Source organism: Pygocentrus nattereri, chromosome 19 (assembly GCF_015220715.1).
Source record: "Pygocentrus nattereri isolate fPygNat1 chromosome 19, fPygNat1.pri, whole genome shotgun sequence".
NCBI classification, from domain to species: domain Eukaryota; kingdom Metazoa; phylum Chordata; class Actinopteri; order Characiformes; family Serrasalmidae; genus Pygocentrus; species Pygocentrus nattereri.
Window position 1 is genome coordinate 11,167,996 of NC_051229.1, and position 204,493 is coordinate 11,372,488.

Consider the following 204,493-nt stretch of genomic DNA (forward strand, 5'->3'; position numbering starts at 1 on the left):
GCATGGAGACCCTCTGGACTGTACACACTCATTTTTCATCCATAGAGCAACACCCTGCAGTAGCCCTGCCTGAATTTGAATTTTTAGATTACATCCACTGCTTATGCAACTGAACAAACCACAGATGTGCAAAATATCTAGCTATATGCATCTGCAGTTTATTGTACTTATGCAGTTAATTTGGTGGCGTTTCGATGCTGTCGGTGATGTGTTGGGGCAAATTATCCTTCCTATAACAAATGTCACATGGTCATGCATCCCTGACCACTTCCGAAGGTGGTCCGAGTGATACATTAGACCCCATTCATACCTGTTTTTTTTTTTAAAGCGGTCTGCACTTATGATCAGATCACAGAATGCACGTTAATGCCAAGTACAAATGGGGCCTTAGATCTTTATCTTGCTCCAAGACATTAATTTCAACTCAGACAGGGCTTCTAAATTAGTTTAGTTGGATCAAATAATAAAATGTTTTGAACAGAGAAAACTGCCATCATGTGACCTCTGAAACATGACTGAACCAAATTTGTCCATTTAGCTTTTAAAAATATAGGTGCCTAAATTCTTTGAGTAAATGCCATAGAAGAAACGCTTTCGGTTCCAAAACCAGTCTTTAGGACACCCCCACCATGGTCCATAATTTTGCACTATCCCAGGTCCTGATGTATGGGTTCGGGAACCACTGCCCAGAACAACCTTTCAAAGGACTAGTTAAGCTTTTTTCCATTATCAGTTTAAGAAGATGACAAAGGTTCTTTAGGGAAGCAAAAACGATTCTTCTACAGCTGCAAGGAAGCCAACTGGCATCTTTATTTTCAGAAATACAGATAAAATATTTAGCCACAGCTCCAGGCCTTTATCTCCTGTATCGATATCGCTTGAAGTGGAACCACAGCTGGAAGATTCCGTTAGCAAACTGGCAGCGGAAACCGTGACGATGTGAATACTCCCACTCACGATTCACAATTTTAAAGGCAATGTCCTCGTAGGGCGGCCCGGCGTGGAAGCGCAGAATGCCAAAGTCCTTGTTGTCAGGGCTGGGCTCCAGGAAGTACTGCGGTGTGGAGCGCTTGTCGATTAGGTCCGGGTAGAAGATGTTAAACTTGTAGCCCTGCACAATCTTGGGCGGCGGGTTGTCAAAGTCATAATGTGTCTGGTTATATTTGTTCCACTCGAAGCCTGTGTGCACACGGTTGAAGAAGCGAGGCTTGCGTGGCCGATATTTATCAGCCCACAAGTACATCTTCCCAGTTAGAGGGAGCTCTACGCTGAACTGGGCCTCATCACCTCCCATGCCCTCTTTGGCGCGGCGCACGAAGGCGTCCTCTGCACTTTCACTAGCATCACCTGAAAAGAGTGACAGAGAAATCATACACTCAAGTTACTTTAACACCTCTAGAACTACACACAATCAGAACAAGCTCAGAAGGGTAATCTTCAGCCCGTCTATATAGAACATTAATCAAAAGTAATCGTAATTCATTATGTAACTGATTATGTATTAATCATACTTATATTAATGTAATTGTCATGTTCAATATATAACAAAACAACTATGAATTTGAGAGCTCTAAAGGTTTAAGTCACAGCATTAACCCCCAGCGTAAACACTGCACTTGTGACAGTGACTAGTGTGGTAATGCAATGGTTGTAACACACTTTTGACCAAATGCTCTTACGAGTCTGAATTCAGCACCCAAATGTAAGCTGGATCTGACCCCATTTCTTTGTAATTTTGGACCATATTTATTGACTGTGGTTGCCAAGTAACATAACCTGCAGCTAGGGGGTGCAAATTTCGACAAATTCTTTTGACCAAGGATAGACCAGCATTAGCTAAGCATTTAGCAAGCCTAAAATCACAGATACAACCCATAAAAATATATTTTAGATAGCTATTAAAAATGCTCCTTGTATAAAGTGTGGAATGTAGTTCTATTAGCAGGGGTCAGGCATATATGTATATGTGAAGTAAATGGCCTGGAACTGTATTAAACTACATAAGATTTTTTTTTTTTAAAGTGAGAGAAAAAAAAAAATGATTGTATGTTTACCACTCATTACTAGACCAAGTACATATACACTACAAGGACAAAAGTATTGGGACACCCCTCCTAATTACTGAAATCAGGTATTTCAGCCACACGCAGTGCTAACAAGTGGATAAAATTCCACCACTTAGCCTTGCAGTCTCCATTGACGAGCAATGGCAGCAATGGTCATACTGTATTTTATCTGTGTGTATACTTTAATATAACACGGTAAAGGCTGACTGGATATGCTATAGCTTTTTCACACACCTGTGACCTGCAGCTGTCTGCGGGCAAGGTGGAGGCGCTGCAGGTCCTCCTCAACATCGATGGTGTGAGTGTCCAGCGGGAGATCTGAGGGCTGCAGCAGGACGGGGCTGTAGCGACCAGAGTCGTACTCAGCCTGACTCTGCTGGATCAGATCCTCCTCTGTCAGCACCGCCTCCACTGCTCCACTCTTCTCTCCCTCCTCCTCCTCTTCCTCATCCTCCCCTTCTCCTCGCTTTTTCTTAGACACTCCATGAGGAGAAGAGGCACTTGGCTCTGCATCTTCATCTCCTCCTTCCTTCTCCTCCTCCTCTTCTTCACTTTGCACCTTCTGTTTTTGAGTGGCTGCTCCCGAGGGAGAGCTGGTAGATGGCCCCGCCTCCTGTCCTGCAGGCTCCACCTCTTGTGTACTATAAGACACCCCCCCCATTATATGCACCCTTTAAATCAATGATTGAAAGTATTAAAAGTTAGCATGTTAAACTGTTTACCACGCTTTAGTGCGCATGCATAAATGGACAATACAGCAAACTACAGTGAAAAACAATACAAATTAATACAACAGTCTCCAAGGCTATAAAAGTATATAAATATGCACACTATGTTGACTACATGTACAGGGTATTTACATCAACATAGCCTGTAACTGCAGCATACTGATTAGTATTCTATTTCACTTTCAATGAGTAAACAAGCAGGGCAGTTATCCCAACTGATAAATACCACTAGTCCAGCCCTTGCAGTACTCATATGATAAAAGGCTACAATATGGAGAAACTGCTAAATGCTTTATGTGCTGTGAACTTTCTGACCCATCACAGATGTTTCACAGTTTCTGTGAGTGTTTGGATAAAATTCAGATTTTCTTAAGTTCAACAAATGCAAATTGTTCTGGTGATAAATAAACTTCAACAATGTCCTGTCAAGGATTATGTGTTTTCAAACATACTGTGTGTTATATTTCAACTGCCACATTGATTTTCTTCCTTATCATATAGCTCAAAAACACTTACTATTAATATTCCTTTAGTAGTAACAGAGAAGGAAAAGGGACCGTAACTCACAGTGGCTGCTCGCTCTCGGGCTCCTCTTTAATAATTGGGAAGAGAGGTTCACTCTCCACTCCCTGCTCCTGCTTCAGCTTATACAGCTTCTGCCTCAGCACATCCTGATGCCTCTCCCTCAGCCTGCACAACACCACAGTGTACTTCAATAAGGCTTCAGAAAGCATGCATTCAGTGTCGCATGCCTCAACTTAAGCCACAGAAGTCTACTTTTTTGTTTTTACATAATCATTTGACAACAAATTACATATTTACATGCAATTACATATTTGTACCATATCAATTACATAGTTATGTAATTACAGATTTATGTCTGACAGCATATCATAAAATAACAAAAACAGATGTTTAGAAGGCAAACTCTACCATTCAATTCTGAGTTTCTCCAGAATGGCACGGTACATTAAACCACTCCAAATAACACTGTTTTACATGTTAAATGTACAGAAAGATCCTGTTTAATATTAAATTACAACTGTTTCTATGAGTTAATAAAAACGCAGGAAAGAAATCTGCAACAAATGTGGTACATTATCATTCCTTGAGTAGAAATAAGTGGCTGGAGCCAGTGTAGGCTCTGGACATACCTGGCCCGGGCCATGTAGACCCGCACCTGCTGCAGCAGACTCTCCCAGTAGCCGATATCCAGGTTTGAACCGCCAGCCTGGATCTTACTCTCAATGTTCATGTGCAGCGCCTGCAGCTGGCTGTACGTCTTCCCTTTGAAAACTGACTGCACGTCCGTACTCACCGACGTGTTGATGCCCTCACGACGATCACCTGTGAGCAGAGAGACAGTTATACCACACTGTACCCAGTTTCTGAGAAGTTCTAGACTACATCTTCTATATACATACATTATACACTCATTGTTCAAACCTAAAACAGCAAAAAGCACACATTTAATTTTTTTGCTTAGTTTCATGTCAATAAAGCAATACCTAGGCCTATCATGGAGTGCCTGGAGTCCAACACAATAACAACAACAATAATAATAATGAACCCACTAGTAGCCATTCCTTTTCTGCCAAAGAATGCACACAATCCAAAGCTCATGCTTATATAAATAAATATGTGTGTGTGTGTCTGTGTGTGTATATGCACAGTCATCACTCCATGATTGAAAGTGAAGAACATGCGCCTATTACACACACACACACACACACACACACACACACACACACACACACACACACACACACACACTCAAACTAGCAAACTAACCTATCCTTCAAGAAATACAAAAATTCCTATTTATATCATTTATTCACGCAAAGGGCTGTAGGTGATTATATTAGAGTGTTTAAGCACATTCTGCATGTGCGTCGTGTCATAGTGAAAGTTTAACATGTTCAACATTGCGAAAGCAGAAACTGATCTGCAGAGAAGACGAAGTTTATGCTCTGATCTTTAAAAGATTTTGTGGGATGGGGGTCCAATTTATGTGTCTCAGAACACATCTCCCTCTCAGCCTTCTTTAATGAGCGCATGTGAAGTACATTTTCCTGAGTCTGACATAATTTTAAAGTAATTAAAAACAAAAGCACAACAGCTGAAAAATCAGAAAACACACTGCTGCTCCTCTCACTGGCTGGTCTCACGTGATGCTGGTTGTCATGGTAACGTCTACACAAAGTGGTACTCCAAGCAGGCCCTTAATTTCGGATCAGATTACTTGTATTGTGCATGCTGAACGTAGTGAGCATATAAACACTTCAGTCTTAATTTATAATTGGAAAGTATGTAATCAGATTGGCAAAAATCTTTAGCCAGTGTCACTAATGTAAAGCACTGCTCTAATGAAGTATCAAAAGCTATTTGGCTGCAAATGACGCCCCCTTGTGGAAAATTTCAACATAACCACATATAAAAACTATCAATGTGAGGTGGATCATTACGGTGATCATTATTTGCTCTCAACTATTTACACTTACTTTACTGATATTAGCTAGACAAAGTGAAATGGGTAGCCTGATAAAGGTGTGTTACTGTACCTGGCCCTTTCCCTGATGCCTCCAACTTCCGAAGTTTGTTTATCTCGTCCTCCGTGATGGTGGTCATGTCCCTCCAGAAATCTACATTCTTCCCCTGTTCCAACTCCATATACACCTACAGCCGAGCACAGAACAGACCACAGTCATTTACACCATCTCATCCCCCTCTTAATCTAGTCGTTTCTACACCCACAGCATACAACACATCATTCAGCCCTTTAAATTCATAATTGTCCACAGAGCTGGTATTCTTAATTAAGCTTGTGGTTTCTGACATTGTAAAAAAAGTAAATTAACAGTAGCAAATCTAAAATAACAGCAGCAGTCATACCGAAGCCTGAATTGCAACTTTTAATAATATTATGTATCGAAGGAGACAAAATCTTTGCAAAAGCTCGGTAAGAAGGTTCAAACAATTGGACATTGACAAAGAGGAGAGCCTCAACCAATCCTTGGTCATAAAGGACTTGGCCTTTCTTAGATGCTCCTTTGATACCCAAACAAGATTGCATCACCTTATTTTAAACCTTCTTTTCTTTGAGTATTAAACATTTCTAATCTTAAATTGCCCGTCTCAACTTTTTTCCAAAGTGTTACAGGCATTAATTTGACCAAAACAACAATTAAATTTACCAAAAACAAGGTTGTTAAGATAAAACATTAAATATTTTGTCTTTGTACTGCTTTCTTTTAAACACTGGTCAAAGCAGATTTACAAAACATTACTTGGTGTTTTAATTTACACTTCACATACTGCCAAACCTTTTTTCTATTGAGCTTGTAGAACAGCTAGTGAAAACACTTCTATCTACAACTGCACAACAAGTCAAGGTTATTTACATTACACAGAAGAGATCAGCAACAGGGGAAAGAAAGCCAAAAAATGATGCTTTGGAAACAGCAGGAATTCTAATAATAACACCTAACCACGCCCCCACAAACAGACCCGCTCACCTTGATGTCCTCCAGCAGATCGTCCATGTCTGTGACGGTGAGTCCGTTGAGGAAGGTATACGGCTCATGCATTTCCACAGCCAAGTCATCGTCTTCAGCACTGATGTACTTGGCCAGCAGGTCAATGGGCTTGGCCCGGCCGTCTCTGATTCGGATTTTAGACCTGCAGATGGACAGTAAAATGTTTGCATTGACTGTGGGCAGTAACTTGTAACCAGTGTTACAACAAGTTACAATGAGGTTGATAGGATAAAACATTAAATATCTAAGTTATTGAGGATGGGAGTGATATGGGAACTCCAACCGCAGACCAGTGAAAGGACATTACAATAGTTAAGAGAAGAGATTACGCATAAACTAGAGTTTCTGCATCTATTTTTCTGGGCAGTGGAGCAGTGGAACTGTGTTCTCTGGAGTGATGGAGCTCCATCCAATACCTCAGGGATGAACTGAAGTTACATTTGTGATCTGAAATTAATCATCTTGTGACTGAATGCAACCAAATCGTCATGGCAATAATCCAACATCTACTGGAAAGCCTTCCAAAAAGAACAGAGCCTGTTTCTGCATCAAAGGGGGATAGATTCCCTATTAATACTCTTTCAGAACAATTGCTGGATGAACAAGTGTTTTGGACACGGTGTGTATACAGGCTATGAGAAAGTGTGCAGAGTGCCTGAAGAGCAGGCATGTTGTGCACTTACCTGAGCTTGGCCTGATGTAGGTGAAAGTTGTCCTCTTGCTCCGCCCAGGTTTTAAAATGCTCTGCTTCCTTCTCTCTTTGCAGCATCTCCAATTCCTGCTCACGCATGGCCTTCTCCCTCTCTCGCTCCAGACGTAACTGCTTCACCTGTACAAATAGAGTGAACATTTCCCATTTCTCAGAAACATTCAATACAAAACTGTCACACAGCAGAACAACCAGTCTAAGCAATACAGCTTTTTACTACTTTGACTTGACCCGACGTGACAAATTTACCTTCTGCAATTCCCTGCGATTCTCCTCTTGGATGCACTTATTTCTCTCCTTTAACTCCTTCTCTCCCAAATGCGCTATTCCCTTCCTCTCAAGAGCCTACAGAACACACATACACAAGCACACATTTTTTCATAAAGAAAATATATATCACAGCATAACATGTTTTCACAGCATAAAGTGTTTTTAATAAAATGTATTATGCTTTCTTTTAGTGTTGCACTACACACATTTTATCCACTTCTTTTTATCCGTCATCAGCACTAAATTAATTAACTTATTACAAGAAATACATAGTAATTAGGATAAAAACGACTCTGAGTCCAACTCCATATTTTCTATTTTCAAACTTTAAATGTCCTTTAAGCCCCAAATGTAAATTATTAACTAAAGGATTTTTTGGACATACATTCATACATACTCATCATTCTCATCACTCATCAAAAATTATATTTGTATTAGAATCACTTTTGAAACTTTCAGGCATAAGCCTTTAGACTATAATGTCCAAGATTATGAAAACATACAATCGGAGCGGGGATCACTACAAGCCCCATGACACAATATTATCATGATACATGAGTTATGATGGTATTCTATCGCAACGTTCATATATTTGTAATGTCCCTGGTATTGCGATACAAGGTGTTGCAATATTTGGCGACTTACTCGTTTTACTAAAGCAAAAGAGAAATGATAAGCAGACAAATCAAAACTTTGCCCTTACATTTACATATTTAGCCGATGATTGGATTTGTAAAGTGGACAACATTAAAACAGAAATCATCCAGATGTCATCCTTTATCCAGAACAGTTTAATTAAGCACATATTTGCAATCTAGTCTGAGTCTGACAACAGGCTTAATACATAAAAATATTGATTATTAAACATCAAGTTATCAATATGTGGGCCTCTGTGTACCAACAGTATTTTAAAACCTTGATTATCACATTATTATATGTATTAATTTTTCCCATTCTGTGCATCTACATTTTTGACTAGTACTACACATAGATCTTCACTATCATAACAAAACCAAAATAAGCATATTATATATATATATATATATATATATATATATATATATATATATATATATATACACACACACATATATATATACACACACACACATAATATGGCCTTAACTTATGCAAGTCATCGAACATTTCTCACCTTCTGCCATTTGAAGGTGCCCAGCAGGTTATTATCTCCAAATGGGTTGTCGGCATTAGTGTAGCCCATATATTCCTCACTCCACCCCATCTTCTCTCTCTTCTTCCTCTCCTTCGCCTCTTTCTTGGCCAGCCGGCGAGCTCTCTTCTCCTCCGGCGTCTCCAGGGCCTTCATCAGCTCTTTCTGATTCTTTTTCTCTTCTTTAAGGGACATGGAGGCCTGTCCTCCTTTTCCGTCCTCCTGCTCAGAGGCTGAGGAGCCAGACGAAACTGAGGAACCCGACTGTGACCTCTTCCTCCTCTCCCTGCTCCTGTCCCTATCATCCCTCCCTCTGCTTCTATGTCTCTTTCTGTCCCTCTCCTCACTCCTCCTCCCTCTCCCCCTGCTTCTGCTTCTCCTCCTCTCTCTGTCCTGCTCCCTCCGTCTGTCCCTGCTGGGGCTCCTACTCTCACGCTCTGTGCTTCTCCATCTTTTTCTCCTCTCCCTATCGCTGCTGTGGCCATCCCTCACTCTCCGCCTCTCCATGCTGGACCGTGTGCTGGAACGTGAGGAGCTTCTGCTTTGTTTTCTTTCTTGCTTTTCATTCTTGCGACTCTTCTTCTTGAGTTTGTTTGTACTATGGTCATCAGACAAAGAGCTAAAGGGACAGACAGGCAAAATGGAAAAGGTTACTTGAGTCACAGTAAGTGAACTAATGGAAGCGGCCAAGTTCGTACCAAAATATCGCTGCTGTCGGGAGAAAACCTTGTATCTCCATTTTTTGTCATTGTTCATTTTTTTAAAAGTAATTTGGAAGTACCAGTTGTCCTTTACATTGTCTGTACATTTCATGATAAATGGATCAAAAGAAACGGCCCAAAACGATGTGGAAAAAAATCTGGTTCCATTGACTTACATGGAAAGTAAAGCAGGTTTTTTCCTTCTCCTGTAAAGTTACCCTTTTGGAGATACAAGTTTCCGACAACAGCAATATGCTTCCTGCTAAAATGTTGGCCTATCAGAAGATCGAGTCAGTCATATATCTAAACGAGAGGTACATATTAAACATACTATCACTGATCAGCATCCTTAAAGATAAATTCAGCACAAATTCAAAGATAAAATCAACCGATTGTTCACAAATTCTACACAGTTAAATGGTTAAGATGTAAACAAAGTCATTCAGAGTGGTTTGATGTGAAATACTCCATTCTAGAGAAGCATAATGAGTCAGATTTGTTTACAGAGGTAGTGATACGAACCAGACATGGGAAGAGCTTAATGCCTCTAAAAGCTCCCTCACAGAAATTTACTTCATAAAATGGTTATGAATACCCTGCATGATGTCTGATATATTGCTTTACGGTTGTGTTGAAATTCTATAATTGAAGCTTGTTGTCTAAAATAAGTGTGGAGACACAGATCCAGGGCGCTCTACGGTAAAATCGGTACCCAAAGTTCCCCAATTTCTTTTTTCTTCTTCAGATTTATCACTATTTTACCACAAACAGCATTACACTTGGCGTTGTTGACACTGAGACCCCTTGTTCCCGTCAACACCACTGTAAATAAATCTACATTTACATTTACAGCATTTAGCAGACGCTCTTATCCAGAGCAACTTACAAGAAGTGCTTTGTCAATCTAGAGAAAGTATCTTTGCTAGTTACCAATAGCTTAGAGAAAAAGACAGTCCTGAGCTCAGATACTGCTAGAAACAAATATGTCACTGCAGACACCAAGAGAAAAAGAAACAGAGTTGAACACAGAACTCTGTGCCATTCAGTGCAATACAATAACAAACAATACAATACAATAAACTACAATACAGAGTGCAGTACAATAAAATAAGTGCAGCTTATTTATATAAATCTAAACTGGTAAGTTTCTCTACAATGAACATTTCACATCAGACCACTCTGAAAGACTTTTACATTTCAATCTAAGATTTATGCAAAAAAATAAATAAAAATAAAACAATTATCAGACAGCAGCAGACTAGTGACCAACACCCCAAGGAACTTAGAGAAGCTAACCTAGCTAGCTAGCCTGCCTAGCTAACCTAGCTATCTAGATTAGCACAAACTCTTGTTGTTTTCTTTTTAGTCTCTCGCGAGACTGAAGTCAGCTTCACATCAGCCAGCTGCTTGTTCGAATTTTTCCAGTTCCACCTTAAATGGATATGCAGTGATTACATTTAAGATGGAACGGGAAAATTCGAAGGAGCAGCCAGCGAATAAGAAGCCGACTTCAGCTTCGTCTGTCTGTCTCTCTCTCTCTCTATATAGCTTCTCTCCTGTCCATCGACTCTTTCTGTCTGTGGATCATGCACTTCGCACTTCGCACTTCGCCCTCACCTGTCTCTGTCTCTGGCGGCGTGTCTGTGAGTCCTCCCCCGGTTCTCTCTCTCCGAGCCGCTGCTGTGCGCCCCGCTGTCCGAGCTCTCTGGGCGGACTCTCCTTCCAGAACTTTTCACAGGAGATCGGGTTCGGTCGTGTCTGTCCTCCGGAGAACGTGAAGGGACTGCTCTGCTCCTGTGCCTCCCCCTGTCCCTGTCCCTGTCCCGGTCTCTGGACCGGGACCGAGACCGTGTTCTGCTGCTCCGCTCCTTCTTCTTCGAGCTCATGTTTGAACGGACTTACGTTGGGGTCTTGACTGTGTAGAGACGCGTAAATAGGGAGTCGGCAACTTCGTGAAAGGGATCACGTTCTACTACAAGTTTGGGCTTTTACAAACACATTAACATAATCATCTCGTCCTCGTCCGAACTACTTTTTGGTGCCTAAGCATTACCGTTTTTTAATTTTCAGCTGAATAGTAATATTTGTGAGCTGGCGGACGTCTGAGACACCTCATTCTGGGGTCTTTCTTGCGCAGTGAGCAGGCCTTGCTTACGTTCACAAAGACGGAGACTCAGACAGACAGACAGACAGACAGATATACAGACAGACAGACAGATACACAGATACATACACAGATAGACAGACAGATACACAGACAGACAGACAGACATACACAGATAGATAGACAGACAGACAGATACACAGATACATACACAGATAGACAGACAGACAGACAGACATACACAGATAGATAGACAGACAGATACATACACAGACAGATATACAGACAGACAGACATACACAGATTCATACACAGACAGATAGACAGACAGACAGACAGACAGATAGATAGATGGAAATTTACAATAGAATATTTTTTTGAGGTTTTATGTTCAGAAATGCAAATGAAAGGCGTTATTGTAAAATACCCCAAATTTAAAATAAAACTGTCAACAAAAATATAGATAAATCCTATAAATATAGAACCCGTAGTAATTGTTGCTAATGACGGAACCCTTTTTGCTGACAGTATCAGCCAGTGAAAAATTAGGGGCATTTTACAATAATGCCTTTCATTTGAAATATATATTTTTAATTCTATTGTAAAAAAAAAAAAAAAAAAAAATATATATATATATATATATATATATATATATATATATAAGCTGTATACTGACTACTTTAAGTTATATCCAGGTGTTGTCCCATGAAAATATATAAATAATATTTGCAGAAATGTGGGGTGATGTATATTTCAAGCATGTAACAACGTATAAACAAACAAATATAACAATAGGATTCATAACAGCCTTTACAACCCAGACTAAACAAAATAAAAAAAATTAAAAGGAAGGAAAAACAAACAAACAAAAAAAGGAATACTATTTGGAAAAAAAAGAAAAATCTTAAAATAGCAATGGATTTATGAAATTCCTTTTTCCTGCTGGTGCCAGTTTACTAATGTTGAAATGTAATTACACAGATCTGTGCGTACAAACGTGATGTATGAAGGTATTTTTCTAGCAAATTTCACCTTATGCTGGTTATACATGTTTACCCAAATGAGCTACAAAGAACACTGAGGAGAAGAACTGAATAAACGAGGAAAAACTCCAGGTATTATTGCAATCTGAATACACGTACAGCTGCATTTTGAAACCACTGCTGCAGGCAAGAAATGCAAGACTGTAAGATGGTCGATAATCCAGGCCCAAAAAGTAAAAACCCTCCCCAGGATTTTGTTCCAACTGGTTGACATCTCTAATTTGCTCAAACTAGCAGCAAAGGTGTTCAGGCAGTTAAAACAAAATCCTGGGGAGGATTTTTACTTTTTGGACCTGGATTATCCACCGCTAAGATAACAACGTGTTTCCTCGCCTTCACAGACAGTCCATTAAGTGGTTGCGTCTCAGTATAATAACGATGTTCATCAAGTCTCAACATTCATAAACTGTAAATGTTTATTTTATAAAGTAAAAAACTAACGGTTTCTCGTGAGGGCGCGCGCATTCGCAACGGTTTTGCTCAGATCTCCATAGTAACGAACCTGGCAACACATTACAAGTACAAAAAGCCAGCAGGGTCTGTTTATTTATTTATTTATTTATTTATTCTACGCGTTGAAGTGTCACATATTAATTTTCTAAACTATACATACAATATCTGATTTAACGTTATCTAACTTTGAAATATTTCTCAAAGCCTGCGTGGAAACACGTTTGGGGAACTGTTAGCTTAGCCTTCCACTTTACACAGGCAGAAATAAAACGGAGGGAAAAGGGAAGATGGCTGACGGACATGACAGGCGGCTGCAGGCCAGTTGTAATAAGGATATCGTTCTCCCTGTTAGTCGTTTTCATTCGGGATTCCGAATAATGTGTATTTCTTTCAAACGTGCAGGAGTTTGCCCTTCAAAATGAAGACAGGTTTCAGGTCAGAGAACTGAAGTGGACAGCCGGTGATTTGGAAGAAGAAAAGCAGGCGAGACCAGACAGCAAGACCAAAGTTTACGAAATTGTTAGTTCAGCTCTCTCAGAATGAAGTGAACACTTGTAGAGAGTGCTTGCACTGAGAGTTCTTTCTTATTTTTTTAAAGCACATAACCTCAGATGAACCAGACTCCACAAAGAGAGAGCAGAAGCCAGCAGGGTTCCTATCAGTGCTGCAGTTTCTCAAGGTAAACAGTCAGATGTTACTCTACATACTCAGCTATTTGTGTGCAGTCCTGAGTACCATTAACAATTTTCAGTACTGACCCTAATAATAATACAGTGACTTTGATGCTGAATCCTGAGCAGTACTTTTTCTACTCATTCTTTAATTGCCAGTATCTGTGATTAAAAACAATCCGTTTTACAAAAAGAAAATAAATTTTTTGCATACTTGTGTACTGTTTTTGTTCTTTAAGGAATGGTTCACTTTAAAGTTTTCCTCCTGCCCCAAACACCAAACATAGTGAGTTGATCAAGACAGGTCTAACGTTCGCTCCTTTAGTTGTGCAGTGCTTGTGCATCACGTTGGGGTTGGTGAGAGAAGTGTGTAAGTCTGATTCTTCAGCGAACTATTCCTTAAAAGTCCATGTGAATCAGAAGCCATAACATGGATTTTCCTCCTGAGTGAAAGACTGTATCAGGAAGGGTCTCTGAACTAGCTTACCAGTTTCCCTCAATGATAGATGATAAGGGAGGTGAAACATGACATTATTGCTCAAAATTGTTTTTTGACACCCACTGATACGCACCAAATCAGAAAATCAGATAGTGTTTCAGAGGCAGGCAGAAAATCATTACATTTTGATGAAAACTTATATTAAGTAAATAAGTAAGAAGTAATGAATTAATGAATGAATGATAGGAACATGAACTAACAAGGTCAAAAACGATTTGATTGCAGATTGGCTTTAATGAATTATTTAAAATATTAAATTAATTGAAATATTTATGTTAATTTGTTAGTAAAAACTATTCCAAAAGCCTGAAAAGAGTTACACCCATATGGGAAAAATATACGTAAAATTTACTTGAGTGTTTAGAATAGATTTTAGAATAAAACAGTGGTCATCAAAGTGTATCTCGCTCAGAAAAAAACTATGTGCCTGTATATGTCTCCATATGGGCAGCTTGATGAAGAATTTGTCTTGTGTTTATTAATAACATTTTTATGAGCCAATCACCAGTTTAGATTATAGAACAGATGTGCCTGATGACTCACTGATGCAGCTCTGACCGACTAGTTATGCATTGCAATTTGATATTTTATGTAGAGCTTTTCAATATTGGGTGGTAGTAAAGTAATTCTGTCAAATAAAAGTGTTGAATTGTGATACTGGACATAACTGTCTAAAATGTTTCATAGTTATGCTTATTTATTTTTCATTTAGATCAGCATTGTTCTCTTTACCTGAAGTGATATGAGGCTTCATAAAGCTGTGAATAGGTCATTTATTTTTCTGACAGAGAATATTTGTGTTCTGGGTCCAGAATGGTAGGAAGGATAAGATGGTATTTGCCAAGATGGAGAGCAGTGACGATGAGGATGGTAGTGATATTCAGCCCATAAATGTCCCCCAAAGAAAAGAAGGCCAGGTTTCACATCATGGGTTTAAACAACTGGAGAAGAGCTTCTACAAGAAATTAACGGCTGTGGAGGAGCAGGTGAAGGACTTGAATGTGAGTATTGTCTGCAGCGGTGTTTGTAATGTTTATTCATTTATTTTATGTGACAGGCAATAGTAATGCATGACACATAATAAATTGATTTATTACATTTAAAATTCATGCATTCAAACATTACAGGTAAATACTCTTAGTCATATTCAGTATGTATCACCTGAACCGTGTTGTTTATAAGCTGAAGCAGTTTGACAGGTGGGTTTCTAAAAGGAGCCGTTCTGCTCGCAAACTGTCCTGCCCCCTCGAATGTGACAACACAGCGTTCTTCAGTCCAAGTGACATTACAGAAGAAGTCCAGGAATCCAGATCTTGCGTCATCCTGCCTGGCCAAGCCTGTGATATCGCTGAGTACAAACTGTTAGCGTCATCCTCATCCCCTACCAAGGAAGTTGGAGATGTGCAAAAGATCCATCATGTTCACCGAAGGACCCCCACCCCCCAGGCCATGAGTGAAATATTGGTTAGTCATCATTAGCTCAGATGTTCTCCAACTAACATGCTTTTCCAACATTGAACACCAAATAACTCTTCCTTTTTGTCTTTAACTGTTCAGTCACACAAGAGCGACACAAGAGACCAGACAGAGGAATCAGCAGTGAGAAAGCACATTTATCCCTTTTAAGAGGAATGAGGGCAATTCTGAGACCTGTGGGATGATTAAAACCTATTTCCTCCAGCTTTATTGTCAAGCAAAAACTGGTATTGATTTTTTTGTCAGTAAACAGCATCATTAATCTATGAATTTCATTGTAGTTATTGTGGTTCTATTAGTAGTCCAGCAAATCAGTGTATAACCCAAGGGTGCCCAATTTTTTGTCTTAGGGGGCCAAAGTGCAATGTTTGTGTTGGGCTGAAAGCCACGTAGGTTTCAAATCACATTCTTACAACTATATTTTGTAAACTTACACAGTATTTTGTAACTAAAATGCTTTAAAATACAGTTGTAAAAGTAACATAAGAATGTAATAAGTTAAAACGTTCTCTCATTTGGCTAGGGGGTGGGATTAGGATAACTGTCTGGCAGGCCAAATTAAACGTCCCAATGAGTAGATGATGTTAGGAAAACTGTGTTGCCCCTACATGATCAGTACCACAGACAATTTACTGTGTTATCATCATTTTATTCTTAGCTCCTAATATTTTGGTATTTTATTCTGAAATGAACCCCACAATTGTGATGCCACAGCTATACTGATTACTTTCACTCTCTGTGAAAGTCATCTAATCCACTTATCCTCCTGGGATATCCTACCGCTCACTGGGCAGAAGGCAGGAAACACTTTAGACAGGTCGCCAGTCCATCACAGGGTGTTTATGCTTATAGATTCAAACATGTTGTTTTATATTTTTTTTTCTCATACATTTTCAGATGATCGTTTGTTTATTGAGTGGCTGGTATTAAAGAAGCATTTCACTGAAACATTCTGCATATTTCAATCATTGAAATGTGAAAGTGGTTTGATGTGAAATGGTGCATTGCAGAGAAACGTAGACTTCTCTTTTTACAGCGGTTGTGATAAAAAACGGGGCACAAATATATCCAGATGTGTTGTGAGTTTTAAATATAATGTTGATATTGATAAAGGTAAAATAGTAGAAAAACTGATAAAATATTTTCTTTGGGTGTTACTTTGCTTTTCAACACAGTGTACCTATTTGCAAAGTCCCGTCATCAGGCAACACAAAAAAATGCCAGAGTTTTCTGTGTTTTACAGTCCTGAGTAAATAATAATAATAATAATAATAACAAAAATAAAACACAGGATTATAGTTATATTATATTATATATAATGTATATATATAAAATTTTTACTGATGGTTTTGGCTGGTCTAAGCCCAGTTTTAAACCTTATTGAAAATAGTTGCTCTCATATTAAACAGAAACTTGCTTGGCGAGCATTTCACATCAAAACACTGTGAATTACTTTGTATGCATCTTGTGCACAAATGACTACAATTGAGTTATAGAGAAAGTTTTGAAAAATGGGTGGAATTCCCCTTTAAGAACCAGAACGCGTTTGGTATTTTGGGTGTCGCATCTGGCGCGCCGTACGTGTTAACTGTCAAATATGTTGGTGAAGTTGGATTAGAAGGTGCAGCGCCGAAACAGAAATCCCATTTTTTGTGTTACTGGTGAGACTGAGTTACATTTAAATTGTGTACAGAATGTATTCGTTAATATCCGAATGGCTCATGACATTTAAATGAATTATAATCGGCCTATCGACTGACACAAGATAAGGTTTAGGCAGTAGGTTAGCCAACCCTGGTTAGCTAACGCTAGTCCACAGGCTAAAGTAAGCTAACGTAACGGAATGGTTAAGCAAGCAAGGCAGCTTTCATTTTTACACCGTGAAATATCTGCTCATTTGTTTGGCAAAGACAGACCAGTTCGCTACAAGTAACCCTTCGTTATAAGTTTGCCGTTAGCTCGCTTAGTCCATCTAGTATGAAGGTGTCGCAGTGTCGAAATAGTTGTTAGGAGCCGAATTTCTAGACTAGTTATTCCTCCCCGCTTATAGTTGGCATGCATTTAGCTAAGACTGCATGTCTGTTCGCTCGGATTTGGACGTACAGCTTATTATATTGCGAGTTCCTTGTTTAACACCGCTGACTGACGGGCTGCTCTCAAGAACCACGCATTTAGGTCATATAGGTTGCTGTGTATTTTTATGCTGTCCTCTGCTGCAATATTGATATTTCGCTGTGGGTGAGCGACACGGTCAGTGAGTTGTGTGTAGAACCATTTCATGTTCAAATGGAGAAATGGTTCTTCAGATTGATAGAGAATGTGTTGTATTTGGTTTTGAAAATGGTTCTATATAGCTCGAAAAACAGCCCCTCAGTTGGTATGATGTGAAGTCCATAGCAATAGAAGAACCCTTTTTGGTGCCACGTAGAACCATTCTGAAAAAGGTTCTGTATGGAACCATATATAATACATTCTCCATGCATCTGAAGAACCATGTCATGATGCAAAGAACTGTCTAAGCATGCAGTGGTTCTAGATAGAAGACATGGTTTTAAATAGAACCATTCCCTTTACTAAAGGGACCCTGCATATATTTTAAGATTGTAGGGATGCAGCCCATCCAGTAGTTCCCAGAATTTGTGCGTCCAGTAAAGACATTAATTCAGTTGAGACCCAAACTATCCAGGAATCTAAGCATTTTGGTATGTTAGTATTTATTCTTGATTATTTAATGTAAGGGAATAAAGGATCTATCCATAACAACATAGACATGCAAACTGTTGGATGTTCTGCCTCTCTGCATAAATGTAGGAGTTAATCCCATGTCGTATAGTGAAAGGATTCCAAATATGACACTGTGATGGGACCAAGCTTAGTGAAATGATCAGATTGCTAAAACAGATTAATTTACTAAACAGTAAGTACTTTCGAAACTTAAGATATTCAGTCTGTTATTTAGTAGTAGTGGTATTTCACATATAGTTTCAAAGGCACTAAATCTGTTTTTCAGTGTCCATCTGAGCAGGATGCGAAGGGGTAATACATTGCTATAAGTGGATAATAGATCACGTGACATTAGAGTACTTGGGCCTCTCTCCACATGGCCGATAGACAACCAGAGCAACGTACTGATTTTTTGTGTCCTGCATCTGAATTTTTATTGCTCTTCGCATCAGAAGGCAGCTTTCTGTGTTTGGATTGGTGAACCATGGGCAACACCAGTGACAGAGTCTCCGGTGACCGCCATGGGGCCAAGAGCCATCGCTCAGACAGCGGTGGAAGCCACAAAGACCATGAACCGAGCAAGATGGTAGACAGTACAGATGACCCTAATATCTTTAACACACATGGACCTGATACAAAGGTATGGAAACCTGTGGCACTGACTTTAATATATGCTGTAGGAGGTCAACAGGTAACTGGATTCATTCTTGATTGTAGGCCTAGAACAACTGTTTCAAGATTGGAGCAGCAAGCTGTTTACCCAGACATAAAGATTTGTCCAGGTGTAAAACATTTAGAATACTTAGAAAACTGAAAATGTCTGGAAAACTGCCTCCTAGCTATGGGAGGCAAATCCTGCCAAAAAGGAAATGAAAATGAAAATAATAAAGTGTAAATGCAAACCTCTTTTTGCCATTTCTTTTTCCAAACATCCATGCAAATGTCCTAACAAAATTGAAAATGGAATGAAATGCCTTCATTTGTAATTTCATTTTTCACCTGAGCGTGAGTCGTTTGTGACAAAAATAAAAATAAATTGAAAACAGCTATTTGTCATTTCATGATATTTGTGCAGATGTTTGGAAAAAGAAATGGCAAAAAGAGGTTTGCATTTACACTTTATTATTTTCATTTTCATTTCCTTTTTGGGTGGATTTGCCTCCCATATCTAGCATCTAGCTAAAGTTCATAGGTAACCAGTGTTGAAATGAGGCTTTGAGAGTTAATTCCACACCACCTCCATACAGGGCTGAAATTAGTAAAGTGGGGCTGTAACTAAGGATTATTTCTGTATTTATTTATCTGTCATCTATTATTTGTTTAATCCACAAATCGAACCATTCTGCCTTCATCAGTTTAGTCTTACTTCCCCATCATTCAGGTTCTGTCTGTGTGACAACCAATTTATTCTTTTACAGAGCAGCAATACACTAGAAACCATTTTGCTTCCTATGCAGTTTATTGGAATGAGCGTGTATGTCATATGAACTATGTGTGTCACTATAGAGAGCTTTTTTTGTTTTTAATTAAATGTTTTCGGTATTGTTGACGACCTTGTCAGCTAGCCGTTGCAGCCATAGAATAAAGCCTGTGTGTTTCTCCAGGCTCAAGGAGAGAAGGACTTTCCTCCGGATTTAGATGACTTGGTAAAAACAGGCCCACAGGCACGTCCTACAGTTATTCGTTGGGGAGGAGGGGGAAAAGAGGTCTACATTGCAGGCTCCTTCAACAACTGGAGCACCAAGATCCCACTCAATAAAAGGTAATGGTTCTAAACATCCCCAGAGACCTAAAGTCAGTTATTGAATTGTATTGAGTAGTCAATTACAATTAATTACGATTTCAAAACTGTGCAGGCAGATAGAGCAGGATGGTATCCTTTTAAAACAGTGACAGAACTTCATATGATCAGGTTAGTAAAACGGTAACACTCATGTCTTGTCTTGTTTCTTTTTGTTCTGTTTTTCCTCACAAAAAAGTCATAATGACTTTGTTGCCATCCTGGACTTGCCTGAGGGAGAGCACCAGTATAAGTTCTTTGTTGATGGGCAGTGGGTTCATGACTCATCTGAGGTAAATGATGCTCTGATTGGATTGTAGTCATATTATTGGATAAGCTCATTGTTAATACCTTTACATATATCTGTGTAATATTGTAATGCTTATTTAGAGCTCTATCAGGAAATTAAAAATATGTGTCCTTATTTAAAAATGTAGAATTTCCTAAGCATTGGAATTATGTACAATTTGTTCAGTTCATTTGTGGTGTAAAAACATCATGGTACAAATGGAAACCAGGTTAATTAAGTCAAGTTCTGCTCACCAGCCGGTGGTAACAAGTCAGATGGGCACCATCAATAACCTGATCCAGGTGAAGAAATCTGACTTTGAGGTCTTTGATGCGCTGCAGGTGGACTCACTTGAGTGCTCTGATACTTCTGGTAAGAGTGGTTAATCCTACTAAGCATTCCTTCTACCCAGCAGTAAGAAGTTGTTATACAACAAATGCACATGAGTAAGTTTAAACTACCAGAAGCTTTGATTTCTTCACAAATATGTTTGCCTGTACATGTTGCAAGATCATTTTCTCTGAGCAAATCATGTAAAAATGAAAGCATAGAAGCAGAGTTTGCTGCTTTATTAGCAACCATATGGAATATGTTCTTCCACAAGCAAGCTAAGATCTAACATGATGTAATTTCCTGTTTAGATCTGTCCAGCTCCCCACCTGGTCCTTATGGACAGGAGGTATACATGTTCCGACCAGAGGAACGTTTCAAATCCCCGCCCATCCTCCCCCCTCACCTCCTCCAAGTCATCCTCAACAAAGACACCAACATATCAGTGAGTTATTGTAATGGTTGTCACTTTAGGAAGCTCATTCCAGGACATGGTTTACAGTGCTATAAATATAAATATTTTTTAGTAAATTAACTAAATTAATACGGGGTAGGTTTATGTTATTGACAGTATCGATTAAATGAAAATGATTAACCATAAAATAAACAATCATTCCACCACTGCTATCTTTAAAAAAGTGGTGAATTAAATAGATTTTCAGAAATTTCTGCATATTAAGATAGTCATTCAGAGTGGCCAGAATTGGGATGTTATCTGGTTGTTGTTTTTTTTAAATCAGTTATTACTTCTATTAAAAACTGTAAATAACATAAACTGTTCACAGTAGGAACTGGATGTCCACCTGAAAGCTCCTTCACAGAAAGTTATTACATGAATATGTTGTTTTGCAGTAGTTTTGGGAAGATTTTGACCTAAAACGTTTTTTTTAATCCATCCATGGTGGAGAGGTACACAAAAGGTGTTACAAATTAAAACATATTTTTAAAATAATTTCAAATTAAATAATTGAAAAATTAACAATAAGGAATTTTTTTTGTTTACCACTATTTTACCATTATTAACATTACATATAAGAACTCAGAAGACATAAGTATGTTCACTTGTGGTTAAGGAAGGTAAATAAAGTGGCTGTGTTTGTTTTGTAGACGTGGTTTCCTATCACCACCGTAAAGAAATCTGTGTTTCTTTACAATAACCCATTTCACACCAAACCGCTCTGAATGACTTAACAGAATTATGAGTGAATTATGCAGAAAATCTGAAAAGTCGACGGAATTGACCTTTTTAATTTTATTTAATTTACAGTAGCTAACAATTCCTATTTGAACTGTGCACATGAGGGTGCTATGCTCAGTTGAAAACAGTGACCAAATGGACCATACTGTAAGCCAGCATCCGCAAGCAAAAGAACAGGCAACTTATTTTGGCAATGTTCTCAGAGACAAAGTGTGATGCAAGGTGATGTGAGGAAATCACACATGGTTGTGCAAAGTTTTACAGAAGGATGTGACGGACTGTGACTACTGAGGTACATTGAGCTATAGCTAGCCATGATCACGTTCATTTTAACTTGGGCTGGTAGGCAGTGATAATTATAACTTTAAAAGTTTCAGTAGCTCATCATTATATATTTGTCATTTCATCAACTTTTTACTTTTTGGGCATATAATCATTAACATATAGTTGTCAGGCCATTGATTTAGATCAAGACAGGTTGTTATGTAGAGTGTGTTTAATACAGTTTGGATTGTTTACTTTAAAAAAAAAAAAAAAAAACTCCTTTTGCCTGGCCGACCTATCAGTATTACATTAAACGGTTCATACAAGGAACATTTTTAATAGTGCGCATTCAGTTGATGTGTATGCTCATAAATATGCCTATATCAAGTATTTTACAGTGCTTTCAAATATTTAATTGCCAGCCAGTGCCAGCTGGTCAAAACAATTTGAATTCATAGTATCAAATCAAATCACATTTATTGTCACATCACATTTACATAGATGGAAAGTGAGGGAAAATCTTGGGCGCATAGCCCCCTTATAAAATTTAAATACAAAAAATATCTAAATATCTAAGAGGAAAAAGATATAGTTTTCTTACTTATATAAATCAAAGATATAATTATTTGCTTCTTATGCTTTTTTTTGCCTAATTTTATAAGTCCATTTACTCTTTGCTTTCTATTCAAATTTCATGATGAACAGACTAATATAAAGTTTTCCATAATTACATTAACTGGTCCAAAATGACATTTAATTTATTTATTTAGCAAGCAAGCAAAAAGCAAGCTAAATGTATTTATATAGTGCTTTTTACAACAGATGTTGTCACAAAGCAGCTTTACAGAACAATCAGAATTACAGAAAGAAAAGAAAAGAAGAGAAAATCCGGGTCCAAGCCCCCATGAGCAAGCCAGTGGCGATGGTGTCAAGGAAAAACTCCCTAAAGAGGAAGAAACCTTGAGAGGAGCCAAGACTCAGAAGGACCCATCCTCCTACGGTCGACACCAGATAGCAAACATTATTAGTATAAAGTATTATAGTACAAAGTGGGAAAAAGAAAAGCAGTGGTTAGCATGATTAATTCATGATTATGCAGCAGCAGCATCTTTAAAAGTTAAAAATGCTTTTTCCTTCTTCTGTAAAGTTAGAAGATTTTGTTCTGACAGCAATGATATGCTGTTCTATTTAGTAGTGCATTAAAATGAGAAATGCTAAAGCAGTGCTGCTGCAGTTAGTAATTCATAAACAATTCATAAGGTTCTATCAGGCTATAAAGCCATTACGTACATACATTCATTATGTGTACGAAGCAGGAATGTACTATTAGTAACATTTGCCCTTTTTATGTTTTCCAACATTCATTCCATGCTGATGTTGAAACAAACCACTGTCTTTAATCTGCCTACAGTGTGATCCAGCTCTGCTGCCTGAACCCAACCATGTGATGCTCAACCATCTATATGCACTGTCAATAAAGGTATAGGACATCTCAAACAATCTGTATGAAATCTGTACAAAAGCAAATTAGGTAACAGCTGCATAAGAAATAACATCACACTGTCTCCCTCACTGAATTTTTCTCTTTCTCTTGTTTTTTCCTAGGATGGCGTGATGGTCCTCAGTGCGACTCACAGATATAAGAAGAAGTATGTCACGTCTCTGCTGTACAAGCCTATATAAACCTGGTTGCCTGGCTGGGGGCCGGGCAGCATGCCTGTACTGTAGTCTCTCTATACTGCTCCATCGAGCTGAGATGGCACTGCACACCCACTTTACAGTGATTCTGACGACTGCTGATGCTCATTCACACACTCGAGGAGTGAGTCAGTGTCTGTGTGTGGATTCGTGTGTGTGTGTGTGTGTGTGTGTGTGTGTGTGTGTGTGTGTGTGCTGTCTCTGTAGGCACCTGCGTAAGGACTATTGAACTGTATGTAACCACTCAAGTGCACCATTAAGTGATTACAATCATAAACATTTGAGTTTATTTGAGATAATCTTCTGTAAAGCTTTGGGCAATATAATGTATTTTTAAAGAAGACTAAAGCAAACAGACATACTGGCAGGTTTTAATTCATATGTCCAGCAACCATGTTAACCATGTTTATGACTGAGACTGAGACGTTTATGTGCATTGAATGCCATTTTATTAGCTTGTTTGCGTTTGTGTCTTATTTATTTAAACAAGAGATTATTGCATGATGGAGTGTTTGCAGGTTAACAATAAAGGGTTTTCTGTATATATTTATTAAGTAGTAGGTCAAGACAAAATAGGAAGAAGGTCTCTGTGTTACAGGCTGAGCTGTGACGTTTGGAGTGGGCCTGAGGGATGGTGGCAAAGAGCAACATACTGCAACTTGGCAGTCACCAAAACAATATTAAAGGAACAATTTGCCAAAAAAGTCAAACTTCCACAATTTTCTCATTATCCCAAATGTGTGAGATTCCCAGTAATAGCCTGTTTAGTAATATTTGGTGTAGGGCTGCACGAAATGGAAAATGGCTAGTACTGCTTTATCCATTTTAACCTACAGACTATGCATTTTAACACAGCTCTGGCAGTAGGTATAAGTATAAGCTATGAGCTAAGAGTAATGACTTTGGTTTATTGGTTTGTAATTGACTGTTTAGCTGAATGGTTAAGTGGCTTGCTTTCCACTTAAGAGCAGGATTTAAGCCCAGACCACTTGGGGACTGTGCAAGTGAGGGGATTTGATCCTTTCATCATCACAAACCAAAATGGTGTGTTTATTGTGGAAAAACATGATTTATCGTGCAGCCCTAGTTCAAAATCCAAGGCTTGCATCTGTAGTTTTTGCACTGGACCTGTGATGCTAATGTAGCTAACAAGAAATGGAAGCATATACTCACCTTTGCCTGTGCAAATTGCTGTTATCTCAAATACACTTATGTGGTTTCTGACACTGGGCATACAGTTACCTCTTAAAGTTGACGTAAGTACATTGCATGGGGAATAAAAAACCAGTAACAGCAGCCATGTTCAAGCCTGAATTTAGGGTAAGGGGAAAATTGTGTACATTTGATCTTTCTGTGAACTGTTCCTTTACATATTAGATCAAGACTGAACATGTAGAGATGTGAATTCTGTTTGGTATGATGTGTTGAAAGCAAGAAATTGGAAATGATATTGAGATGGCTGGCTGCGTCAGTAGTCTTGTCTGTGGTGAGCGTCTGCATGCCATTGCCTTTCACTGCGATTGCGTAAGCACTTTAACCATGTTTTCACTGTGAGGTTCAGACAGAGAGCTTTCAGTTTGTTGAATTGAGTGGAATTGAATATTCTTTATTGTCCCTGATGGGAATTTTTTTCAACTATGCAGTGGACAAATCTAGTACTGTAGTCTCCAATTGGACAACTTCACTTTCTTTAATGTGATAGCCTGGTTGTGACTCTGAAGTGTTTTCATGTATTTATTTGTGCTGTTTTTGCAAAACAGGAATGTATTATTAGTAATATTTGCTGTTTTTATGTTTTCCAACATGCTGGTTTACTCTACTGTGGTGATGATCAAGATGCTGTTTTTTTAATGGAGGCTACAAGACCTTCAGTATGAAAAGGTGTGTTTGGTCTTGGTTAAAGAGCAACAGGTGATCATAGGTCAAATTTCTTGGTACTCGAAACTTGTGTGGAGGTTTCTATCACATTTAACTTGTTGAGATTGATGGGGTTTTATATTGATATTTGATGGCACTGTTTTAAGCTTGTGATTGTATACGCCTCGCTAGTTTGAATTGTTGTGTGCAATGTTTCCCTCCAAAGATGTAGCAGAATTGTCGATTTTGGACAGTCCCAGATTGAAAGGTTGCTATAGCAACACAAGTAACGTTTGAGGTGTGGTCCCTTCCGAAAAAAATCCAAACACTTGAATTTAGCTTGAAAGCTTTGTTGTATCTCTTATTTACAGCAATGCAGCATCTTTTGTTAAGCCATGCATTTAATGATACTGTACTTTTGTTTGCAAATAAAAGGGATACAGTCTGATGCTGAGATTTTGTGTCTTGTGCTCTGTGTGCATGATGATTTTACGCATTTGGTACCTACCTTAGGACACGGGTCAGCAACCCAAATGTTAAGAAGAGCCATTTTGTCCTTAAAAAAAAAAAATCAAACCACCTTGGGAGCCACAACCAAATGTCTGTTTTTCTATCTTGGCTGTAAATATGTCTCAGTATGTGCTAATGTCCTAGTATAGGCTAATGGGGGGGGGGGGTTGGGTGCTGGAGCCTATCCCAGCAGTCTTCGGGCAGAAGGCAGGATACACCCTGGACAGGTCATACACTATTATATTAATAATAATTATATATATATTTTTATATATATATATATATATATATATATATAATGTGTGTGTGTGTGTGTGTGTGTGTGTGTGTGTGTGTGTGTATATAAAATGTTATTATATATTTGTTATATAATTATATTTAAATATTAACAAAATGCAGACTTTTTAAAGCTGTAGCTCAGTTATAGCTGCTTTTCTTGCATTTCTGGCACGAACCTTTGTAGAATAGTTTCTCAACGTTTGATTTTTTCACCTTAAATGGTGCCTGAGGCACGAGAATGTAACTGGTGAAACGGGAGAACTCAAAACAAGATGCTGGTGACGTTTTAGTATTTGACAGTTTATCATTTCAGACTAAACGTATCAGGAAACCAGCTGGAGTAATTATAAATGCAAATAAGTCCATTCGTCTCCAAATTATCAATGTTGGTCTGAAATCTTTCTCTTTGCCTTTTTTGTTAGGTAATAGTTGTCATTCATTAAACAATCGTTTATTGTTAAACATTATTATTAACAGAGCTTTATTTTACTGCAAAGGACTATTATTTTATACCTAAAAACAGGGCAGTTAACCACCACATTGTTTTCTTGACCCCCTGCCCAATAATTCTGGGTTCAGTCCAGAGAATTACTGTTTTCTAAGGCTTAGTCATTGGAAATGCTTAAAATACAAATCTGCTGCTGGGTTACTGCATTATTCCCATTATTTTAAGAAATATACAATCTGTAGTTTCCAAACTTAAAGTTTGACATCTAATAATACATCTGTGCTTATTCAGATCGAAAGACATCTTCACATTGAACTCAAGACAAGGGCTCCCAAAGCATCTGTGACTTTTTATTGCATCACACAAACACCAGTATCCATTGCAACAAATCAGCCTTCAGTCATTATATACACATCGTACAGTTTTTGGAACCATCAATTCTTTACATTTCTTTGTGGCTGGTTACAGCATTTGTCCAACTGATCGCTTCAAACATGGGCATTGCTTACACTCACTAAACTGTCTTGTCTTTTCCTCTTTTGCAAATGGCTTGACTTTGGTATTCTTCAAAATCTTTCCTTTAACAAGTCCTTGGGTGATTCACAAAATTTCAATTAGTGAAATAAGCCAGAAATGGGGAAAACCCCACCTATTCTACTTGAAGTGCTTTACCCATTTATTTTTGTTCTCAGTAAAATTACTCATGGACCAAATAGTGCAGAGTGCAAACAAGGCCAGACCAGCGGCTGGTATTTACTATGACAAGCAACAAGCAGCAGGCTAGCATAAAGATTTGCTGCAAAGAACTACTTACACTGGTTATCTGGCTTGAAGGCAAGCAAAGGCTAGAACTTTGTAAGGGGCTTTGAAAGACACTACATTACAAACCTTGGGGCAAGGCATCTCTATCCTGGTTTTGTGTAAACCAGCATTACTAGCATTGTAATTAGCCAAGTGTCATACACTTTAGCATTTACTGGCTAACAGACAGTCTCAGATAGCCGAACACTGCAGCAGAAAATTGTTCCAAATGAAGGATTAATTTTTTTTTTGCTATTGCACAGCTACCCAGATACTGAACCTTTGCATATATAGCAAGTGTTTAACATAGTGAACCACACAATAATGATACTGTGATAAAAAGCGAGTTATATACAGCGCTAAAAATCAAGCAAACAGCAGAAACATACAAGCAGCTAAGGAACACAATGAACTGTGCCTGGCTACTTGATTGTGGCATCAGCAGGCTAATATTGGTCCCACCAGGTCCTTGCCAAAGTTTGTTACCACTATTCCAGCATAAATGGAGAATGACGTGTAGTTCATGAGGAGAATGCTATATGATCAACCACTCAATGCCCATTTCCAACTTTTTTACTCAACATCTGGAGCCATCTGACCTAACAAATGCATCAAAAACCACAATATAGTTTGGTCCTGTCACCTAATTCATATACAATCAATTTAAATGCTTACACATTTAAAAAGAAATCTGATCCAGTATTTTCACTTGACATCTTTAGCTCATCTCTGAGACTTTCCTAAAATGTCATGACAACGTCATGATTGCTTAAGAGTTCAACCAAGATGTTTAAATGGCACTATTTGAGGATTCATGCTGACCATTTTAGACAAAAATCAGATCCCCTCAATCAATGGCACAGATAAGGTAAAACCAAAGGGACACTAGGAGTTCAAACTTTGGCAAGTATTGGTGAACCTCACCTTACAACACAACACAAAAGGTGCTATTTTTCCTTTTCTTTACCTCCACCATGCAAAATACTGTCCCAGAATATCATCAGTAGTATTAAAGAATGATAATAGTGATTAATACTCGTAATATTGCACTGACGGTCTTTTAGCTTTATACAATACATACTCAAATCCAGTGTGGGTGAAAGCTGGCGCAACTGCATTCAGTGACCAATGTCTTTATTGCACATGCTCATGGGAATCTCTCCAAAAGACGGTCAACAACTGCCCCCGCTGGCAATTTTCAGACAATACTAAGTCAGTGCTAAATTCACTAAACTGTAACGCCTTTTTCGTCCACCATGCTCTTTGTTAGTAAACTCGGAGCTAGCCGTGGCATGCTTTTGTCTATTGGCATATCCATGCTCCGCCTACAAATGCATTGTTTTGCAGCAACCTTTGCTAGACTGGACAGGAAAACTCCAGCATAATGAAACAGCTCAAAAATATAAACATTTTGAGAGCGTCAATGATGTTAATCAACATCAGTGTAATTTTTTGTTGTATACTTTGGCTAATTATAGCATGGTGGCAAATTGATTGTTTCCAACCTGCCTGGATGTTTAGCTATGACAGCACAGTCCACCTTGGTAGCAGGACAGACACAACTGTATGTAGCAAATCAAACTAAACTCTTTCAGCTGAATGGCATTTCTACTAATGTTCTGCAAAGCTTTTAAAGAACACATTTGTGGGCGGAGCATAGACATGTCAGTTGCTGATTGAGCCTTTAACATAGGCTTTGATTTGTTCAGTGCTTAAGGAGCCAAAAGGCTCTCAAATAAGGTGTGGCTTTGTAGTGTTTCTTTGCCTAAAATCCCTGAGTTTCTCAAGGGGATTCGCCGGCAGTATGTTCAGCTGCATAAATGAAATCTCCACCAGTAACGGCCACCTTCCAATTTCTTTCCTTTGGCAGCAGTTGTTTTTTTTGTTTGTTTTTTTTTTAAAGAAGACATTGGTTCTGTATGTGTCATGTGTATTAGTAACGTGTCTCACAAATGCTGAACTAACATGCAACTACACTTCTGAACCGCCCGCAGGTTGCCATGGCGAGGAACACATTCTATGGCAACCAGGACGCACACTGCAACATCCGTTCAGAGGCTTCTTCTGTTCCACAAGGCAAAAGTACAGTTTGATAAGAGTCTTTTTTTTAATCAAAGGAAAGGAAAGCAGGAGGTAGGAGAAGAAAAGAGAAGATGAGAGGATAGGACAGGGGAAGAGAAGAAAGGAAAGGAAGAGAACAGTAGAGAGCAGAAAAGAACAGAGGTTATTAGGATAAGGCAGGGTGTTGGAGAGGTGTTGTTTGTCTTGGCTGGTTCAGACCGCTTGCAGAAGGCACTCCCTGCCCCGCTTTTTAGGGAGCCGCGGACTGGCTGTTTCCATGGCGATTTCGGGGGTCACGCCACCCCAATCAGAAGACCCTGGGTAGGCACCTTTGAGGACTTTACCTGGACAGGAAGCAACAAGAGAGAAAAAAGAAATGCTCAAACGACGGTGCTGAAAAAGGCTAAAGTTTTAAGGTTAGCCCGGTAAAGTCTGTCACCCTGTTAAAAGAAACTGCATCATCTTTTGTTATGTTTTAAGTTTGTTAATACACACTAGATTTGAGCTTCACACAGTCATAACATGTTGTGTGTTTGAGCTGATGTGCTATTATTTAGCTTTCATTTCTGTGAAGAAATTGTAGTGTAGAATCACCCGTCTGTTAGTCTGTTAACAGAAATGAGCAGCTTTGTGTTTATGACTGCACCTGGCATTAGAAATGAATGCAGTAGAAAGCAGCAATGAATGGGAGATGGACAATTTAAAATGGTTTTAGAAAACTGCATTTAGAACCCATGTCAGATTTTTAGGGGTGAACATTGTGTTGTTTGCAATAAGCAAGTGATATCTACAGTAATATGCAAAATTACATATTTTGTTGATTTGAAAATATGTACAAATCCTCTGCAGAGATCACACCTCTGCACATTTTAATGCATGAATACTGTTTATTTGCTCAACATAACTAAAACTGGAAAATTAAACAGAAAATGTGGCCTGTGCAAAGGTTAAGGCATATTTTATGTTTAGTTATTTTTCTCACTGTGGGAAAAAATAGTTTGCTGAAAAATGCCACATTTAAAGCAGCACTATGTAAGACTGCGTAAGATTTTTTTGTTTAAATTAAAAGACATAGAATTGCTGAGTCATTTAAAGCCTGAAATAACTATTTAAGAGACCAAGGCATCAGGAAAGATTTTAAAGACGTTTTTGGACCACGTCATACGTCTTTACATATTAAATCACATGGACAAAAAAAGAAGGTCCAGCTTGATGTTTTGGTTTCATGTGCAAAATTAACATCATACTAGAACATCATAATGAAGATACTACGACAACAGCAGATAATTCAGATAATTCAAGTGTTGCCCAAGTTCTCTTTTAATATTTTTTCAACACGCTCATAAACATCAGCCTCAGCCACTTGAGGAAAAGGATCATAAGCACAACCAACGTTACAAAATATTCTTATGCATGTTGCATGCAATTACAGATTTCCACCAGAGTGGAGGAAATCTCCAAATGGTACATAGTGCAGCTTATGGTTTGTTCTCTGTAGAAGATGTTCACTTACTTTCTCTAAGAAAATCAACAAAACGTAACTTGACCAACTTCTTGTATATGACTGCAAGTGCTACATTTTCCAGCATTCTAGTTCACATTTCAGTGACCCCTGTATAGCTTTACTTTACTGGAGGCTAAATTATGTGCATCTTTAGAATCCTGCTCCATCAGCGTTATAACACACATATGAATATTCATTTTTGGGATGCGAGACAGCACAAGCAGTGAATCCAGCTTTTATGCTATAATTATATTTGTGATATCATATAGTGGCAGAACCTGAAGTGATTTCCAAGCAAATACATGAATAAATAAATGTTTAAAAGCAAAATAAATTAAAAGTTCTCTTCTGTAAATGTATCATGATGCCAAACCCAAAATATGCAATATATCATGAAAATTGGGCATCATTACACTTCTGCTATTCTGGCTCTGTCCCAGGTTCATTTACATCATGAGCTGTTCTTTTCTCCTGTTCTTCCCTCAGTCATATAGTAAATATTCATGTCATAACCTGATTGGGTTCTTTTTGACCAAGGATCAGGCTAAACAGCCAGCTGACTCCAGTTACTTAATAATATGAGACAGAGCTGACAGGAAGAGGAAGTGATGTCATGGGGGAGCAGTGAAGTCAAACAGAGCACAAGCACAGGCAGAAGGATGCACACGGCACAGCACGGCGCAGACCAGACCGTTACCATGGCAAAGGGAGGAAGAGGAGCAGCTTAAAGAGGAAATCCTGAGCTCGTTCTTCTGGTTTCATTCAGTGGAGAGAGAGGGAGAGAAAGAGAGAGAGTGCAACAAAGAAAGGAGGAGCAAGAGACACACAAAGTGAGGACAGGGACAAAGGACAGCAGGGCCTCTTTCATGCATACAGGGATCTAAACACGTAACACTGATACAGAACAGAAGTGAATCTATGGGCTGAATTAAAGGGGTTAAATCCTCACCTCAAGATTGGCTCTGGCTTTTTTCAGCACGTCTCGAGTCCTGGACACTGATGTGGAAAAAAGGCACCATTAGTCACTACATTGTGCACAATAAGCAATATGTGTGCCAAAATAGTTTCAGTGGCGATTTTGCTCAGCAGGGGTGTAAACGTCTATTCAACTACGGAGGCACAATAATATCAGCCCTTAGAGCTTTTCTCAGAGGCACACTCCAAACACAGTGTTATGAGAAAAAAAGAAAAACTGGCAAGATGGCTGCGCAAGTGACCAAAGAAACCCACAAATGTGAAAATTTTCTTCATTTAAAAAAACGATAACCATTGTATTATCTTAGGTAAATATTTAACAGACACTAAGCTTAACATGAAAACTGGTTTAACCCTAACCCATTTAAATTCAGTAATGAGTTAACCTGAGCTTACTAAACACATATCTAAAAAACTATAAGTGTAGTAGTAATGAATTCAAATGAATTGTGGTGGAATCTAAAATTTCATTATACATTTAATCTCCTAAAGAACTGTAAATGACTCAAATCACTTGAAAGAGATTTACACCCCTGCTGCTGCGTGCGGTGCAGTGATGACTGACGCTGGCTGACGATGAAAGTCTCCATGCTCTCTTTAGTGCGGCTGGTGCTCCTCAGCCTTTGAATGGTGTTCTGCAGAACCTCCTCCTGTTCCGCTATCTTCAAACGCAGAGACTGGATCTCCTCTTTCATAGATTGCTCCTGCTTACACAAACGTGCACTGTCAGTCATAGGGGGTTCACTGAGTTATCTGCTTGTGCCTTTTATGTCTTAAACCAGGGGTCAGCAACCCAAAAAATAAACCTGGGAGTCACATTTTATGTCCATTTTACCATCTTGGCTGTAAATATGTCTCAGTATGTCCTGATGTAGTAGTATAGGCTAAAAATATAAATGAAAACGCAGACTTACTTTGCCCTGCTTTAAGCTTTAGCTCAGCTATAGCTGCTTTTCTTGCATCTCCAGCAGGAAACTTTTCCGAAAAAGTGGAGTAGTTTATTGTAAAACGCCTTTTAATGTTTGATTTTTTACGAGGCTGAAGTCAGCTTCATTCACCAGTTTTGTGTTCAAATTTTCCTATACAACCTTAAATGGTGCCTGAGGCACCAGGATGTAACTGCTGCACTATTTAAGGTAGAATGGGAAAATTCAAACATGAAGATGGTGAATGAAAAGCTGACTTTTTATTAGCTGAATTTATTCAGTGTTTGACAGTTTCTCATTGCAGATTAAACCAGTTGGAGTGCTCATAAACACAAATAAGTCTGTTCACTTCCAAATGGTCGATGCTCTTTGCCTTTTGGTTAGCTACTAGCTAGGCGAGACTACTGTCTGTGACCAGCAGTCTGCACGCCGATCTTCAGAACTCCAGTGTTTAAGACCATTTATTGTTAAAACTCTATTAGAACAATCAGCAGCGCTTTATTTTAATGCCAAGGCAGGTTATTTTATTTTTACCTATAAATCAAATTTTGCTGTGGAGCTGCAACAGGACAGTAGAAGAAATGCATGCAGCTCCAGAGCTGCAGCTGTATGTTGATGACCCCTGTCTTAAGGAATACAACCATATAACCAATTCAGTTCTCATATTCAGTAGAACAGGTTCTTCATCCACGTGCTGGAAAGCACTGACCTTCTGGAGGAGGTGGGCAGGGCCATCAGTGCTGGGCAATGCTGCCCTCCAGAACATCTTCAGCAGAGAGGCTGCCTCCTCTAAAATCTGCCTCAGAGTCTTTGTGTTAGCTAACAGAGTCCTAACGCTGGCATAATCCAGGGCCTAGGAGCAGAGAGAGAGATGAAGGAGGAGAGAAGAAGTGAATAGTGCAGCCAAAATACTGCATAGTGCATAGTGGTCTAGTGGTCTAACAATGTTCGTTTTCTTGATGTATCAATTAGAAAAGAACTCTCTTTGGCCCACACACTTCTCGTTTTTACTGTGAGTCTGTGTCCAGGCAATTTAGTCTAAATAGAGCACACTGATCAATAACCAAATGATCATTGTTACAATAAACATTCCTAAAGTAATTTGACTGATTTTGACAGTTTTTGTCTGAGAAATACTAGAAAATCATTCAGGCACTTTTAATGCTTAATATTTCTTAAAGCAGTTTGAGGTGCAGAACCAAATCAGATTCAATTTTGAGTCAATTAAAAAATAAATGAATCATGAATCAAACTGATTCGCTGTCAGCTCACAGATTCACACTTCAGCAACAAGGCTAGTGTCATTAACAAAAAGTGGAAGCTTAAACCACACCAGTTAGCAAATTACACACTTAAATCATCACACATTTACCTCAAAAGATATTTGACAAAGTGAAACAGTTTGTAAATAAACTGTATAAAAGTATACATAACAGTCTGTGGCCATGTAAAACAAATAAATGTACAAATCAAACTACAACTACCATACAATTGCTTCCTTAACCTGTAGCAAACCCTAAAAGTCACACCTCCTACCTCAGTCTGTTAACATGGAGTGATACTAAACCTGCTAAGTTGAAAAAAAACTTGACTGACTGACTATGGCTCATTAAGGCATAAGAGGGAAACTGTGTATATCTGAATTCCTGCCTTCTTAAGCAGAATATATTAAGAAGCTTCCACAGCATCTGATTTGAACTCTTGTTGAGTTTTAGTAAATGATAACAATGACTAGTGGTCCCCGAGGACTGGGTAGGAAATCCCTATTATGTTGACCTTTCCAGCGTTGACCTCCAGTAGTGCACTGTTGAGGCAGGTTTGCAGTGTGGCCTCCATCCTCTGCACCAGACCCCTGCCCTCCAGAACCTGCTGCTGCAGAGCACTGAAGTCATCCACATGACCGATCGCATGACGACCGTTCCGGTTAGCAAACGAGCCGTCGGGAGCCTCTCCCTCCAGCTCTGCATGAGGCTCCAGAGAGTCTGAAAGAGAGAGACAGAAAGAGAGAGAGATCATTATTTACAATGAAAAAACTAATTACATAATTTACATATGACTAGAATCTATTACACCAACACATTTTACAAACTTGTGGCAATAACTGCAATGTCATAGTTTATTATTGTATTACTGTAAGTAAAAAGTGAATTCAAGGAATTTTTTGTGATACTTTTTTAACGTAGAGAGATGCAGCCTATTATATCATGTGCAAATACTGAGGACCTAGTATACAGTAGGGGTGGGAATCTCTTGGCACCTCACGACTCGATTCAATTATGATTCAGATGACTGCGATGTTATTATAAAATGATTATTGATGCATCTTGATCCTTCTTTTTTTTCTATACAGGATTTATTTTCACTGCGTGACGACTTGGTACTTTTAAAGCAAAGTATATATAATAATCCACAATGAATTTACTTCCAATATCTTTTATTAATAAACCAAATGGAAGTGATGTGGTAAGTAAACTGGAAGGCTCTCATTCACTGTGCTTGTTTGGAGCATATGAGACTGCTGCCACTCATCTGCGATAAAATGCGCTGTTACGGTGAAATAAGATCCAGTGATAATGGATGTCCACACAGCACGTTACAGCCGTCCTGCCCGTTTTCTTTAGTGATTTTAGAAGTTTGTATTTAGTAGTGTTGTAGAGAGTCAGGGGTCACTGTGTCAGTAAAATATCTTTGAGATGGGACGTGCGAACACTTGAAGACGAATGGACTTATTCGTATTTATAAGCACCTTAGTTGGTTTCCTGGAACGTTAAATCTGCAATGAGAGGCTGTCAAATACTAAAAAGTTGTGAAGCAGAATTCACTTCTCTTTCAAATTTTCCCATTCCACCTTAAATGGTGCCGCATTTACTTTCAGCATCTCAGTCAGAATTTAAGGTTGAACGTAAGCATTCAAACAAGAAGTGACTTCAGCCTCGGAAAACAGCCGAATGATGAGAGACATTTTACAATAAGCTGCTCTACTTTTGAGGAAAAGTTTCCAGATGGAAAGAGGAAGAAAGTGGCTATAGCCTTGTTTATATTTTCAGCACATACTGAGACATACTGGGCATTAAATGTTGTGGCTCCCAAGGTTGTCTGATTTTTGTTGAAAGGACAAAATGGCTCTTCTATACATTTGGGTTGTGACTCCTGAACTAACCTGGCTTTAATGCAGAGCCAGTCAGATTTCTCGCTCATCCAGTTGTCTTTTTGTTATGCGCTGCCACAGACTGTCTGGGCTCTGCACTTACCCAGTTCCAATTCCACCCTTTGTGTTCCGTCCACATTACATTATAAATTAAAATTTAGAAGATCGAATTTGACATTTGTGAATCGATTGATTTAATACATCCTCCCAGAGAACAATCGTCTGCACACTGAAATACATAATTACTGATTATGTGCAAATTTGAATAAAGTGCATAAAGCATGGCAGGTCTGAAATGTGGCCTTTGCAAACATTGGAATATTTTACATGTTTATTTTCTTCCAAGGTACAAATATTTTTCCAAAATGCAAATAATATTCTCCAATTTAGCAAATGCATACAGAAAGAGTCATTGTGCACCATATTTAAGCTTGTTTTCTGCAGAGGATGTGTTAGCTTATTTTCACATGTAACTAGGGTGTTCAAACTTTTGCAGATAATCTTATTTTGTATGAAATTTAAGTATGTTTTATAAATGTCCCCAGTAATAAAAAAGTTCTTACTGAACATCTTTGTGCTTAGCTCATGCATTCAGAGTCATTGCTGATCACTAAGAGAAGCTGAATGCTGTTAGCAGTTAACATGCACACACACCGTTGGCTGTGAGAGAGCTTTCCTCAAGCTCAGAGTAAGGAGAATACGGGGGGCCGGCAGGGAACGGACCAACATCCCTCACTGGAGGAGAGGGAGAAGGGTCTGCAGAGCACACACACACACCGCACGCAGGTTAACACACCATGCAAACTGACACACACTGATTGCAGCCTTGCTTTTACACACACATGTGCAGAGTATACACACTCACAGTGTCACGCTGTATGAGATGCTGTAAGAGAGAGATGCTGGCGTGTAGCATACAGTCACACAGCACAATATTCATATTGACCCCTTAAAATCTCAGGCTTATTACATACTAAGGCTTATTATACTACAGGGACTTCAATGCAAACTAAGTGCTTTTGTTAAGTTACAGAAATGCTGTAATACAACATTTTGGTACGGGGTTAAACTGCACTCATTCAAACATCCACTACACACAATACAAATCACACATGCTGTTACTGTACAGTTCATTTCCAACCATCACAATCTATGAAGATTAATTGTGAACTGTATACACTGTACACTGTATTTGCCAGTGATAGCAAAAGCATGGTGTAACTGCATAATAGTTTTTTATGAGAGAAACTCTCTTGAAAGTGCAAATTCTAGACTTTCAATTGATACATTTGTGTTTGAAAGTAGAAGACGGGAGGTTTTATCATGATCGGAATATGATGAAAAGGTTTTGTTTTGTAGATATAAAAAAACATATTTCAGCCACGTTACACTCATTTCTTGGCATGGAATTAAATGGAAAAAGCCAGAAGTACTGACCTAAAGCCGGAGATACAAAATGTAATTTGAATACAAATGTAAGTTTTCATGTAAATAGCTTTATAATAGGTCTGGGCTCTTTTCGATAAGGATACTGATCATATATCAATACTGATACTGACTTAAAATATGTATAAAATAGGAAACACATCATCTACACAGAAGCACAATTAATGTACACTTACTGTTCATTTGTCTATTTTACATTCTGGGGAAAAGTAAAACAACATGTGTCTGTGCAAAAGTTATGGCTCGCATTCACATTTTGTGTTTTTTCCCCAATATGTTAAGCTCAGCAAATAAACAGAACTTGTACACTTAAGTCTGCAGAAAATTGAATATTTAAGTGTGTTCTCTGTAGAGGATGTGGTAACTTATTTTCAATTAGAAAAGAGAGAGAGAAAATTATACGACACATACAGTAACTTGAGGGAAAAGGCTTCTCAGGTTAAAGAGATTAAAATATTTTTAACAAATTTTTTATACACCAATAAATTATTACTAATGGTCAAACGAGCAGGTTAGTTAATTTGTTACTAAGCAACGTGTGACTTTTTGATATTCCATGTTTATGACAGTAATGCCCGACTCTTGGTATTACTGTCATGGATTAAATACACCATCCTGAACATTTCAGAGTGACGTCTCACCATGCAGTAGCTGCCGTCTGTAGAAAGCATCCCGCAGTGGGCTGGCCGGGATGAGGGATGAAGGTCTGGTCTCCAGAGTGGCTGAGGACAGCTGCTGCTCCAGCTGTTTCTGCAGCTGTACTCTCAATGCACCGTTCTCCTGCACACTGCGCTCCATCTGCCCCCTTAGAGCCCGCACCTCGACCAACAACTCCCCCAGCTCCCCCCCAGCAGGAGCGGAAGGGTACAATATCTCAGAGAGGTAACCTGTTGAGAGAAATAGGAAAAGAGAGGCAGAGAAAAAAAAAGAGAGAGAAAAAAAAAAGAATAAAAAAAAACATCATTCCATAACTACATGGAAAAGTTATTCTTAAGTTACAGTAGTTTTAATAGACTCTTAAAACCCCTTGAAGGTACTGACTATTTATTTTGCCGTTGTAATCTGGTTTGAGTTTGACAAAAGTATCAAGTTATTTATAACTGATTAAATAAAACAGCTGTCAGTGGACGACTCATACATTCAAACGATTGTGAATCAATCAAAAGTAGGGAGACACCAAAATTCTGGCCACAGAAATATTTCATGTACGTTAAATATTTTCAAAAACGGTCAAAAGCTTTTGTTTTTCAGTCGAATAAAGTGAAAATTGTGAAAAATTTTGCTGAACACAAAGATTCAACAGGACAACAATGAAGCTTCAAAATACATACAGAATACAAGACACAGTGATTCAAAACACTGTTTTTTTTCCTTCTCTCTCTCCTGTTCACATAGGCACAGATGCATTCAAACAGTTTGAGAGGCAGCAGATCAACAGTGGGGGAAAAAAGGAAGTATTTAGCAGTTTCTATGCAGAACATAAAACAAGGGATTTGTAATCGATGTTCATCAACTACAGGCCTGATCTGCAGTAAACAGCAAAAAAGAAGCAAAAAGGAAAGTTGCTGATGCACAATGACACTATATGTATCCTTAGGGTATAAGTGCAAAATATGACTAAAAATTAATGGAACAATAGAATACATTGCTTTGGATGACCAGCTGTTCTATGTTGTTGAGGATGTTGGATTTCATGGCACATTCTGCAGCCCACACACTGTAATCATTTTAGTAAGTCAATTTTACGTAAACTGTTTCATTTATCATCAGATCGGTATTCTTATCCTGAAAAGTTTATATTTAGAATGTTAAATGAAGAACATAAATAAACTAGCAAGTTCAGAGAATCAGTTTCAGTTTATGACGAGGAATTTCTGCATCTTTATTTGTTCACATTTGTAAAATGTGTCTCACCTGCTGGGCTGCTCTTGTTTCCAGCACACACTCGATCATACAGCTGGAGCTCACACTGCAGTGAATGCAATAGCTGCCTGCTCTCTGACAGCTGCTGCTGGAGAAGACTCACCTCATGCTGCAACCTGCGCATAAACACACACACACACACACACACCAATTACACATATAAACACACATTCATGCATGCACAAAAATCAAAACTGACCCTTTTTAGCTCACAAACGTGATCCTATTAAGTAAAATTCATCACAACATACCATTAAAAAGGCAAAGTTCTTGTTTCATTGAATTGTAATACCAGTACTCTGAGTCTTGATTATGTCACTATGCTCCAGTGGGAGGAGAAAAAAAAGCTAGCTTGGTTCATTAATGTATAAGCTAATAATAGCAGTGTTACCTGTTGCTGTGCTCCTGGTTACTCTGTCTCTCCTGCCGAAGTTGTTGAATCTGCTGACTCTGCTCACAGCTGTGTGCTTGCAGCCTCCTTAGCTCCTCCTTCCACTGCTCCGCCTCTAACTCCGCCTGCTTCAGCCGAGCACGCCCAGACAGCACCGCCTCCCGCAATTGCTCCATCTCCTTGCTGCTGTCTGCAGGTCAAACAGAGTACATTAGAGATAAATAAAAAGAATTATTTCTCACTTTAACCGTACTGAAATGAGTGGACAGACTCTGTTGAAAGGGAATCTAAAGTTTCAGTTGATACCATATTTATGTTTGTAAGTAGAAGACAATTAATTACGATTATAAGATTATATTAATTAAGTTATAATTTTTGAACTTACAATTTCTTGCCATCAATTCTATCTAAAACTATCAAGGGGCTGGTAGACAGAAGCAGCTATAGCATCATAAGTGGCCTAATTTGTGACCAGTAAATGGATTAATAAAGCCCCATGTATGGGGAGAGACTTGGTGAGTGGACTCACCTCTGCTGGCCTGCAGTCTGGACTGTAGACTCATATTTTCCTCCTTTAACACTCGAATTTCATTGGACAGCTGTGTGACTGTGTCCAGGCCTTGGATGTAGATGTTAGTGGGTGCTACTGAGGGACAAACAATCATATACATGTGGTATCTTTAGTAATCCCACATTTTAGCCGAGTTGCAGCATTTGTGCAGCTGTTCCAGAGCATCCCATTCAACCAACAATGCTTTTCTTTGAAGATAATAAAAGGCTGAATTCACACAATTGACTTTAATTAACTAATTACAAAGGGTGTCTAGATACATTTGGAAATACAATGTGGGCTGAGACTATCTGTCTTTCTGACACACAGTAAAAGTATAAAAAAAATCCTGTCTTGCCATGAAGTTGACATTTCTTGCAGGAAGGCCCAGGTGTTTCATAGTGTCCTATGCTTCTGCAGCCACTGCGTTGCCTCAGTGGTCTGATATCTCACCTGTATCTCTGGCAGTTGTGGCCAGACGGCCCTCCAGCTGCTGTCTCAGCCTTTCATTGGTCCTGATTGAGTCCTCTAGTCGCTGGCGCAGAGTGCGAATCTCGCACAGGTGCTCCTCTATCAGGTCCACACCTGACAACACAAAACAGCTTTAATTCATGCAGACAAATCTAAAAATTATACATACAGGTTTTACTGGATTAATATCTCAAACTGTAGACTTGTTATTCGGTTACTAAAAGCAAGTACTTATTATTCAAACCATTCTGACTTATTCAGTAACTAATAAGAAACTAAATTACATAGTTATGAGTGTGACGAAATGAAGTGTGGATCGACATACAGGTCCCTGAAAGTTTAATAATACTTTTCAGGTTTCATCAGTTAAACTTGTGTGTGGTCATGTACTGATCAAGTTAGTATGCACATTATGCTAAAATAATTTCTATTCAAAATTTTAAATATTCTTAAAGGCAGTTCTAAAAGAAAGTTATGTACCTGATTGACTGTTTCCTGAAGAGTAGCCGGGGACTCCAGGGAAGCCTCTGATTGGCTGAACCATGTTTTCTGTGCCCCACAGTGCACTACTTCCCACCAGGCTGCTTTCGGTTTTCTGAGGCTGGTGAAGGGAATGATGAGATAGCTGGGTGTAACTGGAGGAATCAAGTGCTGTGGGGCCCATCAGCGGGTAGCTGCTCAGTGAATGAGGTAAACTAAAACCTGTTTAAACCACAGAGAGAGAAAGAAACAGGTTCAGGATATAGAAATATTGACATTTACTGATTTGCCTTGCAGTATTAGGTCTTTTAGGTCTGTTAGCTCCTTAGCTTATCTGAAGAGGCAGCCTACATTAATCATCCAATGCGATAACTTTGGTTGGATATTTTTTTTTTTTTTCTGCATGCTGCTATTTTTTTGTGCAAAATCAGTGCTGTTACCATTTTTTGCGGTGTTGTGTTTCCTTAACTGTAGTTAACTATACATCTGTTAATAAACTCTGATGCTTAAATATCATAATTTGTTGGAATGCACATACCCAACCAGTACTATCATTAGAAAATGCTGGATTTGATATCGGTGGGAAAATAAAGAATGAATCTGATGTATTCTTGTAACAAATCTATCCTGAAATAGCACTCACTCACACTGTGTGATGTGATGTTATCAGCTGTGCAGTTAGTAGAGTGTTCAAGTAGTTTCAGAATGACTCTTATATTAAGCACAGTACAAAACACACACACACACATGCACAAGCTGTGTGCTCACTTCGAACTGGGGGCCTATGCAGGCCCTGCTGAGGCCGTGCCTGGGACATCAGCCTGGGGTCAGAGCCAGGAAAGGGCAGTGGGTCAAAAGTTAAACTATTTGAGGAGTTGGACCAGTGGTGGGTCTGACTCAGGGGCAATGAGCTGGACAAAGGTCCAGAATAAACACCTAGAGATGAGTGGAGGAGAACGAGATGTGTAGTTTATAAACAGGATGCTACTGCTGAATGCACACAGGCATGACACTGAATGCTAAGTGACCCTACCTGTCTTACTCTCCTCGTGCCTGTACAGGGCAAAAGGGGACTGAATACAACGAGGGGCAGGGATGACTGAAGGGTAGGCTGCAAGAAAATGCAAGGAATTTACACATTGACCTAATAAGGGCTGAAGTGTGATGGAGCTAGTGTGCATGTACACAATCATACACAAGCACTTCTTTGTTATTTTATAGTCATCCTTTCATCATTCTGGATTCATTTAAAATGTTTTATTTTGTTTTTAAAGCTTCCTACTAATTATTTGATGCCTGTGAAGTTGTATGGAACTATTTTTATGATGTACAGTATTGTGCAAATGTCAGAGACAACCCTTTATTCATTTTTTAATTCAAAGAGGCCTATAAGTACAAGTTATTCATTTAAAGTAGGAAACACATATTAAACAGAAATTGGCACAGAAGCAACCAAATCTACATTATTTTCAGCATTCAATGTGTCCACCCTGTGCCTTTATCATAGCTTTCCTTCTTTTCAGATTTACTAGTTTTTCAAAGAAATCTGCAGAGACATTTTCCACACCTCTATTATTAAATAACCCCAAACTGTGATGTTGAGGTCTGGCAAGTCCACTGCTTTAAGATCATCAGTTTTGGTGGTCTACAAGGTCTTGAATGGTTGTCAGGATTCACATTTTCTCTGTAACTATCTGTCTTGTATCTAGTCTCCTCAGAAATATCTGCTGAAAAACGAATAACTTGTACTTGGCCATTGATTTCATTCTACTGAAAACACTGGTTCCAAACTTTGTATAGTGCTGTACACGTTTATGTGTGAAGGTTCATGTGCATTGTATGTTATTGCATTTTACATGCCTGCATTGTTAGATGTGGGAGCTGTTTCCTGGGCATATTCGCTGACAGCATCCACATCGGAACACAACTCCAGATCCTCATTTGTTGAGCCCCTCTCATCTGACACAAAGGATGTGCGGTCCGATTGGTCTGTTGTCTCTGAGGGGGCGTGGCTGCTGGAGGGTGTTTCAGGGCGCTGCTGCAGCTTTGTGTGGAGAGACTCAATGATCTTGTCCTTCTGCTGGAGCTCCTTACTTAACCTATTCACACGCAACCACACACAAAAATGACGCAACTATTTGCCATGTTCACTGATGTTTTCAAATTAAATTCGGGGGGTGGTGGTGGTGGGGAGGGGTTTAAATGGGACTTGTGCAAAAGTTACCACACATTCTATATTTTTTCAGTTTTATTATGTTCTCCATATGTTAAACTCAGCAAATAAACAGATATTTTGCACTTGGAGAAATCTGCAGAAATATGGCATGTTTAACCCTGTTCCATGTAGAGCATGTGCTAATTTATTTTCAATACGTTAGTCAACAAAACGTAAATTGAGGGGTGTTAAAAACTTCTTAACAAAATAAAGCATTCTAATAATCTGGCCTTGTGTCAATTAAATTAGCCACAAAGGAAATCTGAGTTCTCATGCAAATAATAGAAGAAATAACTATAATTCAACAATTAGCTTAACATAAGTATTTGATCACTTGTTGTCAACATGACAATACATTAAACACATTCATCTAGAGAAGAAAATCACCTTAAAGCTAACAGCTCATGGCCCATTTTGTCATCCTGCAGCTCTGACCGATCTCCTGCAAAATAAAGGTAGAGACACTGGTCAAATAATGCAATATCAACATGTTAATACGCAAATCTGGCTTACAGGAATAACAGTAGAAACATTAGAAATGAAAGAATAAGAAATGATAAGGCCAATCGTATACACAGAGTAAACCTTTAAGGCAACTGTTCCTATTAAGTAATGCAATCTCTAAAAACTGTCTTTGCAATTGCAAATGAAAAGAAAACGGTCTAATAAAGTCAATAAGTATCATTTTGATCAATGGATAATCCGAAAGTATGCTAACGGCACTTCTAATTAGTGAATGCAGGAGCCCTCAGAATTAGAATGATGCTCTGGATTAGTCATCCAACATTATTACTTGACCTCACTGATGCTCTTGCGGCTGCAATCACATTACAGCACAATCCTCACATTAGTGTTCCAACATCTAATGTAAAGAATTCTCAGAAGAGCAGAGGCTGTTACTGATGCTATCAAAATAAGAATTCCACTGATTTTTTTTTTTATTCTGCAGAATCATTTCAATAAGATGTAAACCAAGACATTCAGAGTGATGTGTGATATGCTCTGTTATAGTTAGAATTGCTCGTAACTGTGTTTGAAGTGTTTAATGCCTCTACTAGCGACATCACAGGAACCTATTACAGGAAATGTTCACATATCAACTAATAACTGAAATGCCTTAGTTTTGTTTTGAGACACTGCCATCCCTGATTCTTATCAGCAATACTCCAACAACATTACAAAGTTAACTTCTCTACAACTTGCCATGAATTACACAGAATTAAAAAACAAATCAATGGAATTCCTTTAATACACTTGATTTCAGAAGAAATGTTTATAAGCAGGTGTTTTGAACATATAGTGTACCATTCAATGTTTTCAGTAACATAAAACAAATCTGATTGTAGATGAATTATTCTAAAATGTTAGTCATATGTAACAGAATTCAGGTAATTTGAAGCTAGGAATCTGTAAAAAAAAAAAAAAACCAGGAATATATACTCACACTGCTACACTGCGTTTAATAACAATGTCAGAGCCCGATGCAGCTGAGTTCCAAGTGTAAAAGTCTGTTTCTCTTCATGTTGATGCTTTACTTTAACCAATGTAAGGGTTATAATCATTGGCCGTGGTGGTTTAATAATATATAGAGTTTTTGTCAAATTGTAGACACCAGCGTCTACATCACTACAGAGCATCCATAAATGGGGTACAGTAATACTGTATCTGTATTGAACCAAAATTGACAGTGAAGATTCTTTATTTTAAAAAAATGGTAGTTTTGGACTAAGCTCAAGCTTAAACTTTGTATCCATTCTATAATGTACTTTTATAGTAAAGATGTGCATATTTGTGTAAGTGTGTGTATGTGTGTGAGTTTGTGTACTCACGGCCGCTGATCTTTATGCTGATCCTCTGTGCAAGAGAGGAGCTCTGAGAGAGCTGTTCTCTGAAACTCTGGCCCATGTAATAATCAATGTCATTGGCACGAAGAAGCTCCTCAAAGGCTTTGGTGGTGTCACCCAGGTGTTGTGTGAGGATGTGGCAGATGCCCCGCCCCTCACGCATCCTCTGCCGAAGATGAGACAGCTCCCGAGCCTGAGCCTGGATCAGTGTGTTGTACTTCCTGGGTAGACAAGAAAGAGGAGTCGCTTGTAGAGCTTAAATAATTCACATGAGCGCTCAAAGAAAACATACAATACAAAAACAATGCAGTGACTGGGCAGACAGATATGAACTGACAGATATTCCATTTTGTTTCAAGTCCAGGTGTTTTTCATATTACTTTTCAACCAGATTTATGTGTATAACTGTTAGAACAATAATTTATTGGAGAGCACAGAGCCTGTAAATCTTCTTAACCACCACTTTACTCTCCAAACACCACCAATCCTGCTCTAAACATTTCTGCTCCTCTGTCCTCAATTAAGCTGGCCGCTGATCCTGCTGCCATAATTACACTTAAAAGAACTCTGTGTATGTCTATCTAACACTCAACACCACTAAAGTCTTGTTCAGAGTCCATTCACAGTCAGGGGGAGGTCTCAGAACTAAGCACACCGTGCTTAGGGCCATTCACAGTTAAGGGGAGGTCTCAGAGCAAATAATGCCCTGATTAAGACCAATTGCAGTCATGGGAGATCCAAGAACACAGTGCAGTGAATAGGACCAATCACAATCAGGGGGAGGTCTCAGAAAAAACTGATAATGTGATCAGTATTCCTGTTTAGTAACTGGCGTTCATCGTAAAGTGCTTTATTAAAAACAGATTCATTTGAAGAGAAAAATTTGGATTGCTATCAGACTGTTTTAATACTGGTATTGGTAATTTTAAAAAATCTTGTTATTCATCTAAAGATCATTTTGACATTAAATATACAGTTAAATTAAGCCTAGCCTGTGTCTAAACCAATACTGTTCTATTTATAAGTGCAAAGTTCAAATGTGAGTGGAAAAGTTTGGACCCCATGCATTTAGACCAGTAAATGATCAGAAAGACTCAGACATAAAAATCTAAACATCCAATTTGACTGCACCACTCTTAAACCATTTTCTTTCATCACCCAGGCCACGTTGCGTTCTTTCCATCTTCTGCTCCTCCTTTCCCCTCCAGACTGCTGCTGCGGATTTGGTTCTCCAGTGAGGCCACACGTGACACCAGCTCCTGTAGCTCCTTTCTTGATCGCAAAGGGCCCATCACCGGCCCATCCGACTGCCAGCCTTCATCCTCCTCCACCGCACTGTGAGCTGGGGATGCCTGGAACGCCCAGTTCACCTAAAATGGAAATCACTTGTAATTGCCTTTATAGGATTACCAATGATGTTACGATATGATTATGTTCGGATCCATGTTTGGATTACTGGTATTTCTAAGGGAAATGTTAGCCACAGCACTAAGTCGGTACCTTGCGTGGCGTGCGTTCGAGGCTGGAAGCGTAGTCAGAAGTTGCAGAGAGCGAGCGGACGCGCAGCTGCAGTCCCCGGATCACTTTGTGGCAGCGAGAGAGCTGCGCACGCAAGTCCTGCACCAGACAGTGCAGAGAGGATGGGTCATCCAACTGGGAACCACCGCTGTCACCATGCCAACCCCATGACTTCCCGCCACCGACATAGGGCTGCCGGGAGAGGGAGGTGCACATCTCCAGATCATCAAACTCTGAAATGGAGACAGACAAGACACAAATGGCTTGGGATAACACCTACAACAGGTAACAGTGACAAACCTGAGTCATATGATTTGGTAACTGAGATATTTTCTTTAAGAGACAAAGTTTATAATTTTATTGTACATAATTCTAAATAAAATGATAAAGCCTTGAGGTGCATAACTTGGCAAGCAAATTATGTAGATAAGCATTTCAGATACATTATCTAGAAGCATGGCTGCAAAGATGTCGTTTGGTAATTTGGAAAGTGTAGTTTGGTACTGGAAAAATCTGGGCCCCATTTGAACGGTCCATCCATCTCATCCAGCCATCCATCCATCCAGTTTGGACCTCATGCATTTAGACGTACCAGGGCTGCTAGTTTCCTCTCTCTCAGCTTCATTTTCACTGCGTCCGCTAGTCTCGTAGCCCAGATCCTGCAGATCCACCTGCACTTGCTTACTATCCTGCTGCACAGCACTCTCAGCTGAGGCCAAGGCATAAGAAAAAACTATTAACTCACTGGGTAATTTAAATGTTACAAAAGTAGCCTACACACAATACAAGATGACATAAGCACAGAATATAAAAAATATAAAATAAACCAAAATGTAGCATTGAGGCACCTTTCTAAAGAGCTGAGTTTGAGGAACACTTCACAGAAGTGAAATATTCCTTGATAAATTCACAACACAAATCAATCATTTCTCACTTACCACACAAAATGAATTCTTTGAAATTGTAAAGCAGAGGTGTAAAAAGTCTGCTTTGTTCCAATATGATTATATGATCGTATATATGTACTGAGTTTGCTACTCATAGCTTTTTTTTATAGAGGTTTATACCATAACCTTTTATGTGTTATATAACTGTTCCAACTCTGTAACTGCTTTGTCAGTAATATGAGAAAATCAAAACTGCAATTGAAACGATTGTGTGTCCAAAACAGGTTCATGCATATTTCAACACTCATACACGTTGTGACTCTTCAGTCGGTTCTTTGCTGATGTGCACTCACTCAGTAGTTCTCTGTAGTCTTTTAGTTGTTCAGCCTGTGCGTGTACAGTAGCCTCAGACACCATCAGTCTCTCCCGTAGCTCTCTGCTTTCCTGTCGGCTGAGCGCCAGGTCGCTACGGAGACGCTCTGCCTGCTCACGAAGTCCTGCCTCCACGTGTTGCCAGAACCCTGCAGAACCTCCACCGCCTGTGGAACTGGAACCTCCACTCTCCCCCTCTACCTCCCTCTCCATAGCTGGGTCCTGGGAAATATGGGGCATGCACAAATAAGTGATTATTGTACAGCTCTAATATTCTTACAGTAAAACACAGGAACCAATTAAAATCTAAAAACTCCTATAAAATCTACAATATAATGTTGCAATGGAGCAAAAACGTATTGTGAACTTATTGTGTGTGGCAAAAAATTCTATTCATATTGGACAAATTACACATGTACTGTATATCATCTACCCGCGACCCTGACGGAGAAGCGGCTTAGAAAATGGATGGATGGATGTATATCATCTATGGTCTCCGATACTGTAAGACATACAGTTATTTATTAAAATGGACAAAAACTGAAAAATTTCAGGCTTCAATATGGCTGCAATACTGTTTTTAGCAACAGACCTCTGAAGACATGCATGATTCTATAGTATCAAAGTGTCAGTGTCACGTCCATTCGAGGAACTCTGAGTCTGAGCGGTTTACCGGAAAAAAGTGGCGTTCTTGAAATTCTGCGCTATTGCACCCTCTAATAAATAAAAATGTTCAAAACCCGACACATTTTGTACTGTGTACAGCTTTTCCCTGAGTGTCATTGTTCCTCTGAACTGTGAGGTCATTAAGTAGTTGAAATATGAACCCACGCTAGCAGCAAGCTACGTCTCCTGCGCACTGAAGTGACATTGCATAAAACAAAGTATCCTATTAAAATTCAACTGTGTTTAACAACATCCACTACTCAAACAGCACTTTACTATTGGCAAAGCAACTTAACTATCACATTTTCTACAGCTTGCTGGTTTGCATGGGGAATTCTGGTGAAATTACCAGTCTTGGGAGGTGTTGAATTCAACAAGCTTGCAATTTTTCTCATAGAGAAAACCAGTTTAGACCAGGAGTTCTTTATAGGGGCATGATGGCAACTACAGAATTAGGACACTTGAGAGGTCCATACTCTTATCCAGTTTTAAGATAACAGTGTCATATAGATGTTATACAATGTCACAAACCACAGGAGCAAGGCTATTTGAGATGACTTAACAACTCATCACAGTTTGAGATGTGTGCTGATTTAGGTATGCAGTTAGTATAAAGTTAACAGATGGCTGAAAACCTCTATTACTTGTTACATTGGTCTTGTAGCTCCAATGCAAATCTAAAGAAGCAAATTTTGGTCACCAAACATGCCTTGACTCAGTGACCAGGTTTACACTGAGGAAAAAAAGTGTTTAAATGTGTTTTTTTGTCAAACTAGTGCTTTAACATTGGGGATTTAATCCCAAATTCAGTCTATTCAGATGTCTCATGTTGGTCCTACTTTGTTTGATAGATACAGGATATTCAGTTCAGAGATGTTCCCTGACTTGTATAATGGCCTGCAGAGAAGCAGTCACCTGTGGTCTATTGTGGGCCAGCAGTGCTCCGAGGTCCAGAGAGTGCGGTCTCATACACTTCCTCTTTCTCATTCCTTCTCTCAGTGTCACAGCTGGTGGTCCACGCTTTCTCTGAGGGGCCCGCACATCCTCTTCATCTCCCTCTTCATCCTCATCCTCGTACTCATCCTCCTCTTCCTCTCCAAGTGTGTGGGCCTGGCTATGAAGGTTCAGTCTGTCTGCATCACTTTGCTCCCACCTTCTGCACCTCCTGCATTCCTCTCTCTCTGTTCTCGGACCGGATCCAGATTCCAGTCCAGATCCTGATCCAATCCCACTCTGCTGTAGCTCACCATTTGTCTCCTGCAGGCTAGATAGAGGACTAGTGTATTTCAAACATGCATTTCAAAATTAAATTGTAAACACAAGCAGTAAAACAACAACAACAGCCAGTTTTCTGCATATTCAATAGTTCTTGGACTAAACTGCAGTGCCAGTGGTGATTTATCATTAAAAACTCATTTTAGTCCAGACTTATTCCTAATCAGGGTCAAGGAAACCAGCTCTAAATGTTTAGTTTTGATAATAATTATTGATCATTATTATATTACTGATAACTATTAGTTAACTCATCTTTCAAGTGTATATATGGTAAAAAAACAGTGTTAGTAAGAGTAGCTTGTGATGTTAATTAAGTGATGAAATGAAGTACAGTGCTTTTGTATTTTTATATTTTGCTACTTTCTATCTCTGCTTTTGCTTGTTTTTATACTGCCCATCAAAAGTAGGGGTTCACTTAGTGTCCTTCTAAAATTCTGAAGAGAATATTTGATTTCCACTTATATTTTAATTTATATAAGAAACCTTTGGGTTTATTAAAGTGCTTTCCTCCATGTGAAGAGATGGTTTAGTCTAAATAATGATTTGACTGCTTTCTTTTCCTATTTATTGTTAAACACTGAACTGACAATCCTTTTGGGCCCAAAGGTGATTTATTCCCAAGGTTGCACTTCTGCCAACTTCTGCACTTCAACTGCTTTCTATTTAAAGCTTTACTTTGTAAGGTTTTTTCTGTTAAAATTGACAGAAATATCATTACTCCAGAGTCCAGAGGGAAAAACAGGCTAAAATATGGTGCACTGCTATGAGTCACCCTGTAAAGCCTAAAATAATCACTTTAAAGTCAGAGGTGCTGAGTCAGCTATACTGGACTATGTCATATGTCACACACACAGGTCCAATTATATTCAAGTGTTTAGGTCTCGAATGCAAAAAATCAACACTATATTGATGAAGATACGGTGACAGTAGTAGATAATGACGACAACAGTAGATAATTCACTTGCATTCTTGAATACTCTATGAACATTTTTTATTACATTTTTCCACCAGAGAGGTCACCAAACCCCCAAAATATACGTAGTGTAGCTTTAACTGTTGGTTACTTAGCCATGTATGCTTTTTTCAGTCACGTAACAACACTCTCATGTTAAGGCACTCATGTTTCAGAGGTTTATTTTAATCTACATATACTTCCTTGCAAATATGAGCAAACTCTACACATTTAAAACATAAAACTACAGTTTCAGGGAATTGCTGGCCTGTATAGATTGTGCCTTCCCATGAAACATAATAAAATCCAAACAGTGATTTTAATATTCAAATACTGGCAACTTGAAGGATAAACAAGTACCTGAGTACTCATGCACAACCCTAGCTTCTATATGTGTATGTATGTGTTACCTGTTCTGACAGAGTGTGGTGGAGCCTGCCTGGCTGAGCTGGCTTTTCCCCTCTCCCATCTCTCTGTCTCCTTTCTTTTTTGGTTCCATCTCATTCTCCTGTCCTCCGACCATGGCCCCCTGGGACAGACCCCTGCTCACTGGACCTCCAGACATCGCAGCATTCTGTCGGGACGAGGTGGAAACAAATGTCTGTTTATACATAGTCATGCCCATTTAAGACACATAACTACCAAAACCTGAGAGTCAGTATTAACAAGTAAACACAAAATGAAATCATATTAGACCTGAAGTCTTTAATCACACTTCACTATTATTATATTATTTGTCCAAAGATACCCCTTATAATTAGTGAAGTCAGCTACTTTAAAGTATTCAATTGTGCATACACAGCTTGTATGAAGCACTGCCAATAGAATGGGGCACACTGGAGCAGGTGCACATGAGCCTAAAATCACCATGTCCAATGCCAAGTGTCAGCTAGAGGGTTATTAAGCCGCCAGCATTACAGTATTGAGCAGTGGAATTGTGATGGAGCTCCATCAGATACTTTTGGGATGAGATGGGCTGGAGTTTGTGATCCAGAACTAGTCATCCAACATCAGTATCTGACCTCGCTAATCCTCTTTTGGCTGAATGCACTCAAATCCTCCTAATAACGTTCCAACATCTAGTGTAAAGCCATCCCAGAAGAGTTGAGGTTGTTACACAGCAAAGGGGAACAAAGGTCCTATTAATACCCCTGATTTCAGAAGAAACAGTGGATGAGCAGGTGTCCACAAACTTTTGGACATATATTTTAGCTTTCAAATGTTAGGAATCAATATGTACGATTATATAAAATCAATCTAGTTGAACGTACATGTAAAGATCTTTCTAAAATGCTAGTCCTGTGCTACTTAACAGGTTCTTAAAGTAGGTAATTTGAAAAAAAAAAAATTGGTAAACAGCGTGTATTTATCATTTAACTTCAATATTTTTCTGACTTTTAATGTTAAATAAAACATTTAAAAATAACTTTTGCTGTCTATAATATTTGAATCTAAACTGTATTACTATTGTACACATTGTAAAAACCTTGACATGACAAGTAAGCACAATGATCCTCTCAATGATCATTTATGCGTAATCCACTACAAAGAGCATACATGCTCTGAATCTTTTGTGAAGTTCCTGGAGCAGCAGGGGTCAGTTACCTGTGTTTTAGCCAGACTTTCAGCGGTCAGTTTCACATCGTCATCCTCTATGCTGTCTGTGAATTCCTCACTGCTACTGCCAGCGTCTTCATCATCGTCGTCCTCAGTCTCGTCCGTGCTGTAGTCTAGAATGAAAAACACAGCGTGGAGTTGAAGAAACTCATTTCATCTTCTTTCCACATCTCCTTGTTTTTCTCTTTTTTACTGGCCCTCAACGTTCCTGCTTTTATGTAATTCCTTCACCATCTTGTTGATTTTAATGTGTTTTCCACTGTTTCTTGACTTCTCCTGACAGCAGGCACATATCCAGGCTCAGTCATGGGATTAAAGTGGAAAAGTTTGTCAGAAGCCTCTGAGCCAGCTCTACTGAAGTGAAGCCCTGCCCATGCTTTCCTCTCTCTCTCGCCTCCTCCCTCCCTTTTCCTCTCTCTCTCACACAAAAATACATACATACAAGGCAAACAAAAGCTCGGAGACTCTTTAGCTCTTATTTAGTACAACTCTACTTAATTTATTTCTAATGATTGTAATAAGAACGTTATGTTTTCATAAAAACAATTTGGGAAAAAATATGTTATTACTTCCCTATATATAGAAACAAAGCTATATCTTTATGTACAGAAGTTTTCCAAATATAAGTCATTGAAGTCACTGTTGAATGGCTCATTCCACAAGCACATACGGCGAGTACCAAACTCCTGGACAGTGAAATGCTCTAAAAACATTACATAAGCTGAGTTACCATAATAGGCCTGAAGCTTTGGCAGAGAGAGAGAAAGAGAGACAGAGAGGAAGGGAGGGAGGAAGAGAGGGAGGGGTTGAGAAGGAAAGAGACAGCAAGGAGAAAGAGACAGAGAAAGAAAATAAGAAAAGGACAGAGAGAGAGAGAGAGAGAGAGAAAAGATTTAGAAAGAGAAGCAACAGAGAGAGTTGGAAGACAGAGAGGGAGAAAAAGAAAAGAGTAAAAATGAGAGTGAGAGAAAGTGACATATATACAAAGAGAAAGACAGATGGATATATATATATATATATATATATATATATATATATATATATATATATATATAGAGAGAGAGAGAGAGAGAGAGAGAGAAAGAAAATAGGAAAAAATACAGAATGAGAGAAAATAATAGAGAGTAAGCAGAGAATAAGATTGAGAAAAAGAATGAGAAAGAAACAAAAAAAAGAAAATGAAATAGAAAAAGAAAATGAGAGCAAGAGAAAGGCAAAGCATGAAGGTGAGAAAGACAGAGAAAGAGAGAGAAAAAAGGTGAGAGAGAGAGAGAGAGAGAGAGAGAGAGAGAGAGAGAGAGAGAGGCCTAATGCGGCTCAGCCTCACAGATCAGTACTGTGCTTATATGAGTCCTTCACTTCAAAACAAGCCCCAAACCAGCCCTGTGTCCTCCCTCTAGGCTCTGATGGGATTGAGGCTGTGGGCTCATGTACTAGATAACAGACGGGTGATATCTAATGGTCTAATGGATTTGGTGGAAGTGGCTTATTCTCACACGTCTCAGTGTTTCTACATGTTTATAGCAATAGTACTCTGAAAAAATGATGCACTGAATCTACATTATTCAAAAAGCATCTGCCCCCTTTTTCACATGAATAAAATCTATTACATCAAAGTGGTTGTTTTCTTGTTTTCAGTTTACTTACTTTTGTTTTGACGTAATCTATTTTATTTTTATGTATAAATGATGTTTGCATTTGAACCAAGTGTTATATTATATATATATATATATATATATATATATATATATATATATATATATATATATAAATATACACACACACACACACACACACACACATATTTAGTCCACAGCAGTTTACTATTGATTCTCCCATTCTTAAGTTATAAGGAGTGTTTTAGCTCTGAGTGCTTTTAGAATGAGGCTCAATACCAGACATTTAGAAGAGAGGTCTTTCATCTAATATGCGTCTTAAAACAAGAACATAAACCTGTTTAATTCTAAGTAGTAAAAAGTGGGAAACAGTCATGTACAAACCAACTATGACTGGATTTGGTAGGGAATTAAATGGGTCCCTTAAAACCCGCTGAGATCATTGAGATGTGTTGGGAAATGTGTGGGAAAAAACACTGCAACAGATCTGTGGACAGCAGGGAAGGATTTGTGGAAAGCAGTTCCTTTAATTTGAAAAGTATGATAAAGCAGCATGACGTTGTCATCAAGACTAGATGAATGCTACAAATGCTGATAAACTGTTAGCATCTATTTCTATTTTGCTTCTATTTTTTGGTGTCATTACAATTATTATTACAGAAAACACTTAAACCCTGCTACATAACACTGACATAACCATGCCCATAAACATGTGATGGCAGATCATATGCTGTCATGAGTTGTTATGGCAGATTTCGTTCACATAACTGTCATGACAGATGTCATAATTCAATGATTTTTCTGAGTGTACTCTAGCTAGCTGTCACGACAACAAACATAATGACATTTATTATGACATACCAATAATGGTAACATGACACTATATAATTACTGGACGTAATCTGTTAAAACAGAACATGACATCATCTATGACATGTTTATGGCATGATTATGTCACTAATATGTAGCAGAGTTCAAGTAAAGTGTTACCAAACAACCTTCAAGCTCCTCTATTTCTTCATCACATCTTTTTTTCATAATGAAGGAACTGCTTCCTTCCCAGTCTTCAAGATTTTTCTTTTCCACACATTTCCCAACATTGTCCCACACGATCTCAATAGGTTTTCACTGTGTGGCACCTCATAGTGTCTTGTTGGAATGCTCGATATTTGTTGTGTTTCTGTGAATAAGCAGGGTTTGCTAAACATCATTGTGTGGAATATGGGTTGTGAGCAATTCATTTTCACTGACGGTACATACTGCTACAGCTCAATAATATAATGATGCTTGCACTATATGTGTGTGAGACCTAAAGTGGTAACTGAAAGATTTGCCATGATACAATGTTGACCATGACAGTAGAAAATGTTTAAACACGCCCAGTAAAATTACACGCTTTGTAGATGTCCTAAGACAAATTAAGTTAAAACACTCTCTAGACAGAACAAATGAAATATGGCAATTCTATGCAAAATTTTGTGCACAATTTCTATTATTTTTCTACAATTTCTATAACATATTAAAAGAGAAATTAAACACAAAATATAAAATGCCACATTTTTTTTCCCCCACCACGTTAAATTCAGCAAATAAATAGTAATTGTGCATTAAAATGTGCAGAATTGTGTTCTAAACAGAGGATGTGTTAACTTAGTTTCACTTTAAAAAATGAACAAAACATGTTCTTTGGGCAAACTTTTGCATATGACTGTTATATATACTGAGCATAAAAGCATAAAAGGCATGCAATGCCCTCTAGGAAATGCATGCAATGTGCTAAATGTGTTTTGCCCATTTACTTGTCAGCAGTATAGCTGATTATGTTTGTGTCACTTAGTTCACTGCAGGAAAAACTGTGAAGGTCTATATCACCCCATGATGTAGAAGGCATGCAAACACAGAGTGCATGCACAGCTAGCATGCATGTGCCCACTGAACACTACAGGATTTACAGCTCAGCTCAGCATGTATTAAATTACACTACCAAATCAAACTCATGTTAATGGAACTTTTCCATGACTGAGAGCAAATGAATTACCTTAAATAATAAATACTGATAATGAAACACATATGGGGAAATGTGTATTTCATGTAGTACGATGCGTTTTTTATTTACTTACCTTGTGCGCATTTGATATTAAATCAGTGTTTTATGCTCCAAAAGAGAAATGTCTGTTCCTGATCATGTCTGGTTTGTTAGGGTGACCATACATCCTTTATTTTTCCAGGACATGTCCTATTTTAGGGACTTAAAAAATGCGTCAAGGCATATTTCTATATTGCCTAAAATGTCCAGGATTTAGCTTGTGCTTTCATATGGACATTTTGCATTCTACAGTCCCCAGTGTCCTCTTTTCTGAAAACCAAAATATGGCCACCCTATGGTAATAAAAGACCATATATCATAGACAAATGTAATCATGTACCTGTCAAAATTACAATTTTGACTTGTATACTACATAAAAAAATAATAAAATAAAATGCAAAAAAACAGTTCTGACCATGAAAGCTGGTGTAAATTTATTTCGGTTCGTTCTGAAATACATAAAAATGACCTGCGTTTTTCTTGTGAAATATTGGTGGAGAAACCTGAATGATGCAAAAACTGCTTTACAAAAGTCCAAAAGCTCATTTGGCACTGTGTTTCTGACCATCCAGTACAGAGATTTGAGAGGAGTAGGGATAACAAAGGCTTCTTAACTTTGCAGATAAAGGAAAATATAGCTATTGTACCATGCACAGCATGCAGAATGTCATAACTAACAGCTAATCTAAGCCACTAACTAAACACCAGCTACTGCATCTGACATTTGCATATATTACTTGGAAATACTGCAGGGAGAAAGTTGGAAAAAGCACACTATTACTAAAGCTTTAAACTAGCTCTGACCCGTCTTCGGATAATAAGCAAGAGTGATTTAGCCGATAAAGCCTAAGGCGATGCGTCCATATAAGTGAAATATAATGTTAGGCATATTTGGGCTTTTATGTGTGTAAACGACAATGGTTCAACTAAAAGAAAATGAATGAGTCAGACCATACAAATACCAGCACTTTACAGAGAAATGCTGTAACGAGCAACACAAGAAACACAATACACTGAAATGGCAAAACAGACAAGAACACTTGCACCTCCCAAAAAAGCATAAACACACAGAATAAATACACAAAATAAATTAAAACGTCATATTTGTTTGCTTTGCCACTTCATGAGTCTACAATAAAATCACTCACACCTTCAAGTTGTCAGTACACTTTTTTTCTGTTAGTTGAAGTGCTTTGCTGAAGGACTTGCTTGTATCACACACTCATTTATGCAGCATTAGGAACAGCACCCCCTGCTTGCATGGCGGCCTTTTTTTATAATGTGCAGCCCAAACTCTGCTGTGGCCCACCTCCATATTCGGCTTGGGCCTTAGCTGCCCTGTCCAGTGCCAGAGCTGTGTCTCGGGTCCTGCTCAGGACCTCTTCCAGCTGACCCCGCAGAGCTTGAACCGTGTCCAGTTCTGTGTGTAAGGCCCGTGTCTTGTCCGCGCTGCTGGAGCAACAACACAATACCACTCACATGGTAAGATCACCATTTAAAAACTGCACTACTATTCAAAAGTTTGGAATCACGTCATATGAATGACTTTTGCTTTTCTATATAAAACAGTAACTTACACAATGTAGATATAAAATAAAATAAATATACTTGATACCAAAAGTTATTATTAGATGTTCTACTTACTAGTTTGAGAACAGAAAAATAAAATTTGCAATATATATTTGGACATAATTGAATATGATCACCATTTCTGAAATATGAGATTTTCTATTAATATAATCAAAATTGAAAACATCAATTCCAGACATCTGGATGTTCATGTACATCAGCTTAGAGTTTCTCAAAGTGTACACCAGTGCTCTAGGGACTGTGGTTGCATCTAAGTCGCAGTGAGTCTAGTCTATTTGTAGAGGTCTGAGTTTAGAAATTAGGGCAGTGAAAGCCCAAGATAGCTGCTGGTGCTTGTTGCTCAAGATGTGGTTATTTTTTACCATTGTTTACACATTTTCATGCTATCTGGCTGAACTGAGATGAATTACTTCTTAAGAAGATTCAGAAAAGCACTAGAAGCAAAGTATACATGATCAAATAAGTCTACTGTAGTAGCGTTTGCTAGATGAGTATTCATCTTCTCAGAATAAGAATGCTTATCACTTTTGTCATTATCTTCTGAATGTAATGTTATGAACAGGTATAATCTGTTCCAAAATATGTTATAACTCTAGGTCCTGCTTGCTTTCTGACCTGTCTCCTCGAGTCTGGATGTAGCTCAGGTTCTGATACACTTTCTTCTCAGCTCTCAGAGCCTGGTTCAGCTGCTGGTACTCCAAAACCAGCTGCACCAGAGCATTCTGCAGGGACAGAGCCACATTACTGACACAGAGCCGACTTACACTTGGTTTGGAATGAAGATCATTGCTTTACAACTTTTAGAGGATACCTCTTGGTCCGAGCTAGTGCGGTCTTCATGATGTTTGGCCAGAGCAGACCTCAACTCTGAAAGCTCCCGCTGTCATTAAAAAGATGAAGTGATAGAACAGAATGAAATATAAAGAAAAAATAAGAAACTGGTTTTGTTTGAGAGGAACTGTTTGTATGAGAATGTGCGTGTGTTTGTACCTCTGCCTCTCTCTGCTTCCTCAGAGCAATCTGAAGCTCCTCTTTAAGAGCTTGTATCTCCAACTCTGAGCTGCTATCTTCCAGGCCTGCTCACAATACATACACACATATGCAGAAATTATACACTGATCTTTAAGCAGCAACACATGTACTGACCTACTAATATAGTGAGTTCCAAAAAGGAAAGGCATAATGGAAATTATGAAAAGAAAACTGACTAGTATTTTATTAGCTATAGTCAAATTATATAACTTACCATCAGTTAAAATCAGAACAACTAGGACACTGCAGGCTCTCTGCATGTGAAATACTATGACGCTGTGTTAAACTGCTATTGAGCAATGAGAGGTGAAAGGTGGAGGTGTGAGAACCCCCTGCTTTGAGGTTTCTTGAAGATCAGTACCGGAGATGTCTGGGCAATGCATTCATGTGTATTCTGAGGGTTGAACTTACCCTGCATGCCCCCTGCTGGTCTAGAGGTCGCCATAGCCTCTTCCTGACCCTGCATCAGATCCTAGAATACAAGTGCATCATATTAATCTTGACACTCATATGAACTCTGGAACATTTCTTATTGCTATATATGTGTGAGTGTTTGTGTACCTGTATAAGACTCTCTTTCTCTCTCAGTAAACTCTGCAGTCTCTCCATCTCTGTGGCCAGTGGTGCTCCCCTCTCTCTCTCCCTCTCCCTTTCTCGTGATAGCTCACTCAATTCTCGTTCCTGGGAGGACAGCTGCCTGTGCAATTCCTGCAGCTGACAGGTTCGCTCAGCTATCACCTGCCTCAACCTCTCACCATTCTCCTAGGAGAGAGCAGAAGAGAGAGACAGAGAGACACAGAGAGAAAGAGATAAAACTGAATTCACTTTAATCATACATCATTTATTATTCATTATTAATTTCACACAGAGAAAAACCTGCAAAATAACTATTTGTGCCTTGAAGTCGATCAGTGAAGACTCGTGTGTTGTCTGAAGTTTTTTTTTTGTGTACTGGAGCCACGAGGCTAATGCAGCTAAAAAGAAATGGAAACTCATACAATTACAAAGATGGATTTATAGACAAAGCTATTTAAAAAATGGACAAATCGATGAAGATAGACCAAACTACAGATAGAATGCAGGCTCGAAGATGACTGCTTCTATTATTTTTAGCTGTGCAACATACTTTTGTCCATCACATGTATCTCAGTTATCAACTACATTTTGAGGAAGGTGGCAAAATGCATAATATGGACCTTTTACTGTCATTTTAAATCAAATACAGTCACAACACAGAAGAAAACACAGGGCTAGAGAGAGAAAAACAGAATGAGAGAGCTAGGGAAAAAGGTGAGATAAATTCAAAGGAGACAATTACAATGTTTGAGACATGCAGGAGAAGACTTGAAGACATGGAAAGTGAAAGTGGTTAGACTCAGTAGTGGGTTGAGTGATAGAAAAAAACAGGATGTACAGAAAAACAATGAGATAGAAACAGGAAAGACAAGTAAAACTGCAACTGTAACGTTGTATTCAGTGCAACGCCTCCTTGTGGCCACAGTGTTGAAGAACAAGTGCGGGTCAGTGTTTAATTTTACCTTGATGTACTGGTCTCTGGAGCTGATGGTGTTCAGCAGGCCCTGCACCTGTATGTGGTGCTCCTGTGTCTGCCTGCTACGGTCAGACAGCAGCTCCTGGAACAGCCGTTCCTTCAAAGCCAGACGTGACCTCAGCTCCTCCACCACTTCATTAGGGCCCGGGATGACTTTAGCCATCAACGCTGCGGTCAGGTCCTTTAATTAAACAACAAGCCGACATTCTACATGGGATATGTCATAAGTAATGTACATTTTATATCCTTTCCCTGAAACCTATATACACAGGTCTGAAATCAAGGGTGTTAACAAGGAGTTTGCTTCTTTTGTTGCAGTAACAGCCTCTACTTTTCTGGTAAGGCTTTATACTAGATGTTGCTGTGGTGATTTGATTGCGTACAGCCACAAGAGCATTAGAGAGATCAGATACTGATGTTGGATGACATCTCAAAGGTATTGGATGGCGCTCCATCACTCCAGAGCGCTATCTATGGAGCTGTACTGTATGTTCACTCATGAGAACATGTGTCTGGACATTTTTGGACATGTATCTTAATCCTTGCTTGAGCTGGATTAGTTTCACCTGGGGAGATCCAGTAATGCAACTAATGTCAATGTCAGGGTTATGTTTCAATCTGGGTTATCTTGGGTAATTTGGGAAGATTACACATTCTGTACGAACATTACTTCAATTTGTACGAACTGGAATGTGAAACCCCTTACAAATTACATTATTGGACCTCCTCTTTAAAACTAATCCAGCTCAAATAAGATACTGGTTAGGCTAGTAGGGTAAAAAGACAGCAGCAACTCTGGTTTGTCAGGTCTAACTGGAAAATACCCCACTTTCAGAATGACATGATGAAAAAGCAAGGTGGGTGTGTGCGTGTTTACCTCTGTCTCTTTGCTGCGCGTGTGAAGCGTGCTGTGTAGTTGTGTGATGATGTTGTCTCTCTCACGGAGAGCGGCTGTGTGTTTTTCATCACACTGCTGTTTGAGCCACTGCAGCTTCCGACATGCCTCCTGAGTCTGCTCCAGCTCCAGCTCCTTACCACGCACCAGGGCATCCAGACTCTACTCACAACACAACACAAATACATTTAAGCTACATGTGTAATGTAAATTACAAAAACACCAACATCTCAAACAAAAAAAGTACATATTGTTCTGTTGATTGTGATTTAATTCTAATAACTTAATAACTTTATACCGACACACAGACACACAAATCCATACCGTTAGAGTCTCTTCGTTGTTAGACAGAATGCAGCGCAGTCTCTCCAGGTCCCTCTCTTTCTCCCGAAGTGCTAACTGCAGTCTGCGGACTTCACTCTCTTTTTCTTCCAGACAGTGGAACTTCTCATCAATAGCACGCTAATAACATGCAAAATACACATTTACACACAACACTTACAACTTAAGACATTACTACCACAGTGTACTTACGAGTGGGAAGAGGGTTTTTATATTTCTGTTGCATCCTACATAGTCTGTGCGGCAAAGACAGGTTTCTAATGTTGTGTGATTTTAGTCAATTTTACAGTTTTCTATTTTGCCATTAAGCGTGTGTGGATCAGAATTTTCTAGTATGTGAATAGCCATTAAACACTAGACTACCACAGCCATGCTACAATAAAGGCTCTCTAACTCAATGAGCGTGCCATGGGTATTCACTTTTTCTCAGTAAATTAGGATTTTGGATATGCACACTAGCTTCTCTCTAATGTTACAGGGTTAAGAAACATGATATGTCTGAACTCTACACTCTACTACAGGGAAGAGAAGAGCCTGAAACCTTTGTTTATGACAAAGTGTCTTAATGAAGTGTAGACAGACTACTGCAGCTGGCCATTGTATGAAGTTCATTTTACACTTTACACTTTATAGACTAAATGGAATAAAACTTTAATGAATTTATCAAGTTTTTGTATGAGTATGGTATGAAATATGTTGCAACTAGACTGGTAACTTTAGCTGAGGTGGAAACAGATGTTTAACATGTGTCTGTTTATCTTAAAAGACTTCAGAATGATGCCCATTTTTGGGAGCAGAAGTGGGGGTGGTCTACTATTCAAATATTTGCCTAATAAATTCAAATATCAAATTTGACTTAAATGCAGAGTACTGTAGTGGGCAGTACCTCCAAAGCTTTGTCCCGGTCACGTATGCGGCGCTTTAGTTTGTCCAGTAGGACATCCTGGGGTCGGCTAGGATCAGCTGGCTGATCCAGCAGCTCAGAATACTCCTGACACACATACATGTACATAAGTGATGAATCAGGCAGAACTGTCAAGATTAAACATTAAACCTTCAAATTTCTAGGACATCATTTAATACAGGCTTGGTCTACACTAGAATGCCAACTGTCTTTCAGCATTAAAACTTTAATTAATCTAGGCTTAGGATTGATCTGGGTCTGTAAAACCAGCAACAAGAGTTGATTAGTTGATTACCTGAACTGAATGTGTATGTGAGTCTGCATGTGTTTGTGTCTTACCTGCAGCAGTTTCTCCTTCTCTCTCAGTGAAAGCTGGAGTTGTGAGATGGTTTTGTCACGAGCTGCAACCTCAGAGTGCTTGTCGCATTCACCTTCCTTCAGTTGAGCCTCCTTCACCTGCTGCTCTGAACGCAACTGCTGCACTGTGCTGCGCAGATCCTGTATCCAAGAACAAAGTAGTGCTTCTTTCACAAACTTTGGATAAGTGTCATCAGCCAGGGGTCTACATTTTTAGAGACAAATGCGACGCAAGTGGCGTAGAAGATGATATGCTGTTTAAATGCTGGTTGATGTATAGCTCAACTGGAACTCAAACCCAGTCCTAGTGTTAACGCTTACCTCTCTCTCAGACACTGTCTTTTCCTTTTCTCAAATCTAGTCGATCAGCTAAGACACTTGTTAGCACTGTACAAACTGCATGCCTACATCATCACACTTCCCTAAACTGTGTCAAAGTGTTCAGCAATCTCAACTTGCTTAAGTGCCTTCTGACATTGTATGAGAGTTCTGTGATCCACAAAAATGGACAGAAGTACATGCAATTTGTCTTCTGTACCTGGTTGTGTTTTTCAGTGGTCTCTCTGTGTTGCAGCGCTGCCTCCAGGTCACTGCACAGGCGGAGGCGTGCGTGCTCCAGGTCCTCTGCTACTCTCTGGCTCTGCCTATGAGCACGCTGGCTGGCCTCTAGCTGCAGCTGAGAGCAGAACAGAGAACTCTGCAGCCCCACTATATCCCCTTGCAGCTGGGCTACAGAACCTGCTTCAGCCCCATCTATGGTCTACAAAAAAAGAGAAAGAAAAGCAAATACAGACACAAGTGTACTAAACTTTAAAAATGCAGCAAAATTTCAGACACAAAATATCTTTCCCAAAAAGGTCAAAAACAGCATATCCAGATTTCATCAGTAAGTGCAGATGTGTTCAAATATTTTGAGAAGCAGCAGAACAACAGTGAAAATGTCAGCCATGTGGTTTCCAAGAGGGATATTTATAATCTCTGTTCATGTCAAAAATATCAAGTGGAGGTGCGACACCCAAAAACATCTCCACTATAGGACAAAACATGACAGGCAGAATACAGCAAAGCAGCAGAAACAGCAAAATTCACAAACCACATGACAAAAAAATAAAAGAATTCAATGTCTTAGAGGCCCAACTGCTCTCTGCTCTTGAGGACACTGGATTTTGTGCCATATAGACCTTACTATACATACTTACTTTAGTTATTTATGTATGTATGTTCGTATGTATGTATGTATGTGTGTGTATGTAAGTTTGTATTTATTTATGTTTTTTCCATGTTCTCTTTGTGGCCCAGACTTGATTTAAGACCAAAGATTCTTGATTTGGCACGTCACTACTACTTCAGTAATTGTAGTTGAGAGAGACAGAGAGAGAGAGAGAGAGAGAGAGAGAGAGAGAGACACTCACCTGTGTGTGCTGGAGCTGATTGTGATGGGCCATCTCTCTGAGCTTACACATAGTGGTGTTCTGTCCTTCTATAACTTGATATAGCTCTTGTGCCTGCACACACACATAGCATATATGTTTGACAAGACCATATTTTGTCCGGACATGCCTCCTGACGCAAACCCTGAAGGCACTGATCACATCTGCTCTAACAAGCTTGGTTTGACCTTGATTAATGTTACTCTCAAATAGTTTTGCAGTATATCAAAGAAAATGAAATAAAACTCAAAACATACTTGAGCCTGTGTCTTTATGTACATGTATGTATTTGTATGTACATGCATATAGGTATCTGCCTGAGTGTATCTGTGTACCTCTGTCTCTTTAGTAGTGAGGCTTTCAGTGAGGCTCTGGATGGTCCTCTCCTGACTCTGAGCTGCTTGTCTGATGGAACGTAGCTCAGTCTCCATTTCACTCAGCCTCCCCTGCAGCTTCTGAAACACCCACACAAAGACACAGAAATCAATAACAGCTCTGCATTTGTATTTGTTTGAATAAACAAAGAAAGCCTGTTTGGAAAATGACAAAATTCATCACAGGGCCCACTGTGTTTAGAGTCATTTGTTTAAGGTATTTTTTCCACAAAGGAATATTGGCAATTTCTTTATTATTGCATATTCAGAGCAAGCTGTAATGTGAATATGGCATATTGCTTTGTCCTAAGTGACTGAGCTGCTTCTGAGCACTTGGCAGCGTCACCACCTCTGGTTTGAAGCACACTAGGAATCACACCAGAGATAGTTTTAATTACTCTCCATTTAAATGTGCAATTTCCACTGAGGAATATTAAAATTTTACACTGAAGTATAACAATGTAATCAGTAGTTATGGTACCTTGTTGCTGACTTCGCTCTCCTGGATCTTATTCTGGAGAGATTGCACCTGCAGCTGAGCCTTTTGTAGTTCACTCACACACTGTCCGGCAGCAGATTCATACTGATTCAGCTGGGACTGCTGCTCTTCTATCAGACTCTGCAATACAGAGAGAGAGAGACATATACACATCAGGAATACAAGCACGCATATACGAATCCCCTGCAGCACACGCATACTGGTTTAGCTAAGACTGCTGCTTCCCTCTAAGAGCGATGTAAACACATTACACTCACACAGAGCCCCACCCTTCTATACAATAGTCTCATTTAATCCCACTAATAACAGGTAAAGCTACACTTCTCCATACAAAAGCTCTCAGATAGGATCTTATAATACTGGGTAGAGGTGTGAGAGTTACTGTACTAAACCACTCACTATACTCTGTACTGTCACTTAAGGGGACATAATATGGCAATAATTACACTATGATACCTGAAAGCATTTTCACAATACATGCTTTTCTGAGGCACTAGCAAAACAGTGGCACCACAACTAAAAAGGCCATAAAAACATCATGAGAACCACAAGTTTTAGGGCTGGTCTGAACAGGATTTACAGGATTTGAATATTCATTCATGTTTCCCAACAAGTACTAGAACATGCATTCTCAAGAATCTCCTTAAAAACAGCAATATTTATGTCATAATTTACCATAATTTTAATTATGTTCCTTTTCTTGTCAAAATATTCAAGTTTCCGGTTATATTCGTACATCCCTTGTGATGGACGCCGAGAGACAGATGTGTCAGATAATGAGTCCGAGGGGACTTTTGCTTATTTAGATAACAGCGATGCTATAGTCCTAAGATCAAGATTAAAAAAACTTAAATACTTGTGTTTTCATAGTCAGTTTAGCTGGTTACTGAATGGTTATTCCATCGACAAGTTTGTGGTCCAAATTCAATTCCACCTCAGGTAAAATAACTTCAATAAAACCTAAATCTAGAATTAGGCACTCGGCAAGTTATTGCAATGTTCTATGCTAAATTTGTGATGTACAAAAGGGTGACACTATGATATTGCTGGAGAGGAGTGTGGCTGTGTTCAGAGTAACTGAATAGGACTTCATTTGTTACAGACTAATATCATGTCTATCAACTGCCACTTTCTCCTGGTTTTATGATAAAATGTTCTGTTTAAATTAGTGGTAAATATGCTTCTAATTCTACATTGTCAGGAATCCAGGAAAGTGCTCTGGAATTCTGTTGAGGTCTAAAGTATTAACAAAAGAGGTAATCTCCAAAAACTAGTTGTTGTTTACAGGCTCTTCATAACTGGTCTAAATCTGCTTATTATATGATACACGCAGATGGTCAAAGTTACTTGTACTCCACATAATGCCCACAAAAAGCGCACTGTGATGAGATTTATCATCTTGATAATATTTCATTATATTGCCTGGCCCTACCCTTACTCCCTTAATAATGCCCTTAAGTACAGCCCAGGTTCTGTCTGTTACTGTAACAAGCATGTGCGTTGGTTATGCGTGTGTGTCTGTGTGTCGTGTGTGTTTCGCCTTCAGCAGTCTACGAGACAACTAGGCCAGCAGTGGTGCCACTTTCTCCACATTAACCTACTTAAACCAGAGAGCCTGTATCCTTGGCTTTGGGTTGACATGGCAGGACAGGGACAAACTCAAGAGAGTAAGAATGGGGAATGAGCAAGAGAGAGTTATAGACAGAACAGAGAGATAGAAAATAAGAGCAATTACCGGGGAAAGAGTGACAAAGATCCCAAGACCCACAGACAGCAAAGAAAGACAATTATATATTATGTAAGTGCTTATAGTTTGATACTGACTAGGCTAAAATGATCTGGGGGGAAAATATCTATTTCCAATATTTCTGACCGTTATTGCGACAAATGTTATTTTCCATTAATTAAGCTCCAAGCCTGTATTCTTTTGCCAAAAAAATAACAGTACATCCACTTTTTCTGGCTTGAGGCTTGAATGCTGAATGTACTGTGCAAAACTGCCCGTTCACAAGCTCAGTATTATTAGGTTAAATTTCCCCAAAAATAAGATTACACTAAATAATATGCAATATTATTAGCTCAAATTAAATTTCAACTTGTGATTTTAATGTAAAAGTCACTAATCATTCATCTCGATTGCTGTCTACAGTAGGAATGCCTAATTTCATCAGGGTTAAATGACATATTTTGATTTTCTAATTGAGAATAACACATCCTCTACAGAGATCAAACCTCTGCACAGTTTAATGCACATTTACTGTGCTAAATTTAACATACTGGAAAAAATAAAATGTAAAATTAGGTCTATGCTAAAGTTCTGGCACATTTTAGAAAAATAAACAGAGATTGTGCACTAAAAATAGCAGAAATGGCATATTTAAGTTTGTTTCCTGTAGGGGATATGTTAACTTATTTTCACTCTTATAAAAACATTACTCTTCTTAGGAAAGGCAACTGTATAAACTGTCCAATTAATAGGTCTAAATAGCTACTCTTCTACTTATGAACAAAAGTGTTGTACCAATTAAAATAATATGCATTTTGACAGAATTTCTTTTGGTTTAAATTAACTTAGAACAAGAAACAGTTAAAGTAGAATTTAATTTTTTCATCACTTACAATATCTATTTCTAAGGATTAAACACTGTGATATTAGACTGTACACAGAGTAAATCTATTAAACTACAGATACTGGAAGGCAAATATGTCCCTAAAACTGCAGTTATTAGCCACTATCTTAAAATGACAGCCCATAAAAAGGCCCTTCTTTCTCTCTGCAGTCCCTCCTTCCTCTGAACAATGGGCAGCAGCTCTAATGGGCGGGTAGCTCCACACTCGTAGCAGACTGATTGATGGAAGTATTGACGCACGGATCCCTCAGGGGAGCAAAAGGCTGCTCTTAATGACAGGCAAATGGATCTAAACACTGATCACACAACACACACACACTCTTTAACTTCTCTGTACTGGACACATCCTACTGTCCTTAGGCCCAACAAACAGGCAGCCAGTGTTAAAAGGGAATTAATGACAGCTTGATAGCTGTCTCTCGGCTTGAGAATAGAGATGTTCTTTAGATCCTTTACGCAAGCAAAGGATATTGTAAAATGGGTCTAAGTAGATATTGTGAGAAAATGCTCTTCACTAAAGGTCTTCACATTTCAGCTAAATAAGGATTCAACTATATGATGCAATGCTAAGAAGCAAGTACATACTGTAATGTCTACTTACTTTTTTACATGAATCAAATATATTACATCAACACAATTTTGTCTTTCAGCTTACTCATTTTTGGCAACAATTGTGTTGATGTAATATACAGCAAAAGGTTGAACATCCCTAGTCAAATGACGTTCTATTGATTTTCTAAGGGAAAATCAGTTAATACATCATCTACAGTGAACCAACATAAATATGGCATTTTAATGCACAGTTTCTAACACACTGTAAAAAAAAGTAAAATATAAAATATGCCATAACTTTCGCACAGGCGACATTTTAAGTTTTATTTTTTGTGACATTCAGCAAATAAACAGTAACTGTGCAATAAAATGTGCAGAAGCATGTTCTCCGCAGAGAATGTGTAACATCCTTTCACTTCAACAAATGTAATTTGACCAGGGGCGCCAAAACTTTTGCATACAAATGTATATTATATATATGAAAATAATGCGCACAGTTTAATCAAGCATATTCAGTGAATTATCTTTTTCGGGACATAGTCAGGACCAAATTATTCTTTACACAATATGAATGTGGCTGCCAAATCAACACCAACGCAATAAACCTTTAGAAGATGAAAACCAGTAGATCTGTATATAGCAAATCGAAGCCATATGTGGCCTAAAACATCATCTACCCTAAAGTATTACATGATCTCCCTCTAAATTACACTCATTATTTCAAACCATCTGGTCAAGTTCTGTGTGGCTGGCTCCAGCTCAAGTTATTATAGCTGAACACCCAGAGGACCATCTCATGTTTTGAGTTGTCACTTCACCTCCTTCGGAACCTTCTGGAGGCGGAAGGGCATGTACTCCACGTACGCGTCGTCCCACATCTCCTCCAGCTCAGCCAGCTCCAGCCCCGGGTCCAGCTGTATCCTCGGAAGCTCTGGTGCTTCTAGCTCACAGTATGCTCCATCAAAGGTGTTCCTCAGGGCCTGCTCAGGGCTGGCCAGCTTAGCTCCTGCATCCAGAGACCCAGTCTTGACCAGAACAGGAAGTTTACTCCCACGAGGAATTCGTACTGGTTTGTAAGTGAAGTTCTGAACCAAGCAGAGTGCTAGAGCCAGTTTACCAGCAGGGCCTGTGGTGTCAGGGTGAGGGCCAGAGTGTTCCTCTGAAAGAGTGTCCGAATTCTGCTCTTCTTTGCCATCTTTTTCCATTTCTCCAGCTGCATCCAGGGTCATGGTTAGAGACTCCACTGAATTGCTGGAGCTTGCCTTCCCTCCTACTGTCCTGTCACTGTCTGAAGAAGCCCTGGGCTGACCATCCGGCACTAGGGTGGCTGATGTGGTGGTTGTTGTGGCAACAGTAGTGGTTGTAGTTGGCTCCTCTCCACACACGCTGCCACCTACACTAGCTGAATAGCGAGTGGATGGGCCACAGGAAATGCTCCTTGCCAACTTCCTAGGCACCTTGCAGACAGCCTCGTAGTCCGAATCGGCCACTCGTAGTGCGCTGCAGCCCCTGCACCTTCTCCTGGCCTCTAAACCCTGGCACTGGGGGCTGTGGCCGCACTCTAGTGTCTGCTCTTCATCCTCTGCCCATGACTCGTACATCGAATACATCAGGTCTTCCTGGAGTAGGGCGCAGTATTTGGCATAATGAAGGCCTGACATGTCCACTGTACAGTCTTTCTCCAGTACCGCAGAAGCGGCCTCGTCGTTGTGTTTCCGGTACATTCCGCCGATGCACTGCCGCAACCGCTCTTTCTCCAGCAGCAGCCTCTGCAGGCGCTCCACGGACAAGGCCTCCACACGGGCGATGACTGTGTCAAAGCGGTACATGCGCTCCAGCATGAAGACGCACTTGCCACAGGCGAACTCACCACGTCCGTCCCGCCGCAGCTCCCACCCCAGTGCATGGGACAGCAGCACCTGCAGCCTGGTGGCTGGGTGGAAGAGCCAGCGGCGCTGGTTGCCGCACAGCTCGCGGCCGCAGATCCGACACAGGTCCTTCATCTTGGGATTAAAAATATTCCTAAACTGAATGATGACTTTTAAACTCGGTCCAGGCCTATGGGAATAGTGAGTCTCTGTTCAAAGCTCCTTAAGGAAAAACAAAACTTTGCTTATGTGCTCATCACACCAAAGCACACTTGTCGGTCGTAAAATGTAACAAACTGTGAACTATTACCAAAGCAGAATGATGAACAGCAAATTCAAACCACGCCTGTGACCACATCCAGTATTGCTCACTCTGTTAAAGCCTTCTCCTAAGTAAAAAAATACTTTGCTTCCTTGTTAATTTTCTCCATCGAAGATTCATTGCTGCTCATCAAATAACTGTGATAAAAAATTAGTATCCTTGGATTTGGGGGCTTTAAAAGCTCCAAAGCTGAATGAAGAATGGTGTATTCAGGCCAGGCCTAAGCAGCGGTCTGTGGCTCTTCATCCATTGGTTCTCAGTTTCTGTTAAAAGCTAATAAAAATACTTATCTTCTCGGATCATCTTCACCATCAGCACTAAATTGTCTCTCATCAGATGGAATAAGTTTAGAACTGAACATTTATGATAGAAAAATAATTTAGTATACATAAATAGAGAATATATGCTAAATATAGCTGTATATTGCTTTCTCTTCATGGACGGTGACATCTCCACAGAGAACGACTTTGGGGGGCGAGCTGAGGGTAGCAGCAGGCGGGGGGAGTTTTCTATGAGAAATAAACCCCCGTTGTGTTAGCCAGACAGACACAGGCACTACAAAGAGTCTTCAGCCTTCACCATGCAGAAAATGAAGAAAAGAAAGGCTGCCTCAGTCAGACGGCACGGTTCCGTAAGGCAGCGAGCGAGAGGCTTCGTGACGGAAAAGCGTGAAGAGGCTGTTTCGGTTTCCTAATGAAAATCCTGATGCGAGCTGAATGAAAATGAAGTCGTTTTGGTCGCTCCTGCCCCCGTTTTCTCGCTAAAAACCCCCGTCTTTTCTTCCTCCTCACCTCCATGTAAGGTTGCTTCATCCTCCGACATGCGACAGACGGACTGCCCTGTCAGGTTCATGGCAGGTACTAACGTTAGTCCTCCGGCTGAACGGAGGAGAAAAGGACACGGTGTACACTCCCAGAGCTCGCTTTTCTCTTTCTTTGGCTCCCCCACACCGTACAAAGCGATTTAAAAGCAGCCGCCAGGATTTCGCGTCATTTTTAAGCACTAACGCCAAATAAAGATCCGCAAAGCTCTATGATAGCAATGATGTTACCCGTGGTCGTCGAGGCTGCCAACGAGGGGGATGTACTACTTCAGAAAAATGGGGGGCGCCTGTCTAGCAAAAGCGCTCTTGTTGTATCGTTTGCATTCGTGACTTTAGTCCACTGAAATCTTACAACTACTCTACTTGTACTGTTTCTTAGAAAAGCCTCTTAGATATGTTAGATCATGCTTGGAAAGCGGAGACAAACGTGTACGCCGACAGACCGAGCGGCTCCCCCCTGTGGTTTCGTTTGGAGTCTTCCACACAGCCTGTTCTAAGCCTCGCTGTGTTCAGTTCAGCGAGCAGGTGAAATGTGGCTGCTTTAGGAACAGCAGCATCGCACCGCTCTGCCGGTGGAGTAAGACTGCACTGTAAACGACCATTAACTATCAGCTCACAGCACACATGAGGATCTGAGGATGAAACGTGCTCATACCATCTCAACTGAGAGACCGCATAAGTGGCTTAATGCATTAATAAGCTTATATATCATTGGCAGGCTTCAGGTATTGTGGGGCATTAATGATAAAGATCACTTTAAGAAACTCTTGTTTATTCATTAAAGGGCTCATATCCTAACATTTTCGTGCATTTAGTCATAATTCATTTGTATGTTACCATTTTCCCCCAGAAAACTGTTAATGAGCCTTTAAGACTGTATGTAAATGTATGTAACATATGTAAATAAGCTCTGTTCTGATTGGCCGCACTGCACTTTGCCTTATTCAAAAAGCAGCCCAGGTTGAAATACCACTTACAATTTCAGCACGAATGGGCGGTGCTACACTGCTAGGCACATATATAAATGTGCTGGTTTTTGTGACATCACATTTACAATGAATTCAAAACAGAACAAACATTTTTTGTAGGATAGTTTCCACGTATGGACTGCTTGGACTGAGGAGTGAATCGTATGTTCCAAAACTTTAACGTTTATACACTAAACTATTTTAAAAAGTGAGGAATATGTAGTTTTCCATGGTATGGACTCTTTAAGCTGATTTCGACATTAGATAAAGGAAATGTTGTGAATAGGCTCATTAATTAATTTCATTGGAAAATTAATGTCCCATAATGTCTGAATTCATGTTTCTGCGAGCTTTACACAGCTATAAACAATTTTTGGAAGACAGGCGACTAATACCATCCAATTAAATCCAATCAAAAATCCAATATAAATTATTACATATAATCACTGTTTTTTATGGCATGCAAAACATCAATGAAAACTCTACAAACAAATACACAACAAGAATGCTGATTTCCTTTTAGTAGTGTCTTAGATTAAGAAAATAAGGCAATAACAAAATGGGCTGATGTCCAATCAACTTCTTGTTGCCAGGCAGCAGTTACTATTCTAGTAGTTGTTGTTTAGGCTCCTTATAAGTGACTATCCAAAGTAATGACTGATGCTTCTCAATCACAACCTACCCCCTAAGCACTACTTCGTCCACTACGCAAAAGAAGATCTCAGACAAGACTCTGCAGAACGAACCTGCAGTGAGAACGAAGACGGCAGTAAATCAGATTTTTTAGGCTAAGAAATGGAACACGTAACCCGGGAATGTATGATTCAAACACACCCTATCCTGATCATCTGAATGGTGGCGCTGTTTTTTATTTTTATTACTGAAGATCAAAATATTTTGGATTAAGCTACGTATGTGGAAGATCACACTCACAGCTCAATGTCGCCACAACAAGCACCTCAAAGGTAAGCTAAACTTCATCTAGGTTACTGTATTTGCATTGCAGACCATGACTACGTGACACGCCCCCTGCTGGTACATGAGCATGTCTACCTTTTTGTTAACTAGTTTATTGGTAGCGAGCTGTTTCAACAACTCCTTAATCTAGTCTTGGTTATAGTTATTTTCACATATACTTTGTTTTATCACTCTGTAGACTTTAGTTGACGTTACATGACGGATAAGAAACTTGATAATAATTCTTTAATAATAATGCTTTATTCAGCTTGGACTCCTATACTGTTGTGTGTTTGGTGTTCTCAAACAATTATGGACACATCTTCAAACATCATCAAGTGTTAAAGATTTCCGTTTCTTGCAAACAGGGCCTATTAGTCTAAAGGCCGTTAGACATGCTGTGTTGCACAGCTTTTCATGAAGGTATGCACACCGGTGCCAACATACAGCATAGACACATTCAATTTCTCAGCAAGTCATGGTGGGACACTTAAAAGCTATATAGAGACCACAGAAAACCACAGCAGATGATATATGGCTTGAAATGTACACAAAGGAAGGCAGTCAGACTTTTAGATAAACAGTGAGATAATGATGTGAAGTTACCTCTGGTAATCTTACTAGCCTCATCTTTTTTCACCTTGTATCTCTCAATTCAAAAACAGAGAGTTTGTGAAGAGGTAGTAAACTGATGCCAAGCATGATAAATGATGCTCAAAGTTTTATTGCATTAAATTTGTGAGCAGAGTATAAAAATGAACTTTGACACTTATTGGTGCTCTCACTGTGATGCATTCTATGTAGCACAGTAGCACTTCGTACGGTATCTGCTATGTGATGCTATGAGTCGCATCGGTTTTCAGTGGCGGCTTTAATCTGTCGATTTACTGCAGTTATTCAGAGTTCTAGATGGACTTATCATACTCATGACTTGCTCAGAAAAGCACACTGTGATGCAATTTACCACAATGATGACATCATTGCACAACACCCTTACCTCAGACTAAATATCACAGGCTAGATAAACCCTTTTCACAGGACAAAGCAGTGAAGTGCATTCTTGAGCAGTGCACAGTCAGATGGTTTCCAGTGGGTTCTGAAGGCCTGAGGGCTTGAACTAATTTCCGCTTGACAGGGCTGGATATGTGACCTCGCTCTTGCATTCTCTGCTGTTGCTGTTTATGCAAACCACGTCCGTGCTCAAAAATAGATTGTTTTGTTCTGTAGCCAAGTGCATCATATGACAAATGCACAGGCATGCACATACACACCTACTTCTAGAGTGCTTCTTTCCTCTGCTCAACTATGGATCCATAGACAGCATGTAGACACACACAAGCATGAGAGTTGATGTCCCAAGAAATCTGAATGAGGTTATGTAAAGGTGATGATGGCATCCAGCAGTAAAAGCTCTCTCCACTGAGTTGTGTAAGTAACACTGTATCAGCAGGTCTGATTCTTATCTCCCTCATGCTGGTGAACACAGGAGAGTCATCTATCTCCTAAAAGGTCATGTGTATTGCTGAGGGAAATGACCAGTGTATGTAGATCACAAACAATCAAGCTCCTGTGTAAGACTCTGAACAAGCCACAGGCCAAACTTACATTCAGAACAGAAAATACTGAAAAAAGACAGTAAATACTGGTGATAGGAACCAGAGGTCACAATGACTACCATGCAAATGTAGCCACTGTATTTATTCAAAACAAATAAACCGACGCAAGCTCTTGGGAGCTTTTATTTGTAATGCTGATAATGGTAACTATTTGCCTTGTAACATCCACCTCTGTCATAAACAGATTTTTACAAATATATTTTCAAAACTATCATAAAACAGAATTTTAGAAATCATTCAGTGCATTCATAACCCTTTCATGTAATAACTTTCTGTGATGTAGCTTTAAACTCTTCAGATGTCTGATTCCTGATGAGCTTCATGTTTATCACGCATTAGCTGCAATCTGTATTATTAGCTATGCGATGCTATGCAGCACATCTGGAACATGTTGGCCTTTAGAATATATTTCTCTTAGACAGAAAGAACACTGATGTTCATGTGACTAAGCTTTTACCCACAGAACTGAACATGAGAATGTGTTGATGTCAGAGTGACTGTGTGCTTGTACACTTTGCCCCTTTGGCACTTCAGCTTAGAAGACTAAAAAAAGAACATAGAAGTAGACGCTGCCAATGTGATCAAGATTTCTAGCTCATTCTACAAGACTGTGCACATCTGATGAAGACACAGGCATAATTTAGACTGGGGGCTTAAAGCTCTTTTAAAACAGAAGACACCTACACATCTGTCTAAATCAGAGATGGGTTGCTCAATCCACACTGTTAAAATGAATTTTAATTGTGAACCTGATTCTCACTGATTATTCAAGTTTTCTACTTTTTGCCCAACCTTCTCACAGCAGTTTTCAAAACAAAGACATGCCCACTGATGAAGACCTTGCATACAAGTATTGTTGGTGTTAATAATCAATAATAATATTAAGTGCTGTCAAGTCGTTTCTGACTCCTAGTGACCATATGGATTCTTCAGAATATCCTGTCTTCAGTTTAGATCTTCAGGCTTCTCAATGGCTGGTTCATAATTCATTTGATTGTATCCATCCATCTTGTAGCTGGTTGTCCTCTTTTAGCCCTTACAGTCATAATGGTCTTTTCCAAAGAAATGGTTCTTCTTAGAATACTTCCAAAGTAAAATAGCTTCAGATTGGTTATCTGGGCTTCGAGTGAGAGGTGAACCTTCATTTGGTCTACAATCCAATCACTTGGGGTTTTTTTGCCATCCAAGTACATCTTAAAAGTCTTCACCAAGACCAAAGTTCATGCTTGTTTACTATCCAGCTTTTATATCCATAAATAACCACAGAGAAAATCATAGCCTGCACAATTCTGATATTTATTTGTAGACAAATAATTGCATTTAAAGATCTTTTCAAACTTTCATAATTTTTCTGCCGAGTGCCAATTTGTGTAAAATTTCTTGAGCCCTCTGTCATTAATAATTGATCCAAGTAGGCCAAAGTTGCCCACCATTTCCACATCTTCTCCATCGGTGGTAAAATTAGCGGTCTACTCTATCATCATAACCCCAGTATTCTTTATATTGTGTTGAAGCAACATCTTTTCATTTGTTCTTTAACCTTCCTTACAAGGGCCAGATTTTCTGCTATGAATGAGGCATCATCCACATCTCGAAGGTTATTGATGTTTCTGAATCTCTGGTTGTCTCCCTCCAGTCCTGCTTCACTCATTACATATTCTGCATACAGGTTGAACACGTATGGTGATAGTATGCAGCCTTGTCCAACTGAACCTTTTCTGTCCTGACTGTGGCTTACTGATCAGTGTAAAGATTCTTCACCGGAATAATGAGATGCTCTGGTGTTCCCATTTTCCTGAGGACATTCCATAATGTAAGGTGGTCAACACAGCCAAAGGCCTAGCGGTAGTCAATGAAAAACCTGTTGACTTCCTTCTCAAATTCCTTGGCTTTTCCAAAGATGATACATCCCCAGTAATATTTCTTGTTCCTCATGCAAGCTGAAGAATCACATTTTAAACTTGACTAAAGTCTTGCACCTTTTCCTCATATATTATTCAATGGCCTGATCTTCAAATATGACAATCAGGGTGAGTGAGAGTAAACCTTTAAGTCAGTTTGTGTATTTGAATGAGTTACTGAGTGTATATGAATGGTTGAGCGTAAATGAGTGTAAATGAATGTGAGTGGGTGAGCCAGTGAGTGAGTGAGTGTATGTAAGTGAATGTGAGTGAGTGGAGCAGCTGCTAGCAATCGAAGCTGGCTAATTCCTGCCAGCTGTAGCGTTTGCATATTCCCTCATGCTGATTTACAAGTTAAAATGTGCTGGAGGCTGGGTGTGCTCATGCCTTCTCAGAAACACATTTGAGCTCTCTCCCATATACACTGTACAGTATTCACCTGCACAGCTCCAGCAGCCCAAAGGCAAATATAACTGCAGCTATACAGTCCTGAGCCAACTTCCCATACGGACATCTTAAAGGGACAGTGTGAAAATGGCCTAAAACTCTCTGTAATAGCTAGATTATTTCAAATGTAGCAATGCTCAGAGAAGCATTAAGTGATTGTTCTCAATACCATCAAGTTGCTTAAATCTCAAAAGTTCTTACCCAAAAGTCTCACTATGACTTACATCTCGCAATGTGAAACCTCAGACCAGGGTTGACCAGTCTCATCCACAAGAGCTGGTGTGGCTGCACGTTTTCAACTCAATCGAGCAGAAGCACAGCAGATTCCACTTATTTACTCAATTGGACTTGAAACAATTGATTAGTTATATGAGGATGCACTACAGTTTGGTTGGAAGAAAAACCTGCAGCCATACCAGCTTATATACCTATTAGTATTTGTTATCTGTATATGTAATTTTTAGCCCCTTCAAATCAGCTTCTTCACTTCAGTCTTACAACTTGGTTGTATTATCTGCTTCTCACAACCCAAGTAATCTCAAAAACATTCAGTGATGTTGAGCTCTGGACTCTGGGGGGGGGTCAGACCATTCTTTTTAGAACACCAGCAGCTTCTTGGTTTGATATACAAATGTTCTTTTTTGTCCATTTCCTTTTCTCAATAGGGCTTCTTGACAGCTACACATCCTTTCAGACCCATAGCGCAGAATTGTCTTCTCACATTGGGAGGATGGACAGAAAAACCTGTGGATTTCTTCAAATTTGAAGCAAAGATGAAAACTTTGAGTTCTATTTATCTGATACTGACATGTTTGGTGGTCATTAGCAGGTTTGATGGTCTACCACGGTTCTTAGGACAAGCACAGTTGATCAGAGGCCCAATTTTTCTGTATCTTTTACTCAAATGAAAAGGGGTCTTTTCACACTTTTGCACAGTGCTGTAAGTCAGTGTAATTGTGTGTTTTTGGTGTCTGTTATGTTCAATAAACATCTTTTCAGCTCATCGTTTTTCCAGGCTGAAATGAAGCGTCTCCACCCAAAAACCATAACAGCATCTGCTGCACAGTTTACATAAACATACTGGAGGGGTGTGGGTGGGGTGGGTGTTACGGGGTGAAGGCTCATGACTGTCTGACCGCTAGCACACCAGCTGTGTCCATTTGTGAGATGCTATGTGTATAAGTAAATGAGTGGTACTCATATTTCTCTCTTTTAGTTACTCCCTCAAGGTGACCTCCACTCTCCTCCAGTAGAGGGCATACTTTGATCATAAATATAACCTAAACATTGGTAGTGGTGTGACAGGAACAAACAAACAAACACATTCTCACATCCACAAATAAACCTGCAACAAACATGAGATGAAGGCCAAGAAGGGACCAGCAAAGCCTCCGCTGTTAATATTTTTAAAGTGACAAATCTGATCATTAATTTTTATGGTTAATTTGAATCTGATTTTTTTATAGCCAAGTTGGCCAATTTTAATTACCTCTTAAAAAACAAAAAAACTGAAGCTCTCACTGTCACTTAAAACACACCAGGACATTTACTGTTCTTTCTATTAGCAAAAGATACAATATAAATAATATGCCTATTTAAAGCTACTCTATTTAAAGTGTAATGCCATTTTAGTGTTATTTAGTGCTTGATAGGTAAACAAACTTACAACCCCAATTCCAATGAAGTTGGGACGTTGAGTAAAACATAAATAAAAACAGAATGCAGTGATTTGCAAATCCTTTTCAAACCTATATTCAATTGAATACACTACAAAGACAAGATATTTAATGTTCAAACCAATAAACTTTATTGTTTTTTGCAAATATTCACTCATTTTGAATTTGATGCCTGCAACACGTTCCAAAGAAGTTGGGACAGGGGCAACAAAAGACTGGGAACACTGGTATAAAGAGAGCATCCCTGAAAGGCTCAGTTGTTCACAAGCATGGATGGGGTTGAGAACAATGTTTCTCAATGTGCAATTGCAAGGAATTTAGGGGTTTCATCATCTATAGTCCATAATATCATCAAAAGATTCAGAGAATCTGGAGAAATCTCTGCAAGTAAGCGGCAAGGCAGAAAACCAACACTGAATGCCCGTGACCTTCGATCCCTCAGGCGGCACTGCATTAAAAACCCACATCATTCTGTAATGGATATTATCACATGGGCTCAGGAACACTTCAGAAAACCATCGTCAGTGAACACAGTTCATCGCTCCATCTACAAGTGCAAGTTAAAACTCTGCCATGCAAAGCGAAAGCCATATATCAAATACACCCAGAAACGCCATCGGCTTCTCTGGGCCTGAGCTCATCTGAGATGGACTGATGCAAAGTGGAAAAGTGTCCTGTGGTCTGACGAGTCCACATTTCAAATTGTTTTTGGAAATCATGGACGTTGTGTCCTCTGGGCCAAAGAGGTGAAGGACTTTCCGGATTGTTATCAGCGCAAAAGTTCAAAAGCCAGCATCTCTGATGGTGTGTTAGTGCCCATGGCATGGGTAACTTGCACATCTGTGAAAGCACCATTAATGCTGAAAGGTACATACAGGTTTTGGAGCAACATATGCTGCCATCCAAGCAACGTTTTTTTCAGGGACGTCCCTGCCTATTTCAGCAAGACAATGCCAAGCCACATTCTGCACGTGTTACGACAACGTGGCCTCGTAGTACGGGGTGTGGGTACTAGACTGGCCTGCCTGCAGTCCAGACCTGTCTCCCATTAAAAATGTGTGGCACATTATGAAGTGCAAAATATGACAACGGAGACCCCGGACTGTTGAGCAACTGAAGTTGTACATCAAGCAAGAATGGGAAAGAATTCCACCTACAAAGCTTCAACAATTAGTGTCCTTAGTTCCCAAACGCTTATTGAGTGTTGTTAAAAGGTGATGTAACACAGTGGTAAACAACTTCTCACAGTGTCCCAACTTCTTTGGAACGTGTTGCAGGCATCAAATTCAAAGTGAGTGAATATTTGCAAAAAAACAATAAAGTTTATCCATTTGAACATTAAATATCTTGTCTTTGTAGTGTATTCAATTGAATATAGGTTGAAAAGGATTTGCAAATCATCGTATTCTGTTATTATTTATGTTTTACAAAACGTCCCAACTTCATTGGAATTGGGGTTGTACTCAGAGTGGTTTGGTGTGAAATGGTACATTGTACAGAAACAGAGATTTACAGTTACAGTTGTGATAATAGGAACCGAGGGTCACAATATCTACAATGCAAATATAGCCATTTTATTTACCATCCAAAACGTGTAGGCTCACTGCTCATTTACATGGGATGTTGATGATAGCAAAATAAATCTGAAACCAAATATGTTTTGGGCCAAAACTGTCATAAAACAATATCTCAGACATCAGACAACATATTCATAACCGTTTAATGTAACAACCCTCTAAAGACTTTAAACTCTACAGACGTCTGGTTCCTATCACCACCACTATGACTCGTTAAGCTTCTCTAGAAAGGAGCACTTCACATAAAAAACACTGAATAACTTCTTTTACATAGTTCCCCTTTAAGATTTTGGCATTTGACTCACACTGTGTGTTCCCAAGATTTAAAATTAAAAGAAGGAGCATTACCAAGTCAGGAGAAAAAGAAGCCTTTTAAAAGATGGTGTGCGTGCACTGCAGCAAGTCGCACTGTACAGCCGAAAATAATAATTTAAAAAAGCTACATCAAAAGTAAGAGCCAATGGGCCATTTAGCACACTGAGTTGTGCGTAATTATGTTAAGACATATATGTTATGGCTTGGCAGCAGCATTTAAATCCAGTGTGAGTGCACTTACCTGACTCACATGATTTACATTATAAAACTGCCACAGATCAGCCAAAATCAAAATAATAAATTGCCTGATTGCAGATTGCATTAAAAAATGTCAGTTCTGTTCATGCGTCCCTACTAAGAAGTTTAATGCCAGTTACATGTGTAAACATCTGACCTATTTAACTATGATTCTTAAGAAATTATTGAATGCATAATAAAATCAATTCAATTTGATTATTTTGCCATGATTCATAAATACACTGTAAACACAAATATGACTGAAAGAACCGTTTAGTGACATTAGACACTAAAAACAATACATCTTTTTGGTTAATACTTGAAAACTGCCTCAGAATATAATTCTAGTCCACTGTTTGTGAAGTATTATTCCAATCAATTCTAACTGATTTTAACGTTCATCATATTTTTAAACTCCAAATGGCAGCCTACTCAATATGCATACATCAGTAAAGCAGATTAAACATCTATGAAAAACTCAACTCAAATGTTACTGTTGTAATCTGAATGTCTACGGCAACTTAAGGTGAGAAAACCAAAGGAAAACGAAAACTCCAGTCATCCTGCTGGGGGATTTCTCACACAAAAGACAGGGAACCCTACCTGCATCTCCTGTTGCACGCGCAGCCTTTCACGACCCAGCTCCTCTTGATAAAACTAAGGAAATGATGAAAGAAAATCACTTTGGTGCATGTGGTATACAGTGCTTGTTTAATCACCACGATTTGCTGCTTTTCCCATATTCTATACTATATTTTTCAAATACTCGGCATAGTTCAAACACTGATATGCAATTAAAGTCGTTCAGAGTGCTTTGATGTGAAATATGACATTCTAGAGAAACGTACAGGCTCCGTAATGTTGTTGGTGATGAAATAGTGGCAGATGTTTTTGGCCAAAATCTTCTCATAAAACTATCCTAAAACAATACATCAGGCTTCAAACAGGCAACTGATGTAATAACTATCTGTGATGTAGCTTCTAGGGGAAACTCTTCAACTAAAACTAAATTATGTAAATATTATTTACAAGCATTAAAACAAAATACTTTTATTCTTTTTTCCTTAAATTTCCTGAAGAGTAGTGTTACTTCTTATGGAGTACAGTTTTAGTTGTACTCAATCTGAATCAGTTGTTTCCAGTCTGTGGACCATGGCCCTCCAGTGGGCCACAGTGGTACTGCTAGGCGGCCGTTGGTAGTCAGTTTTTTGCTGTATTACTATGGACATTTTACTAAACATAATTTGAAGCATGGCAAATATTATCCTTATCCTTACAAATAATTCATCCATCTGCTGCTACAAACATACGTTTTTAGTGTTATGTTGCTTGATTACACAATTAAGTGAGATTCGATGTTGATTACTGTGTTATATTTGTATTTTAAATGATCTGTGCTGGATTTCTTGAAAGCATCGTATCTTAAAGATTATTCTTAAAGGATAGAGCGGGCATCACAGTGAACACTCCCTCTACCAGTTAGGATGATCTTAAGATGCTGTAAGGAAACTGGGCCAGGCTGAATAAACCTTTTTTGTGGGCCGCTGAAGCCTTTGAGGATGAAACTCAGCTTTTAGAGAAAAGGAGGAAACAAAAGAGAGAAAAAGGGAGAGAGTTACAGTGAGTGGGCAACAGCAAGAGAAAGCAAGACAGAGAGAGAGAGAGAGAGAGAGAGAGAGAGAGTGAGTTTCACTTCAGCAGTAAGTAATTCAGCAGCTGCTGATGTGCCAGCAGAAATATCATTTTTCATCTCGTACAGCATAAATGACATGGCTGAAAATATGGTCCCTGCCCTAGTTACACTTGTATGGACAATTCTAAATAGACTGAACTGAAATAAAGTTCCAACACGTTTTGTTATTGTACAGTTCATTCTGTTACTGTGCGCCTCAAACTGACATTAGTAGTGCTAATCATGTCACACAATGGTAAAATCAGCTACATGCCTTTTTAAGCTTTTAATGTTAGATGTTTCATGTAGAGACGAATGGACAGAGACTATGGAAATGCTAAAACATCAGATCATAAAGATTTATATCTTTCACAGCCATTTTTAGGACAATTTTGCAAACTTCTGCTAACTCCCTGATCATTTAAAACTCTCTGATTTAAAGGAGAGTTCTACTATGTTTTCCCCAAACCTTTCTACATAATTCAACCGTAAAACATTTAAACTGTCATTCGTAGTGGTTTGATGCAAAATGTTAGATGTAGATGTAAATGTAAAATATTCTTTAATTTATTTCAATTATTATCAAAATGTAAATTATAGTGGCGGTGATAGGAACCAGATGACTGAAGAGTCTAATGTCTCTAAAAGCTCCCTCACCGAGAATTACTGCATGAGATGGTTACATATATACTGCTTGATGGCCGAGACATTCACTGTTTTACAATAATTTTTAGATAACATTGAAGCTTAAAACTAAATTTTTTACAATCCATTCATGGCAGAAAGGTAAATGTAAGGCATTGAAAGGAAAAATAATCCTCAGTGAAAACCCAGTGCAGATTTACTCTTATCACACTATATTTGCCACTTTGCATGGATATATTCGCATTGCAGACACAGTTACCCCGGTTCCTCTCACCACCACTGTAAAGTAAAAATCCAAGTTGGTAAGAATTTTTTCTATAATGCACTATTTATCACTCAGTGGCTTTGTTTACATCTCAGTGATTGAATTATACAGAATTTTTTAAAAATTGGTTGGCCCCCTAAAACAATTTTGGTGGCCTTAAAGCTGAGGTGGCAGATCTATAGGCTAACTAAGGTGTGTTGTGCACACATATGCACTTACTTGAGAAAGAATTCTACAGGACATTTTTATAATGACATGTTTTTAAATGTGGTTAGTAGTGAAACCAGTTAATCTCCACATCCCTACCATCCTGGATGGTACATAGAGCATCTTTTCGGTAAGTACTGGCCACTTGGTTTCCTGGAATCCTGCACACTCACCTCTGCATCTCTCTCCTTCTGCAGGAGGGAGGTGGAGAGGGCTTGGAGTTGTTCTTCCATCTCTGTCACTCTCTCTCTCAGAGTGCTCCTCTCCTCCGTTAACTCCATAATCACTCGCTCCTTACAGCGCACTGCTGCTGTCAACTCCTCAATCCTGCAAACAAACAACAAACATCAACTCTCAGAAACAGGTGTTTAACAATAACTTCTTGTCAACAGGATGGTTCTCGCACAGTCTATGTACAGTCTATATTACAAATATGAATGTCGTGTATCTTCAAAACTCTCTTAAGTAACAATTAGACCTTGAAGGTCCCATAGGTGTCATATCTTTGAGGGTACATTTACATTGTTTGTATACTGGGAAACAATATAAACCTGCACAGATCAGTTTTCTGACTGTGTACCAACCTGAGTGTTAGCATGTGCAAGAGACAGTGTGTTTCTTTTCATACATTTTATTGGAAAACTGGAGAAAAACAGGGCTAACCAGCAGTTTCAAGACCAACAAAATGTCCAGATTTTAACAAAATGTCAAATGTCCTAACTTGATTAAGTGTTTTTTTTAAGCTCCATGTTTCATTGCTAAAAACTGCTAGAAAAAAAACGTCTACATCACTCCTGCCATTCCTACAGATTCTTCTCTTTTCAGGAGACTTCAGGAGTTTTTCAAAGAAATCTACAAGGCTAGTTTTCTACACCTCCCAAGTTCAGTCTTAGAAGTTGGTTACATTTTCTGGGACGGTCAATCCATTGTTTTTAAGAATACCAGCAGCTTCTGTGATAGATTTGTAAATGTTTTTCTCATCTGTCTAACAGTGGAAAGACAGACAGAAACATCTGGGTTTTTTTTCATATCTGAAGCAAGAGTGGAGCTTGATTTTTTCCCCTCTCTCTCTTACGCACTGTTTATCTGGTGCCCCACTTTCTCTAAATCTTGTAATCATTTTTGAACTCCAGTTTTGGACGTTTTCTCTTATTTTTTTGCCTTTCCTGTTCCTTGTGCAGGGTTATCTTATATCTGTTCTCCTCAGAAATATCTCCTGAAATGGTCCTTAGATATTTATACATAATACATATGGGGCACACGTTTGACCACACATAAAAACAGACCGATATAAAATAAATATATACCAGTGCTAGATTAGAGAGAACTATACTAATATAGTTTTGAAGGGCCATTACATGTTGATTAGTGGTTAAAGGGGACATGAACAGGGTTAAAAGCTCTGGTTTGCTTTTTACTGCCATGTGGATAAGGCTGGAGGTCAAAGTGTAGGGAAAGTGTGACCAACTGAACAAACACAGACAGCTGTGCATGGACAGTGTGTGCGTGTAAGTTGGGTGAATGGTGCAGCGGTCTGTATTTGATCTGTGATGTAAGAGGAAAAGAGTGTGCTTTGACAGTGTTAAGTGAGGTGTGGTTGTTTATACTGGACTGTGTTTTGGTGTGAGATAATGTGAAAACATGCTTTGTATGCAGAAATTTGAACTGGTTTTAAATTCCATGTTGATTTTCTAAATGAAAAGAAGTTAATGCATCTTCTACAAAGAACCCACTTGAACATGACAGTTTCCAGTAATTTTCAGCTCATGATTTACTTGCAGAGTTTAACATACTGGAGGAAAAAATATAAAAATATAAAACTTCTGCACAGGCCACATTTTAGGTTTTATTCTTTCTAATACATCAAATTCAGCAAAGAAACATTACTTGTGTATTCAAATGTGCAGAACTGTGTTCTCTGTAGAGGATTTATAAACTTATTTTCTCTTGAACTGCCTTCTATTCATTATTCTCTATATTTTCTCATGATTTGACCCGGGGTGCCCAAACTTTGGCATGGGACCATATGTTATTTTGAGTGACGACTGTTGCAAAAAGCTGGTGCCACATTTGAATGGCTCTGAGGGTATAGAGAATATGTAGACTCTCCTTCTCTCTCTGTCTCTCACCCTCTCACCTTTCTCTGTCTCTTTGGTCAACAGACAGCAGGTTGGGAGGCTGCAAGCTCTTGGCAACAGACATCTCCTTGGTGATGGTCTCCATGGTGATAGAAGGATGCTGGGCCAGAGTGGCTATTCGCTCAGCCTCACTCCGTGCTAACTGAGCCTCCTGCCAGAGAAGGCAACCTTATCACAATCATCATTGTTATCATTACAGTCATCACTAAAGCTACAGTTTGGCAAACATCTATTTACATTGGTTCCTTACGCCAAAATCAGCCAAACACATTTTTCGTGTATAAAGTTTGCTTCTTTAGTTTTGCAGTGCATAGCTAACTTACGTTTGCAGATCAATCAGCATTTGGATGACATACAGTAATAATAAAAAAAAAAATCTATAAAAAATTAACAAAAGAACATAAAACTGAGGCATTGAGACAGCTGACACTACTGTTTTTAGCTAGGGGTATTAAGTTTCATTAATTAATCAGTGGTGGTCAACCTGCACTAAATCCAAATAAAGGCCTAATTATGCTCTCTTTGTAATGAAACATGTAGTTGGTCAGTGTTAACTAGAAATAATAATATCAATGATGTGCTCAGAAAAGCATATTGCAACATAATTTATTACGACAGCAGTAAATGCTGTCATATCGCTCACCTGTAATTTTAACTATGCAGTTTACTTTAGTCCATTTTTATAGACAGGAGTTTATCATATTGTATCAGAAAGCATAAGCTACTTAATAAACCAACACAGAGCATGTGTGTGAGAATGTGCGTGTACCTCCTGCAGGAGCTGTATTTTGGTCTGCAGGACCTGCTGCATGTGATCGATCTCCTCCTGTCTCTCCTCACAGCGACGCTGCAGCTCTGCCTCATTGTGGTTGGTCAGGCTCTCTGCTGTTGTCCTATCAAAGTACAGAAGAGTTGATTAACTAGAGCACCACTAACTTCCACATACTGCTTTGCGTTGGAACACGTCTAGAACATGTGTCACTCCCATACCCATTACTATGTATATAGAAACCTCCAGACTGAAGTCTCACTGTTCATACATCTGCAAGTGCAGGCCTGTTGAGTGAAATAATTTAGTTTTGTGGATGGATAAAACAGTTGAAAAAGACATTCCCAAAGAACTTCATAGCCTAAAATTTGGTTGAATAGCACTAATCTGCAAGGAGGAAGAGCCCCAGAAGCAAGGTCAGACACCCTTGAACCAAAGGACTGTGAGACGTCCTACATACTGCTAGTAAAGCAACAGTTTAGCAAAAAAAATTAATTCACACAATTATCCCCTTAGCCAAGGGGTCGGCAACCCAAATGTTAATAAGAGCCATTTTGTCCTTTCAGCAAAAATCAAACCACCATGGGAGCCACAAAATTTTATGTCTATTTATTTAAGTAACGTTTAACCATCTTGGCTGTAAATATGTCTCAGTATGTCCTAGTGTAGGCTAAAAAATAAAAACAAAAAGAAAAAGACTGGTCTGCTTTAAACTTTAGTTCAGTTCTAGCTCTTTTTGTCTCATCTCCAGCAGGAAACCTTTCCTCAAAAGTAGAATAGTTTCTTGTAAAATATCTCTCAACATTCGACTTCTTATGAGGCTGGTCACCTTCTCATTCGCCAGCTTCTTGTTCAAATTTTCTCGTTCCACCTTAACTGGTGCCTGAAGCACCAGAATGAAATGCACCATTTAAGCTGACTTCAGCTTTATGACTTTTAGCATTCAAGAGTTACTTGTTACAGACTAAACGTATCATACAATACAATTCCATTAGTCTCCGAATTATCAATGTTCTTCATAAACCTGTTGACCTGGTAGCTGCATTGATAGCCTCATCAGGGCAGTAAAAGAGACATGCAACTCTGGGGCTGAATGCTGCCGACTGCTGCCATAGCCCAACAAAAGCTGATCAGCCAAGACACATTTGGCATCTGATGTTTGCTGCTTTAGTTTTGCATTCTAGCTATGATGCTATGGTAGCCAACAAGCAGAGGTGGACAAAGTACACAAATCATGTACTTGAGTTAAAGTAGAGATACCCAAGGTAAAATATTACTCCAGTAAAATTAGAAGTCCTTACTCTAGACCTCAACTTGAGTAAAAGTACAAAAGTATTTGCCTTCAAATGTACTTAAGTAAAAGTGCTAAAAGATTCATTGTGGCTCTAATGTCCTGGTATCATTTTTATAACAAGACTCTTACTTTATCAATTCAATTTAGATGAAAACATTCCTGTGTCTCTCTTGGTAAACCAGTCTTTTAATAGAATGTCATTAATTAGTGACGCTGATGCCTATTAAAATTATCATAAGCACAAAACACCGAAGGACAGTAGTTTCCATCAGGGAGAACCGAGTGGCTTTGAAATTACTTTTACAAGCAAAGTTTCAGTTTAAGATTACTTTGTAACTTAGTTACAAGTTGAATAAAAACTGGCTTTAAACACAGGATCACAAATAAGTTTTCCTTTTCTATATTTACCTGTAGGTCTCTGTTCATAAACATAAACTAACTGAAACTAATTTAGTATAAAATGAAAGTGTTTGTTTAAATTCAGAAAAAAAGAAACATGCCAGTCACAACTGCATATGTGTACATATTTCTATATTGTGATCTATTTACACAAATTTAGGTTAGTTCCATCATTTAGGTGACGTATGTGCTCCCAAATTTTTACGCTGCTGCACTGATGTTGAACAGTGTGCACTGGCTTGGTATGACCAACCGCTCAGTAATTGCATCGAAACAATACCTCGCAAAGAGTCAAACTAAAGTCCCAGCTTATAAAGGTTGAAACTGGAGTCCATCAGGTGCAAGTGATCAGCATTCCGGCGACGGTGATCGCTGACAGGTGTGGGGGAAGATCACGTGCTCCCCCCCGAGCCCTCTGGGAAGTGAAGTCCGATGACACTTTGTGCTTCTTTTGTTTTGACATGTTACATTTTTATACACACAAAAACCAAAAGGAACAACAGATCTCTCAAAATGTAGTGGAGTAAAAAGTGAGATATTTGACTTTGAAATGTGGTGGAGTGAAAGTAAAAAATGGAAATACTTCAGTAAAGTGCAGATACACAAAAAAACTGCTTAAGTACAGTAACTAAATACATTTACTTAGTTACTGTCCACCACTGCCAACAAGGAATGGGCATATATACTCAATTAGCATTGTGCAAACTGTATATGTAAATCGTGACTCCCTCCCCTAAAACCACATTGAGTTGTTAAGTTATCTAAATAGACTTGCTTAAGTGACTCTTGACACTGCATGACCTACTGTTGTATATACAAATGAGCAAATGTATTAACAAAATTCAGGCCACAAGATAAAAGCTACTACTGCTTTTTGCAACATATTTTTGTCCATTTTCATACCAATCAAACTGATCATATACATTAGATATTACCCAGCGTCAGCAGCTACAGAATCATGCCTATTTGAGATTACTTAAGAACTTAACATGATTTGAAGAAAGTAAGTGATAACTTAGGCCTGTTTTCTCAGTGCTAACTGGTTTCATTCCATTAGGTTTACTGCTCCAGATCAAAAATGAACAAGCAAACTTCTGACCAAACATGTCTTGGCTGAATAAATATGTTATTTTTTTCTTTATCTTCTCTTTCCAAAGTATCACTTCAACTTTTAGTCAAGCTACTGACATTAACATTTAAAAAGTTAGAGACTCCTGAGTGACATAACCAGCAAAAAAGGCTGTAATGCATCACTTGAATCTGAGTTCATTTCCCAGTAATGCCACAGTCAACAGGCCATGAGGCAGGTAAGATTGCTTAAATCCTCTCCTGCCAGAAAATGGCATTTAACGGTTTCCATATTCTAAAAGGCAAACATTTCTCAATAAGTTACATCTGTCACTTATAATAGCAGTGACTAGTGTACACAAAATGAGACGGGACTCCCAGAATGGCCCACGCCGCTGTGTCTGTGACTGTGTACATGAGTATGCTTGTTTTTAAACTGGGATGAGCTCACATAACCAGTTTAATTTAAGTCCAAATGCTGCGTTACTTTAGGCTCTGCACTGTCTGCCAGCCATTTTGGGCATAGTTGAGGACAGAGAGTTTCCTCTTTCTCCTTCTCATCTCTTCTCAGTCTCTTTCTTTTCCTATTCTATTTTCTCTTATTCTCCATCACATCAGAGAGGTTCTAATCATGTTTGAGGAGACATTTCTGATCAGATTAGACACAAGATAACCCACTTGTATAAGGAAATGGAAACTGAAAGGTAAATAAGTGAAAAATGGGACTTTTCAAAACAAAAGTTTCGGAATAAAAGAAAATTATTGCAAGTTAAAGTGAAAATGGGGTTCCTAACAACTGTGCGAGACCTGGTAGACCAATAAAACTGTCCGCAACAGATAAACAACACTTAAAACTTCCATCTTTGAGAAAAGTGAGAAAATCTCTCTTGCTTCAGATCTGACAAAAATCAGGTGTTTCTGTTCATCATTTCACTTCAGTTGAGAAGACAATGTAAAGTGGCCTGAAAGGAAAGGTTGTTGTCAAGAAGCCCCCACTGAGAGAAGAAATAGACAAAAAAGAAGATTTGCAAATCAAACAAAGAAGATGATGATGTCCTCAGAAAACTGACTGACCACCTGAGAATCCAGACCTCAGCATCATTAAAGGTATCTGTGTTTAAATGAATCATGAGGAGCAGAAAATGCCACTAACTTCCAAGACTGAACTTTGGAACTGTAGAAAAAATGTCCCTGCACATTTCTTTGGAAAACTGAAAGATCAGAAGCTGTAAAAAAGCAAAAGGGTGGACAAACAAAAATATTGGTGGAAAAACTGAAATAAAAAAAATGTTGTAGCATCCGTGTAATTTGCTGTCAAATATGTGCATTCTTTTTTCCTGATGCTGAACTTCTTCATGGCTGTTTTGAGTAGAAATTAAAAACATTAAATTAAAAGTCACTGTGTGTGTGTGTGTGTGTGTGTGTGTGTGTGTGTGTGTGTGTGTGTGTGTATATATATGCATACATATATTCATTTGGCTGTTTCAGAAGAAGAATTAAGTTATTTCCATTATTTATAAAGTTATTTATTACTCTGTTTGTCAAGTACAATGCTGCGCAAAAGTATTTGCTCTCTTACTCTCTGATTTCTTCTACTTTTGCATATTTGTCACAATTAGTTGTTTCAGATCTTCATACAAACTTCAATAGAAAACCAGGAAAACTTTATTACATACAAAACACACTTTTTAAATGATCTTTTTCACCGCATTATATAATCCCATTTACATTACTCCCCCCCCCCCCCCCCCATCTCTTCCACCCCCTCTCTCTCCCTCTCCCTCTCTCCCTCCCTCTCTATCTCTTCTCTGTTGCACTCCTAGAGCTGGTGAGGTGCACTCAATCATGCTGTATCAGCGATGCCCTTTAGTTTCCGCCAAGACCATCCCATAAGGGAGAGTGGTTCATGTGTGAGTGAAGTGCAAACTGTGTGTGCTGCATGTCCCAGCTGCTGTCTGAAATTTGAGTCTAGGTGTGTGTGTTTCCCTGCTCTTCTCAGACTAATCAGTATTGATCAGGAGTGTGTTTATGCAGCCTTAACAAGCTATGGGTTTTGTATCTCACTATAGGTTCCTCAGATCCAGACAAACAGCATCTGTCTGAAGTCTCCATACTATCAGAGCAGATTTACATCTCTAAATCACCCTGCTTATCATTCTGAGTACAGTCATAAGCAAGTGTGAATACGTATATAAAACGCAGTTTAATTGGTTGATCACTGTCTGGCGAAGACAGAGCTGCTCCAAGGGCAAGAAAACAGCAGGAGTGGAGCAGTGATAAACATGCCACTTAGTAGGACGCTACATGATTTATAAAAGCCGTAGTAAGTCTCACAAATTATTACTTGTCCTGTTAGCAGACAAATTTCAGACATCCACAGCTGTCATCCAGTTGTAGACAGACTTTTTAAAGTGTTGTCTGAGACTCAGACAGCACTTTAATGCTCTTTGAGACCCAAGAGATACATATAAAGACAGACACAAACACAGAGAGAGAGAGAGAGAGAGAGAGACTTACAGAGCTTTATCAAGGAGCTGCTGTTTCTCCTGTAACTCCTGCTTCAAGCTCTCCACCTCCACCTTCAGCTCAATGTTCTGAAATCAACACAAAACAGACATCAGTCCATTAACAACTGCCATCAGTCTCAAACACTAGAACAGACATCAAGATAATCAAGATATAGTTGTACACAAAAGTTTGAACACCCTCTGCAAATTACACGTTTTGCTGATTTGCTAAGTGAAAATAAGTTAAAACATCCTCTACACAGAACAAATTTAACTGGATTTTTTGTCCTGCACATTTTCAGGCACAATTTATTTGCTCAACATCATGGTTTGTGTTTTATTTTTTCCAATATGTTGGAAATACTCAGTAAACAAATAGTAAAATAAGCGAAGTGCAGAGGAGGTGCACTTATATTCAACAAAACACATACATTTACAGAAGTCCGGAGAGGCCATGAGCTGTTGCTATAATTTTCTGAATTGTTAACTTGAGATAACGAGTTCATTATCAAGTGATTTCGATGTAACAACTTTCTTATCTTCAGATCACAAGATAATTAACTTGTTATCTCAAGATATCAACTTTGTTATTTCACAATCACAAAATAACTGCCTTGTTCTCTGGAGACAACTTTATTATCTCAAGATAACAAGACAACTAACTTGTTGTTTCAAGAAAACAACTTTGTTATCTTGAGATAACAAGATAATGAACATGTTATCTCAAGCTAGCAATACAGAAAATTATACCTACCCCATGGCCTCAAGTTGACCAGGGGTGCCCAATTTTTTCATAAAACTGTATATGAAGTATAAACAAAACATCAGACATTAGAATATATAAACGGTAATAAATAACTCGGTAGAGCTTCATTATTAAGAATGTAACAAAGACCTGTAATTGATTCATTTTTTCAGTGATATATGGCATTTAAAATGCATCAAAATGTCACGTAAAGCCTTATTCAACACATCAAATATTACGACTGTCATTCTTGAATAAAATCTTTTGTTTCTGATTTCATGGACACATCTTTGCCTGTCATTTTATAAAACAAACAAGTTTTAAACCATCGATCTAATCAGCATTCTAACAAATAAACAGTACAGACAGTAGAGAGGTGCCTAGCTCAGCTAACACAACACAGGACGGGACTGATCCCAGAGTCATAAGACTGGTAGTGTAGTGAAAGTTATGGGACATTGAAGATATGAAAGATGTGAAAGTTATATATGAGCTGTCTGCCTTATACAACACCGACGCACCATCCAGACATTCTAGTCAACACCACCAAGGTCTCTGACCTTACAATACATTCAAGTTTGGTGGAGAAGGTTAGGTTGGTTTTTGTTTTCGGTTTTGATGGAAACCCTGAAACATTCTGCACGCATGGTACACAGCAGCTACATTCTCACATGATATGGTCATTTATTTACCGAATTTAAGTACATTTAACTAAGATTTTACATAATATCCCTCCAATCATAACCACTGCTGTTGTAACACCAATCACTCGACTTTTCTTCCTCAGATTTGGGTCTAAACATGTGTGAAACTTTCTCTACCAACAATGAGCAAACTCTGTAGCAGCAAGTGAAAAACTCCTTCAGACTGAAGAGCTTTCTCTCAGCACACATCTAGCTAACCTTTGTAGGGCCAAGTGAAAATCTTCTCTTCAAGCTAACTCTGTAGCCTCCTTTCCCTCTTACTCAGAAAGATTCTCTTTTAGCCAGAAAGGAGCTAGCTCTACATAGCCTCCTCTCCTTTTGACCAAGTAACTTTCTCCTTTAATCTAGCAATGAGCTAACCTATATAGCAGTGAGTGAAAATCTCCTTTAAGGAACTACATAGTTATATATAACTATATCTACTATAACTGCATAGCTATCATTGAAATTACAAAGCAACCTCAGGTTTTAGTATATAATTATTTGACCCCACTAAATTAATTTGCCCCCTAAGAGAGCTTTGAGACAATTAGCCATAAGACAATTAGCAAGATGTGCCATTTAGTGAAATGTGTGAGGTTTGAAGAGATGAGAGCCATTTGGCAAGATGTGTGACAGTCTGCAAGACAGGAAGATCAGGGTTATCTGGTGAGAAGCCCGAGAGATGGCTATAGAGACGATGGAGGGTTAGCTGCTCACATCACGAGGGATTTACACACTCCACACGAGAAAGAGGAAGCCTGCTGACCAAACTCTTTTTCTGATTTAATGAAGCCTGCATCTGTGCCGAGTCTCAGAAAGGACCACATGCACGGCCAAAAGGACAGGAGATACATGAGCAGAGGGATTCAAGGGGAGTGTGCTTCTACACATATGTAATGAAATCTCAGCAGGTGCATCATATGAGTACCAGAATCAGTCAAGAGTTTGGGCACATCTATTTTTTTTTTTTTTTGTTATCCCATTTTAGAATAGAAGTGACTTCAAAACAATGAAATAATACATACAGAATAAAGCAGTGGCCAAATAAGTCAACAAATGAAAGCTGTTTAACACAGTTACCAGCAAAGGTTCTTTACAGAGGACAAAATGATGCACATTTCAATGCATAATTATGGTTTATTTGCTGAATGTAGCATATTGTAAAAAAATAAAACAAAGTTATCCTATGCGAAAGTTTTAAATATTTAAATAGAAATTGTGCTGAATTAATATTTAACATGTTGGAAAATGTTTCCAATGCATTCATTAGAAATTGTTTAAAAATGTCATATTTATGCTCCCTGTTTAGAATGTGTTAAACGGCCCATATCCTACATTTTCTTGTAGTTTTGGGTCCTAAGGTCCATTTGTGAGGGATGAGAGGTTTCACGCACTAAAACCAGTCACAATTCATTTTTTTACAGCCATTTCTCAACTTCTCTTTATCCCTTATAATTAAAAAGGCTGTTATTGTGGCTGTGCCTTGAAGACATGGCAAAGCTAAACATTTTTGTAAACTTTTTTTAGCAATTTAGTTTCCATATTTAGACTTTGGAGTGAATGATATGAAACTTTGACAATGTTCATATATTGTATCAAACTCCATTATTTTAAAGAGAAGTGAAGAAAAGTAGATTTAACTCATTTTCACATATCACTAAAACAGGTAACCTGAGGTGCATATGACTGTACTTTGCTCTGAATGTATTTGCAAGTCATTGTGTGTAATTGTCGTGTTCCTCTAAGGCTCTTGCTTAAGCAGAGTGGCGTTAGCGTGGAGCTGGGGCATCTTTCACTGCTGTCACACAGAGTATATTTAGCACAGAGGAATCTGGAGCTGAGAACTGGACTTCAGCAGCTGCTGTCTGCATGTCTGCTGTGAAACACACATGCACGCACAGAGGCAAGCACATGGATGATTCCACGTTTGGGTGCCATTTGTGTTTCACTGATGTTACATTTACAAGTATGCATGTAAGTGTAAACAAAATGATGTTACATAAACATAATGCACACAGCGTGATTTTACTATTTACATACAGTCTTCCTAGTAACAGCCTGCTATTTACACAATCAAACCCCAGCCGCAAATGTGCAGCGCAGCCACTGTGCTGTACAAACCAACATCATTCTGCTGTTCTAGATAAAACTACTGAGTAGTAAATGGAACATCACAATCATTTGTTCAGTTTTTTGCTGTTCATGCAAAGTATAATACTGCAGCAAAACCACGTACAACCCCAATTCCAATGAAGTTGGGACGTTGTGTAAAACATAAAAACAGAATATGTTGATTTGCAAATCATTTTCAACCTATATTCAATTGACAAAGACAAGATATTTAATGTTCAAATGGATAAACTTTATTGTTTTTTGCAAATATTCACTCATTTTGAATTTGATGCCTGCAACATGTTCCAAAGACGCTGGAACAAGGCCATGTTTACCACTGTGTTACATCACCTTTCCTTTTAACAACACTCAATAAGTGTTTGGAAACTGAGGACACTAATTGTTTAAGCTTTGTAGGTGGAATCCTTTCCCATTCTTGCTTGATGTACAACTTCAGTTGCTCAACAGTCCGGGGTCTCCGTTGTCGTATTTTGCGCTTCATAATGCGACACACATTTTCAATGGGAGACCGGTCTGGACTGCAGGCAGGCCAGTCTAGTACCCGCACTCTTTTACTATGAAGCCTGTTGTAACACGTGCAGAATGTGGCTTGGCATTGTCTTTCTGAAATAGGCAGAGACGTCTCTGAAAAAGACGTTGCTTGGAGGGCAGCATATGTTGCTCCAAAACCTGTATGTACCTTTCAGCATTAATGGTGCCTTCACAGATGTGCAAGTTACCCATGCCATGGGCACTAACACACCCCCACACCATCAGAGATGCTGGCTTTTGAACTTCGCGTTGATCCGGACAACCTGGACAGTCCTTTTCCTCTTTGGCCCAGAGGACACGACGTCCATGATTTCCAATAACAATTTGAAATGTGGACTCGTCAGACCACAGGACACTTTTCCACTTTGCGTCAGTCGATCTCAGATGAGCTCGGGCTCAGAGAAGCCTGCAGCGTTTCTGGGTGTTGTTGATACATGGCAGAGTTTTAACTTGCACTTGTAGATGGAGCGACGAACTGTGTTCACTGACAGTGGTTTTCTGAAGTGTTCCTGAGCCCATGTGGTAATATCCATTACAGAATGATGTCGGTTTTTAATGCAGTGCCGTCCTTGCTTGCGCACGACTCAGGGATGCTCCCTTTATACCCAATCATGACACTCACCTGTTTCCAATTAACCTGTTCAACTGTGGAATGTTCCAAACAGGTGTGTTTTGAGCATTCCTCAACTTTCCCAGTCTTTTGTTGCCCCTGTCCCAACTTCTTTGGAACGTGAATATTTGCAAAAAACAATAAAGTTTATCCGTCTGAACATTAAATACCTTGTCTTTGTAGCGTATTCAATTGAATATAGATTGAAAAGCATTTGCAAATCATCATATTCTGTTTTTACTTATGTTTTACACAACGTCCCAACTCCATTGGAATTGGGGTTGTAGTTTGATAGCATAGTGGATAACACCACTGCCCGGCATGTTTGAGACTAGTTAACTTGGAGGCTAATTAACTACATTTTGTGGTTTTGCTAATTCTATGAACTCAACACTGTTATTTTCAGCCTTGTAAAAATTGAAATGCTGTTCTTGAGATAGTTAACACATTTTAGTGAACTATTAAATGCTGGTGTTCTTAGATTCAGTGTTGAAAAACTGGTCAAATTAAATGTTTTGTTGATTTTCTAAGTGAAAACAAGTTCACATCCTCTACAGAGAACAAACTTAAATATTGAATTTTCTACAAATGTTTGTGCACCATTTCTATTCATTTGCTGAGTTTAACCTGCTGTAAAAATTAAACCTAAAACCTTTTCCAATATGTTAAATCAGGAGTAATTGTGCATTAAGATTTAATTTATTTTATTTTTAATTTTCCCAATTTAATTTATAACTTGATTTTTAATGATTTCCTCTTTTAAATCTATAATATAAGTCATTTCTATTCTCCTTTACCCTCATTCTTAAATGACTCTGTATTTCCTCATTTGTAAAGCACAGAATGACAGAAGTGTATGAAAGGTGCTATATAAATAAACTTGCCTTGCCTAAAATCTGTTCTCAGAAGAGGATGTGTTAAAGCCGCTGTCTACTCATTTTCATGAGTTTCTTCTGTTATCAATAGTTGTTTTGACATCTTACAGTGAAGTGGCAGTGAATCACTTTTTTTTCTGTTTTCTTTTTGTTATCAGCTTGCATGACTCGCATTCCTTTCTCTCTTACATAAAGTGACTGCTCTCTGACTGCTCAGAGTTCCAGACAAAACCAGCAAGTAGGTCATTTAAGCTTTTTAAAATTTGTTAACAGAGCTTGTTATGAAGGTTTATTACACCGTTGTTTGTAGTGTAGGCAGAACCTGCTTCCTACCTGCGTTAGCCACCTGTTGCAAAATCCTACTATAAGCTATACCTTAATTTACCAGAGCTTGATAGCTAGCAGTCCACCTTAACTGTAGGTAAATTGATACCTTTGCTCAGTATTACCTTAGCTACCCCCTCAACATCAAGGCACACAGTGTTTACATGCGACTGTATTTTACAGGTGTTGTGTACAATAAGGCATACAAGAAATTTAGAGTAGTTCTGAGCAGGCAGAGGTAAGAATATTTGGACTATTTATCAACTATTCAATTGTATTAATTTATATGTATTTCTTTAATATAACACTGGTAAACACTTATTCTGCAGCATATGTTTAGTATTAAAATTTAAAACATATGAAACCATGTTCACAGGGGCTTCGACTTATTCTAACTAAAACAGGAAAACATATAATATGACCAGGGCCACCCAAACGTTTCCATATGATTGAACATATGCGGAGGATAGAGGATATTATGCTGCAAATGCATCACATGTTAATATTGTTATCTTAGTGACATACAATTGTATGTAGTAACTGTAATTCTTTACACAACTTTGATACAGGAAAAGTAATAACATTAACGTAACACAATACTGTTAACCCTAAACGACCAAGACATATTCCTTGACTACAGAACAGATATTCTGCTTTATTCTGCCAAAAACAAAAAAAAATTCAAAGGCAGTCGCTCCAAGACAGCAGAAATGTGCCAACAGGTCCTGAACTGAAGCTGAGCTGAAATTCTGAATGTTACAGTCGACAGGCTTACTGTAGGTAATGTGAGTGTGTGTGTGGTGGGCAGCAGGGCAGAGGGCTGAGCTGGAGCTGTTTACTGCTGTTGACCTTCAGAAGAAAACTGGCCCTACCAATGCTGAGCCCAGAATAGACACATACACGCACAGTCCAGCAACACTAAAAGTCCACTTTAGTGATGCGGCGTTCGCTTTTTCAGGTGAACGTTGGAGGCTGACTCACACTGAAGAGTAGATTTTTTTCTGAATCACAAAACAAATGGGTATCTCTTATGGTGATGTAGCTGAAAAATTGCATTTTAAATTCAAATTCCATGATCATGACATATTTATATACATACACACATCTAAGCGCACATATATGTGTACAATTATAACAGATCACCCCTCATGATGTGCTGAAGTGTCTCTATTGTGCTGGAGGCATTCATACACATGTACACACATACTGTATGATCTCTCAGTTAAACCCTGAATTCAGCTCATCTTCACATACACTTCAGATTCACCTCAAAACACACAAAACTCTGTACGTAACAAAATCTTCAGAAATAATGATGCTCAGTGTCTCTCCCTCTTTCTACAGCAGATCCATTTATAGTACACTCAGGCTCATACACAGGCACCTGCTGCTGTCTAGGTCCCACTGCCCCTGGAAACAGAGCTCAGTTTAAGCAGGCAGCACTGGATGCAGCAATGAAACTCTGGTATTGGTCACTGGGGGAGAGGGGTCAGAAACGGTACCAAACGTATTCCATATCACACACACACACACACACACACACACACACACACACACACACACACACACACACACACACACACACACACACAGGCAGCACAAGTAGAAACAGAAAGCTGGAGACACATACATTTTCAACATGCACAAAAGAATGATTCATTTAAAAAACAGTAAACAGCAATTAACTGGAAATATACTGTTATTTTACACATAATCATGTATAACATCATGTATAATGAACTATACATTAGACAGAAATAGATTTTTTTTTCACTTAAATGATATTTGGTGTTGATTAATCAACTGATGAAAAAAATGTACCAATTTATTTTTTATTTTATTTATATTTATTTGTTCATTTTTTTGCCCCATATTTCTCCACAGTTTAGTAAGGGCCAGTTCCTGCTAGTTAAATCAGCTACCAAGTCATTCTCTTATTTGCTCTAGCCAATTATGCTCTCTTATCGGCACATCACACAGGATGCTCCATGCCTTATATGCTGTGATTTAATAGTTATTTATATTTTTATAAATATTAGTTTATTTGTTAGTTACAAATAATAATAACATTATATATAATAATTTCTACCTTAGTTAGAATTAGATTTTTTTCACTTAAACATGACATTTTGTTTATTAATCAAATGGTGTTAAAAACTGTACATAAGAAATATAATTTATTTTTTAACCAATAATTAATATTTTCATATATAGCTGCACTAAGGGTCTTTTGACATTACGAGTCTTGTAGTAAACTAGTTGTAGAGCAAGAAAAGACAATGAAGTCTACAAACTTTTTCAAATTGTCTACTTTTGTCATTTACTTTTAATTGTAATTGTAATTGCACAATTTTTTCTCCACAAGTTAGTCATGGCCATTTACCACCTATTTTTTTAAGACTGCTACTCTCCTTAGATCTACCCAATAATGCTCTCTTTTGGCCACCGCACACAGGATGCCCATTGCCCGACAATGGCATGTAGTACCATTACAAGGAGCAACTATAATACAAAGAATATCATTTATGAATTTATGTTAGATGAGGTTACAGATGATTAGTGTTTATCTGTATCTGAAAGACTTTAGAATCAATGTCTTTGTGTAAAATTCAAGCCACATGTTGTGTCTAATTTAATGCAGTAACAGTAAAATGCTGAAGTTAAACAGATAACAACAGAGCAAATGTCTGTGCATCTTCATTATAAACAATGTTTTTTGAATGAGTCATTATAAAAAATAGTTTTTGAATGAGTCACGAATGTGGCATTACCAGGGATTGAACTTCATAGGGCAAATGGTTGCGATATTGCAGACAACCTGCATTTGACATGTTACATTGATAACATCTAATGTACAGAACATCACATATATCACATAATATCACCATGTGTCAGACTTGCTCTACAATAACTCGTAGTATCTAGCCAATGCTTCAGTCTTACTCTGCCGGAGAGTTAGTTCTAATAACCTCACCAAGCTAAACAACTGTGGCCTATGTTTACAAAGCTCCAGGTTTCTGATCTAGGCTGATTTTTTATCTTTCATATTCTAATGATCCCAGTTAAATGTACAAAGTAGACATAATCCCATGTCAGGACTCTTACTATGGCCCACATGATATATATGAGTCCAGGGATTAAGCTTTAAACAGCTGGTCTGCAGTGTAAGAATTAAAGGTAATGGGTAAATTACATTAAAGGTTAACGATAGTGTCAACATATCGTATATCAAGCGTTACTACAGCAATCCTCTTAATGCCATTTTACAGTATAACGCATAGAAGCATCAGTGGTATCAGAATTTCCATTTAGGTAGCAATTAACGAAGGCATCACCTAAAAAGACAAGCATGTTTCTATGTGAGTTAGGCCATGTCATTTATGTGGGGTTAGATTATACCGAGGCTTATGGGAGATGTGCTGGGATTTGACCAGGCTCAGTGATACAGGTGATGTGAAGTGGAGACAATTCTTGTCATGTTGGCTTTGATTGTTAGCTGGCTCACACAACTCACTGATGTGCTGTTCAGAGATGGCCTTATATGTATATATTACATTACAGATACACACACAGACAACAGCTGTTTGCTGGAGTCACCTTGATCTGACTGAGGCAGTATTACATTAAGTAGGGATGGTGCCAAAAGTTTGGATTATGATCTGATCAGTTACAGTATAACATTTTAACTCTAACTGAATAGACAGACAGACAGACAGGTACAACGGATAGATAGATAGATAGATAGATAGATAGATAGATAGATAGATAGATAGATAGATAGATAGACATAAGGATGAATGGGCAGATAGATAGATAGACACAAACATAAGAATGAATGGACAGTTTGATGGATGAACAGATGATAGATAGATAGATAGATAGATAGATAGATAGATAGATAGATAGATAGATAGATAGATAGATAGATAGATAGAGGGTGGACAGACAAACAGACAGACATAGATAGATTGATGGATAAATTAATACATAATTCTCTATTAAGTATATTTTTTCTTCCTTTTATATGTTCTTTGCTCTGTCTCTCACACACACTCAAACTTATTTTACTATTTCAGAAGAACGACCGCTTAATCTTTTTGAAAACTATGCACAGGCCAATCAAAGTGCTGCTAACTGACAGGCTGGTAGGTGATGAGGACGGAGGCTATATCAGTGGCGCTGGTTTAAATAGCCTCTGACCTCACACTGACATATCAGAGAGACACATTTAAAAACAGCTTCTACATGAGCACGAATACAAAGTACATCACGCGCTTAAACCAGCACTGTAAAACCCTTTTAAATATAACTGAAACACAAATACATTCACTGCAGCTCTGATTAAAGCAGGCTATGCTTGGTACATACACAGTAAACTTACTGATGTTAAAGGAAAACTCCACCAATTTTTAAAAAATGTCAGAATACTTAAATCATTAAACTGCAAACAAAGTCAGAGTCTCAGAGTGATTTGATGTGAAATGCTCCATTCTATAAAAACATACCGAGTCACATTGGTGGTGATGGGAAGCAGATGTGTGCCCCTTGCGCAATTAAAGTGTACTCACAGCAGTAACTTTTCACCCAGTTAAAACTGAATAAAATATCTCCCCATCAACTTATGAACACTATGAAGTTACATTGTATTGATTAAAAGCTTAGAATTCGCACTTTCAGCAGAACATCTCCACTTTTCTAATGAGCAACAAGGAACATATGATTAATATACACTTACAATGTGCTTTTGTTACCACTGGCAATAATTGCGACTAGACATCCACCCAAACTCGGCTCCAACCATATCAGTTCATCGCACATCCTCAGCCAAGCCAGGTGTGGATGTAGAAATGGTGAATAACAATCATAAAACTTTTAAAATAGCACACAATATTCTAACTGCATTCCTGGAGGAATACCTGACACACCATCAACACATGATCATTTCTGGAATGTGACTCAGAGCCTTGCTCACATGGACTGCCTGTCCGACACTGACCAACACAACCACTTTAACTGGTGCTTGAAATAAGTCTTGGACATGAGCCAGAGTAATTATTTTGTTTTCATGTTCACAAATTGAGTTATCGCTGCTGATGATACCTGAATCGGTGACATATTTCTGAGGCTATCAATGATTATTTTCAGATGATTATATTAACAATATTAATAATATGTAATATTAATATATTAATTCCCCCAGTATTGAACAACACTAACACATGGCCAGGTCACTGAGAAAAACTAAACTGCCTTCTATTATTTTTGCTTTTGTTGTTGTTGTTCTTGGGGTTTTACTGGGCAGTTCAGGTCCAGAACGTAATCTTCAGGATTTTGTTCCAACTGCCTGGCTTCAAAACTAGCTCAAAACAGCAGCAGAGGAGCAGTTGAAGCAGTTGGAACAAAACCCTGAGGATGATTTTTACTTTCTGTATCAGTATGACCCACCTTATTTGAATTCTTCCAGGCTTATAACATTAGGCCACAGAAACTAGTTACAAATTAGCCAGTTATGCCAAGGCTGCTATATTTGCTTCTGAATTAGTTTAGAAATATTCATATATAAACAAATAAAAAAGAAAAAGACAAAAGGATTCTCATAAAGGACAGAAAATAAGTCAACTTGTTTTGGATGGAAGCTCCTGTTCCATTTCCCCAAACAAACCCAAGACAACACATGATAACACATTAAAATAGTGTGCTGTCTCCATCATGGTGTATTAACCCCTTTTCACAGTGGCCATGAATTGAATTTCAGCCTGATGCTGAGGTCTCTATGTTCAGCTTTGAATTTTAATACTTATAACTTATTCTAATTAAAGCTACACTATGTAAGATTTTTGCTTAAATTTGAAGTAGCATTTATTCATGAGAAAAAACAGCTAAAATATGACGCACTGCTGCGAGTTACCCCATAAAGCCTAAATAATAATTTTTAAAAGTGCATTTGTGACCAGAACATGGACGGTGCAATTAGCAAGGGATGTATTACACAATTATTCTCAAATATGGCATTGGAAGCACAGCAGCACTGTTCCACTGTCACACCACATGACTAATACTCTAATATTCTAGCAACCGCAGTCTCTTGACATGATGCTGGAGAGCATGGTCTGACCTCCGCTGTGACTGAAATGGATCCCCTCGTTTACATTGTGCTATATAAGGGAGTACCATTTAGTTTACTAATCGTCAGTAAAGGCACATGGATCAATAGAGGGTTTTTAATCAGCAACCTTCCTGGGCAAAAGCAAAAGCAAACCAACATCAGTTGCTTCTATCATTAAAACTAGCCACAGTAATCCTTACGAAAGGAATTCTGTTGTTAAGAATGAATGTCATAATTTCAGATTGGAAGATAAACATATCACATAAAAAATCATCTTGTTTTTAGAGCATTATAGTGGTTTGTTTACTTACACCTGTAAACAAGATTAGTTCAGGTTTGTCAGCTTCTTGCTCTTCTGTTTGTTGCTTATTAACAATGTATTTCATTGCATATTCATCTGAGTGTGCACTGTGGGAAACTGTAGTGCCCACAAATCATTCAGTGATTTCATTTTACAGTTCGGACATTAAATAGATAAATGGCTAATGCATATGTAATAGTGCTCTACAACGCAGATATGGATTCATTTCGGTTGCACTCTGTCACGATGGACAATCATGAAGAGTTCCAAATGCATGTACAGTTTTCACATATCTATGAAAAAGCTTCATTTTCTGGTTTGTGCAATGCCAAAATCTAGTCAAAACACAGCCATTTAGTTATTTAATGCATCCCAGGCCACCATTATTACAAATCACCACAGACAACCACAAAGAAACTTCTCTCTTGGGTTACTCACCGTTCGGTAGACATCATCGCTGTTGTTTTCATACTTCTGCTGGATCCTCTCCTCCAGGAAGTAGATACGGAGCTTGAGGCTGAAGTTCTCCTTCTTGAGGTCGTTGAGGTGCTGCGAGAGAGTGCGGTAACTGTTAGACATGTCCGGTGTGTGTGGTCACCTCGGGGGGCATTGTGGAACCCCCCCTTGTCCCTCTCAGCTCGACGACATTGCAGCTAATATAAAAATCTAAGAAATAATATAAAAATATAAGAACTGGGTATGTACAAAAAACGCTCTAAACCACGGCACTCTTGGTATTTACAGCCCCATAGTGAACTAATATGCACTCAGATACACTTAAGAAAAAACACCCAAAGACACACAAACAAACAAGCGTTGCTAAAGGGCCAGGGTGTGGGCCCTGGGTCTCAGAGCTGTGTCCACTGTGAGGTCATGGTGTGCTCTGGGGCAGGGAGGAGAGGGCCGGAGCTTTTTTTACTCTGGGGGAGGTATCCCAGGAATCTGTAGCTGGCAGGAGATGGCCTACGCCATCATAGGCACCAGGGATATGTAAGCTGATCACCCACCAGAGAGAGCGGGAGAGAGATAGGCAGAGAGATAGAGAATGAAAGAGGGGTGGGAGGCGGGGGGTCAGGCAACATGTTGTAAGCCCATCAAACCGGAGAGTCCCAAAGCACCACACTCCCCTTATTGACCTTCGTTTTCCTTTCAATGCTTCAGGAGAGATCCATGCTAAACTATTACATCCAGGGAACACAATTAAAACTCTCACAAAATGTTATGCAGTTATATTTCTCAGCGCACAGTTACACAATGCTAACATCAGGGCAAATCTGCTAGCCTATCACTTATTTTACTGTGTCAGAACTGCGGCAGTTTCAGACTAACTCTACTCAAACAATCAGACATCACAAATGGGTCTAGTAGTATTGAAAACACTCTCACTCAGCAGCTACGGCATTAGAAAAACCTTATAGCTCCACCTTGCTGGTATACAGTTACAGACTATAGTCCTTCTGTTTCCTTGTATAATTTGTGTTAGCCATCCTTTAGCCTTTTACTAAAGGTCAGCTTCTGACCACAGATCAGCCAGTAACACCAATGTGTCCTGCTTATTAAAGTAAAATGTAAAATTTGTAATGTAAAATAGATTTACAGTCAAACAGCATTGCCAATGGAAAAACATCTACCCGATTGAAGGAACTGGCAGAGGATAATCAGGGCCCCTGTTAAGCTAATTTAGCCAGCGTTAACTCTCTAAATTTCCTTGCTGAGGTCAGATAATTAATTTTGGATCAAGATTATTGCGTAGAATCCACTCTCGAAGCAAACAGCCCTATTGATGGGGGTTTCATGGTCAATTACGTTCACTTGAACTCCAGCTCACAGATGGCTGTGGCATCATCGTTACATTAGATTTGCAATTTCTCAAACACAGAGCCAACGTCTAGACAGTTGTGCCCCTCAGGAGCCCCATTTTTAGCGTTTTACTGTTTTACTGATTTGTCACATAGTGCCAAACATCATATGAGCAAGTCTATTAGCAATTAATTAAGAACTTGACTTTTTAGTTTGAGGCAAGTGTGTGATGATGTAGGCACGCAGTTTGCACAATGATTAGCAGAAATAAGCTAATGTTTTACAATAAGCACAATGCAAATTAATGGCTTAATTTAAACACAGACACTTCTTACATCTTGTGAATGGAAAAAAAATCATAATATCTTGGTGGATCAATCCACAACACCTCGTCTCATCATTGATGTATCTCTGGAGTACTGTGTGTGCGTGTGTGTGGAATCTAACATGCTTTGAGAGACTAATGGAGCTTCAGTCTCAGACGGCATCAGTACCGCAGCCTGATACTCCCCCAGCGTAACTTACTCCAGCTCCAGACTGAGGTAAAAGCCTCTCCCTGCACCTGGGGCCTTAGCGATCAAACCTCCACCAAACAGGTCAATACACACGTTGCACTCAGTTTCGATTCTTTGTCCTAAAGGAACAGCCTGATAAAAATGAAATTTTGAAATGGCTTCTTTAGTTTTGCACTGGAGCTAAGAGACTAATGTAGAGTAGTAATGTAAGCTTAGTGACAATTAGCATTGTACAAACTGCTCATCTAAATCAAATACCTCATTCTATCCACATTGAGACATTAAGTAATCTCAAATAGACTTGCTTATATGGTTTCTGATACTGCATGACATACCGTTACCGATAAACATGGACAAACGTACCTAGCATATGTAGCAGTAGCAGCTATCTAAGATGAATTTTGTCCACACTTGTCCATTTCAGTAGATACCAATATGTCACACAGGGCCAGAAACCTCATAAGCAAGTCTATTTAAGATTTCTTAAAGGGGAATTCCACTGATTTTCCAAGATTTCTACATAGTTGAATCCTTAAGATATCAACAAAGTAATTAAGAGTGATTTGGTGCAAAATACTCCTTTCCAAAAGCATTAGAGCCAGAATTGTTTACAGTGGTCGTGCCCTGCAGGTGATCATTTAATAACAGCAACATCTTGATGCCTTTTTTAGGTCTTTTCCATGTGTCAGATATGCCTGATGAAGATCTAAGAGGATCAAAGCACTGCCTGATGACCTAAAATGTTAAACTTAAAGCATTTGACTGCATCAATTACAGAATTTTAGCACATTTTGAAAATAACCCTGCATTGTACCAAAACAATGGAACCATATCAAATAGTGGTGAAATGAAGTAAAATGAAATGAAATGAAATGAAATTTCATGATGCGCTGAATCAGTTCCTGAAGACTCATCAGATCTTTATAAGATCAGAGATTTATACACATGTCTCACAATCAGTGTGTGGACACTATGCTTTTCTCTCTTCTTCTTTCTTTAGAAAAAAAAAAAAACCAGCACATTTAGCCTTTATTTTCTGACATCATCCATTCTGCACTTATGTTCCAGGGTCTAAATAATTGATCACAGTCAGGCTCTCTCTTGCCCACCACCGCTGGGAGCATTACATCATTCTTTCTGCCCTGCAGGAACATTCAGCGCACATCTGCTGACATGACAACGTGCACTTCACCCACCAACAACCCCTCACCATCTAAAAGTAGCCCCCTGAAACTTACAAAATCAAGGGAGCCGAGCGCCAACTGGCAGACGGAAACAGGTCCTAAAAGTGACTTTTAAGGAGCTCATTACAGCTGCACAATACATTGATTAGTAATAATTAGCGCAAAATAGGTCTTTGCGATACTCACAGAAAGCTACAGCATGCAAATAAGCCACGCAACCAATCCCATTGTTTTTATAAAGTGGTGTGAATGTAGGAATTCATGCATTTCGGGCTGAAACTATTATTTGAGATTATCAATAACAGCGACAATAAAAAATCTTGGGACAAATATTTCTATTGTTGGTACTTCATTTGCATTTCCACAGTGACGTCCAACCTATAGTGAGTCAGCTACTTAATCTGAATAGGGCAGCAGGTCAATTATACTTTCTTTATCTGCTCACTTCCACTATCTGCTCACATTCATATATATGTGAGCCGATATTGAAAGAAAAAGAACAATTATGGCTGAAAGGCCGAAAAGAAGCAAATTCTGGGAGCATTTTCTTAGAAGAAAGGACAAAGTGTCACAAACAAAATACACAAGTCTGACTTTACACAGAAGCGAAGCATGCTGGCATTGATACTAAAGCACCAGACTGGTCAGTAAACAGTAGCTTTCCCTCCATGATGGTGTTCTGATAAACCAAGCTACCTCCTAAGGATGCGCAGATTTGTCAGAATGACCTTATGTTCCTAGGTATTCACCAGATTAGAGCTGAAACGAATATCAATAATGGCACCAATAAAAAGTCATGGTCAAATATTTTTGTTGTGGATTTTTCATTTACATTTTCAAAGTGGCATTCAATCTATAACGAGTTAACTACTCAACCTGAAGAGCGCAGCAGTTCTTAAAACCATCGATCAAGAGCAAGTCTGCCTTTACACAGAAGCACAGCATTACCTTTGACTACCAGAAAAGAAAACATGCTGAGGCTGATACTGAAGCACCAGAACAGTCAGAACACGGTAGCTTTCCCTCCATGGTGGTGTTCTGATAAACCGAGCGACTTTCTGAGGATGCATAGATTTGTCAGATTGAGCTGGTGTTACTCTTACAAACATCACGAAAGCTCAGGGTACATTACTAATGTTGGCCACTGGAATATTCTAAGCTGTATTGGTTTATGTTAAATAGAAGACTTTAGCTACTTAAAAAAACGATTAAACATTCATCAACTCTTCCTGTCACAGCGCTACATGCATTAGCTAGCTCACAATGCACAACTGCTTAATTAGCTTAAAATACAACTCATTTTGTAAACATAGTTTTCACATGAAAAAAATCTCCATCCTGGAGTTGTCTTCACTAGTGAACTAGCACAAAAACGTTAACCCAGATAAATTATCCTGCAGCCTGAAGGACTATATTGTTCGTATTTATTATATTGTAATATTATACTACATATTTTATCTATTGCTGTTACTGACTTGTATCTCTAAATTACTGGCTTAAGCAAAGCACCACATTTTTTTCTGTGGCGATAATTTAGCTCTTGGTGGACAGTTCCTCAGCTTGCCAGACCATTTTACTGTCACAGCTCTTCACATTTACAGGCCACATTTAAGCTGATTCATCAAATATTAGACGATTAATTAATATGAATATTCAAATATTGAAATTTTCTATTATTTACAGCCCTACTTGTAACCCAACATTTAACGTGGGCTATTTTTAAAAAAATGTCACATTATAGATTCACTAATGTTTTTTTAATTGCAAGGCACACTGAGCTATTAAATGCACAGCAGAATAATCATAATATCTGTATTTTCTCCATGTATGAAGTCACACTGTCATGATCATTTAGCTACATAAAGCCTGAAAATGCTAGAAACACATAAAAATGAAATTAGCTTGTCTGATATAATCATAACATGGTAACTCTTTATAAAAGCAGGCCCTGATAAATACCAACTTATTCATTATACAATTTGTTCATGATTAATAATTATATAATTCATACATATGCACTGATAAATGCTACTCTTACAATTATCGGCCAGTTACATAATTCAAATGGTAATGTTTATTAATGTTTTTGTTTTTGTATCAACAAACTATGTAAGCTGCTGTTTATTATGGCCTGCAATGCAGATGTGGGTCAGTCTTGGGAACGTCTGTGCCCGTTTTAGCCTATTAGCTCTACTGGAAGCAAGGTGATCCATTCTATTCCAGTCTGAGACCAGAGTCATTAAAGTTCATTTCTTACAACCGTCCACAGGGTGGCGACAGACAGCACAAGTAGCAAGTCTGAAAAGACAGATCTGAGAAGCTCACCTGTTCAAATTCTCTCAGCGTGTGAGCTTGAAGTGGTGGTGCTTTATCTGCATCATCGCTCAAATAATCTGAAGAAGAAAACACAGGTAAGAGATTAGCTGGTAACTTGAACTCATTTGTATATGTTACACTGCACATATTATGTATTATGTATATTTCAAAATATGCTTTAAGAAGCGCTGCAGTTTTAAATAATCCCATTGCTACTACTGTAACTCACAACATATGGATCATTTTCCTGAATTTCTGACTTTTAACTGACTTGGACTTCACACTAAAATTCTTTTGACCCTACGCCCTATATGTTTATTTTAATAAAGCAACTTGTCGGTAGGCAATTTTAGCTAGATTTTAGCCTAATAACCTAATTCAAAAACAGTACATGACTAACAAACACAGCTTTTAACAGTTGTACACACATAAAATCTAAATATTTCTCATTAAAACACAAGCAAATTTACTAAATTGCAGAAAATGTGTTTCAGTACTGACAATTCTCAATGTTCACACTGATTTGCCCTGGCTAAAATAAGGCTGCAACTACAGACTAAAACTCTTTGTTTTTTTGTTTTAAAATTAAACTAATGATAGAGTTATTTTCACAAGTTTGAAATTTAGGGGTTAGAATTTGGGGCAGACACCTTCCAACAGAAAGTACCCTATAAATAATGATTTTGTACATATTTAGCTTATTAATATCTCAATTAATACCTTGGGTTTAAATAGATAATAATACCCTTGTAATTATCTAAGGTCTAAATACTTCATTGTTGTTTTTAACAGTTTTGGGACTGCAGTTTAAATACCTCCAAGCTTATCTTAATTAGGCTATTTTCCACCATTGGAAATCCTGCTGACAAAACACTGATAATACCTTTAAGCAACACTGTACATAAAACATTTGAGCGTGTAGAGCTGGTGCTATAAAAGTAACATCAAAGTGTTGCAGGACAATTTTTGGCAGATATTAAAATTACATCAATTGCGTCTAAATAGTATAAATCTCAGTAAGTGCAACAAACTGTCAATTCACCTGTGAAAACGTAGAAGCAGTGTGTAAAATGTTTGTATTTTAATGTACTTGTCTTACCTGTCACGTGACCTGCATTTCTGCACACATTGCCCTCTTGGTCGACAGTATATGTCCTGCAAATACATAACAGGTCAGCCACATGCACACACACGCTGTGACACGGTTCTAGATTTAGAACTGTTCACAGTGGTGGTGATAGGAACCAGGTGTCTGAAGAGTTTAAAGCCTCTAAAAGTTCCCTAAATGAATTTGCTGTCTTACGCCCAAGACATTCTTTTACAATAGTTTTGAAAAGGTTTTCAAATTCAAAAATGAAAACATTCATGGAGATATACGCAAGGCAAGAAAAGAAAAACTTAGAAACCATTACAATCATTACGCATAAAAACTCCAATGACGTGTAGATGCCATTTTGAACAGCAAATAAAATGATGGTTCCTATCACCACCACTGTAACAGAGATCTGTTGGTATGTTTCTCTATAAAGCACTACTTCATATCAAACCACTCTGAATGAGTTTACATCTCAACAACAGAACTACGCTTTGAGATCTTGATGAAAATCCCCATTAAAGTGAAATGAATATGCAAATCTGCAATAGAGCCCATTGAAATAAAAATAAGCAAATCATACTTCAAATACACAACAAAGAAATGTGATTCCGAAACATTATACAGACACTGTAACAGTGCATGAATCAACTCAGAACTGTCGCGTGCTGCACCATGGGACTTACCAAAAATGTTGGCGCTATATAATTACATCTGATACATTTAACCGCAACAAATCATTACCACTTAGTGTCTACTGTAGCATGAAGTTAGTGTTGTGGTTTAAATGTTAATGTGATGAACAATGACACTGAGCTTGTTTACTTGATGTTTCTTTTGGCTGTTTATCAGTAGACAGATAAATAAGAAAGAAAACATAACACAAGGACAGAAGTAATTCTAATATGCTGTAACGCCTTTAACCACCAGGAGTCAATGATATATATAAAATAAGCATGAGGAATACTGACGCCTCTTGAGTTCTAGGATTACTTGTGACATAGCTTAGTGCATTTCCATTCTCTTCAATTATTTTATGTGATTTTACATTAAATTGTTTTTCTGTCTTGTGTGTACTGATTAGGAGTAGCACTAGCAGTAAAGGTGCATATTTTGTACAATGACAGTAAAGGCTTTTAATTCTATTCTAAAAAAAAGGTACATTACTACTGCTAATAATAAGAAGAAGAAGAGGAAGAAGAAGAAGGCTAGATATCAGCTAAGCATTCATTAAGACCATACAGCCAAAAACCACTGGGTAGCAAAAGGCAACAAGGTCCACACTGATGTACATTTGCTTCCACAAACGTTTAACTGCTTAGAGCAATAAAGAGCACACAGCATTTCAACAAAGCCTGCTATGAAGTTTGAATTAAAAGTAGGCCTTGGTAAACCTCCAAATAGGTCAGTGTCTTGAAGCAGAATAATGTACTTTACAGGCAGAACAAGGCTGTACCTTTCATCAACATCTAACATTTTGGGCCCTGCAGCTCTAGAAACATAATACTCAAGAAAAAACACAGAGACAACAATGAGCCCCCATGCTCTTTTAGTCATACCTGGCATGGGTAACAAAATAGCAGTTCGCATAATTAGCAGTTCAAGATGGAGGGGCATTTTAATTTGTCCCTGTGATGAACACAAACAGTTTTTTTTGGTCACCCTCCATGACCACTTTAAAGATAGCACAAAAATACATTCGGGGGTTGATTCCCAACTTTAAGGATTCCAAAATCAGTAGGCTGCTATTTAATATCAATAGCACCGTTAACGTCGGCATTAAAGAACCACTGAGAAAGTGTGAAAAGAAGATTATCAGCTTAACTTTTGCATTTGAGACATCCTTCACTGTTTCTTCCAAGTGTGACAAATCCTCACTACCCCAAGTAATGCACCTTCGGTGAAGACTCCAGAAACATTTAATATTAAAGCCGGGAACACTGATTGATTGATTGATTATATAATACATAATAATATATATAATAATAATAAAAAACTGATCAATCGTGACAAAATTCCATATGTATATATATATATATATATATATATATATATAGAGAGAGAGAGAGAGAGAGAGAGAGAGAGACAGAGAGAGAGAGAGAGAGAGAGAGAGAGAGAGATAGACAGACATCAGACATATAGCTAATTAGCTGATTTTCAAGAATCAACCATTATCTGCATACATGAAATGGTTATGAATACACTGCATAATTTCTGAGACATTGCATTATAATAAGTTTGCAAAAAGAGTTTGGTGATTTTTGATAACAATTAGCTAATAAACTGCTATATTTGTGTTGTCACAACACCTGGTTCCTCTTACAACCATTGTAAAGAAATCTGAGTCGGTATGTTTTCTTACAATTAACTGTTTAAACTATGAAACCACACTGAATGACCGTGTTTACATCTGAACCGTTGAAATACGCAGAAATTTTGAAAACCGGTTTAACATCTGTTACTCCCAGCTGACAGAACAGAATCAGCAGTTAGCGTTCTCCTCCAAGCACGTTCATCTGTCTAATGATGTAGCAACAGCGCCAGTTCAAAGCATGATTCTGAGGTGTGCTAGCCTTCACCTTCCTAGCAACAGGGGTATCAGATGGTTGGTGGAGACCTAGCTAGTGAGTGGACCTGGACAGGACCAATCTGAGGAAACTGGGAAAAATGCCAAATGCCTCAGCACACGTTTGGAATCTGTTCCAGCTTCTCTGACTCCACTAAAAATTCTGAATGAACATTTGGTTCACTGTCATTCAGCAAGACAACAGATTGAATCCACGAGCTCATGAGTCCACAACCAACTGTGTGTGATCTAATTACATTCTTCACCTTAGCCAACCAGCTATATTAACAACACCGGTCCATTCAGAGCTTGTTTTGGGAGTCTGAATGGAAGACAACGGCCTACATTTATCAAACTTTCTAGGACGTATGCTGTTCCGGAATCCTAAGCAGAATTCCATTTACTCATGGGATTGTGTTGTAGATCGGCGATCTTTGTCGGAGAAGCGTAACAGAAATGTTCCAGGGTCATTCCTGAGTAAAATAAGAGCACTTACTTTCTAAATGTACTTGTAGGGGATTGCACCTAAGTAAAGGGCACTGTGGGGATTCTATCTGGGAAGCTCCCTGCCTTTCCTCACACCCAGCCATGTTTAAACAGTTGCATGTTAACAGCTGTTGAAACAAGTGGCTGCATTTGTCAGCCCTCCTCAAAATGACACACCCTTACAATAAAATTTCAGTGAGATGTCAACCAAAGACTGCTTAAATCAGTCAAAAGCAAACAATACTTGTTACCTGAACCACAAAACGATAGCAATGTTAGCCAGCTGATATTTTCATGTACATACAGATGTATGCAAATGTTTGAACACACCCAGACAACATGTTTTGTTGGTTTTGTAAATGAAATAAGTTATCCCATCCTCTACAGGCAACAATCTTAAATATAGCATTTTTGCACACGCTCTATTTCCAACCTAAAAACAGATGCGTTAAAACACATTCCGTCTCTTACTAGACAGAACAGTGAACAGTTACTTCCAGAAATTTAGGAGTCAACTATGATTCAAAGTGTCAGGAATCGAGAGAGTCAATTGCAAGAGACGATTCCACACAATAATCTCAAATCCAAGAAAACATATAGAAGAAAGTCTGGCAAAAATAAGAGTACAGTATTGACTGGATTTGACCTTAGTATTGAAATTTGGAGAGCTAATGCTAGCTACATTAACTTTCACTGATTCAGGTAAGATGTTTGATTATAAGCCAATTTCAATATAAACTGTGCATTATACTTTGTATTTCACGTTATCTAAAGTAAAATGCATCAGGGCTATCAATGTATTCAGCGACAGCTGAGTAAACTATATGGACAAAAGTATTAGGACACACCTCTTAACCACTGAATTCAGGTGTTTCATTCAGTCCCATTGTCACAGGTGTTTAAAATCAAGCATGCAACCTGCTTTTCAAACATTTGTGAAAGAATAGGTCATTCTCAAAAGCTCAGTGATGTGTGGTACTGTAATACGACGCCACCGATGCAAGTCAGTTCACAAAATTTCTTTCCTTTGGATCAACTGTGAGTGTAAAGTTACAGAGCAGGCCGCCGAGTGCTGAGGCGTATCTGCATGCATGCCTTGCGTCACTAAGCACAATGCCAAGCATCAGATGAAGTGGTGTTAAGCACACCTCCAACGGACTCTGGCGTGCTGGAATCATGTTCTGTAGAATCACGAATCACGCTTCTCTATCTCAGTCTGATGGATGAGTCTGGGTTTGGCAAATGCCAGGAGAGCATTACCTGCCTTACTGCATTGTGCCAACTGTAAGTTTGGTGGAGGAGGTATAATGCTATGGGGCTGTTTTTCAGGAGCTGGCCTAGACCCCTTAGAAAACATTTAGAAAACCCCAAAGACATTTTGAATGCCTGTATTCTCCCAACTTTGCGGAAACAGTCTGGGGAAGAACCTTTTCTGTTCCAGCATGACTGAGCACCAGTGCACAAAGCACGGTCCATAAAAGCACGTCTGGGCGAGTTTGATGTGGAAGAACTTGCCTGGCCCACACAGAGCCCTGACCTCAACCCCATCAACACCTTTGGAACGAACTAGAACAGGCCAGGCCCTCTCATCCAACATCAGCGTATGGCCTTGCAAATGCTCTTCTGGATGACTGCACAGAAATTCCCACAGACGCACTCCAAAATCCTGTAGACGAGTGGAAGCAGTTACGGCCATAAAGGGGGGGCCAACTCCATATGAATGCCTACGGATTTAGAATAGGATTCATAAAAGCCTGTAGGTGTAATGTCTAAGTGTCCCATTACTTTTGTCCATATAGCGTATCTCACGCAGAATCGAGTCCAAAGCTTTCGATTCTCGACGCCTGGAATCGATTCGCTAGGGATATTTTACACAGCTGCTCCTTCGACCAATCCCGTTAATCAATCACTCGCGCAGGCTATTGGCCTATATTAGATTAGTATTTGGTGTGAATCAAACAAAGGCGATAAATAGGACAGATGGGGGTCTTTACCGGCCGCATGAAAAGCAGAAAAAAGCCATAGTAATGCAAAGAGTAAGCAGAAGCCTGCTTTGGCTGTCTAACGCCTGAGGTATGATGATGAAGGAGAGAACGAGCGACCTAAAGCAAAACGTGGATTAAACCTAGTCTTAGACTAAAGTGTCACACGAGTGGTGATTCTCCTCAGAAAAACGCTTTAGGTCTGGACTTACAGGCGTATTCTTGGTCTGGTAAACCACCCCTTTGTCTGTCACCCTCCTTATCCTTAACACTGATAGTAAACGTTATGCTAATGCTGAGAAACCCCCCTTTTAGCTCCAAGCCCACCTCTCCGCGTCCAGCCAGCTGGGTTCGCCCGAAACGTCCGTCCACTCCATTCTGTGCAGTCGGCGGGGTGGTGCGGCCCCGCTCGGCTACATCCTCGCTGCGGGTAAATTTGTCAGCTTATCCCCTCAGAAAAACCAAGACGACGCGGTTCGTGTCTCTCTTCATCTCCGCCTCGCTGAGGGTGCTCGAGGGATGCCGCTGCAGAGTGGGAGTGCGCGCGGATGATGCTGCGCCCTGCTCGCGCCCCCTCTGGTTCTGAGGCGCCTTGCTTTGTGCATGTGGGTTACTCATGACCTGATTAGGTGGGCTTTTAGGAGGCCTAAGGCCTAAAGGAGCGGGTCCGCTAGACTAAGAGCAGCACATAACATCGGTTTAGCAGACGATACGTTATGAGGCGTTAGCTGATAGAGAAGGGAAAGCTATGAATAGGGTCATTTTAATAAAACCGTTTCTCAGCCAAGGCCTGTGGTCTGCGCGTCTCCTATCATATCACACGGTCCCATATTAAAGGGCAATTCCGTCACATTTTCAAAAACGTGTGCATAAACAAACAGTTGGGATGAAAAGCCATTCCGAGCGCTCTGGTATGAAGTGCTTCGTTCTAGAGAAACCTCCTGAGTCAGGCTTGCTTCATAGTAGTGGTGATGGGAACCAGACGTCCACCTTTAAAAGCTCCCTCACAGCAGGTCGTTGCATGAACTGGTTACTAGTACAGTGTCTGTGGTCTCCATTGTTTTACAAGAGTTTTGAGAAGATTTTGGCACTTTTTGTCAAACACATTCCTGGCGGAGGGGTACGTATAGGGTGTTAGGAAAAATAGTACCCAAAGAGCATGTTTTTTTTTTATCTATTTATTTGACCTCTATCAACATAAAATCACAGAAGCCACATGCAGATTCGCTTCTTTTTCGGATTATCAATAAAATGGCTATATTTGTATTGTCAGTGCAGTGGGTAACACCTCTGCCTTCTATGCTGTAGACTGGGGTTCAATCCCCACCTGGGTAAGCACCCTACACTACACCAATAAGAGTCCTTGGGCAAGACTCCTAACATTGCCTTCGCCTACCTATGTAAAATGATCAAACTGTAAGTCGCTCTGGATAAGAGCGTCTGCCAAATGCCATAAATGTACATTTTTCTACAGTGTTTCACATCACACCACAATTATACAGTCCCCGTTTTGGTCACCAGGGACATCTGGTCACTCTAACTTGGACTGTTTGCTCTGTTTTGCCTCCTTTGGCCCAGAGTCTGTCCAAAGCCTGGACACCTTCTTGACATTTTCTGACCCTGTCAACAAATTTAGGGTCATTTGTGTTCTGCTCTAGATTTGAATAAACTGTGATGCTTGATTTTAGCTGGTGGATGTGAGACGTTGTGCTGTGTCTGACGCATAGGATGAAGCTAAATGGTGGGAAACAGCTGAAGCAACAGAATTGATCATTGGTCCTTTGAAGAGAGTGGCATCACTTTATCTCTGTTTGTTCAGTCACTTACATTTAGAAGAAGGACACGCAGGCCTTTGCTTTGTTTGTTTATTTGGGCTGTTAACAAGAAATGACAGAGGCACAGAGATTTTTCATTGTGCTGAGATACAAACCTTTTCAGACACTCAAATTCAGGTGCGCCCATTGCTGATGCAGGCATTCATTTGCGCAGACACAGCTTGTATAATCTCCATAGAAAAGCATTGTTAATAGAAGGGGATGCTCTGGAGCAGCTGCACACGAGCCTAAGGTCATCATGTTCAATGTCAAGCACTGAATTGAGGGGCATAAAGCCCCCTCAGTATTGAGCTGTGAAGTAGTGGAACTGCGGAGTAATGGAGCTCCATCCAATACTGTTGGGATGAGCTGTAGAGGAGTTTATGATCAAGAACAAATCATTCAAACGCCCGTACCACACCTCACTAATGCTCTTGTGTCTGCAATCAAATCCTCACACCAGTGTTCCAACAGAAGAGTAGAAGCTGTTACTGCAGTAAAGAGGCCCAAACTCACTATTAATACCCTTGATATAAGAAGAAAGCTGGATAAGCTGGTGTCTAAAAACCTATGGGTATTTGTTGAATAGTGGATTATAGAGCAGTAGTTTAATATTCTTAAATTATGATTACAGTGTATGCCAGTGTGTACTGCTAATGATCAAGCAGATACATTTACTCATTATTTTTTGCTGTAAATTTTAATATTTTTTATCCCAGAGGCAGTAGATGGCATTCACAGTCCTGCATAGTGCAGTACTTCTCAATGGCCACTAGATGGTGATAAAGATCATAAGCACTATGACAGATAGTAGGCTATGCTACTGAAAAATATAATGCACTCCTTGGACTTGAAATGTGTGCATAGTGTCCACATTAATAAATATAATACATCAGAAAAATGATTGCCAAACGCAAGCAAATGGAAATGCAAAGTTGTGTTGATGTAAAATAATTTATCCATGTGGAAATGGACACATTTGAATCAAGCAAGTTCAGCGTATCACTTTTTTTCAGTGGAGCTGAGTCTAGGTCTCACAAGGAGCCCAAACCCAAATTATTTACTAATATGATGTGATTATGAAGCAATGTTTTACTGTGTTTTAACAGTAAAACCCATGAAATCTGCATTTTCAAATCAGATAGAGCAGACATTTATATCTGGTTTCAAACGCAATTCAAATCACACTTCTGGAGATGTGTTTCCGTCAGAATGCTCAGATCAGATTTCGGTTGTTTTTGTCTTTTCATATTGAATTTGATGTCATAGATCACTGTGGAAGGCACACCTATACTGTTCATCATACGTCAGAATATGTTACTATACAGGGTGAGTCAAAAGTCACAGGACACCGTTTCATCTTATTTTATTTTTTATTTTATTATCAACTTTTATCTCTGGGGTCATCTCAAACAAATTGTGTATGCTGAGAAAATCCGCAACAAACACCACCTTCAGCACAGCATCGTGGAGGCTTGTGACAGCATAAAAAATACAGTAAGATAAAATGGTGTCCTGTGACTTTTGACTCCCCCTATACTTCAACATATTCTATAGTAAGGAAGAACATACTGAAGAACCATCTTTTTAAAGTGTGTATCATTTAATCCAGGCAGGTTATTTGTGCTGTGTGGTTGAAAAAGTCAAGTGAAGAACAAACTCAAAAAGTTAAACAATAAGAGAGTATAGGTCACCCATAATTCCCAGCAATTAGATGGGGTTGGGGAACCGGCCCTGTGATCTGGTCGCTGGTTCAATCCACGGTACATGACTGAGGTGTCCTTGAGCAAGGCTCCTAACCCCCAACTGCTCCCCCAGCGCTGTGGATAGGGTTGCCCACCGCTCCGGGTAAGTGTGCTCACTGCCTCCTAGTGTGTGTTTGTGTGCTCACTAGTGTGTATGTGGTGTTTCACTTCACAGATGGGTTAAATGTGGAGGTGAAATTTCCCCGTTGTGGGACTAATAAGGGTCTCTTAATCTTCATTTCGGCTTATTAAGTCTGGCCTTCTAGCTCCAGGCAGAAGCTGCCCAGAACTCCAGCCCAAGTTCTCAGAGGTCTCCCCCCTCCTTCAATCAGACTTCCCTTATGCTACCACCTCATGTCTGAATATAGGTTTAGTAAGTTTAGTAAGTTTGGTTGCACTATACAGCTGTTAACCATGTCCTAACCATGAATGTGTTTAGTGTCTCAGTTTGGTTGTAACAAAACAGCTTCAATCACTGCCAACTCATGGAGTACGTAACCCTGAAGACTCTTTGTGAAAGAGTTTTATTTTCATTTCAGTTTTCAATCATTACAATTATGTCAGTGCCGTGAAAATTAATGAAATAATGATGAATTGACTTCAACTTAAAAGCTCAAGGGGTTTGTCTTACACTTGTTTGTTAAGCTTAAAGGTTTGAGTGTATTCAACTCTGTGTATAATTGCAGATCATTTAAAAAGCTGAGTTTCAAAACTTGAGTTACCTCAAAACGTTTAAACCTAACTGATCAGATTTTACAGTGCAGTGCCCCCCCTGTAGTAACGCCAATGTGTAGAATAGTGGCTCACTGCTGCCTGGCCTCTCTTGGGATAGGAACCTTTATTACGGCCTCCAGGACCACCACGACCTTTCTTACTCTTTATTGAACAGCTTATAAATCTTGATTTGTAGCAACTTAAAATATATTATTTCATGTACTTCTGTTAAAGTGCCATTCAGTTTTCTAAGTAATCCAAGAAAAAAGAAAAGCATTCGCATAGTATCTTTAAGTACGCTGTCAGGTTCACGGAAACATGGAATGATCATTATCGCGGATGGAACTGACTTGCTGTCGATGTCTGGACAAAACCTCGTCTAAAAAGGTAACTTTACAGGAGAAGGAAAGACCTTTCAGCGCAAGTTAATGGAAACAGATTGCTTTCCATGTTAGTTTAGACTATTTCTACTGGCCTATTCTTCATAAAATTTGGACACAGTGTAAACAGTAGCTAATATTTTCAAATTATGGTAAAGATAAACACCAACAAAAATGGAGATACAAGGTTTTGTTCCGAAAGTGAACCTGAAAAGAGCAACATTTTTCAACTTGTCATTTACCTTCAAAGAAAATATCCAATTAGAACCTAAATGAGTGTGCAGAACATTCTAGTATTTATTTAAAAGACTGCAGAATGTTATGTGGTGCCCTTCAAGTTCTAAAGATTATTTTTAAGTACTATACAGAATGTAGAGGAACAATGTACACTCAGAAAAATTAATTGTTATGAACTTAATTCTATTATACTTCACATTTCCATTCAATCAAATGGAGTAGATTTAAGCATCCATAGACGTTGTTGCCTTAGCATGAAGTTCAATTGTTGATGGAAGAAAAACAATTTTAAAAAAAACATTTCAGTGCAATTTATTTGTGTTTCATTTTTAATTGAGTTCTTTTTGGACCAACATGAACAATTTTAATTTATTGAAATGTACTGTCATTCATTTTTGTCAGTTTTACTTAAACCAGTGAACAGCACAATTCATTTATTTAATGTTGACATTTTTTCATTTTTTTTAAGTAAAACCTCATTAGTTCATTTTTGAGTGTATTTTAAAGGAGACAGAAAGTAACTGAAACAAGCCAGGAGCTGTTTATGTGTTTTTGCCGAATACCACGCGTGGTCCAGTGCGGGGAGGCCGTGGTTCATCAGAGATGACCCAGACAGCTGGGCCGCGGGCATTGCCCTCCATGCTCACTTTAATCTCTTCGGCTCGGGCCAGTGCCTCCAGCTCTGGTGTCGTCTCCGGGCACCAGTCCGCCATGAACTTATCCCTCGCCTCCAGAAAGTTTATCTGCACCTCCTCCGGCTGCTCTCCAAACATCCTGTCTGAAAGGGTGAAGGGGCCTTGTTATTGAGACAGCAGCATGGTTACTGAGACAGTCGCACGGAGGCTGGTAACTGAGACAGCCACACCGTTACTGAGACAGCCACACAGGGGCTGGTTACTGAGATAGCCACATGGTTATTGAGACAGCAGCACAGTTACTGAGACAGCCACACGGTTGCTGAGACAGTCTCATGGGGACTGGTTACTGAGACAGCCACACGGTTGCTGAGACAGCCGCATGAGGGCTGGTTACTGAGACAGTTACACAGTTATTGACACAGCCACATGGGGGCTGGTTTCTGAGACAGCCGCATGGGGTTGGTTACTGAGACAGCTACACGGTTATTGAGACAGCCACATGGTTACTGAGACAGCCACACGGGGGCTGGTTTCTGAGACAGCTACATGGTTACACAAGACAGCCACATAGCTGCAAGGGGGGCTGGTTACTGAGACAGCCGCACAGTTACTAAGACAGGTGCACGGGGGGCTGGTTTGATCATTTTACACAGGTAGGCCAAGGTGGTGTTAGGAGTCTTGCCCAAGGACCCTTATTGATATAGTGTAGGGTGCTTGCCCTGGTCGGGGATTGAACCCCAGTCTACAGCGTAGAAGGCAAAGGTGTTAACCACTACACTAACCAACCACCAGCCACAAGCTTACTGAGACAGCCACATGGTTACTGAGAGAGCCACACGGGGACTGGTTACTGAGACAGCAACACAGTTACTGAGACAGCCACCCAGGGGCTGGTTACTGAGACAGTTACACGGTTACTGAGACAGGTTACTGGTTACTGAGACAGCCACACGGTTACTGAGACAGCCGCACGGGACTGGTTACTGAGACAGCCACACGGTTATTGAGACAGCCGCACGGGACTGGTTACTGAGACAGCCACACGGTTATTGAGACAGCCACATGGTTACTGAGACAGCCACACGGGGGCTGGTTACTGAGAGATCTACATGATTTCTGAGACAGCCACATGGTTACTGAGACAGCCACACGGGGGCAGGTTACTGAGACAGCCACATGGTTACTGAGACAGCCACACGGGGGCAGGTTACTGAGACAGCCACATGGTTACTGAGACAACCACACAGTTACTGAGACAGCCGCACAGGGGCTGGTTACTGAGACAGCCACACAATTACTGAGACAACTGCACAGGGGCTGTTTACTGAGACAGCTGCACTGCAGTTATTTGCTCTTTTCTGCTCTTCTGATCTAACATTTTTGTCCAGCTTTGTTGCTGAAATCAAATGTTTGTTTTCATTGTTTCACTGGGCAGAATCTGTTCTTGACAGATTGCCTTATTATGCAGCGCTGTGCAAAAACAGTGTGAAAACACTGAGTCACCACTTGCAAAGGTATCTAAACAAAGAACAGGCCTACAAATCTACAATTACATGTTAAAGCAATAGTTTGGTGAAAAATCTATTTTACACAATTTCCTCTCTGACCTCGAATGTAGTCAATCATCCAAAATGTCCGAAACTATCCAGTCAGTCATCCAAAATTTGCACTACAACAAGGCTAAAGTAGCTACTGAGTGATGAATGATTATATTTCACCAATAAGCTTTGTACAGACTTTATGGCTAAATCATCACAACAGACAAACCATGTTAAGTCATTGCTAATAGACTTGCTTATGTAGTTTCTGGCACTGTATGATGTTCTGTTATATATAAAAATGGACAAAAGGACATTGCAAAGTTAAAAACACTATTAGCAACCAGCTTCAAGCCTGAATCATGTCAGTTGTCCAAGGCTTCAAGATGGATGCTTTTCCATCTATGCAATGTAAGAATGATGTAACCCATGCAGACAATAAATAAATAAACATATGTATTTTTAGATCTTTTAAATACATTATTTAATTCTAGAGTGTATTTCAATGCATTAAGCACTTGTCATTACCTGCTAAGTCATGGATGAGGTCTTTAATCAGGTGACCGATGATGGCATAGAGGGTCATGATGATGACGATGGTAGCAAGGAGCATATAGAAGACGTGTATAGGCATGTGGATGGCATCTCGAGCAGGTGGGATGTAGTTCTTAAAGAACACCTCGTCTTCACCTGGAGGCTTCAGGACTGAGGGCTCATGAGGACCTGCCATGGTGACGAGGAGAGGGGTGGAGGGCCAGGCGACCTTCTACTGACCTGAACGGTGTGCTCCTTTACAGCATTGCAGTATTCTGCCATAGATAAGAACACTTAAAACAGACTGGCAACAGCACACGTCACGTTTTGCTGTAAGAAACCAGTTTTAGAACAGTGGTTTTGTAACTATTGTCTTTTTCCTCTTTTTGGGGCCTATAAAATACTTGCTGTTGGTATTTTTAAGTTCTCCAAAATGTCCTGGATTTGACTTTGCTTTCATGATGACGTTTGATTTCTACAGTCTGCCCTCTGCTGCCCTCCTGCCCTCCGCAATATGGTCACCCAATTAATAACTATTCTTTTTGCACCAATGTCTATGGAATGTATCACTCTTCATCTGCTTTATTGGAATGCCCACTTTATATTTACCCATCTGTTCACAGCCCTCCTCAACTTAATTCATCACTGGTCACTTTCTAACCACAGGGCTGCTGTTGACGAGGTAGTGGTGGGTCATTCTCAACACAGCAGTCACACTGACATGGTAGTGTGTGTGGTGCCGGTCCAAATGTATCAGTGGTGCTGCTGGAGTTTTTTACTCATGTTAGTGTGACTGCTAGGTTGAGAGTGGATCACCACCCAAAAATGTCCACCCAAGAGCAGATCTGTGGTCAAAAACTGACCACTGATGAAGGTCTAGAGGATGACAAACACAAATCGTGCAGTAACAGGCTATGTTCTGCAACTGTACCCTAGCAAAGTAGACCGTTGGTAGAGAGTATAGTAAACACACTGTTGAGTACCTGACCATGACCACTAACTTATAGTGCAATACATACCTTAAGCATGTAATAAAGAATCCAATAATGATGCATCAACCATCTTTCTGGGAAAAGCAGCTCCAGGACATCATCATCAGGTTTCATCTCCTCTGTTACTTTCATTTAGCTTCCATTTTTATGCAAATTAATGAGACTGTTATCGTCTAGTGCTCTATGCTTACTGCTTATACAGTTGCAGTTGGATCAAGTGTTGTGATTGGCTAAGAACTTCAAGGTCAAAGAGCTTAGCTACAGATATTATCCTTCAGCAGGTGGGGCTTAGCACCCAGGACTGCTAGGTTATCGTCTGAAACACCTAGGAAACAGAGCCAGTGTACCATTGTAAGAACCTGACATTAGTTTATGGCATTCAGAAGTACTGCAGGTTTTCCAAAAACTGGTTTTGATTGGTATAAAGTCCTCAGTATCTGACGCCGGGTTGTAGTTGTGCTCAACAATGAGTCCTAAAACTCTGGATTACAGTAAGAATGGTATTAGAAGTCTTGTAATGTTATTAAAGTGAGTTTGCCACTCTTCCATGTTTTTCTCATGATTTTACATCTTTAAATAAGATTCACAAGTCGTTCCAAAAAAAAACAAGTGTAAAATTTTTTAAATGTATGAAAGCATCAGTTTTGTGTAATGGGGTGGTCATGTTTGACAGATCCTATTGAAAATGGAGAACAAACAAATGATCGATACTGAATAAAAGCAGCAACTGTCAAACTTTGGCTCCTCTAAAGACATAAATTGCATCACTTACTCTTCATCATGTGACAGAACAGTATTTTTATGGTGAAATAAGTTGACGGGGGAAGCAAACAGGAGACGAGGAAAGATATGACAAAAATATATTGACATGTACAGTAAAGAAAATATATGAGAAATGCATTGTAATGTATTCACAGTCACATTTAAATACATCACTTACATTCTTAGTATTGTCTTATATATAGATGTAAATGTATGTTATGTAAAATGTGTATTATGACATATTAAAGAGAAGATTAGATTTGTAGTAGAGTTCAGTAGATTTAAAACAGAACAGTACAGAAAACATTTCATCCATTCAGCTCTTTTGTAATTCTGTTGTAATAATTAACACATTCCAAAAGTATTCAGTCACCCATCCAAATAATTGAATTTCGGTGTTCCAATCACTTCCAAGGCCACAGGTGTATAAAACCATCACCTAGGCCTGCAGACTGCTTCTACAGACATTAGTGAAAGAATAGGTCGCTCTCAGGAGCTCAGTGAATTCCAGCATGGTACCATGATAGGACACCACCTGTGCAACCTGTGCAATATTCCACAGTCAACTGTCAGTGGTAATAAAGCAAAGTGGAAGTGATTGGGAATGACAGCCACAAAGTGGTAGGCCATGTAAAATGGCAGAGCTGGGTCAGTGGACGCTGAGGCACATAGTGCGCAGAGGTCCCCAAACTTTCTGCAGAGTCAGTTGCTGCAAACCTCCAAACTTCATGTGGCCTTCAGATTTGATCAAGAACAGCGTAGAGAGCTTCATGGCTGAGCAGCTGCATCCAAGCCTTACATCACCAAGGGCAATGCAAAGTGTCGAATGCAGTGGTGTAAAGTGCTGCCACTGGACTCTAGAGTAGTGGAGACGTTCTCTGGAGTGATGAATCACGCTTCTCCATCTGGCAATCTGATGGATGAGTCTGCGTTTGGTGGTTGCCAGGAGAATAGTACTTGTCTGATTGCATTGTGCCAAATGTAAAGTTTGGTGGAGGGGGGATTATGGTGTGGTGTTGTTTTTCAGGAGTTGGGCTTGGCCCCTTAGTTCCACTGAAAGGAACTCTTAATGCTTCAGCAGACGAAGAGATTTTCGCGCTCCCAACTTTGTGGGAACTGTTTGGGGACAGCCCCTTCCTGTTCCAACATGACTGCACACCAGTGACCAAAGCAAGGTCCATAAAGACATGGTTGAGTGAGTTTGGTGTGGAAGAACTTGACTGGCCTGCACAGAGTCCTGGCCTCAACCCAATAGAACATCTTTGGGATGAATTAGGGTGGAGACTGCGAGCCAGACCTTCTCGTCCAACATCAATGTCTGACCTCACCAATGCGATGTCTGGAAGAATGGTCAAAAATTCCCATAACACACTCTTAAACCTTGTGGAAAGCATTCCCAGAAGAATTGTAGCTGTTATAGCTGCAAAGGATAAGCTGAGATCATATTAAACCTTATGGATTAAGAACAGGATGTCACTCAAGTTCATATGTGTGTGAAGGCAGACAAGCGAATACTTTTGGCAATATAGTGTATCAATATGTTTTTTGTGTTAACTCATTTTCACTTTGAAAATCACCAAAATGGGGCAGGGGCACCCAAATCTTTATAAGGCTACTTATATACATACACACTTACACATACAGTACTGTATAGAAGTTTAAGCTCAGAGAGCTCTAATATTAGACTAAATAGATAAATGGTTTTAAATAATGTGCTTAGGAGACATTTGCACAGTACTGTGTGTTTAAGCAACATATATTTATTGGTACTATTTCAAATATTTGCCTATATTCTCAATCAAAATTTTGGCTTTATATATGTTAAATATATTCCAATATAGGAATGTATTAAAATTTACTTCATTAAGGTTTTCTAATTAATGTTAAAGTTGTAAAATTAGTGTTTTCATGTTTATATTGGATTGATTAATGTAGTGTTGAAATGGAAACGGATATCTATTTCAGCAATCTGGTGTAAAATGTAGAACAATTTTATTTAATGATGTTTGAGATGTTACGTTGATGATGTAAGAATAAAATATGAATACATATTTTATAAAATATGTACAAAAATGTGTATAAAAATATGAACACACCTTATCACTTGCAATAAAATTGCTATTGTTCATACACCATGTTAATAATAAAAACTTGAATTCATATATTTAATCCTGAAATAATATAATAATATATTTAATCATTTTAATTAGATGATGCCATTTCATAAGATCTTGTACATCCATGAAATCCATGCTAGTTATGAAACCTAAATTACCTCTGTCCAGTTAACCTGACCCTGACCCTGACCCTAAGCTTTCTGTACTGTTCCAGGCATTAGTAGTGGATAAAGAGATGATTCACGCACAAGACGAGTCAGTGTATTTCTTTATTGAGAAGCTTAACCAACCACCTGTCACAGAGAACATGACAAGAAGTTTATTACATTGAATATATTAGTACAGAATATTTGGCCCATGAAGAGCTAGAACTCTGACCCAAGAAATTCTAGAACTCTGTTACATAGAACCAACATACAGAATTACATTCGTAAACAAAATTCTGAAATTCTGTTACCCTTCATTGAGTTACATAGGACTACAGCTGATCTGTAGAACTCTACAACTGTGAACGCAGCAGATTAACACCACTGCATTTCGAGACCGGTATTATGTTAAAGCTTTGATCCCAAGAGACCAAAAAATGCTTTGCTTTCCTACAGCAACAAATTAAGCAGGACTGTAATGTAAAGATACAATAAGCGGGAATTTCCATATAACCTCATGTAGGTTTAGCCTGCTGTACAAGAACATAAAGACAAATAATCTCTGGAAGGCCATTGGCTGAGAAAATTCCTTTCATTCCTACAGCAGTCAGGCGGACAATGTCCAGCCATGTAACCAGTGGCAAGCGTAAAATGCCACTTATTGTACCTTTAAACATGTTTCAGTGACGTAGAAATGTATTTAAGTGGAAAAAGAAATTGAAAAGAATGGACAGGCTTTTAAAACTCATAGGGAGGTAACATATGGTACTCGGATTGATATTTCATTGGTGGAAGGACATGACCCTCTCTGCTGAGTGGACAAGCTGGCCCGGCTTCCATGTTGGTTGCAGGGGTAGGAGAAGCTAGAACATCTCTGCAGCCCTGGCAGCAAGCCAGCTACTTCCGCTATAGTCTGCACCTCTGCACTCATCCTCCTCCCTTCTTCATTGGTGTCATCATCGCTGTCGTCATCATCATCATCATATTCTCCTTCGCCAGGGCCTCTTTCTGCATCCTCCACTTCAGTTTTCGGAGCAAGGACCCAATCTAAAAGTCCGAAAAGGAATAAAATGAGAGATGGAGAGAAATTAGCATGTACTTAGCTTACAAGAAGCTTTACAGAATGGCAATAATCCTAATTAATTTATTGAGAAACTGCAGCAAACTTTGCGTAGAGTTTACTGTTTGAAATGCTTCAGTGCCAAGCTAGAATCTGTTGTTGTAGCTAAATGTAGGAATGGTGGAAACAACATATTTGCCTCCATGCTAACATTAGCTTTGTTCCAATTTCACAAAAACTATGCTAATGGGTTGGCCTTTCACTAGCATACCAAAGAAAAATGTATGGAATAGAACAAAACATTGCAAATGTAGGTACTTTTACAAAAGTTGACTTGTGATAAAAATTTTTTCAAGGGTTTTTGCCAGAGTTCTGTAAAATTTAGCTACTACTAGTGAGTCGGTTAGCATGCTAATCTTACTGGGTTTTCCAATGGCATGTTAAAACATGGGGAACCATTTCTCATTGACATAGCAGGATCTCCACAGGGTACAAGATGGCATTAGATGATCAAAAAGGGCAGAGAAACTCACTAAACATGTAAAAAAAAACAACAGTTCCTGTTTTGCACGTCATGAACACAGATGGACACGGATGGACTGAAGCTTCTTCAGGCACTGGATTTCATGGCAAGGAAAATTCGCAATGGGGTGTCAATTCTTGACAACACAGGTGGATGATGGGCACAGCTCACACCAAGCTACCTGCCAAGTTGTGCATTAGGTCATTAATGAGGTGACCCACTATGGCATAGGTGGCCACCACCACCAGCAACACTCCAGCCAGCACGTAAAGAACATTGCGAGGCAGAGTGAGGGTGTCGCGGGCCGGGGGTTTGTAATCCACAAAGTAAACCGCATCTCCGTTCTGAGCCTGGAGCAGGTTTCGAGAGCCAGGGGGATGCAGGCCACTGGTGTTCCATATCAGCTCTTCTGCACTGCTAGCCATTCTTCTTGTTTCTGTGCTATGATAATGGTTATGCGCAGATCTGTTCTGTATGGACAGGAAGAAGTCCAGCATGGTTATGGCATGTGGTCTTAAATATTTTCTGTGATGTAAAACCAATTTGGTTGAGACAAAATGTATAATATGCTAATGCACTAATCTTGTTCAAGTAGTATATTAGCATATTATACATTCAGTAGAAATCTAGGAAGCTCTAGAAACTTCTGTATAGATGAAATGTAATGGTAGTAGGGATGGGAGTATAGATGTGTCCTGAATAATGAAGAGAGTTGTAGATATTTCGAAAATGACTGAGACAGATGAGATGAAGCAAGGCATAAAAATTTAGCATCTAAAAATTAGCATCCTGTATTTCAAAACCCCGAGGTAAATAAGTGGTGAATTATTGAATATAGGCAATCTGATTTATTTTCTGCATTTAATAACTTCTTGTTGTCCCAAAAAACACTGAAATGTCAAATAAAACAATTTCTCCAGTAGTTGTATATTATTTTTATGAGTATAGAAAACAACAAAAATGTGCAATATTACTGTGATATCAAACTTTTAAGCAGTAGTGTATGTCCATTTTTGGCATTTTTCAGTTTTTGACATAATTTGACAGTATCTGTTACTCTTCACATTGTTTGTAAATTTTATGATGAATGGCCTAAAAGAAATTACCCAAAATGACATGGGAAAAATTCTGGTTCCATTGACTTACATTGAAAGTAAAGTAGGTTTTTTCCTTCTCCTGTAAAGTTGCTATTTTGGAGATACTTTGGAGAAGGTTTTCTTCCGACAGCAGCAATATATGTATATGTGTATATGTATGTAATCTAGTGAGGGAGGTAAACAGTCTTCCAAGGCAGTCTGCCAAGCTTTCTAACTCAATTTTAACTCAGTTTGCGGTGGATTATAGACGCAGGAGAGTGATGTGAAGAGCTGAAACACAGAAAGAAGCTTAGGCCTGTTTTAATCAAGTCCCACATATTACTATATGTAGCCCATCCTTGTTCTGCCTGCCTTCTTAATTCTGCCTGTAGTAAAAACAATGGCACAAAGGGTCCTTAGTACAGGATGTTCTCATGGAAAAGAATAAGAGTGAGATGTTGAGCTGTCTTATCCTGCTGGAACAAGCAGTGGGTGGAGCAAAGGATAATGGAATGGTGGTTCCTTCAAGTCAGCGCAGTATGTCCAACATGCCGGATGATTATATGATGATATCTTATCATTAATGTGCTAAATTATGTCATGATGACCTTCACTGAACACATCGCAGGTGTCATTACTCAGAGAACACCGGCCAATCGCAGGCTTCATAAACAATTTAGAAAAATATAGAACTACTGTTCTCACAATATCAAACTGAAACTGGATTGTAAAAGTCTTTAATTGGATATTAGCTCATGTAATCTTACCTAAGTTTCGCTATGTGTTTGATTTTTCTGCCAATCCTAATTATATTGGATTTCAAAAATCACTTCAGTTAAATACAATACTGCCACGTGTTTGCAAAGTGCCTTCCTGGGTTTCTTTAAAGGGGAATTTCATTACGTTTTCCAAAGTTCTGCATAAAACAAATATTAAGATGTAAACAAAGCCTTTCAGAGTGGTTTGATGTGAAACAAAGCATTGCATAAAAACCTGCCCATTCAGATTTCCTGACAGTGGTGGTGATAGGAACCAGGGGTCACAATCTTGCAAGTTTAGTCATTTTATTTCCTATCTAAAACCACCAGTGAAACTACATCTTTTGAGTTTTTATATAATATTGATAACAGTAAATCAGTGATAAAAATCTGAAGAAAGGAAACTTTTCTTTGGGTACTATTTTGCCTCACCACACCCTTTGCCATGAACTGACTAAAAGATATATGGTTGTGGCTAAAGGCTTATCTCAAAACTATCGTAAACCAATGCTTCGGGCATCAGGCAGCATATTAATAACCTTTTCATGTAATCATTTTCTGTGAGGGACCTTTTAGAGGCATCCAACACTTCAGATGTCTGGTTCCTGTCACCACCGCTGTGAACAATTCTGACGTTTCTCTAGAACAGTGCGTTTCACATCAAACCACTCTGACTGATTTTACTTTCATCATTATGGTTTAATTTACTGGCTATAATTAAATGGATAAGATGTAAACAGTCATCCAGAATGGTTTGATATGAAATGCTTCATTCACATCAACCTACCAACTCAAAATTGTTCACAGTGGTGGTGATAATAACCAGATCTCTGAAGAGTGTAATACCTCAGAAAGCTCCTTCTCAGAAAGTTATTATATGAAGTGGATAAAAATGTGCTGCCTTATCCTGAGATGCTGTTTAACAGTAGTGGGACAAGCTTCTAGTCTAAAATACGTATATTTTTAAGACACATTTGTGGTGGAGATGTACATCCAGGGCATTCTAAGATAAAATAGTCCCCAAAAAAGCTTATTAACTCTTATTTTTTCAAGTTTTCTACTATTTTACCATCATCAACAAACTCAGCAGACACTTGTAGTGTTCCTGTTGGGTTTGGGTATATTCATGTTATAGTCATCATGACCCCTGGTTCCTATCACCACCATGTAAAGAAATCCAAGTCAGCAAGTTTCTCTGCAATGAAACATTTCACATTTAACCACTCGGAATGACTTAGTTTACATCTCAATCACTGAATTACATGGAAATGTGGAGGAATTGGTGGAATTCCTTTTTAAGCAGTGAGATCCATGTGTTGGTCAGAGAAAGAAGCAAGAAATAGCCAAAGAAGTCTATTTAAAGCAAACTATAGTTACAAAACACAGTACAGTTCATATCCTTACCTTAATACATTACAAGCTCCTTCGTGTTGCAGATGATGCTGGTCTACAAGCAGCTGTTTTGAAGTGAGAGACTGTCTCCTACCACTATGTACCTCCATGAGGAGATCTAAGAACTCCATATTCTGCTTACAGGCTGATTGGCAGCACACGGTTATGCCGGTGCAACTGCATTCTCGGGGGGTTCCTCCTCCTTCATAGCCTCGTTCATCATCCAGGTCCACTCCACCACAGTGATAAGAGTGTTGACCGTTACAATCCCAATCATGAGAGGATGCAGCATGACTGCCCTGTAGACGGTGGAGCTGGACGAGCAGAATGATGATATCGAGGGAGGTTTCTCTCACTTTTTCGAAAGGAGAGCGGCGAGGTGTGAGGAATTTCTGTGTGGGCTCTCCAATATATCTTGCTGATAATCCTGAATGCCCTTGTCATAAGCGCCTCAAAATAATCTATGTTGCATAAGGGCTTGAACAGACATTGCACTCATAGCACTTCTGGATACCAACACCAATAACACGTTCCAACTGTGTAACAATTGTTATCAATGTGTTATGACATAACATCCCATCGGGCTGATGTGGTTATGTTGGAACTGCGACAGTTGTGTAGTCATGTGCAGAAGTTTGGGCACCCAAAGGTCCAATCCTCTGCAGGGGTACGCCTAAACATGGCATTTTCTGTTTAATTTGGTGGACAATTTCTATTCATTTGTTGAATATAATATTTCGGATAAACTAAGTTCGAACATGTTTTTTCTTTTTTTCTAAATAAGAATAAACACATTCTCTACTGGGACCAAACTTCACAATTGCTTTTATTGCACTATAATTTGTATTTATTTGGACTATTTACTTAGTTCAACATATTAAAAGGGAAAAAACATAAAATATAAAATGTGTTATGACTTTTGCACAGGCCACACTTTATGTTTTATTTTTCCCCAGTGTATTAAATTCAGCAAATAAGCAGTAAATGTACATTAAAATGTTCAGAGGTGTGCTCTGTAGAGGATATGTTAACCCTTTAAAATCAACAAAACATGCCATTTGACCAGGGGTGTGCAACTTTGCATATGACTATATACTGAAATGTATCGCTGTTGTTGGATCAAAACCTCGTATCTCCAAAATAACTTTACAGGAGGAGGAAAACACCTACTTTACTTTTAATGTAAGTCAATGGAACCAGACTTTTTTTCCAGTAATTTTGGGTCATTTCTTTTGCTCCATTCATCATGAAATTTACACACAATGTAAAGAGCAACAGGTAATTTCAAATCATGTCAAAAACTGAGCCACTTTTGGTTCCCTGGGATTCATGTATGATAAACAGACTTGTGAATGTGAAGAACCTTATGTATGATAATGTAAAGATTCTATACCAATTTAAAGGGCTTGTATACTGCATGAGTACTTGTCCTGTCACTTATAACATTTATGTGGATTAATATACCAAAATATTATTCTATTATAAATAAATATCATCATTAATTCATGTAACACATATAGTAATTTGTAAATGAGTATGCTAAAAATTATTCAGTGACTAATCAAGTTTTTTAAAACGGCCAAACAATAATAACAGAATTAACTGAACAATGAGGCATTAAGAGTTGTATGCAAAGTTTTGGGCACCCCTGGTCAAGGGAGAGTAACTTAACAACCTCCACAGAGAACACACTTCTGCACATTTAATACACAGATACTTTTACTGTTCATTTGCTGAATTAAACCTTACTTAAAAGTAATGCATAAAACATGGATTGTGCGAAAGTTATGGCAAGTTTTATATTTTATTGTTTCCCCCAACATGTTAACTTCAGCAAATAAAAAAGTAAACATGCTTTAAAATTAGCATGCTTAAGTTTGTTTCCTGTAATAATTTCACAAGAAATATTCTAAGCTTTGCATATGACCATAGCAGGGTGTGCAGAGGAGAATCCTCAGGGCTGTATTATTCCCGCAGACATAATGATTTCTGTGAACTAAAAAATGCGTTGTCTGTAGTTTTACATCTTTTTAATTCAATAGAAACATGCTTGTGTTTAAACTCTGCAAATATTACAGTAGGCCTACGAAGTACATTTCATTGCTAAGTTTTGGATTGAAACAAAATTCATGAAGCATCCAGTGGAAAATTGGCCAATTGGAATAGTTTTTACCATCGTATCTAGTTAGAAACAGCTAAGTGAGCTCTCCTGGTTGGTACTGGACTATAAGAGCTGAAGAGAAGGCCAAATGTGTAAGACACATGTATCAAATACATGGCCCACGACACAACCCTATCCGGCTGTCACGCATTCGGCCTCATCTGGAAAGAAAACGGACTTCATCCCCCAGAACGCTCTGCGAGATCAGGTGGCAGAACATCCACACTTGGACTCCATCTTAGGAGAGGACTCCAATACCCAGGATTCTGTAGAATCCCACATGACTTCGAACTCTCGTGAGTGCTCCTATCAGCGCTCACAGTCACCTACTAACAATCTTCACCTGTGTACGTTTGGTCATATGACTACAGTTTAGAATACTTAAGCCCGGGCCTTAGATAGAGACTTTGAGAAGTATTGTTTCAGTGAGATTACTGAGCGTTTTCTATCTGTCCTGTTTGCTTACTGTGTATTTTGACCTTTTGCTACGTTTCTCCCGTTTACAGTTTCCCTTTGTACCTTTGCCTGTTTGGTTTGATCTGTGTTTTGACCTGTTGGCTTGGACTTTGACTATGGTTTGTGATTTGCCCCCTTTTGATTATGGTTGGTTGGTTGGACATTTTAAAGGTATTTTAAAATACTGAACTTTAAGGTACTGAGTTTTCAAACGTATAATTAAATTGTTTACATGTAAACAAAGTCATTCAGAGCGGTTTAATGTGAAATGTACCATTCTAATGAAACTGAGTCAAAAGCTAGATCATATAAATCTGTTGCATGAAATGGTTATGAATATGTCTGACATGTTTATGATTGATTTGAGAAGGTATTTTAATATACTCATGGAAGAGAGGCACATGCAGGGTGTTGTTAAACGTTTTCTTATATTTTACCATCAACAACTTTACATATTACTGGCGTTCACTGGTGGTTTTGGACAGTAACTAAAATGGCTTTATTTGTGTTGCAGACATTGTGACCGCTGGTTCCTACCAGAACTATAGTGAAGAAATAAGAGGCAGTAAGTTTTAATAGAATGAGCCATTTCACATCAAACCACTCTGACCTTGTTTACTTCTCAACCATAGAATTATTCCGAAAATGTTGAAAAAGCAGCGGAATTCCCCTTTGAAGAGACACATAAATACAGGGTGAGTCAAAAGTCATGGGACACCGTTTTATTTTATTTTATTTTTTATGCTGTCACAAGCCTCCACAATGCGGCGCTGAAGGTGGTGTTTGTTGCGGATTTTCTCAGCATTTAAAAACACAATTTGTTTGAGATGATCCCAGAGATAAAAGTCGATAATAAAATCAAAACTAAAATGAAATAAAACCTGTCCTGTGACTTTTGACTCACCCTGTATAATGACTATATTATCACCACCACTGTATAGAAATCTGAAACCAGTAGAAATCAGTAAGTTTCTATACAATTTCATTTTGATGACTGAATTATGTGGAAATTTTCAAAAACTGGTGGAATTCCCTGTTCGAGACATTCTAGCAGGATGTTACACGCATGAGAGAGACGATTTTATAATATTTCATTGCTTTCCCAAGAAAAAAAACAGGAGAACTTACAGAGTAAAATGAACACCATCAGAATCAGTCAGGGATTACGAGTTAGCACACTAACTGACACACACTAACTTTTTCATTCAGAAAAAGTACAACAGTGTAAATGTGCCCTCAAAGGTACAGCAGTGGTTTAAGGTTCAGTTGTGAACCTTAAATAAGTTTTCCCCAGTGGAAAAGTACAGATTTGTACCTTTTCATAACCAAATGTTTTAAAATTGAACAAGAAAATAAAACTTCATTTCAGCGGATTATGGTACAACTATGTTCCCTGACTAAAGGTACTGAGATGTACCCTTGAGGGCACCACCCCAGTGACAGGAGGGGTACTGCCCCAGTGACTGTTTCTTTTTCGAGTGTGTAATTGTTTCAGGATGATCTCTGTTGTGCTCGGCGGCTGAACGTGATGAATGAGGAGAAATGATAGTGAATGAAGAATGCAGTAGAATATAGTGGATCTTTTCTAAAAGGAATGAATGACTGAGGAACCACATCAGCAGGACTTTCAAAATAGTAGGACGCTCTGTAAGAGCTTCAAGGTGATATGACAATAAACTCAGATAACAATGCATACCAATGTATACAAACGTTTGTGTACCCGTGGTCATATTTTGTTGATTTGAAGTGTAAATAAGTGAACGCATCCTCTACAGAGAACGCATTTCTGCACGTTTTATGCAAGATTACTGTTTATATGCTGGGTTTAACATACAGGGGGAAAAAAAGTTATTACATTACTGTTCTTTTATTCCAATATGTCAAACTAAGTAAATAAACAGGTTGTGCACTCAAATATGCTGAAATAAATGCCACATTTAAGTGTGTTAAGTCCCTGTAGAAGACGCATTAACTCATTTTCACTCACATGACTGGGGTTGTCCAAACTTATGTTAGTTGCATTAACGTAACGCTGCTTTATTTACAGAACTTTACAGTCATTTATCGTTTACAGTGTTTACAGTAGTTTAAAACGCTTTATTGTAATTTAGGAAAAAAAATATCAATTACCTGTATTTTGGAAGACTTGATAACGGCTTGAGAAAAATGAAAATGTTAAAAAAGTACTTCAGCTCTTTGAAGGTCGTCAAAAAGAACGATGGATGGAAAAAAAAACAGGAAACAAAAGAAAGAAAGCGCTAAAAGCCCTAAAGAAACTGCAGGAGAGAGCTCAGGGCGAGCTACATGATGCCCTGGTGTCCTACGCAGGAGACACTTTGCTGGACTTGGGCTTGCTGGGCTCGTCCTCGTACTCTTTGAAGAAGGAGTTGGCCAGAAGTAACGTCCAGAACATCACAGACATGGACGTGTTGACAATGACGATGGCGATCATTAAGGGATGGATCATTTTCGTGCAAATGCCGGTGTTGGTGTCCCGGGTGTGTATGTATGTGTGTGTGTGTGTGTGTGTGTGTGTGTGTGTGTATATATGTGTGTCACACTCTCTATCCCTACCAACTGTGCCCCCCCTCCCCACCACCCCAACCCCCACCCTTTCTTATTCCCTTGCTGTTATAATTCTCCCTTGCTCCAGAAAGGTAATCCTCCTAGCAGTTTCTCTCTGCATCATAGCTGGAATGACAGTCAGGGGTCAGTGCTATAGGTCAGACATGTAACCATTACATTACCATACACACAACAGTTCCTGGCTTGGACACGCGCTCAGACACCGTTGCTGAAAACTATAGATACCATTAGGTGTTTCTGTTGGTTCCTGATAGTTTTGCAATGTGCTTTGGCTTTTTAAGCAGGTTGATATCACAATATAAACCTAATGGTTTGACAGGTGACCAGTGGCTGGTTCTAAATGCAGTTGATGTTTATCTGATGAGAATTTAAGGTGTTCTACAGTAAACTAGTGTTTGCTATTGGAAACCTTTTGGCCAGTTCCCATTTTTTTAATCTTAGTGATTTCTAATAGTTCTTTTTCAGCTTGGCGCAGCAACTAAGTGGTTCTATAAAGCACATAAAAAGGTTCTGTCACTTAGCAACAATAGCAGAATCCTTTCTGGTGCACTGAATAAAGTGATTCATTGAATTTGCTGGTTTCAATATAAATGATCGATGCTGTCAAGAAACAAACACACTTTCTAAGCTGCTTATCCTTCTGAGTTGTAGCAGAGAGCTGGAGCCTATCCCAGCGGCCATTGGGTGGAAGGCAGGGTACACAGTACAGGTCCTCAGTCCATCACAGGGCAGAAAGACAGACATACATTCAAACACACACTCAGTTTAGTGTGTCCAGTTGGCCTGACTGTATGTCTTTGGACTGGGAGGAAGTCCACACAGACACGGAGAGGACCCTGGTCATCTAGCCAAGAACCTAGACCCTTCTTGCTAAGAGGTGACACGCTACCTACTGCGTCATCGTGCCGGCCAAATGTCTCATCTCATCACATTACATTTATCTGTTATTCAGTAATGTAACGCATCACTTGTCCTAAATTCAGTACTTACATTTCAGTAATGAAGAGTGCCCACTTGTGCAAAATTCACTAGACCTCTTTTTGGGTGACAGGACAAGAATGGCAGAGCTGTCTAGAACTTTAAAGGCGTGGTGATATGCACATTACTTTGAATTTGTTGGGCAAAGGCCCAAGAATGTGAAAGTAGCATGCATGGCCAGGGCATAAACAGCTATTCACTGCTGTGAGCACATCAACACTCTTTTATATTGTTTTCTAAACTGATACAGTTTTATTTTGAGACATATAGTTCAGTGGTGGACAGTAACAAAGTAAACGTTACTGTACTTAATTTTTTTCATGTATCTGTACTTTACTGAAGTATTTCCATTTTGGGCGACTTTGTACTTTCACTCCACTACATTTCACAGCTTGTTTTGACCTGATGGACATACCGACCCACTGCAAGCACATGGTTCTATGTCAGTGCAGCAGCGTAAAATTTTGGGAGAGTCTATTCAACATAAATGACAGAGCTAACCTAACGTTGTGTAAATAGAGCACAATACAGAAATATGTACACATATGCAGTTGTGACTGGCATGTGTCTTCTTTCTGAATTTATACAAACACGATTTAATTTTATAGTAAATTTGTTTTTGCTAGTTTATGAACAGAGACCTACAGATGCAATACAGTAAAGGAAACTCATTTGTGATGCTGAGTTTAAAGCAAGTTTTTATTAAACTTAAACTTGTAACTAAGTAAATAAATCTTAAACTGAATCTTTTTACCAAGAGTGACACTGGAGTAATTTCACCTAAAATGAGTTGATAAAGCAAAAGTCTTGCTTCAAAAATAGTAATGACATTAGAGTCATAATTTATTTAGTACTTTTATTTCTGATACTTAAGTACATTTGAAGGCAAATACTTTTGTACTTTTACTCAAGTGGAGGTCTAAAGGGAGGAACTTCTACTCTTACTGGAGTGATATTTTACCTTGGGTATCTCCACTTTAACTCAAGTACATGGTTTGTGTACTTCATCCACCACTGATATAGTCTACTGCCAGTGTTTTGATTGCCCTGCTTGAAAGGCATTCCAGTATTATTAGATGGAATGAGTCTTGTTCTTGCCATGACATTTTTCTGTGTAGTGCTCTTTAGGCTGGTTTTCACTGAATTTGCTGCTTTGTGTTACTAAAGAGCCCAAAACAAAAGTAAATTGAAATTGCTTCATTAGCTTTTTAAAGGGACAAATGTTCACTTTATTAGTAGCCTAACTTTTGTTACAATAATACTAATTTCCTCAAGCACCTTTATAGGAATTTCAGTGTAATGTTGAAATTCAGCACTTCACACTACTCACTTTTTGACTACTTGTATCAATTCTAAAACGTGGACATTTAAAGCTTGTAACCTGCAGTGCCTTGCAAGTGTTTTTACAGCAAATCTTTCTGTAAAGATTAAGTGACCCTTATTAGTCCCACAATGGGGAAATTTCACCTCCATATTTAACCCATCTGTGAAGTGAAACACCACATACACTCTTAGTGAGCACACACACACACACACACACTAGGGGGCAGTGAGCACAGTTGCCCAGAGCGGTGGGCAGCCCAATCCACATTGCCCAGGGAGCAGTTGGGGGTTAGGTGTCCAGCTGAAGGACACCTCAGTCACACGTTGTCGGCTCTGGGGATCGAACCGGTGACCTTCTGGTCACAAGGCTGGTTCCCTAGCCTTTTTGTGGTTAATACCGTTTTTTATTTTAATATAACACTCAGATATTTAAACAGTGCTTTCTTCATTGTCACACTTCTAAAACTCAAATAATGAACAGATCTCTCTCTCTCTCTCTCTCTCTCTCTCTCTCACTATATATATATATGTATATATATATATATGTATATGGATCTTGTATTATTTTATGACCATTAATTTTACCACTGACTTCTTGGTGATGAAAAACTTTAATTAGTATAGAAACCTTTTTAATTATGTGGACGTTACAAGCTCTTTAAAGAATTCTCCACTGTAAAGTTCTTTAATGAACCTATGGCATCACTCTATAAATAACTTGGACTTTAAGTCAATAACATGGAGACAGTCTAATCATGTCTAGTAATGTCTTGCATGATTGATTTAAAAAATATGTGTTTTGCGATTTGCAGTCCTATTTTGTAAAAATACCTAAACTAGACACCAAAAAAATGTCAACTAAAATGTTCTGACCCTGATGAGTTTGTCAGCTCGGATTCCAGCGCGTTCCCTTCTAAACAGCAACAGGCCAGGTCTATATATACAATATAATCCTCAACATAATCTTAACCCAGACTATACCTCAGAGCCATTCTTAATCTAAATCTCCACGAGCACAGCTGCCACAACATAGCGGAACAAACAAGGCAGAAGAAAAGTGTGGCCTGGAAAGAGATTTGCGTCACTTGAGGGTTTCTGGGTCTAGATGAGTCTAGACTTGTGGGTCACCTCAATAGAATCAAGAAACCTAAGCCTTCATATTTTACAGTTTTGAGACAGAGTAGATGAACAGACGGGGTCATGAGGTGAGATGAGGACATGCCAGCACATGATCTTTCAGTAAGGAATGATGTACGTATTTGAGGCAAAAGCATATAAGTTTAGGAGTAACTTTCTTGTTTTAAAACAAACACCTTTAAGAAATAACAGAAATCTTTACACATACAGTGACAGTGAGATGTGTAATAATAAGTCCAACAACTCAGGTTTGAATCTGAACAGACCATCCACCAGAGTGTTATAGTGTCCAGCTGCATGTTGGCTCTGGCTTTGCAGCACAACTGAACTCCCTGAATGACTGAAACTTGAATTGTGACGTCTCTGCTCTTGATCCCTGAAAAGCATCTTTGTAGAGAAATGAGAAAACCTTATCTTCTGTTTATGTAACTTGAAAAAACTTTTGAGTTGCGGCACAATTTTAGCAATCAGATGTAGTGCACAATTTCTATTTGCTTCCTGAGTTTAACATATTAGAAAGACATAAAACAAATGATAAAATATGCTGTAAAATTTTCACATGCCACATTTTCTAATTAATTTTAAACAGTAATTGTGCAATAAAATGTGCAGAAGTGTGTTCTCTGTAGAGCAGAGGTCACTAATAGGCGGACCGCGGGCCGACTCCAGACCCAGATGCTGTCCTATGCGGACCTGGACCTATAACCAATAAACTATGGAGAATTATTTCATTTTGATGGGGTGGTCCTATTTAGATTGGCATAGCTTTTCTAGCCTTTACGGTAGCTTTAGCAGCCAGAGACTCACAGAACAATCGAATGTGTTGTAAATGTCACACGTGACGCTTCTCAGCCGATCAGATCTGTGCATTATGATGTGCACCAAGACTCGAAAGAGTGATGCACACACAGGGGAGGGAAGAGGCAAGAAACAGCAGTCAGAGAAGAAAGTGAATCAGATCGTTTTACATGTTGTGCTCTAAAAAGAGAAAACTGACAAATGTTGAAATATCACTGAATTGTACTTTATTTGATTTGACATTCAGTTGTTAATGTATAAGATGTTGATATAATTACCAGGCTTCTTCAGTTTACTGTATATGGCATGAATCATGATGCAAGGTAGACATTATGATGTTCTGGACCTTTGATTGAGGAAATGTTCTCGAACTGGACCTTACTGAATTTTAATTAAAGACCCCTGCTGTAGAAGATTTACTTATTTTCACATAGAAAATCAACAGAAACGTAATCTGATCAAGACCTTTACATATGACTGTATATAGAGTGAGATGGATGCATGAATGACATATGACTGTCACTAGCTCTCCTCTCAATTTCCCTAACTGCTCTTTATTTATCTTGCAGTTCCTTTGGTTTGCTACTGTAAATTAGTTTAATATGCACTCTGCAACCTGCCTCTTCTCCTGATTCTACATCAGCTCTTCAACCTGGTCTTTAGCCATCGTGTTAGAATGTAATACCTTTACTAACAGTAAAGAGAAGACATTTTCAGGCATGTTATAACCTTCGGTTTTTAAATTGTATTTTAAGATGTAAAGATCTGAACTTTTTTATGGTCTGTTTGTGATGAAACATTCATACAATGACAGCTGATATTCTGAAATGGTGGAAAAAATTATAAAAGTCACTACAAAACAAACTACAGAAAAGGTAGGAACAAATAAAGACAAGCAAAATCAAAACAGGTATTACAGTAGACAAAACACTGGCATCCACTGCAACAGAAACATAAGAAAGAGAAATAAGAGCCACAGCCACAGACAAATATCACTAAAGGCGGAAGTAAAAAGATAGGCCTGCACCTATACATCTCTCCATACAGGTGAACGTGGCTTACAATTAATTACTGCCTGTAATACTCATAACAGCACAATCCTCAATCCTTTAAACCCAAGTGATGGTAATTTGTTTCATTTATAACACTGTTATGAAGCATAATTTCTAAAAACTAGTTAAGAGCACGCCATATGGAACACGATACCTATATATGTACTTTAAATATGCTCTTTATCACAGATTTTGTGTAATATTATTCTAACAGTGTTACCTGTTCAGGTCTGCAGTCACATTAATCCAGTGTAACACACTTTTATTCACGTTCTATTACTTGGAAATGGTGCTTCATGACAGTGTTATAAATGGAGCCAATGTCCATCAAAGTGTGATTCACTTTTTAAAACATCTGATGCTGTACTGAGATTAAGACCATAAGCTATTTATAAATGCTCAAGTTTTGCTTTACGAATTCACTGCTTAGTCATGATTCAGTGCTTATAAATGTGCTATGAAGTCCCTATGTAGGTAGCCTTCAAATAAAGCATTGCCCTGGCATTGTTGTAATGGTCCACTGACCAAATATCTGATCAGCAGTGGCCCTACGGTGGTCTTCTTTTACTGAAGAACAACAGATAAGGTACAGTCAAGAACTGCAAACCTACCAAGTTCACCTATATGGTAGGAGTTTCTGATAAATATGCATAGATCTCTATTAAACTAACACTTTCTTGTAGGGCAGTTATGGAGGACAGTTTCTCTCAGTTCTGCTGCTCCTGTTGGTTCTGCTGATTGTCCTGCTGCAAGAAGTATTCACAGTACAGCGCTCGCACCTCATCACCGGCAGGATTGTCACCTGAAGCTGGCGCCTCGTCAGCCGGCTGTGGATTGTCCTCCTGTCTCACAGCCTGCACCCACTCATCCACAAAAGTGTCCCCGTGCACTTCGCAGACATTGTGGAGGATGCAGCAGGCCAGGATCATGGTGGGCACCACGTCCATGTGGCAGTCGTTTCTTTTTAGCAGGCACTGCCAGCGTGCCCTGAGCCTCAGGAAAGCATCGTCCACCACACTGCGAGCCCTCTCCAAGCGGCGGTTGAAAGCCCGCTGCCCTGGCGTTAGTCCCTCTGACTCAGGGTAACCCTTCAGAAGCCAGCTTTGGAGGGGATACCCAGCATCCCCCAGCATGAGGTATCCCAAGGGCTTGCCCATGAAGTTCCGAGGTGGTGGATCACGTGGAGAGAGGCCCCCCTCACACCCCATAGCCCACAGTGTAGAGTTCTGTAGGATGGCGGCATGCTCAGTGCCCCCAGGAAAGCCAGCGCACACGTCCCAGAACTGACCAAGACCGTCCACTGCGCCCTGAGTGACCACAGATAGCCAGCCACGGCTGTTCCAGTAGCTGTCAGCATTGGCAGTCGGTGCAATAATTGGCACGTGGAGGCTGCCCAGGACACCCACGCAGTGCGGGAAGCCCCAGCGAGTGCTGAAAAGACGGGCAGCATCCTCCAGCTCCTGCTGACTGGGTGTGCGGAGGTAGAGTGGGCGGAGCATGACCGCAATGGCATGGCACACTTCCCGCACGCACTTGCACACAGTGGACCGACCTACGCCAAACAGCGTGCTGATGGTGCGGTACTCAACGTTAGAGGCAAGGCGCCACAGGGCCACGGCCACACGCTTCTCCAGGGGCAGCGCTGGACGCAGGCAGGTGTCCTGCCGAGTGAGGCGTGGTTTCAGCTTCCCACAGAGGAGGAAGAAGGTCTCTCTGCTCATTCTGAAGTGCTCCAGCCAATCAGAGGGTTGGAACTCTGTCATGACCACCCGCTCCCACCAGTCGGTGCTCTCTATGTTGGTCCAAGCACGAGTGCGTGCTACGCTAACAGAACGGGTGCTCTGAGCAATCAACATCTGGAAAAAGGAAAACAAAGCTGTATTCACTGTTTCAAACAGAACTGTGTATGAATACTTTATAACAGCATACTTTACCATCCATAGCGATAAAAAGATTAAGGGGCAGTCAAAGACTACGCCTAACTTAGAATGCCAAGAGAGCTATAAATATATCCACATGCGTCAACCTACTAATTTTAAACAGCAAAACTATTAAATAACTATTAAGCTCTATTATACCCAGAAAGTCTAATGAATCTTCTTATCTTGTATTAAATAACAGACTTAAAGGGGAATTCCACTGACTGAGATGGTTGAGATGTAAACGAGCCATTCAGAGTGGTCTGATGTGCAATGGTTCATTGTTTCATAGAGAAACCTGCCAGCACAGATTTCTCTTACAGGGGTGGTGATGGGAACCAGGGGTCATGATGTCTACAACACAAACCCGGCCATTTTATTTACTATCCAAAACTACCAGTGAACCTACACATATCTTCAGAGTTTCCTTGAAGACCGAACCTATACATGTCTCTATAAGACATATAAGTTTTTATGTCATATTAATAATGGTGATATAATGCTACGTCTGAAAAATGTTTTTGCGCACTATTTTGCCTTCCAACATGACGCATGTATCTATCCACCATCAATGCATTTGGAAAAGAGTTTTAGTCCAAAACCTCTGTAGTAGAGCCATGTCTTGGCATCATACAGGGATCTGTAGGCATTTCACATAACTACTTTCTGTGATGTAGCTTTTAAGCCTTAAGTGCCACAGACACCTGGTTCCTATAATCACAACGGTGAATAAGATGGTTCTGTAGAAGCACACATTTAAAAAACAAACCATTCTGAATATGCTATATTAAAATTAATACATGTTAAGGATTTAATATGGCAGATTTTTAGACAACTCCTCTTTAATATCTAAAGTTTCACAGGTACCCATTGTTTATTGAATAATTCTGTGGGTTTGGTTGGTATGCTCATCCTCTGACTGACCACTGACCAAACCTCGTCATGAATTTAGAAACATGTCTCCTCATTTTTTGACGCAAAAGCCTAAAAGCCAGTGTCTTCACAGAGTATAGAAACAACATTTTAATAATAATAGCTATACTTAAATACTTTCTTTGACTCTTTCTTTAATACTAAGCATGGAAACGCAAAAGGAAGTACAGCCAAAGTCGCGGCTCTCATGCAGCTCTTAACTGCTGTTAGCAAGTAGCTCTTAACTAAGAGCGTTTTCGGGGGTCGTTATGCTGGCTATCGTGGACCTTATTTTATTTTTATTTTTTTAATAATAAATGTCCACTGAGACGCACGGACGCCGCTTAAATTACCATGAGCATCCTCTTCTGTCTCTGGAGGAAATACTGTCTCTGTCTGATTCTCTGCTGGGCTTCATTCCGTCTCCGAGTCTCGGCGTTTGTTAAGTCCCTCCGCCGCTTCATTAGCATGTAAGTAAGCGTGAACATCAGAGACCTCGTCTTTTCGTCGTAGTCCATTTTGAGGTTTTTATATTATTACTGTGAGAATGAGCGAAGCCTCAGGTAACACATTCAAGCCCAGCTTCAAGAGTAACGCAGTGTTCACAGCCAATCTTGTTATGTTTGTATTTAGCCTTTTAGCTGGCGAGCTAGCGCTTCGTCTTCTTCTTCAGTGGCAAAATAAAAGGGCGGCAGAATAAAAGTCCGCATCGCCGCCAAACGGCCGTTTTTATTTATTTAATATTATTGTTATTATTATTAATATTGGCGCAGAAGCATGTGTGTGTATTACTGCAGGCTTTTATTTTATTACCTGTATTATTTGGGGTCATTTTGGGAAAATATAAGGTAATTCGATAAGGTCCTCATTCTTAATCTTAAGAACTAAATTAGACAGATTTAAAAAATCAATGCATAAATAAAGTGCTTGCTCTTACAGTTTTGGAGGTTTGAGGGTTAATTGTTATATTATTATATATTTTATTTATATATAATATAGTTATATACATCCATCCATCCATCCATCCATCCATTATCTTCCGCTTGTCCGGGGTTCGGGTCGCGGGGGCAGCATCCTAAGCAATGAAGCCCAGACCTCCCTTTCCCCAGCCACTTCCACCAGCTCTCCAAGGGGGATTCCGAGGCGCTCCCAGGTGGACTCGAGGGAGGCGTCCAGGAGGCATCCTAACCAGATGCCCGAACCACCTCAGCTGGCTCCTCTCGACGTGAAGAAGCAGCGGCTCTACTCCGAGTCCCTCCCGGATGACTGAACTTCTCACCCTATCTCTAAGGGAGAGTCCAGACACCCTGCGGAGGAAACTCATTTCGGCCGCTTGTATTCGCGATCTTATTCTTTTGGTCATTACCCAAAGCTCATGCCCATAGGTGAGGGTGGGAACGTAGATCGACCGGTAAATCGAGAGCCTTGCCTTATGGCTCAGCTCTTTCTTTACCACAACAGACCGGTAAAGAGCCCGCATCACTGCTGACCCAGCACCAATCCGCCTGTCAATCTCCCGCTCCCTTGTACCATCACTCGTGAACAAGACCCCGAGATACTTGAACTCCTCCACTTGAGGCAAGAGCCTATCCCCGACCCAGAGAGGGCTCTCCACCCTTTTCCGCCTGAGAACCATGGTCTCGGATTTAGAGGTACTGATTCTCATCCCAGCCGCTTCACACTCGGCTGCAAACCGATCCAGCGAAAGCTGAAGTTCGCGGCCTGATGTCCCCAATAGGACCACATCATCTGCAAACAGCAGTGATGTGACCCTGAGGTCACCAAACCGGACACCCTCCATCCCTTGACTGCGCCTAGAAATTCTATCCATAAAAATTATGAATAGAATCAGTGACAAAGGGCAGCCCTGACGGAGTCCAACTCTCACTGGGAACGAGTCTGACTTACTGCCGGCTATGCGAACCAAACTCCAGCTTTGTTTGTACAGGGCCTGAATGGCTCGTAGCAAAGAGCCATGTACCCAGTACTCCCGAAGCACCTCCCACAGAATACCCCGGGGAACACAGTCGAATGCCTTCTCCAGATCCACAAAGCACATGTGGACTGGTTGGGCAAACTCCCATGAACCCTCCAGAATCCTGGAGAGGGTGAAGAGTTGGTCCAGTGTTCCACGACCAGGGCGGAACCCGCACTGTTCCTCCTGGATCCGAGGTTCGACTATAAGCCGGACTCTCTTCTCCCGTACCCCTGCATAGACCTTGCCAGGGAGGCTGAGGAGTGTGATTCCCCTGTAGTTGGAACACACCCTCCGGTCCCCTTTTTTAAAAAGAGGCACCACCACCCCAGTCTGCCAATCCATTGGCACCGCCCCCGATGTCCACGCAATGTTGAAAAGGCGTGTCAGCCAAGACAGCCGCACAACATCCAGAGCCTTGAGGAACTCAGGGCGGATCTCATCCACCCCTGGAGCCTTGCCACCAAGGAGCTTCTTAACTACCTTAGCGACTTCGGCCTCAGTAATGGACAAGCCTATTCCCATGTCCCCAGACTCAGCCTCCTCACTGGAGAACGTGTCGGTGGGATTGAGAAGGTCCTCAAAGTATTCCTTCCACCGCCCAATGACGTCTTCAGTCGAAGTCAGCAGCACGCCATCTCCACTATATACAGTGCTAGTGGCACACTGCTTTCCCTTTCTGAGTCGCCTGACGGTTTGCCAGAATCTTTTCGGAGCCGACTTAAAGTCAGTTTCCAAGGCCTCACCAAACTCCTCCCATACACGGGTTTTTGCCTTGGCAACAACTGAAGCCGCAGATCGCTTGGCCTGTCGATACCTGCCAGCTGCCTCTGGTGTCCCACAGGCCAACCATGCCCGGTAGGACTCCTTCTTCAGCTTGACGGCATCTCTCACCTGGGGTGTCCACCACCGGGTTCGAGGATTACCGCCCCGACAGGCACCAACTACCTTACGGCCACAGCTACAGTCAGCCGCTTCAGCAATGGAGGAGCGGAACATGGCCCATTCTGAGTCAATGTCCCCCACCTCCCCCGATATCTGGTCAAAGTTCTGACGGAGGTGTGAGTTGAAGATCAATCTGACAGGTTCTTCTGCTAGACGTTCCCAGCAAACCCTCACTATGCGTTTGGGCTTGCCTGGTCTGACTGGCATCTTCCCCCACCACCTGATCCAACTCACCACCAGGTGGTGATCAGTTGACAGCTCAGCTCCTCTCTTTACCCGAGTGTCCAAAACACATGTCCGCAAGTCCGATGACACGACTACAAATTCAATCATTGAACTGCGGCCTAGGGTGTCCTGGTGCCATGTGCACTTATGGACATCCTTGTGTTCAAACATGGTGTTCGTGATGGACAAACTGTGGTTTGCGCAGAAGTCCAAAAACTGAACACCACTCGGGTTCAGATCAGAGAGGCCATTCCTCCCAATCACACCCCTCCAGGTCTCACTGTCATTGCCCACGTGAGCGTTGAAGTCCCCCAGTAGGACAATAGAGTCTCCAGGAGGAGCACTTTCAAGCACCCTTCCCAAGGACTCTAAGAAGGCTGGGTACTCTGAACTGCTGTTCGGTGCATAAGCACAGACAACAGTCAGGACCCGTTCCCCAACCCGAAGGCGTAGGGAAGCTACCCTCTCGTCCACCGGAGAAAACCCCAACATACAGGCACCGAGTCGAGGGGCTATGAGAAAGCCCACACCTGCCCGCCGCCTCTCACCATGGGCAACTCCAGAAAAGAATAAAGTCCAGCCCCTCTCAAGGAGATTGGACCCAGAGCCCAAGCTGTGTGTTGAGGTGAGCCCGACTATATCTAGCCGGTATCTCTCAACCTCGCGCACCAACTCAGGCTCCTTCCCCGCCAGTGAGGTAACGTTCCAAGTTCCAAAAGCCAGTTTCAGCAACCGAGGATCAGAACGCCAAGGCCCACGCCTTCGGACACTGCCCGATCCACAACGCACCGAACCCCTGCTACTGCCCCTCCCATTGGTGGTGGGTCGATGGGAGGGGGGACTCATGTAACTCCTTCGGGCTGGGCCCGGCCGGGCACCATGAGTAAATGCCCGGCCACCAGACGCTCGCTGGCGAGCCCCTCCCCCAGGCCTGGCTCCAGGGTGGGGCCCCGGTAACCCTGTTCCGGGCAGGGTACACAAGTCCTGTTTTTGTGTCTTCATAGGGGTTATTATGGATCAAACTTTGTCTGACCTGTCACCTAGCACCAGTTTGCCATGGGAGACCCTACCAGGAGCTTTTGCTCCAGACAACATAGCTCCTAAGATCATTCAAGCACGCAAACCCCTCCACCACGATAAGGTGGTGATCCAAGGAGAGGATAGTTATATACATATATATATATATATATATATATATATATATATATATATATATATATATATATATATATATATATATAAAGAAAAATTCTCTTTGTGATTTAAACAAAATGTATTTTTAAGCAATAAGTCTATAACATACAAACATGTGTGATATAGAAATGTAATATTTTAAATGGTAGTATAAAGGTACATGCAATACATTTCATTGGAAATTTGAATTCCCTAATCTCATATTTCTGCCAACATAGTGAAATAATTTCACTTAATACAATTAATAAGGTAACAATGTCTTGACATAAGTTCAATAATCTTATAATATTCTTACAACACTCTCAAAACAAGAAATGCTTTTTATATTGACAATGTTTGAGATAGCCTTTTTTTTGCAGTATACACACTTGTGCCACTCAGGAGACCATTTATTTACAACTGTGCATTCCTGTCTTTTGCCTAGAGCCCCCAGATCACAAACTCCACCCCTGGTTAGTGCAGAATGTCTTATTACAGCTGTAAAACAGTGAATAAATGTCCTCAAATCATCAACAAATCTTACCTCAGTTTGGTGTCTTTTCTCTGGCTGAAAGTGCATCCATTTGTGGTGAAAAACAAAAGAGTCACCGTTTTCTTTAGGGGTTTGTGTGACTACTGATGTACACTAATGCTAGACTAGCAGTCAGGATTGGTTGACACCACAGTGATTCCCACCGGTTGTATTCATATATGATGTATTTCATCCATGCTGGGTACTATAGTGAAAGAACACTGATGAATAGAAACATGAAAACAATTGAAAGTTCTGCCAAAGTTCTGCGCTCCTCTATAGAATACTGCACAGCACAGTAAATAACATACTGACCTCTAGTTTTAGGCCACAAAGCCCCTTTAAAAGAGGAAGTGTCTTTTCAAGCAGTGACTTCTGTTTGCTACACACTTAAAAAAGAAGGTTCTTCATGGGTTCTTTACTAAAGATAATAATAAAAATAATAATAATAATAATGATAATTTATATAGAACCTATATAGAACCAAGTGGCAGCTCAAAGTGCTTTACAGACAGGTGATAAAGCTTAACAGTAATAAAAGAAATGATAAGTATGAATTGTTTTTGTATTTATTTACTCAGTATTATAAGTAAATAAATGATTCTATGTAGAACCGCGACTAAGCATCGGTAAAGGGTTCCTCAGGTTGTTGGAGAGCGTATTCTACATGGTTCTATACAGAACCTTTTTTTGAAAAGGGTTCTATATAGCACCAACAGGGTTCTTCTAGGATAACAAGCCTGACATTGCAACAATAGAAGACCCCTTTTTGGGGCTGTGTAGAACCCTTTTTCGAAAAGGTTCTATAGAGAAAGCGGTTCTATATAGAACCATCTACAGCACATTCTCCAGCGATCTGAAGAACCATTTCATGATGCTAAGAACGCTCATGCCATGAGTTCTTTGAGTGTTTATGGTTCTATATAGAACCGCTTTCTTTACTAAAGAACTCTTTGAAGAACCCTCATTTATAAGTGTGCAGTGTATGTGTTCTTTACTTTTACGCCATGCGGGTGAGGCAGAGCTGCTCTCCACTGAAGCCATCGAGTTTGAGAGAGTAGTTTTCCAGAAGCAGAGCTCTAAGGTCCTCCTGCCGTGCTGCTGTAATGCTGTAGAGCAGTGCGGCTTCTTTTTCTTTTGCCGTGTTCTTTGATGGATTTTAACAGGATGCGAGGAAAAGCTTTTCCACACTGAAAGGCTCCTGGGCTATGAATTCTCGCTGGATTTCTGATGTGCGGTGATGAAAAACTTGTTGTGTCCAAGGAGTCTCCAGTCACTCTTTCTTCCTCTGTGGATCCTGCCCCGCTGTTTTCTTTTTCTCTCCTGCTCCTTTCATCATAACATCCTGTCATTTTAGGATGGGAAATTACTATCATCCAAAACATTATGCTGTCATAAGAGCTCTCAGCAATCCATTTCCTTTTTTAAGGACACAAACAGTGAAGACGACGTGTGTTCTCAACTGCACTGTGCTGTATGTTTTAAACACAGACATTTGAAGCTTCGAAAAGACATTGTATGTTTTACATTAAGTTGGTGGCAGACATTTTCATATATATTGTACCTCATAGCAGCTTCACAGTGACTCTCTCAGTAGAAAGCTCTGGTGTGGAGCTGATGCTGCTGTTCTCCACTTCTAACAACCTGCTGATTCGGGCGCTGCTCATATTCGCAGTAGGTGATGCACCAGGACTTCTAGAAGGCCCAGCATGACTTTCCTCATAAAATCGGTCCAGCGTGTTGGAAATCATGGTTGGATGATCCCTGGGTCACTTTGTAACTAAGCTGATGGTTAATCTAATGTGTTAGAGCTTTTATTCAACTCTAAGTCCTAACCAATAGGAGAGCTCGCTTACCTGTATGGCTATATCTGCTTAGATACCAGAGGAAACACAAGTCCTGATTGGACAGTTTTCTGCTGGACCTTTCAAGAGCTTAAAACCTTTGTTTTGTCCAAAACAAAACTGAAACAAGTGTAGTGCTTTTATATGTACACCAGTGGTCGGCAACATGTGGGTCCTAAGGTCCTAAGTGTGCAGCTCTTTTAATGCCCTGTTGCAGCTTCACAGCAGAATTAGAGTTTTAGGTAAAAATAAAATAAAATAAAGCTCTGCTGATCTTTCTCACCCTGTTTTAACAGTAAATGCTCTGAAACGTTGGAGGTAATGCAGCATTTCCACTTTTGTGGAAAGGCTTCCTGCCGGACATTCAAGGAAAGCAGCTACAACTGAGCCAATGGTTAAATCAGAGCAACGTAAGTCTGGGTTTGATATTATATTTACGTTACACTGCAGGACATTAGAACATACTGAGACAAATTTACAGCCAAGATGGTAAAATGGACATAAAATGTTGTTTTTATTAAAATGACAAAAGAACTCTTTTTGGGCTGCGGACATTTGGGCTGCGACCCCTGACATGCACGGTTCAAATACAAGCCGTTTATATTGAAGATAAATGCTAAAAATTATACACGTGCAAAATAAATAAATAAATAAATAACATAACAAAATCTAACTGTTCCTAGTTGAAATTGTGGTTTAGCATGTAAGATTTAAGTTCTCACTTAAAAACAGGTTAAAAGAGAGGGAGATTTGGGGGTGCAGAGGAATGGGGGGGGGGGGGCAAAAATGAACAACAAAATAAAATTACAAAGAAATAAAAGACAGTCTTACTGTTTAAAACAACATTCCTGCTATTAAACACTTTGAAAAAAAAGCTATGAATTTTCACTGAATCTATATGACATGCTGAAATTTATTTCCTAGTAGTAAAAGTTACATCTTATTAGAATTCAATCCAAACTACATTTGCAATTCTGCGTAAATTTGACCTTTTCCTGAATTTAACTCTAAAGTCTGGAATCCAACGTTGTAGATTAAAAGCTGAACCTGCTTTCCATGACGAACTGCCAGCGTGCGGCGCTGTGGCCGATCTGTCCGCGTAGCTATGCTGAGCGAACGTGTTTTGTAAAGGTGGCTGAAGCAGATGTTTCCACGCGGCCGGACAGACGGCGCTGTTCTCAGGTAATCGCTGTAACCATAGAAACACAGCTGCATTTTGTTATTCAAAAAGGTGACGTCGGCGACGTGGATTACCCATATCACCTTGCGCTTTTCAGAACAACAATCACCTAGCTAACTAGAGGTCCCAGTTACAAAAACAACAAAACGGAGGCGCTTTGTCAGCTGGAGCAGGCAGCCTGGTGAGTAACCTTCCTTTAAGCGCTGGATTCGTCGCTTACCAACGTCCGTTACAAAGTTATTTGATTCAGTTTGCTCTTCATTAACTCTTAAATGCCTTTAGTTAGCTAACTTGGCTTCTCTAGTAACGTTAGCAGTGTTCAGGCTCTTGTTGGAATTTCCCCGTTCCACCTTAAATGGTGCAGCAGTTACATTCAGGCGTCGAGACGCCTGAATGTAACTGCTGCACCATTTAAGGTGGAACGGGGAAATTCGGAAAGGAAGCCGGACATTAGTGAGACTGCTTACTAAGCTAGGTTATATTTACCCTCTGAGAAACCCAGACAGAAACTCGCTTTGAAGATTGTTCGTGTGTCTTACATTGAAACTTGGTTCTTAGTTTAAATCATAAATGTTCAAACAAGTTCTAACGGACCGGTAAGCACTTAGCTGTGCTGTTAGCCGTGGGTTTCCGTGTTAAAGCGAAGGCTAGCGGTTAAAGCTAACAGCTGTTCTGCTTCGTCGGCTTTTCTGTTATCAGCCACACGCAAACGAGAAGCATTAGTGGCTTTATTCCCCCTAAAACCAGGATCCGAGCGTAGCTAACGTTGGTAGTTTCAGTCATCATCGTTAACCTAATAAATTCAGCCTGTCAGTATGTTTTGTTGTGGCTCGCTAACTTTTGTCAGACTATGCAAACAAATGATTTTTGATCTGTGTAGGTTTCGTCTAAAGAAGGTCCAGAACTCTGCCGATTGTGGCTACCATTGACCATTTAGCTTATTTTAATTATTTTACATTTTATACATCCATTTTGTCTAGTGAATGAGTGACAGACGCGTCTGTTGTGTGGATTAGGTGTACATGCCTTTACATGGCTGGGGGCTTTTAGTGGCAGTATTTCTAAGCACATATTCCTGTGTTTTATGTATCCTGTTACATTGGGGCAGCTTTCTCGAAGAGAATAAAGGCTTAAATATATGTGTTCCCAAAACATGACAGGGTCTTTTATTATGTTTTGAGTGGATGTGGCTTGTGTATTTGGTAATACATATAGATCTCACAGGGAAATGGGTGTAGTTAATGAAGACAGGCCTACTGTACATACTAGGGGTGGGCAATGTGGCAAAATGATCATATCACGATACTTCAAGATGTTTTTGCAATGCACGATATCATAACATTTAGTTCTGAGTTTTAAGCTGGAACAGAAAATAGGACCTGTAGTGTCGTGAATAATAATAATAATAATAATAATAATAAACATATCCAGTGCTTTTTATTCAGTGTATTACTAACTGTGCTGCACTCAGTCCAAGTAAATGTGCCTAATTATGTTCTCTTTATTATGAAACATGTATTTAGTCAATGTTATTTTAGTACTCACAATATCCACGTTATGCTCAGAAACGTGTATTGTGGAATAATTTACCTTGATGATATATCGTCATATTGCCCACTCCTAATATATAACAGCCTAATAAATCAAACATGCCAGTGCTTCTATTTCCAACCTGATTAAGAAAGCATGAAATGGCATTAGACATACTTTGGGGGTTGTGCCTGGCCCAGCTGGCATTTCGTTCTGTTTTGTGTCTGTGCTCAGTTAACTTGGGTAGTTTTGACAGCCCATAACTGCATCACAATTAATCAAACTATATTTTGCTTATGGGTTCATTTCTCCGACATCTTAAAATAAATAAATACATAAATGTGTGTCTGTGTGTATGTTGTGAGAAAGCATTAGCATGTTTGGACAGTCCAGCACATTACATTTTAAATAAAAGTACAACTGTTATGTTACAGTGGTAAATATTAGCTTTAGGTGAAAGTTTTCACAGTAAGATGTGCAGTAATCAGTACCCTGAAATAGCAGTGCTAACTGTGCTGCATTTACCTCACTCTTTTTCTTTTTCATCCTAGCTAGAGCTTGTATCTGATTTTTCTGCCTTCTGCTGGCAAATTGGACTAGGATAATAATATTGCATGATCGGCATATCAAAATTCAATATTGTGATTATACTGCTAATGCTGCCCTTCTTAGAGTACATTGCAATATGTTTAAATATGTGCAGGTTACTTACAATATGGTAAAACATATTGCTGCGTCCTTGACAGGGTAAAAGATTGGCTTGCATTATATTTTTATAACCAAAAAAGAGTTGTGTTTCATCGTATGAATGACTGATTTCATCCAAACTCCCACAGAAACTCCTCTGAAACATACAAGGTTGGGCCGGATGCTCACAGCACATAATAAAACGTGTAGTGTTTAGCCAGGGACTCATTTGTGTTGTGCATCTGGATTTAGTCTCAGCGCTGCAAAGACCAGTATTGCAATGTCGATTAACACATTATGCAGTCGCATACAGAAAACACACACACACACACACACACACACACACACACACATTTTCTAAGCCTCTTCTCCCTCAGGGTTCAGGGGGGGGTGGCTGGAGCCTATCTCAGCAGTCATTGGACAGAAGGACGCAAAACACTGCTGATGAAATGACACGTTTGTTGTTTTTTCTAGTGAAATAAATTAAAATAAAATAAAACACATCCTCTACAGAGAACACACATAATTTTAGAGCACATTTTCTGTTTATTTGCTGAGTTTAATCTTTTTTTTGGGGGTATCATAACACAGCCCCCCTCCCCACAAGCGCTAAATTGTATATTAAAACGTGAACATTGAAAGTGTGTACTCTGTGAAAGATTTTTTTTTACACAATTTGCAAGGGTCTCTTAAGCTTTTGCATACAAAAACATATTGTGCAGCCCTGTTAATAGGCCATACTTGGTGACTGACCCAATCTTGAATGTATTGAGATAAACATAGTTGTAGTAGTAGCTTAAGCAGCTGTGAATTTTTATGGGGTGTAATGCAGGCGTGTCCAGGGTCATCCGCAAAAGGCCACTGTAGCTGTGGGGTTTTATTACAACAACATGATCAGTTGTTGAAGATGGAGACTGATTAAACAAGTAAATCAGGCATGTTTATGTCTGACCCTTTTCACATAATCTTGAACTCCCCTGGTGTCATGGTATTTACAAGTTGGATGAAGTTTTTGATTCTCAGGTCAAGGTTCCATTTAATGTTTGATATTAAACAGTGCTCTAATTACATAAAACACAGTTTGGTTTTGATTAGTTTTGCAACAAAGGATTTTTAGGTAATGAATATTTATTGGCTTTTTAAAACACAGACACACTTAAAATGCAACAATATAAAAAATATTGTGTGTGTGTGTGTGTGTGTGTGTGTGTGTGTGTGTGGGGGGGGGGGGGGGGGGGGGGGGGTTCTGCATCATGCCCATAGACCAGCAATCAAGCAATTACATTTTAAAAGAAATATTAAATGAAGCTTCTCTGGCCCTTCAAGGCCTTGACAAAAGCAATAGCATTTGGCCAGTTCTGAATTGTGGCAGCCCCTCGCCTTGTAAAATCTACTTGGAGCACATTCCAAAATAAGAACATCTGAATATCTGGCATAAACCCACCTTTCAAAATATACTTTTAGGAAGCTGTTAAGGCTGCTAATGTAACTCCTTTTGCTGTGAATTAAGAGTTACGTTAGAATCATCACCTAGTAAAAGCAAACCTGGACATGAAAGAATATCAATATTTAGGAGAACAGACAATGTTTGTACCACACAGCTCCAAAAATGCATAATATGTAGGCACTGCTAGAACATATGAATATAATCTCTGAAAGCTTTTTTTTCTTCAAAGTGCTCCTAAAATGAGTACCCCTAGAATTTATGAGCGAGTTCAGAAAGAGCCCGTTTGAGAACTTAAGCCCCACCCCCTCTCTGCAGATTTTGCTCTAATAGACTACACCCCGATCCCAGTTATGATCGTTAATGGTGGTTTACATGACAGACCTCTACAATCAATCAATCAATGAATACAGTGTGGAAAGTATTTGCCGTGAGTTGATTTATGTAATACCTGTGATAGGCCGACTAGTGTTGTGAAATGGTGTGGGCTTACCAGTAGGTTAGTGCCCAGGCTGGTAATCCACTGATTTATTAGAAGGACTTGAATATTCCCTGGATGTATGTGTAGTATTTCTTAATGTATCAATGAAGGCAATAAGTGTCCTGATGAGTAAAGGCAGTCTGTGCTTTAATGTCATTTTAATAACATTTGCTGTCTAATCCATGTCTACAGCCATGGACCAGGATTATGAGAGTCGGCTACTACGACAAATCAATATACAGAATGACAACGCCAGCCCCATTGTAAGTCTGAGTTTCATTTTGATGTCTTTTGAAGCTTCTTTTGTAGTTAAGTGCACTGTTTTCATTGGGTAATCATTGACCACTGCCTCAGTTATGGAGGTGGTGCAGGTGGCAGGGCTAAATATCAAGGCCATTAGTTTTACCAGCTGTAAAGAGGGTAACGGCCAAATGTCGTTTTCTGTGAATGAAAGCAACTGGAATGTTTACTTCACTCTGAAACAGTAAATATTTTATTGTTGAAGGAATGAATGTCCTTAAATTTACATTCTGTTGATGGAGCAAGATTTTATTTTAACTCCTTTTGGACCATTTCTGTTGTTCCGTTCAACATGAAATGCTCACACAACTTCTCAAAGTTTTTGGCCATCTATATGATCCACAGAAATACTCTGGACAGTGGTCTGAAAGTGTATTCTTATAGATCTCTGTAGCCCTGAACTGCACAGTTGGGTGTTCTGTTTCTCAGAGACAGAAATATGCAGTTCAGTGATGCGCCAGGACAGTTAATTGGACACACTAGTACATAAGCACTAGGATAATTTTCTCCCTTTTTTCTGCAGAAGGTGACGGAAGTCATGCAAGCACTGACGCCCACAAACTCACCCCTGTCCTCGCCAAGTAAACACGGAGATCGCTTCATCCCGTCCCGCGCTGGAGCAAACTGGAGCGTCAACTTCCACCGCATAAATGTAAGCCTCTAAACCGGTGCAGTAGTTTGGCGAAAAATCTAATTTATATAATCACATTTCCCTGCAGTGCTGCTTTGTACATTTTTATAGAGAACAGTGTGCTATACAGTGTCAGAAACTGCATCAGCAGTTTTGTTTGTGATTACTTCAAGGGGAATTCCAACAGTTTTTCAAAGTTTCTGCATGATTAAATGCAACAAATATGAACGAACAAAGAAAGTAATTCTAAGTGGTTTGATGTAAAATCTCCCATTCTAGAGAAACTGGCTGTGATAGTGATAGGAACCAGACGTAAAAGCTAGACGTATAAATCTATTTGTGATGGGGATGTACATGCAAGGTGCTGTAAGGCAAAATACATGGGTTGACTGGTGGTTTTGGATAGTACACCAAATATATTAGTCATACATGGCGATTCTTGGTTCATGTCACCACCACGGTAAGGAAACTGGCGTGGTAAGTTTCTATTGAATACGCCATTTCACATCAGATCCCTCCTGGTGTCTGAATTATGCAGAAATTGTGAAAAATGTGTGGAATTTCTCTTTAACAATTCAGTGTAGTTTGAGGCAGATGTGTTTGATTTAGGCAGTTTGCACAGTTGATTGATTTATTTATTTCGCTAAACTATGTCCTTGTAGAAAGTCCCTTAAAAAGCTCTCTTTGTCCAGCATGCATTTTAGTAGACTCCCAGTGTTACTGGAAAAATACCATTCTTTAATGCAGTGTTATGGTATTGTCTTTTATTCAAAGGAAAATGAAAAGTCATACAGCCAAAACAGGAAGACAAAGGATGGAACATCAGACAACAGCAAAGGTACACTTTCAGCCTTGGATTTTTTTTCTGTTTTTTGTGGAAGCTATAGTTTTGTAGTTTTGTCTTTGCCAGTGTTCAAGACTTACATAATTAATACATCATCCATCCATCCATCCATCCATCCATCCATCCATCCATCCATCCATCCATCCATCCATCCATCCATCCATCCATCCATCATCTTCCGCTTCTCCCGGGTTCGGGTCGCAGGGGCAGCATCCTAAGCAATGAGGCCCAGACCTCCCTTTCCCCAGCCATTTCCACTAGCTCTCCAGTGGGGATTCCAAGGCGCTCCCAGGCCAGCTGGGCAATATAGTCACGCCTGCATGTACTGGGTCTTGCCTCCCTCATGAGGTGCCTGACTTGCCTGTGACACCTCATGAGGGAGGCATCCAGGAGGCATCCTAACCAGATGCCCGAACCACCTCAACTGGCTCCTCTCGATGTAAAGAAGCAGCGGCTCTACTCCGAGTCCCTGCCGGATGACCAAACTTCTCACCCTATCTCTAAGGGAGAGTCCAGCCACCCTGCGAAGGAAACTCATTTTGGCCGCTTGTATTCGCGATCTTATTCTTTCGGTCATTACCCAAAGCTCATGACCATAGGTGAGGGTGGGAATGTAGATTGACTGGTAAATCAAGAGCTTTGCCTTGTGGCTCAGCTCTTTCTTTACCACAACAGACCGGTAAAGAGCCCAATAGGACCACATCATCTGCAAGCAGCAGTGATGTGACCTTGAGGTCACCAAACTGGACACCCTCTGTCCCCTGACAGCACCTAGAAATTCCATCCATAAAAATTATGAATAGAATCGGTGACAAAGGGCAGCCCCCTCTCACTGGGAACGAGTCTGACTTGCTGCCGGCCATGTGAACCAAGCTCCTGCTTTGTTTGTACAGGGCCTGAATGGCTCGTAGCAAAGAGCCATGTACCCCGTACTCCCAAAGCACCTCCCACAGAATACCCTGGGGAACACAGTCGAATGCCTTCTCCAGATCCACAAAGCACATGTGGACTGGTTGGGCAAACTCCCATGAACCCTCTAGGATCCTGGAGAGGGTGAAGAGTTGGTCCAGTGTTCCACGACCAGGGCGGAACCCGCACTGCTCCTCCTGAAATCGAGGTTCGACTATAAGCCGGACTCTCTTCTCCAGTACCCCTGCATAGGCCTTACCAGGGAGGCTGAGGAGTGTGGTTCCCCTGTAGTTGGAACACACCCTCCGGTCCCCTTTTTTAAAAAGAGGCACCACCACCCCAGTCTGCCAATCCAGTGGCACCGCCCCCGATGTCCACTCAATGTTGAAAAGGCGTGTCAGCCAAGACAGCCCCACAACATCCAGAGCCCTGAGGAACTTGGAACGGATCTCATCCACCTCTGGAGCCTTGCCACCAAGGAGCTTTTTAACTACCTTAATGACTTCGGCCTCAGTAATGGACAAGCCTATTCCCGTGTCGCCAGACTCTGCCTCCTCACTGGAGAACGTGTCGGTGGGATTGAGAAGGTACTCAAAGTATTCCTTCCACCGCCCAATGACGTCTTCAGTCGAAGTCAGCAGCACGCCATCTCCACTATATACAGTGCTAGTGGCACACTGCTTTCCCCATCTGAGTCGCCTGACGGTTTGACAATCTTTTCGGAGCCGACTGAAAGTCACTTTCCAAGGCCTCACCAAACTCCTCCCACACACGGGTTTTTGCATTGCCAACGACTGAAGCCGCAGATCGCTTGGCCTCTCGATACCTGTCAGCTGCTTCTGGTGTCCCACAGGTCAACCATGCCTGGTAGGACTCCTTCTTCAGCTTGACGGCATCTCTCACCTGGGGTGTCCACCACGAGGATTTGAGGATTACCGCCCCGACAGGCACCAACTACCTTGCGGCCACAGCTACAGTCAGCCGCTTCAACAATGGAGGAGCGGAACATGGCCCATTCTGAGCCAATGTCCCCCACCTCCCCCGATATCTGGTCAAAGTTCTGATGGAGGTGTGAGTTGAAGATCAATCTGACAGGTTCTTCTGCCAGACGTTCCCAGCAAATCCTCACTATACGTTTGGGTTTGCCCGGTCTGACCGGCATCTTCCCCCACCACCTGATCCAACTCACCACCAGGTGGTGATCAGTTGACAGCTCAGCTCCTCTCTTTACCCGAGTGTCCAAAACACATGGCCGCAGGTCCGATGACACGACTACAAAGTCAATCATTGAACTGCGGCCTAGGGTGTCCTGGTGCCATGTGCACTTATGGACATCCTTGTGTTCAAACATGGTGTTCGTGATGGACAAACTGTGGTTTGCACAGAAGTCCAAAAACTGAACACCACTTGGGTTCAGATCAGAGAGGCCATTCCTCCCAATCACACCCCTCCAGGTCACACTGTCATTGCCCACGTGAGCGTTGAAGTCCCCCAGTAGGACAATAGAGTCTCCAGGAGGAGCACTTTCAAGCGTCCTTCCCAAGGACTCTAAGAAGGCTGGGTACTCTGAGCTGCTGTTCGGTGCATAAGCACAGACAGCAGTCAGGACCCGTTCCCCAACCCAAAGGCGTAGGGAAGCTACCCTCTCATGCACGGGAGAAAACCCCAACATACAGGCGCCGAGTCGAGGGGCTATGAGAAAACCCACACCTGCCCGCTGCCTCTCACCATGGGCAACCCCAGAAAAGAATAAAGTCCAGCCCCTCTCAAGGAGATTGGACCCAGAGCCCAAGCTGTGTGTTGAGGTGAGGCCGACTATATCTAGCCAGTATCTCTCAACCTCGCGCAAGCTCAGGCTCCTTCCCTGCCAGTGAGGTAACATTCCAGTTTCAGCAACCGAGGATCAGAACGCCAAAGCCCACGCCTTCGGACACTGCCCAATCCACAAAGCACCGAACCCCTACTACTGCCCTTCCCATTGGTGGTGGGTCGATGGGAGTGGGGACTCGTAACCCTTTCGGGCTGGGCCCGGCCGGGCACCATGAGTAAATGCCCGGCCACCAGACACTCGCTGGCGAGCCCCTCCCATAGGCCTGGCTCCAGGGTGGGGCCCCAGTAACCCTGTTCCGGGCAGGGTACACAAGTCCTGTTTTTTATTATTTTTCATAGGGGGAATTTTGGATCACACTTTGTCTGACCTGTCACCTAGGACCAGTTTGCCATGGGAGACCCTACCAGGAGCTTTTGCTCCAGACAACATAGCTCCTAGGATCATTCAAGCACGCAAACCCCTCCACCACGATAAGGTGGTGATCCATGGAGAGGGTCACAAAAAAATTAAAACCCAAAATTAAATAAAACTACAACAAAATATCAAATATAAGACTTTAGTGTGTGTGTGTGTGTGTGTGTGTGTGTGTGTGTGTGTAATGCATTATCCATATGCCACTTAGTTGGCTTAGCAGTTTTCCTTTTGGAGGTGCAGCTGGGAGTGCCACCTTTTCATTTTTACCTTGTGTTTAATTATATAGTAAGACAGTTCTCAAAAATTATAAGCTCCAGTGTTCACTTTTATTAACTCCAGACATCTGTCACTGGTTAACACTAGCTATCATATTCTTTTTTTTTTTTTTTTTTCCCCTTTTCTTCTTTTCTTTATAGGTAGTCCAGTTTTTGCTGAATTAGAGCTTGGGTTCCCTATGGGTGGCAGGATTGTCAGATCCGGTAAACATTTTAAAAGCTGTCCACCAGAAGTAGAGTTTAGAATTTTCTAGCCCAGTTTAGCAAGAAAACCCTGAACCTTGTAACACTGGCGATGGGTGCACTGTACCAAAGGCCACACTAAGCAAACTCATGGGCACTCCCTTGAATGTGAAATTGGGACACTGTACAGCTTTGTGTTCTTCACATGCATGTGCTATTGAGGAGCAGAAACTGCAAATGCCGCAATTAGTACAAGGCAAATGCACCAAGTGTGTGTGTTTTGGGTTTTTTTTTTTTTTTTTTTGGTGTTGTTGTTGTTGCTGTTGCTGTTGTTGTTGTGCAGCAAAATGATAGAGCCATATCTTGCCCCAATGTCATCTGTAGCGTATTGCAATCTGTTCAAATAACCAAGTATATGATGGGAACACTGCAAAGCATTCTACAGCTTAAAGCTTGTTTCACTTACTTTAAAACATCAACTTTTTTTCCCTCACTGACACGGTTAATGACTTTAGTGACTGATCACTGCAGCCTTAGGAGAAATAGCATAGTATTATGTGTCATTTGCGGTTCAGGTGAAAGACTGTGTGGATATATAGCAGCATTGAGCAGTCTGTTTAATATGAACCTGTTCTCTGCTCAAAACATTCAGACAAGGCCTCCCTTATGGCAGCCTGGTAACTATGACAACCGGGTTCTAGTTTGCCTCCAGTGCACTCACTCACCCCTTCCTATCCTTCTGTTTGTTGATCTTTCTCTTTTTCTCTCCCTTCTGGGTTTCTGTCTGTCATTTGAATTCCTTTCCTCTGTCTATTCCTCACCGTTTTCTTACTTCATTTCTTTCTTTCTTCTTTTGGCTTTGCTATTGTGCGGTTTTGGTGGTGGTGTTGTCTAAATTCTTTCATTCTCCTTCTTTCTGTCAGATGGCCTGGCATACTCGGCCCTGCTGAAGAACGAGCTACTGGGGGCGGGCATTGAGAAGGTGCAGGACCCTCAGACGGAGGACCGGCGGCTGCAGCCGTCCACTCCAGAGAAGAGGAGCCTGTTTAGCGTGAGTGACCGCTGAGGGACATCGAATGCAGTCACGATTCTACTTGCACACAATCCCCACAAGACCCTAAATGTCTTTGTGTATTTTCACATCATTTAAGGAGCCACTACTCTAAAGCTTTTGGGTAATGAAAGAAATGATCAAAAAGTATGAATATAAATCTATTTAAACAAATAAAAAAAATAATGCAGTGGCATCACCCACCCTCATGGTGGAGGTATGGCATATTGTGGGTAAGGTACCCAAACATTGCAGTGTTGAAAATTTGCCTCTGCTACAGTCCTATACGTTCTCCCACTCCCACTCATGTCAACGGCTTTGTTCAGCTTCAGCACGAAGGACGCGGCAGAGGAGGAGTTTTAGAGTAGGCGGTTTCCGAATGGCCTTGGATTTGTGTTTGTGTGAATGGAGGTAACATACTTGCTAAAGCTGACCATTCACTAAACAAAACAAAACAAAACAAAGTTGTGGTTTGTTTGGCAAGATTGCACGTTTTCTGATCTTCAGTCTGATGGTAATATAATCAATGATTAAATGATCAGGACCTTTTTGTACATCAGTTTAAGGAAGGTATGCAGGACTGCGCACGATCTGTGGATTCTTTTCGGGCTGCACAATATTAACAGAATGCTAGTATTGTGATTGTATTACTACATATTATGATTGTGATATGCCTTGTAATTAGAGGTGTGCCAGTCTTTTTTTTTTAATTTTTTTTATTAAATGGCAAGTTTCAATTTCTTTATGACTAAAGCCAATTTTTATTAGCCATAGCTCAGACTGCATGGAGTCAATGAACACAAAAGCAATACAGCAGATTTCCTATTAGCCAAAGTTACAATATAACATTTATTTCCAAACTGGCATTTTTAATTCTTAAACAGAAAATTGCAGAGGTCCAAGACATTTCTGAGTGTTTATGTCTGTGGGACAGCTACATGTAAATGGCTTCTGTTCTTATTGGTTGTCCTGTACTGTGCCTCATTCAAAAAGTAATCTGGGCTGAAATATTTCCTTTGCTTCACTTGCAGAGTCACTCAGCTGGACCTGTGATTAGTCTAAAAGCTCATAACTCACAATAAATAATTAGATCACTTTTAAAGCATGAGTGTGAAGGACCTGTACCAGTGTCCAACACATATTGGTGATTTTTATTTATTTATTTATTTTTTTTTTCCCCTGCTTGGGCACACCTAATTCAACTCGCCTGTTAATTATCAGGTTTAGTGGGTGTTTTTTGAGTGGGGCCATTTCCATACTGTGCTGTAGAGTAGGCCTCCAGGACTGGAGTAAGAGGACTAGAGGGCTAATTTGTATATTGCATCAATGACTATTACCAACAATATACCATTGCAGTTGTACTTCTAGTCTGCGTGTTTTCTCACCAGTTATCTGAACAGTTAAAGCTCTGGATGTGGGCACATAATATACAAGAATGTCCTTTGAATAACTTTCTAATGTCTAATAAATAGCTTGTGTGTGTGTGTGTGTGTGTGTGTAAACTGGGCAAGCCTAATCTTGGGTCATACGTAAGCAGTGTCCTCACCTATCACAAGGGTGATGTGAGTTATACCCTCTAAACAGAGAGACGGAAATCACTGAGGAACAATTTTTTTTTTTTTTAAGTCAGAGAACTTTACCAAGAGGAAGCTAATGACAAGCCAGAGTTAAACTAAAATTTCTCCCTCCCCCTCTGTCCAAACTTTGCTGGATGTTTTAATAGAACACTCAATTTAAATATTATACATTTACAATAATTTACACTGTGTTCCGTGGAACCTTAAGGTAAAACAGGTGTGGAACATCTACATTTTTGTGTGGTGCAATTAATACATAATCATCTGATCAGTTATTTGAGCTGACCCAACTACTTAAGGCTTTCAAAAAACACATTCACATTGTAAGAAACAAAATGTGAATTACGTGTCTTCATCATTTGTGTTGAGACAAATACATGTAAGTAAAAGAAACTGTCGTGTCACGACAAAAGATGTAATGACCGGCTTGGTGCTGAGACACTTTTAGAGGGCAGCAGTGAGTAATGTTTCTTTGTTTGTTTGTTTTAACTTATTTATTTCTGTTGTCAGTTGGGAGCTATTAAGTATCAACAGCTAAGAAGCAAGATCAGCCAATTTGGCCTCTTTAAGGTTGTAGGTTGCTCACATACATCATTTCAAATATTTGCTCATCTGCCTTCACATGCATATGAATTTGAGTGACATCCCATTCTTAATCCATAGGGTTTAATATGATGTTGGCCCACCCTTTGCAGCTATAACAGCTTCAATTCCTCTGGGAAGAATTTCCACAAGGGTTAGGAGTGTGTTTATGGGTATTTTGGTCCATTCTTCCAGAAGAGCATTTGTGAGGTCAGACACTGATGTTGGACGAGACGGATTGGCTCACAGTCTATGCTCTAATTCATCCCAAAGGTGTTCTATCTGGTTGAGGTCAGGACTGTGCAGGCCAGTCAAATTCTTCCACACCAAACTCACTCGTCCATGTCTTTATGGACCTTGCTTTGTGCACTGGTGTGCAGTCATGTTGAACAGGAAGGGGCCGTCCCCAAACAGTTCCCACAAAGTTGGGAGCATGAAATTGTCCAAAATCTCTTGGTCTGCTGAAGCATTAAGAGTTTCACTGGAACTAAGCCCAACTCCTGAAGAACAACACCACACCATAATCCACCAAACATTACACTTGGCACAATGCAGTCAGACAAGCACCGTTCTTCTGGCAGCCGCCAACCCCAGACTCGTCCATTGGATTGCCAGATGGAGAAGTGTGATTCGTCATTCCAGAGAACACGTCTCTACTACTCTAGAGTCCAGTGGCGGCGCTTTACACCACTGCATTCGACGCTTTGCATTGCGCTTGGGGGATGTAAGGCTTGGATGCAACTGCTCGGCCAACGAAACCCATTCCATGAAGCTCTCTATGCTGTTCTTGAGCTAAAATGAAGGCCACATGACGTTTGAAAGTCTGTAGCGATTGACTCCGCAGAAAGTTGGCGACCTCTGCACACTATGAGCGTCCGCTTACCCCGCTCTGTCATTTTATGTGGCCTCTTAATGGCTGAGTTGCTGTCATTCCCAATCGCTTCCACTTTGCTTTAATATCACTGACAGTTGACTGTGGAATATTTAGTAAGGAGGAAATTTCATGACTGGACTTGTTGCACAGGTGGCATTCTATCACAGTACCATGCTGGAATTCACTGAGCTCCTGAGAGCGACCCATTCTTTCACTAATGTTTGTAGAAGCAGCCTGCAAGACTAGGTCCTTGGTTTTGTACACCTGTGGCCATGGAAGTGATCAGAACACCTGAATTCAAAGATTTGGATGGGTGACTGAATATTTTTGGCAGTAGTGTACGTTGAACAAAAAGATAACTAAATTGGTAACTGCAGTTATTTATATGGCAGTTATTAATGATGAGCCAAACTGTTATTGATGTGTGTTCATATGTGTTTTGCAGTATTCGTTAAGTGCCAAACGCTCACTTCCAGATGATGGAAACAGCATCTCCCCTTACTCCCTTTCACTTGTCAGCAGTAACAGGTATTGGTCCTCAATATCATCCATGACCTCTCATGACCAGTGTATGAACAGATCCCCAGTGATCGTGTATTAAACGTGATTGGATTTAAGTGGTGGGCAATGTGGAAAAAGATATAACATGATGCATAATGTGTAGTAAAAAGCATCATGATATTTAGTTTTTCTGAGGTTTGGTAAGTTTGGAAAAAAGACAGTAGTGCCACATTTAAGTGGATCACTATCAAATCCCAAGAAGTCTTTTTTTTCAAGCTGTGCTATCTCAAGTAAAGAAAGGTAAAGAGGTGAATATTTTATTTAGTAAACGTCTTCCTATTTTTCTTTTTCGAAAAGGAAGCTAATACGAAGTCAGGGAAAATATTTTGGTCATTCAGTCATAAAAAAAACCAAACAAATGGGGGAAAAAACCCTGTCAAATTTAAGTGCATTGCCTTGAGCTGCCAGAGGCTGAAGCTAAGGTCATCTTTAAATGCAGCTGTCTGCTGTTACCTCAACATATTCTGCATGCCATTTAATGAGTTTGTCTAGTTGTGTCCTCATTGTCTTCTCCTGTGTCTCTTTTAGTCAGAAGCTGTTGCGGTCTCCACGGAAACCCATGCGCAAGATCTCAAAGATTCCTTTTAAGGTGCTGGATGCCCCAGAGCTTCAGGACGACTTCTACCTCAACCTGGTGGACTGGTCCTCGTTAAACGTGCTTAGCGTTGGCCTTGGGACCTGTGTGTACCTGTGGAGTGCCTGTACCAGCCAGGTGGGTGTTTATGTGAGAAGAGTCGGAGGATGTTACCTGCGAATTGTGGGTTGATTTGTTTGCTAATATATTTCCCCCTCTGTGTCTGCAGGTGACGAGGTTGTGTGATCTGTCAGTGGAGGGCGACTCTGTGACTTCAGTAGGCTGGTCGGAAAGGGTAAGCAAGCTTGCATTATTGTTGTTTGTTAGCCTTTTCTTCAGACCCTTTTTTGCGTTTTAGCTGGGCTGTAATTTCCCAGTCCAACTTCACACTTCAGTGTCTCTCTGTTGTATTACCTTACCCTAACAGCAAGAACATAATACTAAAATTATAATCAATGAAGCTGTCTACACCAGCTGTGAGCGGAAGAGTGTAATGTGGTGCGTTGTGACGTGGCTTTTTCTGACTGACGGCCCATTTCTATTTTTGACATCTCTACCATTCCACCTTAGAATAGATGAGGACAAACTCACCTATGAAGTGGAGAAAATGCCCTTCCAGTAAATATTATAAGCTTGTTAATTGTTCTGTTAATGACAAATATTTATGATTTAATGCTGCTGTCAGGGCAAAACCTTGTATCTCCACTTTTGACATTTTTTTTTCCATTTGAAGAAGGCAGCCCTTTATGTTGTCTCAATTTCATGATGAATGGACAAACAGAAATGGTCCAAAATGACTTGCAATTCCAATGAAGTTGGGACATTGTAAACATAAATAAAAACAGAAAATGATGATTTGCAATTCCTTTTCAACCTATATTCAGTTGAATAAAGTACAGAAACAAGATATTTAATGTTCAAACGGATAAACTTTATTGTTTTTTGCAAATATTCGCTCATTTTGAATTTGATGCCTGCAACACGTTCCAAAGAAGTTGGGACGGGGCAACAAAAGACTGGGAAAGTTGAGGAATGCTCAATAAAATACCTGTTTGGAACATTCCACAGGTGAACAGGTTAATTGGAAACAGGTGAGTGTCATGATTGGGTATAAAAGGAGCATCCCTGAAAGGCTCAGTCATCCACAAGCATACCTTTAATGCAGTATGATACGAATTCTTGCTTTGTTACTAGCAAATGTGAATGCGTTTCTCTACAAGCCACTGCAGTGTGTCAAAATAAAAACCCCTCTTAACCAAGCATGACGGGGCATCAGAATCAAAGCGCTGTGCTGGATGTCTTTTCTAATTTTGCTGTGCTCTATCAGTAAACAAATACTTCAGACTTTTAAATTCTTTTATTTAACGTGGGTTAAAAAATGAGCATTGTCAGGTTTTGAGTTGATTTTGAGATGCTGAGAGATATAATGGAGAAAGCATAGTTAGCATAGGTAAGGCAAGGTAAGCATAGTTAGACTTTTACTAATAAATTCAAAGAATATGGTTGAATATGAAATACTTTTCCAGTGTGGCTCATTTTAAATATCTTTAAAAGAAATAATGTCCTTAAAATAAATATCATGTTATGTATCACCCAGTATAATAATATACTGAAATAATACATTTAAGGATTTATTTCAGTTAAAGAAGGGAAAAAAAATTGGATCAGTACTCCGCATTTTTCAGTTCAGGTGTCAGAATTGATATCGGGACTTAGTAAGGCGCCTTGGTGCATCCCTAGTCAATGCTGAGCAAGTTAAAGGAGGAACTACCGCTGTGGTCATTTCGCACCCATAGCTGTGCAGTCCTCTAAATATCTATAAGTAATGTTCATAGCAAGCCTTGCCCTCTTCACTTCTTCCTATGTAAAATAATAGCCTTAATTTTCACTTATGAGCATTTAGGCTTCAGTAAGTCTCCTGCACACTTTGCTTTCTGCCTTTAAACGCACTTGCCAGCAAAGCGGCAACAGGTGTCAATGCTTTTCTTTTTTTTTTTTTTATTTATTATTTTTATGTAGACCAATGTGTCCTAAGAGCAGTCCCTGAAAGGCTTGAGGACTACCTGGCTACTGAGCCAGTGAATCAGATGTGCAGAGCAGGTGGACCAAGAGTTAAACTCATTCCACTGATGGCTGAAAAATGGCTATGTACTAATACACCTCTGTGCTTTTGTTTTAGGGGAGCTTGGTGGCAGTGGGCACTCATAAGGGCTTTGTGCAGATTTGGGATGCGGCTGCGGGAAAAAAGCTGTCTGTACTAGAGGGCCACACGGCCAGAGTGGGTGAGTGTACTGCTACTTGGAGCTTGGCTGTTTGCTTGGTACATTTGTTTCAGATCAGTTTAAGTTCTTTCTCTTTTAAAGTAGCCTAGACATTGACCTGAAACATGTCAGCTGTGCCTAGTGTCCTTAATCCTTTTTGTGTAACGGTGTCTTTGGTGTCTCTGTCTGTGTGCCTGTATGCATGTACGTTGCTATCTGTGTGTGTGAGTGCTGCTTTTTTTCCCTACCCCCCCCCCCCCTCCCCCCCCCCCCCCCCCTCCTCTTAGGCGCGTTGGCGTGGAATGTGGACCAGCTGTCATCAGGCAGCAGGGACAGGCTAATCCTGCAGAGGGATATCCGGGCCCCTCCACTGCAGTCTGAACGCAAGCTCCTGGGACACCGGCAAGAGGTGTGCGGCCTAAAGTGGAGCACGGACCACCAGCTCCTCGCCTCAGGTGGCAATGACAACAAGGTACCCCACCTTGCATATCATAAACTACAAACTTTGCTAGACAGCAAGCGATTGCTAGGATTCTGCTGACGTTCTGCTGTCAAATTGCCCTCTGTGTTTTTGATATTGATGATATTTTTTCAGTGTATGCATGTTGGCCTGTGAAGCAGTGGTATTTAACAAAGGGGAATTTCTCATTTGGCCAGGTAATCAAAGGGTTCCTTGTCATGGAATACCAAATATAATGTACAGATTTGTGTATATAACTAGGCAAAAGTCATAGATGCCTAAGAAAAAGTTTAAAACCTTTTTTTGTGTTTTTGCTTGTAAAAACACTAACACTAGAATAAATGCAAACAAACATTAATGCAGTAAAAGTAACAAGAATCTCTTAATTTAAAAAACAGATTATATCTTTAGAGCTGCTTAGAAGGTTTAGTTTCTGACTTTTCTACAATTCCCATTTCAAAGGTTTGTTCAAATCCACCAGCACCACACCTGATTTAGCCTGTACATCAATGTGTTTGTAGTTGTTTTTATTTTAATATTAGTTCTGTTCTTAGCAAATAACTAACTGCTACCTGGATAAATAGTGTTTTAAATTTACATTTTAAAAATGTCTTTTAGACTTTTTGGCTTAAATGTCCTAAATAGACTTTTGTATTAAAATGTCTTAAATACTTTTGCACTGCACTTTTCAGTACAGTGTAAACATATTGAAGTTTCAAATTGGAAACGAAGCTTGAAAAGACTTCCCATCTTTTGATGTGACAAAAAACAGTGCATGTATGTATTCCTACCCGTTCAGCCTCCAATTGTTTAGCTCTGCTCAATCACACTAAAGCTATGAGATGTTTCAGTCCAGACTGCTTTTTGTATGAGGCACAATACAGAACAGCCAATCCTATATCATTTACATATAATTTACATATAATAAAATGGCAACTCTCACTTCAGACTTTCAGATTATACGTGCATATGTCAGTGTGCAGATTATGATGCGTTTTTGCTTTTCTCACTTTCTCACGCTAACAAGTACCAGTCATGTGTACACAGAAACGTGCAAGTCTCTCAGACTCACACTCGCTCTCTCCCTCTCTCTCTCTCTCTCTCTCCCTCTCTCTCCCTCTCTCCCTCTCTCCCTCTCTCTCCCTCGCTCTCTCTCTCTCCCTCGCTCTCTCTCTCTCCCTCTCCCTCCTTCCCTCTCTAAAGCTGTTAGTGTGGAACCACTCCAGCGTCTCGCCCATGCAGCAGTACACAGAGCATTTGGCGGCCGTGAAAGCCATCGCCTGGTCACCCCACCAGCATGGTCTGCTTGCATCCGGCGGGGGAACAGCTGACCGCTGCATCCGCTTCTGGAACACGCTGACCGGGCAGCCTCTGCAGTCCACTGACACCGGCTCGCAGGTCTGCAACCTGGCCTGGTCCAAACACACAAATGAACTGGTATGTACATCTCTGAGGACCGCACACGCAGGGATTCAAATGTAGTGAGAATGTAGCTGTTTTGGATCTAAAGGTCATGGAAGTACCAACCCTTATATTGAGTTCCAGTCCTATTAACATTTACTGAATGTAATTAGACTTGTATTCTAGCTTTTACAGTGTATTTTTAGCTAAATTTTAGTTTAGTTGGATTTTCAGTTGTCATTCTGAGAGAGAGAGAGAGAGAGAGAGAGAGAGAGAGAGAGACATTTTTTACACCTTTACTTTATAAAGATCATTTGTTGCCTGTATAAAATCCTCATCTACTTTATAAAGATCATTTGTTGCCTGTATAAAATCCTCATCTGTAGTTAATCGTATTTAGTTTTTTCCTTAATATCACATTTTTGATATTCATCTCGGTTTTTTAGAGGGTCCGTTTTTTTGCACTGAGAGATGGACCTTGTTTTGATAAACACTCTGCTGTGTGTTTCCACAGGTCAGCACACATGGATACTCTCAGAATCAGATCCTGGTGTGGAAGTACCCCTCCCTCACACAAGTGGCCAAGCTTACCGGACATTCCTACAGAGTGCTATATCTGGTAAAGAACACTTGGGCATTTGTCACAATTGACAATCAGTTTTTCACGCACAAATGTCTTTCATAGCTACTGATAAAAAGTTGGAAAAGCTTTACAGAAATTCCATTGAACCTTATGAGAAATTGGACACTTTATTTCCACTTTATTTCATGGTTATACATGAAAAAATGTATGTTTTTTGTCAGGAGAGTAAGAATATACTGAAGCTACATTTATACAGTATATACATATACACACAGTATTCAGCTCAGATAGGCTAATAAGTCATGGCAAGTTAGCTTTTATTCCCCTGTCAGTCCACATTTCCACATTTCATATGCTCAAATGCTGTTTATCTGAGGCTCAGTAAAGACTGCCTTGTTGTCCATTGCAGTAAAGTGGAAATGTGGACTGATATGCTCTCTGCTTTGCCATTCGAAACTTAACGATCCTGTGTAATACTGGCTTCAGGAGAGCTGGAACAGAAAGAGGAGTATGTTTTTAGGATAAAACTCAAGAGCATCTTACCATACTGAGAAACATTACATACATTTGTTGTTGGCAGCCATGAAGATGGAGCAAATAAAATGCTGTTAGCAGAAATTTGCCAAGTGCCAAGAAATTTTCTCTTTAAAAAATTTCATAACATTAACCCACATTATGATTTTTAGATTTTAGAAGTTTTACCAGCAATCAGTCATTCCCAGACACCCAAGATTCCTAGAAGAAACTCTGATATAAACATAAACATTGGTGTTATTACTAGCGTTCCAGTGCCAAAGATTTGTTAAAATTTGAAATTGGAGCTTTTTATAACCTTTTTATAAACTGGTAAGCTCTGATTTGAAGATCTGCTTCATGAGGTCTTTTTTTGGTGAACGTTCATGTCCTTATTCCAGACACAGCTGGATGTTTTGTAATATTCCGAGGTGTTCTGTGCTGGTTTCCTGCAGGCCATGTCGCCGGATGGGGAGGCCATAGTTACGGGAGCAGGAGATGAGACACTGCGCTTCTGGAATGTCTTCAGCAAAACCAGATCCACCAAGGTACCATTAGCTCTAGGTTACCCAAAGCCAGAAACGCACCCCACACGGCCCTGTTATACTCCATTTGTGATCTTGCACTTGCAGAGGATGCCTGTTGTACATATGAAGTTTATATACTAGAATGGCATGTGGTTTTTGGCTTTAATTTTATGGGATTAGTAAATCAAAATCAAATCACGTCTATTGCCACATCAGATTTTGCTGCTGTCGGAGCAAAACCTCATATCCCCATTTTTGTCATTTTTCAGTTTTTAACATAATTGGAAAAAGCTTGTTGCCCTTTACATTGTATGTAAATTTCATAATGAATAGACTAAAAGAAACAGCCCAAAATGACATGGAAAAAATTCTGGTTCAATTAACTTGCATTAAAAGTAAGGTAGGTTTTTTCCTTCTCCTGTAAAGTTACTGTAAAGTCTCCTGTAAAGTTTTTGTTCCGACAACAGCGATTTACACCAATGTGAAAGTGAGTGAAAATCTAAGGTGCATATTTTTGCATATTCTTAAATATGCAAAAATATATAGGAAAATATCCACAGACTCCTAATTATATACACATTCTCAATAAACGCATTTGTATGCCCACTGTATTGCACCGTTCCAATACACAGACTTATACAGTAATTCGTTATGACAAAAGTTATAATACTGTGTGTACACACCTCCATGTATGCACATTTGTATGGACACATTTGGATATTTACAGAGAATTAAAGGCAGTTTGTGTGTAGACTTGTGTAGTATTTAACCCATGGCATGGCATATTTGTAATGATTATATGATATACATTGATGATTATATGATTCAGTGCAGTATATGCCATTTTTAGGATGGTACATTATAGGTATTATTGTATTATTATGTTCTGTGCTGTACCTTATGTTGGAGCAAAGTAAGAACAGATGTATGATGCTTTAGGACTTGGATGCGAGATGGAAACAATCCATCTGCTGCTGTTTTTACATCTTAAATCTTACTGTATGGTGTACTAACTAAGGCTATCTGAGGTATCTGTATAACTGAATACCGTGAAATGCTGATATCTTTGTTTTTTTCCTTTTTTAGGAATCTATATCAGTTTTGAACCTGTTTACGAGGATTCGATAATATCTGCATGCATTTGGACATGCTAACATTTAGGACTCCCATGGGAACATACCAGTTACCACCGTTATAACCTGTGCGACTGATGGACATTAGACCACACCTCCTTTTCTGTGGTGCTGTTTGAGGAACTGGGAATAGAGAGGGGGACACTGTGGGAAATGTGTCCCCTTAGATTTTACTTCAGAGAGGAGCGGCTGCGTTACTGCCAAATAACTAACGTGTGAATGTTTATTTGTTTATTTGTTGGTTTGTTTGTTTCTTTTCACCACTGTGCATTTCTAAATCTTGTGTGTTTTTTCCCTGCCCCACAATTGTGTTTGTGATGATGAGGTTTGTGCCCATTAGCCTTAACTGCAGTGTTGAGTTAACCTCAGAGGGTTAACGTTAGGCCTTGGAACATCGCAGCTACATTTTCTTATTATTTTTAGCAAATTATTTATTTGGGCTTTGATTCCTGCTTTTGTAATCTAACTTGTTGTTTTTTTTTATAGAAAAAAAAAATCAGACCATTTATTTAATTTTGACATATCATAGATAAATATTCTGTTTGAAACTGCATTTACATTTGGACTGTTTGTGTTTCTGTGTTATGAATCAGTTGACGTAATCACAGCAATTGCTTTAAATTCAGCTTTGATTCTCAAGCTGGCAAAAACTACTTTTTTATTATGTCTATAACACACAGTACAGCATAGTGTGTCTTAAACTACATCCCAACCAGTGGAACCACTGTTTTTCATCAGACTAAATTTCTGTGGTATAAAACATTTAGTCCTCTGCACTTGAATTATTCCAAGTTGTTAGATGGAAATTTTTATTTTATTTTATTTTATTTAGTTTTTACCATTTTTGGTTTCTTTTTAGCTTGTCTTATGGTTTGAATGCTGGGCCAGCAAGAATGAATGGTATTTATTTGATTCGTGAGGCTGTGTTAACTTGTGCACACATTTTATGTAAGTTGAAAAACAGACGCTTGCTTTTGTATACAGTTTGCAAACAAATCTACATAGTTGCAGTGTCGGAACAGCTTAAAATGTTCTAAGAATAAGAAAGAAGAAAAGGAAAATGAGTGTTTTCTTCCTGAGGAGAGTGAATAAATGTAAGTGTTCCATGTTTTGTGTGACTCTTGCTTTGGCTGATCCAGTACATCTTTAAAAGCTTCGGTATGTAGGTAGGGCTCGAAATCTGTTCACTGAATTGAGGCTTTCGTTGTATGTGTGAAATGAGATGAGTAGGTTTGAATAGTGTTGGGTAGAAATTCCATGGTCAGTGCTGAGACACTTGAATTGGTGCTTTTTTCAAATATACAGAAGTTAACATGAATAGATTGCCTCAAATGTTGGCTTGTAATGGTGCAAACATGTATATTGTGGATGATCTTATTGGCTGTTTGGGACTCGGGCTTATGCAGTAGGTATTGATATGATGCTAATATGCAGTAGGAGTGACGGAGAGGATCAACACACAGCTCTCACCGTATCAGACTTGTTTCACTTTCCACATTCTTGATATTGACGTCTTTCACACTGTAGGAAAAAGTGGGGGGGCAGTAATGAGGGATATTTCATACAGAAGCCCTCAAAGGCCATTGAATCTTATCACATATAAATGTCCTGTGCTCATGAGTTAATTTATATCTCAAGTAATTTGTCACTATCACTACATAGTGAATGTTGTTTCATGAGATAATGAAATAATGATTTTGATAAAATAAATCTTTTGTTTTCCCAAAATAACATCCCCTTTAAGGGATGCTGTTACCTTATGGCAGCAAATACTGTTTTCCATTACAGCTTCCAGTTCCTTTATATTTTTTAAAAGTTAATTTAAAAGACAATATATAAATCAAATATTTTCTTTTCCTTGGCAAACTGAAGGATTTCTGGATAGCATAGTATGCTTGTATCTGACCATATGCTGGCTTGTTGTAGTCTGTCCTTTTTTTCTATAGGCACAGATCACTCAGTGAAACTTCTGAAACCTTCTCAAAGTAGGCATAATTTAGAATGTATACACAACTTCAAGAAAAAGTAAACAGTCTGTGGGAGCCCACAATATATTTTTCATGAATTAAAACAGATGCTATGGGTTTATAAAAGAAATTATAATTGTTGCCATATGGCAACAGCCTGTGACAATGGAACTGCAGTCTGCAGTGCGCACAATGGCAGTAAAGGAATAAATACACTGCTATTAGACACTGCCATTTCACATCACTTCACTTTGTTTTTTTTTTTATGTCTTGATGATCAGCGTCTTTATGTGCTATGGGGGGTATCGATTCCTTCTCAATGTGTGCGTTGCAGGTTGCGGTTACATTTTTTTATACTGTTGCCATATGGCACATGATTCAATATACACCCCCCCAATATTTTCACCCAGCATTGCATCCAAAACTCAACAAATGCTAATTTTGTTGGTGACCAGCTATGTATGTCTACAGCATGCCTTGTTACGCTAGCTTTGGCAGAAAGTTTCTAATAAATTTGAATTAAATATGAAGATACAGTAATAAACACTCAGTCTTCTGATTCAGTATTTGTATGGTGACGTTTCAAAAGTAAAGATGTAATTCAATACCTTCTTTTTATACATTTGAAGATTGAAATTACAGGCGTGGGACATGAACGTGGTAGTTTATCCAAAAATATGCCTCATAAATTGCATTAGCTCAGTACATTGAGGCTAAAAAAAGAATGAATTCCATGCTGGTCTAAACTGGTTCATGCTGGTTTGATGCTGTTCGGGTGCTGGCTCAGCTAGTCACCCAGCACGGTTTGGCTGGTTGATCAGCATACGTTGGTTTTGGTGGTGATCAGAAGCCATGAAGACACTACTAATAGATTATTAATAGATATCCAATATATAATTATATACAATATGAAATATATAATTAATAGATATCCAAAATTCACTGCTGGGACCAAGCAGTACCTGCAGTTGCAGAAACACTCAAATATACTGACCGGCCACTTGATTAAGTGCACCTACCTTGTGTCTTCACTCATTATCCATTTTATCAGCTCCACTTACTATATAGGTGCACTTTGTACAATTACAGACTGTGGTCCATCTGTTTCTCTGCATACTTTGTTAGCCCCCTTTTACCCTGTTCTTCAATGGCCAGGATCCCCAAAGGACCACCACAGAACAGGTACTACTTGGATGGTGGATTATTCTCAGCACTGTAGTAACAGATGTGGTGGTGGTGTGTTCGTGTGTTAGTGTGTGTTGCGCTGGTCTGAGTGGATCAGGAGTTTTTAAACATCTCAGTGTCACTGCTGGATTGAGAATAGTCCATCAACCAAAAATATCCAGCTAGCAGAGTCCTGTGAGCAGCATCCTGTGACCACTGATGAAGGAGTAAAGGATGATCAACACAAACTATGTAGCAGCAGATGAGCTATTATCTCTGACTTTACGTCTACAAGGTGGCCCAACAAGGATAGGTAAGTCCAGCAGCACTGCTGTGTCTGGTCCACTTGTACCAGCGCAACCCACACCACCACCACATCAGTGTCACTGCAGTGCTGAGAATGATCCACCACCCAAATAATACCTGCTCTTTGGTGGTCCTGACTGAGAAACAGATATAAGTGTAGAACTACAAAGTGCACATATATGGTAAGTGTAGCTGATAAAATGGACAAAGAATGCAGATACAAAGAAATGTATATGTGTTTTATATGTACCCATTAATATTAGTGCAACATCATCAGTCCGGTTCGCTCTGGTCACTGGGCTGTGCTGCTGTTCTGCCTCTGTTCTACCAGCAGGGGGCATTGCTAACTCTCCCCCCATAAACAACCACCTTACAATAAGAGGTGATCTGTGCAGTAACAGTAATGCTGAACCTGTGCTCTAAGGCCAAAAAGAAGCCATTGTTTGGATAAAGAACCATGACTTTCTTTGTACTTCGGAGATTCGTGATTTTCCTGAATCTGCTCCACATCTCTGACAATTACTCTGCAAATGGAATACTGCAGAGTTGATATGGATGAAGGAAAGCATCCGTGGTGATTGGCCTCATGGTAATATCAAAAACAATCCACCCAACCACCTTAAAAGAGAAGACATCATTCTCCTCTTCTCATCACAAATCAAGTATTGCTCTCTTACAATCTTCCCTTCATCATTTAGCATTCATGAACCTCGCGTATTCCTCCACAGTTCTGATGAGAGACAGAAAGGGATGATCGGGAGCAATCAGAAAAAAAACGTTCCTCATTTTTTTGTATGCAAAAAGACCCCGTCCAGAATACTGTACATGGTTTGAGGCGAAGCTTTAGTGATTTACTATTAAATCAACACCTCACCACAGGCCTATTAATGCTGTCATATTGCTGCTAGGCTGCAGTGATGAGGCCTCATTTTGGCATCAGCAGCTGAGGCTTGTGATTAAGGCCTGGATAGAACTGGAAATTTGGCTGCTTTCGTTGAATGTGATATTCAATTTTGGCTCTTCATCACGTAGCCTTTGGAGGCTTTTTTTGCTTAATGTTTTAGATAGCAGTAAAAGCTGTATGTGTCCAGCTATAAAGAGCAGAGAAGCTGTTGTTTTTGGCAGACTCTGCTACATTTAACAAGCCCATGTGATTCTCAGTCAACGTATAATTTAACAACCTTTGATATTATTTAAACCAGTTAAATGCTGTCTTTCTGCACATCTGTTCAGCTGTTTTTCATCCAGTTGAGGTCACATAAAAGCTGGATAATAATTAGACTTGTCTCCAATTTTGATTCCAAGTGATGGTAACTGAAGGAGTGGTTCCCAAGTTTGGATGATATTGTGTGATTGGGGGAGTCACGTATGACTGGATACTGGATACGATTAAACTTGGGAGAAAATTGGAAAAATTTAGAGGAGAGAATCCATCTCAACAGAAGAAAGTAGTTAAAAGAAGCAGAAATGTTACATTTTGGAATGGCTAAGTTAAAGTCCAGACCTTAAGCTACGGGAAATGTGGAAAGGTGTGGTGTTTATGTCAGAAAAACATTCGATCTTACAAAGTTCAATAAATGAATGAAAAACTATACACACAAACCTTAAAGCAGTTATACTCCAAATTCGAAGCTTAGAATCCCCAATCCTTGGAATCAATCCCCAAACCTACATTTGCACATTCAGGGTTCTTTTATTAAAGAAACTCTAAATCATACAAAAATAACTGGATTGTGTTGAAACATAATGCATTGGATTGCTAAAAACTGTATTCAACTGAAAGGTCAGAAATTTGCCCTTCTAGCTTCCAGAAGCGTCACTGCTGGCTATGTCCTGATTGTCCTTGAGGTCATGCTGCCAGAATCAGTATATTAGATCAGCCACAGGCTTGGAATAGAGAAAAAATCTGTTACTGTGAGGACACCACATGAAACAGTGCTTTTTGAGGAAAATCATTTAGGATTAAGTTTGTGCCGCACACGCTCACACAATGGCCGGAGTGCGGTTGCTGGTGTGGGGCCTTCAGGCTTCACCTTGATTCCGAATAACAACGCTGATCCAATCCAAATCAAAAAGCCATTGTGATGTAAAGATGCATCGCGCTAGAACCCTCTCAATGGCGCTTTCAGAATGAAGCGCCATGCCATCTAGCTCTGGGAGAGAGAAAGATAATGGAGGGGACATCTTCAATATGCATAATCCCTCTTCCCTCCGTTTACGGCCTGCAGAACCGAATGACTTGGGCCTCTACGATCTCTTCTAATCCATCCATAATAGCAGCCCCAGGAACAGGACAGCCACAATGAACCTGCCCATTGTGACAGCCAGTCCTGTTCCCCCCAGGCAACATCCGCAGAGGAAAGGGGGCAGGAGAGGGTCAGGTTTCATTTGCAAATTGAACAGCGCCTCCACCGAGAGCGCCTGCGGACACACACGGGTTGCTCTGCTTCGGCTCTACCATCAGGCCAAGGGTAAAGCCTAGGTGGATGCGGCTAAAACAAGGCCACAACTCTTTTAAACCACAGATTAAAGCAACAGGCTGAATATCTAATTTCAGCCAATCCTCCATTTTGTTAACGTAATCACTCAGATAAGACATGTTTAGTGTCCAAAGTTTGCTTCTTTAGTTTTATACTTGAAGCTACAAGGCTAATGTAGCTAACAAGTAATGGACGCTTATTTATGCTAATCAGCATCATCCAAACCGCTCACATCAATCATCACATACTTGCCGTGAACCACACTGAGCCGGTAAATCATCTCTATTATAAAAACGGATAGTTTGGTACTGACACCTGATCGGCCAAGCTTATATACACACACCAACAACTGAACTCTGAATTACTGCGTCACAGATTTTAGCTACATGCCTACACACATTCTATAGCTGTACAGTAATAGTCTCTAGAGCTAGATTTCTAACTTAAAGACTAGTAAAACACCCTTTTGATGATGTATTATGCTGCACTGAGGTGGATTTTGGGGGGAAGGAATATTAATGTAGCTCTAACTGTCTTCAAATCATAATTACCACAGAGGGAATGGATTACTCAAATAACTGACCAAAGCTGGGTTTCCTGAAAGCATTTTAGCACAAAGATCATTCACTCTGAACACTCTTTTCTACAAATTAAAGTGGCCTTAACACTCAGATTCTTTTAGGGAAAGGGAGGAGGAGGACAACAAGCTAAAATCTAGTTAGCAAGATAGCTACCTGACTGTCTAGATACTTCACCTCAGTTTGGCTCATATTTAGTGGCCAAAGGGGTGAAAAACGCATCTCTGGTGCCCACTTTGTGTCGAATAAACACAAACTCCTTTTTATTATGTTTTCGTTCAACAATTAAAGTAAAAGTCACTAAGTACTAATGCTAGCTTGGTTCTGTTTATCAGCCTGTAGTGGCTAGGCTAGCAGTTAGGATGGGTTGACACCACAGAAACTCCCAAAGGTTGTATGATGTATTTGTGTGCTTGATGCTGGGTACTGTAGTGAGAATCAATGCTACATTACAGAATACAGTAAAACACAACAAATAGCTCATTAAACTGTAGTTTTAGGCTGGAATGACATGTTAAAGGAGGCTAATTGGTGTGTATAAGCTTCCATTACTTGTTAGCTATATTAGCCTGGTATTTCCAGTGGAAAACCTCGGACACCAAACATGTTGTGGCTGATCAAGTATATTTGCCATAAGGGGAGATTTTTCAAGTTTGATTTGTGGCTAAACCATTGCTTTAGGATATGCTGTTCATCAACTACCGTACATAGTTCAGTAACTGTAATAAAGCTAATGTGTATGTTATGCAGTTATGTGAGTTGGAAATGGAAGTGTGGGTCCACATAAGAGCCCTTAGCATTCAGGGGTTAAGAAGGAGAAACGGCAAGGCACGCCAAATGAAGCATACGGTCGGTCTAATAACGGCCGTGTGATTCTTCCAGCATGTGGAAAATGGGTCTGGCTACTCTGAGTCATATGCAGTTGAAGTGCGTGTGGGTGCACGATGTTTTCTTTCACAAATAACCCCCTTGCCTGTCTTATGAATCCTAGGATGAAAATAAGCCTCAATATACAGAAAAGAACGAGAAACACGGGAAAATCAAAGCGTATAATCATGAATGAGGCAAATATCTTATTTATTATTTATGATTGAAAGGAATGAACCAAAATAGCATATTTTTTTTACATTTGCTACATTTCTTGCTAATGAAAGACCAATAATTAAACTTTCTTTGTAGCACCTCTAGCAAAGATACAAACAGAACCGATTAGAACCTTTCAAACCCTTCCAGTAGGCTTGGTGGGATAGAGGCGCAGTCTTACTTTTTCAGGTTTGGATTTTATAATCCTACAGGAGTTAAAACTTACATTTTTCAGGTGCGCTCTTAAAGGGCCCATACAGTGGAAAACTAAATTTCCATTGTTTTTTTTTAAATAAAAGAGTTTGATATGATATATAAACATTGTTAAAGTTTCAGCAATGTCTGTCCATATATGGAAGCTACACTGCAAAAACAGATAATTTTGAATTCATAATTTTTATGATGTCACAGAATCCACTCATTTACATATCGTCGCTGTCCAATGAAAACCAATTTTGTTGATTTTTTATTTTTCTACATAATTTCAACACACCATCTGTCCTTTACGTTGTGTAAAAAGTTCATGATGAATGGACCAGTAGAAACATTTGAAAATCACTCGGAACAAAATCTCTTCACATTGACTTACATTGAAAGGTAAGAGTGTTTTTGCCCTCTCCTATGAAGTTAATATTTTGGAGATACTTGTTTTTCTTTGGACAGCGATGATATATATACACCAGCAGTTTAACTGCGCCATTTCATGCTGATGCTAAAGGCCCAGTAATAAAAGCAGCCTATTTAATTCTAAGAGATAAAGAGAGGTTGAAAAATGTTAATGTGAAAAGAATGAATCAGCATTTTTTTTGTTCTTAATGTCACTGTGGACATGGTTGACTTTAATCCCTTTTCACAGTAACCATAAAAAGCAGTTTGAGCCCGTTTTGGAGGTCCCACTGCTCAGCCTTGAATTTAACATTTTTAATAAATTAAATGCAAAAGATTTTTGTAATTATATAAAATGTCATTATATTTTGAATCAAACTATTTTTTGTATTATATTAATAAAAATATTGATTTTCTTTACACAGGCTGAACAGCCACCAGGAGGTCTGCAGAAAAGGGGTTAAAGAGCCGTCCACTGAGAGGTGTTTTTTTCTATGTAATCTTTCCAAAGAACCCTTTTTAATACCTCTGTTTTAAAGAATGTTGGGTTGCTCTTTGCCTTCTATACCTTCCTTCTGCTTATGGGTCATTATTTTTTGGCAAAATCAATCCAAGTAAACCAAAAATGGGGTTCTCAAATGTTCCACATTAAAAAAGTATATGTGGGTATTAAGAAGCTTCTCATAATGTGATGGTGATTTTATGTAAATTTAAGGGGTGTTTATAAAACTTTGGCATTATACGTTGGTTCAGTGGACTTTAAAAAGATTCTTCCCACTCCACACCTTCCACTGAAAGTTTTTTAATGGAACCAAAAATGGTTCTTCTGTCATGGCATTGCACAAAGAACCCTTTATGGCTTTTTTTGTGGGAGTGTGCTTTGGGGACACGATTGAGCAATAAATATTTCCAGAATTGTTTTTTTTTATTGTGTTTTTATTTTTTATTTTTCGTCACAGGTATCAATCACCTGAAATCATCTGAAATAACATTGTGGTCAGTTCTTGCTTTTGAGAACCTAATGATCTTCAGCAAATAGTCAGTAAAATGTCTAAGAGAATGGTTCTGTCTTTAGCAAAAATGTGCTTTTTTAGTCAGTTTCATTCAATTATTAATAATAAACAAAATACACTAATATGCAAAAGTTTAAACACCACAGTTCACATGATGTTTTGTTGAATTACTGAGCAAAAATAAGTGAACACATCCTCTACAGGGAACAAACTTTTTTCTGCTAAGTTTAGTTCACAATTTCTATTTATTTTATAATTACAAGTAGTTTAACATCTTGAAAAAACATAAAATATATAATGTACCCTATCTATTGTACAGGCCACTTTTGCCCCCTCCCCCATATGTTAAGTTAAAAAAATACACAGTAATTGTGCATTAAAGTGTGCAGAAGTGTGTTCTTTGTAGAGCACGTGTGTCAGACTCCAGTCCTTGCAGGCCACAACACTGCAGACTTCGGCACACTGCCTCATTAAACACACCTGATACAGCTCATCAGCTAATTGGCAAGGCCTTCATGAACTCAGAGCCAATGCTAATCTCTGCAGGACTTTGGCCCAGAAGGTCTCTAGTTTGACATGACTGCTGTAGAGAATATGTTACCTTACGCTCACTTAGAAGATCAACAAAACATCATTTGAGTAGTAGTGCCAAAACCTTTGCATGGGACTGTACATCTCAATCATGGCAATACATTAGAAATACATCTGCAGTCTTTCTTGTTATTTCGGCAGATCCATTAAGATTCATCATTAAAGAGATGAGACCATTGCACAAAAAAATAAACCCTATAGGAACCCTCTAAAAGCACAATGATGAACATCATCCTTAGAAAACAATGGCATGTATTCAGAGCAGCAGGGATATGGTTTGGAGGACACTTGGCCCCTCTCCAATGAGAGTCATTTCATAGGTACACACTTAGGCCCTAAAACATCTTCAACAATAAAAGATGGCAAATTAAATTATTCATGAGCTTGCCAGCGTATGTTCTGGGAACAAACATGCATCTCTTTTACCTGTGTGAAGATGAATTGTGGGGTAGTAAGGCTAATAAGGCCACTGAGCGTAGACTATGCAAATAGGGCCACTTCAGGTTTCACAATAAATGTAGGACTTCTAGAGAGAAGAGCTAGAGAGATCAGTGAGCCTGGGTCCATTATTTAAAGATATTGCTATAGTCTACCTCTTGGCCAGCTTTGTTCAACTGCTCCTTCTGTATGTGGATAAAGGCACTGTGTTCTGATATATATGCCATTTTATTATAAACACATAGCTAGTAGTTCCAACTTTCAGTTAAATGTAAAACTGGCTGTAGTACATGTTAAGAATACAAATAAACAAAAATCCTTTGCAAATCCTTTTCAACCTATTTTCAATTGAATACACTACAAAGACAAGATATTTAATGTTCAAACGGATAAACTTTATTGTTTTTTGCAAATATTCACTCATTTTGAATTTGATGCCTGCAACATGTTCCAAAGAAGTTGGGACAGGGGCAACAAAAGACTGGGAAAGTTGAGGAATGCTCAAAAAACACATGTTTGGAACATTCCACAGGCGAACAGGTTAATTGGAAACAGGTGAGTGTCATGATTGGGTATAAAGGGAGCATCCCTGAAAAGGCTCAGTCGTTCACAAGCAAGGACGGGGTGAGGTTCACCACTTTATGAACAACTGCGTGAGCAAATAGTCCAACAGTTTAAGAACGTTTCTCAACGTGCAATTGCAAGGAATTTAGGGATTTCATCATCTACAGTCCATAATATCGTCAAAACATTCGGAGAATCTGGAGAAATCTCTGCAAGTAAGCGGCAATGCAGAAAACCAACATTAAATGCCCGTGACCTTCGATCCCTCAGGCAGCTCTGCATTAAAAACCGACATCATTCTGTAATGGATATTATCACATGGGCTAAGGAACACTTCAGAAAACCACTGTCAGTGAACACAATTCGTCGCTCCATCTACAAGTGCAAGTTAAACCTCTGCCATGCAAAGTGAAAGCCGTATATCAACAACACCCAGAAACGCCGCCGGCTTCTCTGAGCCCGAGCTCATCTGAGATGGACTGACGCAAAGTGGAAAAGTGTCCTGTGGTCTGACGAGTCCACATTTCAAATTGTTTTTGGAAATCATGGACGTCGTGTCCTCCGGGCCAAAGAGGAAAAGGACTGTCTGGATTGTTATCAGCACAAAGTTCAAAAGCCAGCATCTCTGATGGTCTGGGGGTGTGTTAGTGCCCATGGCATGGGTTAGTTACACATCTGTGAAGGCACCATTAATGCTGAAAGGTACATACAGGTTTTGGAGCAACATATGCTGCCATCCAAGCAACGTCTTTTTCAGGGACATCCTGCTTATTTTAGCAAGACAATGCCAAGCCACATTCTGCACGTGTTACAACAGTGTGGCTTCATAGTAAAAGAGTGCGGGTACTAGACTGGCCTGCCTGCAGTCTAGACCTGTCTTCCATTGAAAACACGTGGCACATTATGAAGCGCAAAATACGACAACAGAGACACCGGACTGTTGAAGAACTGAAGTTTGACATCAAGCAAGAATGGGAAAGAATTCCACCTACAAAGCTTCAACAGTTAGTGTCTTCAAATCCCAAATGTTTATTGAGTGTTGTTAAAAGGAAAGGTGATGTAACACAGTGGTAAACACGCCCCTGTCCCAACTTCTTTGGAACGTGATTCAGGCATCAAATTCAAAATGAGTGAATATTTGCAAAAGACAATAAAGTTCATCCATTTGAACATTAAATATCTTGTCTTTGTAGTGTATTCAATTGAATATAGGTTGAAAAGGATTTGCAAATCATTGTATTCTGTTTTTATTTATGTTTTTCACAACGTCCCAACTTCACTGGAATTGGGGTTGTATAAGAGAAAGTGAATTGTTTTCTTAACAATTGTTAAATTAAAAATTGTTTTCTTGTCTTAAGGGATTTCCACTTGCCATCATTAAATGCACAACAGGCCAAAAGTATGTGAACACCCATTCTAATTATTGAGTTCGAGTGTTTTAGCCACACCCATTGCTAACAGGTGTATAAAATCATAGCCATGCCATCTCCATAGACAAACATTGGTAGTAGAATGGGTCGAGCTGAAGAGCTCAGTGATTTTAAACCTGGCAATCTTAAAGGATGCCTTTGCTACAAGTCAGTTCATGAAATCTCTGCCTTGCTAGATCTGCCCCAGTCAACTGTAAGTGCTATGGAAGCATCTAGAAGCAAAACCAGCAATAATAATGAAGTAGTAGACTGCACAAACTCACAGTGCTGAAGAGTGTAGCATGTGAAAATCGGCTATCCTCTGTTGCATCACTCACTACAGAGTTACAAGCCACTGCACTCTGAAGCAGTGGAAACGTGTTCTCTGGAGTCATGAATTACGCTTCACTTTCTGGCAGTCTGATGGGTGAATTTGGGTTTGGTGGATGGAAAATTTGGGTACCTTAGTTCCAGTGAAGGGTGAAGTTCATACTGCAGCAGGCAAGAACATTTCAAACAGTTACATGCTTCCAACTTTGTGGCAAGAGAAAGCCCTTTTCTGTTCCAGCATGGTTGCACCCCTGTGCACAAAAGTGAGGTCCTTAAAGGTGGTCCATGGTTTGATGAGTTTGGTGTGGAGGAACCACAGAGCACTGACCTCAACCCCAGGCCTTCTCATCCAACATTGCTGCTTGACCTCAAAAATGCTCTTTTGACTGAATAGGCACAAACTCCCACAGACACACTCCAACATTTGTGAAAAGCCTTTCTAGAAGAGCGCATGCTATTATAGCTGTAAAAGTTAGCTTGGGGTGGGGGAGGTTGGGGTTATTATGGGATACCCAACAAAGCTCATGTCCACATACTTTTGGCCATATGGTGTAAATGAAGTCTGTAATACTTAAGACATGTCAAACATTAATCAGCTATTTTGGGTTTTTGATGATTTTATGCATTCAGATGGGATGTTTAACATATTAACGTTTAGTGTAGTTATCACTAGCAGTTGAAGGGACAGAGGCAGTGAGGCCATTGTGCTGTCTCTCCTCCAAGGTTATCTTTCCTTAGATGCACACTAGCACTGTAGATTTTGGTTAGTTGCTAAACCTCATCATTATTAGTGTTACTATATTCTCTGCAATGTAAGCCCAAATAAGTATGCATAACAAAAAAAATGAGGTAATCTGTTGCCCTAAAAATCTTAAATTAAGTATTGGTGAACAAACCAGTGAGTTTATCTACTTGAGATACTAACATTGCATGTTACAATTCAATTTCATGTGATAGATTAATGTAAATGCATATTTGTGCAACACATTAATTCAAAGGATTTTAATTTAACTTTTTGAGTTAGTCAAGCCAAAGTGTGAAATACAGGGGCCCAATTAGTCTGGGGGGGTTCCTGAAAACTGTGACATTATGCTGTCACTGAAAAAATGGTCCCTCATAGCCTAGCAGCTGTAACTATGCCCGGGATACCACTGAAAAACTTTACAACACGGCATAGAATACTTGCAAATCCGAAAACTCGCCCAGGTGCCCAAGAGACTGGTAGAAGATTCAGACTTACTAATTTCTAAAACCGAAGACAAAAAAGGAGATTTTTTTGGTTGATTTTAGATAAATTGTGGAAGAGTGCATTTCCAGTATTGTCAAAACCAAATATTTTCTTGCCATTGGATAGCATCAGTGCCACTATAGACAGTTAGCAGCCAGCCAACATGGAAACCCCAAAAAACCAGGGTGTATTTTGTACACTGAAACATACCTAATTTCCTAGATTAAGTACACATTCAATAAGTATTTTCTGATTGAATGATATTGACCACTTCGCCATACATTGAAAGCTTAATCCTTGGTGTGAATATTGTCACCCACCAGCACAGTCCTGCACTCAGCAGCAGTGAGAGCATTAAATCATCCTTCTCTTTGTCAACATAAGGCCAGAGAGCTGAGGAACACATTCAGGAAAAACAGAAGACAAATGAAAACACATTGATGGTGAATAAAACAAACTGAAAGCAATTCCCAATATGCAAATAAATGGAGCCAGGAGCCATTGGGGGGGGGGGGGAGTTTTACCCATCAAGATCACATTAACTGTATTTCACTTAAACAACACATCCCACTTTTTTCATTTGTCGAGTAACTTTAATGAGACAGAAACATTTGAATCCAACAGCAGTGCAGTTTCATGTTTTGAATATGGAGGTTTCAAAGCTGCTATGACATCAGACAGATTGCAAATAAGTTGATTCAACTCAAAAATGGCATTTGAATGAACGAAATCATCACAAATCATCCCCTTAACTTAAAATAATTAAGCTGTATGTGGGATGTACTCAGTTTTATGTTCAATGGCCTTTTTTGATTTCAAACTAAACATGGTATTACAGTGTATTGCTGGGTGTGGTTCTAAACTGACTGGGCACTGCTGTGACTGTTTCATACCAACTCTAATAAAATAAGTTTGACCAACAGGTCAAATCAACACTAGTAAATCAAGTTAAATGGGCTGAATTGGAAATGTATGGAAGCTGGTTTCCAGCACCTGAAAAAAAGCCATAATGCTAAGTCATAATTATGAGAAAGAAAGTCATAATTATAAGAAAGTGTGTCACGATTATACCAAATCTCATTATAATGAGATACAAAGTCATAATTGTGAAAAAGCAGGTCATTATTATGAGGCACTAAGTTATAATTATTAGATGCTAAGTAAAAAATTCAATGCTAAGTAATACTTCTGGCATTGTAAATTATAATTATATAATTTGAAGTTTTAATTATGACTTGCTATCACATTATTATGAGATACTAAGTCATAATAAAGAGATAGCAAGTCATAATTATGAGACAGAATCCATTAGTAGGAGATTGCAAGTAATATTTTTAGCAATTTTACAGGCTTTCTTGGAAATGAGATTGTTTATCCACCTTTAGTAATATTATGTTGGATCATCAAAATTACCTAATTTTGAAAGGAATGCATGAAGTTGTGAAATCCGTTTTTTTGTGGGTAGAAGAACCACGTTTTCTTGAGTAAGTGTACAAGAAGCTTTAAAGAACCATGTTAATAAATAGGTGCATACATGTGAAGAACAAGTTTACAAAGCCTCCTTAAATGTAAAGGTTCTACATTAGTTAAAGGCTTTACCTAGAACTGCATGTTAAGCCAAGAAGAGCGCGGAGACTGAGGCCCATCTGTTGACACACTATTTGTGTTAGCCATCCTTCAGCCTTTCATCCTTAGTCAGTTTCTCTCCACTCATGACTGGATATTTTGGGCGGCAGAGCGCTCTCAACCTAGCAGTGACACGCACTGTAAAACACAGCTACCCAACCTGTGTCCAGTACACTCATGCCACACCACATGTCCATGTCACTGCTATACTGAGAGGGTTCTGCCACCCAAAATAATGTCTGGTCAACAACAGAGCACTTTCGGACCATTTTTTGGGCCCTAACAACATCCTACATGGGGGCCTCCACCCAATAGTCATATCACTTTGCAAGTAAGAATGAAAAATTATGAATAATTAAATTTGGTCAAATAATTGTTTAAAATGCTAAAGTAAACACAATAAAACAACACACTAGTGTCTCCAGTCTTTCCCTTGATTACAGCTTCCATTCTTTTCAGGAGACTCAGTTTTCAGCTTTTCAAAGAAATCTGCAGGGCTATTTTTCCACACCTCAAACGTTCAGTCTTAGACATTGGTTGTATTTGCTTCTTCTCAGATCAATGTAATCCCACACACAGTCAGTGATGTTGAGGTCTGTAATCTGGGGTGCTCAGTCTGTTGTTCTGAGAAGACCAGCAGCTTCTATGTTTGATGTCTGCTTTTTTGTCTATTTCCTTTTCTCAGTAAGGGCTTCTTGACAGCTATACATCCTTTCAGACCTGCAGAGTTGTCTTTACAGTGGAAGGGTGAACAGAAACACGTGGATTTTCTTCAGATCTGAAGAAAGAGTGGAGCTTGATTTTCTCCTCTCTCTCAAAGATGAAAGTTTTAAGAGCTGCTTATCTGAAGGTTACAGTTTCAGTGATCAACAGGTCTTTTTGCACATCTGTTGTTGTTGTTGTTAAGTTATTCTGCCATGAGTTCTAATCATTTTGTTGATTCTCACCACACAAACCACACAAACTCTGAAAACTTGGGCTGGAGCTCTGGGCATCTTCTCCCCCTCATAGCTGTAGTAGGACTGATGGAGGTCTGAGGAGCAGGGTGGAGATGAGGTGGCGGTGCGGACTGAGATCACATCGTCATGGGAACGGAGGGTGAGGATGTGAATTTGTAGGTGTTCGATTGGAAGAAGGAAGGGTTTCAGGCACGTTCTTCCCCCCAAAACCTTAGCTTTAACATAACTACATTATATAGCACCAAAATGCATGCTGCTACTGTTACAGGTAATAGAACTTGTACTTAGAACCCTTTTTGCTAAGCATCGCTCCAAAGAACCCCTTCATTTTGAAGAATGCACTTGAATATTTCAGATTTTAAATGTAAACCAGCAAAGAGTGCAAATTATCACATGCAAACTACAGCCTTCAAAAAGAGGTTCTTCAATGGTTACATATAGAACCATGACAACTCAACGAACCCTGTAAATGCAAAATGGCCTTTTTGTGGCACCTGAACGAATTCTGCTATTGTAACAGGCCATGGAGATGTTTTTGTACTTAGAACCCTTTTTGCTAAGCGTCACTCCAAAGAACCTCTTTATTTTCAAGAGTGCACTTGAATATTTCACAGTTTTTAAATGTAAACAAAGAGTGTGAGGTATCACGTACAAACTACCGCCTTGAAAAAGAGGTTCTTTATGGTTGCACTTTGGATGCATAACTGGTTCTTTGCATGGTTGGTTCCATTTTATAATGGAAAACCTGTTGCACTTTCTTTTAAAATAGTCTGTATGTAGCACCCAAATGGGTTCTGCTATTGTTATCGGTCATAGAACTATTTAAGGTACTTGGAACCATTTTTGCTAAATGTTGCTCCAAAGTACCTCTTTCTTTTCAAGAGCACACTTGAACCTGTTAGATTTGGAGTCTAAACCGTATTGAACATCACATACAAACTACACCCTTAAAAGGTGGTTCTGATTCTACATAAGAACCATGACAAGCCGAAGAACCATTCAGATGCGGGAAGGGTTCCAAGAGTCTAGGAACCTTTTTTTTCGGATGCACCCTTGAAAAAGATGGTTCTTCAAGGGTTCTCTAGTAAAGGCATTGGTTTTATACAGCACCATGACGACTCAACGAACCATATGCATGCATTGTGAAAGGGTTCTTTAGACTGATGGAGAATGCGTTGTATACCGTTCCATATAGAACCTTTTAGAAAATGTTTCCATATAGCACCAAAAAGGGTGCTACAAGCTTGACATAAGAAGAGCAGAACCTTTTTCGGTGCTATATAGAACAATATAGAACACATCCTCCATCAGTCTGCAGAACAGTTTCATCATGCAAAGAATCATTTAAGCACATCAACAGCTCTTTGAGTGTTTAGGGTTCTTTACAGGACCACTGTCTTTACTAAAGAACCCTTGAAGAACCATGTTTTTTAAGAGTGTATACACCCCTGTGAGTTCTAGTACGAATGAACCGGTTTACTGCACCTTCCAGCGAGCAGCACCTGCTCATAAACAACCTGGAGCCATATTGGTCAGATCTGACCACAGGACCGGCACAGAGGGACGAGCAGAGTGAAAGATCGTGGACGAACGAGGCATCTGAGGATTTTAGGACGTTTTACATTTTAATGTGGAAGAAGCTGCGTCCGCATCTGCTTAAGCTCTTTCTGCGGCTCCCTGTGGGCTCGCCTGAGAGCCCTTGGTGATTATGAGGCGCGAGTAAAGCGCGAGCGAGATTCAATTGGCTGGACCCTCGGAGTCGTCACTGCTAATAATCCGTCCCTCCGTCTTGTTTGGACAGTATATAAACAGACAAGGCGCTCGTTCTCTCTCCGCGAGCCGCCCAGTAACATCGCCGTTACGCTCGGTTTGGGGTTGGGGGAGGGTTGGAGGAGGATGGTGGGGGTGGTCGCGGTGGTGGTGGTGGTGGTGCAGGGGGGGAATGGACGGAGATTGACGTTTGCGCTTTGATGGCAGAAGCTGAAGACCATGAAAACGCTCCGCTCCAGAATCACCTGTTGCATCGAGAAAACGGTGAGTGATCGAACTGAAACGACTGAAACTAGCAAGACTGGGGCCAATCGACACCTAACGCCCATCACGATTGGGCTGGAGGCGGTTTTTTGGGTGTTTTTCTTGAGGTTTTTGAGGTTTAACGCTCGCAATAACGGCCAAGCCTTCGTGCGACGCTCTCTTACTGACCTTCCAATGCGCCCAGTCAAGTTCTGAACGCCCAGTACCTTTAATAGTCTTCACCACGGGCTACGTTTGGGTTCATGACCATCTGGCTGTTTTCATTTGCGATTGTAAGCGAGAGTGCGAGAGCTGTGCGAGCGAAAGGCCCTTTTTAGCAGCTAAAACTTTTGTGCAACAGGTGGTGAGTTCTCATGGCCGGAAGCAGAGCGAATGGTGGATGGCATTGGGCGGATTTCAGCACCGACGAAGTGGACAGCTCCCTTAGCCCAGGCTTCCCCATTCGCTGCTTGTGTTGGCGTTTTTGAAGGGAAGAGCTCTGAACACAGACGATACACAGCCTATATCGAGGCTAGTAGTGTTGGGTGAGGTGCAAATGTGAGCTTTCGTCTGCTTTCTTCTCCTCCTGCTAGCCGAAATGGTTTCACTGAGTCTGTAGAGGTGGGGGCAGCAAATGTAAACAAAAATGTGTCAGCAGCAAAGCAGAGCATGCAGTGGTTTAAATGTAGTGCAGCTTCATATTGATTTCTTTGTGGCATGGTGTTATTCACTGATGCAGTGAAGGCGCACAAAGAGCCATATGTTCCGGCAAAGAGATGCCACCATGACTGAGGCACAGCAAATCAGCAGGAGATGCTATTTCAGGCAGAGCAGCACAAAATAACATAACGCCACAGGGGCCGGGCTGAACGTGCAGCAGCTGGAAAGTCCAGGAAACAGCTGTGTAGCTCTAAAGCAGCCAACAGGTAAGTTTTCTTCCATCGCTACTGGAGGCTAATCATCATCCACGTCCAAAAGGGCCCCTTCCCCCATCTTCCTCCACCCCCTTCCCCTTCTGCTGCTTCAGCCCTGTTGCATAGCTACCAGAGCTGCCCATGAAACACAGCACAGATGAAGGACAATGATTAGTGTGTGTGTGTGTGTGTGTGTGTGTGTGTGTGTGTGTGGGAGGGTGGGTGTGGGTGTGTGTGCGTGTGTGTGAGAGTGTATGAGTCTGGAAGGAGAGATGAATCTGATATCATGTTCATCTGGGCTCGCCATGCCGAAGATTATTCTGAATAGCAGGTGACTGTCAGCACAGCGTCCACTCAGAACGTCATCACTGCTGTAAATTCACTGTGTGCTCTGAACCGACCGCAGCCACCCGAAAACAGACTTCACCACAACGGGAGGAGGAGGAGGAGGTGCTTCACTGACTGACAGCTTATTAGCAAAGGCTCTCTCTCTCTCTCTCTCTCTCTCTCTCTCTCTTACCCCATTTCCTCTCGCTTTCTCTCTCTTCACCCCTTGCATTCTCGCTTTCTTTCCCCTCACAGTCTTTTTCTCCTCCATTCCTGCTCTCTCCCTCTCTCTCCCATCCTCATCACTCCTGCTTCTCCTCTTTTCCCCATTCCGGCTTCTCTCCCTCTTTTCTTGCTCTCTCCCCTACTTGCTTTCTCTTTCTTTTATCTTTCTAACTCTCTCTCTCTCTCTCATCCTCTTTTTCTCCTGCTTCCTCTTTTCCTTTATTCCTGCTTTCTCTCTTTTGTCTTTCTATCTCTCTCCTTTCTCTCCTGCTTTCTATCTGTCTTCATTCCTGCTTTTTTTCTTTCTCTTTTTTCTCTCACTCCATTTCTCATTTCTCTCTCTCCCATCCCCTTTTTTCTCTTCTTCCTCTCTCCTTTCTTTCCTGCTTTCTCCTTTTTTCTTTTTCTTTCTCTCACTCCCTTTCTCTCTCTCCCACCCTCTTTGTTTCTCCTGCTTCCTCTGTACCTTCATTCCTTCTTTCTCTCTTCTATCCCCATCTAAACCTCATTCTTGTTTTCTCCTGCTTCCTCTTTCTCTCTCTCCCTCCCCCCACTTTCTTTCCTTCCTCTCTCTCCCTGTACCTGCTGTCTATCTCTCGCTCTCTCTCACTGCTAATTTCTCTCTCTCCTCTCCCCCCTCCCCCCCTTTCTCCCTCTCTTCCTCCCTCTCACCTCCTCTCAGCCGCTTTTGAGGGGAGGGGGGTGAAGCCTTGGCATTACAGCAACAAAGGGGAAAGTGAATGTCAACAGGCTTCAGAGAGAGAGAGAGAGAGAGAGAGAGAGAGAGAGAGAGAAGCACATGTGATGAGGGCAGGTGTATATATGTGTGCGTTTGAGGGAAAACTAACGGAAGAGAAGAAAGGACATAAGAAGAGGAAAGGAAAGAAAATAGATTAAAGCAGGCAAATAGAGGGGCACTGCATGCCTCCCACCCCTTGCACTTACCTTTGGCTGCACTAGTTCATTTCCTTTCACAGGAGATGGGCCAGTCATGCAGTTTCTGTAAGACTCTGAAACTTTGCCACATCAGAAGAAAAAGCAACGCGAGTGCACACAAAACCACTTTGCTGACCACTTGACCCGTCCATACAACTGTTGTGAGACCGGACAAGCTTTAAAGAGCATGATGAAAATCCGCCTTCTGCCTAAAGAGAAACTGTACCACACAATACACAGGTATTTCACATGGGATCGCTGCAGCATTTGTTTGGAGTCCCTGCGTAAGTCGGTAAACTATGTTAAGTTGCCAGTTTTGTAAACAGTGCTATGCTAATGCTAGCAAACAATTGACACCAGATCCATCTTATTACTGTAAACTTTCACACTTGTGCAAAATACTAAATTATCATGTTCTAAATATCAGTATTTAGAAAAATATCTACAACGTCTAATTGAGTTGAAAATGGATTTTTCACCAAGGCTAATCTTTCATAGTGACAGCTGCTATGAAAAGCTTTTATGGGTGGCGCAAAGATCACTTTGATTGAATTGAGGACATTTTAATGTACATGAATATAAGAAGATTTTATTTTGTTGGTTATTTCAAACCATTTCTATTGGTCTGTTTGTCATTAGATGGACATACGACACAAAGAGCAGCAAACCGGGAAATTTGCCTCTTTACACTTGGCCTTGCTTTTGGGAGACTTTTTCAAACACATTTACTACAGGTGTGTAAAATTACCATGAAAATGGGAGTAGAAGCCAGCCAGGCTGCGATCGCAGCGTTGCTTATATGAAAACTGAAAAGCCCTGTTTGTTCCGTACAGCTTTAGCCATTCGCAATAACACTGATGCAGATCAACCAGCCAATCACTGCCCACACTGTGCCTATTCTCAAAGACGTACTATAGAAATGAGAATACAGTGCAGCATGATGTCATATTTTCTTTTTCTCTTGCAGAAACGCAGCCACACCAGTCTATTACTGAAGCCTGAATGGCCTGCAGTGCTGAGTGGAAGACTAGTGATTTTGTTGTGACACTGAACAAAGAGACCAACAACAAAACCCAGTCTACCTCTCAGTGCCGGGTGCAGTCAACGTACTGAACCCCCGGGTCAGCTTCGGTCAGCCTCGGGACAGCGGCGGCCGTAAATGGGATCACTGAAGTGCAAGCTTCATAATTTTATGTGAATAAAAAAGAAAAAGGAAATATCTGGTGAAAATGCTTCTTATGGTTTGTTATGTTAATACTGTGTGCCATTATATCCCCTCTCTAAAGGATGATTTAAAAATAAATATTGTAATGTGTTAATGTGTTCAAAGGAGTTGTGAGATGAATGCACGTAACAGTTATGAACAATGAGCAATGGCAAAATTATGATGTATAATATATGAGGAAAAACTGATGTTGATGTTAAGCTTCTACATAGACAGATAATCTGAAAAGGCACAAAAATGGCCTTACTCATGACCAGTTTATCCATAAGGCTGCTCCGAACAGAAAGCTCATTTCAAAGAGCAGCTGAAATGAATATGTGAGCTATAGGCCTTTGCTTGTGTACAGTATATGAAGGTTGTATATCTCATGTACACATATCTAAACAAATACGGGTAATTATATCAAAGGATGCAAGTTGCCCTGCGATGGACTGGCGACCTGTCCAGGGTGTGTCCTGCCTTCCGCCTGATGACCACTGGGATTGGCTCCAGCGCCCCCCGCGACCCTGAGGGCTTAGAAAACGTGTGTGTGTGCGTATTTGCAAGTTCTTAAGTAGCCTACACTATTTGAGCTGTGTTTAAATGTGAATGGGGTTTTTTGTCACACCCACATAGTGTTGGGTCTAGGTTTAATGTTCATTTGAACCCATGTTAGTATGTTTATGCCTACGCTACAGTGTTCTCTAAACCAGCGCTGCTCAAAGTGCGTTTCAACCTGGCCTGACAGGCCGTTTGAAATCGGCCTGCCAGAAAGTTAAGCTAACCCTACCCCCTCACCCAGTGAGAAAATATATTATATTTTAGACATATAACATCCATCCATCCATCCATTTTCTAAGCCGCTTCTCCGTCAGGGTCGCGGGGACATATAACATTATTTTTTATATTTCGTGTTTAAATTTTTAGATTTTTGAATTCTAGAAATAAAATATAGTGTAACACAGTTTGAAATGTCTTTGTTTCTACACTGTTTGTCTTTTTGGCTCTCAGCCCACCACGAACACTGCACTTTGGACCCCCAAGACAAAAAGCCTGGGTGCCTGTTCTAAACACGCGCTTCACCATTGCAGAAAGAAGCAAACCTGAAACGTTTAAAGGTCGAATTTTAAATAAGAAACGAATTCTTGTTTCGTTTTATTTGTATATTACGGTAAAATCACATATATTTTTCTTCACTGTCCCCTGTTCCAGCTTGTCAAATGCATTGTGGGAACGTAGTTTAAAAGTGACACCTAAACGACCGCCTCAGTCTAAGAATAAAACTACAATTCCTCCTGCACGTAGCGTCGACAGCGTCTTCAGAGTTGTAGTGCATTGTGTGGATTGTATTTCCACGTTCCGTTTCACGCCACGCAATGTGAGAGGGCTCAGAACTACAATACCCACAATTCCAAGCGACAGTGGTAAACATAGATCTGTCAAACAACATCGACGCCATTTTGATAATAGCCTTAAAATGGCAGAAAAAGCGGGGAAGAGTCTGAGGTTGGCCGAGGATTTCAGCTCTAAAGGCGAAGGGAGACGCTCCCTCGTCGTGTCGGTTTAACTGAGGATTTGAGAGAGACTGAGCAGGTCGCATGCGGCTAAGATGGATATAACGACTGCGGTGTTTAACGCGGCGAGAGACGGCAAACTGAAACTTATCCAGAAGTTGCTGAGCAACAAAACTCCCGAGGAGTTAGAGGCGCTGGCCGAGGAGAAGACTCAGGGAGGTACGCCGCTCCTCATAGCCTCCAGGTACGGACACCTGGAAGTGGTGAACTACTTACTCGAGCACTGTAAGGCTAACGTGGAGCTCGGGGGCTCCGTTAATTTTGATGGCGAGACGATTGAGGGAGCCCCTCCGCTGTGGGCGGCTTCTGCCGCGGGGCACCTGCCCGTCGTCAAAACTCTGCTTAAACACGGTGCCTCGGTGAATAACACGACGCTGACCAACTCTACGCCGCTGAGGGCTGCCTGCTTCGACGGGCACCTTGAGATCGTGCGCTACCTCGTTGAACATGAGGCAGACATGGAGGTAGCCAACCGTCACGGCCACACTTGCCTGATGATCTCGTGTTATAAGGGCCACAGAGAAATCGCCAAGTTTCTCCTGGAGCGAGGGGCCGACGTGAACCGCAAGAGCGTGAAGGGCAATACAGCCTTGCACGACTGCGCCGAGTCAGGTAGCTTGGAGATCATGAAGATGTTGCTTAAATGTAATGCCCGCATGGAAAAAGATGGCTATGGGATGACCCCGCTGTTGGCTGCCAGTGTCACCGGCCACACCAACATAGTGGAATACCTGGTCCACCAACCTAGAGCCTCCAGAGAGGAGCGCATTGATGCCCTGGAACTGTTGGGGGCCACCTTCGTGGATAAAAAGCGCGATCTTCTGGGCGCCATGCGCTACTGGAGGAGGGCCATGGAGCTCCGGCAAGCCGGGGACAGAGTGAGTTTCCTGGCCAAACCTCCTCCAGGGCCCCCTGTTCCAGCGTATGACTGTGCCAGAGAGGTGAGCACGTCAGAGGAGCTGGAGGCCCTCATCACAGACCCAGACGAGATGAGGATGCAGGCCTTGCTCGTGAGGGAGCGCATCCTGGGGCCTTCGCACCCGGACACCTCCTACTACATCCGCTACAGGGGAGCTGTCTACGCTGACTCGGGCAACTTCGAGCGCTGCATCAGCCTGTGGAAGTATGCGCTGGATATGCAGCAGAGCAACCTGGACCCTCTGAGCCCCATGACTGCTAGCAGCTTCCTGTCGTTTGCTGAGCTCTTTTCCTTTGTGCTCCAGGACCGTGCCAAGGGCGCGCTGGCAACGCGGGTCACCTTCCAAGACCTCATGGGTGTCCTGACCAAGGGCGTGCGGGAGGTTGAGCGTGCTATAGCACAGCGGGACAGCCCTCCAGAGGCACCACAGTTCACCAAAGCCCTCTCCATCATCCTTCACCTCATCTTCCTGCTGGAGAAGCTGGAGTGCAGCCCAACACAGGAGCATCATAAGAAGCAGACTGTCTACCGGCTACTCAAGCTGAATCCCAGAGGCAGGAATGGCTTCACGCCGCTCCACATGGCTGTGGACAAGGACACCACCTCGGTGGGGCGGTATCCCGTGGGGCGGTTCCCGTCTTTGGCCGTGGCCAGCCTGCTTCTGGAGTGTGGCGCTGATGTGGACTCGCGTGACTGCGAAAACAATACTCCTCTACACGTGGCGGCTGCTAATGGCTGCCCGGAGATCATGGCGCTGCTGATCAGCTCGGGGGCGCACTTCGACGCCACCAACTCAAGGCGCAAGACGGCCTACGAGTTGCTGGAGGAGCAGGGCGGTGGGAGGCACGCGCTGCACCCTCTAAACTATGTCACTCTGCAGTGCTTGGCTGCCCGAGCTGTGGAGCGACACAGACTGCCCTACAAGGGGCTCATCTCTGAGGAAATGGAGGCCTTCATCGAGCTGCACTGACCTCATTTCATCTTCCTTCTTTTTTTTTTTTTTTTTTGACCCCTCCAGATCTGTTCATCACCTCCCTCCCACCTTATGATGTCCCTCTCTGTTTCCCTCTTTTTCCTTCCTCTACTGTTTACTGCAGACTCAACCTGAAGCCTCCACCTACCAGTCCTCTCACATTGCTCAGGCTTTAGTCTAAATCACAGCAATAATCCCAGGCTACTAATCGCAACTAAGGAAAGATTTGTACTTTCAGCGGCTGCTGACGTGCGTGTGTGTGTGCGCGCGAATGAGACTTTCCCCACTATGCCTGCCTGCCTGCCTGCCTGCCTCCCTCCCTGCCTTTAAGGGCTTGTTGAAAAGAATAAAGAACTGAAGACACTTTGATGTGCCAAGATACTTTTTGCGGTTTGCCGGCGGGGAAAAGACTTTTAGGTTTAACTTGGGCTTCATCTGTAATCTCCCACTTATTGTCCTGCCTCTTTATGAGGAGGATAAGAACAATGTTTTGCCTGTTTGTATTCGTTTATATTTGAATGGCTCATTTTTAAGACGAGGTCAGAAGCTGCATCTTTATTAAGACTAAATACGTTTTGCTGATTTACTGCACGGGCGCAAGTGAATGAAGAGAGGCATGGATAGTACATTTTTATGCGCTCTCTTTTTAATGCAAGATGATGCCCTATAGAGTAAGCATTACTGAAGTTTTTATCTCTCTCGTTACCTTCTGTCATCACGTGTCATAACATGATAGTTTTATTGAACTCATGTTATAATATCAGTGGAGTAGGCCTGTAGGGTGATCCCTCTCGTGCCAAATAGTAGCCTTACATTTCCAAGCCTACTTGATGTGTTTGGCTTTTAAAGCACTAGGCACTGATGTTTGTTTTTTATTTTATTTTTTTCCTTTTTTTTTTTTTTTTTTTTTTGAAGGGAACAGTTGAACCAGGCACTGCTAATGGGGCTAACAAGGAATGAATGCCAGTGTTGCTATGCTGGTGATGTCATGCCTGCTGCAATCATCGCTTATTTATTGTTAAACACATTAGCGTGGTCTGTTAAATTGTCCCTTTTAAAGACTATGGGGGTGATGGTGGGACAAATACTTTGGCCTCTGGAACATCTGCACAGTGTTTTGCACTTCGTTTACCAAGTTTATGTTTCTCCTCAGCCACGAGAGCAGACATGGCTCTGTGCTTTTTCCCTCCTTTGTGAATTGACTATAACATTTAGGACTTGGCACTTTACTCAGTACAACAACAATTGTATTTGTTGGCTGTGGACACTATATCTATGCAGTTTTATCACCAGAGGTGGATTCAGAGAGACAGAATTGGCAACCCAGGTTGCTAGCTACATATGCCTCGTAGTCTTACTTCGGATTGTCTTTCATTTTCTTTGACGACCCTGTTCTCTGTATCAGCTTTACATTCATGCTGGTCTCTGTTGTTTTTCTCTGCAGATTCTACTCAAAATGAAAGCACTTTGAAATATGCTAACAGTACTTGGCCTCTAAACCTGAGACTGTTCTCTCAGTAACTACATCTACATCTGGTTTGATTTAATTTAAGTTTACTTCAGGACAGAAATGTGTTTGGCGATGCCTGAATAAAATTCACGTATCCCGTTAGTGTCTGTGTGTGGAGATGTTCTTCTTGTTCTTACGTGGACACAGTAACTTATTTGCTGCCACGCTGATATGCTACCGTGCCTTGGGGAGAACTTTCCGGAACTTTTCGTTCAGGTTTGACGGCATACAGCCGACATTCCTGTGGTACGTTTTAAGGTTTGTAAACGCAAACAGTTGTAATGTATCAAAGTCTGCCTTGACGGTATCAGTAATATCATTTATGCGTTGTTTGTGTCTCTATTTTTGGATGGTTTTGCACTATAGGATGGCTGTTTTAACTTGGTGTTGTATTCACGAGTTTTCCCATTTTTCGATGTTATCCCAAGTGGAATGTTAAACTGCAAAAATTGCTATTTTTTGTGTCCGTTTCCCCAACTAGTACTGACATTTTTACTATGGAAAACAGGAATATTGGGAGGAAAAAGTGTTTTTTTTTTTTTTTTTTTTTTTTTTTTTTTTTTAATTTTTTTTAATCATCAAGGATTTTTAAAAAATGTATTTTTAATCCAAACTGGTATAACTTTTAGCCTGCAAAAATGTTTTTTGGGGGGATGCCAGCCTGTTTTTCTCATGCTCTGGGTATTTCACACCAAATGATTCGGAAATATAACTGGAGTTTTATCCCATTTTATCCCAACTCCCAAAAAATAGATTTTTATGGGAAATTTCAGCCTGTCTTTTGATGTTCTGGGTATTTCACCTTGGAAACGTTTGCTGGAAGGCTAGAATTCCAGTTTAGATTTTAGAGCTTCTGGGTATTTTGTCCATTTTATCCCAGCTGTTTTTTAACTTTTTGGCTGCAAAAACTTTAGCCTAATGCTATCATGCTCTTGAGTTTTCCAACTGATTTATTCTACACCACCTGATATTTTATCCCAGCCTGTAAGCATTTAAGTGTGCAAAGTTTTTTGAATAGAAGTGAATAGAAGGGTTTTTTTTTCTTTTTATCCTCAACTAAAAGTTACTGATATCCACTTTGACACTAACATCCTCAAATGCACCTTGATCTGTGTTACAGAAATGGCGGTACTCAAGCTGCAGGCTTTCTTGTCTGTCCAGACTGATGGCTACCGGTCTGCAGGATCAGGCAGGGTATAAATTGCTTCACATGCTGTGTGCTGGCTGGTCTAAGTACAGGCCTGTATGAGTGAGGTACTAGGATTACTCCTGCTGTTGAGTTCACATACCCTTTCAGGAGAGGGAGGGAGCTTCTACTTGGCCACCAAAACTGCTGTGTTTACGCTGTCGCTTACCAATTTTCTGCTCATGTAGTGCTCTCCGCCAAAACCCCGTCAAATATGCACTTGCTGCACAATTGAGGTCTGAAGTACCTCGAGCACTTCAAATGCTCTGTCGCTTTGAGCACCAGTGTGATTCTCTGTGTTTTTCTGTCATCAGCTGAAACTTTCACAGGGAATTTTGGTCTTGATTCAAACAGCCAGCCTTTGGAGGCTCCCTTTCAAATTATTTATTTATTTTGGTGTTAATTACAGTGGTTTTTACCAAATTGATGACAAGTTTTTGTGTATTTGTAGGGTATTTTTGTAGGAATACTTTGTATCATTCAGTCTGCTGTATCTGTAGCATATGATCAATT

General features: G+C 39.9%; 7 protein-coding genes and 1 long non-coding RNA gene across 18 annotated transcripts; 3 read left to right on the plus strand and 5 right to left on the minus strand.

Moving 5' to 3' along the window:
- Nucleotides 1-247: 247 nt before the first annotated feature.
- On the minus strand, nucleotides 248-11,114 carry cactin. Its single transcript, XM_017707439.2, has 10 exons — nucleotides 10,799-11,114; nucleotides 8,463-9,099; nucleotides 7,289-7,384; nucleotides 7,014-7,159; nucleotides 6,310-6,472; nucleotides 5,356-5,470; nucleotides 3,949-4,141; nucleotides 3,362-3,484; nucleotides 2,301-2,707; nucleotides 248-1,347 (listed from the first exon to the last, which is right to left on the minus strand). The coding sequence occupies exons 1-10, from the start codon at nucleotides 11,065-11,067 to the stop codon at nucleotides 857-859; spliced, it is 2,640 nt and encodes an 879-aa protein (XP_017562928.1). The 5' UTR covers nucleotides 11,068-11,114; the 3' UTR covers nucleotides 248-856.
- A 5,872-nt stretch (nucleotides 11,115-16,986) lies between these two features.
- prkab2 (protein kinase, AMP-activated, beta 2 non-catalytic subunit) lies at nucleotides 16,987-26,021 on the plus strand. 3 transcript variants are annotated; one of them, XM_017707435.2, is made up of 8 exons: nucleotides 16,987-17,088; nucleotides 18,604-18,791; nucleotides 19,756-19,913; nucleotides 20,131-20,224; nucleotides 20,478-20,592; nucleotides 20,862-20,995; nucleotides 23,424-23,492; nucleotides 23,618-26,021. In XM_017707435.2, exons 2-8 carry the CDS (start codon nucleotides 18,636-18,638, stop codon nucleotides 23,693-23,695), a joined length of 804 nt encoding a protein of 267 aa, XP_017562924.1. In that variant the 5' UTR covers nucleotides 16,987-17,088; nucleotides 18,604-18,635; the 3' UTR covers nucleotides 23,696-26,021. The 3 variants fall into 3 exon arrangements, with proteins under 3 accessions (XP_017562924.1, XP_017562926.1, XP_017562927.1); XM_017707437.2 differs by having other exon boundaries at nucleotides 17,011-17,088; nucleotides 18,607-18,791; XM_017707438.2 differs by lacking the exon at nucleotides 16,987-17,088 and adding an exon at nucleotides 17,183-17,677.
- Nucleotides 26,022-27,133: 1,112 nt separating this feature from the next.
- LOC108433094 (myomegalin-like) lies at nucleotides 27,134-117,172 on the minus strand. Of its 7 annotated transcripts, XM_037531122.1 has the most exons (49): nucleotides 116,937-117,172; nucleotides 111,582-111,637; nucleotides 110,492-110,559; nucleotides 105,106-105,216; nucleotides 92,367-92,443; nucleotides 87,089-87,212; nucleotides 86,319-86,470; nucleotides 84,355-84,508; nucleotides 81,996-82,049; nucleotides 65,486-65,623; nucleotides 64,966-65,085; nucleotides 64,613-64,705; nucleotides 63,739-63,960; nucleotides 63,183-63,341; nucleotides 62,826-62,930; nucleotides 61,922-62,059; nucleotides 61,580-61,759; nucleotides 60,689-60,883; nucleotides 59,712-59,912; nucleotides 59,562-59,622; nucleotides 59,109-59,194; nucleotides 58,930-58,998; nucleotides 58,734-58,840; nucleotides 57,838-57,980; nucleotides 52,815-52,939; nucleotides 51,620-51,783; nucleotides 49,898-50,246; nucleotides 48,298-48,538; nucleotides 47,650-47,766; nucleotides 47,040-47,290; nucleotides 46,698-46,909; nucleotides 45,525-45,760; nucleotides 44,083-44,137; nucleotides 43,341-43,579; nucleotides 42,514-42,591; nucleotides 42,249-42,416; nucleotides 41,481-41,702; nucleotides 40,983-41,114; nucleotides 40,509-40,625; nucleotides 39,980-40,169; nucleotides 39,580-39,704; nucleotides 38,307-38,552; nucleotides 36,874-36,975; nucleotides 34,848-35,053; nucleotides 33,781-33,924; nucleotides 32,711-32,849; nucleotides 32,120-32,166; nucleotides 31,868-31,922; nucleotides 27,134-30,010 (listed from the first exon to the last, which is right to left on the minus strand). In XM_037531122.1, the coding sequence occupies exons 1-49, from the start codon at nucleotides 116,984-116,986 to the stop codon at nucleotides 29,880-29,882; spliced, it is 6,954 nt and encodes a 2,317-aa protein (XP_037387019.1). In that variant the 5' UTR covers nucleotides 116,987-117,172; the 3' UTR covers nucleotides 27,134-29,879. The 7 variants fall into 7 exon arrangements, with proteins under 7 accessions (XP_037387019.1, XP_037387014.1, XP_017562919.2 ...); XM_037531117.1 differs by lacking the exons at nucleotides 81,996-82,049; nucleotides 84,355-84,508; nucleotides 86,319-86,470; ... (4 more) ...; nucleotides 111,582-111,637; nucleotides 116,937-117,172 and adding an exon at nucleotides 69,504-71,953 and having other exon boundaries at nucleotides 57,838-57,977; XM_017707430.2 differs by lacking the exons at nucleotides 81,996-82,049; nucleotides 84,355-84,508; nucleotides 86,319-86,470; ... (4 more) ...; nucleotides 111,582-111,637; nucleotides 116,937-117,172 and adding an exon at nucleotides 69,504-71,953.
- A 4,613-nt stretch (nucleotides 117,173-121,785) lies between these two features.
- On the minus strand, nucleotides 121,786-125,403 carry LOC119261619. The gene is made up of 3 exons (XM_037531219.1): nucleotides 125,229-125,403; nucleotides 124,204-124,484; nucleotides 121,786-122,277 (listed from the first exon to the last, which is right to left on the minus strand). Exons 2-3 carry the CDS (start codon nucleotides 124,403-124,405, stop codon nucleotides 122,042-122,044), a joined length of 438 nt encoding a protein of 145 aa, XP_037387116.1. The 5' UTR covers nucleotides 124,406-124,484; nucleotides 125,229-125,403; the 3' UTR covers nucleotides 121,786-122,041.
- Nucleotides 125,404-128,331: 2,928 nt separating this feature from the next.
- On the minus strand, nucleotides 128,332-133,433 carry LOC108433093. The gene is made up of 2 exons (XR_001858271.2): nucleotides 133,048-133,433; nucleotides 128,332-129,273 (listed from the first exon to the last, which is right to left on the minus strand). It is a non-coding gene; the product is annotated as an uncharacterized LOC108433093 (long non-coding RNA).
- Nucleotides 133,434-142,678: 9,245 nt separating this feature from the next.
- On the minus strand, nucleotides 142,679-147,029 carry LOC108433092 (protein ANTAGONIST OF LIKE HETEROCHROMATIN PROTEIN 1). The gene is made up of 2 exons (XM_017707425.2): nucleotides 146,711-147,029; nucleotides 142,679-145,382 (listed from the first exon to the last, which is right to left on the minus strand). The coding sequence occupies exons 1-2, from the start codon at nucleotides 146,873-146,875 to the stop codon at nucleotides 144,234-144,236; spliced, it is 1,314 nt and encodes a 437-aa protein (XP_017562914.1). The 5' UTR covers nucleotides 146,876-147,029; the 3' UTR covers nucleotides 142,679-144,233.
- Nucleotides 147,030-154,136: 7,107 nt separating this feature from the next.
- Nucleotides 154,137-176,968, plus strand: LOC108433091 (fizzy-related protein homolog). 3 transcript variants are annotated; one of them, XM_037531280.1, is made up of 15 exons: nucleotides 154,137-154,233; nucleotides 154,329-154,412; nucleotides 158,566-158,636; nucleotides 159,197-159,325; nucleotides 160,079-160,142; nucleotides 164,684-164,811; nucleotides 168,290-168,372; nucleotides 168,934-169,117; nucleotides 169,209-169,274; nucleotides 171,159-171,261; nucleotides 171,528-171,712; nucleotides 172,904-173,137; nucleotides 173,616-173,720; nucleotides 174,653-174,745; nucleotides 175,811-176,968. In XM_037531280.1, exons 3-15 carry the CDS (start codon nucleotides 158,568-158,570, stop codon nucleotides 175,850-175,852), a joined length of 1,485 nt encoding a protein of 494 aa, XP_037387177.1. In that variant the 5' UTR covers nucleotides 154,137-154,233; nucleotides 154,329-154,412; nucleotides 158,566-158,567; the 3' UTR covers nucleotides 175,853-176,968. The 3 variants fall into 3 exon arrangements, with proteins under 3 accessions (XP_037387177.1, XP_037387178.1, XP_037387176.1); XM_037531281.1 differs by lacking the exon at nucleotides 154,329-154,412 and having other exon boundaries at nucleotides 154,166-154,233; XM_037531279.1 differs by lacking the exon at nucleotides 154,137-154,233 and having other exon boundaries at nucleotides 154,246-154,412.
- A 22,328-nt stretch (nucleotides 176,969-199,296) lies between these two features.
- Nucleotides 199,297-202,896, plus strand: fem1a (fem-1 homolog a). Its single transcript, XM_017707423.2, has one exon. It carries the CDS (start codon nucleotides 199,428-199,430, stop codon nucleotides 201,279-201,281), a length of 1,854 nt encoding a protein of 617 aa, XP_017562912.1. The 5' UTR covers nucleotides 199,297-199,427; the 3' UTR covers nucleotides 201,282-202,896.
- Nucleotides 202,897-204,493: the final 1,597 nt, after the last annotated feature.

Coding starts and splice junctions, on each gene's coding strand:
- LOC108433094 (XM_017707430.2), bottom strand. CDS start 70,688: ATGAAGGACCTGTGTCGGATCTGCGGCCGCGAGCTGTGCGGCAACCAG. Junction 65,086..65,485: donor AGAGCGAAGTCAGCAACAAG/GTACCATAACTA, acceptor TGGGTGTTTCAG/AAGCTGCAGGGGAGGCTGAG. Junction 35,054..36,873: donor AAGCTCTCTCACAGCCAACG/GTGTGTGTGCAT, acceptor TCTCTCTTTCAG/ACTCTCTGGAGCCTCATGCA.
- prkab2 (XM_017707435.2), top strand. CDS start 18,636: ATGGGCAACACCAGTGACAGAGTCTCCGGTGACCGCCATGGGGCCAAG. Junction 19,914..20,130: donor AAGATCCCACTCAATAAAAG/GTAATGGTTCTA, acceptor CTCACAAAAAAG/TCATAATGACTTTGTTGCCA. Junction 20,593..20,861: donor TGAGTGCTCTGATACTTCTG/GTAAGAGTGGTT, acceptor TTTCCTGTTTAG/ATCTGTCCAGCTCCCCACCT.
- fem1a (XM_017707423.2), top strand. CDS start 199,428: ATGGATATAACGACTGCGGTGTTTAACGCGGCGAGAGACGGCAAACTG.
- LOC108433092 (XM_017707425.2), bottom strand. CDS start 146,875: ATGGACTACGACGAAAAGACGAGGTCTCTGATGTTCACGCTTACTTAC. Junction 145,383..146,710: donor GACAGAAGAGGATGCTCATG/GTAATTTAAGCG, acceptor TCCTTTTTCCAG/ATGTTGATTGCTCAGAGCAC.
- LOC119261619 (XM_037531219.1), bottom strand. CDS start 124,405: ATGGCAGGTCCTCATGAGCCCTCAGTCCTGAAGCCTCCAGGTGAAGAC. Junction 122,278..124,203: donor CCTCATCCATGACTTAGCAG/GTAATGACAAGT, acceptor TCACCCTTTCAG/ACAGGATGTTTGGAGAGCAG.
- cactin (XM_017707439.2), bottom strand. CDS start 11,067: ATGAGCTCGAAGAAGAAGGAGCGGAGCAGCAGAACACGGTCTCGGTCC. Junction 5,471..6,309: donor ATCTGCTGGAGGACATCAAG/GTGAGCGGGTCT, acceptor GCTCGGCTGTAG/GTGTATATGGAGTTGGAACA. Junction 1,348..2,300: donor CAGACAGCTGCAGGTCACAG/GTGTGTGAAAAA, acceptor CACTCTTTTCAG/GTGATGCTAGTGAAAGTGCA.
- LOC108433091 (XM_037531280.1), top strand. CDS start 158,568: ATGGACCAGGATTATGAGAGTCGGCTACTACGACAAATCAATATACAG. Junction 159,326..160,078: donor TCAACTTCCACCGCATAAAT/GTAAGCCTCTAA, acceptor TTTTATTCAAAG/GAAAATGAAAAGTCATACAG. Junction 171,262..171,527: donor GGGCCACACGGCCAGAGTGG/GTGAGTGTACTG, acceptor CCCTCCTCTTAG/GCGCGTTGGCGTGGAATGTG.